Source organism: Ctenopharyngodon idella, chromosome 21 (genome assembly GCF_019924925.1).
Source record: "Ctenopharyngodon idella isolate HZGC_01 chromosome 21, HZGC01, whole genome shotgun sequence".
Classification (NCBI taxonomy): domain Eukaryota; kingdom Metazoa; phylum Chordata; class Actinopteri; order Cypriniformes; family Xenocyprididae; genus Ctenopharyngodon; species Ctenopharyngodon idella.
The window spans coordinates 24,388,341-24,676,698 of record NC_067240.1 but is presented as its reverse complement, the minus strand read 5'-3'; the positions used below and the strand labels follow the sequence as shown (position 1 = coordinate 24,676,698).

Here is a 288,358-nt window from a genome sequence, read left to right as displayed (position 1 = left end):
AGTTTGACTGATAAATAGACAAAGATACAATAAGCTTTACAGCACTGCTTTCAAAAACAACCTTTTTGCTGGTGTCTGAATATTTCTCCTTTCTCTTAAAGGTACAGTTCAAGCAAACAATTTTCTCATCACCTTCATGAGATGTATGTCTTTTTCTTCGGCGGAACACAAAACAAGATATTGTGAAGAACTGATTTAGTCCTTACAATCAAAGTCAAATGGGTCCAAAACAACACCTTACAGTACTCTATGACACTAAGCTGGAAACAAAACACTAAGACATTTTTCAAAATATCTTCTTTTGTGTTTCACAGAAGAAAGAAAGTCATACAGGTTGGAACAGCATGAGGGTGAGTAAATGATGACAGCATTTTCATTTTTGGGTGAACTACTATAGAGGGAGGCTCCTTTTTTATTAAGTGTGGCAGCATTTACCAGGATACAAAGGGTTTTATTTCAGGCACAACCAACAAGAGGGAATGCATTCCAGAGCTGCTACCAAAATAAACTGGCTAGTAATGCAAAAATGAGCACTTTTTAAGTCACATTGCTAATCTGGGGTTTACTGGGACCTGTGCCCATGGGATAAGAAAACTCTTTTGAATTTACAGACTTGGATTGCTCCTTTTATCAAGCTTTTAAGGAGGTGTAAACTTTGTTTGTTCATGGAGGTTTGTGAATAGAGTGGAATCTTATAAGAGAACAGAACACATCTTTTGGGTTAGCTTGTTAGCTCATTTTTTTTTACACCTTACTTCAATTTATTGTTTAGCAAAACTGCTCAAATATCGGGATCTTTGTTGTCATTTCTCTAGATGTATCTATTATGTTTTGCTCAGGGAACGGCAGAAAAATCTTTCAAATATTCCCCCCCCCCCAGTGCACCATATTGGACTGGTCTTTTCTGTTCTTTTTTGGCCTCTTTGTCTAAAGAAGACACAAACTGGTGCTTAAAAGCACCAGTTGTTTAAAGGCCAGACTGAATTAATTGAATTAATTTAGATACATCTATGGTCATTAAGAGGTATAAGTTAATTAAACATTGTAATGATGAAGTTTAGTACATTTAAAATATATTAAAGTGTTAGTTCACCCAAAAATGAAAATTGTCATTAATTACTCACCCTCATGTCATTCCAAACCCGTAAGACCTTCGTTCATCTTGAACATTTGAACTTTTAAAAGTGCTAGAGGACTTAAAAGACTGACTCCAAAATTGGCACAAGAAATATTGTGACCTTCTCCAATCAGACTGCCAATTTCATAATTTGTTTTAGTTCTATGAGGTGCCATAGACTCCCACTGTGCAAGTAAAAAATTAAAGGGGACTTATAATGCCTCTTTTGCAAGATGTAATAATGTAAGTCTGTGAAATTTCAGCTCAAAATACCCCACAGATCATTTATTATAGCTTGTCAAATTTGCCCCTATTTGGGTGTGAGCAAAACAAAACACAGTTTTTGTGTGTGTGCCTTTAAATGCAAATGAGCTGCTGCTCCCGGCCCGCTTTCCAAAAGAGGGCTGAGCTTTAACATCTTGTGCTTCGGTTGCTTGACAACAACAAAGCTGGAGAATCTCACGCAGCCAAAATGAGGATTGTCAGTAACGGTGTTCAGCCTTACATTGTTCAATCCGGAGTTGGACACTAATAGAGAGACTCAGGAAGAAGTTACAAATTTTAGAATGAATCTGGACGTTTCTGAATGGTTAGTGGATAAATTTATGTAGTTGCTGTGGAGTTGATTCAACTCATCGACTAGCATGTGCCGTCATGTTAATATTTTGTGCAAATCCAGCATTGAAATGACCCTCATTTGTGAAGTAGTCTGGCGTAAAATGACGGCATGGTAACAACACTCTACTACAACAACTCTTCCTTGTCTCTAAAGCAGCCCAACATGGCCTTTGCCCATTTGTTACGTGTTCTCGGGGGCAGGGGTTTATGTACATTTTAGGGTTTGTGATGTCACTAATCTGGGAAGAAGCTAGTCCCTACCAGCCATTTGTTGTAGTCTTTAAAAGAGAATTCTTTAAAAGAAATTGAACTTTGCATTGAACTTTGAACGTCATAACTTTGCAGATGTTTATGCTCAAACAGCAACATTACACACTAACTAAAGTTAAAAAAGTGAAATCATAATCAACCACCCCTTTAAGAAAACCTACATACAATGCCTGCCCACCTTCAGTGCTTGGTTTATAGGATGTTGCTCATATTTTGCCTGCTATGCTGTTTGACTTCAAAGGTCAAACTGTCAAAATAATGATATCATCGCTAATACTTTTGACAGTTTACACCTGGTCTAAGAGTGGCCTGTATTCTGAATTTCATCATGCAAAACTTTCATCAGAGGTGCCAACATAAGCTCTTCAGACAGTGGACCTTAAAAAACCCAATCCCTATCCGATCTAGTTGTAAAACGGTTCATTTGCTGCATAAATATTGACAGTTGGACATTTGTTTCACACAGGCTAATTCAAAGGCACTGACGGGAAACATTAAACTTGCAAAACTTGTGAGGGTGAGGTCATTACAAAAGTATTCCTCAATGTCATAAATATATCACCCGCTAGTCAGTTTGAAAAGTCTGCCATTTTTTTTTTCTTACTCTACTAGATTAACATCAAAACATAGGGAGTGTAGGCAACACTGGACTAAAACTCTTATCCAAACTGGGGAGTTGGAGAGTTTAAGTTCTTAAACCAACACCAGGCTGTCAAAGCTGTTCTCTCACTGTTCTTAAAGAGTGCTGAAATCTCTGTTTTAAAACAGTAAACTCTTAGTGTGCTGACGTGACCCGTAGGCATAAACAAATATTATGCCTTCACCAGCCGGAGGTATAGAGTCAGCTGCGTCTGAGAAAAGGTGTTAATTGTTTTCAGGCCGTCATCTTTAAGAGCTGTTGAGATCAATTAAAGTCATCACAGAGCGGCGAGCATGTGCTCGGTGAAACAGCTTGAGTATGCTGTGTGTCTGGAATGTGAGCAGCAGATATAGATTAACCGTGTGAAAATCAGCAGTGAGAGAACCCTTCAGGAGGAATGTAACCCAATTCGTTTCTCAGCTTGAGTGAGAGTCAATAAAAAAGTTTATTGAAATATGTCATGCAAAGCATGAAAGACTAATAATTGAACTTAAATTCACCCAAAAAGAAACTTCTCTCATCATTTACTCACTCTTGTGTTGTTACAGACCCATATGAATTTCTTTCTTCTGCGGAACACAAAAGAAGAGATGTTAAGCAGATTGTCCAGCGGATCTTTTCCATACAAGGTATATAGTGATTGGGAGCTGTCAAGTTTCAAAAAAGCCAAGAATTGGCACATAGTCCACATATTTAAACTTGAGTGAGTTGCAAGTGATAAGACTGACTAAGGGTGTGTTCACACTTGTAGTTCGGTTCTCTTGGTTCTTTAGGTCCGCACGAAAAAAAAAAAAGAAAAAAAAGAAGAAGAAAAAAAAAAAAAAACATTTAGTCCTGGTTCGCTTAGTGTTCATAATTGGAATGCACCAATAGGATTTTTTTGGGCCAATACAGATTTTAACAAACAATTATTGGCCGATACCGATACTGATATTTGTCACTTGCTCTCTTATTTGAAGATTTGTCATTAAAATAGATATTGTTTGATCATGTTTTAAATTAGCAAAGCTAGTTTATTGCTGAATCATCAAATAATTTCTAATGAACATGGATTGGATCCATTTAACATTCAGCAGGACTACATACAGTATCTCACAGAAGTGAGTACACCCCTCACATTTTTGTAAATATTTTATTATATCTTTTTATGTGATAGCACTGAAGAAATGACACTTTGCAACAATGTAAAGTAGTGAGTGTACAGCTTGTATAACAGTGTAAATTTGCCATCCCCTCAAAATAACTCAACACACAGCCATTAATGTCTAAACTGCTGGCCACAAAAGTGAGTACACCCCTAAGTAAAAATGTCCAAATTGGGCCCAATTAGCCATTTTCTCTCCCCGGTGTCATGTGACTCGTTAGTGTTACAAGGTCTCAGGTGTGAATGGGGAGCAGGTGTGTTAAATTTGGTGTTATCGCTCTCACTCTCTCATACTGGTCACTGGAAGTTCAACATGGCACCTCATGGCAAAGAACTCTCTGAGGATCTGAAAAAAAGAATTGTTGCTCTACATAAAGATGGCGTAGGCTATATGAAGATTGCCAAGACCCTAAAACTGAGCTCTGCAGCACAGTGGCCAAGACCATACAGCGGTTTAACAGGACAGGTTCCACTCAGAACAGGCCTCGCCAGGGTCGACCAAAGAAGTTGAGTGCACGTGCTCAGCGTCATATCCAGAGGTTGTGTTTGGGAAATAGACGTATGAGTGCTGCCAGCATTGCTGCAGAGGTTGAAGTGGTGGGGGGTCAGCCTGTCAGTGCTCAAACCATACGCCGCACACTGCATCAAATTGGTCTGCATGGCTGTCGTCCCAGAAGGAAGCCTCTTCTAAAGATGATGCACAAGAAAGCCTGCAAACAGTTTGCTGAAGACAAGCAGACTAAGGACATGGATTACTGGAACCATGTCCTGTGGTCTGATGAGACCAAGACAAACTTATTTGGTTCAGATGGTGTCAAGCGTGTGTGGCGGCAACCAGGTGAGGAGTAAAAAGACAAGTCTTGCCTACAGTCAAGCATGGTGGTGGGAGTGTCATGGTGTGGGGCTGCATGAGTGCTGCCGGCACTGGGGAGCTACATTTCATTGAGGGAACCATGAATGCCAACATGTACTGTGACATACTGAAGCAGAGCATGATCCCCTCCCTTCGGAGACTGGGCCGCAGGGCAGTATTCCAACATGATGACCCCAAACACACCTCCAAGATGACCACTGCCTTGCTAAAGAAGCTGAGGGTACCTAAACCCTATTGAGCATCTGTGGGGCATCCTGAAATGGAAGGTGGAGGAGCACAAGGTCTCTAACATCCACCAGCTCCGTGATGTCGTCATGGAGGAGTGGAAGAGGACTCCAGTGGTAACCTGTGAAGCTCTGGTGAACTCCATGCCAAAGAGGGTTAAGGCAGTGCTGGAAAATAATGGTGGCTACACAAAATATTGACACTTTGGGCCCAATTTGGACATTTTCACTTAGGGGTGTACTCACTTTTGTGGCCTGCGGTTTAGACATTAATGGCTGTGTGTTGAGTTATTTTGAGGGGACAGCAAATTTACACTGTTATACAAGCTGTACACTCACTACTTTTTTTTCACTACATTTTTGCAAAGTGTCATTTCTTCAGTGTTGTCACATGAAAAGATATAATAAAATATTTACAAAAATGTGAGGGGTGTACTCACTTCTGTGAGATACTGTAAATACATTAATACAACAGAACAAAGATACTAATGAAATTAAAGCTGCAAGCAACGATGAAAGGGCCCTCTCACTCGGGCTCACCACCACCCGTAGGCCTTAGGAAAACAGTGAACAGTGGGTGACATGCATGTAAGCGAGTAAATACAGGAGAATTATGTCAAAGTCATTTCAGAGTGCCACAACTTCCTGATTCATGACAAAACATTGAATTTTGTCAGGCCGCCACGGACACGCCCTTCAGTGAAAACTCAAGATCTTCACAAAGGCCTTTAGATTAGACTGACCAAATATGACGTTGATCTGACTAAAGATCTAGGTGGAGTTTGTTAAAGTACAATGTCTGGAAATGGTAAAAGCTGCAAAAATTTTGCAGAGAAAATTCAAAATATCTCACATCCTGTTGGGTTTTCAGATTTTGCACCCAGGGACTTTTTTGTAGGTACTGGGCTGTTACATGTGTGTACTGAATTTCATACCTGTACGTGAAACATAGCGCGAAGGGCGCTTAATTGAAATTTTGTAGGTGGCGCTATCGAGCCATTTTGCCACACCCAATTCTGAAACCTTTATCAGATGTCAATTTTCACCACTTCTGATGCATGTGCAAAGTTTCATGAGTTTTTAAGCATGTTTAGGCATTCAAAAATGCGACTCATTTCGGAGAAGAAGAAGAATTGACCGAGCAATTACAATAGGGTCCTCACGCCATCGGTGCTCAGGCCCTAATAAACAATGCTTTTTAGGTTGGTTTAACAGTAGTTTTCAGGTACAGAAATAAAATAAACAAATGTAAAATAACACTGCATATTCTTCACTGTATAAATTAAATACATATTAATCTTTATTAAAGTTACAAAAGTTATTTTGTCAAGAGTAGAGAACGATTTTTGTTTTTTTTTGTTTGATTAACATTAAAATGCAGACAGCAGGAATATTGGACTGCTGTCACTTTAAGAGCTGCACGGATCCAATTTACTGTTACACAAGTGTTTTATTTCTCAGCTGTTTAAGTTCATTTAAGACATAACCGACTATATTTACAAGGATACTCACCAAGACAGCCATTTTGATATAATTTTCTGTGAATTAGAAGAAGAACTCCTTTCAGTATTCACACGTTGTCTGAGATTGCTTTAGCTTGTATATACATGTCATATCAGTGGTTCTGAACTGCCTCAGCAAACTTTTTGTCACAGTCAAGTTCTGTTTTGGTTTCGTTTTCATTGTTCCCTGTCACTGTTTTCCTGAGTTCTTGTAGTTTGTTTACATGGTTTCTGATAGAGTTACCCACCTGTTTGTTGTTCCGTTGATTATCCCTGTGTGTATTTAAACCCTCAGTTCTTTCTGTTCGTAGTCTGGTGTTGTCTTTTGTAAATGTGTGGAAAGCTTTGATATTTCTCCTGTAGTTTGTATTTGTTTAGTTTAACAAAGGCTTTTTCTTTGTATCTCCTGCGTTGTGCGTGTTGGAAAGCCACACCAGTTCATGACACTTTTAAGGTGGCCAGTCGAAATAATAAATATATTTAAAAATAAGCTAACACATTAAATGCTAAAAATTAAGATGTGTAAACAGTTTATATATATATATAGTTTTTATCAAAGAGCATACAGTTACTGAAACTGTATACAAATTAATCACAGTTCTACTATATTTTATACTATATGGAAGTCAATGGGGTCCATTCACGGTTTGGTGATGACAGAATGATATATTTTTCATTTTTGGGTGTGCTATCCCTTTAAGGGTACACTATTGCAATTAACAACCAAACTGGGCAAGGCACATTTTAGTTCATTAAACTTCTTGATGGAGAAAATCCCTAAAAGCCAACATATTAAATCATAAATCACTACTAACTAAAAGAATGAAACACTAGAAACCCAGGAGAGAGGGTAATTGCTGGCAGAGTCTGAAATCCCCTTCATGCACACCCTTTTTTTCTGCAGACCCCCCAACTTTAGCTCTCCACACCAAACTCAATGTTACTGATCCTGACTGTTGTAGAGCTGGGAAATGTGGTAAAGGGATTGACGAAGGCAATAAGAAACTGTGAGACGTTGGATAAATGCCCCAAGGCCTACCTTTTCGGCTCGTCCACCTGTCGGTCTGAATAAATGCTGGGATACTGTGTCCACAGGGTGGTGAAAAGGACATATCGTGGAGCTTTTGGATTGATATATAGTTACAGTATGTGACTAGATTGGCTAGGTGTGTGTGTGTTTTGTGATGTGCAGTTTAACTGTGTAACATAATATGAAGTAGTTTGTTGACTTTCAATCTCTTTTAAAGTCTACGTCCCTCACATGCACTTGAATCGAAATGACTGATGGACTCAAAGGGTTGCAATTATAGTCTTTGTGACAACATCCTTTATTTAAACCATTCACATATACTTAGGGAAAATGAAATGACTGCATGGTCACTTCACTCCTTCCCCAACTTTTCGTTACCTGTTAATTGTGGGAACCTGAAACTTCAATCTGTCTCATGCCTAAACCCCTTAATTAAGAGCCAGAAGCCACATCTGCCTATGTTTTCTTGTTCCTTTTACACAGCAAATTAACTTAATTACTGAACAATATCCTGTCAGTAATTGCACATTTATAGCAGAAATCTTTCTCTGAAATTTGCATTATACATTTGGGTTTTATAAGCTTGTTTCCTCCCGCTTATAGGCCAAAGATATAATGTTCAGAGAGCTTGAAACACATTAACAAAATTTATTTTTCACTGTACAACAAGGGATATTTACACCATTTCTACTGTGTTAGGTTTGGGTAAACCTAACCCTCATTTGGAGCCGGTACAAGTTTCAACAGCCTAAACTAAAGAGCATGCATTTTTCATGTCATATTTGCATGTGCTGTCCTGACCAATCAGACTCCTCCTTCATTATGTCTCAGCGTGGCTTTCTCACAGGAGGTGGAACCGCGTCCCGCCCCATCAACATTAATTGTCAGTAATCAGCTGAGAGAAAAATATTATTACTAATGCTCAGAGAAACCTGAGAAATCTGCGCAGATGGGTGTTTGCGCTCTCTCCACCTATCTGATGAATCCTGAGAGACTTTTCTACAGTATATTAATGCTGTCAGTCATCAAACCAAGGAAGTCCCTCCCCTTAAGTATATAGAAAGACTTAAGGCTTTGCAGTGGAGTTATATATCACATCTGCCAGAATGATTCTGGTTCTAATATGCTATATGCTATTTAAATACACAATAATGTACTGTGGCCCTGAAAAGTATTTGGACATGTAAGTCACTTTAAAAATGTTTGAATTTCTAATAAGCATCTTCATCTGCAATCAAATGACACTAGAGCTCTTCTCAGAACTAACTTCACTTTTCTGAGCCACTTGTTAAATCATTTATAATTAGCTGGTATGGAGGTCATTTACATCCATGGTCATTTTCCATGGATGTATCAGGTCATGTACACATGTCCACACATTTTTTGACAACCAAAATATGCCCAAGACTCATGTAAAACAATATATATATATATTTCATATTTTCATAACAATTTTCATTTTGTGAAACTTTTTTATTTCTTTTTTTATTTCTTTAAAATAATGCCACTGGTTTTGATAGACATTTATTTGCATTGGATACAAAATGGGTTTTTAATTGTTATTTAAAGGGATAGTTCACCCAAAAACATCTGCCAGAAGCTAGTTATTTTAATTGATAAAGTTTTAAATATGGATATTTTTCTTACAAAAACCCATTGCTTTGCTTCAGAAGGCCTTTGGATTATTTTTATGATGGATGGATGCATTTTTTTGGGCTTCAAAATCGCGCCCCCCATTTACTACCATTACAAAGCTTGGAAGAGCCAGGATATTTTTAAATATATCTCCGATTGTTATCATCTGAAAGAAGATAGTCATATACACCTAGGATGGCTTGAGGGAGAGTAAATCAGGGGACAATTTTCATTTTTGGGTGAACTATACCTTTAAATGTCGAAATATTTTTTGGGGTAAATTTGCCACCGAGTGTTGAAATTTAGCTGATGTTGCACAACACAAAACATCTATCTACTGACACCCCAACACACTAATGATTCATCATAGCTTATAGATATTCATTTGACAAATTCTAAATGTAGATATTTTACCTAGATCACCTTGACTTTAATGATTGAAAAACAGCATATAGCATTAAATTGTGAATAATAAAATTAACTTTGTCCTCTAAATTATTAATACAGATTACTTCTGTAACTAAAAATTAAAAATTGACTCTGCATCAGCAATTTTGCAATTATAAACTATTAATCTGAATATTAAGGTGATGTGTCTCCCCATGGTGGTGCCCTAAAATCTTTGGTGGTTATGACCCTGATAATTTGGGCCTGAGGTCCTAGTGTTCCTGTACATAGGTCAAAAAAATGTCATCATGGTCATGCATTCGATTCCCATGGAATGCATGAACTGGTCAAATCTAATACCTTGAATACAAATTAGGGTAAATAAAAGTGCTTGCAAAAGAGAAAATATGGTTTCTTGAAATATCTTGAAATTATAAAAAATACAAATGGAACTGCTCCCTTAAAACGACCCTAGCCTATGAGAATCTTCAGAAGAACCAAAATTTGTCACGCTTGTTGGTGTATCAACACTAGTTTAAAAGACTTTAATAAATTAACCAACGTAGGGAATCACAGGAGAATACGCAGGAGCATTTAGGGCCATTTACGACACCATTTTCAACTAAAAACTGAAAACTTTTATGCGTTTTGTCCGTTCATTTACACAACAATGGCGTTTTGGGGCCCTGAAAATGCAAGCTTTTGAAAACGGGTTTCAAAGTGCAAGTCTTTGAAAATGATACCTTTATCGAAAAACACGAATTCGTGAAATGGTGACGTCATGCACATGTGTAGTATGTGTTCAGTCTATAGGCTTCATAGGGTTTTTTTCTTTTTACGAAGTGACATCGCCAACTACTGGCCTGATAGCAGAATACAACGTTTTTAGTAGTTTTCGTGGGTCAGTGTGAACAGGTACGTGAAAAACGCGAAGGAAAAACTTTTCCATTTTTAGTACTTATTTAGTACCCTAAATAAGCATTGACACACTCAAGATAAAGACGATAATTGACAGGGAACAACTGAAACATGCGGATATACATACAGTGGGTACGGAAAGTATTCAGACCCCTTTAATTTTTCACTCATGTTAAATTGCAGCCATTTGCTAAAATCATTTAAGTTCATTTTTTTTCCTCATTAATGTACACACAGCACCCCATATTGACAGAAAAACACAGAATTGTTGACATTTTTGCAGATTTATTAAAAAAGAAAAACTGAAATATCACATGGTCCAAAGTATTCAGACCCTTTGCTCAGTATTTAGTAGAAAATTTTGATCTAATACAGCCATGAGTCTTTTTGGGAAAGATGCAACAAGTTTTTCACACCTGGATTTGGGGATCCTCTGCATTCCTCCTTGCAGATCCTCTCCAGTTCTGTCAGGTTGGATGGTAAACGTTGGTGGACAGCCATTTTTATGTCTCTCCAGAGATGCTCAATTGGGTTTAAGTCAGGGCTCTGGCTGGGCCATTCAAGAACAGTCACGGAGTTGTTGTGAAGCCACTCCTTCGTTATTTTAGCTGTGTGCTTAGGGTCATTGTCTTGTTGGAAGGTAAACCTTCGGTCCTGAGCACTCTGGAGAAGGTTTTCATCCAGGATATTCCTGTACTTGGCCGCATTCATCTTTCCCTCGATTGCAACCAGCATGATGCTGCCACCACCATGCTTCACTGTTGGGACTGTATTGGACAGGTGATGAGCAGTGCCTGGTTTTCTCCACACATACCGCTTAGAATTAAGGCCAAAAAGTTCTATCTTGGTCTCATCAGACCAGAGAATCTTATTTCTCACCATCTTGGAGTCCTCCATGTGGGCTTTCATGTGTCTTGCACTGAGGAGAGGCTTCCGTCGGGCCACTCTGCCATAAAGCCCCGACTGGTGGAGGGCTGCAGTGATGGTTGACTTTCTACAACTTTCTCCCATCTCCCGACTGCATCTCTGGAGCTCAGCCACAGTGATGTTTGGGTTCTTCTTTTCCTCTCTCACCAAGGCTCTTCTCCCCCGATAGCTCAGTTTGGCCGGACGGCCAGCTCTAGGAAGGGTTCTGGTCGTCCCAAACGTCTTCCATTTAAGGATTATGGAGGCCACTGTGCTCTTAGTAACCTTAAGTGCAGCAGAAATTTTTTTGTAACCTTGGCCAGATCTGTGCCTTGCCACAATTCTGTCTCTGAGCTCTTCAGGCAGTTCCTTTGACCTCATGATTCTCATTTGCTCTGACATGCACTGTGAGCTGTAAGGTCTTATATAGACAGGTGTGTGGCTTTCCTAATCAAGTCCAATCAGTATAATCAAACACAGCTGGACTCAAATCTCAAGGATGATCAGAAGAAATGGACAGCACCTGAGTTAAATATATGAGTGTCACAGCAAAGGGTCTGAATACTTTGGACCATGTGATATTTCAGTTTTTCTTTTTTAATAAATCTGCAAAAATGTCAACAATTCTGTGTTTTTCTGTCAATATGGGGTGCCGTGTGTACATTAATGAGGAAAAAAAATGAACTTAAATGATTTTAGCAAATGGCTGCAATATAACAAAGAGTGAAAAATTTAAGGGGGTCTGAATACTTTCTGTACCCACTGTATATACTGGTGACATAGGCAACTAAACTAGACAGGTGAAACTAATTTGTAACTAGGGCAACTAACAAGGGGAAATCAAGAACTAAACTGAAAGGAAACACAATACACAGGAACGAAAAGACAACTGAGGGGCTGTTACGACACCGTTTTCAACTAAAAACGGAAAACTTTTAATGCGAAAAACGAGTTTCAAAGTGGAAGTTTTTGAAAACGATACCGTTGTCATCTCCTTTTAAACTGCAAAAACGCTAAACTGTGAAAACGGTGACGGCATCATGCGTATTACGTGTTTAGTCTATCCACCTTATTTTTCAACTCAGAAATAAGTGTTTTTCTGTGAATGTGCGAGACTTCTGATCTATTAGCCACTATAGGGAAATAATGAGAATAATATCAAAGTGCAGTAAACTATAGGATAGGCACGCACATTTGGTGCGAGTGCTCTGTATAAAAATGCGTATGTGCGCAGGCATGTAGTCTTTCTTTACAAAGTGACATCGACAACCACTCGTCTGGCATGCGTGATACATTGTTTTTAGTTGTTTGCACTGATCCTTGTGAATGGGGATAGTTTTGATAATCTGTACAAAGAAAAAACTTTTCCGTTTTTAGTTCATCGTTGTCCCCTCAACAACTAAACAACCCTGACGAATTTAAATTCTTACTAAAGTTTTGGAGTCAGTTTCTGGAAGACTTTTAAATAAAAAGGAACAGTTAGTGATATATTGTGTTAAATATCCCATCTGCTAAATATCTATAATTTTTTTTGATTTTTGATTTCTTTCTTTTTGTTAAACAAATGGCATAATCTGTGTAGTCTTTTATCTGATGGTTGACTGTCAAAATTTAGAAGTTTATGATTTATGGCCTGATATATAGAACCATAAAACTGAACAAGGGTCTGTTTTCTTTTTCAACTGACGGTGTATATTTGTTTGCCTGCACTCAAAAGTCTGGCCCCGTGAGAACCCTGTCAGCTCGTGTATGTAGCGGAGACATGAATTGAGGCGGCACTCTTTCTATAGACTCTCTCTCCCTTTCTCTCTGTCTCACCCCAGGGGAAAGAGCAGCTGTCAGCCCTCAGCACAAGAGGGACCCTCCGGGGCACCTGGGGACCACCGCCAAGGCCATCAGGGCCTGCTGGATCCGGTCTGTCAGTGAGTAGCCACCCTCAGGGAGCCCTGAAACAGCGGTTCCCTCCTCCCACTTTCCATGCCTTTTTTCCTGAGTCTCTTTCTTCCCTCTGTGACAGATGAGTCAGGACAGTGTGAAGATGTGCACCTGTCTATACAGCGAATGTGCATTACTGTAAGAGCTGTCTGTCACATGCGGGGTCTGATCTTCTGTCAGCCCAAAGAGCCAGTTCACGTTTACTGACACAGGACATATGTCTGGATGAATATGGGAGTGTGCTTGCATGTTTGCGACTATAATGGTACAAGCAATTCAGAATGTGTCCCTTTTCATTTCATGAGTTGGAATTTGAATTGGCCGAGCTCCACAGGTACATGCAGTTCACAATTTGTCTTCGTTCTTCTGAACACAAAAGCGGATATTTTAAAGAATGCACTATGGAATAACAATGAATTGGGACAGAATAACAATTTCCATGGAATAACAATGAATTGGGACAGAAACTTTAAAGGTTTAAAAAGGACACAGTCATCATGGAAGTATCATAAATGTAGTCCATTGGACTCATACTCTATATGTTGCTATATTCCGAGTCTTCTAAAACCATATATTAATAGCTTTCAGTGGAAAAACATATCAAAATGTAAATAATTTTTGGCAACTTAATGTTTTATGGATCTATTTTGAAGACGTTTGGGTAAATCAAAAAATAATTTCTGTTCATTAAAAAAATTCCTGTAAAAAAAAAAAAAAAAAAAAAGTGTATCATGGCTTCCACAACAATGTAAAGCAGTTTTGAACACTGATAATAATAAGAAATGTTTCTTGAGCAGCTGTTAGGTCATTAGCATATAAGAATGTTTTGGTCATATTTTATGATTTACTCTATAAATCACAGCGCAGCACTTCCAGTGACCACAACCGGGCTGAGAGAACATTGATCAGACCCACAAATCTCTACATATCCACACCAACATTTAGCATAACACATCCTGTCCCTATGTTCTCTCAAGGGAGCACAGAGAAAAAGATCTTCACTTCCTGTTCCAGCACCATGACCTCATAATGCCATTACGCCAACTCTTACAGGCTGGAAAACATGAACGCTGCCTGTGGGAATACTAGCACTCTTTAGTAGGTGTGGTTGGAGAGAACTGTGTGTGTGTAAGAGTTCCCTAAAATTTTGGCAGGTGAAAACATAATGTTTTTAGGATATGGTACCAATTTGTTCTCACATCATACTATATCCTATTTAAAGTGCCTTTAAATCTGATATCATTCAATATTACTCTGCAAATCATGTGTTGAAGTATTGTTTATCAAAATAAAGTGGAAAAAATCATCATCACATCAATTTTTATCAGCAGATTTACTTCTGCCAAATAAATACAATTGCAGAATTAAACAGATGTGGGAATAATTTATATACACTATATTGCCGAAAGTTTTGGGACGCCTGCCTTTACGTGCACATGAACTTTAATGACATCCCATTCTTAATCTGTAGGGTTTAATATGGAGTTGGCCCACCCTTTGCAGCTATAACAGCCTCAACTCTTCTGGGAAGGCTTTCCACAAGATTTAGGAGTGTAAACTTTTTAACCATTCTTCTAGAAGCGCATTTGTGAGGTCAGGCAGTGATGTTGGCGAGAAGGCCTGGCTCGCAGTCTCTAATTCATCCCAAAGGTGTTCTATCGGGTTGAGGTCAGGACTCTGTGCAGGCCAGTCAAGTTCCTCCCCACCAAACTTGCTCATCCATGTCTTTATGGACTTTGCTTTGTGCACTGGTGCGCAGTCATGTTGGAACAGGAAAGGGCCATCCCCAAACTGTTCCCACAAAGTTGGGAGCATGAAATTGTCCAAAATGTCTTGGTACGCTGAAGCATTTAGAGTTCCTTTCACTGGAACTAAGGGGCCAAGCCCAACCCCTGAAAAACAACCCCACACCATAATCCCCCCTCCACCAAACTTTACACTTGGCACAATGCAGTCAGGCAAGTACCGTTCTCCTGGCAACCGCCAAACCCAGACTCGTCCATCGGATTGCCAGACAGAGAAGCGTGATTCGTCACTCCAGAGAACACGTCTCCACTGCTCTAGAGTCCAGTGGCGGCGTGCTTTACACCACTGCATCCGACGCTTTGCATTGCACTTGGTGACGTAAGGCTTGGATGCAGCTGCTCGGCCATAGAAACCCATTCCATGAAGCTCTCTACGCACTGTTCTTGAGCTAATCTGAAGGCCACACGAAGTTTGGAGGTCTGTAGCTATTGACTCTGCAGAAAGTTGACTTCTGCGCACTGACCCCACTCTGTGATTTTTACGCGGCCTAACACTTCATGGCTGAGTTGCTGTTGTTCCCAATTGCTTCCACTTTGTTATGATACCACTAACAGTTGACCGTGGAATATTTAGTATTGAGGAAATTTCACGAATTGACTTATTGCACATGTGGCAACCTATCACGGTACCACGCTTGAATTCACTGAGCTCCTGAGAGCGAACCATTCTTTCACAAATGTTTGTAGAAGCAGTCTGCATGCCTAGGTGCTTAATTTTATACACCTGTGGCCATGGAAGTGATTGGAACACCTGAATTCAATGCTTTGGAGGGGTGTCCCAATACTTTTGGCAATATAGTGTATATATTGTGGGTGTTGTGAATAAGTGAATAAGAGCTTTATAACTATGAAGACTTCATGATTTGCCATTTAAAATTATTTTAAAATTTAAAAACTATTAATATTTAAAGATTTAAAAACTATTTCTTGCAGGCTTTGATGAAGGAACTGTTCGTCCCAATACATTTCTAAATAGTGCACTGTAAAAAATAATTTGTAAGTTGTAAATAAAATGTATGTTTTACCAGGAAAATACCATTTTACTCTTTCTACTTCAACTTTTCACATTTAATTTACTGTTACTTGCCATTTATTTGTAATTATTTGTGAAATGTACTAGCAATTTCTGAGTAAAATCACAGCAGAATAAACTTTCAATTTTTTTATGAATTAGTGCTGTCAATCGATTAAAATAATTAACTAATTAATTGTACATTTTTCCAGTAAATAATCGCGATTAAAACATTGGCATTTTTAATATTTTATATTGTAATAATTTTAGTTACTCTCCAAATTAATGTAGAAATAACTTAAAAACAGCATATTTTAAATAGTGCTTTAATGGCATCTTTTTTTTATTTAATTTTTTCTTTTTTTTAATCAATGTAGCCAGTATCACTGACACTAATACTGGTACTGAACTTTTATTTAAGTGAACTTAAAACAATCTACACATAAACCCATAATAACAGACGTAATATTTACCTGTGGCCTTCCTATCTGTCTAACATATAGGAAATATATGGAAATTGAATAAAGTTATCAAACACTTTACAGTCTTCACTGCATAAATGATTAATTAAATATAGATTAATCCTTATTGAAGCTACAATTTTCTTTGTTACCACTGTTCTGTGATTTACATTAATGACAGACATCACAGCAACTGGTTTATTAGGCTACTGTCACTTTAAGAGCTGCCGCTGCCGAGCATGACGCGGATCTGACGCGCATTTCATTTTCTCACAACTCTTTAAGACTCTATTAAGACTCTCTTAAGACTGCTGTTATGAGGATACTCGACAAAACTGGCATTTTGGCATAATTTTGTGTGTTACTGTTTGTTTAAACGTGAAAGAGAAGTCGATACTGGCGCGTGTCTTTCTGTGCAAACGAGTCGTGTGTGTCTGGTTGGTGTGTCACACAGACACAACAGTCACAGACAGAGCGTTCTCGTTTGTCTCGTGGCGCTTGAATGGCTTAAAAGCATTTGCATGAATAAAGTCCTGGGTATACTTCCTTTTTTTTTTTTTTTTTTTACGTGTACGCGCACAGTCAAACCGAAAGCACAGCCTTGGAAAGTATACTTCATTTGACTCATACACGTGTACACAGGCGTTCGATGCATGCGCAGTTTTGAGCAATCTCTCGCCACGAGTTACAGCCCATGTAAACATCTTTGTATTCTTTCATGCTGGAGTTGTATAAAGGAGGGTACTTTCTAACCTCTTCGCACAATCTCCCGTCTAATGTTAGCCTCCATTGTTGTTTTAGCTTGCATGAGCTCCGGTCTGTTCTGTTTATGCAGTTTTTCTTTGACTACATTGTGAATCGACGGAAAATGGTTGCCACCTTGCGGATAAACTAATTACTGCACCAAAAAAAAAAAAAAAAAAAAAATCAAATGTGCGACCTGCATGTATGCAAAAATCCAGCGGTGCGCGTACAGTATATGCGCGTACTCATCTGATGACGAAATTTGTGTCACGCACACTATACACTGACCCTCGCGCACACGTTAAAAGTGAACTATACTTTGGGCTTTACAGCCCATGTAAACATTTTTGTATTCTTTCATGCTAGAGTTGTACAAATGAGGGTACTTTCTAACCTTTTCGCACTTTGTGCCGAATTTCGACTCCCTGCCTAATTATTACCCCCCTTGTTGAAGTTGCTATCTGATTGCCTAATCCTAACCCCTACCCCACACCTAATCCTAAACCTACCAATACTAGGGCGGTAATAGGCAGGGGTAGGAATTCAGCACAACACCGGTCTGTTCTGTTTATGCAGTTTTTCTTTGACTACCTTGTGAATCGACGCCCTCACAGCACGGTTGCCACCTTGTGGCTAAACTAATTACTACAAAAATCTGGCGGTGCGCTTACTCTTCTAATGACGAAATTCGTGTCACGCGTACGCTGACCCTCGCGTATGCATAAATGAACTATCCACCTTATTCCTGACTAGCCTACTGCTTTTCGAATTATGGGTTGCACTTCCGGTTTGGGGAACTTCCATTTAAAAAGACTGAAACGAATCGTTTCAAATCATAAGTTTGCCCTACAAATAAAGCTTATCCGTCAGTTTGACTGAATGAGCTTTCAATTTTTCTTTCATGTTTTATTTTCAGACATCATGAGAATAACGTAACGCTTGGTATTTTAACGTAACATGTTATAACAATAATTTTTCACCTCAAAGCCTCGCGTCTCTTTCCAGGTTTGTTTATCTGTAAAAATGATGAAAATCACTTTGAAATAGTATAACGCAATGCTGAAGTTCATGAACATTTTTTTTATTAAGGCAACGTGTATTACATAATCCAAATATCAAGTATAGTTATATTTAACCCGTCCGTTATTGCTGTGGAAAGAATCGCGCTTTTTCATGGTCTGTTGAAAGAACCTTGTTGATACTTTTACACTTTTAAATGTCCTTTTAATTTTCGTTGGTTGAAGGGTGAGTAGAATAATGTCATCTCATTGTACCCAGTTTTTTTTTATTTAAAAACGTATTATTGTGTTCAGAGCGAGCCTTTTACTGACTGTTTACAGCTTAACGGAAGTTATACCCATAATTCGCGCAGAGCGTCATTGGGCGTAGGAATAAGGTGGATACTAAGGTAGATCATATGTAACGCTAGCAAATATATGATTGAAAAAATGGATGCTGCGTTAATTGTGTTAAATTATTTTAACGCGTAAACTGAAAAAATGAATGGCATGCATTAACGCGCTAATTTTGACAGCACTATTATGAATGCTAAATCCTACAAGCATGTTTTATTGTTAACTCCCAAAGCCATAGTGTGTATCTTGGACTTGTTGTATGAGTCTCTTTGGCTGTCAGTAATTTTGCTTCACTTTTATGTGTGTGCATGTGCATATGTTTCTCTGTGAGTGCCAGTCTCAAGGTCAGGCAGGAAATGCCTGTGCAGGTGTTGCCTTCATGTAGATGGTTATGAGAGTATCCCAGCACAGACAGGAAATGGGTGTGCTTTGTAGCTTATTGCAGTGTTGAGTTCTCTTTGCACTCGTATGAAATTAAACACTGAAAGAATCGAGTTGACAACAGACAAATTGTGTTGCATGATCTACTATGATGGTGAAATAACTGCTGGTAAAAAAGCCATTTTAATTTATTATAAATATCATATATATTTCTGATTGTAATGGGTATATACTTTAAGGTGATGTATATCTGATGATTTTGACTTTCCACAATATTTTACAATGTCAACCACTGGACTTAATCAAAACAAAAGCTAACGGAATTTATAAAGATTTACATTTTATGATTTTATATCACCTTTGCCAGTTACATTAACATAGTTTAGCTTTTTTGGTTATGCCAATTGATTTTTTCTCATGTGATATCTCATGTTTCATAATATAGATATCCGTAATTTCAGATTTTGCTTCTTAAATGATATTGCTGGTAATTGTCAGTAATTTTTTTTTTTTTTTAAATAATTTGATTTAAAGTATTAGTTCACTTTCAAATGAAAATTACCCCAAGCTTTACTCACCCTCAAGCCATCCTAGGTGTATATGACTTTCTTCTTTCTGAAGAACACAATCAGAGAAATATCCTGATGCATCCATGCTTTATAATGGCAGTAAGCGTTACCAAATGAGTATGAGCTGTAGAAAGTGTCTCCATCCATCATAGACGTACTTCACACGGCTCCGGAGGGTTAATAAAGGCCTTCTGAAGCGAAGTGATACATTTGATATCCATATTTAACAAGTTTTGAAGTAAAATATCTAGCTTCCGCCAGACCACCTTCCATTTTCAAATTATTATTTTATGAACATTTTATTATGGCAACATTTCATTTTGATTAAAGAAAAAGGCCTTTTCGAATTAATAGATATGACTGTTATCTCTAAGTGCTATTTCACTCATAATTTTTTTTTTTAGTTTGAGTGCTTTTTGACTGCTCATTAATATGACTCATATTAATAAAAATACTGACTAGATGGCGCTCTTCAACCAAAAAAATCATTTGGGAGTAAGGTTACTTACATGACCTCTTGTACCCCTGTCTCTCTCTCTCTCTCTCTCTCTCTCTCTCACACACACACACACACTGTATGGGACTGTCCTCAGGGAGTAGTATGTTTTTTTCTTCCATTTCGAGGCTCGGAGCTTCTTTTTGTGGACGTGTGATCGGTGCACATTTGGGAGTTCGAGAAAATCCCTGGCATCTTGCCACGCTTTCCATTCATTTAAACATGAACCTCAGCATATGTCAATGTACTTTCATATTTTGGTGTGAACAATCATAGGATTGCTCCATTATTGAAAACAAATCTGTGCTATAAGCCACAAAAAAATTAAAGTGAAAAACAATCAGCGTGAGTCAATATAGTCAAGTTACTCATGAAGTATATTGGCATGTCTTTTGAAAACCTCATTTAGATATAACTAGATTTCATTAAATGTATCTACATATTAGTCAGAAATAAAAGCAGCAGCAGAATCTAAATCATTATATTAAACTGAGTGTGTTTTATTATTTGTGTGGAACACAGATGTTAAACAATGTCTATGCTGATATTTTCCTTAAAATCAAAGAGAAGGATATGGAGCTCCAAAAATGACAAAAAAAAAAAAAAAAGGGAAAAAAGAGGTCAAAAACTAACTTGAGAAGCAAAATGAATTAAGATGTTAAGTTTTGTTTTCTGAAAAATGTATCAAAATTGAGTTTATGCTTAAAATATGAAAAATATCTGCCAATGGAGTACAATTTTTACTTATTTTACTTGTTTTAAAGTCGGCATGAAATCAAAATTGACCCTATTTACTTTGTTAGTGCATATTACTAGTCTTGTGGTGAACAATTAATCCGTGCAAGTTAATACACAGAAAAAAATTGTTTGTCGTGGTAATCTTCAATCAAAATCTGAAAAGTTACTTCCGGTCTGGAATGGCGTTCCTTCTCTGATGACGGGTTGAAAACGCCTAAACCACTCCCCTCCAACCGTTAGTCTGCTATGAGCAAGAGATGGAGAGGAGGAGCGCTAAAGTAAAACCCTGCCCTCTATTCAACATTCCGTTTCACTTGGAAATACGTCACAACACTGGAGAAAAGTCATTTGCAACTTCCGGTTCACGGGGACTTCAAGCAAAAACTTAATTTTGATAAATCTTTCAGAAAACAAGACATAATATCTTCTGTAATTTTACTTCTCAAGTAAATGCATCTTGATTTAAGAATGTTTAGATATTTGTACTAGAAAACAAGACAAAAATATTGACTAATTAAATCGTATTTTGCAGTATAAATAATGGAAGGCAGTTTTTTGCTGTTTTTTGGAGCACTATCCACTTTATTTGTAAGGAATAGAACAGCTTTAACATTCTTCAGAACATCTGCTTTTGTGTTCCACAGAATGAATGAATGAAAAAAACAAACAAATAAATAAATAAGACTAATTTGTGGTGAAGATGAACTATTCCTTTGAAGAGGCTGAAAAAATTCAAGGAACATTATTTTGGTTATATATTACTTCAAAGTATTTGTCTAGTTAAGAACGAAGGTAATGGTATACCAGAGAAAATCCTTCTAAAGATGCAGTAATGACATTTCCAAATTCATTTCCTGTAGCAAACATAAACATTTAGATGATGAAACATATGTTTATAATGTAAAATTATATTCACTACAACATCCTCAAATTTCTATCCATCAGTAGGAATAGTAAAAAAATATACCTTTTTTTTTTTTTTTTTTTTTCCAGAGGTAAGAATGAAGCCTGGAGATGCAAATTCAAGAGCATCAAAGACATCATTTCTAAGAGAATATGGTTATCAAACCCAACATGAAAAAGCCCTGGCAGTGCTACTGAATTCAGGTGTGTGTGTGTGTGTGTGTGTGTGTGTGTGTGTGTGTGTGTGTGTGTGTGTGTGTGTGTGGAGAATGGCATAAAGAGACTGGCTTGAAACTAAATTGTGAACGTGTTTCTGTCTTTGTGTTTCTGGAAGTTTGCATATTTTCTCATGAAGTGTGTATGTGGCAGTGATGTATGTCTTCTGTGTATGTGTGAAAGATTGTGGCTTCGTCAAAAGCCAGAAGACAAAGCAGGCCGATCTCCCCTGTGGAAAGTTCTACAGATGACTAATTCATGAGTCGTGAACTCAGAGACCACCTAGAGAGAGACAAAGAGTGAGACTGACCACCTTATGTCCCTCCAGCCAGAAAATAGAGCTAATTAAACTTTCATAAGACAAAAAAAACTGTTTTGTCATTAACAATTTGTAATTATTTTATGTTGGTGGCAAATTGGTGACAAATTCGTATAAATTTGTATGATCTCTTTCTTACGTTTTCATATGATCTGCTCATGCCCCATTGAGGGTTATGATTAGAGGTGGGGTCAGAGTGAAGCTTCGTTCTTACTGTTTTATTACAAATCATATGTTGCCTTACGAATCACATTGTATGGATTTGTATGGAATTGCAAAATCTGGATTAACTGAATCATTGACAAAAATACATTGACTCAAAATACTCAATAGAAACAATTTGTTCACAATTGATAAATGATGACTTAAAATACCGTCTTTTTCTCACACAATGCTAGATTGTATGACTTCAGATGAGTTACTGTTATTTTCAGTCTTACGTTACTCCTATATCGTTTCATCGCATCAGAAGTTACTCTTTTGGCGCAAGTCGATTTGTGTAGGCCGTCTGCTAGCTAATTATTTTAGTTTATAGTTTTGAACATGGATATTTTTCTTACAAAAACCCATCGTTTTGCTTTAGAAGGCCTTTATCAACCCCATGGAGCTGTGTGGATTACTCTTATGATGGATGGATGCATTTTTTTGGACTTCAAAATTAGGAGCACCATTCACTACCATTATAAAGCTTAGAAGAGCCAAGATATTTTATAGTATAACTCCGATTGTGTTTGAGAAGATATTATGAAGATATTATGTTATTTTCACAATCTCTATTAAAAAACCTTCAAAATGATATACGATGACTGGTCACCGTGATTTTGCCAAGTAAGACATGTTCCTGGATCAACATATTTTGTTGATCCTGGAACAACATTCCTATTTGAAAATTTAGTCATAACCTTTTTCCAACCCCTAAACCTAACCCTACCCATAATTTATCCCTAAAATCAGAGGGAAATGATAGTTGAATAACACTGTTGTGGAAGCACCTAACCCTGGTTGTAAGCCTAAACTTGACATAAATGGTAAACTTGTCCCTCAAATCTGATTGGTTGATTGGAATGTTGTTCCAGGATCAACAAAAATGTTGATCCAGGAACATGTTGTACTTGGTGAAATCACATTCACCTATGAGGACCGGTGACCAAGCTATGACCGAGCTACACCTGTTTGAAGCTGACAGAGTCAGCAAAGTCAATTTTGAGAAAAATCAAGTTAAAGTTTTCTGAATGTTCTCAAAACAAAATCACCTAGCAACCATACCTTAAAATCCCTGTTAATAACACCTAATTTGGCACACACCTCGTCAAAACGAAATATCTATAGGAAAATATATATATTCAATATTTTACTTCAATATTTTGAATTTCTGTAATTCTATTTATGTGTATATCGAGGTCACATGCGCTGTCTGAGGCATATTTGCGCGCTTCGGATGTGTCAGTCAGCGCGAGTAAGATCGATTTGTTTGCATCAGCATGAGTTTGAAAATCACATTTCATTGGTTCAGACTTATGCCTCAAAAATTCGCTATTGCTGAATGCTGCACTTTAAACCTCAAATTCGACCAAAATCAACATTTTTGACCTGTTTTGCCTAGCTCGTAATTAGCCTGTGCACATTCCGTCTAATTTTGCCAGCATGGGTCACATATAGTGCACATCTCATGGACTACATACACCAATCAGGCATAGCAAGCGTAAGGATTTGAGTGAGTTTGACAAGGGCCAGATTGTAATGCCTAGACGACTGGGTCAGAGCATCTCCAAAACTGCAGCTCTTGTGGGGTGTTCCCGGTCTGCAGTGGTCAGTATCTATCAAAAGTGGTCCAAGGAAGGAACAGTGGTGAACCAGCGACAGGGTCATGGGCGGCCAAGACACACTGATGCACGTGGGAAGCGAAGGCTAGCCCGTGTGGTCTGATCCAACAGAGAAGCTACTGTAGCTCAAATTGCTCAAGAAGTTAATGTTGGTTACCTGGGGAACACATGGCACCAGGATGCACTATGGGAAGAAGGCAAGCCGGCGGAGGCAGTGTGATGCTTTGGGCAATGTTCTGCTGGGAAACCTTGGGTCCTGCCATCCATGTGGATGTTACTTTGACACGTACCATCTACCAAACATTGTTGCAGACCATGTACACCCTTTCATGGAAACGGTATTCCCTGGTGGCTGTGGCCTCTTTCAGCAGGATAATGCGCCCTGCCACAAAGCAGAAATGGTTCAAAATGAGGAGCACAACAATGAGTTTGAGGTGTTGACTTGGCCTCTAAATTTCTCAAATCTCAATCCAATCGAGCATCTGTGGGATGTGCTGAACAAACAAGTCCGATCCATGGAGGCCCCACCTCGCAACTTACAGGACTTAAAGGATCTGCTGCTAACATCCTGGTGCCAGATACCACAGCACACCTTCAGGGGTCTAGTGGAGTCCATGCCTCGACGGGCCAGGGCTGTTTTGGCAGCAAAAGGGGGACCAACACAATATTAGGAAGGTGGTCATAATGTTATGCCTGATCGGTGTATATGATGCTTTTATAGTGAGTAAAATGATGATAGATTTTTCATTTTTGAGTGGACTATCTCTATAATCCTACATGTGGCCCAAATGTCATCATAATTATTTCTTGTTCTTGTCCCCTTCAGCCTCTAGACTTGATATGGTTCTTATATGTTCTTGAAATGTTTCAGTACTTGGCAATCTTAGACAGTTCTAGAAGGACTATTTAATGGCAATGAGAGAGCAGAAGAAGCTTTTTCTTGTGCTTCACCTTTGAGAAGTGAAGATTTGAAGTGTCAAGCAAAAGAACAGCTCTAGAAACTCATACTGGCATATGTAAACACTATTAATAGTGCTATTGATCTCACATTCAGTTTAACATATCAATATTATCAAATTTAGGTGTACAGACACAAAAAAAAAAAAAAGAATAAAGAAAGGCACAGATAGTTTTATGATTAACAACAGCATGTGGTCCAACTTCACAGCCAGTGAAACAAAACCAGTGAAGAAAACACAAGCACGTCGTCCAGAAGCTATAAGCTCTGTCTGCTTTTTTTGATTGACAAGTATAGACAGACAGGTAAACTAAAGGGTATCGTTTTGATAACGCCGACTTCATTCCTATTCAGTGTTTCGGTGTGTGTCTTTGCTGCAAGTTGCATTCTTACTGTCGCATGCTCTTCCTCTTCTGGACCTCATATGCATTTGCAGGCCACGTGGGACGCCATTTGCATTAGAAAGCGAAATACAATCACTTTAATTTTTAACAAGACATTTGGAATGTGCCACAAAGGCAGATTCTCGGCAACTGACAGAGCCCACGAAAGGAAAGAAAAAAAGAATTATTATGCGGGGAATTAAAGGAAAGCTGGAGTTGATGCGGCACAGACATCAATCAAGTGTTGCGAGTGTCGGAGAGAGGGGGAAAATGCACTGCATCCATGTTTCCAATAAAAATAACATTAAAGTAAATCTGCCATTAATCTTGCATATTGATCAAGGTCGGTGTTAAGGAATTAATCATGAGTAGCACGCTATACATCAAACAGTCATAAATAAATAAGCAGCTCAAACAATGTAGTGTGTCTGGGCCGAGGTCAATACCTCATTAGCAGGGGGTGTCTGCGCATACCACGCTTATTTTGAACAATGAAACTGGCTGTGGACTAAAGGTTATTACTATTAGGGTTATGTTCGATTGTCACAGGTTGTGGTGAAATATCTTCTCACTTTATGGGAAGTGAAAGGAGGGGAGTTTCTTGTAAAAGCACTGGAGCTTCATCAGTCCAAACTCTACTTGATGAACTGTGACCTGAAAATACCTAGTGCTGAGTGACAGATGTAAGAGCTTTTCAAACAAAAAGACAGAGAAAAACAATATCTCTAAATTCAATCTTAAGAAGACTATATACACTGCAAAAAAAAGGGCCTATTAAAGGACATTTAAATGAACCCGTTTGGACTTGTTTTCCAGTAAAAATATCTAAAAGTCCTTAAAACAACCTAAATCTATCTACAAAGCAAGATTGCATAAAATATTAATACTTGTTTTCAGTGAATAGAGTCTATCTTGAATATAAATGTATTTTGTCTTACTGCCTTAAAGGGATAGTTCACCCAAAAATTAAAATTATCCCATGATTTACTCACCCTCAAGCCATCCTAGGTGTATATGACTATCTTCTTTCAGACAAATACATATTATATTATAAAATATCCTGGCTCTTCCAAGCTTTATAATGGGAGTGAACGGCGCTCCTGATTTTGAAGTCCCAAAAATGTGCATCCATCCATCATGAAAGTAATCCATACGGCTCCAGGTGGTTAATAAAAGCCTTCTGAAATGAAGCGATGGGTTTTTTGCTAGAAAAATATCCATATTTAAATTACAAACTAAAATAACTAGCTTCCAGCAGACAGCCTATGCAAATCGACTTACGCCATAAGAGTAACCTCTGACGCGACGCATGATGCAATGACAACGCGGAAGCTCAGAGAATAGAGCAAAACAAAACACCGGTCACAATTTAGAAGTCTAAAATGATTTTTTAAGATAAATATCAGAGGATTTTGTTGGATAGAAGAGGAAGATAGAAGTTGCCCAGCCCTATTTGTTTGAACCGCAAGAGGCGTCAGCTTACGATTCTCCAACATCCCACTTCATATATTGCGTCAGAGTTTACTCTTTTGGTGCAAGTCGATTTGTGTAGACATCTGCTAGCTAGTTATTTTAGTTTATAAAGTTTTAATTTATTACAAAACCCATCGCTTCACTTCAGAAGGCCTTTATTAACCCCCTGGAGCTGTATGGATTACTTTTATGATGGATGGATGTGCTTTTTTGGACTTCAAAATCTTGAGCCCCACTTACTACCATTAAAAAGCTTGGAAGAGCCAGGATATTTTTTAATATAACTCTGATTGTGTTAGTCTGAAAGATGATAGTCATATACACCCTGTTTGAGCATGAGTAAATCATGGGATAATTTTCTTTTTTTGGGTGAACTATCCCTTTAATGTCTATACTTAAACCAAATGAAAAACATCTGCCAAAATACACTTTTATTCAAGATACTTAATATCTTATGCAGTGGTCCCAAGTAAATTGATTTTTGAGTATTTTAAAATATTTTAACTGAAAGACAAAAACATTTGGTAATATTGCAGTGTAAACTAGATTTTATAAAGAAAAATGAGGGTTGGGTGTTGTGGATGGTTGCTATGTCATTTCTAGGTTGCTTGATAGGAAGTTCTGGATAGTTGGGGGTTGGTTTCTGGCTCATGTCAAAAAAGCCCACCCCCTCTTTTTGATATTCAACTCCCTAGATATGCTATGGGACGCTCTATGGGTTTGGGCACCGATTTATCATGAAAAATCATACATTCTAACAAGAGATTCTCAAAAGCAGAATGCCCAAGTTAAAATGTTTTTATCCACTGTATATGTGCTAGACGTCATCATACAAATCTAGCGGCCTACAGTAATTACATTTTGATAAGTGCTTGCATTTCACACACTTGGAGCATGGGTAATACAAGAGGACAGCCCCGTGGCAGGTCTCTGTGGGAAACTCTCAATTTTCGCTCTTAACATGGTGATCTAGAAACTTAATTGGTTCCATTTCCCTCCCTCTCCATCTTTTTCCTTTGCTGAGGGCACTCACTTTCTAACCTGCCACTTTAGTGCCACTCGTGACTGGCATAGCTGATGCCCACTGGGCTTTAGAAGGGGGTTCTCTGAACAGGAAGTACCTTGGGATCTGTCATATATATGTTTATCATGTTTTGCACATTTATCAGTGGCTCAAAAGTGGCACACTTTCTATTGAATGTATGTGGACCTGAACCTCCGTTAACGCCCGGGCCTCCGGGTTAAGAGTTTAGTAGGGAAATTAATCAGGGCTAATTCTCCAGTGGTGAAATTAATCCAGAGCTGAGGTAAATACTTTGTCATTGTTCGATCAAAGCACTTTATTAGTCTGCGGAACAAGGTTTCATTAGGCAATAGGGAAAAGAGGAAAGCTGCCTGTAATGTGGTGCCGCATTACCATTGACATCTGCCGCAGTCTTTGGAGATTATCTTTCTATGGTGATAATTTGTGAGCCAGGTGTCACCAACAATTACACCCACCTCATCCTGTCTCAACAGGCCTGTGTATCGAGCAATAGCTCCACCCTTCCCCTCATTCCCCCTCTTTTCATCCCCCATCCGGCTTTTGTCATCTCACCTTCTGAAACTCAATCAAGTTGCCCCTCTTTAGGGAGTTTATTAACACTTAGCATGTGAAAAACAGGTGATTGGCATCTCTGCATGACTAACCACTAAAATGAAGCTTTAATGATGAGAATCTTCTGAATCTCTTCTTGTTAATTACTTTTGGGATCAATGGAAGACTTGGAGTGTTTCACTTATTGGTTTAAGGAGCATGGGATGTCATACAGCAATGTAACCATGGGCAGAAATCATCTATAGGTTTTTTTTTTCTTCAAAATTTAAATAATAATAATAATAATAATAATAATAATAATAATTCTATTCATCTACTCACTCTAATGTCATTCCAAATCAGTTTTCCTCGTGCTACACAGAAGGTGGATTTTTTTTTTTCAATAAAAAAAGTAAATGATGTTATCATAGTATCATTGATATACTATTATATTTTTTTGTTAATATTTTGAATTAGATTTTATTTTTGTATTTTCTATTTTCACTTTAGTTTTAAAATTTTATTAATTTTGTTGTTTTTGTCATTTTTATTAGTTCTATTTTTCATTTTAAAAAATATGTCATGGGATAATTTTCATAGTCATGTACAGCTAGGATGGTTTGAGGATGAATAAATCATGGGATAATTTTCATTTTTGGGTGAACTATCCCTTTAAGACATCAGAATTTTCCCATATACTCCCATGTAAAATATAGTACAAATCAAGGTTTCGTTTGTTTCAATGATTTTGGATTGTGGTTTGTAAAGTGGTTTACTATTTAGCAACGACATTTCGAACATTTTCTTAAAACCAGGCAGATGGAAACCACATAAGCTGTGACCATTTTGGACTAACGGAAATGGCATGGGTATTAAGCAACTTTCTTTGCTAAAACAATGTATGTCCTCAAAACCTCAGATGGCTATTAAAGGATGATGTTGGCACAAAATGAGGTTATAAGCAGTATAAGAAAGTGAGGTGGGGCACAGTTATACCCTTTTACTGTTTCTTACCTCTTTCACTTCCTCTATTCCATCTAGCCACACTTCCTTCATATGGCTTTTAAGTCATAGTAATATAAGAAGTAGATTTTCACACTTTTTTTAAAGGCACAGTATGTAAGTTTTGCCGCTAGAGGTCGCTTATTAAAAACAATAACAAAGGCGTAGCTTGAGGACACAGTGAATGAGCGTGGAATCATGGGAGTTGTCGTCTTCACCTCCACAGCTGATGGAAAGCAATCCAACAGAACTTAGGCAGAAATCATGTTCGTGGATGAGCTCAAGTCCCACAGAGGAGCTCTGGAGCTCTGCTGCTGCTCCTTTCGTTTTGTTGTTTGTTTATTTTATGATTAAAGTTACGGTTAACATTTGCCGTTTCAGTTCTTCTTCCCTGAACTTGAACTTTGTTACAGTTACGTTTGATCACTTTCACATTATTTTATTTTATTTATTATTCGAATGAAATAGCCGCAAATGTTGAATTACTACTCATAGGTCACTTTATTTGACTAATTAAAATTGTTCACATGAAGCAACAATCAGGCTAAAAATACATTTGAGTGTGTTGAAAGATGTTATAATGTGAGCGTACATTCGCTCGGCGGCTGCTACATCGATATTAGAATATCATATTAATTATTAAAGTTGGATGGCTTGTGTTGTTAAATGGCATGCAATTAATTTGAAAACAGATTGTATGGCAGAGAAAATGCTGTATTGATACAATAAATAAAGTCAAGTCAAGTCACCTTTATTTATATAGCGCTTTTTACAATGCAGATTGTGTCAAAGCAGCTTTACAGTGATAACTGGTATATAATTTTGGCTGCACAGCAGCTCTTAAAGAAAATTGTGTCAATGCAAATGTCAAATGTCAAGTGTCCCCAACTAAGCAAGCCAAAGGCGACAGCGGCAAGGAACCCAAACTCCAACAGGTGACATCAGGTGGCAAATAGGTGTTAAAATGGAGAAAAAAACCTTGGGAGAAACCAGGCTTAGTCGGGGCCTGGTAAAGCTCTTTCTTATTTTGCTATGTTAGCCACTTGACAAAATAGCATTGTCTCCGAGGCATGGTAAAAACATGGTACTTGCGGTAAATCAAGAAAACAAAGAGATTCAAAAAATAAGACTTACTGTGTTGAGCTATATAATAATGATGAGTTTTCTGTCGATAAAGGTGTCTAATAAAACACATTATATATTAAACCATCTTGGGTGTTGCCATGGTTTCCATGGAAGTAGAACCGGAAATCAAGGGTAGTGTGGATATGTCACTGATAGGTGACGACACTGGTTAAAATTGCTGATTTCTCTGGATTTAAACATTGTTGGAAAGATCTGGGATAATGTAAGTACACAAGTCAACAACATATATAACACTGTTTTAGTGGTTTTTGGGTATTTTAATCCAAGAATCTTACATATTGTGCCTTTAATGAACATTTGAGTGGTACTAAAACTTGTTGCCCTGATTCTAGGGGTGGTCACTAGAAAATTGCTAGGTGCTTGCTAAATTGTTGCTTACTGGTTCGTTTAATAATACGATAATTTACTGGATAAATTAAACATCTTATTTAGTTTAACCCCCTAACCATACCATTTTCTAAAACAAAAAAAAGTGTCCTTGTCTCATGTTGGAAAGGTCACATGTGACGTAGGCGAACGTACCGATCCAGTGTCTACAAAGCGAATGTGCAAAGACTAAGTCAAACGGCCTTTACAAAAGAAGGCAAAACAACGATGTCAGACCATTTTGAAGTTGGAGGAGAAAATGAGATGGAGATTTTCACCCTACATCACTTAAGACCTTTCCCACGTGATTACGTAATGCGTGGCGCATCACAGAGCAGTGCAAGATGAGCATTTGTGGTCAAAAAGTATATACATTTTTATTTTTTTTTTTAAGAAAATTACTGATTTTTTCACTAGATAAACCCTTATTCCTTGTCTGGCATCATGTAGAGTCCTTTGAAGGTGCATTAAAATTGCAATTTGGACCTTCAACCCGTTGGTCCCTGTTGAAGTCCACTATATGGAGAAAAATCCTGGAATGTTTTCCTCAAAAACCTTAATTTCTTTTCAACTGAAGAAAGAAAGACATGAACATCTTGGATGACATGGGGGTGAGTAAATTATCAGGAATTCTGAAGTGAACTAATCCTTTAACTAATGAAACCTTATTGTAAAGTTTTACCAATAAAACATTTATAAATTCATTAAATGTTATTTTCAGCATGTCTAAAGTGGACTATTAAAATAAAGTGTTACAAAAAGGTTTAACCATCATTTTTATTAGCTTATTGTTTTAATCAATAAACAATAATACAAGATACTACTTTCTGTATTTTATTGAAACTGAACCTCCAGAAAATGACTCCACCTTGACTTTTTTTTTTTTAAGAACCCAAAAAATTTCAAAATGACTTTTTTGCAGTAATTGCATTTTAATTTATGTTTTCATAATAGGCATGCTTCACATGAAGCGACACTCTTTTTGTGCTCCATGGCATGTAAATGAAACAATTTTGTGGAGCATTTAAAATTCAGTTGGTATCTATAGGCAGCAGCTAATACCCCTTTTGTTTTCTTTCATCACTAGACACTTGGGTTTCGCTAAACGCTATCACTAACAAACAACAGAGCAGGATTAGCAAGCATCCACTCTAGGTGACTAGCACACTCCTGGTGGCATCAGAAAGACCCATAATGCCTAGCAGCTGTTAGGGACATCTGGACACAGGTGAGGACGATGCTCGCCCCAGACCGCAGGGCTGACGGCTTCCAGTATCACTGCATTATGGAGGTTAAAGATCATCTCCACTAGCAACAAAGGATTGAGGATTAGTTTTGTAACATAGGAGGCCCATTTCGTCTGTGGTGAATGCAAATGATGCAAACAAAAGCGATTGGGAGGTGATGGTCTGTCAGATTAGGGTGTCTGGACGCACACTTTGGATGCTGCCAATGAATCGCTCCACTCTTCTGTAGGGCAGATGGTATTGTGACGTTTCACAATTACTATTAAACTACATAATAGGTTCTTTTAGGCACTTTTAAGCTGCACCCCCTATTTTTTGGAATAGCTTGGAGTAGCTCAGAATACCTTGTTTTCTTTCAAAGTGACTTTTGACCCAAAGGTATGATCCTTTAGGACCAAAAGAGGGCAGCATAGCTCTGTTTGATACAAACAGAACTATGCTGATTGAAGATTTAAGATTGGTCACACATATTTAAAAGAATGAGCCAAAACCATTTGCCAATCTTTGAAAATTTTGAAGCAAACACAATTTTGAGATTTAATATAATAATAATAATAATAATAATATAATAAAATCAAGATTTTTAATTTCATTATAAATAAGAATGAGATTTCTAACACAAAAAATATTCACAATAGTCATGGAAACATTTACTTTTCATACACACCTTTATGGATGACAGATCTCCCAACTGTCTTTTATCCTATTTATTTTTATGTCTGTTGTGTTGTTTTACCCCTTGGGAGGTAGATTGATGCTAATGTTATTACAAAAGAATATATATTTGTTTTGTTTTTTTATAGTTGCAGTCATGTTTAATAAGCATTTATGTGAATATTCCTGAGCTGACTGTAAATATGATGAAAGAAAATAGTCACAATGGCTTTTAATTCATTGAAAATGTGCTGTGTGTTTTTCAACTGTGAAATTGCAGATTAGACATCCATTTTTACTTGTTAGATGGCTAAAATATATTGTGCTTTGTAATGAAAATATATAGGTGAAATGCATTTGATTAACCAATAGGTAGTCAAAAATCACTACTATTTATATTCTGTTTTGTTATTGGTCTTTTATGTATTTTCAAACATAATGTTTCATGATCCATGTATGTTGCATCAGAATTAAAACTGTGGCTCTGCTGAACTGAGTACTGTAATTTATTAGTCTGATAATTAAAAACCTAATAGCCTATATACTAAGGGTCTATTCATATCCTGCAATTACTCATGCAATACATTATGTTGTTACTTAAAAGTTATTGATACAGCACAATAACTTTGAGCAGAGTACACTGTAAAAATTATTTTCATGATTTTTTCTTTTGTCAAATCAACTTAGACAATTAATATGGTTCAGATAACATAATATTTTGAGTTTCTGTTGATTAAATCAATCGCCTTCATTGTATTAACTCAAATTTTTAATTTCAGTGAACTCAAAATTTTAAGGCAACCAGGTAACTTACTTTTTTAAGTTAAACCAACAATTATTTTTTTATAGTGTAGATGTCATATTCCAGCACAGCCCGTTCAAAATTCAACAAATGAGATCTCTTTGAAATCTCAATTGTTTCTCCTAGACAGCAATGAGTTTAAATGCTTCTCAGACTTTTCTCTACTGAAAAAAAGAGATCCTAATCAACAGTGTCTTAAACTGTCTCTCATTTGTGTCTATTTTTAGTATTATTATTAGCATTATTTCTTCTTTTTAGGAATTTTAATGTGTACCTGGATGTCGAGGAGTTAATGGATTTCGCATTAAATATGCAACAAAGGCTCATTGGACAACACATTTTGGATATAACATAACATTATGGTCTATGATAATGGTCTATGATAGGGGTAATAATGGAACAAGTTTTAAAAAGTGTTTTTTCACTATTATTTACAAATGGAAATGCATTCTCATGGGTTTAAATAAAAGATTTGTATAAGAGACAATAAAAAACAGCTTTGTGCATCAAAACCACTCCTTTCCTGGTAAAAAATGAACTTGATTTTCAAGTCAACGAAATTGCAACAGCTGAATTTTTGACGAGCCAAACATGTCAGTCTCTGAGTAACATGAGAGAATATTTAAGCCATGAAATTAACTTCATTCCATGAAATAAGTATAATGAACCACGCAAAAAAAACAACAAAAAAAAAACATTTAGAATGTTTTTTAATTACCCAAAAATCAAACGTAGTTCACACCTTATGCACGTCAAAAACTTAGGCTGGCTGTCGGTTGAAATATTAGAACTAGAAACATCAACATAACACACTCATGGGCATCAAATAAGCTAAGAAATAAACGATTAATACCTTACGATCCATCTGTTTTCAAATCCACATCATTTGAATATCACAACATTGATGTCTGTCAAAAATAACGTGCACAATACACGGTAGAATTTACGAGAAGCAGAGAGGTCCAGCAAGTTCTCGAATTTCACAGAAAACCCAAACTACCGGATGTTTTGACTATGTCATCGCTTTCCGAGAAGAGGAGAAAATGGCGGCCTGAGCGGCTTCAACATGCTTTCTGTCAGAGACAATAACATACGTAATACATAACGCACGCGAGTATAAATTCGCTGAAATTGAATTGGAATGATCAGGAAACTGAGTGAAATACTTTACACACAGTCTTTTACAGATTTCCACTGGACAAAACACTTCATATATAACGGGCTGCTAAAAGTTAACATGACCTAATGATCTACATGACAGCAGGGCTACGACACATTGAAAAGGCTTTTTCATTTTGCGTCAAAATAATATGGAGATCTTAATATGAACTCAAACATTTCTCAATGAATTCAGCCAAAAACAAATTACCAGAGCTATTTAATCACCTTAATGATAGCCCTGTGTACCTGGATGTCGAAAAATCAGTTGCGAAAAGTAAACATGACCTTATCTACGCTACAGCAGTCCTACAACAAATTGAACGCTCACTCGCAGGCCCATTTTGCAATATGGAGTCAACTTTGACTGAAGCGAATAGCTATTAGCTAGACGTCTGACCAGTGTGCTGTTGTTTTCCATGTTCTCACACTTAACTCAGGCATGCCTCCATGTTGCCAGCGGGACAGCGCACTGATTCGGCACGCGGCAGATGTGGCACAGTGGCGTCTGCCGCTTCTGACTGCAGCTCCCTGTGTGATGTGACTGAAGAGATGAAAGGCGAGGTTGTTGCTGTGGCGGTAATTACCGCGGATACAAACGGGAACAAAAAGCTGCTTTGTTTGCCATTCTGTCACCCAATCAGTGGGGTGCGCAAATCTTTCTGATATGTCTGTCAGATTCATGTGAAACTTTTCTTTTCCCCTCTGTCTTAATAAACAAATGGTAAATAATAAGTGTGATGTTACATAGAAGTTCAATTGGCATTCGGTGACTAATATTCAACTTCATGAGCGTGAAATGAGATCTGGGGGTGAATGTTTTTTTCTGCTAACTCCTACTTGAGTTCTTTGTTGTTGTTTAATGAAAGTAAGCTATTAAACGGTGAGAGCAACGGCAGTCAACAAACACCTTATTAGTTAGTTGGGACCAACCTCGTCTAGTTAAGTATATGCTCAATGAATAAATAAAACCCCCTCATTTTTTCCTGTTCTTATTTGCTTTCCTCTGAAGTCTGGAAGGAATTGGCCTACTACACCCGACATAATGAGTGAGAGGTGTCATGTACCATTGAATGATTGATTGACAGTGTGGCAGGATGAACTCATGAGCTTCTGTCTTTTAAATAGCTGCCTTATTTAGGATGATCATTAGCCGGTGTCAGTTTTGAGATGTTCAGAACCTGATGCAATCAGGAGCAACTACTAATTGCAAGCTGTCGTAAGTGGAAGCTTGCTAAAACGTCTGTTCAAGTAGTTTGGAAGTCAGTGTAATGAACTGGAATTTTTTTTATTAGGCTTCTCTTTTACTCTATAATGACTAATTCGGAAGTGGGTTGTATGACCAAAATCTTTTTGGTAACACTTTACAATTAGTTTCAATTTGTTACTTTTACAGCATTTGTCAATCTACATTAATATTAAAGGATTAGTTCACTTTAAAATTACCCCAAGCTTTACTCACCCTCAAGCCATCCTAGGTGTATATGACTTTCTTCTTTCTGATGAACACAATCGGAGTTATATTAATAAATATCCTGACGCATCCAAGCTTTTTTAATGGCAGTGAACGGGGCCAACGAGTATGAAGCTCAAGAAAGTGCATCCATCCATTATCCGGGGGATTAATAAAGGCCTTCTGAAGCAAAGTGATGCGTTTGTGTAAGAAAAATATCCATATTTAACAAGTTATAAATATCTAGCTTTCACCAGACCGCCTTCCATATTCAACTGACGAAAACAGCGTAACTGACATCGCGTCAGTTAAGCTTTTTTCGTAAGTTGAATAGGACGTAGCGTAAGTGTTTTGAACTGTGAGAGTTTTACACTTTCTACGTAAGTTGAATACAGAAGGCTGTCTGGCGGAAGCTAGATATTTTACTTTATAACTTGTTAAATATGGATATTTTTCTTACACAAACGCATCGCTTCGCTTCAGAAGGCCTTTATTAACCCCCCTGGAGCTGTGTGGAGTACATTTATAACGGACAGATGCACTTTCTTGAGCTTCATACTCGTTGGTCCCATTCACTGCCATTATTAAGCTTGGATGTGTCAGGATATTTATTAATATAACTCCGACTGTGTTCATCAGAAAGAAGAAAGTCATATACACCTAGGGTGCTTGAGGGTGAGTAAAGCTTGAGGTAATTTTCATTTTAAAGTTAACTAATCCTTTAATTTCTACATATAGGCCTAGTATAGTTAATGTATACCCATATAGTTATAGTTACGACTCGAAACGATGTAGTATACATGCCAGACCAGTATGTGGCGCAGTAATTCTGCCACAGAGATACACTTAAAACAGCGAATAAGACTTGGAGCATGCACATAAACCTTGCGCTCTGTATACAAACTATAGTAAAGCTTAGAAATAACGCTTTATTTTGGCTCAGTAGCTTCTGCAGCACGAACACAAGCATCTAGAGTCTGCTCTTGTTGTTGTTGTTGCTGTTTTGTGCTGTTAGCGGCGTCTGACTAGGGTCGACACGTGGGGTGATGACATCATCGTTTCCCAAAATATACGGATAGGCTGTCCACACGAAAACGCAAAGACGACATTTTCAGATTTATCCACTCTGGGACCCGGTTTCAAAAAATCCGGTTTCGAAAACTCCGGATCCGTGTGGACGAAACCCCTGTCCGATACAAAATTTGTGCGTATTCACAAAAACGCGTCTCCGTGTGGACGGGGCCTGAATTAACAGTAGTTTGTGTATAATGAACATGAATTCACAAAGACCTATAGTAGTATATTAATTAATCAACATTAACCAAGATTAATAAACACATTTGTTGTTTATTGTTAGTTACAAATGTTAATGAACTGCACCTTATTGTAAAGTGTTATCAGTTATTTTATATCATGGAAATGCATTATAAGAGATATAGCAAATTCGTTACTGGTTTAGATTTCTACCACTGTGATACATGCATAGGTCATGTCCCCCATTGGTAACACTTTACAATAAGGTTCGTTAGTTAACATTAGTTAACTACATTAGTTGACATGAACTAATGATGAACTGCACTTATACAGCATTTACTAATCTTTGTTAATGTTAATTTCAACATTTACTAATGCATTATAAAAATCTTGTTAACATTAGTTAATGCACTGTGAACTAACATGAACAAACAATGAACAATTGTATTTTCATTAACTAACGTTAACTAAGATTAGTAAATATAGTAACAAATGTGTTGCTCATGGTTAGTTCATGTTAGTTAATACATTAACTAATGTTTAATTAATGAACATTATTGTAAAGTGTTACCTCCCCATTTAAATATGTGTAAAACAATGACCTTGCTGTATTAGCAAATATGTACATTTTGATGAAAAAAAAAAAAAAACTAGCATAGTTTTTACATTTTAGTTGACAATGCATTATTAGATTGATATCATGCATCAACCCTGTTACCATCATATTTTTTTGCTATTAATTAGTACAAAAACACTTTTCATAGTGGCATTATCATACTTTAAAAATTCAACTCTTCATGGACAAGATAAAGTCTCTTTCAACTCTGTTACCATGATTTTGTTCAGTAAATAACAACAAATATTTGAAAACTGCAGTAGAAAAAACATCCACATTGAATTTTCTTTCAAAGAAGCATATTATAGAATTTGTGACTTTGCTTGTATTGACAAACTAAACTGTAAAACAGTCAACCCTGTTACCCTAATAGATTAATTTATTGACTGAGATTGCACAATCTAACAAACACATTACAGACCTGACAGAAAGTTATAGCACAAGAATGTACCTCATGTCCACACTGAATTCTCTTTCTAAGAAGCATTTAATAGATTCATGACTTTGAGCACAAGCCAAATTTAACTGTAAACTGTCAACTCTGTTACTGTACCGGTGAGCTGTGTAGTTGTAACAAGGTTAGTTGATAAGGGAAGAAGGAGGCATGAACCTGCGAACGTTAAACATGACTTTAATAATAATATAAACATAAAGAACAAAACGTCCCCTCACGGACAATAGTTCACCCTCAAGCCGTCCTAGGTGTATATGACTATCTTCATTCAGACAAACACAATAGGAGTAATATTATAAAATATCCTGGTAGTGAATGGTGCTCCTGATTTTGAAGTCTGAAAAAGCGCATCCATCCATCATAAAAGATATTCACATGGCTCCAGGGGGTTAATAAAGGCCTTCTGAAGCAAAGCAATGTTTTTTTTTAAAGAAAAATATCCATATTTAAATCTTTATAAACTAAAATAAGTAGCTTCCGGCAGACGGCCTACGTAAATCGACTTACGGCAAAAGAGTAATCTTTGACCTGATGCATGCGGAAACGCAGAAGATGCAATACAAGACACCAGTCATGAATTAGAAGTCTAAAACTAGAATTTTTAAAGAGAAATATGGGAGGATTTCGATATAAAAGAAGAGGAGCTTGAGTTTGTTGCACAGACATATTTGTTTGAACCGCGAGAGGCATCTAAGCTTACGCTACTCCTACATCCTGCGTCATACATCGCGTCAGAAGTTACTCATTTGGTGCAAGTCGACTTGCGTAGGTTGTCTGCCAAAAGCTAGTTATTTTAGTTTATAACGTTTTAAATATGGATATTTTTCTTACAAAAACCTATTGCTTCACTTCAGAAGGCCTTTATTAATCCCCTGGAACCATATGGATTATTGTCATGATGGATGGATGCACTTTTTTGAAGCTTCAAAATTAGGAGCACAATTCACTACTATTATAAAGCTTGAAAGAGCCAGGATATTTTTTAATATAACTCTGATTATGTTCATCTGAAAGAAGAAAGTCATATTCACCTGATGGCTTGAGGGTGAGTAAATCATGGGATAATTTTCATTTTTTAGTGACAATGAAAAGTATGAACAGAACGGTTAAAAAAACAAGTGAAGTTCATTAACGGAACAGGGAACAGGTGAGAACTAATTAAAAACCATGACAACTAATGAATGAACGAGAACACAGGCAAAACAGGTGCTAATGAAAACTATGTAAACAAAACAGAACAGAACGAGTCATAAACGTGACAGTTACCTTAATGGATTAATTCAGCCTGATTTTGCACAATTTTACTCATTACAGACCTGACATAATGTTTAAAAGATGTCTATAAGCATCTTATAGAAATGATGACTTTGAGAACAAGGCTTGTAGTGCCAAACTAAACTGTAAAAGTCAACCCTGTTAACCTAATAGATTAGTTTATTGACTGATGTTGCACAAACACATTACAGACCTGACAGAATGTTTACAATTACACAAGAATGTACCTCATGTCAACACTGAATTCTCTGTCTAAGAAGCATTTTGTAGTTTATAAGACTTTTATAAGACTTTTTATAAGACTTTTATAAGGCAAATTTAACTGAAAAACGGGCAACCCTGTTTCCTTACACTCTTAAAAATAAAGGTTCAAAAAGGGGGTTTCGCAGTGATGCCATAGAAGAGCCGTTTTTTGTTCCCAAAAGGACACTTCAGTGAACAGTTCTTAAAAGAACCCTTTTTTCTTAGTGTGAAGAACATTTTAATAACCTAAAGCACTTTTTCATGATAAAAAACCTTTTGCACAACGGAAAGGATCAGTGGATGTTAAAGGTTCTACATGGGAAACATAGATGCCAATAAAGAACCTTTATTTTTAAGAGTTTAATTTACCCTGAAATCAATTTAACAATGAACCACATTATAGACCTGACAGATTGTTTGAAAAATTACATAAAAGCATACTTTAATATCAAACAGAAAAAGGCACCCGCTTCATAGAATGACCCAACTGAATGGTGTTATTCACAGTTTCATGACAGTTCCTGCCAGAAACAAAGATGTCCGCTTTTCAAAAATAGCCTCCTGTGCAGCTGCCGCCCATTCTCTCTCAGTAACCCTTCAATCAAGAGTCCAGTCCTGGGTGGGCTGCCCTACTTCCAGCCCCCAGGAATCAGCACTGGAGGCAAGCCAGCTCTTCCCCCTCAACACGACCAGGCGTCCCGAAGGTTAATGCAGGCCCTGTCTCCCCTCGATCAGCTCTCATTACTAATGTTCAGAGGTATGGGTTACCAAATTGCTCCCAATTGGGCTCACGGAGCGAGACTTTGTGCCCAAAGCAAGACGTTCAGTGGAAATAATTATCAGCGGTTGGCCGACAGGTCACTACCACATGTTCGCACATACTGAAGGACATGCAGGAACAAGGTCACGGCTATGGGTCCAAGACAGATGATAATGCTTTAAGTACCGGTAGGCTCTTTTTTTATTGTTGCTCCAGACATTGTCAAAGCATGCCTTGTGCTTGTTAAATGCTGTGTGACAGCGATATTAGATATTTAGATTGGGATTGTTTAATGGTTCGCCAAGATAAGCTGACTACACATGCTGTTGAGCAGGGTGGGTTGGGTGATGAAAACAGGTTATGATTCAACAAAGTCTGCCTCGAAGCAACAAGTAAACACACACAAAGGCACAATCACCAACATAGTACACACTACACCCTACAGCATGTTCCAATTGGGTAATTTGGGTTGTTTAGAAGGGGGGTGAAAATGGACTTATTGAAATGGGCTCTCATTACAAGCCTAATTATAATAGCAATAAAGTGACCTTAAGATAAGAAGTAAAAGTCTGAGGACTTGACATGGAAACCCAGATAAAGATCACACCTATTAGGAGCGTTCCCACTGATTGGAGCCAAAATACTTGTCATTAAACAACTACAGTATACTTTAAATTGCAGACCATTTGGGATTTTCTACACACGGGGGGTCATGACAACACTCTCTTTTTGTTTCTGTCCAAAATGTGTATAATTGTGTACACTACCAGTCATACAACACTTTTTAATATTTTTCAAAGAAGGTCTAAAGAATTACATTTTTTTATTTTAGTATATTAAATAATGTAATTTTTATTTTTGTATATTTAATAATGTAATTCATTTATTGCGTCACACAATCCTTCAGAAATTCTTCTAATATGTTGATTTAGAATAAACATTTTTATTATTATCAATATTTTTGCATGATACTCTACCATTCATGTGACACTGAAGACTGGAGTAATGGCTGCTGTTTTGCCATCACAGGAATAAATTACATTTTAAAATATATTCAAATATAAAACAGATAATATAAATTGTAATAACATTTTACAATATGACTGTTTTACTCTATTTTAAACAAATAAATGCAACCTTGGTGGGGATAAGAGACTTCCTTTCATAAACATTAAAAAATCCTATTTATTCCAAATAATAATTTTGTTCAGTAGTGTAAATAGAACACATGTACGGCTTTTTGAATGAGATTCAGCATTATTATCAGCCTTCCGCCCTGTAGCACACCTACCTAAAACTTTTTATATTAAATAAGACGTTGACACACATGCATTCCAACCCAAGGAGTGAAAAAAAAGGTGAAAATACACATCACATCCTTAACAAACCATCCTCACCTTGGAACGACAAAGCACTTCTGTAAAGCTGTTAAAAACACATTTCATTTCCAGGTGAAATTGCATAAATTGGGCCCATGGGTTTCGCAGCACTACAGTGCTGTGCATACGTTTTTTTTTTTTTTTTAATCTACAAAATTATTGTATTTTATGCGTGTTTTATGTAAAGCCGTATCTGGAAGGCAATACTGAATATTAATATTTAGTAGGTATTCTTTTTCCCTATGTGGAAATGCTAATCTGTTTTTTTTAAACATATTTTAAGACAAATCAGCAAACTGTCCACTTTTCAATCCTTTTAGAAGTGTTTATAATACTAGGGGTTGGTTGTAGCAAAAAAAAAAAAAGTGTAGTATGGCCAAAATCACACATCATGAGAAATTAGAAATTTTATATCATGTTAAAAGTACTATTATTTTTTCCCAGAAATTCAATGACAGTTTGTTAATAATAATAATAATAATAATAATAATAATAATAATAATGTTCTAGTGACTATTCTTTTCACTTTTTTTGTAAATATTTACTAATCTAATTTGATATTAGAATTGAATATTCATAACTAGGGGGGTGACGAGACACGAGATTGGGTGCACAGTATTAAGAAATCCTCAGTGACAAAATTCATGACTGGAAAAATAGTCTGCAGGTGCATTTTGAAATGTTTTAACTAATCATCTTGTAATGAATGTCATTTCAGTTCTACTTTCTGAGTATGAATTATCATATGCATTGAAAGACAACAATATACAAGCACTGTAAAAGGTTTTGCCATAAACTCAACTGACTGGCTTCCCTCCTGTACTTCACATGAGTCTCTTCAGATCTTACTGTACATGAATTATGAGCTTCCAGAACTTCTGATTGAGGCTGTGTGTGACCTCCTAATTTAATTCCTTTCCACAAATTGAACATAGAAATAAAAACAGCATAATAACAAAAATAAATAACACAGTTTTTTCTTATTAAGTGCAAACAATAAGTGCAACCATAAGTGCAACCACCAGAGACCAGAGCTAAGCGGTGGTAACAGCACAGCCCAGCCTACGATAGGTTTGATATTGGGAGACAAGCTATTGTATGTAGCCTAATTTGGCGCATCAGGGAGTTTGCGTTTTACTTTCGCTTTCGAATTTGCAATCGCACATACTCTGTGTATATGGAGCGGCGGTGCTGAGCGCGCATTCTACAAGATAAGACATTTATCAGACGCTAAGGCTCTGATGCGCAACGAATCCTCCGCCATGGTCTTATCAGTCATCTCACTTTACTCATCAGTGAACTGTGATTCCTGCTGCACTACTTACGACTCTGCAGCTCGTGCTGGATGAGCAGAGCAGACGTTTACAATAGTTTACAATTGAAAACTGAATTATCCAACTAAATTGAATTGAATTATCCAACTAAATTAAATGTTTTTTATTTCTATTAAAAAAAAAACAAAAAAAAAACGGTGCCACCGTAATGTAATGTAAACAAAGTGGTGGCATTTTAACCCTCACGCTTCATCATGGCGATATTGCGAGATTGCTTTTCACTTGACGAGAAATCTTGTCACATTTTAATATCCCAAGATCTAAGAGCCCGAGATCTTGTGCCACAAGATTTCTCGTCACACCCCTATTCATAACAATTTGCATTTAGTGCAAAAACAGCTTCACATTATGTAACACTTTAGTTAAATATATATATATATATATATATATATATATATATAGTTCTAAATTCTGAGTGAATATTGTAAAGATCATTTACCCAAGATCTCACTGCAGTCATATCATACAGTTATACTAGCAACAATGATAAAGACCCAAAAACTGCAGTATATACTTGGCTTCACGCCACAATTCTTCAGTCCGTCCCCCAATTAGCCTTCCACTCGGCTGCAGTTTAATCTTAGCTAGTTACGAATAACTCTATCTGGATAATTGAAACTTCATACTGTCCTCCCAGTTGCTGGAGCAGATGCCATGCTTTACTACATTTCTCGGCATCGTTGCATTGTGCTCACCTGTCAGTCTCGTATTTAACAGTGTCCACCCGTTGTTAGCACCTGTCACATTCCCCACCCTGGTCCAGCTCAAGCCAAGAGAGATCCCAGTAAAACAGACTGATACAGGGGAGGATCTGTGCCACATGTGTCCTGGTGCTACTGACAAGACTCAAGCAAGTGTTGACAGACACCCACCGCCACTGACAAGCCTATTAAGCCGTCTGGATTGTCCATAGAGCTGACTGTAAAGGCCAACACACACATGTACTTCCTTTAGCTAATGCACAGGATTTAGTTTTACATGATGGAAGTTTGCTCTGTTGGATACTTCATGATAGCTTGTAGAATATAAAAAACAAGCACTATAAAAAATAAATAAATAAATAAATAAAAAAAAAAATCAACATTGCAGAATATATAGAATGCCCCACAAAAAAAGTTACTTAAAAATAATTAGCTCAAAACAATTGTCATTTATTTAAAGGTACACTATGTAACTTTTTTGTTTAAAATGAACAATTAAAATAATCAATACACCATCAATCCTTCTTCCAAAATGTGTTTTTTGTCTAAAGCACAAAGTATACTTCGTTTTTTATGCGTACACTAGCGTACACGTACAGTTGAACGCACAGCCTTGCAAAGTATACTTCAATTGACACACGCACAGTTCTGAGCAATCTCTCGCCATGAGTTACAACCCATGTAAACATCTTTGTATTCTTTCATGCTAGAGTTGTACAAATGAGAGTACTTTCTAACTTCTTCGCACAATTTCTCGTCTGTGTAGGCCTCCATTGTCGCTGTAGCTTGCATGCGTTCCGGTCTGTTCTAAATATGCAGGTTTTCTTTGACTACCTTGTGAATCGACGCCCCCAGTGCATGGTTGCCACCTTGTGGATAAACAAATTACTGCAAAAAAAAATTAAATGTGCATATGTGTACATGTACGCGCAGTTACAAAAATCCGGCAATGTGCGTATGGTATGCGCATATTCTTCTGATGATGAAATTCGCGTCACACGCACTGTACGCTGACCCTCACGTATGCGTAAAAAGTGAAGTATACTTTAGGCTTTACACTGATTCACTAAGGTATGCCTGTTCTAAGTGTTTATATTTTAGACCGAGCGGGATGCTTTTAGTTGTAAATTGCGTACATATATAAAAAAAAAAAAAAAGAGGAAAGTCTGCTGGCAAAAAGATGCAACAGAGCTCGTAATAAAACCAGAATCAACATTAGCTTGGCTTTTCAGAGATTGCGAGAACTGCGATGTGGAGATGGCATTTTTATTACTTAAAAATATTGAATATTGTAGCATTCAACAACCTCATAAACAAATATGTGTATGTAAAAAAGGATTTTTGCTGATCTAAAAAGTTATTTCCGTTCTCTCTCATGGAGAAGAAGTAACTTCAGCCAAACATTTTATATATAGGAAGACGGTGCACTCCTATTACTTATGAATGGGAGAAAGTGCAACACCCAATATGGCGAATAAGCCCCGACTTCTAAGCGAAAGAGCCAATCATTGATTAGTAAAGTCATCGCATCACTGCAGCTGCCGTTAGAAGCTCCAGTTGCTTTAGAAACAGGCAGAGTTCTCAGATTTGCGCATGCGCATTGGCTGGTCTAGCATGAAAAACGTCTCGGTTACAAAGGTAACCCTCGTTCCCTGAAGGAGGGAACGGAGACGTACGTCGGACAGACCGACGAATAGGAATCTCGCTAGAGAGGCCAATCTACTTCGAGTGTAACTACAACGAGCCAATGCACATTGGCATGCAATCATATGCATCAGCTGCTCGCCTCGCAGCGCGGGTATATAACGAGCAGCAGGTGCGTTGCATCTTCAGGTTTTCGCTGAGGAGCCGAACCGGATAGGCGGCAGCATCAGCGGGGTACAGCGACTGTGGCGACGGGACGTACGTCTCCGTTCCCTCCTTCAGGGAACGAGGGTTACCTTTGTAACCGAGACGTTCCCATTCAGTCGGTCACGTTCGACGTACGTCGGACAGACCGACGAATAGGAATCCCTACCAAAGCGCCACAGGGGCTGCCCTCTTCCAGCGCTCTGTTGTAAGCCACCTGAACCCCCTTGCCTACGGACGGTGGGACAGGGCTAACACAGAGAGTGTCAATCACTGCTGTTCCCCAAAACCCATTCAGTGAGACTATTGGATAACGCTGGGAAAGCGTACCCTTCCGCTGGGAAAGGAACGCTGCGGAAGCCACATCCTTCCCGAAGGAGTTAAGTGGAGAAGTACATATGGACTAACCCGTAGGCTGTACTACATATGGAAGAACTGGGGTGACTCCAACTCGATGAGAGGTGGGTTCTCCCAGAGGGAAAGACACGGGCTTCGTTTAGGAGCAACCGTGGAACTAGACATATGGGATCCCAGTAGGGTCACACATATGGTACCCAGCCTAAACCCGGTTCTCAAGGATACAACGGAGTATAGGCCTAGCGCCAGACGTTCCACCACGTCGGCTGCCGAAGGGAGATCGGAGGACTCAACAGGGTCTGCCTTGTAGGGACTCTCTGGAGAAAAAAGCGCATGTAAGCGCAGCAAGCCGACACTAAGCCGGGGCCTCTCCGTGCCTCTGACCTGAGGTGAGAACACGGGAGGAGACCGGCTCGACACGAAGGCTATAGAATCTAGCGAACGTGTTAGGTGTCGCCCAGCCCGCAGCTCTACAGATGTCTGTAGCGAGGCGCCACGAGCCAGCGCCCAGGAAGATGCGACGCCTCTCGTGGAGTGCGCATGCAACCTGAGCGGGCAGGGCACGCCCTGAGCTTGGTAAGCCAGGGCGATGGCATCCACTATCCAGTGGGCCATCCTCTGCTTGGAGACAGCCTTTCCCTTCTGCTGGCCTCCGTAACAGACAAGAGCTGGTCTGAGGTCCTGAAGCTTTGAGTTCTGTCTATGTACAGTCGCAAAGCGCGAACTGGACAGAGCAAAGCCAGGGCTGGGTCTGCCTCCTCCGAGGGCAGCGCTTGCAGGCTCACTACCTGGTCCCTGAAGGGAGTGGTAGGAACCTTGGGCACAAGCCAGGCCGGGGTCTCAGTACCACATGGCCGTCACCCGGCCCGAACTCCAGGCACGATTCGTCGACCGAAAAAGACTGCAGGTCCCCTACCCTCTTGATGGAGGCCAATGCAACCAGCAGCAAAGTCTTCATAGACAGAATCTTTAAGTCTGCTGATTGCAAGGGCTCAAAGGGAGCAATCTGAAGTGCTCTCAGCACCAGAGCAAGGTCCCAAGAGGGTATGGAGGGAGGACGAGGAGGATTTAACCGCCTCGCCCCCCTAAGGAACCTGACGACCAGGTCGTGCTGACCAACAGATTTGCCATCTATGTGGTCATGATATGCGGAGATAGCAGCAGTATGGACTTTGAGGGTGGAGGGGGACAGCCTACGCTCCAACCCCTGCTGCAAGAAGGAAAGCACGACACCGATCGAGCATCTTCGGGGGTCCTCTCGACGAGAAGAACACCACTCGACGAACAGGTTCCACTTCAAGGCGTAAGCCCGTCTCGTAGACGGAGCACGTGCCGAAGCGATGGTGTTAAGTACCTCGGGGGGTAAGTCACCTAGAACCTCCGCGTCCCGTCCAGGGACCAGACATGGAGTTTCCAGAGGTCTGGACGCGGGTGCCAGAGAGTGCCCCGTCTCTGAGAAAGAAGGTCCTTCCTCAGAGGAATGGGCCAGGGAGGGGCTGTCGCGAGGAGTGAGAGTTCTGGGAACCAGGTCCGGTTGGGCCAATAGGGCGCAACTAGCAGAACCTGCTCCTCGTCCTCCCTGACTTTGCACAGGGTCTGTGCAAGTAGGCTCACTGGGGGAAACGCATATTTGCGAAGGCCCCGGGGCCAGCTGAGCGCCAGTGCGTCTGTTCCGAGTGTTCCCCGGACAGGGAGTAAAACAACCGGCAATGGGAGGTTTCTGGTGAGGCAAACAGGTCTACCTGAGCCTCTCCGAACTCTCCCAAATCAGCTGGACCACCTGGGGGTGGAGTCGCCACTCTCCTGGCCGCGCAGCTCGTGATAGCTCGTGGGCCACACGGTTGAGCACACCGGGAATATGAATGGCACGAAGCGACCTCAGATGCTTCTGACTCCAGAGGAGGAGATGGCGGGCGAGTTGCGACATGCGACGGGAGCGTAGACCACCTTGGCGGTTGATGTACGCAACGGTCGCAGTGTTGTCCGTCCGGACCAGTACATGCTTGCCCCGTAGCGGCCCTTTGAGGCGGCTCAGGGCAAGGCGTACCGCTAGCAACTCGAGGCAGTTGATGTGCCAATGCAGATGGGGGCCCGTCCAACCCCTGACACTGCATGCCCGTTGTCCGTGGCACCCCAGCCTGTGGCAGAGGCATCCGTGAACACCACAGCATGCCGGGACACCTGCTCTAGGGGTACTCCAGCCCGAAGAAACAAGGGGTCCGACCACGGGCTGAAGGTTTGGCGGCACTCCTGAGTGATTGCCACCCGGAACGTGCCGCGTTGCCACGCCCATCTCGGGATCCGGCCGTGGAGCCAGTGTTGAAGCGGTCTCATATGAAGCAGACCGAGCGGGGTTACTGCCGCTGCGGCTGCCATATGCCCCAGGAGCCTCTGAAAAAATTTCAGTGGAACCGCTGTCCTGCCGTTGAACGTATTCAGGCAGTTCAACACCGACTGAGCACGTTCCTCCGTGAGGCGTGCTATCTGTTCGACCGAATCCAACTCCATACCGAGAAAAGAGATCCTCTGCACCGGGGCGAGTTTGCTCTTTTCCCAGTTGACCTGAAGACCCAACTGGCTGAGGTGTCTGAGCACCAAATCCCTGTGTTCGCACCACTGATCCCGGGACTGTGCCAGAATGAGCCAGTCGTCGAGATAGTTAAGGATGCGAACACCCTGTTCTCTCATGGGAACAAGGGCTCCCTCCACGACCTTCATGAAGACGCGGGGAGACAGGGCCAGCCCGAAGGGTAAGACTCTGTACTGATATGCTTGACCTTCGAACGCAAAAACGCAGGAATGGCCTGTGTCGCGGAAGAATCGAACATGAAAGTACACGTCCTTCAGGTCGATCGCTGCAAACCAATCCTGGGGACAGATGCACTCGAAAATGCATTTCTGCGTGAGCATTTTGAACGGTAGCTTGTGAAGGCTCCGATTCAAAACTCGCAGATCCAGGATCGGTCGTAACCCACTGCTTTTCTTGGGTACAATGAAGTAGGGACTGTAGAACCCTGACCTCATATCGGCTGGAGGGACCGGCTCTATCGCGTCCTTCGCCAGTAGGACCGCGATCTCCGCACGCAAGACACGGGCATCGACAGCCTTCACTGCAGTGAGGTGGACACCCCTGACCTTGGGGGGACGCCGGGCGAACTGAATCGCATAGCCGAGCCCGATGGTCCGAATGAGCCAGCGAGACGGACTGGGGAGCGCTAACCAGGCTCACAGAGACCGTACAGGCGGGATCAAAGGGACCGCAGGCGTACCCGCAGTGAGGCAGCGAGGTGGAACACAGGGACGCAGCTCGGGAGGCTCTCTCTGCGAGGCGGCCCGAAGCGGGGTCAGAGTGTGCTGTGCAACACCTACCTGGTTCCACGGTTGGGCAGGGGGCGCAGGAGAGGCTTTGCTGCCTTCTCGACTGCACGCTGCTGCCCTCTGGCGAAGGAAGAGGGGGATGAGAGTGGTGAGGCTTTTCTCCTCCCACTGCTCTCCGAGCCCTCTTCAGACCCAGAGATGGAGGAACTGCTCTCTTTTTGAAAATTTGGGTACCGCTGGCTGTTGGACCAGCGGGAGAACAGAAACAAACCCAACCAACAGGATTTACCACCCGGCCCTCCTCCGGGGGGGGGAGAACATCCCCACCCGTCTCTGGGTCACCCGTTTCAGGGGTGATTTTTCACTAACCACTTAAACAGTAGCAGAGACGGGAGGTGTCATCTTCCTGCAGCGGACACAGTAGAGCAGACTGGGCCGGAGTTTTTTTTTTTTTTTTTATTCTGCAGGGGACGACACCCTTGGCGACGAGCAGACTGAGGGCCCACGAGGAACTCAATGGTTTGTCGGGGGAGGCTCCCCGGTCTGCCACTAACTGAGGAGAACTGCTGGGCTCAGTCCCCGACAGTGTCACCGAAAAGGCCACCTTGTGAGATGGGAGTGTCGAGAAAGCGTTTAGCTTGACGACCTCTTGCACCTCAGCAAGGTAAGCCAGGGGGGCGCTTCTGGACCACTGAGGTGGACATCGTCTGGCCGAAGGCCTGCGCCGTGACTTTGATCAGGGTTAGTCAACAAGCGCAGCTCAACCCCGGCTCAGAACTACCCTCATGCATAAAGAGTGCCTTGGCCTCACATGCAGGGTGGGTGTGGTCTGTGAACAGCCACCCCACCCATAAGGGTAGTGAGAGAGTAAAAACTTATGCAGATTTTGGCACTTTTGGCATTCCATATTTATGGCACCAATATAGCTCCATACTGCCAAGTTTTTCATGCACATCCGGAACACCCGGGAAAGCATGGCTGTAAACTCTGAATCTGAGTCAGCATAAGCACACACCATTACAGTGGGCAGCGTCACCCTCATTTCCAGAGCATAACAGCCCTCTCTCCGATGCTGCAATCGACATCTGACCCTCAGCTGGAGCCCTAAATGGAATGCTAGGTTCCCCTATGAAGAGGACCAGCAATCCAATCCAGAAGCTGCACAGCATGTAATGCGCTAGAGGGAGGGGCCCTAGGGGGTTGGTTCCCCGAAGGAACCCCTCAACCTCAAGACACCCAAGCCATTTCACCAAAGTAGACCTCTTCTGGTGCACCAGAGAGGGCGCTACAATGGAGATTAGGCAAGGAGACCGCGCATCTAGAGCGCCGAGCGAGCGCTGGGTTGCCGTGACAACCCGCGCTGCAGCCCGACAGCTCGACGGCACACGACACGCAGAGGAGCGAGAGGTTTGCTCTCGCTGATCTCCGCGGTCTCCCAGAGTGTCGGGCAGACCCGCGGCTGTGCTTTTACACACAAGCGGCAGCTGGCCAACAACAGAGGGGACTCAAGCTTCCCGGAGAAAGAAGAGTCACGACCGGCGTGTCGACGTGATCATGTTCTCATACGAAAGCATGAACCACCCACGAACATCGTTTCAGCACGCGCCCAGACATGTGAAACAGTGATCGTGGCCGTCAGTGAGGACAGGAAACGACCGCATCCAGAAACACACAAATAGAATGTCATCTTTAAAAAGACGCAAGCTCTATTTGTGTAAGCTCTTTTAGGGACTTTACTCTTTTAGAGTGCTGAAGCACGCAGGGGAACGGCCGCCGCAACACAGACAGGGATTGTGTGCAGCCTGTCGTGTGCTCTTTCTCTCTTTGAAGGCGCTCACTCTTACCAGCCGTAAAAACGGCTTTCAGCGCTCGAAGCGCACCGTACCGGCCGTGAGAACAGCCTTCTGACGCTGTCAAAACAGCTATTTGCTCTATAACGGCAAACGAAACAAAAAACAGAAAATAAAGAGAGGACTTCGACCCCGCTGCTGTGCTGTTCGCCCGCACTCGAAAAAAAAGAGAAGTTCAACCAAAAAGCTTGACTCGTCTTCTAGCAGACACTTGCTTGCAGAGAACAGGAACAACACCGTTCGGCTCCGAAGCGAAAAGCTGAAGATGCAACGCACCTGCTGCTCGTTATATACCCGCGCTGCGAGGCGAGCAGCTGATGCATATGATTGCATGCCAATGTGCATTGGCTCGTTGTAGTTACACTCGAAGTAGATTGGCCTCTCTAGCGAGATTCCTATTCGTCGGTCTGTCCGACGTACGTCGAACGTGACCGACTGAATGGGAACAAGCTTTTTTTTGTTTTAAACACTATTAGAACATAAGAAACAAGCTTTATGAGACTGTTGTTGTCAGATTTCATTGGTGTTTTCAAATATGAAATTTAATCGTAAGCTTAGTGAACAGTTTTGGAGAATTTGATGCTTCCCCATTCAAAAAGATGGGAGCTGCACTTGGATGCCCGAGAGGGCCACCGAGTGAAATGACTTGTCTTAAAGGCACAATATGTAAATTTCACCTCTAGAGGTCGCTTATTCAAAACAAAGGCATAGGCAGACGAGCGCTTTCGCTTCTTCCGGTTATGCGTATGTGGGGTAACGCAGCACTGTTTTATTATATTAGATGCATTTGTGTGTTGCAAGTTGTTATAGTGCTACTTTGTGCATTCGCTCGGCAGCTACTATGAGACACTGCAGTAAGCTAGATCAATATTAGGCATGGTAAAACATGGTACTCGCGGTAAATCAAGAAAACGAGATTTAAACAATAAGACTTAGTGTGTTGAGCTAAATAACGATGATTAGTTTTCTGTCAATGAATGTATCCAAACAGTTGCTCGCCTGTGTAATTAAAACACATAATATATTAAAGCGTCTTTGGTGTTTCCATGGTTTCTAAAAAAAAAAAAAAAAAAAAAAAAACGGAAATCGAGGGTAACGTGGGTATGATGTCATTGATAGGCGACGCATGGACATGGTCCATGTCCTGGTTAAAATTACTTATTTCTCTGGATTTATACATTCTTGAAAACATTTGGGATAATGTACTGTGAGTACACAAGTCAACAAAATATATAACATTGTTCTAGTGGTTTTTGGATATTTCAATCCAAAAATCTTACATATTGTGCCTTTAAAGGGACTTTGCTTCAGCTGAATTGAGTGTCTCTGGATGAAGAATTGCTTCAGTAACTGCTATCTTTTGTCAGAGGACTGCTCCGACTCAGTGTGCTGACAGACTGAAAGAGTGTGTCGTATAGCATCCCTAAACGCTTCCTGTGAAAAAAACAAATTTGCAAGCGTTTGCTTTATGAACCCAATTAGGTCTTGTGCATCAATGACTTCTTTTTATTTTAGGTGTGCTTGGTGAATTGACGTTTAAACTGAGTGTGATGATCATGTATGTGTGCTATGTGCTTCCATTACACTTACAGAGGACCATTGCTTCAGTGTCACTAATGGCTACACCTCTGCGTAGATTAAAATCAAATGTGACTTTGCATTAACTGAAAAGCAAAAGTGTAAAAGAAAATGCCAATTCCTCTAAATATCTAGGGCTGTCAAAGTTAAAGTGTTAACATATACAGTTAATTAAATACATTCAAGGCTGCTAATGTTTATAAATGTTTAACTCATTTATCAACAACATTTTATTCTGTTCTGTGCGATTTCTATAAATTGACTTTTTCATTGGTTATTCGTAAGTTTGAATTTTGTCCTTGTTTGTATTTAAATTAGCCTTTGTACACCTGCAATCTTTTAGCCCTGATGAAGGCTTGTGAGGCGAAGCGCAATGGCAAAATAAAGAGTAACATCTTTTCCGACTAATTTGATCTCTCCATTTCGCAAATGTTGCTGGTATTGTCCCAAAATTCTATAAACTGATCTGAACATTTGCAGCTGATTGGAAATACAAGTGCCTTGCGTGTGCGTGTGCACACACACACGCACGCACACAAATATAGAAAGACCCTGGCCCCAGATGGGACATTTAACCAAAGTAAAATAATTTGCAATCTTCGTATGGTGAAATTTAATCATCATCAAAATATCACCCATGAGCCAAACACTGCTATTTATAGAAGTGCAAACACCAGCAGAGGACCGCACTCACCACAGGCATCTTGTATGCACATGTAATATTATGTCCATAAAGTGTGGAGAAAGTTATATTATTTATTTATTGCAGATTTGCATCGAGTATCGCATTTGCATTATAAACAGAAGTTTTTGCAATGCAGATCTGTTAAAAACCTGTAGGATTTGCCATGTGTTCCTGCCTTCCAGTTCTTCTCGCTCTCAGATGTTCAGCTCCATGTGGAATGTTCCAGAGCTCCATAATTTCCATTTTGAATTCTGATCATTGCTCAAACGTCCCAGAGCCAAGCTCATCAGTGCTTAGAGATTTGTTGACAGGTGTCCAGTCTGTCTTTGTGCATCTAAATGGTGCCGTTCCACTGGGAATGCCAAGTTTCCATAGCTGGAGAGTTTCAAAAGGTTGCCAGTTTAACATTAAGTCAAGTACTGATCACCGTCAATGTAATTTGGAAGTAATGCAAATGTCAAGTGTGTCTAATTATGCTGCACTTAAGGCTAATTAGAGTTAAGCAATTGGCTTTCATGGCTGAGCGGACTGCGGTGCCACGACCCCTTGTTGATTTGACCTGAACTTGACCATGGCCTTGTTGGTGCCAGCTCACAGTTCCTGATAGCTGGAGGGTTACCAGTGCTTTGAATGACAACGTTATTTTCTGCCTTACATTTCTGCCATTTTCAAAGTAACTTTTGGAAGTAGAGCATATTTGTATTTATCTTTGGCTGAACTTGATTCAAACATAGACAGTGGTTTCACATGATGGAAACATGTTATCGCTACTCTTCTTGTAGCATGAAGTTGATTGAATCAAGTTATTCAGACAAATCTATGTTCAGTTTAGTTAACACTACATTTTTTTGTTAACACTTTACAATAAGGTTCATTAGTTAAACATTAGTTAATGTATTAACTAACATGAACTAACCATGAGCAATACATGTGTTACTGTATTTACTAATCTTCGTTAACGTTAGTTAATGAAAATACAGTTGTTCATTGTTTGTTCATGTTAGTTCACAGTGCATTAACTAATGTTAACAAGATTTTAATAATGTATTAGTAAATGTTGAAATTAATGCTGTATAAGTGCAGTTCATTATTAGTTCATGTTAACTAATGTAGTTAACTAATGTTAACTAATGAACCTTATTGTAAAGTGTTACCATTTTTTTCTATCAAGTGCAACCACTGTCCATGACTGAATCATGTTCAGCCAAATAGTTAAACATAGCTTTTCTTTACACATATTCCCCGGTTTCACAGACAAGGCTTAAGCTAGTCCTAGACTAAAATGCATGTTTGAGCTGTTTTAACTGAAAGTAACTTGCACTGACATATCTTAAAATATGTCAGTGCCATTGTTTGGCTCAAGATGCACACCAGTATTGTTTTTTTTTTTCTAGTGAACATTTTTAAAAGCTACTTAAATGGATAGTTCACCCAAATATGAAAATTCTGTCATCATTTACTCCCCCTCAAGTTGTTCCAAACCTATATAAATTTCTTTGTTCTGTTGAACACAAATGAAGATATTTTGAAGAAAGTTTGTAACTAGGCTGCTTTGGGGCACCATTGACTTCCATAGTAGAAAAAAAAAAAAAAATACTATGGAAGTCAATGGTGCCCCAAAACTGTTCAGTTTCCCACATTCTTCAAAATATCTTCCTTTGTGTTCAGCAGAAGAAAGAAATTTATACAGGTTTGGAACAACTTGAGGGTGAGTAAATGATGACAGAATTTTCATTTTTGGGTGAACTATCCCTTTAAATGCCCTAATTGAACTAAGGCTTAATCCTGGCTTAGGCTAAGCCCTGTCTGTGAAACCAGGCCATTATGTTTTGGTAACCAGAAGATGGTGCTGGTTACATCCATGGCATTCCCATAACAGTTGCTTTTTATTAAAGCAACTTCAATTCTTGTTAGCAGGTCCTCAATCCAAGCACACACTCTATACTTCACCTCAATGGTACCCGAAAAACGTATCAAGCACTATGTTCTCTCACCACTCCTGATTTCTAACACACACTCAGTGTTTGGTGTGATCTTGCAGCTGTCAGAGCAGAAACGAAAGCTCTATCATCTCCTTTCGTGTAAATTGCGCAAGGTTATTTCATCCATTAGATTGAAAGATCTGAAAAAGCCCATGCATTTACCCACTCATAGACCCTCCCCTCGAAGAAATCAGGACAGAAGTGGTTGAAAGTGGACAAAAGAGTTGGATTAAAATACCAGGTGTAAATGGGTATGTGTCTCCCTCGTCTACTTGTGATCCGATCGACCAAAACGTATCTTAATTCCAGGTGTAAACAGAGCGGTTCTGTCAACATGAAAACATCGAGTTAAGCCAAAGAGTTACCATTTTGTGGTATCTGTCAGGAGTTATTAAAGGGTTAGTTCACCCAAAAATGAAAATGCTGTCATTAATTACTCACCCTCATGTCGTTCAAAACCCATAAGACTTTCGTTCATTTTCGGAAAACACAAAAGGAAATGATGAAAATTTGATTAAATCTGAGCTTTCTGTCACTCCATTGACAGCTACGCAATTACCACTTTGACGCTTCAAAAAGTTCATAAAGAGATCGTAAAACTATTCCATATGAATTGAACGGTTTAGTCCAAATTTTCTGAAGAGAAATGATCGCTTTATATGAGGAACAGATTGAATTTAGGCTTTTATTCACATATAAACATTCATCAAAGCACATATCAGTTGTGGTAAACGGAAGCTCAAGCATGTTTGTTTGACGCGTGCAAGAACCAGTAAGGTTCATTCTCATATATTATGCAGCACGTTTGAGCTTCTGTAAGAGGATTGTTCTCGCGCGTCAAGCATGTATATGTTCGCTAATCAATGTTTATATGTTAATAAAAGTGCTAAATTCAATCTGTTCATCATATTGAGCGATCGTGTTCGCTTCAGAAAATTCAGACTAAACCGGTCAATTCATATGGATTAGTTTTACGATCTCTTTATGAACTTTTTGAAGCGTCAAAGTGGTAGTCATGTAGCTGTCTATGGAAGGACAGAAATCTCTCAGATTTCATTAAAATATCTTCATTTGCGTTCCGAAGATGACCGAAAGTCTTGCAGGTGTGGAACGACATGAGGGTGAGTAATTAATGACAGAATTTTCATTTTTGGGTGAAGTAACCCCTTTAAGCAGAGAAACAAACAAGACAGGAGTAGCGAACTTTATCCATCTTATTTTCCCTTCACTTCCATTTTCACACACATTATGTCATTACACATCAACAATGTACAATTCTTCTAATGAACACGACACCTTTCAAGTCAGTTTAAAATGATGCAATCATGTTTAAACGAGAAACATGATACAATGGTGTTAAATTAAAATTATTTAAATAAAGTGAACAGTATCAATGAATCATTTTTTAGTGTATTTAGGATAAAGAAAAAACACTGATGCACTGTAAAACTCAACAAGTTCAGAATACTCAAAACATCTGAGGAAACTTATTACCTCAAAACATTTAAGTAAACTAATTAATTTCTTTTAAGTTAGTAGAACTTAACATTTTTGTGACAAGTGGGGCGGGGCCGAGAGCTGTGGAAGCGGAGCAAGGCCAGTGTGGTGCACAGGTGTCTCTCATTAACAATCACGTCACCGGCATCCCTTCGCTCCCACAGTTCTCAGCCTCACCCCACTCATCATAACGTTAATTACATACAGTTCATTTACATAAACATCACATTCAGATCTTGGTTAAATATTAGATAGCAAATAACACATGCTATTGTTACTATCAATGAGACTGTTATTATATACTTGCATGTATATAATCAAACAACATACAGTATATGTGGTCTCGTTTTGCAGCCCATCCTCAACCTAACCACAGGCTCTACTCTTCACCACAATGGTAACCCTACAAAACTAACATAACAGAACCACTGTAAATCCCAACATAACACAACATTAAACACTAACTTATGTCTCCCTATGTTAATCTTGTGCAAAAACAAAATAACACTTAATTTCAACATTTATTTATACAGTCTGATGCAAAGCATGCTGAAAATTTGAAATCTGCTGTAAATCATCTCAATCATATTAAGTTAACCTTACTACAATGAAATTTTGAGTTCATGCAACTTTTTTCTATTAAGTACAATGAACGTTCATTATTATTTGAGTGAAACAAACTCATTTCATTTAATTCATTTTACTGTTCGATTTTACAGTGTGTGATAAAAACTGGAAAGCAAACTTTTTTCAAAGAGAAAAAATGGTTTGAAGCTGTGGTGCAGTGGTTAACGCATGTGCTCATGAGTGGTGCTCATATGGATGATGCAGTTTGATGCAAATAGTTTAAAACAACACAAAAATCTCTCTGGCTAGTCGGCACCAAACATTTGGCTTGTCTTAGTGCCAAACATGTAATAAGAGCCATCTACATAAGTGAATCTGACTTTGCACTGTGCACATGGAGTTCTCACACAGGCCTCTGGGGAAGCATATGAGTCAACTCTACACAATACAATAAAGAACAAAACAAATCCACCACACCTGTGGGATTTCTTATTTCCATCTCCAACTGGTGACAAATAAAGAGAGAACAGATTATATTTTAGTTATATTTAAACAGTCAACTAGTGTATTTATAAAATATGGGTGAATATTACCCAAAAATCAAAAGAAAAATCAAGATTTTATGTTTTGTGACTTTATTTTAATAACATTAAACATTAATTTTAAACCCAAATTCCTCCTAATATATAATAATAATAATAATAATAATAATAATAAATATAGCTGCAAGCAGTGATATGGGGCCAAGCTTCAAAGAATGCAGAGCCAGAAGAACAAAAAAAGCAGAAATAGAAGAACAAGATAAACCCAAGATGAACAGAAAATCAGATGAGAACAAACACAGAATGAACAAAAACACACTTATTTCTAATCCAAGAGGAAGAAAGACTAGTACAATAATTATCAGGATAATAAAGGAATCTAAATGATACTTAAACTTTATAAAGTCTTTTCCACATGGGACTCAAACCCACTATCTCTGGGTCAGGTAGCTGTCACTCACCTTGATGCGCCACTGGGAAGATGTATTTTCACCCAGATGCCGAAGTTCAGTAGTTAAAGTAAGATGTCTGAACAGAAGCAACTTTTACAAATAACCAATTAGCATGCTAAGCTAACCTAGCACAAGACAACAAATACAGGCAAGGTCAACTTCGGATACGGATTTCTCAGGAATGGTAGTGAATATCAAAAATCCGTTCATAAGAATTGGACAAATTTTGAAGGAGGAGTAGCGAAAAAATGGAATACTGTACTTTTCAAAATGACTACTAATGTAATGGGCAGAGTCCTAATGTAATGTTTAATGTGATCAGCATGAAGACAGGAATCATGTGTACCAAATTAAATTTTTCTAGAACAATGTGTTAAAAACTTATAACCTTTAAAAAAGTGAATTTTTTAACAGGTGATGGCGCTATAGAGTTGGTCCTATAGACTCCAAATTTGGTCCAATCACTGTTTATTAGCATCTCTACAATTGTGCCAAATTCATCATTTTCCCATGTTCCGATGATAGGGCTGCCATAGACTCCCATTGAGGAAGAATAATAATAATATTTAAACAATAATAATAATATTGAAAATTTTGTATCATGTCTGGATACAATTATTATTTTTTTATTTTTTTAATTATTAAAATTAGTTGTGTATGTATACTTTACAAATGTATACTTTTATTTATTTAATCACATTACAGTAATGAGATTTTTTTGCAGTGAAATTAAAAAAAAAAAAAAAAATACTATTGCCTTCACAAATTGTTAGTGGTCCTACTTTTTTTTTCTTTCTTTTTTAAAGCAAAATATAATTTCTTATTCTTTTTGTCCTTTTGAGTTTGGGGTGAAATATGACCCAGGCATTTCTTTTCGTGAGATTTTCTAAACGTAGGCTATATATACGAAGTGCTGTTTGAAGCACAATTCTGTTCTCATTGCATTTTTGCCATTTTCTTTCTCATTGCATCTCTTTAAGTGTGTTTTTGTAGGGTGTGCGTGAACCCTTTTGCCTGAGGTATCATAAAGTAATCCACTAAAAAACAAGCACAAAAAACAGCACTGTATACATCAGAAGAACAGGCAGGGAAATCCAGGACCATTGTGAGGAACCACTAGATGAACACAACCAGTTTCATTGTTTCATCTTCACACCGAACAAACACAGTGCCCCACAATGATTGGCACCCCGAATCCATTGCCCTGGTTCTCCGGGGCTTGTTACCTCTGACAACTCAGTTTCAGGTGTGTTGTTTGGGGGGGGGGGGGCACTGTACCAAGAGCATGTTCCATTTGCAAGTGGGGGCCAGTAAGGCAAACACTACACTGTTTGTTAATAATGATGTGCCTTGCCATCGCAGCTAACTACATCCGCCTTTGTAACGCTAGACTCCGTGACAGCTTTTTGCACGGCAAACTAAAAGGCCATTTTACAGCTGTCAGGAGCTGACAGCCATTACCCCTGCTTACACACCACTCTCAGTATGCACTGTCAGGCACACGGGAGACGCCGCTACTCCCTACCTGTGTCAGTCGCACCAGCTATCATTTCGACTCTAATTAGCTACACTGCTCTCCGTCGCGCAAAACAAAGAGACTTTCTATTTTTGTCCTGATATATATTCTGATGTCTTTGTGTCTCCTCCGCATGTTTCTCCCTTTCTTCCTCCCCTTCTTTCGCTTTCATCCCTTTCTTCTCTCCCCCTTTCTCCTTGTTTGTTTGTCGGCAGAGCGGCGTATTTCATCACCTACTTCCTCGGCGGAACGTGTGATTCCGACAGTCGTTAAACGAGACTTAAATTAATACAGACAATGGGGAAACTTTTTTCCTGCCGCACGGGTTCTTTTTTTGTGGCGATTGTTATGCAGAGCTACACGAGGGTGAATGTTTCCTCTGTCAATGAAGGCCTTCTTCATTAAGCATAATGGCAAATAATAATGATTCGAGCCAACCTGGTTTGCAATCTTGTTGGGTTAAAATCAAGTCCTCCTCTGCCTCCAAACCCTCCTAATTAGCATTTAAACCTGTGATTTTAACTGCAGCATGTTGCATCAATGTAGCATCAACAATGCAATAACCTGTCACGGCTGCTTAGCATTAAATATCACCTGATGGAATGTAATGAAGGCAATATTCATCCGTTCATTGCTGCAATAACTTGTAATGATCATAGCATCATTATACTCTAACTACGTTTTGAAATTTCCACATTTGTCCCCATTATTTTTCAAAGCTCCAAATCTTGGTATGTAATTTTTGTTTCTTCAGCCTACCCCACATTCTGAAATTTTAAAAAATAATGATTTATGTTATAAAAAAGTTATATTTATTTTATTTCATTTATCATAATTTTTGGCTTATAAAATTGCATATTTGGGCTTGTTAATCTAAAAAATACAGCATTTTACGTGTACGCAAAATAGCCACACGTATGCATTGTCTGCGCATGGGCCTGGAACTGACTGCACTATCTGGTGGATCCACTAGGTGGCAACACTCACTGTTGATCCATCACTTCCAAGTCAAAGAAGAAGATAGAAAACGGCAATAAAAACAACAGAAAATGAAGATGGAAACAAAGCAACTTGAAGGCAAGCTTGCAACCTTAGCCGAAAAAAGCATGTGGTACGCAGGGAAGGAGGCTTTTTTTTAATGGATGTCAATGGAGGAGAGGCTTCACTACGCTAAATAAACCATTTTTGTGAGTAAACAGCTTATAATTTAATGATTTAATGAATAATCAAGGCACACGTGATCCAAGTTAGTCGTTAGGCTTTCTCTAATGGTAGAGCCACAGACTCTCATATCTCCCAATAATAAGACCATCTCTGGTGGAAACAACAAAAATGGATATGCAAAGGTCAGAAGGAACCTAAATTTGTACGACTCAAGTTTAAAGACTATAAAGATTACGTACTGGAGGAAAACGAAGCATTTAGTTGAACCAGGCATTAGTGCTTGAATATTTAGTTTGATAATGTGTTTCTGTCATGACCTCTGGCAAGTGCTGTTCTATCTCTTTTAATGAGTGCTGTGAGTGAATGAAAGTGTCCTCTCTTTGCCTTTCAGCATTTCTGCTTGTGTTCAGATGAGAAGGAGAAATAGTTCATATCACACATAACAATTAACACAGTCCCTCGCCAAGTAAGCACAAAAACCGTAGGGAGCCAATTTTGGACTTGATTTCTCAAATTGCTTATTTTTTGAAAGAGATCTGGCAACATGAAGTTTAACCAAATAGGTCATCATTTGCTTAATCTCATGTTGTTCTAAACCTTATGAAAAGGTGTGTAGTAACAAAAAGTACAAAAGGAAATAATGAGAAATAATCAGTTTGTGGTTCTTTAACCATGGTGCACTGATAACATCAAAAACTCAGCATGAACATGGATTTGAGAGCTATGATGAAAGGGAAGAGTTTCAGTGACCGCTTCTCACGACTGGTCAGGGCATTCTGTTAAACTTCCTCCATTGTGTTCCACAGAATAAAGTAAGATGTGGGTTGACGATTAAAAAAAAAAAAGAAAAAAAAAGAAAAAAAAATGCAACACATAAGTGACTTGAATACACCTCTTTTAAAGGTAGGGTAGATAATTTTCGGAAAGGCTAGCAATAGCGTGCTAGCTTTGAAAGTATAAGATCCCACCCTCCCTTCAGAGCATCTCCAAAGCCACGCCTCCTTCAAAACACATGAACGCATACAACAGGGAGCAAACAAAAGCATCAAGAGATGACGTTAAACTCATGTCTCAAAACACATAACATTACAATAATAATGAACGTAAACAACTTAAAGAGCACTGACCTGTACCACCTGACTGCTGCAGATTCATTTCGGCGTTGATAGTGTTGACGTTGAAAAGCATAAATTTGAGTCACAAACCGCTCCAATTATAACGTCATGGGTTCTCATCTCTTCCAAATTACGGTAATTGACCGTCAACAAAGACCCGCCCCCTTTACTTACTGTTGCTATGTTATGCTATCATGTTCTCACATCGTGGAGCAAAGAGGACACTGACACCACGGCGACAGAGCAGGTTACTTGAAACAAAGTCTCAAATTTAAAATTCTGCAATTTTTAAAGAAATTTAAACAATAAATACCATTTTGTGGCTCTTTAATGTGTCGTGACAGATCACTGTAGTGCCTCAGTTACAGCGGCTCGTGAACCGATCATCTCTTCCTACTAGTTAATTTATAGCATCAAATAAACATGAATGAACATCAGAAGGAATGTTGTTTCAACCACGGAAAGATGTAAGTACACACCAATTTTCAAGTTCAAGTCCACCGACGTTAATCTACCTGACTACTTTGTCGGACAAAATGGCAGATTTGGCATTATGATTGGTTAGATTGCCTGCCAATTAAACTCCTGGCGAAGGGTCAACTATAGTGTGAACGTAGCATAAGCTCGTTGTTTTGGTTCAGGACATGGTTGCCAGGTTTTCACAACAAAACCTGCCCAATTGCTACTCAGAACTACCCCAAAACTAGGTGGGGTCCCCCGATAAAAATCGCGTTCCGCAGGGTTCCCCTGGTAAAATTTGTATTCCAGGGGCTAAATATCATGTTATTTGGGGTCGTTTCAATCAGCGGACATAAAAAAAAAAAAAACCCGCGGCAACAGTGTTAAAGTAGAACAATTCTGCTGGAAAACTGCGGACTTGGCAACATGGTTCATGAGAAACTGTAAAACGTGGCTGTTTTGTTTGCAGTGCTTGTGACTGGTGCCTGTCTTAACTCTGCATTGCATGGAACACACTGACGACGTGTGATGTCTGCGCAAACAGGGTGTGCGAGGGTATGTAAAAACATACGTTAACAGGCAGGTAGGACCATCCTATCATATCCCACTGATCGAGGGATATGATTGGACGAACATTTTATGGTCCTTCACCTTCCATAGACGATATACAGTAAATACATATAAATACATTTAGACCTCTTAACTTAGTGATTGCTGTCGGGATGTGAAGAGACTTTCAACCAGCATAACAAAAAAAGTTTTTGAAGCAAATCACCTACCCTGTCTTTAAGATGAGAGGGTTTCTAAATTTTTTTTATGTGAAAAAAATAAAATAAATTAAAAAAAAAAAAAATTGATAATTTGACCTTTTTATAATAAAGCAAGGTTTAGGTTGTAAAATGTCAAGTGATGCGACCTCCGAAAAGCTTGATATTAAACTATAAGTTCATGATGATTGTAAAAACATATAATAAAATAAAAAGATTTTTACCTTGAAAAACTTCAAACTTTTTGACAATAATGTTTCAGATGTGTACAATAACATGCATTCAAGGTGTAAGGAAAATATGCTATTATGTTACAATGGCTGATCAGCAATTACATCTTGTTAGTTGAATAAAACACAATGCAACATTCTGTCAACATTGTGTGTTTGCAATTGCCAGCAAGTCTCTATGGGAGAAAGAGCGGCATGTCTGCTCTGACGGAGGGGGGGAATATAAACACATAAAAGTGGTGTTGCAACTTTTGCCTTTACAATCACCGGCTTCCTTTGATCCAGCCAACAAAACTTTTTCTCTGTCTCTCCCTCTTGTTTCGATGAGATAACAAGATTACAGTTCTCCCTAAATTCCTCCATTGCATAAACACTCTCGCGCAGGGAGGGAAAATAACACGCAGGCAACAAACCGCGGGCACTTGAACCAGACTGCTGTGAAAATAAACTGTGCTCCCCTGTTTGCTCTGCTCCGTGTGCCAGCTTCTAACGCAGTCAGACGGCAGGGTTGCACTGTCATGGCAAGCTTGAGAAAGAAATAAACAAGACCGAGAAAGGCGATGAGTGTTTGTGGGTTGGCTGGACAGAAGTACAGAGGTTTTTATTATTATTATTATTCTGGGCCAGTACATGAGTGTTGATGCCAAGTGGTGTGAAGCAGCTATGATGTAACTGATATGCTGCTAGCATGATATCATGAGCTAAACCTGTACAGATCACCAAAGCTATGATGAAAAGAAAATAAACTTCAAACTGGTTGAACAGCATCTATTCATGATGTTAGGACAATGGTGCTATCGAGCTTAACACGCCACAAGAAAACTGCTTTAAAAAATATAATCTCTTAGTCAGCAGGATGCAGATGCTTTGTCACATCTCACCTTGATTACTGTAACTCACTTCTTCATGGCCTTTCAGCTAAAACCATCAAACGATTATAATATGTTCAGAACTCTGCAGCCCATTTGATCACTCTCACAAGAAAGAATGAGCACATTACTCCAATACTTCATCACCATCACTGGCTTCTGGTTTACTTAAGCATAGATTTCAAAGTACTAAACCTCCCTTACAAAGCTCTTCATCACCTTGTCCTTCATATATAAATATATATATATATATGATTGACTCCAACCTTATGCCCATTCATTCCTTAAAATCTTCAAATGTGGGATTGTTAATGACTCCTAAATTTAGTTTGGTCGCTATGGGTGCCAGCAAGGTCTTTTAATGTTGTGGTTCTGTCTCTTTCTCTCTTTCTATCGGTCTGTATGTGTATCAATCAATCAATCAATCAATCAAACTATCTATCTATCTATCTATCTATCTATCTATCTATCTATCTATCTATCTATCGATATCAATCAATCAATCAATCAATCAATCGTTTTCTGTTTATCTATCAATATGTCCTATCTATCTGTCCGTCCCTCCATATCTGTAAATCGCTGTCCTATCGATATTTATCTATCAATCAATCAATCAATCAATCAATCATTTGTGTTTATCAATGTCCTATCTATCTATCTATCTATCTATCTATCTATCTGTCTATCTGTCTGTCTGTCTATCGTTTGTCGGCTTATCCATCCATCCATCCATCCAATATATCTTTCAATCCATATATATCTGTCAATCTATCATTTGTCTGTTTATCCATCCATCCATCCATCGTTTGTCTGTTTATCTATCTATATGTCCTATTTATCCGTCCTTCTGTCTGTCCATCCACACTGCTCCAACATCTTACCACCATCCATCTACCTGTTTACTCATCCATCCTCCACCCTGTAATTTCTCTCTCTGGTCGTCTCTGCGCTGGTGGGGCCCCTGAGGTCTGTGCGGAGCAGCTGTTTCACTCTAACAGTATTATTCTGCCTGGGGCTCCTCGGGGACCCCGGCAGTCTCGTTAATCAAAGCCTCTGTGAGCTTTAGCCAGCGCTGGTGCATCTTCCCCTGCCCCATCCATCATAAACCCCAGCACTGCTACGCGTGTGCGCACTCTTCCTGTTTTGAGAAATAAATTGAGACACTACAAGAAGAAAGCAATTAAGGGAGGTCTTTGGTCTATCATTCACGGGCTAATGGACCACCTATTCCTCTTATTTATTTATCTGTAGCTATAGTGGAAATGGCAATACTTGTGAGTATTGTGAAGTCTGATGTTCCTCATCTTTTATGGGGTCTCTCAAAAGAAATAAATGAGGGTTCAAACTGGACACAAGGCCAGAGGGAATTCATCACACCCAATGTGTGGAATTATAAGCAGAAGCGGATGGACAGTCAGTGTGAAGGTGAGAGAGCCTGAACTGGGCTCTGTTTGAGGTGTTGTGTTTGCATTGTGCTCATGATAATGCCAGAAGCAGTCGTGGTCACTCATGACTTTACTGTGTGACTCACAGACACTCTTCCTTCACTCAACACACATTACTACTAGATTTTAAAACAAACCTTGTTCCAAACCCTTTCCCATTGAACACAAAGCAGGAATCTTTTTTAGAGTCTTTATGTAGAACAGAACAAAATTCATGTTGTAGTCACTAAAATCAGATCTGCAGATCTAAGCAGAACAAAGTTGTTGATCCAGGAACACGTTGTACTTGGTGAAATTACATTCACCCTTACACAGTATAGAGTACATTTTTTTTTAAATAAATAAGGTCACACCTTAAATTAGGGCCTAATTCTCACTATTAACTATGATTTTTGCCTCAATAAACTCCTAATTACTGCTTATTAATAATTAGTAAGGTAGTTGTTAAGTTTAGGTATTGGGTAGGATTATGGGATGTAGAATAAGGTCATGCAGAATAAGGCATTAATATGTGCTTTATAAGTACGAATAAACAACCAATATCCTAGTATATGCATGCTAATAACTAGTTAATGAGAATTGGACCCTAAAGTGTTTGAATGCACTCTAAAAGATGCTTTCATCCATTAACTACTAATTTTCCTCTTCAAATTGGTCAGAAAAATGCAATGTATATATATCTGCAATTTGTTATTTTGGTACCACTGTTTACTTTAAACATTAAGGTAGCAATTAAACTAAATTATTGTATTTTTCTACAGAATGCAATGAAACTGGAATATTTCAAAAGCACACATTTAACTTTCTGAACCACTTCCAGGTCCATTCGCTTTGTTAATGTGGATCTGGCTGTTAACTATGATATTTATGTATGATGATAGATTATTTATTAAACCATAATTTTTGTGTTTTATTCATTAAAAACTTGCCTGAAAATTGCAAAGATTCCTTTCACCAGTAAAGCACTATAATTCAGGGCCTGAAATTCTAAACCTGAGAGAGATAAATTTCTCTTTAATAACCTGTACTACCAGGGACAGTAATGTTATTTTGACTGCAGCTCCAGTAATGTATTCTGACTTCACATTGCACGGTTGAGGGGAGAGAGGAGAAAGAAATGGCTGCCATTGTAATGGAAACCCCATTATAGCCCAGTTTAAGGGTAGGAGTAAGTGGGTGGTATGGTATAATTACCTGTCTCCATTAAATCCCAGGTCAAAGGGTTATACTGCAATTGCATCAAATTGACCGCATTTGGGGGTACTTGGGCAATTGCAATGCAGATAGCTCTTCCTGGCAATCTGAAGTCCTGGATTTCTATTTGAATAATAGAGGTAAGACAGAGACTGCTTTGGTTGGCAGTGGAAAGTCATGAATTATGAGTTTCTTTTCAATATTTGCATTAATCACAATGCACTAATTGTGTCCATCTCTCTGAACGTGGAGGCAGGTGTTTCCTTTACACTGAATTTATACTACAACAATCTCACCAGACTGCAAAAAAAATATTTTTTGAAGTTGTAAATAAAACAAAGATCATTGAAGTACATTTGACAAGAAAATGCTTTTTTAGTTTTTTTAGTTCACCCAAAAATGAAAATTATGTCATTAGTTACTCACCCTCATGCCGTTCCAAACCTGTAAGACATTCGTTTATCTTCGGAACAAGAATAAAGATTGTTTTTAATGAAATCTGAGAGCTTTCTGTCCCTCCATTGAAAGCCTACGCAACTGGTACTTTCAAGCCCAAGAAAGGTAGTAAAGACATCATTAAAGTAATCCATGTGACTCCAGTGGTTTAACCTCAAATTTATGAAGCAACGCAAGTGCTTTGTTTGCGCAAAAAATATTTTTTTTGCCACTTTATTTACAAAATATTAATCTCCAACGTCTTCTCTCGCATCAACACAACACACATGCTTCGTGGTGCTCTTGTGAATGCGTGTTGGAGGTTAATATTTTGTAAACAAAGTGGTAGTTGCATAGGCTGTCAATGGAGGGACAGAAAGCTCTTAGATTTCATCAAAAAGATCTTCATTTGTGTTCCGAAGATGAACGAAAGTCTTACGGGTTTGGAACGATGTCAGGGTGAGTAATTAAAGGATTAGTTCACTTTCAAATGAAAGTAAAATATCTAGCTTCCGCCAGACAGCTTTCCATAATCTACGTATGAAGAAAATGTAAAACTCTTGAAGTTCAAAAAGCGAAGCCAGTTTACACTTTCTTCGTAACTTTAATACGAAAGGCGGTCTGGCGGAAGCTAGATATTTTACTTTATAACTTGTTAAATATGGATTTTTTTTTTATTTACACAAACGTATCGCTTCGCTTCAGAAGGCCTTTATTAACCCCCTGGAGCCGTGTGGAGTATGTTTATGATGGATGGATGTGGATGGAGATACTTTCTTCAGCTCATACTCGTTTGGTAACGCCCTTATACTGCCCTTATAAAGCTTGAATGCGTCAGGATATTTATTAATATTTCTACGATTGTGTTCATCAGAAAGAAGAAAGCCATATAATCCTAGGATGGCTTGAGGGTGAGTAAAGCTTGGGGTAATTTTCATTTGAAAGTGAACTAATCCTTTAATGACACAATTTTCATTTTTGGGTCAACTAAGTCTTTAACTCAATGTGTTACTTTCTGTTTGTGAAATTTTCTTGTGAAATTTTCTAGCAATTTCTGAGTTAACATTTTTTTCAGTGCAGTTAATATGAAGCTGTCCCTCACTCCATCCCCCCACACAAACTGATGATCTGCATGCAAGTAATATTTCTTGCCTATCCCAGCCAAAAGAACTACGTATCTATGTTGCATATTCCAAGCTGTGGTCTAACTCGAAGTGACGTGAAATGTTTTGGTGGGTTCAGAGAAAGTGCATCCACTGCATTTGCATGAAAGCGCATTGCATGTTCATTAAAACAGGAAATCTCCATCACACTATTTTGACAAACTTTTAATGGTCTTCCCATTGCATCAATTTGCATCACTTTGCTTCGAAACAGGCCCCTGTGCGCCATGGTAACGGCACCGGTCAAGACAGCGGAGCAAATGGAAAGCAGGACTCTCTGGTAATACGGATACAATTACTGGAGATTACTGGGTAATGGTTACCACATGGACACAATGAGAACCTAATAATTCCCCCACCCTCCTTCACCTCCTCATGTACATCTAGGTGCTTTCCTCTCGCTTGCCACTGAGAAAGAGAGACAGTCAAAGAGTAAGAAACAGTGTGTGACACTGAGAATGTGAAACAGCCCAGAAAGAAAATGAAGGCTGATGGATATTTGTATCCTTTCCCAGGTTTTCATTCTTTCTAATTTCCTGTTCAGCTTTTACATGGTGTCAGAGCAGGGGGAGGCTGTCAAGCTTGGCTCCTTCACACGGTTGAGTCTCATTCGGCACTTGACTTTATCTGATAGGAATGGAGACAAGAATCCTACTGCCTGGAAGGTGACATTGCTTGGGGTCTGGATCAACTCCCTGGAAGCAAATCAATCTGCGGGGTGCTCCGTAAACACGGAGGTTGTTACAAGGCTTTGTCAGGTCTCTGTAGAAAGGTTAGCAATGCAAATCACTGACTTTAGCAATTAGATTACAGGTTTCTGAGAATAATCAGTGTATTAGGGTTGAATCTGCCCCCCAAAAGGCCAATCTGCTCACATTAAGGAATTAATACAAATCTTAGGCCTCATTTATAAAACATGCATATGCACAGATTTGATCTTAGAGTGTGTGTATGCTAAAATCCATGCCGTTCATTTTTATAAAAAACAGTCTTTGACGTCGAAAAGGTAGTTTGCCGTGGAAGCAGACATACACACTTTTCCAGTCAAGAGTAGTTCAAGTATTTGGAAATCTAAGCAATTCTTGCCGCTCTGCATTCTCATGTAATGGATTTAGACATTGACTGCTGCTCTTTTATGTTATTGATGTTAATTAGGCGCCGTTTACAAGCCGGAGATCTGAAACCATTCAGCTGCGCAGAATTTTAAGATAAATTTGCGATTTATAAATCTAGAAGAGAGGCGTACACACGTTTTTGTACGTATGTTTATTCACAGGTACACACATTCGAGAAATTATCATAAGATCAAATGTAGGACAGTTTCTATGTAACATTTTATAAATGAGGCCCCAGATGCAAAGGCGAAGTGCGCTTTTTTAGCAGCAGAAGCGCTAGCGAAAAACAAAATAACTAAATTTTTCATTTTCTCAAGAAGTTTTGATTGGTTTTTGTAAGTGAAAATAAAAAACAGATATTAAAGGGATAGTTCACCCAAAAATGAAAATTATCCCATGATTTTCTCACCTTCAAGCCATCCTAGATGTATATGACTATCTTCTTTCAGGTGAATACAATTGGAGTTATATTATAAAATATCTTGGCTCTTCCAAGCTTTATAATGGTAGTGAATGGGGCTCCTGATTTTGAAGCCCAAAAAAAGTGCATCCATCCATCATAAAAATAATCCACATGGCTCCAGGGGGTTAATAAAGGCCTTCTGAAGCTTAGCGATGGGTTTTTGTAAAAAAAAAAACATAGCTTTCAGCAGACTGCCATACGCATACGGATGCGTCGGGTCAGGGGTTATTCTTCCACCGTTACTCGATTTGCGTAGGCCGTCTGCCGGAAGCTAGTTATTATAGTTTATGAAGTTTTAAATATGGATATTTTTCGAACAAAAACCCATTGCTTCGTGTCATAAGGCCTTTATTAACCCCCTGGAGCCGTGTTGATTACTTTTATAATGGATGGATGCACTTTTTTGGGCTTCAAAATCTCACACCCCCTTCACTATCATTATAAAGCTTGGAAGAGCCAGGATATTTTGTAATAGAACTTTTGAACGATTGTGTTCGTCTGAAAGAAGATAGTCATATACACCTAGAATAGCTTGAGGGTGAGTAAATCATGGGATAATTTTAATTTTTGGGTGAACTATCCCTTTAAGGCCCCAATATACTCACTGTGAAGTTCTTTGCTCAGGGGTAAAAATAATTTCAAAATATCGGCGCAATGGTATACTGTTTGTGAACATTCCCACGCCACCCATGCTGCTGGTAGCTACACAATATCCTTTCAATAACAAAATAATCACACAACAAAAATGACAGCAGTGATAAAAGAGCAGTTAAGTCAAGACACTACAGGCAAAAGCATTGTTTTTTTTTCTTTCATGCACTGGTCAATTTCGAGATGTTCCACTATAGTGGAAAGAAAACATCCAAAATACACAAGCGTTTATTTTATTACACCTTATCTATTTCCATCTGTTCAATTACAATTCATGTATTTAAAGGCTGTTTTCACAAAATGAGTTCTCACATACTGAGCCTGATATCTCCACTCCAGCACATACATACACCAAACTATTCAGTTTTATTATTATCTATGTTCTGAAGGTTTCTACTGAGGGATTTGTTTGTATATCATTCACCAGATTTACATAACATTTTATTGTTGACATATATTTATTGTTATATGTTGACAGTTTTTTTCTGATTTGATAAAAAGTGATAAACTGGACAGAGGTGGGAAATCATCTCTATAAAAACCTTTAACTGTAATACAGTTAAAGAGTCAACAAAATGAAACAAACATTGGCAGCCTTGTTGCTAGTATTCAAATTTTTTAAACAAGTAATGACACAACAACAGGTTTGAACAACAATTAATGTAACTTGTATACTTGTAATACTATATTTATAAGTATACAAAATATATAAAATATAAAGATTCAGAAAGAGAGATTTGAGGCTTTTCAAAAATTCACACTCTTTTTATCTTTGTTTTTGTCAGTGTACTAAAACAATGCAGCCACATCCAGATGTCCTGTATTACTGTAGCTCAAACAGTCGAGCAGAGGTCAAGGTCAAAGGATCAGTTCCAGGGGTCCTTTGTGACCATAAGTGGTCTTTAACTTTAATAAGCAAAATCAAGACTTTAAGTGCTGTAGATTGTTTAAATTCAAAATAATGTAACATTCATTGACAAAAACCCAAATGTATCTACTGAGAAAGAGACCCAGAAGAGCATGAAATGGCGTACTGTGTTGTGTTGTCTCTCTCGAAAAAAGCTGTAGGGTAAGAGAGGGTCAGCAGCAGGCATCAGCTGAGCGTTAAGGTACATATGGTCCTGCCCGATCTGCTCGCTGATTGATTAGCTCAAACACTAAAGGAAGGAACTGAGCCACGGGCTCTCAACACATCCATCCATCTCACGGTCACCAGCTCGCTGGGGTGTAGACAGATGAGCTGTCGAACCTTCAGAAAGTGAGAGGGTCCGCTGAACCCCTTGGTACATCCAGGGATGGAATTTCAAGATCAGTAGTTGGATGTATCGCGGTGGTATTTTGAGCTGATAAACATGTCAACGGTTGCAGATGTTTTGAAGAACCGATTATAGAATCAGAATGTCACTTTTTTGCAAATGCTGAAAAAAAAATTGTATACGGGAATAACATTTATCTCAAAGACATCAGAACCTCTGTGAGAAACTTTTCAGCAGGGATCTTTTCTCAAATCATTCTGACCAGTAATGTTCTGCGGGTCTTTCCCTCCAGGAAACAATTCCAACATGAAATTTCTCCAACATGTTCTCAAGGCAAAAAAGGCCTTTCCAATGTTTTCAATGTACTAAAATATCACAGCAAACCAAAACAAATGCTGTGGTGGCAACCACAAGCAAAAGAAGGTTTAGGGTTATATTCTTTGTGGCATAATTCACCTCCATTTCCTTCATTTTTTTTACAGATACACAATGGCAAATGTTATGATTTGCTTGTCAACAACCCAGTGGTGGCCAGACGAGAACTTCACTGCGAGAGGAATGTGAACCATCTTTTGCAGGCCTCAGCATCAGCTGGTTCTATTTATGGATGAAGAGCAAGCTAAAAAGACCATTATGGAGGGTTTTACACAGTTTTGAGTTATGGTGAGGGAGCTGTTTATATGTATTGCGGCAGTTCGAAAAGGAAATGTCCGATGAGTGGCGCTAAAAGGTTAATGCTCTATTATGTTCGAAAACCATAACCTAACCAATAGTGTTAAAGAATTAGTTCACTTTCAGATGAAAATTAGCCCAAGCCTTACTCACCCTCAAGCCATCCTAGGTGTATATGACTTTCTTCTTTCTGATGAACACAATCGGAGATATTTTAATAAATATCCTGACACATCCAAGCTTTATAATGGCAGTGAACAGGGGTCACGAGTATGAGCTGAAGAAAGTGCTTCCATCCACATCCATCCATCATAAACGTGTACTCCACGCGGCTCTGGGAGGTTAATAAAGGCCTTCTGAAGTGAAGCGATGCATTTGTGTAAAAAAAATATCCATATTTAACAAGTTATGAAGTAAAATATCTAACTTCCGCCAGGCCTTTTATTAAAGTGAACTAATCCTTTAATAAAAACAACTGTGAGATAAAAAACACATTTGCTGAAGAAACCATGCCATTTTTTGTATGTCTTTACAAGTCTTTAAGTGTTGTGACTTCCTGTTTCACAGGACTCATACCCAGTGTTGCCAAGTCCGCGGTTTTCAATTGGACTACTTTTGAACTTTTGCTGTGGGTTGTTTTTCATGTCCGTGGGTTGAAGCGACTCCAAATAACATGATATTTAGCCCCTGGAATACGATTTTTTACCGGGGACCCGCCCTGAAATGCAATTGGGCTGGTTTTGGGCTAGTTTTGAGTAGCCTAGCAATTGGGTGGGTTTTGTTGCAAAAACCTGGCAACCTTGCTCTGCATCGCACTCTACCAGGTGAGCTATACCGAGCAAGTTTACTATGACAGAAGCTGCATTTCCATTACCCTTCAAAATGAAATTGAAAATTGAAAATACGCCCAATTGAAACACTGATTTCACAAAAACTCCCATATATCGCAAAAAAGTTTTTACGCTTGCATGAGGTGGTTTTTCAGGCAATTCGAAAAAGGAATATTTCCAGGTCCATATTTCCAGGTCACCTGGCGTACGTAAAAGTTGATCATTCTTTAAAGATGACGCGGTATGTTTGGACAGAAGACGAGACAGTTCTTTATTATACTCATAAAAGACAAAAGAATAATGGGATACTGGATTCTAAACAACAAAGAAATGCCACAATTTATCAAGACCTCAAAGCAGAGGAGCGAGAAACACCCAAAAAACACCTCATACATGGTCGCTCGCAAGTACAGAATAAGGAGCTTTCCTTGCCATTAATGCTTGGATAACACGCCTATGTCTCCTTCGATTAAAAATAATGGCTAGTGCAGTGGCTCTGTTATGCTTAAACCTACTAATATCCATGATTTTTGGAATGACTTATCACGCGAGGAAAAAATTACGTTTTTGTTGCATAACATCGGTTAATGGAAATGCCGTCATTTCGCAATAGTTTTTTTTATCGACATTTAGAAAATATCGCAAAAGTTTTGCGCAAATCTGTAATGGAAACCAGGCTAGAAAAGCTATGCATAATATGGAGGTACAATGTTTAAACATGAAAATTTTGTATTAGTTTACAAATCATGCAGTATGGTGTTTTGAGGTCAAGGTGTGCAAGTAACATCTCGAGGTATGTATAGGTATGTTTTGCCATTTTGAAAAAAGTAGGTAAAGGCATGTTTTTTTACAATGAGCTTATTGACATTTTTTCTAATTGACTAGTCTACTATTGATCTACTATTAAACCAGATGTGTCCCTCTCGCTTATAGTTACTGACAAATGCTGAATGACATTTTACAAACCAGATTCCAAAAAAAGTTGGGACACTGTACAAATTGTGAATAAAAAAGGAATGCAATGATGTGGAAGTTTCAAATTTCAATATTTTATTCAGAATACAACATAGATGACATATCAAATGTTTAAACTGAGAAAATGTGTAATTTTAAGGGAAAAATAAGTTGATTTTAAATTTCATGGCATCAACATATCTCAAAAAAGTTGGGACAAGTCCATGTTTACCACTGTGTGGCATTCCCTCTTCTTTTTATAACAGTCTGCAAACGTCTGGGGACTGAGGAGGCAAGTTGCTCAAGTTTAGGAATAGGAATGTTGTCCCATTCTTGTCTAATACAGGCTTCTAGTTGCTCAACTGTCTTAGGACTTCTTTGTCGCATCTTCCTCTTTATGATGCGCCAAATGTTTTCTATGGGTGAAAGATCTGGACTGCAGGCTGGCCATTTCAGTACCCGGATCCTTCTTCTACGCAGCCATGATGTTGTAATTGATGCAGTATGTGGTCTGGCATTGTCATGTTGGAAAATGCAAGGTCTTCCCTGAAAGAGACGACGTCTGGATGGGAGCATATGTTGTTCTAGAACTTGGATATACCTTTCAGCATTGATGGTGCCTTTCCAGATGCGTAAGCTGCCCATGCCACACGCACTCATGCAACCCCATACCATCAGAGATGCAGGCTTCTGAACTGAGCGCTGATAACAACTTGGGTTGTCCTTGTCCTCTTTAGTCCGGATGACATGGCGTCCCAGTTTTCCAAAAAGAACTTCAAATTTTGATTCGTCTGACCACAGAACAGTTTTCCACTTTGCCACAGTCCATTTTAAATGAGCCTTGGCCCAGAGAAAACGCCTACGCTTCTGGATCATGTTTAGATATGGCTTCTTTTTTGACCTAAAGAGTTTTAGCCGGCAACGGCGAATGGCACGGTGGATTGTGTTCACCGACAATGTTTTCTGGAAGTATTCCTGAGCCCATGTTGTGATTTCCATTACAGTAGCATTCCTGTATGTGATGCAGTTCCGTCTAAGGGCCCGAAGATCATGGGCATCCAGTATGGTTTTCCGGCCTTGACCCTTATGCACAGAGATTGTTCCAGATTCTCTGAATCTTTGGATGATATTATGCACTGTAGATGATAATAACTTCAAACTTTTTGCAATTTTCCTCTGAGAAACTCCTTTCTGATATTGCTCCACTATTTTTCGCCGCAGCATTGGGGGAATTGGTGATCCTCTGCCCATCTTGACTTCTGAGAGACACTGCCACTCTGAGAGGCTCTTTTTATACCCAATCATGTTGCCAATTGACCTAATAAGTTGCAAATTGGTCCTCCAGCTGTTCCTTATATGTACATTTAACTTTTCCGGCCTCTTATTGCTACCTGTGCCAACTTTTTTGGAATGTGTAGCTCTCATGAAATCCAAAATGTCAATTTCAAAATGTTTCACTTTCAACATTTGATATGTTATCTATATTCTATTGTGAATAAAATATAAGTTTATGAGATTTGTAAATTATTGCATTCCTTTTTTATTCACAATTTGTACAGCGTCCCAACTTTTTTGGAATCGGGTTTGTATTTCAGTTTCAAGCGATTCGCAAAAAAAAGAAAAGAAAAAAGAATTTTTGTATGTGAACACTTCAAATGTTTCATTGTATTTCCACATTCTCATAATTCCAAATATATGTGGCTGTCAGATTGAATGAATCTGGAGAGATTTGCATTTGTTTAAAATTATAGTTTTTTATAATAAACAGAAGCAACCAAAGATAAAATAAGACATTGCATATTAAATTGTCTAAAACAATTAACAAATTAAATTAAGAAATACATTTCAAAATGTTTATAATCCCTAGTTAGTGCTGGTTTGATGTTGGTCTAACTGATAAATGATGTTGATGATTTGCTGCACCAGCAAATCTTAGCTGGTGAAGCTGATTGAACATGGTCTTAGTGGTTAGTCTGGCAGTTTACACCAGCATCCAAAACATATGCCACATTTTTAACATATGCCAATGTCTTTTAAACAGGGTTATGAATAAACCCGATGCAATAACATTGAATCAAATGGTTATTTTTCTGTAAATCAATGCAAAAATTGCGCCCTACTTTTTCCCCCCACAAATAACCAACATTTAGAAGCTTTATAATTTAAACATTTCCATTATTTTTTAAGAAAATATGCCACCGATAAGATAGCATTCTCTGTCGTTTTATGCCATGCCATTCTGAAAGCTTTGAGGCCAGCTATCAAACTCTGGCCTGAAAACAAGATAAACCCACCCTTCAGCCATAATAAACAGAACATACACAGCACACTCAAGAACACAGTTTAGTTTCAGTGCAAAAAGATGTATGTAGAGGAGAATCGAGTAAGCTGTGTCAGTGGGTGAACAATGTCACCTTTAATCTAGCAAACAATTATAAAAGACTGATCATATACAGTTGCATATGAGGGATGAGGGAAAATTAAGTGTGTTTTGTATTGGGGCATTTTTTTTTTTTTTTTTTTTGCATGTTCATTTTATGTCAAAACAAGTTTGTCTAAACCTACAAATACACCGATCAGGCATAACATTATGCCCACCTTCCTAATATTGTGTTGGTCCCCCTTTTGCTGCCAAAACAGCCCTGACCCATCGAGGCATGGACCCCACTAGAACCCTGAAGGTGTGCTGTGGTATCTGGCACCAAGATGTTAGCAGCATATCCTTTAATGCTTCAGCATACCAAGACATTTTGGACAATTTCATGCTCCCAACTTTGTGGGAACAGTTTGGGGATGGCCCCTTCCTGTTCCAACATGACTGCGCACCAGTGCACAAAGCAAGGTCCATAAAGACATGGATGCGCGAGTTTGGTGTGGAGGAACTTGACTGGCCTGCACTACCTCAACCCGATAGAACACCTTTGGGATGAATTAGAGAGGAGACTGCGAGCCAGGCCTTCTCGTCCAACATCAGTGCCTGACCTCACAAATGTGCTTCTAGAAGAATGGACAAAAATTCCCATAAACACACTCCTAAACCTTGTGGAAAGCCTTCCCAGAAGAGTTGAGGCTGTTATAGCTGCAAAGGGTGGGCCAACTCCATATTAAACCCTGCGGATTAAGAATGGGATGTCATTAAAGTTCAAGGCAGGCGTCCCAAAACTTTTGGCAATATAATGTATATCACTATATATGTTGGTAAATTGCCAGTGTAATTGCCCTGTAAATTATTTGGCAAAAGACTATCCATGAGTTATTACATTTAAAACCTGAGTGTTACAGTATTTTTCAGCACTGGTTAATCTTGTTTGATGTTTATTTCTACATATACTAACATTTTTTAACATTTCATTTTGACACAAGTTGTATAAAATAAGAGAATGTTATTGGCACTTTCCCCCCCAATATTAGTTGATACCAGACATCCTGAAATATGATTATATTAGTTTTACCTCTAATTTCTATGTGCCTAAAGGAATACATAAGTCAAAAAGTGGCACAAATGACTCCACTCTCCCCCTTTGCTGTAATGTGAGGTAAAATATTTCTTAGTTTGTTTAGTGAGAATCATGCATCAACAGAAAGACCCCCTTTCCCCCCACCCGTCCAATCCTGGATGATTATTTTATTACAGCATTCTGGGTGTGATCAGTTGACGCCCCAGTGAAGCAGAAGACGCCGCACCCTTCTCTTCAATGTCCAATCACTCTCTGCTCTCTGTCTTGCATAACTAGTTGGCCGTGCAGATTTTACTTTTTCTTGCCAGTCCACTCTGATGTCATATCTTGTTGTGACATTATGAAATGAGGTTAAATTTTAAATATTACTCAGTCAAAAACTATTAGTTCTGTTCTATTACCCCGGTTTTCAGAATGATCACACGGAAAATCTGAAATGATGGAAAACTAAAGCTATTTACATAATGATTAATGTGCTTACAACACAGTTAATGCTTTTTATATTTACATATGCTCATTTAGCTAAGACTTTTGCACCTTTGAGGTTGGAATTGCTGGAACATATTGAAATAGACTATTGTGATGAAACGGAAATAGCAACAGATCTTCTTCCATATTGCGATGTCCATCAAAGTGAAACATTATGGAAAAAGAAAAAAATATATAGGGTGGGACTTGGTTCTTTCCATTGGTTGTTGATTGGGTGGATGCAGATATGAATGTGAGCTTGCAGTCGATTGCAAGAAAGTGTGTTTACGTAGATTAAACCATTGGAGAAGTCTGTTGTTTTACCGGAAGTGTTATGACATTTTGAATAAAAAATGTACATAAAATAAGTACATAAATATATATTTAAATGTAAAATGTGTATATGAGAAGAACTGGAAGGATGAATTTAAAGCAAACAGAAAGCTCTGATAGCGCTGTAGAGTACAGTATTATTCAACTGGTGTATGAAAAATTGTAGCAACAAAAAAGTATGCATTTTAGATTTGACAAACCTCAACAGTGCACCAAAGAACACATTTACAGTATAACTGTAAAACAAATACACAACTGACTCTGTCCAGGCCAGCTTGCAGTCCCATCAATTCAGATGTCAACCCAATGACCATGTCTTAAAGTGACTGTACCCAGAACAGAAAAACACACTAACGTTTAGATGGTCATCTCTGATAATCACATTCCAGGATGGAGAAATCCTTGGCCGCTCTGCCATGACCAGTGCCAGTTTCCAGCAGTGAGTCTAGGCCAGAAAGGCTAGTTGGTTATTAAAGCCAATGATGGACCTTAGACTTGGTGCACAATGCCCTCATGACTGGCCATAACTGAAATCTGGTTACCAAAAGGCATTAACGAATCATATCTTGTGCGAGGAAGTTCCACATGAGTGGTGAAGTAACCCCAGTGACAGTGAATAGATTATCATTCCAATAGCAATTATACTGGTTTAATTACCAAGCTGTATTAACTTCAATGATTTACAAGTACTAAACCCCAAAGTATGCTTCACTTTTTACGTGTAAGCGAGGGTCAGCGTACAGTGCACGTGACGTGCAGGTCGCACACGCGCATTTAATTTTTTTGCAATAAATAGTTTACAGTGCCCTGGGGGCTTCAATTCACAAGGTAGTCAAAGAAAAACTACATAAACAGAACTGACCAGAACACATGCAAGCTACAGAGACAATGGAGGCCTACATAGATGAGAGATTGTGCGAAGAGGTACCCTCATTTGTACAACCCTAGCATGAATAAAAATACAAATATATTTACATGGGTTGTAACTTGTGGCGAGAGATTGCTCAAAACTACATATGCATCAAATGCCTGTGTACACATACGAGTCAAATGAAGTATACTTTGCGAAGCTGTGCGTTCAACTGTGCGAAGTATACCTTGGGCTTAAGATGTTCCCATATATATCTAATCAGCCAACCACATGGCAGCAATCTGCTGAAGTTCAAACTGAGCATCAGAATGGAGAAGAAAGATGATGTAAGTAACATATATACATATATAAAATCTTCTAACCAGTATCAGCTTGCTGCATTGTAAAATTAAAAGACTGCCCAACACAGAGCCCTGTGGTACTCCAGGCATTAGTTTGCTGGATGTTTCAATTGATTTGTACTTGGAAACCTGATTCTTCTACTAATCTTAATGATAACTAATTTCACAAACCAAGACAGCACGAACAAAAATGGAGAGGTAAACAATGAGTCACCGTGTCAAGCACCAAGGACAAACCCCAAAGGATAAGACCATAAGAGAGGAAGAAAGCTAGTTCAGTTTTGAGGGCTCCCATCAAAGCCAGAAGTGCTTCCTTATGCTTAGTAGAATTAGCGGCTTTGAAACCAGAGCAATCCATACTTGGGTTCTAAAGCAGTAGAGCAGTGAGCCATCTTGAAATCAGACAGAATGAAATGACCCTCTTGTGAGCTAAACTCAAGGTCAAGTGCATTACATCTCTCTCCTTCATTAGTTTTTCATGTCTGTTTTGGGTTCATGACTTTGACATTTCACAGAATGTCAGTTTTACACTTTTCACTTGTTGAAGTACTGTAACTGTGGTTGCAGTTACATATTTCTAGCGGTTTGGATGATGGTCAAATATGCAATATAGAAGCAATTCAAGTTTATATCTTATGTTACATAAAACTTTCAGTGCATTTATTTATTTTCAGACCTATGTCTGTGTATTTTGGACTTAAATACTAATTAAATGAAAGCTAAGGTGAACCACCAGTATTTACTCTTGTCTTTCATGTTTAACTTCATGGGAAAATGCAGAAAAAAGTTTTCCTCTTTAAATTCATGTGAAAATGATGACATTCTGCATGGTTGACTAGACCACAAAAATGTGTGACAAGATCCATCCAGCTCATAGTTCAAAGGATCATGTAAAAGCCATCAAAAAAAAAAAACAATAATGTTTTTTTTCAAATTGCTGCGTTAATTTTAAATATCACGTTAATTATCAAGATGTTGTTGGAAGGTTTTTCTGTTCCCCCACCCCCAGAATTAACTGCCATACTCTCATTGCTTTGACTTGTGTAATTTTCGATGCAGCAGAAAGCAACAAATCACTCCAGTGCAGTGTTTTGAATCTGTGAAATTATGTGGAGAAAAAAAAATGGAGTGGAGGCCAAGAAAAACACACCATACTTTTGGCCCTAAGGCGCTTTGAGATTTCCTTTCACATCCTGAGCTCAAATATGATCTCTGTGCCTCCTGTGAAGGGAGAGATTGGCAAAGGCACTATAGGCAACTATATGCAGTCTCAGAAAAATAGATTATAGTTTAAGCACAATAGTCATTTTTATTAATAATTTTTTTTATTATTTTTATTTCTTCCAAACTAGTGTTATCAGTCATGGATATATGAGAGTACTGTATTTGCTTTTGGGAAGATGACATCCTGTGCTGTAACCATCTAAAACTAAACTATTAGCATTTTTCTAGATTATTTATAATTACTATGAATGCAGCTTTTATCACCTTATACTATCTAAGAGACGACATACAATATCTATATGCGTGTGAAATTAATTTCTCACACTGCAGGGCCATCTACAATAAACTAGTGAAGGCAAAACATTTTGAAAATGGTGAAAACACTTTAACATTCATACTGTAATGACGGGTCGACAGAATGAGTGAGGATCCATTTGCAGCTTTATTACGATAAACACCAAAGCAGACAGGGGCAAAGGCAGAGACACAAACAGGGACAGGCAATGGTCGAGGCAGGCGGCAGACAAGCAGAGTAAAGTCACAGGCAATGGTCAGGGCAGGCGGCAAACAAACACAGTCCAAATAACAGGCAAGGATCAGGGCAGGCGGCAAACAAACACAGTCCAATAAACAGTCCAATGGCAACAGAAATACAATCCACAAGAAAACGCTCAGAAGTGATCACCGGGGCAAATCAAGACTTCGCGGTGAGGTGGTGTGTGTGTAAGTCCTTTATAGTCCAGGTAATGATTTGCAGGTGTGTGTGGCACTTGGTGATTGGTGTGGAGTGTGCATGTGATTGGAAGGGAGGATTATGGGAAATGGAGTCCAGGAACAGACAGTGATCGTGACACATACACATTTTTACCTCAAATTTTGCGGGTGCAGCCATTCAGATATAGCTGGGGTTAGCGTAGCGATACCAGTTAGAAGACTCTGCTTGTGTAGATTTGGAGTAGCGTTGGACAATCAGACATAGGGCAGCACCTGGATATTTTATACTCACTCCTGGAGTGATGCTAGATACAGGTGTAAACAGGTTCTAAAACGTTTTGAGCTTGTCCACTTTTGACCACTTCTAGAGGTAGTCAAATGCTTTCGACTAGATTGCTTTTGTAGTGTAGACACTCATGTGTTCGAACAGCTACAAAAGACTGCCTTCTCTCCGCCTACTGACTTAATGCGTAAACATGGGAAGTGCGCTAGCCAGACGGGATTTAAACTTTGTTGGCTGAAGACCCAAGTTTGGTTGGAAGATGGAAAACGTACCAAGCACAATTTTCTCTCACCATTCCTGATTTCTAACACACACTCACAGCGTTTGGTTGGGTCTTGCAGCTGTCAGAGCAGAAATGAAAGCTGATGCTCTCCGTGTGTTTTTCTGTCATCTTCGGTGTGTTCATATGTAAATTGCCTGAGCATATTTTGTCAATTAGATCAAAAGATCTGAAAAAAAAAAAAAAAAAAACATACATTTACCCACCCATACACCCATTTACCCTCCCCTCGAAGAAATCAGGAGTGATTGAAAGTAGACAAAAAAGATGGATTAAAATACCAGATGTAAATGGGTGTCTCCCTGGTCTACTTGTGATCTGATGCACTAAAACAGATCTTAAAGGTAGGGTTCGCATCCTCTGACTCGGCTTTATGCTTTCCTATGTCAACACTATCAATGCCAACATTAATCTGCAGCAGTCAGGTGGTACAAGTAAGAGCTCTGTAAGCTGTTTACGTTCATTATTATTGTAATGAGGTAATTTAACGCCGTCTCTCGCTTCTTGTGTTCTGAAGGAGGCGTGGCTTTGGTGAGCGCTCTGAAGGGAGGGTGGGATCTCATGCTTTCAATGCTAACTTGCTATCGCTAGCCTCTCCGCAATACCTTTAAGACCAGGTGTAAACAGGGCCATAAATTGAGTAAAGAAAAAACACATTAAACACGAAATAATAAAAAAAACAGAAAACATACCTGATACAACACACAAACAAGCAGCCTCTTTGAGTGAACTGTCCTTATTGTTCTCTATAAAATAAAAATGATGTAACATTGATCACCATGTGTTCTCCTTTCAACATTCAGACAAAAATATAACTTAAAAATAATCACACAGGTAAGTAAAATGACTTAGATGATTTAGATGAAAATATCAATACCTCACAGAAGTGAGTACACCCCTCACATTTTTGTAAATATTTTATTATATTTTTTCATGTGACAACACTGAAGAAATGACACTTTGCTACAATGTAAAGTAGTGAGTGTACAGCTTGTATAACAGTGTAAATTTGCTGTCCCCTCAAAATAACTCAACACACAGCCATTAATGTCTAAACCGCTGACCACAAAAGTGAGTACATCCCTAAGTGAAAATGTCCAAATTGGACCCTATTAGCCATTTTCTCTCTCCGGTGTCATGTGACTCGTTAGTGTTACAAGGTCTCAGGTTTGAACGGGGAGCAGGTGTGTTAAATTTGGTGTTATCGCTCTTAATCTCTCATACTGGTCACTAGAAGTTCAACATGGCACCTCATGGCAAAGAACTCCCTGAGGATCTGAAAAAAATAATTGTTGCTCTACATAAAGATGGCATAGGCTATAAGAAGATTGCCAAGACCCTGAAACTGAGCTGCAGCACGGTGGCCAAGACCATACAGCGGTTCAACAGGACAGGTTCCACTCAGAACAGGCCTCACCATGGTCAACCAAAGAAGTTGAGTGCACGTGCTCAGTGTCATATCCAGAGGTTGTGTTTGGGAAATAGACGTATGAGTGCTGCCAGCATTGCTGCAGAGGTTGAAGTAGTGGGGGGTCAGCCTGTCAGTGCTCAGACTATACACCACACACTGCAACAAATTGGTCTGCATGGCTGTCGTCCCAGAAGGAAAGATGTGCATCTTCTAAAGATGATGCACAAGAAAGCCCGCAAACAGTTTGCTGAAGACAAGCAGACTAAGGACATGGATTACTGGAACCATGTCCTGTGGTCTGATAAATTTATTTGGTAAAGACCAAGATAAATTTATTTGGTTCAGATGGTGTCAAGCGTGTGTGGCGGCAACCAGGTGAGGAGTAAAAAGACAAGTGTGTCTTGCCTACAGTCAATCATGGTGGTGGGAGTGTCATGGTCTGGGGCTGCATGAGTGCTGCCGGCACTGGGGAGCTACAGTTCATTGAGGGAACCATAAATGCCAACATGTACTGTGACATACTGAAGCAGAGCATGATCCCCTCCCTTCGGACTGGGCCACAGGGCAGTATTCCAACATGATAACGACCCCAAACACACCTCCAAGATGACCACTGCCTTGCTAAAGAAGCTGAGGGTACCTAATCCCTATTGAGCATCTGTGGGGCATCCTCAAACGGAAGGTGGAGGAGCGTAAGGTCTCTAACATCCACCAGCTCTGTGATGTCGTCATGGAGGAGTGGAAGAGGACTCCAGTGGTAACCTGTGAAGCTCTGGTGAACTCCATGCCCAAGAGGGTTAAGGCAGTGCTGGAAAATAATGGTGGCCACATAAAATATTGACACTTTGGGCCCAATTTGGACATTTTCACTTAGGGGTGTACTCACTTTTGTGGCCAGCGGTTTAGACATTAATGGCTGTGTGTTGAGTTATTTTGAGGGGACAGCAAATTTACACTGTTATAGAAGCTGTACACTCACTACTTTACATTGTAGTAAAGTGTCATTTCTTCAGTGTTGTCACATGAAAAGATATAATAAAATATTTACAAAAATGTGAGGGGTGTACACATTTCTGTGAGATACTGTAATGTGATAATTACAATAAAAATTAAATAAGATTATCAGAATGTCAAAAGAAACCTACCTCTCCCATGTGGTTACAAGGCAAATGGGAAGAGGAGAAGACAAAACAGGAAGTTATGTTGACCCATGACATCACAACAATTAAAGGGGAAAGCACTCACATTTCAATTAGGCAGCTACATCAGGTATATGAATTAACAATTTTGTGTTAATTCTACTTAGCAATACATATATTTAACAGTATAAATTTTAGTCTCTGTGTAGGATGTATAGTAAAGTTTAGTATTTCCATAATGTTTTTATTTACAGTAACATCTTTCTGTAATGATAGTCCACAAATAAGGGTGTGAGACATGGCAAAAGATCCCGATTTTGAGCCCAGTTTTGTGATTATATGTTGACATCTTTCACAGTAATTTTACAATCGGTTTACCATAGCTTGCTCAGTTTATTAGAGTGTTTTATTAGAGGTGAAGAGACAGTCTTTCAAATGAATGTGAGAGGATCACCAGATGTTTATAAACCATAATTTTGAAAAACAGCAATAACACTTGCAGGATGTCACGTTTTACGCACACACACCCAGAAGAAAAGTAACTCTAATAACAACCAGATGAAAATTTCTCATGGTATTTTTTTTTTTTCTTTAATTTTCACTTAGACTAATCATTTTGGAATGTGAGGACTTTCCAAGTTTCATCTTAAAACATGCTGTGATTTCTTAGGTGTTCCTTCTCTTTAGATTTTCATGCTTTCTGCAAAATGAAGTAAATGACAATAACAAACAAATCTAGGTAAAACCAATAGATATCACCTGAGACATAAAATTCATACATAAAACTAATAAATATAGAGAACTTTCAATGGAATATTACAGCTTGCATGCTCTATACATTTTATGATGTTTTGAATCACAGATTTCAGACAAATTTGGGAATAATAGGGCTTTATTGGATTACACTTTCCTGGACTGAAGTTTCTTTCAAAAATGTATTTTCTATAATGTGAAAATCATCTCACAAGGCTGAAATGTCACAGAAATATGTGAAGGAACTTGCATAATACTTCAGAAACAATGGAATGACAGGCAGTAAATGTGTAAGCAAAAGAGGACAACAGGGAAAAAAAGAAAGTAGACCTTGAAATTAGGAAGCACTGAAGTGGAAATTCACATTTTTGAGGTGTTGACACTCTTGGGGAGTCGTTGGGTAGGAATGAGAGTTTTTGGCTGGGGGGTGGAGGAGGTAATTCCATAATTCCCGGAGCTTGAGTTGATCCTGGAACATGTTACTCCCAATCTCCTGGTTTTGGCTACATCAAGACCAGCTGTACAAGGGCGGAGGGGAGGGGAATAAGTTAAATATCTTCAGATGTTAAAGATCCCCCCAAGTATCATGTCATATTTCAGTTCTTTTCAGTTGCCATTCTTAAGGCCACGCATTTAACTGAGCAAAACAAAGGTACCCAATCTCTATAACTTTTGCATAGTTCATACTGTATATCTAAAATCATCATTAATCATGGCCTTAAATGATTGAATATGGTTGGTTATGGCTTGTAGTCAGTAGTAAGGACCACAACTTCCTCTTTACTTCTATTGATTGGAATGACGTCATTCTCAAAGCATTTTACTTCCTTATTGTGACATTGTGACAGTCATATGAAATGAACTATGGTTTTTGAGTTTATCCATCAGAATTGATTGGATTGTGAAAAGCATCCATACAAGAATGGTAGAAATATGCAAAAAAAAAAAATATATATATATATATATTGTAATTTTGAATGGCTGTCAATGGAGAAAGATGCTTTTTGGATCCAAATTGTGAAATTAACAGCAAGGGCTAATAGGTTTGTGCTAACTATGTAGCTAAACCTTGACCCTTTATGCCAGGTATGATGATGTCAGCTGAAAAGGACAGTCATTTCAGAGGTTATTCAATTTGTTTTCTAGTAATAATATGCACTAACAAATAATTCATAATAAAACCAAGAACTTGTAGGAAAGTAAGGTCAGTTTTGATTTTATATTGACTTAAAATCATATTTATAATTTTGTCTCATACTGTAGCATATGGAGAGAGAGTTCATATAAATGCACACAAACTCACACACCATCTTGACGCATGAATAACTCGATCCTTCAGAATGAGAACTCTGGTTCCAAACCAGACATGCTGCTGAAACTGTCTCCACTTGAGCTCAATCAATCTTGTTTATTATCTGATATGTGGATCCTGGGTGGTAAACATGTCAAATTAGTGCTAATGAATGGTTTGGTCTGCAATGGTGAGAGCCAAAAGCTTAAGAAGAATTATTTCTCTTCTCCAGCTTGCATAGATACTTTGTACCCTCAGCATCTGCTCTGAGGTCAGTTTTAAGAGCGCTGGTTTAGGTGGAGATCAGATGGCTTGATTCACCATGGCAAAAAGGCATCAGATGATTTCTTCGCTCTGAAGGGTCTAAGTGGGATTTGTTGTAGCAAACCTAATTAATATGTTGAATGATCTAGAACAAATTCAAGAAAGCTTTGAAGATAACTAAGCAAATTTAGTAGCAATGTTTATTTCTCAGAAGAAATTTAGTAACAATTTGAACAAAATAATAAAAATGACATTTATGCAATGCGTAATATAATAACCCAGGCTTATTGGAGAAATTTTCTAATTCCAACATATTGCATTGCTTCTTCCACGTCTCACAGCACTTTCAGAGTAAAAAGTGAGTGCCGCTAAAAGCGATAAGTGTAACGTTGCATGTAGGCCTTTCTTGACAGTTTGGAATTAAATGTTCACTAAAAGGTTGATGTTCAATTCCGTTGGAAAATAATGTCCCACCTATACTAAACTCCACCCTACACCTAACCAATAGTGTTAACAAACAGACAAAAACACATTTGCTGTGACTCATGTTTCACAGAACTCCTACCAGAGCGTTCTGCATTGCAACAACAACGCTGTAGCAGGTGAGCAACCCAACAAGTGTAAAAAAAAAAAAAAAAGAGAGCCACACAGTATGGAGCTGGTTATGTGATGCAAACAATGAAAGAGTATTCGTTTACAAATCATGCAGGGGTGCGTTTCCCAAAAGCCTTGTTAACCAACTATGGTTGCAAGTTTTGTCAAGTGTGGGTATCTGCAGGTTGGAGTAATGAGTGTGATGAAAGGTCTTTACAATTGGTTGTGAAAGTTGCCTGTTAGGGTGTGAGGTAGGGCTGGGGTTAGTTTCTATTGTAGCAGTTGACCATTCGCAAAGACCCGCCCCCTTTAGTTACTGCTGCTACGTCCAACAAGCCATGCCGCTCTCACGCCACACATCATGTTCCCACGCAGTGAAAAATACATTGCGGAACAAAGAGGACACTGACAACGCGTCGACAGACAAGACAGAGCAGGTTACTTTTGATATGAAACAGTCTCAGATTTCAAATTTTGTAATTTTTAAAGAAATTTAAACAATAAATACCGTTTTGTGGCTCTTTAATGTGTCGTGACAGATCACTGTAGCGCCTCAGTTAAAGCGGCTCATGAACTGATCATCTCTTCCTACTAGTTCATTTATAGCATCAAATAAACATGAATCAGAAGGAATGTTGTTTCAACTGCGGAAAGATGGCAGTACACAACATTTTTCAAGTTTAAGTCTACCGACGTTAATCTACCAACTCCCCTGAGTGCTTTGTCGGACATAACGGCAGATTCGGCGTTATGATTGGTTAGATCACCTGTCAATCAAACTCCCGGAGAAGGATCAGTTCACCTTTTTGCACGCCCCTGCCTTTCGGAACGCCCATTACTCCGACCTGCAGCTACTACTGTTTTAGTTTAGTTGATACCAACATAGTTGAACGATTCAGCATTTCCCGAAACCATAGTTCCACCATATGTTTGTAAACAGCGTAGCAAAAAAACATTGTTGGAACTACTGCTCTTTATGGCCCTGTTTCCACCTGGTTTTGTTTAATCAGATCACAAGTAGACGAGGGAGACACATTCCCGTTTACACCTGGTGTTTTAATCTGTCTCTTTTGTCCACTTTCAACCACTTCTGTCCTGAGTTCTTCAAGGGGAGGGTAAATGGGTCTATGGGTGAGTAAATGTATGGGTTTTTTCAGATCTTTCAATCTAATGGACAAAATAAACTCACGCAATTTACATATGAACGCGCCCGGAGACGACGGAAAAACATATGGATAACATCAGCTTTCATTTCTCCTCTGACAGCCGCAAGATGTGTGTTAGAAATCAGGAATGGTGAGAGAACATTGTGCTTGGTACGTTTTTCATCTTTAAACCAAACTTGGGTCTTCAGCTGACAAAGTTTAAATCCCGTCTGGCTAGCATGCTTCCCATAATGTTTACGCATTAAGTCAGTAGGTGCAGAGGTGGTCTTTTGTGGCTGTTCGAACACATTTGACCACATGAGCGTTTACACTATGAAAGCAATCCGGTTAAATGCGTTTTTGACTTCCTCTAGAAAGTGCTCGAAAGTGGACAAGCTCAAAACGTTTTAGACCCCATTTTCACCTGTATTTAGAGTTGTCCACTTGTGATCCAATCGACCAAAACGCATCTTAATACCAGGTGGAAACAGGGCCTAGCTGTGGTTTGCAGGGGTGCGTAAAGCTTCTAAGGGCCCTGGTAAGACACGGGGCCTGTCCGGCGCTATAGGGGGACCGCTAGGTCATAATATTGTGCAAAGAACTGTGTGAAAACAAATCATTATTAATTGATAATCTGCCCCTGTAATCATAATTTGTGTGAAAAGGAAAATAAATGTTAGTGTTTTACTCCCTCTAGTGTTAATTTCAGCTGGAAACTTCAGTAAATGATATGTATATGTATAGGATATGTATAGGCCCATTTTGCCATATGTGCCACATTTTGCTTAGAATACATAATACTTGCTAGGCTAGGCCTTAATCACCAAAATCAAGCTCCTAATAACTTCAGATGCAAAGTTCTCAAATGAAATTCAGTTGCTAAGCTAATAGTGGGGATGCTACTGCACACATAGCTGTGGGTCTGAGTTCAAATAGAGGATAACACTTTGTCACAGTCACAGTATCTTATAACCTACAAAATCATAAATCATATTCACTTGGTCTACATTTCTGTACCCCTGTGCACATGCTGAACAAACAAACATGTTTTCAACAAGCTATTCAAAGCATCTAATGACAAAAACATACTTTACACAAATATGTGACCAAAAACATCTGGTACATTTCTAACCTCAGATGACCAATACAGGTTTGTAACAGTGAAACCAAGACAAATTTTCCAAAGCAAATTTGAGGTCGAGCCTGTTTATGATTTTTGGTCAGATAGACAGACCTGATTAAAGATAAAGCAATTGCATCCAGGACTCCAGCCAGCAACCATTTACAGTCACTTCTAATCATTCAGAGGAGATGTTGTACTTTGTAACTATTTTTGGAAATTTGCTGAAAACTCTGCACTTTTCAGGCATTTTCAGTAGAGATTATGCCTTTTATGTCCCAGGGGTTGATTTTTTATTAATAAACGTGTTGTTTTTGTTATATAAATTTTAAAATAAAACTGCATTGGGAAATGTGTATGCCTTTATCATTTATTTTTGTCTGATTTTCAAATGGCTTTAGATTGCCATTAGATTTTATTGTTTTTATTGTTCAATCTTAAAATATTATATATTTAATATTATATTATATTATATTATATTATATTATATTATATTATATTATATTATATTATATTATTTCTATAATGAACATATTAATTATTAGGCATATACTTGTGAAAATACAATATATTGTATATTTATTGTATGAAAAATTTTTTTTGGCTACACTTGATTTTCAGGTGTCCTTGTTACAGTGTAATTTTACATTTAAACACTGAGTAATATTAATTATTACTCAATTTTTTACAGTACACTGTAAAAAATATTTTCATGATTTGTTATCACAACATTTTTTCTTTTGTCAAATCAACTTAATTAATTTGGTTCAGATAACATAATATTTAGAGTTTCTGTTGATTAAACCAATCACCTTCATTGTATTAACTCAAATTTTTAATTTCGATGAACTCAAAATTTTAAGGCAACCAGGTAACTTACTTTTTTAAGTTAAACCAACAATTGTTGTTTTTTACAGTGTATTTACTATAGGGTTATGGTCAGGATTAGGTATGCTGTAGGGTTAGTTTCATGTAATTATGCATAATTGATAGTTATTACTATAGTAACTACATGTAACATGTGTAACAAGGACACTTAAATTAAGTGTTACCAAATTTTAAACAAATTACAACTGTTCTATACAAGACAAGGTAAATATCATGAACAAAATATTTATTACTGTGTGTCGTAGTCATTTCCAATCAAAAGCAACTACACCCCAAAAATAGTAAGATGATTACACCCCAAAAAATGTCTTGTCATGCATGTATATCCAAAATAAACTAGCAAGAGTGTAAAAAGAAACTAATTAAAATGGTCCACAGTGCCATAGTTGAAGAAACAGTCTTATATTGGCTCTATATCAGAATCTGACATGGACTGGGTGAAGACGGGTCTCAGCCTCACTGTTAGCTCTGTGCACCCCTCATTGAGCCAGATGTTACTGGGCTGGAGCTGGGGGGCTGCCAAAAGAATGTTGAATGATTATGGGAGAGGGCCTCGCATGTGTTTTAAGCGTTTTCATTATGATGAATGGCTCATGAAATCTCTATGCTGATCCCAGACCCCTCTCAGAGAGAGAGAGAGAAAGAGAGAGAGAGAGTGACACATGATGGATCGCAAGAATCACCTTGCTTTTTTAACCATGGCATCTCACAACATTAAGGAGGTCATAATGATGTAACCAAGTTTACCAAGTTGGAATATGCGCATACGTAAATGAAATTTCAGAGCTTTGGGAACAATTTAAATCATGTCGTTCCAGTCTCATATGCTGTTATTTTTCTGAATTTTGCAAGGATTCTTCAATATACTTTGTTTTTCACAAAAAAAGGGTTTGGAATGGCATATAGGACGAATGAATAAAGACATTATGTCGACAATTTTCACTTTTGGGTAAACAATTTTTTTTTTGTACAAATCTTTCATATGACTTTTGAAAACTCCGCTACATTTATGGCAATAAAACGGCAGCTGTGGCTGCCAGAAATTTACCGTAAAAAATATGGTAGCAACTTTTTAGGTTTGACAGATTTAACTTAAATTTACAGTAAAATACAGTATGTCTTAGAAAACTAAGATGAAACAGTTATTTCAATGAAAATACATCAAATATGAAGTGTCACGCAGGGAATGCTCGGAATGTCCATTTACGTTTGTTTTTTGTTTGTTTTTTTTACTGTAAATTATACAATGACTTGTTCTTTTTCACTTCCAAAAACTGTACATTATGCAGTTATATCTATTACAGTTATTCATTGTATATAAGAAAACTTATACGGAAACTTTCTGTTAACCAATTAACAGTTTTTCACCGTACCATTTTTAACAGTCTTTTATTGTTAAAATCACAATCATTTTTTACGATAGGGTGCTTTTTGTCCTTTTTGGAGCTTGACAGCCACTCCACGGTATGGAAAAGAGCAGCTTTGACATTCTGCTAAATGTCTCCCGGGTGCGAAGAAAGAAAATTAAATGAATTTGGAACAACATAAGTGTGAATTGATTTAAGTATTCTTTTGAAAACAGAGCAGTTATATTACCCCGTTGTTTGTCCTCTTTATATATCAGAATTGCATTAGTTAAAGAGTTGTGTCTGTATATAATTAATCTTGCAAATATAGTTGTAAGTTCACTGATTTGGAAAACGCTATTTAAGAAATTCAATAAACACAACACCACTCAACACTTGGTTAATGCCAGAACCTCATATTGAAGACATTATGACTTTGACCTCAGACATTTTTGAAACAGACTCAAATGTATTACTAATATTATCGCAGGAGCTCCTGGACCGTAAACCTCTGCAGAACTATCAAGGTTTAAATGTCACAATCCTCAGTGAATTGCATGCATTGTCTGTACGAGGAAATGAATGTTAGAAAGCGAGGAGTGGAGTGAAAGGCCTTTATGCTTTCAGAATCATGCTCTGAATCAGCATTATATCTTGCACAACTGTCAGCTTACTCAACTTACCAACATTTACAGGCCAAAACCCCAGCTCATGTTACTGTTGGCTTGTGCTCACTGAAAGTTTCCAAATATTGAGAAAGTGTGGTATTTTGCCTCTAGGAGAGGTATGTTGGCATTCTTTATACTGGCGGATGGTCAGTGTTGGGCAACTATAGTCTTTGACCCACTGGAGAGAAAGGACACAAAACAGATTTATAGATGAGAGGTGAGGACTGGGAAAATCATGGAATCGTTGAAACACAAAACAGAACAGAGCTGAAATTCCCTAAAGAATTCAACAGTAAGATCACAGGGGAAATATTGGGGTTTTCTAAACCACAATTTATCACAGATCACATTAAGAGGAGCCTTACTGTAGAAATACAGTAGTTTAGTCAGTAACAATTTAGTATTGGGAACACATATAAACTATTAACTACGACTTTTCCTTCAAAAAACTCCTATTTACTGCTTATTAATAGTCAGTAAGGTAGTTGTTAAGTTTAGGTATTGGGTAGGATTAAGAATGTAGAATAAGGTCATGCTGAATAAGTCATTAACATGTGCTTAATAAGTACTAGTTAAAAGACCCTAAAATAAAGCGTTAACGTTTAGTCCTTCCACAGTGTCAATGCCTCAATACAATGACTCTGACAGTTACAACAGAATCTTAGAAAGTCAAAAATTCAACACTTTCTACAATCAGAATACAGAATAAGGCCTAAAACTACTTAAAAGTGAAGTCTTATGTTACCAAATATGCCTAAATAATGTTTTCTCAGTTTTTTTAGGTATTTTTATAGAATTAAATAAACATCCAAACTAAGTGAATAAAAGTTCAAATTTATGTTTTTTTTTTTTTTTTTTTTTTTTAATGGTATTTATTACAATAGGTAATACTCTACATCTCCTCCATAAGGCCGAGGTCGGTAAGCCTTGTGGTACCTTCATGTTCCAGAACATTTTCGTTCGCTGTTCCTTGCTGGTGGAATGATCTTCTGGACAGCCAAATCCCTGACAATATTATTTGGGACTTTAAGCAACAGCTGCTGATGGAACAGCAATGTCGACCGGAAGTAAATTGTTAACAGTTAGCAAAAGAACGCAAAAAATCTCTAAGCAACAATAAAGAGCATGGCTTTCGGCATTAAATGATATAAAGATACAATTAAAATGCCACAAAACCATGAAACATAACATTTACTTTTCTAATCTGTCACGTATTAACAACTACGGCAAATCAGCTGTTCTCCCGTAGTAGACGGTTACAGTAGAACAAGTCACAAAGTAGCAGTTAAAGGGTTAGTTCACCCAAAAATGAAAATTCTGTCATTAATTACTCACCCTCATGTTGTTCCACACCCGTAAGTCCTTGAAAGCTGAGAGCTGTATGTCTCTCCATTGACAGCTACATACACAACTGAAACTATGATGCTTCAAAAAGTTCATAAAGAGATCGTAAAAATTATCCATATGAATTGAGGAGTTAAGTCCAAATTTTCTGAAGAGATTTGATCACTTTATATGATGAACAGATTGAATTTATGATTTTATTCACATATAAACATTCATCAACACACACATCAGTTGTGGTAAACGGAAGCGCATGCGGGAACCAATGAGGTTCATTCTCGTGTGTTACGCAGCACGTTTGAGCTTCCGGAAGAGGTTTATTCTCACGAGTCAAGCATGTTTATGTTTGCTTATCAATGTTTATATGTGAATAAAAGCCTAAATTAAATTTGTTCATCAAAGCGATCGAGTCTCTTCAGAAAATTTGGACTAAACCTCTTAATTCATATGGGCTAGTTTTACAATCTCTTTATGAACTTTTTGAAGCTTCAAAGTTTCAGTTGCGTAGCTGTCTATAGAGAGACATACAGCTCTTAGATTTCATCCTGCATCCTGCTGACTTCTTTTACGCTTTCACTATTTCTTATATCTCTCCCTGTTCCAGCTTGTACTATTTTAGACAATGATTGAAACTTTGTATTGCTAACACTTCTCCTTTAGATGAATCGCTTGTTGTATTCTTCATTTGTAAGTTGCTTTGGATAATAGCATCTACTAAATGTAGCAAGACACCTTATTTGTGGAAAGTGCCTTATATTTTGTACCTTCACTACAAGAGGACAAAAGAAGGTGGAAAGACAATAGATTTATTATTCTGTACTATGGGGGTCCCCAGGCTCTTATCGCAGGTTTTATAACGGCTCTAAAGTCTCTGGCAGGCCCGTGTGACCCATAGGATGTGCTTTGTCAAATATTTAAGGGACTTAAGGTGACATCATGGATTGTAATTATCTCAATTATTTAGTGTGCAGGGGCCACCGGCTCCCATGACATCATCAAGGCCCATCTCTGTCGTTATGCTGTTCATTTGGAAAATGATAACTGATAACTGGGCTATAGACGAGCATTGTCTTACAGTTAGTATAAACATTAGGTGTGCATTCAACAGTAGCCAACAGTGATAAAATATTAACAATGAATTAAAGCTCACTCACTCTGAACTGACATCAAGGTAAAGTTGTAACAAGAAAAAGGCATAACATTGTTAAGAACAGAAATAGAATAGAAAAATGGAAAAATGATAAAGTGACATCAAATATTATATTAAATAGAAAATATGTTGAAAAGTATAAGTCAAGCTAAAACAAACAAAAAATGTTAATATTTCTCTTACTGTGGTGATCTAGATGATTTCTATGGCATTGTTAGGGTTTGGGGTGGTTGCTTTGCAAGGGAGACAGTTGCTTAGGCATTCTGGCTGATTGCTAGGAATATTATATATATTATCTAATTGTCAGGATATGTCTGCAAAAAGGGCAAAAATCCTTGGTGAAACTTGATTTATACCTTTGCCCTTTCCTCCTCTATGACTAAACATTTGATGTGCAAGCTCAGAGCTCTAGCAAAGTGTGTGTCCAGCAGAAATATGACTTTTATAAATGCCCATTTCACTACAGAGTCAGTCAATTCACCGCGATTCAAAGATAGAAGGCACACTTCCATTTGGGACATTCTTTTAACAGAAGGTACTTATGGGTATGTTCACACTGCCAGCCCAAATCCGATTATTTGTGTATCCGATTGGAATCTGATCTAAAATTAATGACTGCCCACATTGTGTTTTGTAACTGTTCAGATCCGATCTGCGTGTCCATGCCACTTTTTTGATTTCCGGAATATCTGCATTGGTTTCTATGGCAATGGCGCTGTGTTGGTGGGGACACGCCAAAAACAACAACCGCAACATGGAGGCGTTTTCAGTACAGATGTTGTCTTATTTTGGCTACTACATGACAATGTGTAGCCGCTGCGCTGGACTACTGCGTCTTCTGAAGCAGCGTCAGAAACTGGTATGAGCGGCTTTATTCTGCGCGTCATCTACTCTGGTCTCAGAACGTCTCAGGTTACGACTGTTTTCCTAAGGCCACCGGGTGGTGGTGGCCCCAGGTGAAAGGGCCTTTTCATCACTGCTTGCAGCTTTAATCTGGACTTATTATGCTTAAATGATCTGATTTTAGACAAACCCAAGATAAAACACTGAAACACAAGACTTGATGAGAGTAAAGTGATTGATTGGGATGTGCACAGTGGTGAGCCATGTTTTCCCGCCAACACTGAGATGATGTCATGCACCTGTTGGTCAGTGTGTGTGTGTGTGAGCACGTATATATCTTTATTGAACGGAATTGAGCTGAATAACCCTATTGTCTTCTGTAGCTGAATTGATCTCATTTCATAATGAACTTAACACAGTTATTGAACTGAACTGAATTAACTCTAAACTGACTTCAGCTGAATAATGACACTATTGTCTCCTGTAGACCTGCTTTACAGCAGAATTTGAATTCGTCTCATATTTGATGAAGTTTGCATCACTGATTGCTATTTTCCTGTTTATTGCTGTGAAGCTGCTTTGAAACAATCAGTATTGTATAAAGCTTTACATAAATAGAGGTGACTTGACTTTTTAGTGAGTGGGTGTTTGTGTATAGGTATGTATGCTGACAATTAGGGGCATCATGCTTCTATTTTTATGTACTTATGTATACTGTATGTATATGTATATGTATGTGTATATGTATGGATTAAGGGCTTCAATCAAAAGAGATTTAACAAATGTATTTATGCTGATTAAATAATTAAAATAGTTAATTATGATGCTCTAGTTTAAGTTCAAAATAAATTACAATTTGTGTCCAAATTGTACATTATTTAAATGGAAAAATTACGATTGATCCATATCAATCTAAAGATTTAATCGTGGAGTGATTGTTGCACTCTATATTCCCGCATCCCATATTAACCTTAGTCCCTACATACAGAGTAAAACTGACCCAGAATCAGCCATCCCCTCCCACTCATTAACTCTACGAACATCCCAAACCTTGGCGGGTCTGCGATGATTTTAACAACCCTGCTGTCAGTCAGGATAAATAGCTCTCCATCCCTGATTGTTAAATTATGCCCTCTATTATTCATCAATCTGTTCAGTGGCTGCATTAGAGGAGTGGGTAGGTATGACAGACAGACAGAGGGAGAGACGGGGGCAGCTCACAGGGGTTAAATGCAGGAGGGAAGTGGCAAGACACACTCACACTGATCCATTAGCTAATGGAAGCCTAAAGCACTGTCACTTAACCCCCTGTGTTCCCATCATTGTCACACACCTCCAGGCTGTGTGTGTGTGTGTGTGTGTGTGTTTGTGTATGTGAACATGTGTGTACGCAGCACACTTAAAGGTAATAAAAAGAAGACCAAGACTAGTATTGATGTTTAAATGCTTAAAAGAACTTTTGAATATGATTGTGTCTATCTATAAAAACATTCAACTAGTACTAATATGGAGCAAGGAATACCTAACAAAACAAGTGTTTTTATGAATGAGTCATTTTATAATTCACTCAACTGATTAATTCAAAAACACAGATGCATTCAGCAATGAAACATGTAACTGCAGAAAGAGCAGGGCTGGATTGGTAATTTCGCAACCTGGGCTGACGCACTTTGGGGCTGATACAAGTGTTTTTTGTTTTGTTTTTTTGCCAAGGACTGGCCTATCATGCAAGGACAGCAGCCCATTTGTTTGGTAATATATAAAATAAATGTGCGTGTTAGTGTTGTCAAAAATATAGATATTTCGATATGTATCGATACTGAAATATCTGAAATGATTCCAGTACTAATTTTCCACAGTACTGATACACCGATACTAGCTGCGTGATCTTACTCTCTCTTCTCTTCGACAGCGAATTGATAGTTTTACACACACCCGCCTCCTCTCACTCACTTGTCTCATTTGCGCCGGCTGAATAGTGTTGTTACAAGGCACAAATTTCGGTATTGCGCATAATTTTACTCATTCCTACAGGTTTGCACTTACACCAAAAACACGCACACCACTGATCTACTGTATATAAGTGGCACGCACACAGAACCGCCTCTCAAACAGCTCTTGAGTACCAAATTTAGTTCTTTTCCATGGCTTATTGCACTTAAATGGTCAAATACACACAAAATTATGTTAAAATCCCCATCTTGGTGACTATTCAGGTAAACTAATCAGTTTTGGAATGTAAAGAGTTGAGAAAGAAATCACATGTTGTGTAACAGTATATTGGATCTTTGCATAAGCTGTAAAAGTGACAGCAGCCTAATATTCCTGCTGCTCTCTGTCATGTTAATCAAAGAACAAAAGACATAGAGGAAATCACTCGCTGCTCTTGACTAAAAAACTTTTGTAACTTTACTTGTAAGCATTAATCTATATTAAATTTATACAGAACACAATGAAGTCTATCCAGTAAAACGATAAACGATGGTAAAACGAACTTGGCTTGCTGTCCTCGAAGGAGGCTCGAACCCGAGGCTCGGCTTGAGCTCCGAGTTAAACCCCCCTATTACAGTACTGCATAGAGGGAGAATAAGAGAAATAGAGTAGGAGATGGGGAGGAGGAGGGATGCTGGAAGAATTGTCGCTGGGATGATGCAGTGACTGCTGCTTATATACGCTCGTAATGATGATTGACAGGACTGAATGTTTAGCCTCGTTTGGAACTACATTTAATGTCTGTAGTATTTCTTACCCAAATACTACTGTTAGACCCACCTTAAAAACTTACAGCCATGTTTATGTAATTTGTCTCTTTATTCTATGTTTGTGTGTGTGTTTTGAATGACGGTGTATATATATGGGTGGTGTCTGACTGGACCGATTCTAGATCGTAGTGGTGGGTCGCCTGGACCAAAAATGCAAGGGCTGATTTTTTGTCCCAGTCCAGCCCTGAGAAAGAGTAATTGAATCATTCACTCAGACGATTCTTCAAAAATATTGATTCATGCATAAACTTATACGCTCTGTGTTGCTTTGCAAAATTCTTTAATTTTGACATGCCATCTTAAAACACTGTTTACTATAGGCACCGATTTATGTTTCTGCCAGTAGGTGCCCACTCCATACCCCCTTCACCCCCACAAACATCTTAAAATTTACTTAAAACATCTTAAATTGAAATTTTGCAGAAAGCACAAGCTTTTGAGTCAGGTTGTTACGCCAGAACCTGATGTGAAATCCATCAATCAGACAGGTTCCCGGATCTCAATTGATTTTTTGATGACGGTCCACCCCTAAACCCACCCATACTCGGAATTTGTGGTTTGCACTTCACCAAGACTCGAACCCACCACCTTTGGGTGGCCTTCGGGTGACTCTCTAACCATTAGGCCACAACTGCAAGTGTGACAGGATCGTAAGCGTAATTCGTCAAAATGCCAAATATTTTTGAATTGCCACGAGAATAGACTCTTATGGTTCATTTCCACCGAGCGGTACAGTATAGTACAATACGATTCAGGACAGTAAACCCTGATCCGGTTTGCGTTTCCACCTGCCAACAGTACCCATACTTGATAGGCGTGGTGTATGCCAGAAAGTAGCGATCGACTTCATTCTCGCGCAAAGGAGAAAGTGACAAAGTAAACAACAGTGGAGGACATACAGCAGATCTTGTTCTTGCTTCTTGGCATGTGGCTGTTTGTGTTGCAAAGGTTGTGTTTCAACTGTATATTTAAATAATGGCGCCTCTTGTGTTGTCATTCCCCTTGTAGCACGCACGTGACGATTCTCTGTCAACCAATCAACGTTCTGCAGTGAGTCTAGCTCCACCCTTTAGGTATCGGAATACTGTGCTAGGTACCCCAACGGAAGTGTCTCAAAAAAGTGGTATGGTACTGTTCGGTATTTTGGTACCGTTCACAACTTCTGACAATTGAAACAGAAATAATTGCGTACTGCACTGTACTGTACCGTTTCTAATGGTGGAACGAGCCATTAGAAAAAAAAAAGTTAAATGGGGTTCTAAATAGAACCCTAGGGTTCGTGACTCAATTTTAAAGAACCATTCATTACAAAATGGTTCTAAATAAGGATAAATGTCTAAAATGATTGTATAATACTTTCATGTTTAACTTGCAATTTTTGAAATGGGTATATAGTGATCAAAAATTAATTAAAACAAACAAACAAACAAAAAATTAATTAATTAACTAAAACTAAATCCATACAAGAATCCCATAATGGGAACCCCTAAATGGTATGAAGCACCTGAAAGAACTCTTTTAGGTTCTATATAGAACCTTTAATTCTAAGCGTATGTTGTCCTATTATAAATAATGATGGTATCTAGACTGGATGTGCCCCGCCACATCTCAGCAACAGAAGAAGGATGCATTGTTCTACTTCCAACGTACTGCACGTTTGCGTTTCTTACGAACGCTCACAGTCTACAATATACATAAGGTTGGTGTGATTCATCGGCCGCATGTTTATACAGACAACAATTAAAACATAGCTTTTTAAAAACTCCTAGGTACTTTATTTTTTCTACTTCTGTCTCAAATCGAGTGATTTGTTTTGGAAAGATGTGCTTTCACTTTACAAGGTGATCCGATTGATAAATAGAGTAAAAATATTCCATCTAGTGAAATTAATCTAAAATACAGAACACTCCGAAACTCACAACAACACCCTGGCATCATGGCATTGAGCACCACTCACATTTTCTTGAGAGAATGTCATAAAACTCCAGTTATATAATTTTCTCTTACAAGACAACTCTTGGACATCAAAGATTCCAGAGAATTTCAACATACAAATTAAAATGCACCAGACAATCAGCTCAAGTGAAAGGAAAGGACTATGGAAGATAATTGGGGGAAAATGTAAAACCACTGAATTTCCACAGAACTCAAACTCCTGTGAGGTCAGTGGACAGGCATTTCTCAAGCCAGTCATTTCAGTAGTTTATATATGAGAGTATATCTGCTGATGACTGTAAATGTAAATGATGAATCAATTAAGTGCCAAATGCATTTTAATTTAAAAAAGGACCAGAGCCATTATTAATATGTTAAAGCGACAGTGGGCATATTTTTTATGCCAGAAGGATGTAATATATTAATGAACTAGAGTCATTAAAATGGTCCATATTACTAATAAGGGGCACTTAATTTCTGATGTGAATATAAATTGACTTCTACTCGTATAGCAGATGACAGGCTTGTGTGTGATCATGTGAAATGCAGTAGTCTGAAGCCCTGCACTATAACAATTTCTTTATTCCTATGTAATAACTGCTTTATTACAATGTCATAAATACATTACCCACAACTAATTTTTAAACAGCAGCATCTAAACGCTTAGTTTTATCTAGGTTTGAAAATGTATTTAAAATAAAAAAATATAGTAGTTGTGTTTGTTATTTAAGATTTGATTTTTTAAATTAAAAAAAAAAAAAAAAAACACAACAAAGAACGAAGATTCACAGACAAGAGAAACTTTAATTAAATATTGTGAAAGTCAAAAAGTTATTTTACAGCTCAAAGGTAATTAAAAAATGATCATCTTTACAGTAGTTTCTTTTTATATTTTTCACCAGTAATAACTGCCCACTGAAAGTCCAGTCTACAACAAGTATGCAATCAACAGGAAAAATAGTAGCAGACTTCTTTTGGATGTGTGGCATAATAATTAATAACTCAAGTGATAACTTTGTAATTGATGCCCACTTAAATAATGGGGAAAGCCACATAAACTGACGTAGTTGTTTAAAAAACATACGCAGGAAAGTTTTGTGATGTGATGCACTGAAACAAGAATGGGATGAAACTCATTAAGACGTGACAGTGGAGAGGAGCGTCATGGAATGACATGTACGAGCGAATAACTGTATAGACTCTTGTGCTGTTACTCCATAGTTGACTTGTTAATTTATTTTTTCTACCCAAACAATCTAAATACATTTTTTAAAAATAAATAAATAATGTAAAAAAGAGAAATCTGCATTAAGACATTTGATTGTTGGTACACTTCCATGAGAAAACAAAGATTGTAGAATTTTTGACAAGGGAGCTACAGGAACAGATTTGTGTCTTATTTTCCCTTTAAAAAGGGGGGAAAATATACAAAAAGAGGGAGATATTTCTGTATATTTGCTGAGCATTAAAATAATAACTATCCTTTTCTCTCTAAGTTCCAGAGAGGCAAAATTAAAAGATTATTATATCGTTTACCTGGTGAATATATTCTCAAACTTCATTGCATTAAAAGTACATATTATTTAACAAATCTTGCCATCTGAAACAAAATGGTATAACAACACATTTTCATAAAGAAAAAAACCCAATCGCTCTGTGCGAATGGACAAAAAACAAACAAAAAACAAAAACAAAAAAAAAACGCGGTCGCTCTTTGACATACAAAATTACTATTCACATAAAATTCCAAAATCACATTTATGGACACAAATTGGCAGATGACAAAATAGAAACAAGATCATCGCCAAACGATGAGCGAAAACACACAAACATGAAGACAGTTTGAAGCATGTACAATTTCAAGCAATACATACAATATTCTTATGGATATCCTACATATATCCCTTCGTGATCATTGAAACCTCAGAGCTAAAGCCAATGAGATCTGCTAAGTATGTCGTAAACATTATATCAGTGACACTAGGTTGTATAAAGCTGCCTTATGACTCCATTCTGATGTATAAATATATTTAAAACAATGACTTTGGCAAAATCAAAGAGAATTACAAAATCAAACATATGTATCAGTCTGTACAAACTAAGCATACAAGTTAAAACCCAAAGTAATGTCTTCATCTAGATCTTTGATCATTCATGAGAGGGGTGCAGAGCTTTCACAGTGCCGACTGTGCCGTGACATCCAAACCCCTCATGTCCGGACCATACAATCAGACTGATCTACATCCGTAGTGGCCCACAAATGGGGCGACAGGTCTGATCTGATGGGGGGGCAGGGGTCACGGACAGCAGGGGGGGGAAATGTTAAATGAAAAGAATAAAATGCTATTAATCATTTAATGTGCATAGTTATAATTTAATGGTCATTTTAATCGATTTCAGTGTTGGTTTTGAGGACTTTCAGAGCTGTGTTGTGAAACCGCTTGAATCCAATGAAAACTAGATCTACAAGAAAAGCAAAACGGCTCCAACAAGCATTAAATACTTAATCGCCTTGATCCTTCAGTCTGAACAATATATGCCTACTGGAGGAAGTCCATCGCAAACTAAACAATAAAAGTTATCGGTTTTTCTACAACACAAACAAATTAAAAGGAAAAAGGTCTTTAAAATGGCATAAAACTCACTGATAATTTGCGTTTTTGTTGTCCACACTCCACAAAAACAAGTCCTCCATAGAGAGTAGATATAAAAAGGAGGCAGCAATCGCTTTAGAAAGTTTGGGCTTTGACCGCCTTGTCTCTGTATATACTGTAATGTGTACTTGTCTTTGACTATTTTATCTTATGGGTACGTGTTTGGTCTATACATTTTGATGTTACACAATGAGAAAACTGGGTAAAGATGAGAATGAAATGCCAAATGTTGCCTTCAAGTCATGTCGGAATGATCATACTTGAGTGAGAAACTTTAGATTCTTTTCTTTAAGCCCTGATGTCTTTCCGAGATAGGGTCGTGTCCATTAAAAATCACTGTGGAAGCAAATTGGTATTGATCTTAATAACTGTGAAAACTGACTGTGAATATTTCGAATGCATTTTGTGTGCTAGTGATCAAGAATGGCAATAAAACTAAACCTAAAACACTACTTTTGTGCGACAAAACAATATAAAAAAAACATAAAGCATCAGGTACACGGCTTACAAGCACCTTTTGCTTTTAATGTTGTTGAATTGGTACAAAAAAGTGTATGGAAGCTTGTTTCCACCAGGGAATAAAAAATAAAAAAGGTAACTGTGACTTCAATTCAGACTTTATATCTCATAATTCTGAGAAGAAAAAAAAGAGTCAGAATTGCGAGTTATAAACTCACAATTCTGACTTTTTTCCTCGCAATTGCGAGTTTATATTTTGCAATTCCTATATTATATTTTGCAATTCTCAATTTGTGATATAAACTCATAATTGTAAGTTGTAAAGTCAGAATTGTGAGATATAAACACAATTGCGAGTTATAAAGTCAGATTTGTGAGATATAAACATAATTGTGAGATAAAATCAGCTGACAATTCTGACTTTTCTAACTTGCAAATGTGAGTTTATATCACAATTCTGAGAAAAAAGTAGGAATTGCGAAATATAAATTCACAATTGCGAGAAAAAAAGTCAGAATTGTGAGATATAAACAATTTGCGAGAGAAGAATAAGCAGACAATTCTGACTCTGTAACTTGCAATTCTGACTTTTTTCTCATAACGGCAAGATATAAACTCTCAATTGCAAGTTGTAAAGTCAGAATTGCGAGATATAAAGAATTGCGAGTTATAAAGTCAGAAATGCAAGAAAAACTCACAATTGTGAGTTACAAAGTCAGAATTGCGAGATATAAACACAATTGCAAGTTATAAAGTCAGAATTGTGAGATATAAACAATTGCGAGTTATAAAGTCAGAAATGTGAGATAAACTCACAATTGTGAGTTACAAAGTCAGAATTGTGAGATATAAACACAACTGCGAGTTATAAAGTCAGAATTGTGAGATACAAAGTCAGAATTGCGAGATATAAACTCAATTGCAAGTTATAAAGTCAGAATTGCGAGATATAAACACAATTGCAAGTTATACATTTAGAATTGCGAGATATAAACTCACAATTGCGAGTTATAAAGTCAAAATTGCGAGATATAAACTTACATTTGCAAGTTAGAAAAGTCAGAATTGTCAGCTGAGAATTGTCAGCTGATTTTTCTCACAATTGTTTATATCACAATTCTGAGAAAAAGTAGGAACTGCGAAAGATAAACTTGCAATTGTGAGAAAACAAGTCAGAATTGTGAGATATAAACAATTGCGAGAGAAAAATCAGCAGACAATTCTGACTCTGTAACTCACAATTCTGACTTTTCTCATAATGGCAAGATATAAACTCGCAATTGCAGGAAAAAAAAAGAATTCGCAATTACCTTTTTTTATTATTTTTTTTGTGTTCCGTGGTGGAAACAAGCTTTCATACTTCACAATAAGTAAAAAGAAAAGAGAGAGAAATATGTTTTTTTATGTCAAAATATGACAAAAATATTTTTTCGAAGACCTGAAGGCAGCATAATCTCAGCAAATGGAATATGAGTGTGAAAATCAGGACATGACAGTAACAATGCAAAGGAACCGAATTTCTCCCTTTGGCATTTACAAATTGGTTTTTAACCATGGTAAAAAAAGGCATAAATAATATCTTCGCTGCCACAGTTTAAATATAAATTCACATTGCTGGCACATTTTGTAGACTTGATTGACCAAATTTCTTCAAAATTCAAAAGCAATTTAGCAAATTCAGTGGGACATTACTGCGCAAAAATCACCTGCAATCCTTCATTAGCATCTAAAATCATAAATAGAAACCACTGCAATATCGTGTCAGGTATCATTTCATAAAAGGGTGGTACACACAGAAACACACAAATATGATGGCAAATCAATAACTACGTTTTTAAAATAAATAGACCTCTCATGTTATAGTGTAGATGGCGCGGGTGAGCGTCGTCTGTGCTGTCGCTCCTTATCTTAAAAAGTGTCTAGAAGGTGAGTACAAATTTCAACATCAAAACAGGGAGGTACAACAGTTCAGTTCAATATTTTTACTCGTATCATTCTTCCTCTATATCTTTTTGTTTCAAAGCAGATTGTGTTAAAAAGGGCCTGAGTTTGTAGTTTTTCATCCTTCAGAACAGGACCGCGAGGTCAGTCCAGCGCCGGAGTTTTCTGCACACGTTCAGTGAGACCAGTGGCATGAAAGAGCATGTTTCATCTTTCTGTCTGCACACAAACACACACGCGCACACACACTCACACACACACGCACACACACACGCACCTACATGGGAGGAACGATCATTCCAGGGATAACTGTGAAGAGACAGAGAGAGACAGGAATAAATTATATTTTAAAATATGTTAAAATAAGAAAGCTTTTTTAATTGTGATGATATTTCATAATATTACTGTATTTTTTTTTTTTTTTTATCAAATAAATATACAGTCTTGGTGAGCATAAGAGAAAAAAGCATTAAAGTGTATGTAAGAGTGTGAGTTGTACAGCAAAGCCAGCATCGCTATATGAGACTGGACATTGTTTCATATTTTCTGCAGTTATTAATAGTTCTTTAAACCGAGCAATTTGTTTCCACATCTGCGTAACAAACCGTGGCCCTTTCAGATGAGGGATAAATCCTAAACTCTTTCAGTGTCAATGCAAAATTGGCACAAACCAGACACTTAAATCGGTTGATTAAACGTCTCAACTGACTCCTAATTGTTTGCAAGCAGTTAGCTTCATTGTTCAGGGCCTGTAAGGCCATGTTTGCCCTGGTGTGCACCACTAAAAATTAGAGACAGTCTAATATCATGTCAACTGAAATTCATTCCAGAAACATCACTCTCTTTAATATGAGTTAGGCCAACATGGACTCTTTTTTAATATGAGGAAAATGCTTAGCACTGCAGATCTGACTCAACATGAGTTTAGCAACTGCTGACAAACTAGAAAAAAAAGAGAGAGGTGAACTATTCTGGAGGGGTTGTGTTCTCTAGGAAACTGCTGGAGGTGAAACACAACCCCGAATATATGCGCACACATAAAATTGACACACAGTAACATCATTTTGGATGTAACATGCTCTGCAGGTTTATGATAAAACAGAAAACTGGAGTGTGATAAATGGGAAACATGGGATATTTAAAGGTGAAGTGTGTAATTTCTGCACCATTAGCATCAACAAACAGAATTGCAAAAATAATAACTGTTTTCAAACAGGTTTCTCAAACATTCGTTATGTCTGTCATTGGTTGGACAAACAGAAAGTTCCAACTCCAACTCACACCAAACTGAATTTCTTATAGCTGACACTGGAATTGGAGAAAGTATTTAAATGTCAAAAATTACACACTTTACCTTATATATACATATAAAAAAAAAAAAATCTGTTATTTGTTGGAATGGATGGATGGATGATCAGATACAGAAACATGTGAGGAGTGGGATGAGCATGGGAGGAGTAATGGATGAGTAACATACTTCAGGAGAAGGCCAGGCCCTGGAGTGCGCTGGCTGTGGAGTACTTGTTAGAGTCGACAAAAGACTGATCTGAGGGCAGTGGAGAGAAGAAGAGGGGAAAGGGAAAGAAGAGAGAGAGAGAGAGGTTAATATCAGACCGAATGATGGGTGAGTATATGGTCAAAAGGAAGATTAGACATTCATGCTTCAGATCCTTACTGTGCTTTAGTGATGTTACACTACCATTCAAAAGTTTGGGGGCATTAAGACTTTTTATATTGACGCATTAAATTAAAGCATTAGTAAAGACTTTCAAGTTGTTGAAAAAAAAAAAAAAGCTTTTCTTTTGACATTTCTTGAAAAAATGTATAATTGTTTCGCCAAATATATTAAGCAGCACAACTGTTGAAAACACTGGTTATAATAAGAAATGTTTCTTGAGAACCAAATCAGCATATAAGAGATTTCTGAAGGATCATGTGACCCTGAAGAAAGGAATAAATTACATTTTAAAATATATTAGAAAACAGTTATTTTGAATTGTAACAATATTTCACAATATTACTGTTTTTATTGTATTTTTGATTGAATAAATGCAGCCTTGGTGAGCAGAAGAGTCTTAAAAAATCTTACTGACCCCAAAATTTTCTCCAATCATAAAGAGTCTCTTTCTTGCAGTATGGCTTTATTTGAGTAATGCATACAGGAGAATGCAAATTATTTCAATAGCTCATTCAGACATGGTTTCCATAATCGCAGTTTTATGTAACCACTTGTTGGATTAGTGAGTTTCTAACTAAGGACTTTCTATTACAATCAGTATGGTACTTCAGTATCACCAAAACATCATTATTGTTGAATTTATGACTTCATTACTAATTTACATTTAAAAAAGCTTGGTTAAACAGTAAGTTCACCCAAAAATTAAAAAAAATCATCATCAATTAATCACCCTCACAACGTTCCAAACCCGTAAGACTTTCGTTCATCTTTGGAACACAAATGAAGGTATTTTAAGTCTGAAAAATTTCTGTCTTTCCATTGACAGTCTACACAACTACAACTTTGTCACTTCAAAAAGTTCATAAAAAGGTCGTAAAACTAACATATGAATCAAGTGGTTTTGTCCAAATTTTCAGAGACACGATCAATTTATATGATGAACAGATTTAATTTAGGCTTTTATTCACATATAAACATTGATCAGTGAACATAAGCAGAAGCTCAACCGAACCTGCTTGATGCGCGAGAACAAACCTTTTGCGGAAGCACAAACGTGCTGCGTAACACGAGAATGAACCTCATTGGTTCTTGAGGAAGCTCAGACGTGCTGCATAACGCACGAGAATGAACCTCATTGGTTCTTCCAGAAGCTCAAATGTGCTGCGTTACAGGATAATGAACCTCATTGGTTCTTGCAGAAGCTCAGATGTTGCGTAACACACGAGAATGAACCTCATTGGTTCTTGCGGAAGATCAAACGTGCTGCGTAACATGAGAATGAACCTCATTGGTTTTTGCAGAAGCTCAGATGTTGCGTAACACACGAGAATGAACCTCATTGGTTTTTTTAGAAGCTCAAATGTGCTGCGTAACAGGAGAATGAACCTCATTGGTTCTTGCAGAAGATCAAACGTGCTGTGTAACACGGAAATGAACCTCATTGGTTCTTGCGGAAGATCAACATGCTGCGTAATATGAAAATGAACCTCACTGGTTCTTGCGGAAGATCAAACGTGCTGCGTAACACACAAGAACGATCCTCATTGGTTCGTGCGGAAGATCAAACGTGCTGCGTAACACACAAGAACGATCCTCATTGGTTCGTGCGGAAGATCAAACGTGCTGCGTAACACACAAGAACGATCCTCATTGGTTCTTGTGGAAGCTCAACATGCTGCGTAATACGAAAATGAACCTCATTGGTTCTTGCGGAAGCTCAAACGTGCTGCGTAACATGAGAACGAACCTCATTGGTTCTTGAGGAAGCTCAAATGTGCTGCGTAACACACAAGAACGATCCTCATTGGTTCTTGCACGTCAAGTGAACGTGCTTGAGCTTCCGTTTACCACAACTGATGTGTGCGTTGATCAATGTTTATATGTGAATAAAAGCCTAAACTCAATCTGTTCATCATATAAAGCGATCGTGTCTGCCTGTAAGTAATTTGCACACTTGTGTTTTTGTTGTATTTTCATTTTTCAAAGTTTTATGATGTCATTACTGTCAATTTGAGTGTGAAGGACTTGTGCGTTACCTTGGAGACCGTTCCCATTGGTGCTGGTGCATGTCGGTGGAGGTGAGGACTGGGGTCGAACGACTGGAGCGAATGCGCTCTTCTGTTTCACAGCTGAAACCATGTTTGCCGGCGAGAAGGAGAAGATTCCAGACGAGCTGCTGCAGTTTGAGGGCAGGCTGGTGGAGGAGGCCATAGTGGGGCTGGAGGGGACGACTGCAGGAATGCAGGAAGTGAGGTTGAGAAATACATTTTGGATAAAGCAGAAAGACAAGGAAGGAAGAGATAAATTAGGGAAGAAAATTCTTGTGGGAAAGAGTTTAGTGTGGAAATGATTAGTTGCAATTAAACTAAATCACTTCAGAAGAAGCCATTTTAACAACTGTTTTTTATTTCTTTAATGTAAATTTTGATGTTAAAACATGCTCCTTTCCCAGTTAAAATAGTTTTGCATTTAACATTTAATTTTGCTATTTGGGATGGCTTTAATTTTTATATTCATCATTTAAAAATCCAAGTTGCCACATTAAATTAGTTCAGGCGAAACCTTGTAACAAAGGCATGATCCATTAATCAAGTTCAATCAATTGATGAAAACTGGAAGCTTAACAGGGGTCTCTGGGACTGATTGGAAGGGATTTGATGGAGTCAGTGAGCCTTTTATAATACTTGTTAACTTTGCAGGATGTTAGCAGTGCATTTTAAGTGTTAGCCCATCAATTACATTATTGATTTAATTAACGGTCTTAATTCACAGGCCAAAATGGAATTTAAATTTGACAGGAGGCAGTAAAACCCTGTTTTTTTGTAAAAAAAAAAAAAAAAAAAGGGATTGCATTGCCAGGGTTTTGTGTGGGATGTTTGTCTCAAAGTTATGTGCACCACTGATCTCTTTAAATAACTAAATCTTCTTCTTTATGAAGATTTAGGGGCCATTTACACGACACCGTTTTTAACTAAAAACAGAAAAGTTTTTATTCATTTTGTTTTTTATTCATTCATTTTGGGCGTTCATTTACACGAAAATGATGTTTTGAGGGCCTGAAAACAATAAACTTCTGAAAAACAGGTTTCAAAGTGCAAGTTTTTCGAATATGATATCGTTATGGTCTCTGTGTAAACTACAAAAACGTGAATTTGGCGCGTAGTGTTTCTTTACAAAGTGACATCGCCAACTACTGGCCTGGCAGCAGAATACAGCGTTTTTAATCGTTCTCACGGATCTGTGTGAACAGGGATTGTTTTGACAACGTTGTCGCCTATACGTGAAAAACGCAAAGAAAAAACTTTTCCATGTTTAGTACATTGCTGTCATGTAAACATACCAGTAGTGTCAGACTGCCCCCTCCTCACTGATCAAGTCATAATTAAGTCAAACAAACACATCACAATTCTTTTGTCTCTGGCTCACTTTCTCGTCTCTGGTTAATTGGAAAGAGCGAGCAATTAAGAATTAGCACAATAAATAACAGCTGGAGTGAGGTGGTACTGTCAGGCGAGCAGAAGAGAGAAGCACATCGACAGTTGAGGAGGAGAGAACTTTTAAAGAGCTGTTGAATACAGACTGCAGAGCAGGAGGATTGTGGGAATTCTCAGTTGGGAATTATATCAGACCTAAAGGCCCATACTGTCAGACTTCCTATAATGATTGTGCATCAATGACAGAAGTTTGTTTGGAAACAAGGCCTTGTTGGAGTGTGAATTAAGCACTTCAACTGTCGAATTTCACCCCAGAAATCAGAAGTTCCAAAAGATTGTACTTTAAATGCCTTTTAAATGTATTTTAAAAGATCTCAAATCTCATTTGCGTTTTCATGTATTTAAACAGCACATGAAAGCATGTCACAGTAGGTCTGACTTTACAGTAATGACATCACATTTTGTCACATGTCTTAAGGTGCGGTCACATTCACTTGTGTTTCATGGACAAAATATATAGAAAATCACATCGTGAAAACTCACTTGCGTAGGGCGAGTTGGCGGCAGAGCCGTTCAGGAAGCTCGGGGAGCCAGTCAGGTTGGTCATGCCGCCGTTGCCGTAGCCATTCATGCTGGTGGATACCGTACTGTAACTGCTTTGCTGAGGGGTGGAGCTGGGCACATAGCCATGCGGTGATACGCTACTCGTGTTACGACTGAAACCTGCAACCAGACACACGCAAAACTCAGTCAACTTACCCTTACATCAAAGTAGTGTGGCACCACACAGCTTTGATGAACTTTATCCTAAACATCACTAGAGCACACTTGTGCACGTTATGAGGAGGGAAAAAGAGAGAGAAACAATTTCTCACCCTGGTTTCCACCCTGAGACGACTCCGAGACGTTCACGGCGAGCTGTCCAGTGAAGGAGTTCACTCCCATCATGCTTGCATGGACGGAGCTGTTGGTGAGGCCGGTCAGCTGGTTGTGGTTTCGTGGCACATTGTACAGGGCCTCAGCAATGTCTGCTGCTCGCTTTAGAATTATTTCCTAAGGAAAAATGATTCATCATCTCTCACAATTTAACACTTTCTTTGGAAATATGGGTGTATTTTCAACTTTTGGTTTTAAGTTTCCTTATATGAAGGTCACATTACACTTTTTATCATTATCATTTTTTTTCTACTTTACAAATGCTTAATTATATGTAAATAGTATTATTTTACCCTTTACTGTGTCAGACCCAGACTTTCAATATATATATATATATATATATATATATATATATATATATATAACCTAGTGCTGTCAAACGATTAATCGCATCCAAAATATAAGTTTGTGTTTACATAATATACAGTATGTGTGTACAATGTATATTTATTATGTATATATAAATACACACACATACATGTATATATTTAAGAAATATTTACATGTACACATGTGTTGTATATATTATATATATAAATTATATTATATATAAATATAAATATATATGTTTTTGTTAAATATATACATGCATATGTGTGTATTTAAATATACAAAACAAATTACATCCCTCAGTTGTGGCATCATTTCCTCTATGACAATTTTGTCACTAATATTTTTTTTCTTTAAAAGTTAGCGTACTTGTTTATCAAGAAGACAACAGTAGCAGTGAAAAGTGTGCTTTCATTACATTGTGAGTAAAATAATTTCATTTTTTTCCAATCATGTTGTAATTTTTGAATTATTTTACCAATTATTTTAAGTTTGAAAATGTTATTTAATTTTGTGTGTATTTAAGATACAGAAAAATGCTAGCTATATGAAAGTTGCCTTAGCAAAAGTAAAAAGAAATTTGATTTAAAAACGTTTGAGATACCATTTCCACCAGTGTCTTTTCCATTACAGAATGCTGTTAAACCCAATACATCATTTGACATGTAGTGAAAATGTTCATGACCGGGTAGGAAAAATTACAAAAATAACATAATTCTTTTGTGATGTACAGTATGTACACTGCTGGAAGTTTTCAATTTTGTTTTATTTTTCTAAAAGTTTGCTTTTGCAGGGCCAAAAAGAGTGACAGAACACCCATATAGTGTATTTTCAAAATGTGTTAAAGGGATAGTTCATCCAAAAATAAAAATTCTGTCATCATTTACTCACCCTCAAGTTGTCCCAAACCTGTATAAATTTCTTTCTTCTGCTGAACACAAAGGAATATATTTTGAAGAAAGTTTTATAACCAGGTCGCTTTGGGGCACCATTGACTTCAATAGTAGTTTTTTTTTTTTTTTTGTACTATGGAAGTCAATGGTGCCCCTGAACTGTTCAGTTTCCCACATTCTTTAAAATATCTTCCTTTGTGTTCAACAGAACAAAGAAATTTATACAGGTTAATGTAAATGATGTAAATTATGTAAATGATGACAGCATTTTCATTTTTGGCCGAACTATCCCTTTAAGAGCAAACTGACGGTGAAGAGAATTTAGCAAGTGTTATGTATCAATGATAATGTTCCTCACCTGGTTGTTATGGGGCATTCCATAAAGTGCTTCCACCAGATCTGCTGCTCTCTTCAAAATCACTTCCTGTATGCAAAATAACACACAAACAAAGAAAAGATTTAGGACCCCTTTCATCCTCAGTTCATTGTTTATAAATGTACAATCCATAATACTTGTCACTTGTAACTATACAATGTGATGTTGTTCTCTTTCACAGATGAAAAAAGGGTTGAATTTCCGTTTAATAACATCAGTGATCACAGCCAAGTGGAACACATGGAGCTGATGTTTGCTCAATTGTTCTGTGTCTGTCAGGATGAAAAAGTGCAGTATTTCAGCAAACATCTGCTTTGCATTGAGGAAGGACAATGCAATCTATGTTTGCAGTGAAGGTCACTCGGTTTCACAGTACTGGGCAATAACTCAGCAGAGAGCCAGCTCTCGTAAGAGCTCTTGCGATGACGGTACATCAGAGATGGAATCGATGCGCTCCTGCTAATGAGAAGTAATTACTTTAACATACGCTTTTCTGCGCAGTCACATGACGGGGAAGAAGGACAACGGGTGTCATGATTGTTTAAGAGCAATGGCTGGAAAGCATTAGTGACTTTTGTGTTGTTTTAACAATGTGATTATGTGGCTTGTGCAATATCTGCACATTATCAAACTAGCATGGGATGTGCAAGCAGGGGAGAATTGCAACAAATGGCACAATAAAAGTAAAAGTTCATAAACTAAATCCTGTGTTTTGAACAAATTTTCAAAAACAATGTATTAATGATGAAACATGGATCATATCACGCAGGTTTGTCATAAAAGTCAAAATACCCTTAGGGAAAAATCACATGAATGTCACATATTTCACAAAATTGCAATGTTTATGCGATTTTGAAACATATTACCAAGGTTTCACATGTGGACATTTTGAATCTCAAATGCTATTTTAATAAGTTACTAAGTTATTAATAAGTGATTAACCCTCTGGTGCTCTTCGAGTGGCGGTCAAAAATGACCGAATTATTATTATTTTTTTATTTCAATGAAATGAATGTACTATATTTTAGTTTGATAATGTTTTTTTTTATTTAATATTTTGTCTTTTTATTGGATTTTATGGTACTAAATTATATTTATGCAGTAGTTATAATCCATTTATTCAGTTTTTGAGCATTGACCAGAAAATAAAATTTCTAACTTAAACTGTCATAAATATTGAATGCTTTGGAGCACAGACTTAAGTTTGGTCTCTTGTTAAAGATGACACTTGGCAGAAAAAGTCTAAAAAAAAAAAAAAAGTAAACGTAAAAAAGTTTTTGCGTATATTGTTATGAAAAATACACAAAATACTATTTTCAATTTTAAATAAAATATATATTTTCCAAAAAAAAAAAAAAACAGTGTTTTACTCTAAAACTGTGAGAAAATCAAAGCCATAAATATAAACAAGTTGTGTTCCAAATTTGAGGTTGATATCTCAAAAAATGAGCTTTCAGTAAAGCCCAGAACACACCAAGCCGACGCCGACGAACTAGTGGTGACGAAAGCAGACTGCGGGGTTGGCTGGTCCAAAGTTGCCCTGACACACCAAACTGACACTCGACACCCGACGGCCAAGTAGCACATCCGTTCTGCGCCTGCAGGTGACAGGAGCTGAACTGCCAATCAGAATGAACAGATGGCCCGACTGACCGATGTGCTCCGACGGCGATTCAACATGTCAAAACGACTGAAAAAAAGCAGACGAGGACTAACTTCAGCCGACAGTGCAGAACACACTGAGAAAACTTGGCTTGGTGTGTTCCGGGCTTAAGATTTTGTTTGGGTGCAGTACCAAAAGTTGAAGAAATTCATTTCCCATTCATTTCCAATGCAGTCATTTTGGACCGTGAGGAGTACAAGTGTGACAATTTTTTCAGGACCATTTAACTGTTTCGAATCATGTCCATGATTTTTTTTTTTTTTTTTGGTGATCACATAGCAAGTGCCAAAACCTTTACCAAGTTTCGTACCATTCCGATAAAGTAAACAATAAATAAAGAAAGAAAGAAAGAAAGAAAGAAAGAAAGTAAAATTTTCCGATCAAAAATGACCGAATAGCACCAGAGGGTTAAATAAACACAATGGGCATCATTCATGAAACAGAAGCAGAACAAAAACTCTAATAGTACATTTTTTGTATAACCATTCTTGTAAAAACATTGTTATAAATGTAAATCCATCATAAACTCTTTCTTAAATGGTCATAATGATAAAAATCTAAATTGTACGTAAAATCATTCTTACGTTAATTGTTGAATTGATATAAATGCAAATTGTTTGCAAAACCTATGTATACATGTAAATAAAATGTATATAAATGTAAATTGTTGCATGAATGAATGGTTTTATGAACAGTTTACAAAGATTATGTTGACAAAATTAGTAGATTTACATATAATGATCATTGTTATCTGTAAAATTCATGTATTTTTTTCCCATAAATGTACTGCTGTTAGATGTTTAAGTTGCAGTACTGTTCACACTGTGCTCAAACACAGCGTTTTCCTTATATTTCTCAGTCCTGTATGTTCGTGTGTGGGAGAAGTTAATGCAGAAGGGCGCTGCTCCAGCTAACCGAGTGACAAGCAGAAAATTGCTCCCCCCCATCTGAATGCAACCTTCACCAGGATCTTACCCCTTACAATGTGTGCGAGTGCTGTGTTGGAACATATTGCCTTCCAATCAGGCCTGGGGTGTGTCGCACCACACACACACAGACACACACAAACGCACAAACAAAACTTGACGGGGGGTCAGGCAAGCAATGAGGAGTTTTAGTGCGCTGTCCAAGGTGCTAAATTCACTCAATTATGGCCGTGCTGGCACTGTGTTAACCTCTCATTATCGTCACGGGGAGCTGTTAGAGCGATAGATCCCGCGGAGAGAGCGAGGAGGCGGAGGAGAGTCCCTCTGCGGCCCAGTGTGGGGGAGCGTGAAAGGGATACTGGCGAGCGAAAGGCCCCGAATGAACGTGGGGCGGCCCGGAGGCAGTGAATTCCCAATACGTGTGAGTTTAGCCAAAACATCAATCAGATGCAGCAGAAAAGATGAGGAGCAGAGGTCGATGATGAATACTGTATAGCAGAAACACTGAGCTCTATACATCACAAGTGTAATAAGAAACACTAGAAGTTTTTCTATGCCTTTGGACTACACTGTAAAAAAATGATTTTTCGAAGTTGTAAATAAAAGATTATTGGTGTACAGTATGTTTTGAAAAGAAAAAACTGTTTCAGTTTTTCTACTTCAAAAAAATAATGTTTAATTCAATGTGTTACTAGCAATTTCTGAGTGAAAATCGTTTCTACACTCTAAAAAATAATGTGTTGGCTCAACAAAGAAAAATTAACGCAACAGTTTACATCAGTTTTTTTGAGTTAAGACAACATTTATGTTCAACCAACAAGCTACATTGAGTTAGAGGAACTTAATAATTTGTAGCATAAACTCAAATTTTTAAGTTGATTACTCAAAAAAATTGAGTCCCTCCAACTACCAAAGTTGTAGCCCTGGAACCAATTAGGCCGTGTGTCCACCAAAGCGTTTTTTTCCAACGGATAGCGTATATTTCCAATTGTTTTCAATGGGAGCGCCGCGTTTTTAAAAGCCAGGAGTGTAACGAGCCGTTGAGCGTCTTTTTCACGCTCAATGCTGAGGCTTGCCACTTTTTACCGGTCGCCTCAAGTTGAAGAACTTTCAACTTTGAGTAAAACGCTGCGCTCATCAATGTCACTTTTTAGCCAGCCGTCCAATCAAAGTGGAGGAAGGGCGGGACAAATACAACACCGACCAACTGTCACAACATTCTTGCTGTACAATGATATCAACAAGCAGTGAACAGAACAAAATGGATGAGAAATTAATATTGCTGGTCTCCGAACATACATAGCAGGCACTCTTCATTGTGTCAACATTTTTAGTCTGAAACAATTTATCTGCAAAATCAGCTACAAATAACAGTGCTGCCGATTTCATAGCAACAAAGCATCCCTACAGGAAAAAAAAAAAAAAAAAAACGCTAAAAACGCTTTGGTGGACACATGGCCACCAATTAGGGTCAATTCAGGGTAATTAGGACATTTTTTGCTTTTGAGATGACTTGGAAAAAGTGTCTCAATAAACCTGACTTCCTCCTAATCTTAGCTATTTCAGTTCAAATCTACAGCTACTATTATAGCACATACTAACATAACTTATTTAACATGTATATTTAATGAACAAGTAAGATATTACTTGTCACCGGCATTAGCGCAGTCATTGCTTATAGAGTCAATGCAGTGTTTACCTTCATGTATCTACTGCATCAGCACAATGGTAACCACAAAAACTCTTTTAAATGTCAAACATAACAGCATTAAACACTAACAGGTCTTTCCCTTCACTAAAACCACAAATTAACACTTAATTTAAACATTTACTCTCCTTATCCAGTCCTAAAACACCTAGAAATCCACTGCCATTCATTAAGTTACTACAACCTAATTTTAAAAAAAAAAAGCCAATTAAAGCAAAATTTTGAGTTTAAATTACAGATGATATTAAGTTGATGTAATGATCAACATTATTATGTCAACAGAACTCTACTAAATAATGTTTGCAAAGGTTTTATTAAAACAATAAATTAGAATTTTAACTTGCAATCATACATTTATTTAAGTTGAGGTCCCCTGAATTACTTTTTAGAGTGTACGCCAATTTTGTTTTTCATCAGTTCGGTTGGGAAATTCTAATATTTTTCACTTTATTTTAGAGTGCAGGCACGTAAAACTGATGATCAAACAACTACAACAATTTTTACTCAGAAATTGCAAACAATTACAAAGAAACAAGTAACACTGAAGAAAAAACGAAATAGTATTTTCTTGTAAAATGTACTCAAATAGTCTTTATGTACAACTTTGAAAAATCATATTTTAGAGTGTATAAGGTTAAAGACGATCCATAATTGTCCCAAATGGCACTGCTTCAGCAATAGCTCATCATACAACTTCAAATATTCATGATTTCCCCAACATTACGTGACTATACCAAACTTTACAGGAAGTAGCAGCACATCATGTTTGGATCATCATTTTGATAGCCGATAAAAGCCCTTCACAATGTTGATTAGATCACATCCGATGCAGCGTGACATCATCACATACTCTGATAATATGGTGACAACATAAACCGGTGACAACAACTTCAAATGCAATGATATCAGCAAATCTGGCTTCCCAGGAAAGCTTTTCAGTCAATAATTCCTAAAACATGTTATAAATTATTAATATGGCCAATACACAATCTGCCTTCTGTTGTCTGATTGATACTTTATTTTTTATTAAAAAGGCCTTTAATTCTAAAAAAAAATGTCTACCTTCAGGTCTGTACATGTCTTTTTGCAGTGAAATCTTTAATGACGTAAGAATAATCGTTATATTGCTAGTAATATTATTTATAAATAAACACTTACTGGACTGAAGCAGCGTAGGTTTACTTGATTATCCATATATCATTGTTTAGAAAAAATGTGAGTGTCATCTCTCAATTATTATTGTATTAAATTGCATTATGTTTTGCCCCCACAATAAAAACTACATAGCTTTGATCATAAAATTAAGCATTTAAATATGATCTTAGAAAGACATTATTGGGAGATATAGAGTAACTGATATATACAGTATGTGCATTTTATGTAAGCAGTCTGCAATACTGCTATCATTTAGAATTGATTTACATTACAAATCATCAGAATTTCATCTTTTTGGCCATATAAAGAGCAACTGCACAAAATTGCACATTTTTGGTCAGTTTAGGCAGCTGAATATTTTTTTTATTTTTTTTTTATTTTTTTTTATCATACTATATACTATATGTATCAAATATTATACTAAACAAACAACAACAAAAAATTCTTCTTTATGCAAACTTTTTTTTTTTTAGATTTTTGTCAAAAGGTTCAATAAATGGGTCATTATTTGTAATATAGAGTGAACTTTTGGTCTTTTCCTAACACAAAGCTACCGTAAGGCTGCAGAACACTTTGAATAAAAGTCACATGGACTAATTTTTATCATGCTCTTTTTTTGAAGCTTCAAAATGCAAATTGAATGGTTTGAACATCTTATTTGTGTTCACAGAATCAATAAAGTCATGGAGAACTGGAGCAACATGAGGGTGAATCATGAATGAATTACTATTCCTTTAAGAACATAAATACTAAAAACTGATCAATAAAAGGACCAAAATGGGCAGGTTGTGTTGGTCCATGTCAGACCTCATTGTCAATGTAAATGTCCAGTAGAGCATTCACACTTCTGTTGTCCTCTCTAATCCTTTCATACGGGCTACTACACCGTCTGTCCTTCTGTGGCTCTCATGTCTGTCTGTGTCTGAGTTTGATCTGGGAACAGCACACACTCTATATAAAACTAAACTGAGAGGTTTAGATGTGAGAAACATTGGAAACCCAACTGAAAAAAGCCACTTTTGTTCTATAACTGTTTCTCTAATGACTGGTAAAAGTGTGAAAAACAAAGAAATAAATATATTGAGAATAATTCTGCTTCAGATAAATAATTATTCTGTTAAAATACAGTAAAAATGTAAACATGATTTGTTCCTTTTTTACTTTCAAAAGGGTACATTTAACAGTATTTTACAGTAAAGTTACATGAAATGTAAAGTTCTCATATGTCGTTATGCTTAATTTCCTATAAGTTTCTTTGTTTTGTGTGTGTTTACTTAGCTATACGTTGAGGAGAAAACTATTCCCGCAAACTAGAAAAAATAAAAATAAATGAATAAACATATGAATCAGTCAGTAAATATATTTGGGGGCATTCAGGTACGTCCATAAGTAAATATATTTTTTTTCCAAAAAAAAAAAAAAAAAAAAGAAAGAAAGAAAGAAAGAAAAAAAAGTTGGGTTTGGTTTACCATTTGTCTGTAATTATATAGTCTATAATTAGCTTCATATAAAAACAATAGAAGTCTATGGTATGCCCTCATTTAGATGGCTAGGTAAACATATGTGTGTGTGCCAGTCTCTCTCTCTCTCTCTCTTTGGCGTCCCTGTGTTTGGCTGGTATGATTGAGGTGAGCAGTTGAAAAGAGAGCCCCGTCAACAAACTGTTATTACCTCAATAAGGACGAGAAAATCGATGGGGCGGAGAGGAACAGACCATGTGTGTGTGTGTGGCGCCACCACTGCCAATGGGACAGCGGCCAAGACAAGAGAGATGGAGAGAGAGCGAGAGATTATGTATGATTCTCTGTTCCTCCATATGTCCGACCTCTTCATTGAGCTCAACACTGTTCTGAATGTCAGAGGTGCCAGTGTGCTGGAATAATTTCTCTTCCTCCTCTCAAGCACACACACACACACACACACACACACACACACAAACACGCATACAAACAAACACACACACACACACACACACACACACACACACCCTCTGCTGTGACTCAATTACTGGTGGTGGAGCAATAATAAAGTCCGGCTAGCGGAGACTTCGATCGCTGACCTGCCGGGAGGCACCGCTGGACAGCTGACTTCACCATGATGGATCACCTCTGGGTGCCCGCGCTCTTAAACTCACTCACACACACACATACTCAACACCACTCTTAAAAATACACTCACATGTACATAGTTCATCATCAAACATACACTCTTGTTAAACGAACAGAATAATCCAAACAAGAAAGCGCACTCAATACTCCTAAATAGGAGGTTAATGTTGAATGGGAACTTTTGAAGTTTCAGTATTTTTACCAACTTTTTGAATCAACATTATTGTTGGTTCTGGAACAATATCCCTATCAACCAATCAGATTTCAGGGCTAGAGAAAGGTGGTTGTATAGAGTAAGACTGTGATAGGTTGATTCTCAGCAACGTATCATTTTTACCTCTGAGATTTACTCATAAAAATAATACAATATTAATGTAAAAGCTCAGAAACAATCTCATCTAAATATAATATAATATATAATAATATAATATAATATAATATAATATAATATAATATAATATAATATAATATAATATAATATAATATAATATGTCTTGTAGTTATATCCATCCATTAACTGTTGCTATTAATTTTATTAATTAATTACAAAATGCATAATTTGATGAATATATTATATTATATTATATTATATTATATTATATTATACTGTTTACACCAAGAACGATTACTATAAAGATAACTATAACTGATTGGCTCTTAATGTTCAATTGTTCATCAGCTGGAAAAAAAAAAAAAAATCATTTTTAAAGTGTGATGATGCCATTATCATTATAGTTCTTTTAAATTTAGAACGATTTCTAAAACTATATGTGACCCGGAACCACAAAACCAGTCATAAGGGTCAATTTTTTGAAATTGAGATTTATTCATCAGCTGAAAGCTGAATAAATAAACTTTCCATTGATGTACGGTTTGTTATGATAGGGCAATATTTGGCCAAGATACAACTATTTGAAAATCTGAGGGTCCAAAAAAAAAAAAAAAAAATCGCCTTTAAAGTTGTCCAAATGAAGTCCTTAGCAATGCATATCCACTCACAAAAATACATTTTTGATATATTTATGGTAGGAAATTTACAAAATATCTTCATGGAACATGATCTTTACTTAATATCCTAATGATTTTTGGCAAAAAAGAAAAATCGATAATTTTGACCCATATTGTTGGCTATTGCTACAAATATACCAGTGTGACTTAAGACTGTTTTTGTGGTCCAGGGTCACATATCTTTATTGTTATCATTATAGTTATTGTCCTTGTTGTGAACGGGCCTGAAGAATGTTGCTTTAGTCCCAAACCTCAGGCCTAAACTGAGGTCTAAATCCTAACACCCCCACCCCCTCAAAAATGGATTTGTCGATAGGAATGTTGTTCCAGGACCAACAAGAAAGTTGATCCAGGAACACGTTGTACTTGCCGAAATGTAAGCTAATGTTTCCTGACACCTGACCTACTCCTGGTATAACTGAGATTTGAACTTTGAATCACAGTGATTGAACAAAGCCTGTTTTATGCCATATTTCTAGATCTCCAGCACAACACATGCAAACCAAATAACTCCATTCTGTGACTCTAGCTTATTTGGATTATTTACACAACTAAACAACATGGTTTCATTAAGACCAAATAGCCCAACCTGAAAAACAGTTAAAGCACTATATAGAGTACCTGTTACAATCAGAGGATAACATTACAACAAACACAACACATGCAAAACATGACTCAATATACATGTAGAAGCAGAACAACAGCAACAGACAGAAAGTTTTTTTTTTTTTTTTTCATGATGCAACTCTTTCTGTCCTTTTGCAACAGACTCTAATGTTCATCCAAGCACAATTATTACCATATGAGTTTCATCACCAAGACAATGATGACATAACCATGCAGCCCGCCATTTCAGTCCTTCATAAGTGAGAATCCCTACTTTGATATTATAGCTAATGCTGTAGCACTCTTTCTGAATCAAGGAAAGAGGATCTGGAAGCACTTAATAGAGATAGAGGAATGTCATACAGGAATGTTATACAGATGAAATGCATACAGCTGTATAATTGATTCAGCCCACCCAACATGGATTCTTGATAAACCTGTTAGTTCAATGAAGTCATGTGATTAAGGCTTTAAATATGAATCAGCTATCATTCAGTTGGCCATATATATACATAAGCAATATCACACAAGTGCCGTAGGTAATCACAGAGTGCTGATATACAGCCATATAGCATGGCCACTCATGTGATATTGCGTTTATACAACAGTTCGACGGCACAAGTGAGTAAATAAATAAGAAACAACAACGGAGTGTCTTTAAAAATCCTCTTTAGTGCCGAACTACTTCCTTCTGCCATGGATTCAAATCTCAATTTGACAGTTTAACAGTTGTTCCTGGAGCTCACATCTCCAAAAGAGTCTAAGCAAACTGTAAAATAGGCGCTATGTTTATATATGAGTCACATATTTGAGGTCTAAATAACTACATTCTCACCTAAAAAACTCCTAAAACGACATTTTGTGACACAACAACAGTAGTATTTGTATAAAATATGGTGGATTTGCTCGACCGCCATGACGGTTGCCACAAGTGCAGTGATACAAACGGTGAATCAGTTCCAGTGCTGATATCGCATGGCTGGAAAAGGCTCTCAGCCAATCAGATTTGAGAACCAAAATGAACTATTGTATATACTGTATATATATTCACTAAAATCAGGACAATTACTTCATTTAGCATCTGTTGCTCAACAAACACCTCATTTCAACAGCACATTTCTGTGGATGTGTATTTAACAGTAGTGGAAATAGTGGAAACGCTATTCGTACCTTTGGCAAGCGTTCAGGATCTCCTGGATGTCGAGGTATCACCTTCTGTAACCGCTGAAAACCGTAGTCTATGGTGGGCTCGTTCAGGGCTACAAACAAAAGCAGAGACAAATCCATTCATTTTATGTAATTTTAGAAAAGATTTGTTTTTGTTTTTTCCTATTGATATTTTACATTTAACACTAGTACATGGCTGACCATTGAAAGGCTGCAAAGAATAAAAGGCTTTCCATATTTATGGAACAAAACTTAACATGGACATTTAGTTGTTGTAAATTAACATTTTTTTTCTAAATATACAGCTACAACCCAGAGTAATAACTCTGTAGAAAATGCAATATTAATATATACAACGGTTCTAATGGAAGTCATTTTAAATTGTTGGGAATTCTTACGCCCATGTTAAGTGCAGGAAGCGAATATAGCATGTAATCGTAGGACGTTTATGTTTTTACGTTTAGCGCAGCAATTACTTTGCATAAAGTCTTTATGCTGTCAAAAACGCGAAAGCCTGTCACTCAGTCTGAGCGAGGGATGAGATGGAGGACAGGAGAGATATTAACAAGCTATCTGACACCATTTGCTCCAGTAATGGACAGAAAATGGAAGTAGAAGAAGATCTGTTTATGATGGCATATGATTGTTTGTAAAGTGCCACAGTTTTAAGAGCCTACTTAAAAGTAGGGGACCAAACAAAAACTCCTGACTGCAGTAGCATTTAAAGTCCCCCTGTAGTCAATCATTTTATCCCTTAAAACTCATCTTTGATCACCAAAATGACATATTTAAATGTTTTTTCCTTTGAAAATCCTTGCTTCATTTAGTATACGCGGATCTATGAATATGCAAATTAGTCTCCGCCTCCACTCAATCACACAAGCTCAGAATACCTGATCCACTCGGTCAACTGTGGTACCCTCGCTACCCGCTACCCGCTACCCGATGGCAAGTGGTTTAATTCAGCCATATATGTTTGAACCACAAACTGTTTCAGAAGAAGAGGAAGAGTGAATTATACAGATTTGTCTACAAGTCGATGTATCAGAATGGTAATGCATTTTATGTATCGCTCTGTACAACATCGTTCTGACGTCATGACCAGCGTTCTGCTAATCTGCGGGGTTGCTGATGATTTAAAAGGCTGTGGCAGCGTTACACCTGCAGTGAGCGTTTGGGCTTCGGACCTCACTCATCTTTGTAATGCTAGAAGCCAGCCAGCGTGTCTTTGAACTGTTCGTTTAGTCTGTGGTTTATTGAGATGGCATTCCTGTGAGTTTGTTAGATGCACTCGTGTATTAGTTAACCTGATGGAGAAAGAGCGTGCTTCAATTTTCACATGTTCATTGTATGTGCGCATTCGTATGCTGGTGTGAACTTCTTTATTATTGCCCATCTCGCAGAACGCTGTTAACCACTTGATTCGGTCTTGATTGACAAATAATGATCCCTTTGTTATGTACAACTCTACCCAGTGTTAGTTTCAATTTCATCGACAATTGTTAATTCCGATGTACATGACGTTGACTCGAAACCGGCAGCTAGTACGTTATATTAGTTAGTGTGTGGGTGTTCGCCTCTATTGTATTTTTGTTTATTTATGTAGCATAGTTTAGTTAAGGCGTCTCACACGCCGAAGCTTTCGGTATTATTTCTACATTTTATTTTTGGTGGTCAGTTTAGGGGCTTGGGCGTTAGTTAATGGGTTTTGTTTTGATTATTTCTTTTGTTTGGCGACACCCTTGTTTTTTCTTACTTTATTGAGTTTCACGTTTCTCTTGTATTGTCTTCTTTCTCCCCGTGTCAATAAACATCAGGTTTTTGCTGCAACCTTTGTTGTCTGATCTGTTCTCCCTCACACTGCAGCAGCTGCATCTCACTTAAATGTTGCGTTCATTCCATTTAATATCAGACACTGGAATGAACAATTCCCTCTGCCATCTCTGATATAATCAGCATGGACTTTTAAGATCATCTAACTGTGTGACATAAATTAAGTTATGACGCAATTTCACATGCTTCCATAAGTTTTTTTTGCGTTAAATGCGCTAAATTATTTTAACGCATTAAGGATTTTGAATTAATCGAAATTAAACGTTGACAGCCCTAATATATATATATATATATATATAATTATATATAATTACTGTAATATAGGTAAAGTAAGGGATTACTCTAAATTTTTTGTAATTTAATTACAGTTACTTCTGATGTAATTGCATGTAGACTATAGAACAATTCTATATAAAACACAAGTGGATTTAACATAAAAATTTAAAGTCTAATGTTAAAATGTTTGTTTTTAATGAAACATTATCCCTTTAAATACTTTGGTCAGTTCAAGAATAATATATGCAATTTTATATTATTTATTTGAAAGAATCAAAAGAGCAGTTTCATGTCTGTCCTTGTTCTACTGGTCAAGGTTGATATGGGATTTAGAAAATAATTAGTAATAAGCAATGCAATACAGTTTAGAGAGAGTAATTAGTAGCTAGTAATTAATTACTTTTTAGAGTAACATTATTTAACCCATTTTGTAATAAATTAAATAAACAATAGCAACAATGACATGTCAATCATGACATTTAATAAAAGATTTATATTATATTATATTATATTATTAAATACTTTAATAAATCTAAACCGGACAACATTAGATATAACCTAAAGACAAAACACAATTTACAAATAAATTAATAGCAAAAAAAAGTCTTTTTACTGTGCAGAGCATTTACTCTGGATCATGTTATAACAATGTTGAAACATTTAATGAAACCATTTACAGTAGCCTTAATTTCTGTATTTATATTATATATTCATAACAGCCTGTGTTTTACAGGTGTCAAGTTGTGTGCTGTCCTGTGTGTTTTTTGGTTAGCATGTGGTTCAAAACATAATGGGATCTAAAAATAGCATCCGATTAGGCCCGAGAACATGTATTGCAAAATGTTCATAAATAACATGTCAAATGAGTGTCTGGTCCCAAGGCTGTTGAAGGATGGACGTGTGAGGAGAAAGAGAGAAAAGAGGAAGAGAGAAAGAGAGAGTGGTTTGGACAGTTTGAGTGTGAGGGAGTGTTAGGGGCTGCTGGGGCATGAAACGAAGGTACTTTCCTGTCGGTTGGAGCAGATGGTTAAGACACTGTAAATTCTGTTTTAGTTATACTGAAGTTAGTATGTGGCAATTAAGAACATATAGGTTAATGACTGTGTAAGTGCTGCTGTTCACAGTTATTATCGTAATAAAGGACCTTCAATTACACTTTTACTTGGAAATGTTGGTTGATAATATCTAATTAATCTGAAACACCTGTCTGGATGAAGGAGAAAGAAATGCGGTCAGGAACCGGTGTGTGCGTGTATTCCTGTGTGCGGGGCATCTGTTAATAAATTGATATGGAGATGGATGAGTCAGTGCGCTAGGAAACACATTCACATGCTTGTATGTGTCAGGAGTACTTCACTCCTCTCTTATTGCCATTGATTTCTACATTGTATCCAATCCTCTCACTCAGCCTGGGGAAAACATTCACTTACCAAGAGACCCAGAGGTCGACAGAGAGAGAGAGAGAAGTGAGGTGGAGAGAGAGTGGGGACAAAGGGCTTCCCAAGGCATGTGGGGAAAGATAAAACACTAGGATTTGTTTTTCACAAGGAATTGTCTTAAAGAATTACTTTAATTATTATTTAACCATAATTTACCTTGGTTCAATGACATAAGCTTTAAAACATGTACCTTAACTACCATTACCTACCATCTACATTAATAATATAACATAACATAACATAATATAACATGACATGACATAACATGATTGATATGATATGATATAATATAATATAACATAATATAATATATGATATAATATAATAATATAATACAATAATATATGATATATGATACGATAATATATAATATAATATGCTTTCATTAGTTGTCACTGTTACAATATTAGTTTTTATTTATTACAACATATATTATATTATATTATATTATAAACACAACATTTTCACTTGTGTTTCAAAATAAATTTGCAGGCCACTGTGTGCCCAGTGCCCACTTTGAAAAAAAAAGTTCACTGGCAATCATGCCTTTTTAAACCACAGTATTTTTGGACTCACGTTCCAAACCCCTTTAGAAAAATAACCCAACGAGAACTGTGTTTTTGAAGAAGCTGTTTCTTATGAAAGAACCTTTCCTCCACTTTCAACACAGGCTGATACTGTGGGTCAGTGTGTCCCTCAAGAGAATATGAGTTTCCAATTTGATATACTTTTTGATTTGGTCACCACTCACCACATCCTTTAACCCTCACTTTAAAGAACTCAGAGATATCAAGGGCATTGAGACATATAAAGTCAATTTCTATAGAGGAAATAATCCCTTAAGTTACTTCAGGGGTCTAACAAGGGACAAACTCAAGAAAATGAAGTTCTCAGAAGGAGAATGAAGCCCTTTAACTATTTAAATATCTCTACTGTACAAAAAGTTCTCTTCCCAAAATGGGGAAGTGGGATTGTTGTTGGCCTAACTTTTCACTGTAGCCAAGTGCAGTATTCACTACATGCGAAACAAGCGCTAACCACACGGTAAGTATTTATAGCTTGGCCCAACTCCACTTCTTCAAACTGTTTTATTGTTTTCCTCATATTAATACCACATGGCATCAATTTGCACAGGGATGTTGGTTTATAGTTCTCCCTTGGTAGCTCTAGCGGTTAAATAGCCAAAAATAGCCTAAGTGAGAGAAGTATCTAACTGTGCTACTAGCTAATTTAGCAGCTCAAAATGTTTCAGAAGGGAGTTGTTAAAAGAACGCCGGTTTGAACAATTAAATTATACACTAGCATGTCAACGGAGAGCAATCCAATGCAGCTACAGAAGTTCTGCTTATAGAGTTGATATCATATATTGACATGATCCTAGCTTTGGGATACTTTCAAGGACTTGGGAATCTGACGGCTGTATGTGATACGGCTGGTCTAAATGATCTGAACTTAATGGATTTGTAAGAAATTTGGGAATTGTTTCAGTGACATAGATTTAGATAAGTAAACATGAGCCAAAGCAAATACTGTCTACTAGTGTCTACAAAGACAGCGTGAGATCAATTAATCGTCTGTAAGCTGTCAGCACAAAACGATTGGCTGATACTTCTATACTGATATGAATAGAACATCACTGGCAATAAATTAACGAGCAAATATGCCCCCTCCCTCTGCGTTCGTTTCACTTATTTCTATCCCTCGCTTTCTGAGAAGAATCTCTTGCAATCACAGAGATCAATGCTTATTGAAATTTCATGAGGGCAGATCCAGGCCTCATCATATTTCACTATAATGACCTAGAGGAGAGAATGTTGTGAGTAGAGGGATAGTGAGGAAAGAGGAGACGGGGAAGCATGAGGTAAGTCCTCATTTAATTTGAGCTAGTAAAGTGGTATGATGGGTAGTAGTTGGGTACATAATTGCCTATTGTACATACACTCGCTCTACAATGGAGCCCAACCCACACAAAATCCAATAGATTCATTAGATTAATAGATCCAATAGACCTTAATGCTTTTTATTAGGGCTGTCGATTTAACGCGTTAATTTAATTAATTAGTCATGGAAAAATAATGTGAATAAAATGATTTAACGTACGAGTGCAAATGTGATACTGATTTTATACAACAGTTCATAAATAATAAGTTAATATTGTTTTACATTTTAGACACAATATTGTCTGTTTTTGCTCTCAATTTTGCCAACAAAAATATTACCTGTAAAGCCAGAGCACAACTGTTGTGCATCTTCAAGCAACACACAGCAGTTTCATTACGGAAAGAATACGCGTTTTGAGTGAATCAATCAGGTGAACCAATGATTCAGTAGCCCATTCATAAAAAGAGCCATTTACTTCATTCCTGAATGAATCAGTTATTTGAACGAATCGAATGAATGAATGATGTAATGACTTACTCATTAGACATTTACCGCCACCTACTGGAAGTCTTAGTTTCTAATTTAGAGTATTACTTTATTAAAAAAATAATTTCATATTTTGGGTATCGTTTGTCCAATGAAATTTCTGTTTATTTACATTTACTCACCCTCATGTCATTTCAAACCTGTATGAGTTTCTTTTTTTTTGTGCGGAACATAAAAGATATTTTGGTAACCAAACTTTTCAACCAAACCAATTCAGAAGCAGCTTCTGAAAACAAATCATGGCCGTTGTAGCCTAAGAGTTTGTGTCATAAATTCTATGTTGAATCAAATAAAAAATATTTCTTTATAAAGCTACTTTTTGTAATGTCTATTTGATGTTTTTCTCGTTTAACACAATAATGACTTTAAATTATCTTTTGGGAGTAATTTCTCAAAGTTGATATGTGGTTAATTTGCGATAAATATTAGATTAATTAATCGCCACATCATGTAATTTTAATCACTTGACAGCCCTACTTTTTATTAAATGTGATTTGTGAACAAATCTAATGTGAAAATTGTTGTTTTTCCATTGATTCATGCCTTTTTATACCGTTCAAACAAAACTGAGCATTTAAACCAAATGATGAATCTAATTGAGCACATCAAACACAGCACAGCAAACTCAAACACAGCAAATCTAATAAAATGAATCTAACCTAGTTCTATTCTAGAACCAGTGTTTGAATCAAATCAAAAGAAATAAAATCTAATTCAAGGTTACTGAGTCAAAGAGAATTAATCTACTGTATAATAAAATTGATTCTATTCTAAACCAGGTTTTGAATCAAACCAAACAAATTGAATTCAGCTAAATAAAATCAAATTAAAAGCTATCAAATCAAAGCAAAGTAATAAAATCTACAATAGAATCAATTCTATTCAAGAACCACAAGACCAGGGGCTCTGGCAGCACTAGCACTGTATATTGTAGATCGTCTTTCACATTCTTTTAAAGTGTCTAAATCAAATCAAACAAACTGATTTAAACTGAATCAAATCAAGTGAATCAAACCTATAAAAGAAATTATTCTATTCTACAACAAGCAGGTCCAGTGGCCTGACAGCACTATCACAGTATGGATCATCTTTCACTGAAAAAAACTATTTTAGAACAAGCTAAATTGATCTGAATGAATCAAAGTCAATGATTAAATCAAACAGATCTGTCTGTATGGATGTCTGTATGGATAAAACCCAAAAGTACTGAATGGGACTAAACAAAATCTACAACAGAATCTACAACCAGCAGGTCCGGTGATCTAGCAACACTATGACGCATGAGTCTTTCGCTATAAAAATGCTTTCCAAGAATGTTTGAATCAAATCTACTAACTCATATGAATTGAATCAAATTGAAAGTTATCAAATCAAATCAATAGCAATACTGATTCTATTCTTGGAACAAGCAAGTCTGTGGCTCTGACAGCACTATGACTATATGGATCGTCTTTAACTAAAACTCCTATCCTTTTCCTGCTATAGTACTGCAGTAATGAGCAAGGGAATGTCACCACTTCCCTCCCTCTCTTCACCTCCTTCCCTCCTTCTTCCCAGAGGGCGCATGTATTTCCCCCCCCTTCAGGTACGAGCTCAAGGCAAGAGCTCTGGGGGATCAATACCCACGGCAGTGGAGCGTTCAATACCTCTGAATTATTGCTTCATTCTTCCTCCCCTATTATAGATGAGTTATTTTTTCCAAGCCACACCACTTTAAGATCAATAGAGAACAATCTTATTCTTGTCTTTCCCCCTGCTCTTTTTCTACCACACTATTTTCTTTCTAAAGTTGCATCTTTATAATACAAAACAACAGGCAGTAAAAGAGATGTAGGAGGCAGATGTAGAGGAGGAGTTGCTGAATTTAGTTTGAAGTACGCTTTCTTTACATGAAGGAAATTTTTTTTTTTACATGACGGAACTATACACAAATACATATAAACATGCAATGTGTAGTATTTTAGACTAGAGACTTTTTTCTGCTTGGTGTGCTGACTAATAACGTATTTCCATTGTGCTCTTGTTTTCAGTGGGGCTGTGTTATATAATAAAGCCTCAAAACTCGTCCTTTGGGGTCTTGTTAGCAGTGTGTGTGTTGGTGTGTGTGATTCATCTACCATCTACAGCGCTACTAGACTCAATTCTAGCCGCTGCCGAGATATCTGGCTGCAGTCCGATCTTGCAGTGACCTGGAATTGTCTGTAATCTAATTGGAGGTGCTCGTCCCTTCCGACAATAAAGCATTTAGTTGGCAGCAGTAGATCCCACTGAATTTTTAACGTCACCAATTACTGCCTGTCTAGCCAGCAGAAATGTTAGCAGAAAATGCTTTGCTATTAAGATGCAATACTTGGTTAAATGAGTATGTATGGAGTCACAAGTTTCTCCACTTCTGAAACGACATTTTGTTTCAGTGACATCACCAATCCCTCGTTTTTCAAATCCTTCCTCCAACCACCTACTTTTCACTATCTAATCAATTCCTGTTTTGATTGAAATTCTGTTTCACTCTGAAATATATTTTATCATGGAAGAAAACTAGGTTGCAAATGCTGTTTTATGACAGCTTTGAAAGAAAGTATTGATAGGAAGTAGTAAAGTAGTGATCTGGCATCACTGTTGGGAAATATCAATCTCAAAATTATGAAACTGAAGAAAGTGTGCGAAATGGTGAACTGAACGAAAATAATGTGGCCTTTCTTTCTCAGATCTGGTTCCCTATGATTCCTGTGAATGTTGTGGCAGTTCCATAGGCAGGATTTGTCTCTGTTGCTCCAATGGTTTATCGATTGGCACTTTGCACTTCCTCCTAACAAACACACGCCGCTGACATTCGGTTTTAGAAGTGACACAGAACCTACACTGTCAATTATATGAGATGTATTAGTTTGTCCCAAGGGATCTGTATATGGTGTCCAGTACAACTGAAACACCAGGATGAGAGAGAGAGACGGACCGAGAAACCCTGCTGAAAAAAAAAAAAAAAAAAAAAGCTTAAACCAGACTCAAGTGGTTTGCAGGTCTTAGCTGATCACCAAGTTGTTTCCACTGTTCAGGTCGGTCAGGGATGCAGGAACAGTACAATTCTGGCCGATACTGATAAACCAATAATATTTTTCATGTTATGGCTGATATATATATATCTATATATATCCTCACTCCCATCCGGGTCACGGCACCAATTTAACCCCTCCAGTTCTACTCGCACCGCTCCAAGCGGGATTTAAACCAGTGTTTCTGGCATGGGAGGTGGGGGCACTAACAAGGATGCTAAAGACCGCAGCTTCTAGTGTCAGTGGCTAGTGCGCCTCTTGAGGCCAGGGGAGTGAGATTTTCTCCGTTACATACAAATATATATAATCAAATTTACTGAAATGCTACTGAAGCAAAGCGATGGGTTTTTGTAAGAAAAATATCCATATTTAAAACTTTATTAACTATAATAACTAGCTTCCTATATCCTACGTCATACATCGTGTGAGGGGTTACTCATTTGGTGCAAGTCGACTTGTGCAGTATGCGTATGATCATCCGTCCGAAGCTAGTTATTTGCATTTATAAAGTTTTAAATATGGATATTTTTCTTACAAAAACACATCGTTTCACTTCAAAAGGCCTTTTTTAACCTTCTGGAGCCATATGGATTATTTTTTATAATGGATGGATGAATCTTTTTGGGCTTCAAAATCTGGCCCCCTTTTAACTACTATTATGAAGCTTGGAAGAGGAAGGATATTTTTAAAATATATCTCCGATTGTGTTCAGTCACACACACCTAGGATGGCTTGAGGGTGAGTAAATCATGGGATAATTTTCATTTTTGGGTGAACTATCACTTTAAGTATGCGTTAAATGACGACAAAGGTAATCTAAATGTAAAAAACATGGCAAATGAGCTCAACACAATTAAATATCCAGTACAAAAATCTCTAAAACTGACTGATAACCAATACTGTAGTTATATATTGCACATCCTTCATCTGGTGTGATAGTTTTAGAGGGGTTTTGGACAGCTGGTCAGGCTAGGAGTCCGGCAGACTAGCTAAACCAGCAGAACACCAGCGTGGGAGATCAGATAGACCAGTTTAAATCATACATGAACCACATTAAGTGGTTTAAGCAGTTTTTTGCAGCAGGGAAAACTCATGAAGGCGCATATAAAGAAGTATATCTCAAGTGTATTGTGTTTACGTTGTATGGGAACAATGTGCCTATACGTGCCTTCTTTTTAATTCCTTTGTGTTCCATCTAGCTGTTTAACAAAAGAATGTTTTCTTTTTTGTAACTTAATTGTGTTACAAAAAATCTAAAAAGGTATTTTTGTATAAAACAGGTCAAAAAGCACAGACTTTCTTGTGTCATTGTCTGCAAGACCTTACGTTCAACTGACGTTCTTGTTGTGGTTGACTGATTCAGCCATTTATGGATTCCGACTGCAGTTGTAGTTTCCAGGTAGCCATTGATTAATGCCCAGCCAGAGCCTGGCGGGAGGCGTCCGTGGCTTTGCCTGTATTGATTCAATTAGTTCTGAGGGTTTGCTAGTGTTCTATGCAAATAGCCTTTGCTAGCGGCCTCCGCTAACAGAGGCTGATTAGCATCGCCAGCTGTCTGCTGGGTACTTCTAATACCCATGCCAGCTGCCATCTTTGTGTGCCAGTTGCCTAACACTGGTAAGGTACATTAACAGTTACCATAAGTTTGAAAAAGCTGAATGTTACCCGTTTGAAGTTTGAAGATTTACGCATTAAATTGCATTACATTTGCTTTTATTTCCCAAGCATTTCTGACTAGCATCTGAGAGAAATTACTGATATACTCATAGCAGTGGGCGAAATGAATAAAATAATAAATGTGCCATCTGTGTCTCCCTTTGAATGTCACTGGTTGCCACCTACAACTCTTGATACCATGTCTATCATGGCACTTAACTTCTGTGGACGCACATACTGTTTCCTTCTCTCTTTCTCACTGGAACGAGTCCGTCGCCCTCTCAAAAGATCCATCTGTGCACCAGATCAGCTATTTTTCTCTTTTAATTCGCCTTTGATTTAGAATCACTTTCAAGTGTGTTCTCTTGTTTGTGTGGGCGTGCGTGATGATTTAACACCAGCAAGGAAGTACAAACAAAAAGCAACAGAAAAAATAAATAACCATGAAATTAACCAGCGAGCTGACCTTTGACCTCATGGTAGGCATTGAAGAAGTAGGCATTGATCGGGTTGGGACACTGGAGTAATTGGCAACAAGTAGTGTTCATTTCATTAACAAAATTATAACGAAAAATGTTCATTGACGACTTTTTTCCATGACTAAGACAAAACGATGACGAGACAACACCAAGGTCATTAAACAATAACTGTGACTATATTAACATGCAATATTGTTGATGAAAAAAGACAAGAATAAAATGTTTAAAAAATAAAAACTTTACCAAAAACTAAAAAAAAAAAAAAAATTACAGACTGTTGTACAAGCCTCTACTACAAGCTTTCATGCTTGCGGTTGCCAGATGTCACAAGCTTAAATCCCCCAATCCGAGCTTTCCTCTTAAATGGATACATTTTCTGCCCAGTGTTTTACTTAATCTTTGCAATCTGGCAACCATGCGCACACACTCTCTCTACACTACAGAAGAAGCGCCAATGATCTGAAAACACAGACAAACAAGTCAGCTGGAGTTTAGCAATTACCATTTGAGATATTCTACTTAAATGCTGAATTGCTGAATAAATGCACTTACGCAACCTCTTAATGACAATGCAAAGTTTTTTATGCTGTTGTTTTAAAAGAGAAACATTAACATAACATTTTGGCCCTGTGGACTTTGTAAAATACACTTAAAATATTGAATTTAGCTAACAGTTATATACACTGCATAAATATACAGTGTCCATACATTATATGAGAAATCAGTCATTTGTCATGTCGATCTACTATGCCAAACTTAACTGAGGCAGTTTTGTGTTTGTTTGTGTATTTACGCATTAACGGTTTCATGTAAGCTTCACGGTTACTCAGTTTGTTTCACTGTTTAAATGGCTTCAATATGGAGGCCTATAAAGTGCAGCTTGTTTACTTCCTTGATTGTAACAGGTTTTATGAGCATTAGCTGTTATATTTTTTCCATCAACAGTAATTAAGCTAACAAAGCTTTACTTTGCTTATGTAAGTGTGTGTGCGTTAGTGAAAAAAAATCAACAATAATCCTTCATATAGCAAATAATCCTGTACATATATCATCAAACATAAAAAAAAAACATAATCCTAAACACATATGCTCAAATTTTAAATAATAATAATAAATAAATCATATGTGTATATAGTGTATATAAATGAAAAAAGTAATAAATAATTCTATACATATATATACATATATCATCACTCTTTAAAAAATTTAAATATATTTTAACATATACTAACTATATAGAATTGCTAAATTGTAACATTTTCTGAAGAAAATGCAAATGGTGTTAGGTTATTGTGGGTCATTTTAAGGGCATTGCTATGCAGTTTTTAGGTTGATCTGAGTGTATGATATAGTATATATGATATTTATTTCCCTATATATAATCCAGGTCCTTCCTCCAATAAAAGAGAATTGAGTTTTTTGGGCCTGTATTATTATTTTAAAACAATAATAAAGTAAAATCACACCTCTCCTGTGACAAATCTGTTTTTATATAAGGGTAGTGTTGAAACAAGTTTCATCTTTCTTGTTTTGAGGTGAAAAGGCTTACCTGTATAGATGAATCTTCCTGGTGTGCCTTTGCAAAACTGTTTGGACTTATAGGAGAGCGTGACCTCTACCACCCCAGGGATGTGACGAGGAGGGGTCTGAACTCTGATGGCATGAGGTGTGATGAGCTGTGAGGAGAAAATCAGAGAGAGGATGTTAGAACTAAGGTGGTCTATAATACCATAAACATTCCCGTTCCCCTCAATGGCAGTTGCTCGGCTGGCACAGGAAGTATGAGCATTGAAATCGGCCATCTTTGCTCATGGGCGCTCAGTTATGCAGCCAGGTTGTTTTGAGCCAATCATCAGAGATGTAGATGTCATGTGACTAACTAATGGCTCTGGAGCTGCAGGAAAATGGTGGTGTGCCAACAAACACAGTCCCAAACCCTTCATTAGTGACTGTCCTGACCTGTTACTTGAAAAGCAACAGGCATTTGAGAGGAACTGACTGAAAGAACACTAGCTGACAAAGAAAAAAAGTAAAGCTAGCTAGTAAAGCTCATTTGTTTGCAGATGCTAGTTGTGTTTTGTGTGTTCATTTGCCCTGGCTGATTATGTTCTTTGATCCAGTTCTGATCAGTAAACAATCTGACTGTGTGTGCGCCATGTGTGTGTTTGTACGTGTCGTGTGTGTATGAATCTAGTCTAATCAGTATCAGGCTGTTTATGGTGGGTGGTAAAGGGATGGCGTAGATGAAGGCTGGAAGAGGACAGGTGGAGCTCCTCAGAGACGTAATTAACAGCACACTGTCTTTCAGCATCTCACAGTCTTTATGCATGTGGCTCATATGAGCTGTTGTCTAAAACATCTTCCTCTTTGAAAGTCTGTCTCTCACAGTCAAACCAGTAAACAAGTGAACTTCCTAGCCTGAATTTATGGCACTCCGGATGCGAAGGCCTTCCATAACGTAGCCAGCAAATTTATGCTAACTTCTAAAGCCCAAAGTATACTTCACTTTTTACGCGTTCGCGAGGGTCAGTGTACAGTGTGCGTGACACGAATTTTGTCATCAAAAGAGTACGTGCGTACTGAAGGAGCACCACTGGATTTTTGTAACCACGCGTACTTTGAATGCGCAGGTCACACATGTGCATTTAATTGTTTTTGCAGTAATTCGTTTATCCATAAGGTGGCAAACGTGCAATGTCGATTCACAAGGTAGTCGAAGAAAAACTGCATAAACAAAACAGACCGGAACGCATGCAAGCTACAGCAACAACGGAGGCCTACATAGATGACAGACTGCGTAAAGAGGTTAGAAAGTACCCTCATTTGTACTCTAGCATGAAAGAATACAAAGATGTTTACCTAGGTTGTAACTCCTAGGTTGAGATTGCTCAAAACTGCGCATGCGTCAAACACCTGTGTATGCGTACGAGTCGAATGAAGTATGCTTTGCAAGGCTGTGCATTTGACTGTGCGTGTACACTAGCGTACGTGTAAAAAAAAGCGAAGTATACCCTAACAAAGGATACCTAATTTCTCCCAAATTCTAGCCAAGGCAATCCCACAATGCACTATGGGAAAAAATTGGCAAAAGGAGTCAAGAGAAATGTTGACCGATACTTGTATGCTATTACGAATTCTATGTAAGGTATACGGCAGAAATAGTAAGAGTAGCATGCTGATGTGCTGTTCTGAAATCAACAACTGACTACAAATGTAATCCAAAGTCCTTTTCAAGGAAAGTCGGTTCACTCGGCGGCCATATTTGCAACACCTCCGGGCAGCTATTTCGGGCATCCAAGACCAAGTCCTATCTGTTTTAATGGGGCAATCCTGAAATCTCAAAAACTGCTTGCGAAACTCATAATTAAATAACATATTTCAAATCAGCAACAAAATCTGACATGAACCCATAAATGTTGTTTCTTATGCTGAAATAGGGTTTAAAAAGCTTATTTTTCAGGCTAGACCAGCCAATGAGCATGTGCAGTCCTAAGCGCGAGTCTTAGAAGGCGGGACGTATTCCGCCATATTGCATGTCAGTTTCTCCCAATCATAAATAATAGGAGTGAACCGTCTTTCTATATCTATAGTCTTTGATGTAATCCATTTATTACTGATTATCATTAAAAGTATCACTAAAATTAGATCAATCTAACTAAAAATATACTAGTTTACCCAGTATTTATGTTTTTATCCTTATTAGAGTATCATGTTGTTAGCTTAGCAACATGCTAATGTCAAACTGTTCTGCAATCAACTGTTAGTGAATTATGTGTTAGCGCTATTTAGGTGGTGCCTCTGAGTTGGTGCCTATGTAGAGTTGAGAAAAAGAATGAAAGAAAAAGGTCTTCCTTGGACCCTCCCCTGCTCTTATTCTCTTTCTCCCTCGTTAGATGCTATCTGTGGTAATCAGATCCCCGCTGGCACTGCAGCTGAAGGGAACTACGTGGCTCTTGATGGGCCCCCCGTGTATGGGGGTCATGGGGTCAGAAGGTAAAGGTCACAAGGTTACGAGGTCCACAGGAACCGCTATAGGGAGATTTCAGCACAGTGTATTTAATCGGTACCAGATGTAGTTCATCATAACCACACACACACATACTCATTAGCTCGTTTCTCTGGTAGCTAATAGCACTTAACATCAACAGATCAAAGAGGTTAGTTGAGTACGCAGTGGGAAAATTGTATCAGGGTTGGTGCTCTCATGAAGAGTGGCTGTCTGAAGAGAGAAGTACTCTAAAACACTCCAGATCAATGTGTTTGCCTATGTGATTCACCACCACTGATTTGAGCATCTTTAAACCCGTTGTTATTGAGCAGTTAGCCAGTGTTACACAAGCCGCTCAATTTCTTGAACAAAGACATGTCAAAACAATTGAGCAGCTATTAAAAGTATCACATTTCTTAATCACTTAAGCACAGTAACTTAATCGCCTGCATAATGTCAGCCTAACGTAACGCTAATGTATTGTGATAGGAGAATGGGTGTCTTTGACAGCCTTTTAAAGTGTACGTTGTAGCAACAATCGGTGAGAAAAACCGATGGACAAAAAGAAAAAAGTTCTGCTGGACAGATGTATGACTTGTAAACTCACCTCACTCCAGACCAGCATGGTGCCGAAGATGACCTGCAGTCCGTCAAAGAAGTTGTCTCCAATGATGATGACAGTAGCACCTCCTGTTGTCCAGCCTTCACTGGGACTAATGGCTTTAATACAAGGTGCAGCTGCTTCCAAAAACGCCACAGGACCAATTTTTTAAAGAAGGAGAAAAAAAAAAAAAAAGAGAGAGAACTTTAATCATTTGTGCTTAGTGTACTGTAGCGATCCAACACTTGCATTACTTGACCATGATAAGAAGTTTTGTTGAGAACTTCCTATCATTCAGGATCAACATTAGTGTGGGGGTTGCAGATTTCAGGGTTAAAGGTGTCATTCGAATGTAGTTTATTTCCTGGGCTCTGAGGGAAGTCTTGACACCTCACAGTCTCTTATTTCAAGGCCAGTGCAGGAAACCAAAAACACACAAATGTCACCAAGAAAACTCACACAGCTGGATCCAACTAAGAGTCCCATACCACACGCTCTGAAAAAGTGTCGGTGGTTTTCACAGCTCTCATAGCACACATTAGGCATAAAAACAAAGGATCACTTACACTGAATTCTCATCCAACACTACGGCTGAGCTCCATATCCATACTTTAAGGGCATAGCAAGGAAATGCTTCAGTTGTAGCAGAAAAGTGAGACAATGCCTCAAATTATGGGCCAGACTGCCAAAAGATTTACTCATTTAGCTAGAAGGATGCAGTGTCCAATACATACTACAATTCATTTGTTACTAGGCCATATTTCATGGTCGACGATAAAGTATATGTGAAATGTTTATGCAGTGATTTAGGACAGTTTTCTGAGGGTGGTTTTTGGGTTTCTTGTCCCAGAACTCTTGTCCCAGACTTTCAATCTTTAAGTATGAAAATCAGTCAAAAACATGTGAATTATTATGTTTATATATAATGATATTCTAAACAAAGAGTTAAAGGGATAGTTCACCCAAAAATGAAAATGATCCCATGATTTACTCACCCTCAATCCATCCTAGGTGTAGATTACTACTTTCAGATGAACACAGTTGGAGTTATATTAAATAATATTCTCGCTCTTCCCAGCTTTATAATGGTAGTGAATGGGGCGTGAGATTTTGAAGCCCAAAAAAGTGCATCCATCAATCATAAAAGTAATCCATACGGCTCCAGGGGGTTAATAAAGGCCTTCTGAAGTGAAGCGATTGGTTTTTGTATGAAAAATATCCATATTTAAAACTTTATAAACTATAATATCTAGCTTTGGCAGACAGCCGTACGCATCAATTTATGGCGGAAAAGTAACCCCTGACCCGAAGCATGACGTATTGACGAAAGCGCAGAGGACAGAGCAAAACAAAACACCGGTCACAAATTAGAAGTCTAAAACGAGATTTTTTAAGGAGAAATGCCAGAGGATTTTGATATAAGAGAAGAGGAGCTTGAGTTTGTTGCCCAGCCCTATTTGTTTGAACCGAGAGAGGCGTCTAAGCTTACGATACTCCTACATACTACGTCATGCAACTTCAGAAGTTACTCTTTTGGCACAAGTCGATTTGCGTAGGCCGTCTGCCGGAAGCTAGTTATTATAGTTTATAAAGTTTTAATATGGATATTTTTCTTACAAAAACCCATCGCTTTGCTTAAGAAGGCCTTTATTAACCCACTGGAGCCGTATGGATTACTTTTATGATGGATCGATGCACTTTTTTGGGCTTCAAAATCTCACACCCCTGCACTACCATTATAAAGCTTGAAAGAGCCAGGATATTTTTTAAATATAACTCTGATTGTGTTCATCTGACAGAAGAAACTCATATACACCTAAGATGGCTTGAGGGTGAGTAAATCATGGGATAATTTTCATTTTTGGGTGAACTATCCCTTACTGTGCGTCATTTCCAATCATGCTTTAAATGTGTGTATTTAGGACACATAAAAGGCCTGCAAGACAAAAGAGTTTTTTTTTTTTTTAAGTGTGTAAAATGACAATGTGGTAGAAATGATAATGACATTTCACACACAAAAAAAGACAAAAATAACAATTCTCCAAGCTGTGTTGCATTGTTAGAGGATAAATGAAATAAAGTAGTAAGAGTGTGAAAAATGTGTTTTAAGAAACATTATTTTTCAAGTCCACATGGCCACAAGTTCCCACAGTAACTAATTTCTGTAAAATACAACTAAACAAATAAACAAAATGAGAAACTAAATTCAGTACCAAATAATCAATTCTTCAAGTGTCCTAAGAGTAGAACTTAACATTAATGTGTGTTTGTACGTTCGTCGTGTCAATAAGGTGACCTTAGGCCTCCTGCAGTAGGAGACACGTGTTTTTGTCACCGGGCGTCGAGGTACAGCAGCTCGTTTAGCGTGTTCTGTTTGTTGCTCTCCGCGGCGGCCGTGGATCAGTGGCTGAGTGAGAAAGGGACCACCACAGAGAAAGGTCAGTTTGCTTATTAGAGCTGTCTGCTCCCCTCCGAGACGCAGAGTCTCGTGCTAGCAGGGGGCAAAGAAAGCAATTTAGCCAGCCGGCGTTTACCTGCATTTAGCTCCCAAATGCCAAAGCGTCACTCACAGTAATGAGATATAAAGAGAGGAAGGGTTGTGATGGGCCAGCATGACTGTTAGATCCACACGCTGTGAGATGCAAGTTGGGTAAGATATATTGTAACCTTGCTAGGCTAAGTTCAGCTGTCTCTCTCTCTCTCTCTCTCTCTCTCAGGGATGCTGAAGATGGGAAAAGTGGTGGAATCATTAAAAGACTGAAGTTACAGTGCATAGAAACAACATGTCAACATGTTGCCCAATGATAGTACTCATGAGGTCCAACAAATGCTCCCCCAAAAGACATTCTAACTGTAAGTAACTTACATGTCAACTTATTCTACTAACCCAATCCCTAACCTAACAGTCGACTAACAGTCTATACTAATACTCTGGTAGTTGACATGTAGTTGCAAAGTAACTTGTAGTTAGTGGAATGTCTGAAGTGGACCATGGAAATAAAATGTATAATAAATCAGTTATTAATAAATCAGTCTGACTTTTTTCTGCACTGATTTTACAGACAAATCTGTAGAATTTCTGTAATTATTACTCGGGTTGCAGAATTCCGGGAATTTTCAAGGCTGGAAACTTTCCTTGGGAATTAACGGGAATACATGGGAATTAACGGTAATATATGAGAATTAATGGGAATAAACAGGGAATTTGCAAAATCGCAGGTTAGCCTATAACAGGGGACTTAAATGTAGTTGAAAAAAAGTGCTGCTTAAAGGGTTAGTTCACCCAAAAATGAAAATTCTGTCATTTATTACTCTCCCTCATGCCGTTCCACACCCGTAAGACCTTCATTCATCTTCGGAACACAAATTAAGACATTTTTTTTTAAATCCGATGGCTCAGTGAGGCCTACATAGCCAGCAATGACATTTCCTCTCTCAAGTACCACTGAGTACAGTGGTTCAATATTAATATTATAAAGCAACGAGAATATTTTTGGTGTGGCAAAAAAAATAAAAAATAACGACTTATATAGTGATGGCCGATTTCAAAACACTGCTTCAGGAAGCTTCGGAGCGTTATGAATCAGTGTGTTGGATCAGCGGTTCGGAGCGCCAAAGTCATGTGATTTCAGCAGTTTGGCGGTTTGACATGCGATCCGAATCATGATTCGACACAAAAGATTCATAATGTTCCGAAGCTTTGAAGCGTTTTGAAATCAGCCATCACTATATAAGTCGTTACTTTGGGTTTTTTTTTGGCACACCAAAAATATTCTCGTCGCTTTATAATATTAATATTGAACCACTGTACTCACATGAACTGATTTAAATATGTTTTTAGTACATTAATGGATCTTGAGAGAGGAAATGTCATTGCTGGCTATGCAGGCCTCACTGAGCCATCGGATTTCAACAAAAATATCTTAATTTGTGTTCCGAAGATTAACGAAGGTTTTACGGGTGTGGAACGGCATGAGGGTGAGTAATTAATGACATTATTTTCATTTTTGGGTGAACTAACCCTTTAATATTTTTTATAACCTGTGATACTTTTTTCAGGATTTTTTGATGAATAAAAAGTTAAAAAAAGAACTGCATTTATTTAAAATAGTGAAAAAAAAAAAAGTGATATTAAAAGACTTGTACTGTTAGAAAAGATTTCAATTTTGAATAAATGCTGCTCTTTTTAACTTTTTATTCATCAATGAATCCTAAAAAAAATAATACAGGTTCCTATGTGTATATATATATATATATATATATATATATATATATATATATATATATATATATATATATTTATATTAAGCATCACAACGTTATTATTAGAATTATTAGCATACTAGAATGATTTCTGATGGATCATGTGACACTGAAATAACACACACCTAACAATTGCTGCAATAAAAATATATATTTATTTTACATATTTTCTAAATTAGAATTAATTGGATGCAAAAAAGAAATAACTATGATATTTCATGTTATTATGACCAAACAAAATATTTATATATGTTTGTGTATGATACATTTTATATAATTTTTTATAAAATGTATATAAATCTCCCAAAATTTCCAATTAATTCCCATACATTCTCATATATTTCTGTAAATTCCTGTTAAGTTTCCAAATTGGAATATTTCCAAAATTCCACAGGTTAAGTTCCCGTGGAAAGTTTACGCCCCTTTGCAACCCTAATTTTTACTCAGATTAGCCTAAATTTTATTTATTATTAAATGAACATGGCCAGGTATGTATGGAACTTATTTATGGAATTTAAAGGTGTTCAAATTTTTGGAAATATTTCCATAAATTTTCATTTATTTTGCAGTTTCCACAATAATTCATGGATATGATAATAATATCATTAATATAATTATTTATAATAATATCAATAGTGTTTTTAAAAGTAGCTATTATTATTATGTGTGATTACACAGTGTTTTTTATAACCAACATCAACTAATATTTGTTAAGCACCATGTAAATATATCTGTTAAAGTAATAAATGTCAGTTATTTGAAAAAAATTGAAAATAATTATTGAGTAAAGTTTTTAAATCTTTAAAAAAAAAAAAAAAACACATCTAGACTTTCATATGCAAAGGACTGCTGACACATTTTTGAAATATCAATCATTTTGTTATTAAATTCCAAAAAGCTATCATATTTAAAAGCTCAAAGGCCAAAAGCTTAATCTGTGTCCAATATTTATATTTCTTCCCCTTTTGTAATTTGAAAAACATCCCTAAATCCTAATCACAAGCAGCTTTAGATTACTGAAAAGAACAACTTCTCGTGTTCTGTAAACACATGTTAATCTTCTCTTTTTACATGTCACGCTTAAGTCAGATGCTGGAAAGGGGAAAAAATCCAGACCTGGAGGGTGAAATGAGACACATGCGCACACACTTTGGCGTTTGGTGGGGTGGTAAAGTAGGGAAGATGAGGTGCAATCTGTGGCGGTAATCTTGGCGTGAGTGGAGGTTTTTGGCGGCGGCTGAAATGGTAGCTGGATTAAGCAGATGGAGACGCATGAATCCATCTGATAGGATTAAACTTTCTGTGGCTTTCTCTAAGCCATCTGCTCACCATGCTGCTCCGACACATACACACACACACACACACACGTTTAATTTGCAATGTAAAAAGTCTCGCACACAAAACACAAAAGCAAAAGACAGAGGTACGAACACAGGGCAGCACACATTTGATTAATTACACTTTGATACACACAATACAGCACAAAAACAGTTACAATTAAGCAGATAAATATTAGGTAATTTCTGTTATGCAGTAAATGTCCCTTCATGTCATAATATATTGGATGAAATACTAAACTCACAATTTTATTTTGTAAAATTACAATAAAACATTTAAGAGAATATGGGGTGAATTTCAAAATCATTTCACTACTTTCTAAAGTGTTTCAAACTAAATGTTTTATTTGAAATATTGTCAAATTGGTAATCAGTTGGTAATCTGTTAACAATTTCACTTTCCACTCTGTTAGCCTTAATTAAACAAAATCCCTTTAATTAACAAAAGTTGTTCCAAAAAAGTATTGTCCGGACCTCTGCTGGGAAGGAAATATAGAGACCGGACCTCTCTTTAATTGAATAAAACATCCCAAGTTGTTTGATAAAACTACAAAAATCAGTACTAGATTATTTATAAAAAAATTCCAAAAATGGTAAAAGTTGCTTCAAGTTGGCACCGTAATGTAATAAATCACTCAAACAAGATTAATTTTACAAGCACTGCATAACAGGAATTACCCTATTACCAATCTGAATGATTAATATTAATAATATTCATTACAGCAATAATTATAAACAATGGTTCCTGTAGCTCAACTGATGGAGCTTGGCTACAGAAATGTTGTGTGTTTGATTTGTCCGTCAAGTCAATACAGTAAAAGAAATCAAAATAAATCCAATTTGATTAATAACACGCTAAAAGCAGAAACTAAAATCTTTATGGACAAACACAGAAACAAAACATTGAATATAAAATCACTGCCCACATAAGGTATTTAGCACACACATACACATTAGTGCACACCATGGACAGATTGCATCCCCTTTCCGTGTCCCTAGGGTTTGTGCTTGGTGCTCTGGGACAGAGAGACTGTCTTCCGCTGGGATGCATTCAGCTGAGCCATTTTTCCTGCTTTCCCTTTCTTATAAACTCATTTAATGCTGCAGGCTGGAGTATTTGGGGTCACACACCAACCTACAGCTCCAGGAGATAAATACATCCAGCCAGTTGTTGTCGAAGTTGCCCCCATTGAGTTCATTCTCACTGCATTTCAGGGCCCATTAGAATCTCAACTATGATAACCATAATTAATATCATCCCTTCTCTCATCATAATTAAATCTGCACCACCTTTATAAACCATATACCACTAAATAACAGGAGCTAAATGCAGTAGATAAAAAAAAATGCAGACACAATGGGCTGTGGGATTCTTCTCAGCCATTTTATAACCCGCCAAACAAGCAAACAAAAACCTTAACAAGCACCACTATTTAAAGTTTGAACTGATGTTCTGAGAATATCCATCTGAAATGCAATAAACTGAAACGCTAACCAAAATAATAATAAAAAAACAGAGGCTTACTGTCAGTACAAACTGTAAATCTGTACTTTCTGTCTTTCATCCAAATGCAAACAGACCTCCTGATAGCGACTGATGCCGCCAACACGCGGCCACAGACCCCAAGAGACCATCACAGCTTATCACACCATATTCATCCACGACCATAAATCACCACATCATATGTTCTGTTCTTCCATCCAGATCCAACAAATTTCCCTGGACATCTAAATCCTTGACAGGCTAAATGGGACACTGATTGGATTGGTCGGACGTCTAGATAAATACTTCAAGCATCTTTGTAAAGCATGTCAACGTGGGCTTGGTCTTGCACAGATGGGCTCCGGGAGTGCTAACGCTAATGCTAAACTCCACCAATCCAAGACAATAATCCAATACAAACACCCTTTTGAGGGAAAGACTGCTTCCTGCTTTTTAAGAGCCATTAGAAATGGCTTTTTACTTTTAAGAGAATGAGTTAGAAATGACATTTCTTAGACAATTTGTGTCAAACATTATTTAAGCAAACTGTCAGTCATCAGTAATCCATTGTGATGGATATGGTGTCAAAAGCAGGATTTTCTGCTGCATTATGTCAGCAGGATATCAAGAAGAATGTACACTCACACTCAGTATGCAGTGTGCCTTAAAAACATACATTTTTCAGTAACAACAATATGCTTTTGCCACATCTGTCAACAGGAAGTAGCCAAGGACAAAATAAACATTTGAGCGATGGACCAAACACAGAGGAGACCAATGATCATCAGTTTGTATTTTGCAGCCACTTGTACTGTCCACAGTGGACAATTTCGAGGGCACTTATTCTGTTCCCATAATGCAATAATGAGTGCACAGCCAATGTACACTCAACAGCAATATCCAAATTCTCTCACCCGTCTTCATTTACTCATTCAGTGGACTATATGAGTGGAGTAATGTAAAGAATAGTGAAAGAGAGAGGGCGATTTCAGATGCAAACAATGTTGTCAGATGTTCACTGACAAGGATGGAAATGAACCATGTGTGCTAAAGCTAAACTTCTTAGCTTAAAGCAGTTTGCAAAGATTCATCAAAGATGGCAAAAAGATGAAGACATACTGATTATAAATGAATAAATACTGCAAGGTGATGAAATTGTTCAAGATCCGGTATTTATCCAGTATTCATGTGTTGTGTATTTCTATACTATAGGAGAATTATGCTGTTAGCTTAGCAACATGTTAACAAACTATATTGGAGTCAATTCTACACATAAGAAATGGTTAATGTTTGTTCAGTGATAATGTATGCAGTCTTAGAAGCATGCAGTCTTTATCTGGTAACACTTTATTTTACAGTATCATTATTACATATGTTACATGCAGTTACTGTAGTAATAACTATAAAATATGCATAATTACATGGAACTAACCCTAAACCAAACCAAACACTAATACTAACCCTATGGTAACTATAGTAGTTACTTAATATTACTCAGTGCTTAAATGTATAATTATAGTGTAACAAATACACCTTAGAATTAAGTGTAACCCTTTATTTTACAGTATGTGTACTTATGAATACTTAAGTAATATACTTACCTAAGAATGTACTGGGTAATATAAGGTAACTACATGGGTTAATTTTAGGTTTAGGGGTAGGTTCAAGGTAAGTACCTAGTTATTACCCACTTATTGTAATTACTATAATAAGAACATATTTACAGTACATGGGGAACAGGACTGTAAAATAAAGTGCTACCGAATATGCTAATCATTTAGTACTATGGTATTACCATGGTTCTGCCTTATACTTAAAAATCTTTGCATTTGGATTTAATTTATCGGATGACATCTCTGATGTGTGTGTCGAGTTTCATGCAATTTGAAGCATGTCAAGAGTCTCAAAACCTCCCAAAAAGATTATTAAAGTTTGACATGTTGCCATGGAAACAGTATTTAAGATATCAAGAATCCTTTCACAGGTCTACATCAAAGACTATAGAATAACACAAGACGTGTCACTCCTATTGTTTTGAATGGGAGAAAGTGCAATGCGCAATATGGCGGAATAAGTCCCGCCTTCTAAATAAGAGCCAATAACCGATTGGTAAAGTCATTGCGTCACTGCAGCGGCCGTTAGAAGCTCCGGTTTCTATAGAAACAGTCAGACGCGCACCTCTGAAATAAGACACAAGAGACGCGCATTTAGGACAGCGCATGCGCATTAGCTTGATCCAGCCTGAAAAATACAGTTTTTTTTGTCATGATTCAAGCATTTATAAACAAAATTTATGAGACAGTTGTTGTCAGATTTCATTGGTGATTTCAAATATGAAATTTAATCGAAAGCTTGGCAAACAGCTTTGGAGAATTTGATGTTTTCCCATTCAAAGAGATAGGAGCTGCACTTGGATGCCCGAGAGGCGTTTCAAAGATGGCCGCCGAGTGAAATGACTTGTCTTAAAGGGACTTTGTCTACATCTACCATGTTTTGACATTATACTGATGAATTTTGAAGCAAATCGGGTATAAAAATAAATAAGAGGGTGATTTCAAAGCATTTTTGAAAGTGACACACTTCCTGCTGCCAGTTGGTGGCACTATGAGTTTGAATCACAATAATCACATCCATGTGATCGGCCTCCTACAACAAACATGCAGCTGAAGTTTCATCCAAATCAGTTAATGTATGCAGAAGTTATAACACACTGCCTGTTTCCCTTTTCTCGCCATAACATTATGCAAAATTCTTATCCTCTGTATTCAATTAAACACCGCCATAGTCATTTCTGCAGACAGGTTAAAGGAATGAGGGAGGGCACAGGTTAGTGCTTTAATTAATCTCTGCTTCATCTTTTACTCTCTCCGCACCACTGGAGAAGTGACTTAAAGGGCCAAAGCTCATGGACGACTCAGACAGCTAAACGTTAGCTCTCTCACCAACTCATTCACACATACTGCATGGAGTTTAAGATTTTGTATCAACACACTATTAATAAAATGTAGTCTTGTGTGTGGCTATTGTCAGAGGCTTGCAGAGACTTACTGCATATTTCAACACAGTGTGAATGTACATGATCTGTCAGGGTCCCTTGTACATACACAAACCAACCTCATCTCACTCTGTCTGATGCTGTTTCTTATTTTTTTTTTTTTTCCTGTTGCAAACCAATTGGGATGAAGAGGCAAAAAAAAAAAAAAAATGAAAAAAATGAACTTTCCGAATGAACTGATTCATTTAAACACTTTAGAATATACAATCACAATTATCTGCTAAACTGCCTGTGTTAAATCCGCAGTAACTCACCGTGCTCTAGATATGACGGCGTCCCCTCTGATGGGTCCAGTCGCCGAGCTCTTCTGCCATGTTTGGAGTTGTTGTGCACAAACATGTTGTCTGAAACAGCCAGAACGTGTCCTTCTACACTCACTGTTGTCGACACAACCACCTGTAAAAGAAGGGCAGAGGGCTTAAAGGGTTAGTTCACCCAAAAAATGAAAATAATGTCATTTATTACTCACCGTCATGTCGTTCTATACCCGTAAGACCTTTGTTCATCTTAGGAACACAAATTAAGATATTTTTGATGAAATCCGATGGCTCAGTGAGGCCTCTATTCCCAGCAAGTTAATTTACACTTTCAGTGCCCAGAAAGGAACTAAAAACATATTTAAAACAGTTCACGTGACTACAGTGGATCTAACTTAATATTATAAAAAGACGAGAATACTTTTTGTGCACCAAAAAAACAAAATAACGACTTTTCAACAATATCTAGTGATGGGCGATTTCAAAACACTGCTTCGAATCTTTTGTTTTGAATCAGTGATTTGGATCTTTCAAACTGCTGAAATCATGTGACTTTGGCGCTCCGAGCCGCTGATTCTTGTATTCCCGTATTCTCGTCGCTTTATAATATTAAGTTAGAACAACTGTACTCATATGAACTGTTTTAAGTATGTTTTTAATACCTTTCTTGGCACTGAAAGTGTAAATTAACTTGCTGGGAATAGACGTCTCACTGAGCCATTGGATTTCATCAAAAATATCTTAATTTGTGTTCCGAAGATGAACAAAGGTCTTACGGGTGTGGAATGACATGAGGGTGAGTAATTAATGACATAATTTTCACTTTTGGGTGAACTAACCCTTTAAATGGTTTCAAAGTAAATCCTATTCACCATTTTTTTGTGACAAAAAAGTGTGTAATTTCTGCGGCACTAGCGGCATCAACCGGAACTGAAGCACATCACCAGCGGCACCTTGATTAAAGCACTCGTAGTCTTTAATAATTTCCATGCTGTACACTAATTAACACCGCACACAAACACACCTCTCTGCCTATCCCACAATGCCCTGCTCTCTCCGATTGATTGCTGATAGAGGTTGGCTCAGATTAATTCAATTAAAAAGCGGGCAGCTCTCGAGCGCTCTGAGACAATGGCAAGAAGGTAATAAGTGTTTGAGGTTGCTGTGATGAGTGGCACAAACGGGCCCTCTTAAGCCACAGAGGACCCCTAGTACCCCACGTAGAGCCTCTTATTTCAATTGCTGTTGAGCTTTGAGTGGAAATTCTGCCTCTTCAAAAAAGAAAGGACTTGGTGAGGAAGTCTCTGAGGGATGTGGCTAATCATACACACTCTTGTTTTATTCTCTTTCTCTCTCCATGTCTTTATCGCTCACTATCTCTCTATTTTAATGCTCACAGAGCTTGATGTTTATATGGGTTTGATTCCCTTTAATATCACAATATTACTGACATGACTAACATTTTCAAATGGTGATTTCTTGCTTAATTCTCCTGATTCTCAGATTTTTCTTCTGAGAAAAGCACTGCAAACCCTAACGCTCAAAATACTTAATTGGTTTGAGTAGGACAACCTTAAATTAAACAAATTAGTTCAGTTAAATTAACTGTTATTAGAACTTTCTTTTTCTTTTGAGTTCACAAAACTGACATATTTCAAGTAAACTGAACTCTTTCATTGTTTTGAGTTGTATGAACTCATTTCTTTTAATTTAGACTAACTTCAGTTTAACTGAAACTGGGCTGGGATTTTTTATTTCCCAGCATACTTTGCCCACGGCACACGAAAGGGAGAGTAAATGCTAAAATTAAGTGTTATATAATGTTTTTTTTTTTTTGTGCAAGATTAATGTTAAGTGGGAGATTTAGTAGTGATTAATGTTTTGTTATGCTAATTTCGAAGTGTTTCTGTTAATGTGGGTTTTTAGAGAGTTACCATCATGGTGACAAGTGGTGCATGCTGCTTGGTTTGAAACCATGTAAGTTACATGTTTTAAGTTACTGTACTCATTCAGTAAGTGCTATATCATGCTATTGTTAACATGCTACCAAATTAACAAGTTAGCATTTTCTGAATTAGTTTGTAATAGCTAGCAAAATATTTACGTTTAGATAACCTGATCATGTTAAGTAAAATGTATAAATTATTGTACTTAAATATTTCAAGTTAAGAACAATTAACATGAATGAGTACAAAATAAAAATCTTACTTAAACTTTGAGTTTCTTAACTTAAAAAAATATCATTCATATTTGGAGATCTGATAACTTATTAGGTTTTACAGTGAAGTAAACAACTTTGATACTTTGTTATTTACTTCACCGTTATTTACAGTTAAATAAATGACAGTGAAGTAAATAGTTTGATTTGCAAGAACTCAAAATAAAAAAAGTTAATTAATCTTTTGTTAATTGCTATCAAAACGTATGAGTTAGCTAACTCGGTACTTCCAGTTAAGAGCAATTAACATGCATGAGTACTACAAACTCAGAACTTGATAGTTATGCTTACTTAAAATTGGGAACATCAGTGTAACTGATTACCTAAATTTTTTTGTGTTAGCCCAACTTATTCAGGATTACAGTGTTGTAATCACAAGTTCCTCCTCTAAAATTTCAATATGAGCTCATATATTTACCACTTCCAATACTACATCTGACCAGTCCATTTGAGCTACACAAAACACATTAAATTTACATCTCTGTTCCCTTACTGTATGTCAATATGTCTCTCATTTGTTTCTATTTGGGAGCTTTAAAAGAAACAGCACAGCACTACAACATCACATTGTGTGTGTGATGGAAAGTCTCTCTCGTGCATTCTTGCGTGCTTGCTGTGAAAAAAAAAAAAATGACTGCGTTCTGCTGCTAATTACACAGTCACTCTGAGTTTCGCTCATAGAGTGCTGATGATTCGTTTATTGACAGAACTATACAGACAGCTGCTGAGATAATATCTTACATCAACACAATACTGATCCAAAACAGGCCAATATTTTGAAAGCAGAATTTTTAAGCCAGCTCAATAAATTACTCCTTAAATAATGATGACAATTACTTTGGTATGATTTACCATTTCACTTACATTTAAATTCTGTCATACTTAACTTCCACTCAAATTACTATAAGATAAATATAGAAAAAATTTCAAATCAATGAAGCTCAAGAAGTCAGTCCTTCCATTTTGTAGAATACTGATATTAGAATATATTGCACAAATATAGAGTTTACATAACATTATTTTTTTTACATTCTCATAACACAGTATATAAAAAGTAAATGAATGAGGCAACAATGAGCATTTACATATGCTGAAAAACTTAAAAGTAAGTTAAAAAACAAAAACAAAAAAACACCAACACTGCAATTCCAAAATGTGACATTTTCAGGAGAAACAGACTATTCAATGTGAAATAATGTAGGGTGGGGCTTTATTTCATCCAATAGGCTTTGATTAGGTTGTCTTTGATATTATTGGTCAACATATGTTTTCCCCGCCCACATGGCCTTGGTTACACCATCAGGAAAAGAAAATTCATTTCAGCCGCATTTCAATTAATTTCATTCCATTTTTTTGTGTAGAGATGAGCTGTGCACAATAAGCTCAGAGATTCTGATTCTGATTAATAAGAAAATTAAGGTCATTTTTACAGATCCAGTTGTCTGATGGGTGTAGGAACAGTGTGAAGACCTAATTAACAGGCAGTAGCAGGAGACAGTGAAAGTGTGTGTGTGCGTGTGTGTGAGAGTGCTTGTGAAAGCAGCAAGGGTCACATACCAATGAATGACTGGAGCTCAAGGTCTTGTGTTTCTTGCAAAGCAGTGATAGGTTATTTACTCAATGTCTCACACTCAAACACACGCGCACTGCGTGAGTGACACTGTTGTGCAATTATGCAGAGTGTGTTTACAGGCTCGGAGCCAGATTTTTAACACCTTCAAATGCTGAAGAGTTTAAAACTACATGCAGAGAAAGGAATACAAAGTATACTCAAACATAAAAAACTAAATAAAATGTGGGTGCAATTATTCTAAATAATTCACACTGATCTAAACACTATAAAACAGGACCAGACCAGATCGGCAAAAACAGGCATTGAGGTTTGGAAATAGTGAGTTGGAAGGATGGGTGGTTGGAAAGTGCGCATTATTAACAGACTAATGAATGAAAAGGTTAAAAGATAAACGGTTTACCTGAAAGCGTCGCATGTCCCGGGGATTTCCTGCATTCTTCAGGCAGTTCTGATTGCATTTCAGGAAAAACTTGAGAAAAAACCTGCAAAAGAGCAGAAATGGTTGGTTAGCGGTGGACTGAAGGAATCCATTAATTGTTCTGAAACACTAATACAGAATAAAAAAACATTTAAACACCATAAATGGGCCAGTTGACCAGGTCTCCAGTTTACCAAACCTCTGACAGTGAAATTAGACAGATCCAATCCAATCTCCTGATGCCACAGGAGAACCTTTGTAAGCTCCACAAAGATCCTTTGATTCTAGTTTTTAAGAAAACATCTATGTACTGGTGCTTTAAAGATCCTGTCAAATAGTTTGATGAGTGCAATTTTCTTATATGTTGATGTATTTCTTGTTGAAACAGGAAGCCCTCCCTACACCTACCCCTAACCCTACCCGATGAATACTTTATTATTAAACACTTGTTAGGCACTTTATTTCCACTTTTCAAATATTTTCTTCATTTTTATTGAAAATAAATGTCTTTTCAATCTGAATCGTGATGGGAAAAGGGAAAAGAGCGAGTTCGGCATAAGGCGGATATGAACCCGGGTCGATCGCATTAAAAGCTACTTCCATGCACCCTACTCCCTATGGCCTACACCACTGCAGACGTTGAGTGGCGTGCATCTTTTTTAATCTTGTGTGGCACAACCAGACATTGGTGAGCAGAGTTAGTGTAAATAGCCTTTGCCAACAAGACAGGCTATGTACACTTAGTGTATATAAAACGTCATGTGGTGCAACTAATGTGACACCGAAAAACATATCTAAGTGAGGATCCCTGAAGACCCTTGAAAAGACCCTTGAAACTTGAAAAATATATTTAAAGGGGACCTATAATGCCCCTTCACAAGATGTAATATAAGACTCTGGTGTCCCCAGAATGTGCCTGAAATTTCAGCTCAAAATACCCCATAGATCATTTATTGTAGCTTTTCAAATTTACCCCTATTTGGGTGAGAGCAAAATCATTCCGTTTTTGTGTGTCCCTTTAAAAGAAAATGAGCTGCTGCTCCCGGCACCCTTTCCAAAAGAAGGCGGAGCTTCAACAGTTTGTGCTTTAGTTGCTCAACAACAACAAAGCTGGAGAATCTCACGCAGCCAAAATGAGGATTGTCAGTAACGGTGTTCAGCCTTACATTGTTCAAACCGGAGTCAAACACTGATGGAGAGACTCAGGAAGAAGTTACAACTTTTAGAATGAAACTGGACGTTTCTGAATGGTTAGTGGATAAATGTATGTAGTTGCTGTGGAGTTGATTCAACTCATCGACTAGCATGTGCCGTCATGCTGATCTTTTGTGCAAATCCAGTGATGAATTGACCCTCGTTTGTGAAGCAGTCCGGCGTAAAATGACAGTATGGTAACAACACTCTACTACAACAACTCTTCCTCTTCTCTAAAGCAGCCCAACATGGCCTCACCCCCTTTGTTGCATGTTCTAAAGGGCAGGGTTTATGTATATTTTAGGGTTAGTGATGTCACTAACCCAGGAAGAAGCTTGTTGTAGTTCCTACCAGCCATTTGTTGTAGTCCTTAAACAGAGAATTCTTTAAAAGAAAATATCTCCCTTTGAATTGAACTTTGAGTGTCGTAACTTTGCGGATGTTGTTTATGCTCAAACAGCAACATTACACACTAACTAAAGTTAAAAAAGTGAAATCATAATCAACCGCCCCTTTAAAAACATTATTGAATATTCAAGCTGTAAGGGAATACTTCTTAATTCATGGTTACACCACATGACATCAAACATCAAGAACTTTTCAATGTCTAAATAACCTTATACTACAAAAAAAGGTTCTTCATAAAAAAAAAGTTTTTGAACTTAACCATCAGAGAACATTTTTTTGTGTATGAGTTTTTACACATCCTAAAAGTTCAGTAGCACAAACGCATGCACAGACAAACACACACAGCAACAGGCAGTGTGCTGAAATGTGGAGCGTCCATCTGTCGCGCAGGGAAACGCTGCTAAGACAGATCGCCGATTCAAAGACACACACGCAGACTCCCATCCAAACAGAAAAATATGTCTATCTCTCTCATAATCATGGTAAGCAGAAAGCGGGCACATTCATGGGCACTATCACAAACCCTTCACTCACAGACTGGCATTAGAGCTATAACAGCACAATACCAGCTGCTCTGACTGGCACAGAAACAGTGTGTGTGTCTAACTGGATAATGCCATGGCACATACCCGTCTGTCAGGACCTTTTTTTCTCATGTATTTCTCTCTCTTGCCTCTTTGTTTGCAATTCTGTCTGTCTCCTTTGTCAATATGACACTGAATGTTATATAATGAATCAGCTATTCTTTCTATAACTTGTTCAAACACACCCACGATTGCTCTGTTCCAAAAGCATCATCGCAACACAAAGGCTGTTCCAAAAGGTTCGTAACTTAATTATGCTGCCTCCTAAGATTCAACATTTTAGCCAAATTTGAAGGCAGAATCACATTTATCCTTCACAGGGAAGGCAATCCCAGAAGGCACTGTGAAAAATATACTCGTATTTCATTCAATACTGAAAAGTATCACTTAAAATAGTTTAGTTTATTAAGGCAAGACACTACAGGCAAAAACATTGTTGAAATTTGAGATGTTGGGCTGTTTGGCTTTTCATAACGTGTTGTTTGGAAAGAAAATATCCAAAATATACTTTTAATTTTTAATTTATTGCACTTAATCTAGTTGCACCGGTAGATTTAAAGTAACAATACATACTTAAAGTTTTTTTGTCATGAGTCTGAAATCTTCACTTCATATACACCACACTTTTCTGTTTTATTCCAATATATTGATGGTTTTTATAGAGGGGTATCAGTTTTCTGATTTTGTACAACATTTTGTTCCTAAAATTTTTTTTTTTTTTTTCAGCTGTTGGCAGTATTTTCTGATATATGGAGTGATAAAAAGTGATATCCAAAATCCCTCAGTAAAAACCTTTAATAAGTCAACAAAATGAAAGAATTTTAAACTTGGCTTCATCCAAAGTTCAGATTTCTGTTCTGAAAATGTATACTAATTGTTGTGCATATTTAATTAGACAATACCTCATTTGCAAATTTAAACAAAGCATTTCAGAAAACTTTGAAATTCTTGTAATCAATCAACTGGTGAAACTATGATGATATCAATTAGTTAATTTTTTACCCTATTCATCTGAGGTGTCAAGCCTTTAAATAATTTAATAACAATTGTGTGTGCTGTGATTTTCTATTCTTATTAAAGTTGTTGAAGTTGCACAGTTAGCATAGCAACATTCTAATATCATATGACTGAAATCAACTTAAGTTGTCAAGGAGAATGCATAATTTGTGCATAAATAATTAAAAGGTAAGATAGTTCTCAGAAAATCTCTAGTAGCATTTGTTGGCATTCTTTCATTAAGTGTTACTGTAGATGTTCGTTTGTGTGTATATCCATTTTGATATGTGCCAGGTTAATATCAGGAGTCTGCTTAATACTTTTGACCTAATGTGGCCCGACAGGCCCAGATATAAAGCGAAGAGCACTGAGGTGTGTGTGGATCATCTCATGAACACACACTCACTCACAGTCACCCTACAGTTCTATAATTGAAAGGACCTTGCTGTCGTCTTCAGTTAAGGGCACTCCAATGAAGGCCAATTACTACAGGGGTTGAGTCTGGAGCCATACTTACTTACACAAGCTAACAGTGAGACACCTGTGACCTCTCTGTAACACTGCAGATCACAATACATCACTGCTGATGAATTCATGAGAAAAACAAGATGATACACCAAATAAAACAAATGTCCTTAATGGAGTGGGAAAAAAAGAGTGAATGAGAATGAAGCAGTTCCTCAATTTTTATTCAGGGTCTTTATTGTATATTAGTGGGCCCACAAACTTCTGCACATTTTGTTGCCTAGATCTATTAATTTGTTTAGAAATACATTAATGCAATTAATTTATACAACAACAGATTAGTATGTTTATTTGTTTATTTATTTATTTAAAAAAAAAAAAAATATATATATATATATATATATATTTTTTTTTTTTTGGTCCCACTTATGTGGCATTAACTACTATGTACTTACATCAGAAAATAAGTACAATGCATTTATTGTGTTCATATAGTATTGCAAAACACTTTTGCTGCTATTGAGGTCGGACACAGGTAAGGTTAGGGACAGGTTTGGTGGTATGGGTAGGTTTAAGGGTGGGTTTAGGTTCTAATTATAAATGTTATTACAGAAAATAATTACAGATGTAATTACATGCAGGTTTTTTTTTTTTTTTTAATAAAAGTACAATGTAAAACATGTATGTACACAATAAGCGCATTGTATCAAATGATTAATTTAAATGTAAATGCATAGTAGTTAAGGCCACCTAATATTAAGTGGGACCCTTTTTTCTTTTAAAATATCAAATTGGTTATGACAAAAAGCAAACTACAAGCAATGAATTCCTTTAGTCAAAATCAATTTCTATCCCATGTATATTTTATTTGTCTTGTGTAGAAAATTATATTATATTATATTATATTTAGTGCTGTCAATCGATTAAAAAAAATTTACTAATTAATCACAATTTTTTTTCTGTAATTAATGGCGAGTTTTTAATATGTTTTTTAAATATTTTATATTGTAATAATTTCACAGTTACTCTCCAAATTAATTTAGAAACAACTTAAAGACAGTACATTTTAAATATTTGTTTAATGGCATCTTTTTATGAATGAAGGCCAGTATCACTGATGCTAATACTGGTACTGATGAAATAGATTTCTTTAAACATTAATTATAAACATTCAACATTACAGTATGACTGCAAGCTATGAATTTAAACATTTATTAGTCTTCAAAAAATAAAAACTTTAAATTTAAGTGAACTTAGAACAATCTTCACATAAACCCATTATAATAAATGTCATATTTACCTGTGGCCTTCCTACCTAGAACAATTTTTCACTGCATAAATTCTAAATGAAACATAGATTAATCCTTATTAAAGCTAATATTTTCTCTGTTACATTTGTTCTTTTATTAACATTAATGGTTAATTAGGCTGCTGTCACTTTAAGAGCTGCCACTGCCGAACATGACGCGGATCTGATGCGCATCTCATTTTCTCACAAGGTAAGTTAATTTAAGTCCTTATTTAACTCATTTAAAGTCCCCCTGTAGTCAATAATTTTATCCCTTAAAACTCATCTTTGATCACCAAAATTACATATTTAAACATTTTTTCCTGTGAAAAAAAAATTCTTAATGCCTTAAAATAGCTTGAATGTAACTCTACACCCTTGCCTCATTTAATATACACGGATCTATGAATATGATAAATTGGCCCCGCCTCCACTCACTCACACAAGCTCAAGAGATCCACTCGGTCAACTTACTGAGGTAAACGCTGCACAATGGTATCGCTTTTTACAACGTCGGACATGATTAGTGATTTGCTTGACTATGTTATCAAACAGCTAATAATGTATTGCTAATGTTACACAAACCATGTTCACCTTCACGAGTCAGACAGCTGCCTTTTAAAAATCAGTATCCTTAGAAACGCTTTGAACAACTCAGAACGTCAGTGGAAAAAGGCATGGAGACACCGTAATATGCATCACACATTACTATATTGCTAAATCAATGCTAATGCTGCGTTAATTATGGTAAATATTTTTAACGCGTTAAACTGAAAAAAAATTATTGCATGCATTAACGCACTAATTTTGACAGCACTAATTATATTATATTTATTATATTATATTATATTATATTATATTATATTATATTATATTATATTATATTATATTATTACACTCTGCAGCTGCCATGATCAATAAACCAATAAATGTAAACACGTTTTAAACTAAATTCAAACTTCACTTTTTAAACATAACAGAGCCAAGTGGTAGTATTGTGAATATTATGTCTATAATTAACAAAAAATCAGAGAGAGAGAGAGAGAATATGCTGAAAAGAATCACAATGGCATAATTTAAACACTCACAGCACAGCACTATATTTTAGCGCATTTAGCGCCTGCTTAAACTAGATTGCAAGTAGTTGGCGGTGAAGAAGCAGGTTTTTGCATTTCCTAAAATTCAGGAGGGCTGATATAATGATGAAAGAGGAGGAGTGAGAGGCTTTTTCATGAGGTAATCTAATTTGGTTACTAAATGCAAAGCAGCGGCCATAGTTGCCTGTGCCATATTTCTGTATGGTGCGAGCCACACCAAGAGTAAATGAGCCCATGTGAACAGCACAGCAGCATAAATTATTCACGGGCTGAGATGGCAATTATGGCTCTGAGCACAACCAACATTAATATTTTATGAGGGCTAACGCACACTTCCAAGTGAATCAGAAAGAGAGAGAGAGAGAGAGAGAGAGAGAGAGAGAGAGAGAGAGAGATTGGGAAAGGGGGGTCTTCCCTATCCACTTTCTTTGTATTTTTTGGGTCTCTCTCTCTCTCTCCTTGAACTCACTTGCTTGGTCTCTATCACTCTCAGCCTCTCGAACTATTCAGATCTGTATACTTTAAATTATAGCTTTTACTATTGCCCAAATCTCTATAAAGAGATTTTGAGTTGTGTTATTACACATTTATGACATAGTAATAAAGCAGTTATAACATGCATTAAGTGTAAATATAAGCATTTACACACATCATTTCATTTTACAGCAGTGGAATATGTACAAAAAGGACATGCTAATTGAAATCAAACATGAAAAATATACTTAAACATGATAGATCAATAATTTAGTTGAATACTGTAGAACTGGCTGCTGATGTAGTGGTGAGAGTTCAATGCTGACAGCAGCAGTCACATGATACCACTGTGGCAACAGTGTCAATACTGTCATGCCAAGAGAAATACTACACTGTAAAAAATAATTGCTGGTTAAACTTAAAAGTTAAAATTTTGGGTTTATTGAAATTAAAAAATTGAGATAATACAATGAAGGCGATTGGTTTAATCAACAGAAACTCAAAATATTGCGTTATCTGAACCACATTAATTATCTAAGTTGATTTGACAAAAGAAAAAATGTTGTTATAACAAATCATGAAAATCTCGTTCACATACAATATGGTTTATGAAGATGTGTTGCACCAAATCTGCGGTGTTTACATCAAATATCATTGGTTCTCATTTGTTTATGAACACAAACCTGGTGTAATACTAGCCATATTTTAATGTATGCAGACCATTTTGTACTTTTTAGGCACTTTTTTGGTGCTTTTATGGCAGCTATAGCCACTGTATGCTTTCAGTGGGAAAAAGCATCATAAACATTTCTAGTAATATCTCATCGTGTGTTTCAAAGAAGAAAGTCATATGGGTTTGGAATGACATGATGATGATTTCATTTTGGGATAAACTATTCCTTCAAATGCCAGTACTCTGACTCAAAAAGGGTGTGCCACAATTACCAGATGTGATGTCACTCAAACGATGATATCATGACATGATTAAATCACTGCAGTGGATTGACTCACTGCTAACACTTGCTATTATGTTTATAGATTAAATTTCTCTCTCTCAGTTTCAAATATGCATAAATACAACACAGAAGAAGAAAATCACGCGGGAGAATCATTTTACACAAGCAACTCTTAATATGCAGGACTGGTAATTGCTCACCCCAGTGTGGGAACAGAGAGCTGTCAATCAAACCGAGAGGTCCCAGGAGATATGGAAATCAAGTTGATGACTGGTTCACCTGGATCATATTCATGCTTATATTCTGTGTTGTAGACACAGTTATTCTATAACAAGGCGTCTTGTTGGACTGCTAAGTTCAACTATCTTTTCTTTGGAGCTAATATGACTGCTTGAACTAGAAACACAAGTAGATTATGAATTAATATGTTGACGGTTTGTAATTTGATGCAGTATTATTTTAATTATAATGTATTTTTTTAAATATATAAATAAAAATTATTTGTATTAAATCGATTCATTAGCCGCTATACACTCTAAAAAATGCTGGGTTAAAAACAACCCAAGTTGGGTTGAAAATGGACAAACCCAGCAATTGGGTTGTTTTTAACCCAGCATTTTTAGAGTAGGTAAATGACTTGAAGAATCACAAAGTGCACCATTGTGCAATATCAAACAGCATGTTTTGTACAGCTAAAAATAACTGAAGCTTACAAATTCCACTTACAAATGGCCGCACTCACTATAGAAACTGGTAGTGTTACTTAAAAGTACTGGTTTTGACATCCTTATTACAGGCAGCATCTTGCATTGACCGAAAAGGAAATTGACTCTTCAGTCAAAAGCACACACACACAGTCCATACTTTCACCTGGCAGGAAAGATGACCTGACCTATGGAAACCTCTTTGACAGAGTCCCCAACAAACCAACCCAATGATAGAAACAGAGAAAAGAGAGAGCAAAAAAAAAAAAAAAGTCTGAGAGAGAAAGGAAAAGAGTGAGACAGGTCTCCTTTAGTGTCTATTGTAAAAGGCTGAAGGCAAACAACTCAATAATTCATGAGAGCAAGATTGATTTTGGGGGCTTGCTCAGGGGGTCGTGGGGGGGCTGGTGTGGTGGTCTAGCTGGGAAATCATTAGCCCAGCTAACACACACGCACACACTCAGAGAGGCAGGGCTGATTAACGGTTAGCAGGGCTGGGAGGGTCCCGTACCTTGGGGGCTGGCAGATTTACTACTTTTGTTTTCTTGCACACAAACACTGGCTTTATACCTCCTCTTCTTTGTCTGTTTGTCTTCTCTGGGGAGGTGAATTGAGTAGTGGGTTAGACCAGGGCAGGAGACGAGGGAAAACAGAATGAAACGAACTGAGAGTGAGAGAGTTTGTTCGGCTAATGGTTGTGTTGATTTTTGTTCTGTCTTCATGTCTCATGTTCCAGTCTTTCATTTGGAATTTATTTAGTCTCTTATTTTGAAAGTCTCTTGTTTCCTTCCTTTGCTTTCCTTTTTTCTTGTGATTTCATTAGCATTTTTGTACATACAGCCCTCTTGTCTACTTAGCTGGCTTTAAGTCATGTTAAAATGATTGTATTTATGAGTTTTCTTTCTGGTGTTGATCCATTTCCTGTTGAAGCTCGAAGTTAGGCAGGAACATATTAAAAGGCAATTTAAAGCCAAAATGTAGCCAAAAGGCTTCAGTTTACATCACGGCCATGAGTTGTGGTATTAGTGGGAGTGGTATTCTCATTCAAGCAAGAATTTGACTGGACCAGAAAACTGGACACATCCACGAGTGCAACATGAGTCATCAATATAATTTTATTATAATATTTTTTCCCACAAAAGAGACACACTCTAAAAAATAATGTGTTGGCTCTACAAACAAACAAACAAACAAAATAACAAATAAAAACAAACAGTTTGCATCATTTTTTTTTTTTTTTTTTTTTGGAGTTATGACAACTTTGAGTGAATTTATGTACAACAAGCTAATTTGTAGCATTAACACAAATTTTTAAGTTGATTACTCAAAAAAATTAAGTTGCTCCAACTACCAGAGTTCTAGCCCTGGAATCAATTAATCTAATCTATTTCAGTTCAAATCAACAGCTATCATAGCACATGCTAACATAACTTATTTAACACGTATATCTAATGAACAAGTAAGATAGTACTTGTCACTGGCATTAGCGCAGTCATTGCTTATAGAGTCAATGTAGTGTTTGCCTTCATGTATCTCTTCAGCACAATAACCACAAAAAATGCAACATTACTGAAACTCTTTTAAATGTCAAACATAACAGCATTAAACACTAACAGGTCTTTCCCTTCACTGAAAACAAATAAATGAACACTTAATTTTAACATTTATTCTCCTTATCAAAGCATACTGGGAACTAGAAATCCACTGCCTAATTTCCGAAGTTATAAAGACAATTTAATTAAGTTACTGAATCTTTTTTTTTTTTTTTTTTTTTTTAAAAGGCCAATTAACGCACAAATTTGAGTTTAAATTACAGACGATATTAAGTTGATGTAATGATTAACATTATTATGTCAAAAGAACTCAACAAATTAATGTTTGCAACTTAAAAGGTTTCATTAAAACAATAAATTAGTATTATTAACTTGCAACCATGCATTTATTTAAGTTGTGGTAACTGGAATTACATTTTAGAGTGCAGACTATAAATTTTGTTTATTTTTTTCAATGTTTAGGAATGAAACTCAATTTTGATTTCATGGGATCTTTATGAAAAAAAGCAAATGTATGTTGATTAAGTTTGTAGGCATTTTGTTAACCGTGAAAGCTTCTCATATTCCCTTATAATAAGCCAATAGGCTTGTATGGCAAAACTGGATTTTATCATCATTTTCTGCAACAGCATGAGAAATGGTAACATACAAAGCATCAGTTAAATATCTAATGTGCATCAATTTCTCTTTGTTTAAAAAAAAAATATATATATATATATATATATATAAAGTCATGCATGTTTCCCAATTTGAATTTTGTTTTCATAATTTGAAAAATGTTTATTTTCATCAAACTGCACTTGGGGTTTTTGTGTGTCTCCACAGAGAGCGAGGAAATTTGTCTCAGATGGTACGTAAAATATTGTACCTTGTTATGGCACATCCAGCAATCATTACAGAATTGAAACAAGTTTGTGCAGTGTACACAGAGACCATCTCGCACAGTCTATAACACAAGACAGCTAACCAACTCTACGCTTCAGGCATGTGAACGATTTTCTGCGCGTGTCAGCAGACAGCTTACACACGCTGAGAGGCACTTTCCCATCTCAACCAGAAATGGGCTATCAAATGTCTCTCTCCACATATCAAAGGCATAGATGTGTGTAAGTGTGTGTACAGCTGTACAAATGCTTGCCGGATACACATAACACCCTGAATATGGATGTTTCCACGTCATTCTTCTCACAAAAATCAAAAGAGCTGGAGGTGGCGTCTGATGAGACGCATACTCTTTTGTCATCGCTGGCTCCACAAATAATTCATAGACAGCAGAGTGAAGTCAAGGCACTGAGAACTCATACTGACAGCCACTACGTCCACATTCTTCCACCTGTCTTATCCTGTCTTCAGCAGAGACAAATAAAAGGACAACAAGACGGTTTCCTGCTCTGCCTGGTCAACTGTCTCCAGATGATGACCTCATTCATGGTCCATCTGATCTGATTTGGCAGGGGTTTGATTTGCCAAAGAAGAGAAGAGACTAGTGATGTCATGTGTGAGGCTTCTATAAGAGTCTTTCAGCTGAGAAAAAAATGGTACGAAATTGCTAAGGTCTTAGGTCACTGTTTTATATAGCAAATCAAATCATCTTCCATGTTGATCTGAGTTTCAAAATCTGGGAAAACTGCATGGGACTGGGTATCAAAATTGTCCAGATTTCCCAATTCAATTCTGATTCATAACCATGATTAACATTTTAATTCTATTTGATTCCAATTAATATGTGCATATATATATATATATATATATACACACAGTGGGTACGGAAAGTATTCAGACCCCCTTAAATTTTTCACTCTTTGTTATATTGCAGCCATTTGCTAAAATCATTTAAGTTCATTTTTTTTCCTCATTAATGTACACACAGCACCCCATATTGACAGAAAAACACAGAATTGTTGACATTTTTGCAGATTTATTAAAAAAGAAAAACTGAAATATCACATGGTCCTAAGTATTCAGACCCTTTGCTGTGATACTCATATATTTAACTCAGGTGCTGTCCATTTCTTCTGATCATCCTTGAGATGGTTCTACATCTTCATTTGAGTCCAGCTGTGTTTGATTATACTGATTGGACTTGATTAGGAAAGCCACACACCTGTCTATATAAGACCTTACAGCTCACAGTGCATGTCAGAGCAAATGAGAATCATGAGGTCAAAGGAACTGCCTGAAGAGCTCAGAGACAGAATTGTGGCAAGGCACAGGTCTGGCCAAGGTTACAAAAAAATTTCTGCTGCACTTAAGGTTCCTAAGAGCACAGTGGCCTCCATAATCCTTAAATGGAAGACGTTTGGGACGACCAGAACCCTTCCTAGAGCTGGCCGTCCGGCCAAACTGAGCTATTGGGGGAGAAGAGCCTTGGTGAGAGAGGTAAAGAAGAACCCAAAGATCACTGTGGCTGAGCTCCAGAGATGCAGTCGGGAGATGGGAGAAAGTTGTAGAAAGTCAACCATCACTGCAGCCCTCCACCAGTCGGGGCTTTATGGCAGAGTGGCCCGACGGAAGTCTCTCCTCAGTGCAAGACACATGAAAGCCTGCATGGAGGACTCCAAGATGGTGAGAAATAAGATTCTCTGGTCTGATGAGACCAAGATAGAACATTTTGGCCTTAATTCTAAGCGGTATGTGTGGAGAAAACCAGGCACTGCTCATCACCTGTCCAATACAGTCCCAACAGTGAAGCATGGTGGTGGCAGCATCATGATGTGAGGGTGTTTTTCAGCTGCAGGGACAGGACGACTGGTTGCAATCGAGGGAAAGATGAATGCGGCAAAGTACAGGGATATCCTGGACGAAAACCTTCTCCAGAGTGCTCAGGACCTCAGACTGGGCCGAAGGTTTACCTTCCAACAAGACAATGACCCTAAGCACACAGCTAAAATAACGAAGGAGTGGCTTCACAACAACTCCGTGACTGTTTTTGAATGGCCCAGCCAGAGCCCTGACTTAAACCCAATTGAGTATCTCTGGAGAGACCCAAAAATGGCTGTCCATCAACGTTTACCATCCAACCTGACAGAACTGGAGAGGATCTGCAAGGAGGAATAGCAGAGGATCCCCAAATCCAGGTGTGAAAAACTTGTTGCATCTTTCCCAAAAAGACTCATGGCTGTATTAGATCAAAAGGGTGCTTCTACTAAATACTGAGCAAAGGGTCTGAATACTTAGGACCATGTGATATTTCAGTTTTCCTCTTTTAATAAATCTGCAAAAATGTCAACAATTCTGTGTTTTTCTGTCAATATGGGGTGCTGTGTGTACATTAATGAGGAAAAAAAATGAATTTAAATGATTTTAGCAAATGGCTGCAATATAACAAAGAGTGAAAAATTTAAGGGGGTCTGAATACTTTCCGTACCCACTGTATATATATATGTGTGTGTGTGTGTGTGTGTGTGTGTGTGTGTGTGTGCTGTCAAAATTAACATACTAACACACGTGATGATTTTTTCAGTTTAACATGTTAAAAATATTTAACGCAATTAACGCAGCATCTGTTTTTTCCATCATCCTTTAGCTACCGTTACATTTTATAATCAAGCTATCATTCATTCAAGTGCTATTAAACCATTTAAGCGCGAAAAGACGCAAAACTGGCGCACTGTCTGTAAATCTCTCGTCTGTGTGACAGATACACAAGACTCATGCGCACAGAAAGCCGTTTCAGACGCATTTAGTTCACTTTCTCACTTGAACGGACAAAATTATGCCAAAATGCCCATTTTTTCAAGTATCCTCATAAGCACAGTCTTAGATGAGTCAAATAAAGTCTTAAATGAAGGTAAAGAGTTGTGAGAAATAGGATGCAGATCCGCGTCATGTGCGTCAGATCTTAAAAGTGACAGCAGCCTAATAAACCTGCTACAGTCTGTCATTAATGTCAATCAGAACAAAAGAAAAAGTAACTAAACTTTTGTGGCTTTAATAAAAATTTATCTATATTTAATTTATAAATTATGTAGTGAAGACTGTGAAGTGTTTGATAACTTTATTCAATTTTTATGGATATTTAAAATATACTCAGACTCAGAGCTGTTATCTTTGTAGGAGCCAAAAAAAACAAAATAACGAATTATTTAGTGATGGCCGATTTCAAAACACTGCTTCAGGAAGCTTCGGAGCATAATGAATCAGCGTGTCGAATCCGCAGTTTGGAGCACCGAAGTCACGTGATTTCAGCAGTTTGGCAGTTTGACACGTGATCCGAATCATGATTCGACACGCTGATTCATCACGCTCCGAATCTTCCTGAAGCAGTGTTTTGAAATCGCCATCACTAAATAAGTCGTTATTTTGGGGTTTTTTTGGCGCATCAAAAATATTCTCGTCACTTTATAATATTAATATTGAACCACTGTACTCACATGAACTGATTTAAATATGTTTTTAGTACCTTTATGGATCTTGAGAGAGGAAATGTCATTGCTCCCTATGTAGGCCTCACGGAGCCATCGGATTTAAACAAAAATATCTTAATTTGTGTTCCAAAGATCAACGAAGGTCTTATGGGTGTAAAACGGCACGAGGGTTTGTAATTAATGACAGAATTTTCATTTTTGGGTGAACTAACCCTTTAAGGATGCAGATTTACTTTCACAGCCTTCTTTGGTCATATTTACCAAGGGTATGATTAATTGTGAGCACAACTATATTATATTATATTATATTATATTATATTATATTATATTATATTATTTTTTGTGTATTCCATCACTGAAAGTGATGTGACTTCATTCAGTGAGTCCAAATCCATCAGAATGATTCAAACGGAAACTCCAAACCAGAATGTTTTTGAATTATTCATTAAAAGCATTCATTAAGTTGAGTCATTTGTTTGTGAATCAGACTACACTGGTTGTGCCGTATGTTTCTGATTCACTAAAAAGCATCAGCTAGTTATTTGTATGCGTGCAGCCCTTAAGGACAACATAATAAAATATGTTTACTTAAAACTATCGGTGACGCACCACCACTGAAACGTACTGAAAGCTCTCACAAAGAGTAAAAGATCATTCTTCAAATGGAGGTTGTGATTACTTAAAAATTAATTCTGTTTTTCCCTAGCCCAAATGTCATGAGCTGGTATCTACGTTCGCAGTGAAATTCACATCAACCAATTCACATTCCGTTCACACTGGTTCAAAAACTGATTTCTCACAATTATGGTAATTCATATTTTAAATTGCAGTGCAAACATCAAATATGTTTATATTAGCTGTGATTTTGTTGCTTAATGTCATTCTACCTTCAGTGAGGACAGAAAACACTTCACACTTGCACCAAGCTAGTATACAGGTGTTAAACGAATCCAGGTGTATTTGAGCAGCACCCATGTAAGCTAAAGGGGAAAACGCACGTACGTTGTACTTTACAAGATTAACACATTTCTGAACACACTCTATAAATCCACACTGTGCATTTTGTATGTTCATTGCATATTATGTTTACTTTTGCCTTTGGATCAACTCACTAAGTCGAATTCCTAGTAAATCTTTGAAACGTACTCCTTTCTAATCATGTTAACAAAATCTCCTAACAAGTGCTTTGATTGGCATTAGCTGCTCACTACTTCCCCTCACAAAATCCCTCCTTTGGCTCCATCTCTTGTGTGTGGACTTTCAGGTTCACTCTCTCTCTGCTCTGAACATCTGCTCGCTGTTGAACTACGGTTGGATTTGCCCATCTAGCTCCAAGAGCGCTAGTTAATTAGTGGATGGAGATTAGGCAGGATAATAGACAGGGAAAATCTCCTGATTATCTCTCAGAATCCTGGGAAAGAGTTGCATTATAGCAGAGATGCCATCACCTTCTTATTTGTGTCTGGTTTAATTACTGAGGATGGGTCACATTGAGAAGTGGCTCTGATAGACGTGGGATATGATCAGTACAGCTGAGGATTATTTTCCGGTGGCTAAATAAAGAATATTTCATGAAGGAGGGTACCGGCAGAGAAAGTTTAAGTGAAAAAAAACAGGAAAGAGTTGCAATTTTTAAGGCTCGTTTTAAGTGCGATTGGATTACAAACAGCCAAAGTTAAAAATGGTTTGACTGTCCACGTTCCCAAAAATATAAAGGTCACTTTCCCACACTCAGATACAGCTATAGCCCCAGTCTTAAATATGGTCAATGAATAATCATTATTATGCAATAAAGCAGATCTGGAGTTGTGTGTTTTCAGGAAAGAGGCCCAAAAAAGGTTTGGACCAGACTCAAGGTTCTAATAGACCAAATTCAGCCAAAAAGCCATAAGGGGCAATTGCTATTATGGTTTTTACCTATGAAATTCCTTAATTTGTTGTTGAACCAAAAATTATTATGATGACAAGTAACTGCAATGACTGCAAAAATGGTACAAAAGCCTGGATAAATATAAAGGCTTATGCAAATCTCCATTCTTTGTGTTAATCTAATTTGTTAGCAGTGTTTCACTATGTAAGTCTGATGTTTTTATTCTCTTCTCTTTACCCCCTCATGCGCAGTTCATTATAAATGGCCGTGAGGGAAGCGTCTTTTATTATTTACAGTATTTACTTCAGGGGAAGTCATGGCTTTTGTCATATTTATCTTGCTGAAAAATGAGCTGAGGAATGCACTTCACCCCCTTTGAACACAAGGAAATGTAGTCGGCTACAGATACAGCTCATGATGGGTGTAATTCAGTGGGCGACGATACGATAAATCTGATTGCTTCCAGTAAATATTTGTAAACATTATTAAAACAGGATACATTTAGACACACTACCGTTCAAAAGTTTGGGGGGGTTAGTTCGATTTTATTTTTATTAAATTAATATTTTTATTCAGCAAGGATGCATCAAAAGTGACAGTAAAGATATTTATTGAAAGATTTATATAGATTTCTATTTCTATTTCCTTAGAACTTTCTATTCATCAAATAATTCTGAAGAAAAACTCTATCAGTTTCCACAAAAATATTAAGCAGCACAACTGTTATAAATATTGATAATAATAAGAAATGTTTCTTGAGCATCAAATCATCATATTAGAATGATTTCTGAAGGATCATGTGACACTGAAGACTGGAGTAATGGTGCTGAAAATTCTGCTTTACCATCACAGGAATAAATTAAATTTTAAAATCTATTAAAACAGAAAACAGTTATTTTAAATTATAACAATGTTTCACTATACTATGTTTTTTACTGTATTTTTGATCAAATAAATGCAGCCTTGGTGAGCAGAAGAGACTTTAAAAAACCGACCCCAAACTTTTGAATGGTGATGTATAAAACATAAATAAAATATACATTTACATAAAAATGTAACTATAAAATAATATATTAGATATAAGATACTTTGTCAAATAAAATGTTTAAGTTTATTCTTATGACCTCATTATCTATTTTTTCTTGTTTTAAGCAAAAACCTCATGATTTTAAAGACTTAAGGCCCGTTCACACCAAGAACAATAACTATAAAGTTAACTATAAAAATCACTGTATTAGAGTCCACACCAATGGACGTTGTTCTGTTTACCTTCAGGTGAATCAGGTGGATCATTCATCAGCTGGAAATAAACATTCTGAAAGTGATTCCATTGATATAATTTCCTCCCGTTATCATTATAGCTGTGGTGTGGACTATTCTTTTATATTTAGAACAATTTTTAGAACTATATCTTAATCGTTATAGTTATTGTCCTTGTCCTTGGTGTGAACAGGCCTTTATTCTAAAACAGAAGTAAAATTAAAAAAATTGGTAACACTTTAGTATGGGGAACACATATTCACTATTATCTACGACTTTTGCCTCAATAAACTCTTAATTTACTGCTTATTAATAGTTAGTAAGGTAGTTGTTAAAGGGGACCTGTTATACCCCTTTTCACAAGATGTAAAACAAGTCTCTGGTGTCTCTAGAATGTGTCTGTGAAGTTTCAGCTCAAAATACCCCATAGATCATTTATTATAGCTTGCCAAATTTGCCCCTATTTGGGTGTGAGCAAAAACACGCCGTTTTGTGTCCCTTTAAATGCAAACGAGCTGCTGCTTCCGGCCCCCTTTCCAAAAGGGGGCGGAGCTTTAACAGCTCACGCTTCAGTTGCTCAACAACAACAAAGCTGGAGAATCTCATGTAGTCGAAATGACAATTGTCAGCAAAGCTGTTCAGCCTTACATTATTCAAACCGGAGTCGGACACTGATAGAGAGACACGGGAAGAAGTTACAACTTTTAGAATGCAACTGGATGTTTCTGAATGGTTAGTGGATAAATTTATGTAGTTGCTGTGGAGTTGATTCAACTCCTCGACTAGCATGTTAATCTTTTGTGCGAAACCCATATGGACGGCCACTATACAGAAGCGTACCTGTTTGCCAAACAGAGCCATACACACCAGACTAACGTGTATGATTGCTATCAAATGCTGTGAATGGTCTAATATTTTTTTTCCAAAAAAAGAAACAGAAACACTCCTTTTTTACCAATCGAGCTTGCCAGGGTCAACTTGCAGGTTATCCAAGCTAACGAGACTCTAAATAGCGTTCTGTGCTCATCTGCAGCCAACGACAGAACAGTTAGAATGCTTTGCTCGAACTTCTGCCAGGGCGTTAAAACTGGTACACCGTTGTCGCTTGCGAAAACAAAATGGCGGCGCTGTGGGTGAAAACGTGCAGATTAAGGGGCGGTAATATTATAATAAGATCCCCTTCCTACGTCACTAGGGGAGCTTGTTTTTTCACATGCTTGCAGAGAAAGGCTTACCAAAACAAAGTTACTGTGTTGTGCTTTTTCACATTTTCTGGGTTGGTAGATGCACCGGGGACACGATTATAGCACTTAAACATGGAAAAAGTCAGATTTTCATGATACATCCCCTTTAAGTTTAGGTATTGGGTAGGATTATGGGATGTAGAATATGGTCATGCAGAATAATGCATTAATATGTGCTTTATAAGTATTAATAAACAGCCAATATCTTAGTAATATGCATGCTAATAAGCAACTAGATAAAAGTGAGAATTGGACCATAAAATAAAGAGTTACTCAAGATTTATATTATAAAATGTCTTAGATTTCAAAAATGTTATTTTGGTCACACTTTAGATTAGGGTCCAGTTCTCACTATTAACTAACTATTAACTATGACTTTTGCTTCAATAAACTCCTAATTACTGCTTATTAATAGTTAGTAAGGTAGTTGTTAAGTTTTGGTATTGGGTAGGATTATGGGATGTAGAATATGGTCATGCAGAATAAGGCATTAATATGTGCTAATAAACAACCAATATCCTAGTAATATGCATGCTAATAAGCAACTTGTTAATAGTAAGAAATGGATCCTAAACTAACGTATTATGGTTATTTTATATATTTTTTATTTATTTTATTATTTTTTATATTTCTAAAACAATCAATAGTTTCATTAAAATCAAATGCATCTATAAATATATCTTGCAGTTCATGTGCAAGAAAACAGTCACACACACACTAGTTCAGGAAGAGGGAGTTGTTCCATCTGGGATGGGGAGAATGACGGCGGGGGGAGCGTGGGATTTTACAAGAGCCAGTGATCCACATTATGACTGAGTGTGTGTGTCTGTGTGTGTGTGTAACCCAAGTCGGGCACCAGAGCAGGCAGGTCTAGCGTTACACAGCCTCCAGGCAGCTACATCTGCACCAGGTCTTGTCCGACAATACACAGAGACTCCAGCCAAACTCTCACACACACTGACATCATCCATCGGTGGGTTCTGCTGTATGTTATTCACACCCACCGAACACAAGTAGCTGATACTGGTGCCGCACAGTCATACCACAGGACAAAAAAGGAAGAATCTGGACCATTTTGATTGTGACTGTTCTGAACAACATAGAAAAATAAGACTTTTACTTCATATCTGTAGTATATACTGTTTAGTGTGCACAGTAAACAAGCCCACTGTGTGGAATAGTGTGTCCAATAATGCAATGCGCAACTTGACCTTCTATTTCCAGTGTGACAAGTGAACAAAGAAATTGCAGTGATTTTTTAATCTCTATTTTGCCTACGATTCGAGGAAGGAAACAGTGAAGAGTGAAGGGATCACGTGCTGTTATGTGCATTGCGAGAGGTCAGCTTTGACCTCGGATGTCAGGGGTCATGACCCCACAGAGAGCCTGGAATAATAATCAGCATGACGGCAAACAGATGTCATTCATTTGCGTACTGGTAAAATTTGTAAACTTGTGCTCCCTCTTTCTCTGAATAGCACTGATGCTATCATACATCAATGACAACTCAAACCGGACTAGGAAGGCTCGTTTTTGTTGAGAAACTCCCTTCTTTCCTTCTTTCTCGTCATGCCTGCAGGCACTTTAAGGTGATAGATGGCGCTCTGTGTCTCGTGCCAACAGCACAGCCATGGCAGACCTCTGGGGAGGCTGAACTGCCATCAATAATACAGAGACTAGTACAGACTCTCAGTCTAGACTAAGAGAGTTCGGTTTGGACACTGGTAAGGTGTAGTCTGATTATGGCATTATTATAAAGAACTGGCAAAATATACCAGATATGAATCTGGGTCAAATCTGTTGGGCTTTTCAAACTTACAAATGGCAAGGACTCTTTAAGGATGGTGATCCCCATGCAACGGATGTACAGGGTAGCTGTATATATTTGTGTATGAAGACACATTTATACTGGGTAGGAGGCATATTAATCATAATATTATTAAATCATACACTGCCATTCAGAAGTTTGGGGTTGGTAATGTTATGTTTTAATGTTTTATGCTCACCAAGGCGGCATTTATTTGATCAAATACACAGTAAAAACAGTAATATTGTGGAATATTATTACAATTCAAAATAAGTGGTTTCTATTTTAATATATTTCAAAAAATAATTTATTCCTGTGATGGTAAAGCTAAATTTTCAGCAGCCTTTACTAACCATAGCCATTCTAATATGCTGATCTGTTGCTCAAGAAACATTTCTTATTATTATCAGTGTTGAAAACAGTTGTGCTGCTTAATATTTTTGTGGAAACAGTGACATTATTTTCAGGATTTGAATAGAAATATCAAAAGAACAGCATTTATTTGAAATAGAATTTTTCACATTACAAATGTCTTTTATTTTTAATAAATTTAATGCAACCTTGCTGAGTAAGAGTATTAATTTCTTTCAAAACATAATCCTACTGACCCATATATTAGTTTTATTTCTTACTGTTAAAATAACCTTGATTTTAAATAATTATTGCAATAATTTCAAATACATTTATCAATTTTTCACAGATCCCCTAAAAACCCCTTGCGGATATGTTACTGTGGATATATTTGATATGTTTTGTTTTCATGTTTTTTACTTTAATTGACACAATAGAAATGACTAGGAAGAGATGGATGAAATGAACCGAACCGACCAAGTTTGTATCTGAGTCGGGTCACTCGGGTCATCATATATAAGCATATATTTGCCCAACTAAGGCCCTGTTTCCACCTGGTATTAAGATGCGTTTTGGTTGATTGAATGATAAGTGGACGACACTAAATACAGGTCTAAAATGTTTTGTCTACTTTTGACCACAGAGGTAGTTGAAAATGCATTCAATCGGTGTTGCATTCAACTGCTTTCGTAGTGTAGACGCTCATGTGATCAAATGCATTCGAACAGCCACAAAAGACCTACTCTCCATCTACTGAACTAACGCATAAACATTATAGGAAATGCGCTAGCCAGATGGGATTTAAACTTTGTCGGCTGAAGACCCAAATTTGGTTTGAAGATAAAAAACGTACCAAGAACAATGTTCTTCTCATTTCTAACACGCACTCACAGCGTTTGGCGTGATCTTGCGGCTGAAACGAAAGCTGCTACTCTCTGTATGTTTTTCTGTCATCTCCTTTCCCGTTCATATGTAAATTGTGTGAGCTTATTTCGTCCATTAGAACGTAAAGCCCATACATTTACCCGCCCATAGACCCTCCCCTCGAAGAAATCAGGACAGAATTGGCTGAAAGTGGACAAAAGAGACAGATCTTCAACCAAAACGCATCTTAATACCAGATGTAAACAGAGCCTAAGTCTCCAACTGATCAGTATAAGCTTCAGGGGTGTAATTTCTAGCAAGTTCATTTACAGAATTACTACTGTACCTTTAAGTTTTTATATGTAAATGACCTCTGCTAAACTTTGTATACCGATGCAATTCACACTGTTGTACATAAAATAAAGTACTGAACTTGGAAAGTAGTCTTTATATGACAGGTTATCATGACCACAAACCATTTTTGCAGCTTAGTTTTCACAATTGGGCTTGATTTACATTGAATGCTGTTTCTTTAAAACAGCAAGGAGCGAATATATGTGTCTATGTTCATGTACCAAAGTAGAAATTTAATGATGAGTGTATCACACAGTTAGTGATATGACAGCATCATCTCACAGTAGCGAGTGACAGAAAGAGTGGCCTCAGCACCTAGCCATTGGTTCATTTCTATTTCAGGTTCAATCTTTTATTTAGTCACAACATCCCAGTGTGATGAAATATTCATGGCAGCATGTTTCTCGTCTAATACCGCTCGTGTCCTGTAACGCCCTGCCATCTTTAAATATTTCTCAGAACAAATGCACTCTACCCTGTTCGCCTCGCTCCGCCTCTGCTGCTCACCTCCGCTGGACCTACACAGGAACGGTCAACCACTGCATTAATGGGGCCAACCAGGAAGTGGATGGGCCCTGACACTGCAGTAAGGATTTTATTAAAAATGTATCAAAATCAAGAAAAGAAAAAAAAAGATTATTCCAACACTGCTAATTTCTGTCTTTAACAGTGTTGGGGAAGCTCCTTAAAAACTACAAACTAGTCATAATTTAAGTACATCCAAGATAGTCTCTTGGTTGATAGTCTCTAACTGATACAGTATTAATTATATATTACGTTTATATCCAATCAATATATATATATTCTATTTATATTATATATTGTTTTTGAAAGTCTGTCTGCACACCAAGGCATTTATTTGATCAAAAATACAGTGTAATATTGTGTAATATTATTAAAATTTAAAAGAACTGTTTTCTATTTTACTGTTTTAAAATGTGATTTATAATGTGACATAAGAACAGCGATATATTTGCTGTTTCTGTAGTAAATTTACAGCTCAGAACAAGGTGAATCCCATGTAATCCATGTCCTAACAAACACACAAAACAATTAAATGCCATAACGATTCCAAAAATACTGCAAAGTGTTAAAAAAAAAAAAAAAAAAAAAAAAAAAGGCTGGATACGATATAGCAAAATAAGTTTTGAACATTGACTATGAATTCTGACAATATAGGCCAGTCTTACTGTGGTCTACACCTCATTAATTTCAGCAGGGGCCAATCTGACAGGCTTCAGGGCCCGCTTTGCCTTTGCTGGAGTTTCTACAGGAGTCACAAACCCAGCGGAGGGGCTCATTTTCAGCTGTACCACCCCCCACAGCCCTGCTACAGTCTCCACGGCTGACAGTGATAAATAGAGCTGTTAGGACTCAATGTGACAGACCGGACAGTTAAAGACTGTTACTGGATTTAAATGTAACCTTATATTCTGTTATTTTAGCCAAACCACCGAAGAATTAAGCATCATTAGAAAGTTCGCAAAATGATGTACAGTACACAGCTAAGCATGTGTACACTACAAGCAGATTTAATCTGGTTTTCCTTTTTGGTGATTACAGGAAATCAATGGTACATGGAACATGGTGTGGACTTCACACAAGAGCTTATTTAGTATGTAAATAGGGGGTCACAATAGACCGCCAGAAAATGTCATCATGTACTCTTGGCTCTTAATGTCATCACTCACATATAGTGACAAAGCAAGACTCTTGGACTTAAATTAAAGAAATTCATGGCTCCACTGTTTAATTGTGACATTAAAAATAAAATTGAACAGCAATAATGTGATACAGAATGGTGATTTATTTATGGCTTGTTGAATTATACTGAATATGATGATAATAACAACAATTATTATTATTATTATTATTATACTTAAAATAATTAATGATCACAGCTTATTTAAAGGGGACCTATAATGCCCCTTTCACAAGATAAGTAATACAAGATAGTAATATAAGTCTCTGGTGTCCCCAGAATGTGTCTGTGAAGTTTCCGCTCAAAATACCCAACAGATCATTTATTATAGCTTGTCAAATTTGCCCCTATTTGGGTGTGAGCAAAAACACAGTTTTTGTGTGTGTCCCTTTAAATGCAAATGAGCTGCTGCTCCTGGCCCGCTTTCCAAAAGAGGGCGGAGCTTTAACAGGCAGAGCTTTGGTTGCTCAACAACAACAAAGCTGGACAATCTCACTCAGCCAAAATGAGGATTGTCAGTAACGGTGTTCAGCCTTACATTGTTCAAACCGGAGTTGGACACTGATGGAGAGACTCAGGAAGAAGTTACAGCTTTTAGAATGCAACTGGACGTTTCTGAATGGTTAGTGGATAAATTTATGTAGTTGCTGTGGAGTTGTAATCTGGGGAGCGAAATCTGAGCAGGTTGTTTTTTTCACATGTTTGCAGAGAAAGGCTTACCAAAACAAAATTACTGGGTTGTACTTTTTCATGTTTTCTGGGTTGGTAGATGCACCGGGGACACGATTATAGCACTTAAACATGGAAAAAGTCAGATTTTCATGATATGTCCCCTTTAAGTAACTTATTTAATTTTCACAAATAGAAAAGAAAACACAAAACAACAATAATAATAAATATTTCAATTATTAGATTTTTAAATTGTTATTAGAATTATTATTATTATAGATTAAATGACTAAGTTGAGTATTACAGTTAAAATAGACCAGAAAACTCAATAACTCAACAAAATCTGTATCAAAACTGTGACAAAATGAATGGGGAGGCATTAGGAGTCTTTATTAGGAGCATTTATATGGTTTGAGGTATCATTTATGTCTGTTTCACTAACGATGCAGGATGAGCTGTTCAATATAGTACATGTGTGAAATAAGGACTAAATGTATTTCAGGTTTCCTGGCAAAAACTGATGAGATTGAATTTTGTTCTTTCAGGGAGTTTCCCCTTTCCGCTTTTTTGGTTCCCACACGCACTGAATGACCTTGAAAATCTGCAAGCTCGACAGGAGCTTTAAGGATTTTTAAAGGGCCAATTTCATCGCAGACGTGTCGACTAATGACAGGATCACAGCTTTTAGAAAAAGACAAGAGGCGTGGGGGTAGGGGGGAGCCATATCAAAAAACAAACCACTCAGACGCTCTCCTTTGAAACACGATACCGGTGTCCTTTACAAATTGTGGGTCAAACAACAAAAAAAAACGGAGAGATAAAAAGGGTTAAAATGATGTAATGGCAAAGCTGTTCATATGGTAGATCAATGTTCACACAAACTCTACATATCAGCACACACACATGCTGGCAGCCCCCTCCGCCGCGCCGGCGTCACCCACGCCGCTTTTCGCGCCAGCTGACGCAACGGGGGAGCCTTTCTCGCCGAGAAATGGGAAGGAGACAGGAGAGCGAAGGGACGGGTGGCAGAGGACGTGTTGCGGCCCCCGCCGTGTTTGTCAAACAAATTAAACGTGTTGGAGATTCCTCACCTGCCTTGCGCACCGCTGCCGCATATGGCCCACCCGTTCAAAATAAGGAAATATGCATATATTAGCATACCTAATAACCAACCCTCTCCATTTAATATGCAAATGCGCTGAAATATTACTGAACGCCGTCTGTTCTAAATGAATAAATTTGAATTGCAATTAGAATAATCCTTTATAATTAATGAAAACTGTCAATTTTGGTTCAGGAGTAATTTGATTAACAGGATGATGGGATGATGGTCGGGGCCAGTTTGGGGGGGGGGGGGGGGGGGGGGGGGGGGTTGCAGACAGGGGAAACGGCAGTACATTGGAACTGTGACTGTTCACGGGCGGCAGGGAGGACCCCTTCATTATTGATTACACTGTCTAATGAACCCTGGGAGAATGGCCTAGGCCACGAATACTGGCTGATTTGATAGGCCAGCCATTGAGGTGATGTTTTAGTTAATCAGGGCAAAGCCGAACCCTCCTCAGCCCCCCTCTTTCGCTCTGTCCTCTGCAGGAATTTGGAGGGAGTCATTAAAAAACCATAAAGAAAGCAGAAAAAGCAAACTGCCACCCTCATAGTAGGTGACCTCATTCTTGACTGCCAAAGAAGGTAAAGTGTGTGCTGACGTCATCATCGGTGGGTACATGGTACCATATATCATCATCATGTTTATAATGCATTTGATTATACATTCATTTTAATAATCTCTCTGCGACACAAGTTTTGATTAACGCAAATAGCACGATACCATCTAACAGTCAGTTCTGAGTGCTAGGCTGTGCTATTTCAGCACACTGGATTGCGGATGTTTAGTGAACAAAATGCAGGGTTTTTTCTCGCTGAAAAAGCTGCACGGAAAAGTGGTGCAACTGTCTAATGAATTTGCCCCCAAACATGTTCACAAACATGACGGCTGCATTATATGGCAGACGCCAAACCTTCAGTCATAAAGAACTTATATAATTAATGTGGTTCAGATAACATAATATTTTGAGTTTCTATGTATTAAACCTCTTTTAATCTCCTTCATTGCATTAACTCAAACTTTTAATTTCAATGAACTCAAAATTTGACGGCAACCAGGTAACTTACTTTTTTTATAGGTTAAACCAACAATAATGTTTTACAGTGTACAGGGACCAAATTCCCAAACCCAAAAATCCCAAAACACACAAATTTGAAGAAACAAATGTGCTCCTACCTGTTTGTGCAAATTGTGATGAAGACCCACGGGACATGAAAGAGAGGAAGAGAAACAAGGAAATGTTGATTAGTTAATTATACGCTTAATTTTAAGCCATGTGCTTTGGAAGCCAATATCTGAATAACATTTGTAAAGAACTCCAAAGGTGTAAAGTAACACAGATGGAGACGGCTTACAGTTACAACACATTAAATAGGCTGTCAAAACATGAAACACATTACGAAAGGAAAATTGGGGGGTTTTCTTTCTAAATAAATCTCACCAGCATTAAAAAAACAGGGGGGGGGGGGGGGGGGGGGGGTTATCTATTTGGAAAATTGAAGAGCACAATGTTCAAACTGCTACAACATAACTCTTTAAGCATAGCAATTAAATGAGAAACATTTTTATGAAAAACAGAGAGGAAATACAACATATGCAAAACCCAACTAGAGAAATATGTTTCCGAAATGAAAAAAAAAGAAAAGTTTTGCAGTTATTAGTCCATATACTGTATATGAACTTTGATGTCATCTATAATCACTTTTCATCTTAGAAAATGGGCCAGAGATATTGATGACATCATCTAGCTCACAGAGGCGTATACAAGTTGTTGTCCAATACAATTCTCTCTAAAAAGAGAATGTCCTCCCCAAATACCACCACCCTGGAACTGGATATTTTTCTTTTTAAGGGTGTGGTGTAAACTAAATTCTTTGGTTACACATAAAATGACCTTTGATATGTCATGTTCCACTTTTTTACTAGGAAGTATGTAAAAACAGGAAATCATACAGATCACTGCAGACCATTTCAGGTGGTCTTTAATATTGCATTGGCTACCGTGTTAAGACAAGCAGTAATGCATAAGATGTTTTATCATGTAAAGCTCGCAACGTCCACACCACAAGTAGTCAAATTAAAGACAAGAAATAGTGCAAAGTAAGGGCTAAATTTACAGACAGAAGAGTCAAAGCTGTGGACGTTGGAAATGGAATAAAGGTCTTCCTCTTTGCCAGATTGTTCTAGAAGCAATTAAGTGTTTTCTGGCAGGTCGCTAGTGCTGCTGGACCTCGTAATGGTGTCATTTACACTCCAGTCACAAGTAGCTGTCGCTCAGCCCTGCCAATAACCAGCCGGAGACGCCACACCAATGTAGCGACTAATTAGCAAATTACATTGAAAAAAGCAGAGCCCGTAATTAACAGTTATTATGGCATTTCAGGAGTTGTAGCTTTAATTAGTGCAGAATGGGTGCTTGCATTTCAATGCTGCCTCTCTCTCTTTCTCCATCCACACACACGAAAGCGTTCCAGTCGCTGCCTCGCTGAGTTAAGTCTTTTGCTCTTAAGAAAGCATCGCTCCAACAAAACCATGATCAAAAAAGCTTGGGTCGTGATTTGCCACTGCAAACGTAGACGCTGATTAATTTGGCTTATGCAAAGCTGCTGTGCATTTAATAACGTTTTATGCAAGTTGCAAGAAACAGGTATAATTTGGGTGCATTACTGTGTACCGCAATCTATCACCAGCAAAATTGCCTCTTCTTTTATTCCACTTCTCCTTGTTTCCTAACTTGCTGCATCTTTCCTTCCTTAAAAGTTGTTGCTTAATTTTTACGTAAATGCATGCTATGTGTCTGTGTGCACTCGACTTCCATAATGGGCACCTTTTTACCACGGCTCCCTCTTGCATCAAAGTCAAAAGCTGCCGTTTTAATTAAGTGACACTAATGAGCTTGTTGAAAGAAGGCTACTCTAGCGCTCTAGCGTGGCAGTTAATGTGTTTATACGGGGTGTCGTCCCTGATGGGTCTCCTCCTGTCCACTTCTCCTACAGCCTTAGGGATGAGGACACAAAATGAACTCAGGAATTAAGCTGCATTAAGTTTCTGAGAACATTTTATATTTATTCACCCACACTCATCACCAGTCTTGCTAGGTGCTATAGGTTTTAATGACGCTTAGCTGGATGCTAATGGAAAAGCATGTGGTACACATCTTTTTTCTTTTCTTTTTTTTTTATAGTTTAAAGAATCTGAAAAAAAAATTCGCCCTTGTGTTGTTTCAAACCCGTAAGACTCGCTCATCTTCGAAACAACAAATCCGAAAGATTTCTGTCCCTCCATTGACAGTTATGCAACTACCACTTTAATGCTTCAAAAAGTTCATAAAGAGATCGTAAAACTAATCCATATGAATTAAGCAGTTTAGTCCAAATTTTCTGAAGAGACGTTCAGCGCTTCCAGGCTCTACATCAGAACGCCGACTCAATATTGGCCGACGCTGTTCATGTGATGGCCGACGCATGCGTGTGATGCTGACGCAGGAGCCGGCCAATAATGAGCCGGAGTTCTGACGTAGAAGCTAGAAGTACGGTCGATTCACGGTCGCTAAGGGGCACCAAAACGTTCGAAACGGGCGGAGCTACTTTTACTAAAATGGCTATAACTCAAGAACGAAAGGAGATATTTGCACCAAACTTGGTACACATGTATGGGCTCAATCTTTGGTCACGATAAAAAAAAATTGCGTGGACTGGACACTAGGTGGCGCTATAACGCGAAAAAACCATGAAAACAGCTGTAACTATGCAACCGTTAGTCCGATCGACTTGAAATTTGGCATGCAGTGTCTTGGTCCAAGAGGGCATGATGGTCTATGAGGACATTGGTGTATCTCAAAAAACATGGCCGCCATTGGCCAATGAAGTTTGAGCACCTATTAGACAAGGTTAACGGAGGCCGATCGGAACAAAACTTGGTGGGCATGTTTGACTCATGGGCCTAGAGGTCTGTAAGAATTTTAAAAGAAATCGGCTACTAGTTGGCGCTAATGAGTTTTTACGCCTCAGTAATCACGTGGTGTTTAACACAATATGCATATCATTGGATAGATCTCCACATTCTGAACAACTTTGTTCAAGAACTAATACTGTCAATCAAATTGTTTATTAATTATTCGCGAATATGTGAAAAACCTACTTTTGCAAACTAGTCCTAGGTTTTTCACCCGACTGGAACGAAACCTGTGCAGGACAATTCTCTGGACTCTCTAGATCAATAATTATCAAAAAAAATAAAAAAAGTTGAACTTTACCCTTTGCATCGCTATAACAGGGTCATTTAGAAAGTGGGCGTGGCTAAATATACCCAAAACCCTAAAAGCCTAAACAAAAACTCAAAACTTCATGAAAATTATGCTCATTTTTTATGCTCTCATATATATATCTATAACTTCAAAACAAAATGAGATATTTTCACCAGAATTAACACACATTTGTATGGGCACACTCTGAGGACACCCAAAAAAAGTGGTGGAGATCGGACAATAGGTGGCGCTATAACTGTCAAGAAACCTTTAAAAACCATATTTTTCCTTACTAAATTGCCTCTATTGGCTGTAAACATTTTTTTCCATCTATGATCTAAGTGTTTACATGCTTGCTAAATAAAATATAATACCTTTTTATGTGTTTAAAGGCCTTAAATGCTTGAACCCCGGTAAATGCTGCTTGCAGCTTTAATTTTGTTTTGTTTTTGCGCATAAAAAGTATTCTCGTCGCTTCATAAAATTAAGGTTAAACCACTGCAGTCACATGGACTATTTAAACGATGTCTTTAGTACCTTTCTGGACCTTGAAAGTGGCGGTTAAATTGCTGTCTATGGGGGATAAAAAAAACCTCTCAGATTTCATCAAAAATATCTTAATTTATGTTCCGAAGATGAATGAAGGTCTTACGGGTGTGGAACGACATGAGGGTGAGTAATTAATGACAGAATTTTAATTTTTAGGTGAACTAACCCTTTAAATATACATATAAAATAATAATTTCTTGTATTAAATTACATATTAAGCACAGTTTTAGGTTACTTTTTTGGTAGAGAGTACAGAGATGACAGGAAATTTTGTGAAAAAAAAGGCGGGAACCAGTTTGAACATTTCTGTCATTCATATCTCTTTTTACATGAAAATATGTAAGATTATGTAAGTAAAATGGATTGCATACAGCATTTCACACTGACTTATAGTCTTACCAGAGTGGAATTTTTGTGGTGCATGGATAAATAATGCTACAGTGACTGAGCTATTTATTATTGTCAGATCAGGTTGCATACAGAAGGGTGGGTATGACTTCACAAACACTTGTGAGCATACATGTGCTACCAAAGTGTGCATGACAGGGCATGATTGACAGATGGCATTCTGAATGCTCTAGGATGGACGGACAGGTGATGCTTATCTATGCGGGGAAATGTCAAAGTCTACCAGACCCCATCAGTCACTTATACACCACCATTACCATCTGTAGACCACGCCTACTGCTAAATGCCAAATGCTACTCTGTATTCTCTATCAAGGGTATTACGAGAGATCCCCATTCGCTCTTTTACATGTAGATTCGACGCGAACGTCTGCCAAACCACCATTTGAGCTGCATTACACTTACAAAGCCGTGCTGGGTGTACTTCAACACTTTCTTATTCTTATTTTACCCCAGAGATTTCAGGTCACCTCCAACTCTGAAGTCACTTTGAATACAGCTCATATGACGACCGCTCATCTTTGAGTCCTCCCTCTATCTCTCTTCTCTCTCCTTTGCGATTGTTATGGAAATGCTGAGCGTCGTCTTGGAGATTACTTATCTTTCAAACGGCCTAATCCTGCCCAGGATGCTAAATTCCTCCCTCAAAACACATCTTTGTTTCTGTTCCATTCTCGGGCTTTTGTTCATTAACTTCTTGAATATTCATAACATTGATGCAGAGCTCGTTCACTTTCCCCTTTTGTTTTTGCATTTTGTTAAATATTCAGAAAGCGGATGCAATTAACATGTTGTTAATGAATAATTAATCAGAACTAAAGCAGCCCCCAAATTTATGCACTTTAATTATTGAAACCGTAAATATGAAAACACAGTCCTGGTGCCTCTTATAAACCCCTTATTTAGTGTGTGTTCTTACATTCAAATGAGTCCATATGTGTGTGTGAGATCATTATGATACGCAGTATGATTTTTTGTGTTCATGCATGTGCATGTTTCATTGCATTCTGCTTTGATCCATAAGCCTACACAAAATGACAACTCCATGTCCAAGATTGTCCATATAGAGGACTATACAATCAGCCCAATGTATCGAATATGTGCCAATTGGACCCAGGTCAAAATAGTTCAGATTCATATTTGAAACCCATAAAACTTTTTTCAACAACAGGCTACTAGCCGCTCTTTTCCATTTAAAGGGGACCTATAATGCCCCTTTTACAAGATGCAATATAAGTCTCTGGTGTCCCCAGAATGTGTCTGTGAAGTTTCAGCTCAAAATACCCCACAGCTCATTTATTAGGGTAAATGTACCTATTAAGCTCAAGTACCCATTAAGCACACTACCATCTATGAGCTCAGATTATAAAAAGAAAAAATAATGTATTATCCTACTTGATGTCTTAACCAATTGATGTGTTTGTTACTACATACCTCCTGTAATTTCAAGAAAATCAGACCATTGCACACTGAGATATGGGTATCCATGTGGTCACACTGTCTGGCGGCCATTTTGAAAGCTGTCTGAAAACTTTCACCAAAAGAGGAGCCCCTTAAAGGAACACTCCACTTTTTTTGAAAATAGGCTCATTTTCCAACTCCCCTAGAGTTAAACAGTTGAGTTTTACCGTTTTCGAATCCATTCAGCCGATCTCCGGGTCTGGCGGTACCACTTTTAGCATAGCTTAGCATTAGTTCATTGAATCTGATTAGACCGTTAGCATCTCACTCAAAAATGACCAAAGAGTTTCGATATTTTCCTATTTAAAACTTGACTAGTTACATCATGTACTAAGGCTGACGGAAAATGAAAAGTTGCGATTTTCTAGGCCGAAAACGGTAACAAAAACGGTAAAACTCGACTGTTTAATTCTAGGGGAGTTGGAAAATGAGCCTATTTTCAAAAAAAGTGGAGTGTTCCTTTAAATGTGCATTTTTAAGGTGGTTAAGGTGGATGCTCTTTTTCATAATATGAAAAAGAGCATCCAGGACATTCTTCAAAATATCTCCTTTTGCATTCCACGTACATGTAAAACATTTCCGCTAGGACATTAACTGTGAATTTTACGGACTTTCCTTTAACCCTAGAACACGACACAAGGCAATGCGCAATCATTTATTTTAAATATTTGGGTTTTTTTGGTGAACTATCCCTTTAAAAGTGCTCAGGCCAGATCCAAGAATACACGTTACACCCCCAGCCGCAGCACTGAATTACGGTCTTATTGCTTGCTCATTACGCCATGTGTGTGTGCTTCTGCGTGTGTGTTTGGCGGCTCATTAGGGCAGATCTAATTATTACTGTTGCATGCAAAAGCTTGGTGGTCATGTTGTTTGCAAAGAGGGAAATGTTGTCCTCGTTGCACCCTTCTCAAGTCTGAGCAAGAAAGAGAGAAAGGCCTATCCAACCCTGCTAATTGAGATTTGTTTCTGGGAAGGCACCGATGCTGAGCATAACAAGAGGAACTTGACCATACGCCACATAAAATTCTCAACTATGCACTCCAAAAATAGGCATCGGTGTGCAGTACAGCTGTACGTGCTTGCTCAGTACTTCAGGTAGCTCAGTGCACATTACAGAATCATATATTGAGAAATGCTGAGGCGCGCGGACAAAAATATTCTATACGTCCTAATACGCCGCATTGGCTTGTTATGAAACGCCAGCCATTTATCTTTAGCATCAGCAAGATTAAGCTGCACTCCATATAATGATGATACTGCTGACACTTTGCACCTTATATGTCTTTTGAGAGAGAGAGGAGAAAAAGGAGTGAAACTGCTCTCTCGTCCCGTTTTGCACTCTCTCTTTCCCTACCTACTTCCTCCTCTCCTCTTTGCTCAGGTTCCTGGTGAAGGATGATATGTGACAGCAAGCCAAAATTCCTGTTAATAAAAGGGCCTCCCCCTCTCTGCCAACAGTGTGTTTTAGAGCAGCGGGGAAAACGCTCCGTTTCAAGTCGTCGAGAAGCCCGGAGAGGGTTCTGACAGGTATCAGTGACTGCAGAAGTCGGAAGAGAAAGTGTGTGCGTGTTTATGTGTGTACACGTGTGTTGAAGACTGCATCTGTCATACAAACACACACACACACAAACATTACACTGGAGAAGGCTGACAGCTCCCTGACTGTGGCGCGGGCTCGCGCACACACACGGGAGCAGATGCCATGCTCCTACCATCAGACACAATCAAACGCTCCTGCTAGCTGCCTTGCCATCGCCTCGTTTTTGTTCCCACTCACAGGATCATAAATAAATGAACTGGTTTGAGAAAGATAAAGGCTTTGAGAAGGCAGACTTGTCAAGGAGTGCACATTCAGGTGTACCTGATTTGGCAACGTATTTGCTCTTAAAATCTTTTCTAACAGGACCACACTGCGTAGAGCACCAGATATGAAGTTGTCTTGTTGATAGACCGATAACAAGCAGTCAAACGACTTCATAAGAACTAAGAGAAAGCTTCTGAATTATTAGTGGTGCCTGCTAAGAAAAACATCACTGTTACTATTGCTCATACTTGGGTGAGGTTAAACCTCTAAGCCAGTGTAATTCATACTGTGCCATAGACATGAATGAGAACACAAATCAAGCAGCTTGTTGAAGAAAGCTGACGTACAACATACGATTTTCATCTGGTTGGTGATAAACATCCGATAGACTTACAATCTGATAGCACCCAAGCCATATCTAGCTATTTGAATATCAAAGAGGTGGTTCTTCTAAATTGGAACTGGAAGAAACCACCTAGCAATGCCCTAGCAACCTCCGAGAATTGTGGCAGCAAGTTTTGCTGAGTAGACTTTTTCTTACAAAAATGTAAGAAATCTAGTTGTCTTGAGATGCTTAAGATTTAAGCTTTAAATGCTTTTATGTGATGTTCAGCTTTAAATACTTTTAAGGTGTCTTTGTGATTGACACCTTAAAGTGTTTTGGCCTTCAGACACTCATTTCTCATAATCACAAAACCAATGCTAGTTGTAATACTGGTCCATAATTAATTTTAGATTCATTCATCAGCATTGGGTACTACCAATCATTGTTTAAAATAAAATTTTAAAAAATTGCAATCTGGTGCAAAACAATTGAGAAACTTATTAAGTTTTTTAAGGGAAATATACACGATCAACATGATCTCATTAGTATTCATATATACACATACATGAAATGTAGGACACACACATATTTTATATTGGATATACACTGATAAATTCAATATCTAAATATCAACAAGCTTTTAAAAAAATGCATATCCATATTCTGCCATGTTCTCTGACATAATTTCTCCATTTACTGATAAATATTGATTAATACTGGTTTCTAAGGTTTATAAAAATGCCATTGAATTAATGGAAGTCATTGATTAAATTAAATTAAATTTAAGAATTTAAAAAGTTTAACGTATATAAATATACATGTTAAATTAATATATAAAATGCATGTTAAATAATATATATATATACATAATTTCTCGATTTACTGATAAATACTAATATTGGTTTCTTGGTCCCACTTTATATTAAGTGGCCTTAACTACTATGTGCTTACATTTAAATTAATCTTTTGATACAATGCACTTATTGCGTTTTTACATTGTACTTATATTTTAAAAACACCTGCATGTAATTACATCTGTAATTAATTTCTGTAATTACATTTATAATTACACTGTTGACCCATCTCTTACACCTTACCCCTACCCTTAAACCTACCCATACCACCAAAGCTTTCCCTAACCTTACCCATATCCCACCTCAATAGCAGCAAAAGTGTTTTGCAATTCAATATGAACCCAATAAGTACATTGTACTTATTTTTTGATGTAAGTACATAGTAGTTAAGGCCACCTAATATAAAGTGGGACCGGTTTCTTTTCAAACGTAAAAAAAAAACTGTGTACACTGACCTATGTATATTAATAAGATCATATACAATGATGTTCCTTTGGTTGATATGAATTCACTACACACTGTAAAAACTATGGAGGTCAATTTTCAAGACATCCCACACTCTTAAAGTGTCATAAATGTCCATCAGATGCACATTTATGGGAAAATCTGTCTTTCCTTCAATGGTTCATGAACATCCTCAGAATTATTTATCTCTTGCCGCAACAAGAACTCTTTTGTTACTGACAAGCTGCTTTTCTTTCTGATAAAACTCTTCAAGGCTTGAATGAAAGAGAGAAGATGCTGTCAGGCCTCTGTCTTAAAACTGCTCTCTTCAAGACAGCATCATTCCTTTTAATTAGCATTCCAGCAGTGATCAAAGATGAGCCACCTCTGCTGCAGGAAATATCGATACGCAACAAGAAAACTCTGTCACGCAAACGTCAATCCCTGCCAGGTATAATGCTGGCACCGTTAAGATCCATGCCAAGTTGGCATGCTGGCGATCTGTCGTAGAAGCTCTTACAAGAATGAGGATGATACTGTGACAACTGTCACATATTCATGGAACGATGCCTGCTTAATTATCCAGTCAATATAAACACATATTCTAGAAAGAGGATGATGATTACAGAACAGATGTATTCGAAAAAATGAGTTGACAAACACCATGCGGCAGTTTGGGCTGTACGAAAACAGATCAAAAAGTGTGTCATGTTACTCATACTAATGATGCAAGATGTACAGAAAACTGAGAGATGGTGAGCTATCAAACATGTCTTTAACAGTTAGACATTTAAAATCATTCATAACTTTAGTTTGCAACTTTTGTTATTTACTTATTTAATCCTCATATACTCCTTGACTAGGCCTATTCTATTCTTGTTCTTGTCCATCATCATTATAATATATAGGCCTATATATATATATATATATATATAGCAATTAATTCAAACTTCTGCAAGATAAGCTCAGCTTTAAGTGTACTTTTAAAGTACTTTTGGAAAGTGAAAATCTCATTACATTTATATTGACACTTGTTAGAATGTTCGCCATTTAAAATGACCACTGATTACGTCATTGTAATATCTGCATAATGAATTGTGACACTACCGTTCGTCTGCAAGTTTCATGTTTTTGAAAGTCTCTTATGCTCACCAAAGCTTAATCAAAAATACAGTAAAACAGCAATTTTGTGAAATATTTTTACAATTTAAAATAAATTTTATTTTATTAATGTAATGTTTTAGTAATGATTTTTAAAAATAATTTATTCCTGTGATGGCAAAGCTGAATTTTCAGCATCATTACACCAGTCTTCAATGTCTCATGATCCTTCAGAAACCATTCTAATATGCTGATTTGAACATTTCTTATTATTATCAATGATGCAAACAGTTAAGCTTCTCTATATTTTTATTAATATACACTTTACTTAAAGCCTTTATGTATAATGCATTATAAAGGCATTCATAATGTATGTATTATGCATTATATGCATTATATCTTTTCATTAATTATTGTAACCAAAGTTAAAATGCATTATAATAATTGCAGATTCCTTATTACATCTGAATTTTTGTTTTGTTTTTGTTTGACATGTGTTTTAATGCATTATACTTTCTAAAGGCGTGACATAAGTATTATAATGTATTATAACATGGGTTACAATTATTCATGAGATCATAAAATGAATTATAAGGTGCATTATAAGGAATAATTAATGCATCAAAAATACTTTTATAATGCATTATATATAAAGGCTTTAAGTAAAGTGTTACCAAAATGTTTTGTAACACAATTTTGATCAATTTAATGCATCTTTGCTGAATAAAAATAATTTCTTAAAAAAAATAATAATAATAATAAATTATATATATATATATATATATATATATATATATATATATATATATTGGATATTAGTAGTTTAACAAAATAATGAATAAAATGCATTTTTTATGTATTAAGCTGATTATTAATCATGGTGCCCATTTACAGTATAGCGACTAAACATTATAGCTGCAACAATTGCTGTACATTTACTAAAACATAATAGTCCATAATAAGCATCTTGGCCCTCATGTGCGATATCAGTCATCTCAGAGAGCGAATGTGTGTGTGTCTCCACCTTGTTTTCCTCACTCGTGCTGTTTTTGAACAGTGATGTCTCTGAAGGGAATAGAGAGCTGCCTGATGTTTGTGCAAGCCTCACACAGCACAACAACGTCTCTTCACAACACTCGGCAAAGGTGATGTTTGCAGCACTCAATTGCATCTCAGAAACTTCACAAAGGCTGGCCGAGGGTCTCTATAAGATCCAAAATACCACCACACAACTGTCTTTACATTATAATGCATCAAACTGTACAAAATTAAGTTTTAGCATTATATAACTTTTTTGTGTTTTCTGAAGTCATATGTAAATGTAAAGAGAATGTTCTGATCTGAAATTTCTGTGATGTTTCTCTTAAAGTGATAATTTATCCAAAATTGAAAATTGTCATTATTTACTCACACTCATTGACTTTCTTTCTACTGAAACACAAAAGGAGATATTTTGAAAAATATTTAAACATATATTTTGTCCATACACTAAAACCCAAAGTATAGTTCACTTTTTACGCATACACGGGGGTCAGCGTACATTGCGCGTGACACAAATTTCGTCATCAGAAGAGTACATGCGTACTGTACGCGCACCGCCGTATTTTTGTAACCGCGCATACTTGTACACGCAGGTTGCACATGCACATTTAATTTTTTTGCAGTAATTAGTTTATCCACAAGGTGGCAACCATGCCCTGGGGGCATCAACTCACAAGGTAGTCAAAGAAAACCTGCATAAACAGAACGGACCGAAACGCATGCAAGCTACAGTGACAATGGAGGCTTACATAGACACAAGATTGAGCGAAAAGGTTAGAAAGTACCCTCATTTGTACAACTCTAGCATGAAATTATACAAAGATGTTTACATGAGCTGTAACTCGTGGCGAGAGATTGCTCAAAACTGCGCAAGCGTCGAACGCCTGTGTACGCGTACGAGTCAAGTGAAGTATACTTTCCAAGTCTGTGTGTTCGACTGTGTGCATACACTAGCGTACGCGTAAAAAAAACAAAGTATACCCAGGGCTTAAAAGTCAATGTGATCCAATGTTTGTTTGTTTGACATGAGGGGATGAGTAGATGATAATGGTGAAGTACTCTGTTAGTGTATCTTCCAGGGTAGTAAATATCACTTTATGCCCACACGTGGGGAAAAAGTCCTCATTCAGCACTCTTGTCTTCTCTGTATCTGTCGTCTTCATAGTTTCAAGCTCCAGCATGCTAACACATCGTTGCTAGTCTGTGCAGAGCCCCTGACTGCCACAAATCAGACTGAATAGGAATGAAGTGTATCATGGTGGAAATTAAACTACAATGCTGAAAAATCCAGCATTGCTGGTCATTATAATGAGGTATGTTTTGCATGCTGGGACCAGCATGGGATGCTGGTTGCTGGTTTGCTGGTCCCCAGAATGGGAAGCCGTACTGCCGGACCAGCTACATCAGCTCAGTTTTGCTTTCGAACAGCTAGTCCACCAGCTAGACCAGCACTATACCAACTTTAGTCTCAGCCTCAGACATCACACCACGCCCATGTACCGCTGGCTGAACATCTGATGCATATGGCACAATTAACTGGAAACACTTCAGGATTTTCGAAGTCGTCACCTGATTGGTTGAATTCTACAGGATGTCCGGGAGACGTGTGTCACATTCTTTAACAGTCCACCTGGGAAAAAAGATGCCGTGAAGCCAAACCCCCTAATGGAAGAAGCAAGCCATCATGTTTACAACTGTAACAATGAGCGCTTTTCAGGATCAACTAAACGCTGGATTTTCAAAAGTATGTGAAGTGTGTAAAATTTGAGGCATAGACTTATTAAAATACGACCGAGAGTTTTACATACCGCTCTGTTATTGTAGGGACATCAACGTTACATTTTCATGCCCCTAAACATGACGTGGAACCAAACAAACTGTGACTGGTTGCTTTACATGTCAGTCAGACGACCTCTGGGTAGTCCTTGACCGATTAAAGTTGCCATGTCAGTCTGAAGGTCTGGCTATGTGAGACTATACCAGCTCAAAACAGAATTAACCAGCCTGGACCAACATGGAATTAATGCTGGTTTATGCTGGATTTTTCAGCAGTGTAAACTGACCAGCTTTTGGAAATTAATTTGGTTCTAATTCAACAATCTAAGGCTGCTGTTTTGAATGAACAGGGACATTTCCAAAGATAGTTCCCATTTAGGAGAAAAAAGGACCGTGAATTAAACAAAGGAAATCAGGGAAAGACACTTCTGTCAGCCTGGAAGTTAGCATGCACAATGGAAGCTCTTTGCTTTAAACAAACACATTAAATAACCTTTAATCCATCTCATTGCCCACTCTCTTTCTTTCTCTTTCACCGATGACAGGAACACCTCTCCACTCAGGTTGTCCCCGTTTCCATAATCAGCCGAGTTCAATTATTCTACTTCCCAACGCCAAGCTTCGTTCACAAGGGACCCTGCATGCATATTAAAATCCTCCGCAACTTTCACCAGCAATAAAGTATCAGAGAATAATATTAGAAGCTTTTCCTTTTTTTTTTAATCTGGCACTTTTCCATCTTTAGTACGCACAAGCACTCACAAACACGCACGCATACGCTCGCGTGCTTTCCCCAAAACAGCATAACTGGTTTCTTGGGACCTAATTAACATCACCTGCGTTAATTACTGCCTCAAACCAATCAACAGCTTTCCCACTAATTGGGTTTTTTCTCTATCAAGGCCGGAAGTCGCCATGGAGACATGTCACCTGAGGCGTGATGTACACACACACACCGAATAAAAGGGGACAGCCTCCAATTTAGGCTTGTTTGCGTAGCCTCATCAACACACACCTTATGCTAGACTTGAGGGATCAACATTGAGCTGTTGTTTTTGAAGCGGGCGATATGAAACGTGCCCAGGTTCGAGCAGTCGCGGGGAGCAGCTGCGAGAAACTCTCTCCCCAGAGACGCGTGCCAGTCAAGATCCCATGTGTGCACGCGAATAAGAGAGAGCGAGTGCAAATGTGTGCTGTTTTTCTGTGTTTGCATGTGTTACCTTACACGTGATGCCGTGTTGTTGTGTAAAATCATGCAAATAGCACAAAGATGGAAGGACCGCTGAGGGCAAAAAAAGGTTTGTGATGATGTACGGGCAGAGACGGTCAAGATGTGATGGGATTGATTTCCTTTCCACAGATTCTGTCACATAGACACTTTTGGCAGGCGGCAGGGCCTCTTCTTGGCCCCATAAATGTGTTGTAAAGTTAGAGGGGCCATGGGGCTGGTCAGTCAAGCTCAGAGGGGCCTTCGAAAATCGATAAGGGCTTGTCAGAGGGAGACGCTGTCACTTTTAACACTGACTGCAACAGACACACAAATGAGTGGTGTGTGCTCGTGCAAAACTTGCTGTCATGACTGCTAGGGCATTGCTATACAGCTGGTAGAGGATTGTGGATGGTTTCTAGAGTGTTGCTAGGTGGTTGCTGTGCAGGGGTTTCCAATTCTACTTCTGGAGGGCCAAGTCCTGCAGAGTTTAGGTCTTGGTACACCTGTCTGGAAGTTTATTGATCCTCAAGACCTTGGCTGCATCTGAAAACATAGGCAGCTGACTTGTTGCCTTGCTGCCCTTTCAGGCAATGACTCTGCAGGCAGCGTTTGCACACAAAGGTACCTCACAAACCTGATTTCAGCAACCTGATCTCACGGAAAACGTACCTGTGGGAAAATTTTTGCAAAACGCAAAACACGTACACTGCCGTTTCCAACAGAAATGAACACTAGAGACAGTAAAACAGCAAGCACTTTTAATCGTTTTCATACACAATTATGATTACAGGGTCAGATTATGGATTAATAAAGACTTGTTTTCATATCTCCTTGCACAATATTATGTTATGATTTCAAAACATTTTTTCGAAAGTGCATGATTTGTAAACAAATACATTTTAGACTTGACATCACTTAACCAGCTCCATGTTTCACTTTTCTGACGTAACAAGCATTGCTCGTGAAACATGACTCACAATAAAAGAGCTCAAAGATGAGAGATCAAAAACAAACCAAAATGGCATGTATAATAGCGTTTTTATGTCACATTTGCTTTTGTTAACACTACCGGGTAAGTTTAGGTGTAGTGTTGGTGGTATGTTATTTTAAAACGTTAGCTTAGCGCCAATCACCAGATATTTCAAATCAGAACTGCGGTGATAGGTACAAAACCAACGTAATATAAAACGTACAATATTTACGCTTATTTGTTTCAGAAGAAAAACACGCTTTTAGTGCCACTCGTGGACATTTCACATTGAAACTGCCACGAAACGTACATGGCGCTACGTATATTCATTTTGCAAAAATGTTCCCATAGGTACGTTTTTCTAATGAGCCTGGGCTGGATTTCAGACAGACTTCTGAGGCAGCGTAACAGTTGATCTACAGCAAAATATAGTGAGCTTTGGTGAGAACTAAACAAATATTTATTTACTACAGTGGCAATTTCTCACTAGAAATGACATCAGTGGAAAACGTTGGTCAAAAATGTACATTTACACACAAACTGACCAGAAACCGCAACTTTCAGACGTCATCTTTATTTTTCTAGCTCAACTGTCACGAATGGAATGCATAGGACTGTGGGATATCAAAGGCAGGGAAGGATACATCTATGCTGCCTTCAAAAATCGATCAGATGAAGGCATCTCATGAGAAAGGAAGTGACTCTAACTTTGGATTTGGGCGTGCCTTGATGCCTTCCTAGCTCGGAATGCGTTCTCCGAAGACAGTATTTTTAAGTTTTCGGATGCAGCCCATGATTAGCTACATCAGCTGTGTTTGATTAGGGCTGGAGTAAAACTCTGCTGGAAGGTGGCCCTACAGAAGCAGGGTTAGACATCCCTGGTGTTGTGGGTGGTTTCTACAGTCTTGCTATGTGGATGCTAGAGTGAATTTCCTGACCCAAATCAAAAGAGTCCATCTCCAAGTCTCTATGATGTTCTGGTATCTAGAAACAAGCTGTCTGCTCTGCCAGGCACCTACAGTAAACTAGAGAGTTGAGGACTGGTTTCTCAAGGCATGGATACATATGCATACATCCAGTACACACATGCACATACTGTACAGCGTACTAAATAATTCAATCATACGTTTGGTGCAGGAGGCATAAAAAATACAAAAAGACAAGAAAAAGCAAATATGAGATGAGGCAAGAGGCCTTTTAGAGAGTCAACAGCAAGTGTGTGAGTGTGTGTAACCATCACTAAACTCACGTCTTTTAATAGCTTATGATGGCTTCCCTATTGCTATTGTGCAGACACCAGTACAGGAACAAGCTAATCTCGCTCCTCACAAGCATTAATATTCACGTAATGTTCACGTAATAAACACGTGAACCAGTACAGACCAACTGATCAAAAGCCTTTTTTGAGAGCTGGCCACTGAGGAACACCTTTTGACAGCTTTCGGCTATCAATCCAAAACCCAAACCCCCTCTACAACCACTACCCCTAGTGCCAAAACCCTATTTATTGTTAAGCAACAAGGATTATTTGGCTAAACAAATGAGTTTTTAGTAGATTTACTATAGACAACTAAAAACAGTAGTCAGGGGCATTAGTGGCCAACTTGTGCAGTATGTTTTGAGGGGCCCCGTCCCCTAGTGGTCAGCTTGTGTAACCATCACTAAACTCACATCTTTTAATAGCTTATGATGGCTTCCCTATTGTTATTGTGCAGACACCAGTACAGGAACAAGCTAATCTTGCTCCTCACAAGCATTAATATTCACGTAATGTTCTTGATGAACCAGTACAGACCAACTGATCAAAAGCCTTTTTTGAGAGCTGGCCACTGAGGAACACCTTTTGACAGCTTTCGGCTATCAATCCAAAACCTCTTCACACACTCACCTCCGACCCCCACGAGGAATTTCTGCCCAATACGACTCCCTTGACCACATACGTGTGCGCCTCTCATGCAATATTTAGTGCCCAGAATGGAGGCCATAAAAAAGTGGCCAGGCCTCTGCCATTGTAAATTATAAATCGCTATTGATTTTCTCCGCTTTTCTTTTGCGCTAGCAAAGCACCTCAGGCTCATTGTGAGACACTACTGGCAGAGAGCACTTTATTAGATTAGGAGAGAGCTCTCTCTCTCACACACACTCATACACACACACACACAGTTTTAACAGCACAGGGGATGTCATGGGATAGTCAATTCCCCAAATTCGACAATGATATCACTGCTATAAAAGAGAGGGCAGATTGAAACTGAGGCTGGATCATGGTCCCATGAGGGCCCTGGACACACGTCTTTGGAAGACCCCCAAACCCCCTCTACAACCACTACCCCTAGTGCCAAAACCCTATTTATTGTTAAGCAACAAGGATTATTTGGCTAAACAAATTAGGTTTTAGTAGATTTACTATAGACAACTAAAAACAGTAGTTAGGGGCATTAGTGGCCAACTTGTGCAGTATGTTTTGAGGGGCCCCGTCCCCTAGTGGTCAGCTTGTGTTGTATGTGGCAAGGGGGTTGGGGCCCTTAGTGGTCAGCTTGTGCTATATGTGCTGTGGGGGCCCAGGGGCCCTTGTGTTCAGCTTGTGCCATATGAGCTAAAGGGACCAGGGGACCCTAGTGGTCAGCTTGTACAGTATGTACTGAGGGGCCCAGGGGCCCCATGTCCTCAGCTTGTGCTGGGGGGCCCAAAGCGCTAGTGGTCAGCTTGTATTGTATGAACTGAGGGACCTGGGGACCCTAATGGTAAGATTTTGGTAAGGTGCCTAGGTGCCCTTGTGGTCAGCTTGTGCTTTACATGCTAAGAGGCCCAGGGCCCCTCACGGTCAGCTCCCAGTAAGTTTCCATGTTGGATGGAAGACTTTAAAGGATTAGTTCACTTCAGAATTAAAATTTCCTGATAATTTACTCACCCCCATGTCATCCAAGATGTCTTTCTTTCATTGTCTAAAAGGTTTATGAGGAAAACATTCCAGGATTTTTCTCCATATAGTGGACATCACCGGTGTAAATGACCAATCGTTTCACTAGATAAGACACTTATTCCTCGACTGGGATCGTGTAGAGCCCTTTGAAGCTGCATTGAAACTGCAATTTGGACCTTCAACCAGTTATACCCCGGTGAGGTCCACTATATGGAGAAAAATCCTGGAATGTTTCCCCTTTTCAAATGAAGAAAGACAAACATCTTGGATGACATGGGGGTAAGTAAACTGTCAGGAAATTTTAATTCTGAAGTGAACTAATCCTTTAAGTTTCCTTCTTATGGACCTTTCCACACTTTGATTTTTCCACAGCATCATGTTCCACCAGCACCAGCATTATACTCCAACTCTACCTGCCAGGAAATCCCATGCTGTCGAACCCCCCTTCATTCTCATCTCTTTCTTTCTCTATTTCTCGTTTTTAAGCCTTCTTAAAAGCATCTCACAGGCTTTAAGCAGAAAAGACCTTGGCTAAGAGCATCTTTCATGTTATCGCGCTGTCTCATTAAAGAATGCTTCGCAGCTTCCAGCCCTCCTAATTCAATTAATGTTTTCAAAGGGGGCTTAACTCTACCACCTAATTCATCTATTCTTTAGCTACTGTGTTAACAATTAAGCTCATACTGCCAGGGGTTAAGACACAGTTGGAACAACAAGGATGTTTCTCTACAAAGTACTCCCATAATATTTGGACGTAGTGTGTTTGTATTGCTCTCAGATGTCAAGGGTTTGGAATTTGACGGCATTGGTGTGTGTATCTGTGAGCGTGTGCCTGTATGTTTAATCTCCTCTCTTTCCCTCACTGTTTTCCCAGTCTAAGTGCGAGCAAGCTTGTTTGTGCCACACTTCTCGCAGCCTCTCGACTGCTATCGGCACTATTTGTGTAAACACTCAGGCACTTATCTAATAATTCACTTCAGTCTGCCACCTCAGAGAAACACTGGATTTAGAGGCTTCATCGACACGACCGCCACACAACTCTCTAAAGCATCCGCCCAGTGGGAATCTATGGCTCATGTAGGTTGTATTGTTTTCTCTGCTAAAGATTATGTTGTCGTTATAACAAATGAACTTTGTTTGATTCCATACCCTCAATGGAATCTGCACTCTGCACACAGGCATAGAACAATTCAAATTTTGACATGCTGAATTTTGTGAATAACAGGTGCACTTGTGGAAATCTACGTAGCTTTCAATTGAGTTCCTACATCTGCAGATTCTATGAAGATCTACTATAAAAATATCTTTGTCGCACAGATGTCTCATGATGATGTTCTCAGGTTTGTGAGGTCTTGTTGAGTGAGAGAAAAATATGGGGGAAAAAAAGGAAAAAGCTGGCTCTGGATTCCTGCAATTGTGTCAGCAGTGCTCTAGTTCCACCAGATCCCGCTTCTAGATTTCAGCTCGACGCTTTCTCCCCTAACCTCTCACTGTCTCCTCTCACAGGGCCCCTTCATTAGGATTTTGCAGCCATTCTAACACCCTTTCTTCTTTGACAAGGCAGGCATATCCTGTTACTGACGCCAAGAAAAAAATAGCTCTGGTAATGGCACGTCGGAGGGCAAGAGCGACCCATAGGACACAATTATTGCTTCCCGTATGTTAACATGTCGAAGAAAGTGTCAAGCAGTTTCAAATCAGTCTCTAACACTCTGCAAACGTATTTTACCAGCACTTTTCTTCTTCAACAAGATTCCTCCAACATCTTTTTGAGTGTGCAATTCTTTCATAACTGGGTTAAGTTATACAATGTTGTACAATAGAGGGCAGATGTTGAGAAATCAACAGCTTGCATTCAAATTCCTTTAAATGTGACCAAACGAATCAAAATTGAGAAATAAATGCTGAATAGACGAGTCCACTCCACTCCGCTCTGATCTGAGAGTGGTTAATACATCCTATAGAAATGCTAATAGGCCTCTTAAACGGAGTATAATTTCTCCATTGTTCAGTCCTGGTTGTCTTTTAATGTGGAGGTCTGGAGAACTGAAAGTGGTCTCCTCATTTGAACTCTCAATAAACAGAGGTGAAAAGTGCTGATGGTGCTACTTGAATGAGTAAGGTAAAGGAGAAATGAGTGAGAAAATTCTGACTAAACTTCTGAAAGGTCACAACTAGTTTTGGTTACCATTTTGGAGTTGAAAGCATGATCACTAAATTCAGCTAAAATCTATTTTTCACATATGTTTCATCCCAAGCTCTTAGCTGATACTGTTGTCTCCATGACAGTACACAATTTTTTTAAAGAGAAGAAACTTTATTGGGGAAAAATCAGCAAAAAGGAACTTCATTTCACACAACTGAATATTTTCAGCAATGAATATTGAACTACTTATTCAACCCGAACCTCCATCTAAAGGACGACTTGAGCAGGACGTTTCTCAGTAATACACTACTCAATTTGACGTTCATCATGAGATGTTGCAACTGTAATTCCTCACCATCAGCATTAACAAGTGTATGTCCATCAACAAACCGATGTGTATATTTCTAGTTTATTGCGGTGCACATGTTTGAACTGTATTATTAACAGTATCAATAACAGTGCTAATGTTAGCCGAGCACTAACGTGAATGACTGATGTAACATTAAAGTTTGTAAAACAATTCTTGCTCCATCCTTTGTCATTACACAAAGTAGTAAGAACAAAAGACAATCTGCATTAATGGACACAATTTTAGGTAATATTGGGTCATAGCTGATTAGCAGAAGTATTTTAGTAAGACAGTAATAACGTGAGTTAGCTGGTTAGCCGGAGACATTCACAATATATCTAAAACGCAAAACTATGTATTTTGAACACTCGGTATAAAATATATACATCAATAATTAATCACACTTACAGATTGTGATTCTGAGGAGCAAGTTGGTCCAAATAAAGTGGATACTGTCCCATCTTTAAACACTGATTCTTCACAGCCTCACCCGTTTGAGTGGGTTTAAGTTTTCGCGAGATGTCCACGCAGAACGTAGGCGGATATTATGAAAATGTATAACTTGTGAAGTGTGAACTTCGCAGAAATGGGATACAAACGACTTGTTTAAGCTGTTCAGAGTCGACTCTTTCTTTAAAGAGACAATAACTTTATTTATGTGGCACTTTCAGCTTTACAACTTTGCAGACTGTTTACATTCACATACAGCTACATTACACACTGCATGAAATGTAATTTTCAAAAATCCATAATGGGGCACTTTAAGAAGAATGAATTAGCATTGTGTGTGATCTGTATGATGGCTGAGTGATATTGGATATCAATGTTACAGTAACACAACCCATATTGTGCTTCAAACATGAGATGTGAGGAAGAGAGCCAGAGAACAAGGATAATTACAAGAGGAGTTGACACTCGGATTCCAACACAACACCATACGCTCATTAGCTCTCCCTCCCACAATCACTCCCTCCCTCTCTTTCTCCCTTGTCTATCTTTATTTTTCACTCTCTCCCGATCTCTCTGTCAGTCTTCATCGGTCGACTAGCATCTGATGCATTACACAAAAACACTAAAACACAAATTAAACACTTATAATTTGATCTGCCTCATAATGTGCATTAGCGCACCACACACACCATCATCCAATTTACCATAACTAATCATTTAAAAGGCCTCTAGTTTACAATTAACTCTGCTATTCCAGTCATTCATAAACTTCTATGAATCTCTCCAGGTCAATTACAAGTATCCACCATATAGAAAAGGAGAAATTTTAGAAATTTAGCTTCATTTTAAATTTAGGAAAACACATGCGCCAATTTCTTAGAAATGTATTCTTTTGGTATCATGTTAGTGACCTTTTGGCTAATTTAACGATGAGTGTAGTATTCTCAGCACTTGTTAAAATTCATTTGGCAGATTTAGTGTAGAAAATAGGTCTATATAGGTTTTTAGGTCTGTATGTATAGATTGCAAAATCAAACACAAACTAGAGTCTATATACAGTAAAACAAAAGCAAACAGGCAAACTCAAGCCTGTTAGACAGCGAGACGGGCTGCGCTAAACAAAAGCAAGAGGCCAAAACGAAGATCATACTTGGCGGAACTTTGACATGTTTGTCATCTGCAAACTATTTTTTTGCAGAGCCAAGAAAACAAACATTTCAGAACAGCCATTTAACTGTTTGCCATTAGTTAGAGCAGGCGGGGAAAAGTATGAGATGAAGAAAGAAAGAGCGGGAGAGAGAAAGATGAGAGGAAAACAGAGAAGCCAAGTGTTATTTAAACCAGTCTGCCACAAAACAGAACGATAAATAAATCCATTGTTGTTTTTGCTTTAACCCGAACAAAAGTGCACTGTAGAAACACCGCAAAAAAGGCTAAATGGTTTTTTTGAAGAATAGAGAGGAAAAAAAGAAACACCAAGACTATCATTCTTCAGTTTTTACACTGCTAAGATAAACTGTGTTGAAACATTTCTCTTCTTTCTCTTCATCTCACTGAAAGAACGAAACTGATATTAGAACTGTAGTTTTAATGTTTTGCAAAAAGCACAAGCAAATATCTTTAGCTTCCCGCAACTTCAATTTCTTGCAAAACATGTTGATATTGACTAAGTCCAACTTTGTACCCATGAAACCATTAGCCATAAAATTGAACAACACTTCGATTATATTTGAATATTCTAATGTTTTAGGCTACATTGACAGTGATTAGGTTGATGATGTTGTGGGCAGAATATACACTACAAATATATAACTATATCTCTTACTGCCCTTTTATTTGGTGTGATTTGATTGTGATATTTGTTTCTTACTTTGGAACTCCAGCAAGGTCTTGCTTATGAGAACCAAATGTTGGCACCACATAATTTGCAGCACTTTATCGGGGCCAAATCCCAGATATTCAATAGCAACGAGGGCAAAAACACGAGAGCACTGAAAGTTTTCATGAAGATTTGAAATCATCAAAGTTATTGGCTGCTCATTAACTGCATATAAAATATATTTGATAAATTTTTAACAGATTTTAGGACTATAATATTCTTTGAAGTACCTCAGAGTTACATATTACACCCCATACTTCTGAATTGTAGTGTAGTGTATATATATACACACACACATATACATATATATATATATATATATATATATATATATATATATATATACACACACACTACACTACAGTTCAGAAGTATGTATATATATAATTTTATTAACATTTTAATCATTATAATCATATATAATTATATATACTACTATAAAATATATTTTTATAACTAATAAATAATTTATAATTATAGAACTGTGGTTATTTTAGGCTATATGAATAATGTATGTTGAGAATATGAAATTAAACTATGTAACAATTGCACTGTAAGGACATTAGGCCATTTAGTCCCTAAAGTTATATTTGCAGAAAAAATCTTGAGAATTTTGCATGCATACAATTCCTCATGATACAGTATTTCAGGAGGTTTGCACTACTACTTGGTACCAGATTTGGCCCACATGGACATAATGAGGCAGGTAATTGGCCGAGCAGTATAGAGTAACAAAGAGGTGCATTTGGAGCCAGGAACACACGAGCCGTTTTGGTTCAGCAGTCTTTTAAAAAGCTGCAGCAGTGCTTGAATGTAATGCACTGCAGAGCAAACTTTAACATCTCTCCCTGGGCTAAACAGTTAAAGCAGCATGTGCTTTTAATTAAACGTATAATTCAACAAATATAAAACAGTTATAATCTATTAACCATACAGTCTATGCAGGGAGGAAGTGTGAACTCTGAGCGGGCGGAAAAGAATGAAAATGAGGTGACAAGAGTTCAAGAAAGTTCATGATGAAGGAATATTACAGGTTACATACAAAGAATCTATAAATAAAGTAAAGTGGATAATTTAATGCATTAACTAATATTACTAAATAAAACCTTGTTGTATAGTGTTACCTGTAAGTCTGTAAGAGCTGTTTGACATATGTCATGCTGCATTTTATTATTATTATTTTTTTTTTTAAGTTCGTATTTTGCCTTTGATTTATAAATAGATAATACAGAAATTATAGGGAGAAAAGGAGCTAATGGGATTGGTAAATGACACGAGCCAGATTTGAACCTGCGCTGCCCATGTGAGCACCATCTCAGCTACACCATGGCTCCAACATCTCCATTTCTGAATATCAGAAATGCAATTAAATAATCTGTGTATAATTGGAATGAATATTGACATTATAATTAAACAAATAATTTGCGTTTCACAGAACATTATAAATATCTTAACAACTATAAAGCAGCTCTGGGAATTCAGTAGGCTTGATGTTTTTTTGGTGACCCTGACATATTACGATGTGTAGCAGCATATTCATATGGCAGACTCATAAACTCAGCAGAAGTTCCCACACAAATCATTTCCCCCTAAATACTCCATTTATGTGTTTACCCACCACGTGCTCTGGTCATTCTGGTTAAATCAGGATTATTTTTGACATTCGCAATGTTTTCGCACACTTACGGACACCCGCACTTCAAGATACGAAGGACGCATAAAAGTTGAGATCACACAAAGTGATGAAAACTAGGAAAAACATGCATGCACTACAAAGAATGCAAAGTGAAGGTCAATGTGGTTGATTCGAGGGGGAAATGCTGTCCCTCCTGTCTTGCACACAGCACAGGTTTTCCTACTATTGTCATCAGCAAGATTGATAACAGCACTCATTACAGCCAAGCAATTGTCAGCTTTTCCGGGACAAATTATAAAAAGAAACAAAAGAAATCCACACGCCCTGTCATTGTAACTGAGCTCTGGAGGACCGTTCCCTCTCGTTTGTGTCTTTCACTCCAAAGCAAGGAATGTTGGCATGATGCGGAAAAACACATTGCCCAGAGAAAACATTAAAAACACTTTACATTCCACATGATATGAGAGCCTTACATCTCATATGAGATGTTTTATTCGGTGTCCTCTCCGTCATTTACACATATTACAAATGTATACATTTGGACATTTTGGGGCTAGTCCTTTACTTTTTGGTTAAAATTAAAAGCAAAAACATATTACAAATTATTACAAATGTGGACCATGTAAACAGTCTAAGTAACACTGTTTTATTTCTTTGATTCGGCCCCTACCATCACCCTTACCACATGCTCTCTGTCAAATAAGGCGTATGGCAGCGTGCCCAATAGGGCAGAGTCTGATCGAGTCCCGGTGTTGTACAATCGCATAAGGGCCTGGCATGATGGATTAAGCTGTGGGGAAACAGAGAGGTCTGCTGTATATCATCCACCTACAGCCAGAATGCAAAACCACAGGCCCCCTACTGACAGCTTCATTATTTACTGGTGCTGTTGGCCATGGGAATGCTACGAGCCATTCCTGCTTCTCACATGCTATTTGAAACAGTATTCCGATTTATTGCTTATGGTTTTCATGAATGGAGGGAATCCAGGTATGGGATTAATTATGTGCTTGACTTTATCAGTTTGTCTATCTTGATGAAAACTATGATCAAAATTCTTTCCACTGAGTAAGGCCAAAAGAGAAATCAATATTTTTAAATGTGTTTTTACAAAAATCATGCATGATTAATTAATAATTATGAATGTTTTTGTACCACCTCAAATTTTACAACTTAAACGAACCTTGCAATGTCATGAAAAGGCCAAATTATCAGTAAGAGACATTTTTATGATATATTTTCCTGTTTTATGTTTTTGCTTGTTTGTTGGTTTGTTGAATGATTTTTTTCATGACAACTTTTTTCAAATAATGTAAATTTTTACAAAAATACTTCACTTTTTTACCATAATAATAATAATAATAATAATAATAATAATGTCAAACTACTCAATAAGGGTATATTATATTATTTTTAGTGCTGTCAAACGATTAATCGCGATTAATTGCATCCTAAATAAAAGTTTGTGTTTACATAACATACATACATATATATATATTTATATATATATATATATATATATATATATACATATATATATATGTGTGTGTGTGTGTGTGTGTGTGTGTATGTGTGTGTGTATGTATATATAAATACACACACATACATGTATTTAAGAAATATTTACATGTATACATATACATTTATATAAAAATTTATATTATATATATAAATATTAATATTTTATATATAAATATTATATATTTTGTTAAATATATACATGCATGTGTGTGTATTTATATATACATATTAAATATACACTACACACATACATTATATTATATTATATATATATATATATATATATATGTAAACAAACTTTTATTTTGGATGCGATTAATCGTGATTAATCATTTGACATCACTAATTATATTATATTATATTATATTATATTATATTATATTATATTATTAATGAATATATCTACATCTCATTGACCAAAATAACAAGTTAAATTTAGGTTTGTTTGTCACACAAAGCTATCATATGGCTTCAGAAGACTGTAAATATACTGCAGAAGTTGTATGGACCACTTGAATGGTTTTCATATAATTTGACAGCCTATATTTTGACTGCTCACTTTATATTTTTATTACATATGGATAATAGTTGCATGAGAAAGTGTTCATTTGAAGAAAATAAATAAAATGTCCCAATAATATTGGTACAACTTAAAGATAAAAATGTCACACCATTCCTTTATAGACTTTATAAGAGAATACAAGGATTTGAGATTCATGCTCAATGTGGTATACGCAGATGTCCAGGTAACATCATTCCCACAGGGCCCTTTAACTGCACTCCGAAGTGCTGACTCCCTTCTGTTTATTTCTGTCTGTCTATTTCTGGCTGCTTATAACACAAACTACACTACAAAAACACAACCCTTACCCCCAAACGAAAAAAAACAGGGGAGGGTTCAGAACCCCGAACTCCCTCCGGGAATACATTCCTCTCCATTAGCTGATCCGAGCCCACTTCCTGTGGGAGTAGGGAGGCCGCCATCGCTCTCTGAGCCAGGGCCCTCCAGAACAGGAAGTAATCCAGCGAGTAGAGGAATTCATCATTCAGAGCCCCTCCACACATCTGACGACGACATGTCGACGACTTCCCCGCCTCCGTCAAACGCACACACACACAAAAACACTCCAGGCCTTATCTTAGCATGGGCCTGACCTTTGCACCTCTCTCTGTTGATAAGAGCTTACAGAAAGGATGTGCATGAGAGAAGGTAGAAACATAATTAGATTCTCTTTCTGCACTATAATCAGCACCTGTAAGAAAGCACATTTAATGCCGTTTGTCACAGGACAAGGAAAGGGAATCAACTTCCTGTTAGTGCCAGCTCTGGTGGGTGACCCAAGCCCTTTTTTTCCATTGTCACAAGTCAATGTACTTGACATATGGAACTACTTGCACAACCTAGAACAAAAATTACACTTTTTTTTTTTTGGCCACAACATTCAGAGCCGAGGTATTTTTGTGATAAGAACTTTTTTTTATTATTTAAACAATACCTCAAAACTATATTTTTACAATAACGGAAGACAATGTAAGTAGTGTTTACCTGCTCAAAACTCCTCTAAGCAAGGGGTATTCTGAGTAGTGTCAGGTGTTTCTATGGCGTTACTGGGGTGTCGCTAGGTGGTTACACTACTGAATTGAGTATTCATTGAAAATGGCACATAGGGATGCATAAATGCTAAAGATTACACTCAACATGTTATTAAATGTTATTAAATGATCAGTGTTTTTAAAGTTTAACTTTAAACAAGTGGAAATGAGGATGCAATATTAAATATCCAGTATTGATCAATAATAACGATAAATTAAAATAAATAAATATATATATATATATATGACAATAAAGTTCATTAAGTCATAAAATGCTACAGTATTTTACCTAAATACATAAAAAAATAAAAAATAAATAAACCATTTTAAATTTGTCATCACAAAATAAAATTCAAAGAAATTCATTTTAATATATGCTAAAGATTACTCTTAACTGTGTTAAATGTTCTTAAATTTAACTTTAAAAATGTGGAAATAAGGATGCAAAATATCCAGTATTGACCAATAATAAATAGTAAAATTTAAAAAAATAAATAAATAAAATAAATAAATAAAATGAAAATAAAATTTTAAATAAGATTTTATAGTTCATTAAGTCATAAAATGCTACAGTATTTTACCCAAATAAATTAAAAAATAAAACAAATAAATAAACCATTTTAAATTCGTCATCACAATATGAAATTCAAAGAAATTCATTATAATATATGCTAAAGATTACTCTTAACTGTTAAATGTTTTTAAAGTTTAACTTTAAAAAAGTGGAAATGAGGATGCAAAATTAAACATCCAATATCAACCAATAACTATAAAAGAAACAATCTCAAATATAATTAAAATTCAAATAAAAAAGATTCATTCATTCATTCATTCATTATTCATTCATTGTCATATCTAAAAGATAGGCTTTCTTTTCATCCATCCATTCATCCATTTATTATGACTGTGAATATAAATCTAATGTGAATAATTCATATAATTATTCACTGCAATTCAAGCCTCAGACTTGAGTTTCCATCTCCGGTGCTGGTACATTGAAAAACAGATACTAACTAATTTTTCCGACCACTATTCAGCATCCTCACAGAGTGTTTGTACAATTTGTCTGTGCCTTTAACCTTCCGGCGTTGACAACGCACCCATCCCTTTCTGTTCACAAGCCGGTTCCTAAGGCCTTGGGGGTCATTTTCTTTTGTGACATATGCGCAAACGGGTCGAAAAGCTTGGCGCCCTGTCCTCTGCCATACATTTCCAAGCTATTCTTGATCTATTATCACCTGAGACAAACCTTCACACTCTTTGTTTCAAGATCCTTGTTTGACGCACCAGGCTTATTCTACATGGAATAACCTCACAATGACTTTTATTAATAGGCTTGTTTATTATTGAACTCCACCAACAAAGACTCGCTGCACGCTACAAAACACCTCGCAGCCAGACTGGATGTGATTATATTTATATCCAAGTGCCAACACCGTGCGACACTTCCATCCCTACGATCTCTGCTGCTTTCCGCAGACTAAACCATCCGGCCGTTAAAGATGTTGTTAATCTTCCTTGACTTAGATTCTTAGACTGCTAAATTATAGGTCAGGCACTAAACAAGTGAGGATGCAAAAATGGCTGTTTATGCGGTGGCGCTGATTTGCCTACATAATATCCAGCCGTGCTCTGACATTAAGAGATGAGGCCCTCGCTGGGGAGACTGTCTAAACAAATCAGAGGACGCGTGAAAACAAACCAGCGTGTTGTGACTGGAGCTCGCGTGAAACGTCTCGGTTCCTCTGTCTGTTTAGAAAACAAACCTCCTTCAGCCAGAAACTGTAAAGATCTGAAATCCACGGGATCGTCTCTGCCTGCCTCGCGACGACAAATCCCTGTCATGCCACTAGCGTGTTCCTTCTGAAAGGTTGACGGGGGTAGGTGTAGGGGGCAGATGTAGAGAGCGTTTGCGTGTCAGGGGTGTGTGGTGAGTGAGGGTTCTTATGAGGAAGATTTTCCCTCAGCCGAACTGCGCCAGAACATGACCTGAATTTATGATCTAGCTCTTGTGGGTTGGAAGAACAGGACAGATCCTGAAGTCACGACATGAAGCTTTTTGTGTGCAGGGAGTAAAGCCGTGACTTAAATCATCAAATCAAAAGGCTGTCTTTGCAATGGCAAGCGAGTTTACATTATAGCTTTGTGCCTCTCAGTATTGGTAAAAAATTGGGAGGTGGTGCCATTTTAACCAACTTGCTGCAAAGTCATTTACCAATTAGCATCTCATCGTTGGGTGACCGAACAAGGTTAGAAAATAAGACTTTCAACTCGCCCATTTATAATTTTAAAGGACTAAATATTTAATTCCAATTGAAACAGATATAGCTAAGATATCTGTTAACCTGTCAAAAGATCTGGTGAAAGTTGCATAAAGTTAGCCATTATCTGAAGAACTAGTATGCCCAACTAGCAGTTAGTTATGGGTAATCTAATTTGATACTGAAAGTAAAGTCTTACTTTCGGTATCAAATTAGACCAATCTACATTTTTATGTAACTGACTTAAAAAAAGTTATGAACAGTCTTAAAAAAAAAAAAAAAAAAAGATGACTAACTGATGACTAACAGTTTATGCAACCGGCCCCAGTTCATGTTTAAAGTAAAAAAAAAATATATATATATATATATATATACAGTAATATGGAAGCTTGTTTCCATGGAATAAAAAAAAAAAAGAAATGATAATTGCGACATTTTATCTCACAATTGCAAGTTTATATCTCGCAATTCTGACTTTTTCTCTCAGAATTGCGTGATATAAAGTCGCAATTGCGAGAAATAAAGTCAGAATTGAGATATAAACTTGCAATTCTGACATTTTTTTTCGCAAATGTGAGTTTATATCATGCAATTCTGACTTTATAACTCGCAATTGCGACTTTATATCTCACAATTCTGACTTTCTCGCAATTGTGACTTTATATTACACAATTCTGACTTTATAACTCGCAATTGTGACTTTATATCTCACAATTCTGACTTTATAACTCGCAATTGTGACTTTATATCTCACAATTCTGACTTTATAACTCGCAATTGCGAGTTTATATCTCGCAATTCTGACCTCTTTTCTCAGAATTGTGAGATATAAACTCGCAATTGCGAGTTATAAAGTCAAATTACGAGTTTTAATCTTGCAATTTTGACTTATAACACGCAACTGCGACTTTATATCATGCAATTCTGACTGTATAACTCACAATTGCAAGTTTATTTCACGCAATTCTGAGAAAAAGTCAGAATTGCGAGATATAAATTCGCAATTGCGAAAAAATCAGAATTGCGATATAAAATATCATATTAAAATATAAAAATAAAATATATAATATAATATTAAATTTAGATTTCATCAGATAGTGTCAGTGCAGTTAAAGTCTGCGTGAACCGGAATTTGCGACCAACTTTAGTATTGTGAACTATTTTCAGAGTAAAATGGAATATTGAATGAGAAAAACATAGGGCGTGGCTTGTTTTTTCCCCACTGGGAATTGATTGGATCTAGAAAAGTAGGCGTTCCATTCAGCTCTTTTTCAAAGTTCACAGCAGACTTACAGTTGGAGGGGATGTTCTAGTCAAGCCGTCAAACTGACGTCAACAGAGACAGAAGGCCATTCAAAAAGGGAAGTACATTTTAAGATTTTAATTAAAGATTGCCAAGACACACACAAAAAAAAATGTTTGTGGATTAACTTTTACGGGTGAATCGTTTACCACAAGACTAGTAATGTGCACTAGCAAAGTAAACAATCTTGATTTTGATTTCATGCTGACCTTAATATTATTTGTCTGACCTCAATATTAATTGCCATTTTACTAAGAAATAATAAAATATTATGCCAAACCATTTAAGAAGTTTAACTTTTCTTTTTTATTATTATTATAATATCAGGAAATATCATCATTCATTTTAAATCAGAAATTTAATGCTCATAGAATAGGTGTCATTTTATGTGTGAACTATATTTTTAATCAATTTTACAATATATTAATAGATTCGGATAAAAAAAAAAAAGTAGAAAAAAAAATCATAACATTAATGCTAATGCTGTTGACAGAGCAGTGTTATTCTTTCAGAAAAGGACTATAAAGCCATCGGATGGTGGAGATGAACAAGCGGTGTGCTAAATGCTTGACGGATGGGCTCTGCCTTGTCTCCAATTGACCGTGTGACATCAGCGATGTGAGGCTCGTGTCAGTAACGTGGCGCTAATGGCAGCCTAAGCTACGGTTCCTGACTGAGCAATCTATTAGCGCCTAATCGCCACTGCCATATATCCTGAGCGATCCAGCTTTCCTATGCATCACAGTGTGTGTATGTGCGCGCAGGAACAAAATCAGCCATCCCTAAATGGCCATTTACAGGCATCTTTTTTTACACCCCACCCCAGCTCTGGAATAGATTTTAATGTGATTTAATTCCATCTAAATGTGCCAGAACTATTGATTTTGATTTTTTTTTAAATGAAAACACAGCTATTAAAGAGAACGGCAAGTCGTGGGATTTCTGTTGTAAAAATGGTTGACCAAGTTCTTATTCGTCAATTAAGAATAAAAATGTCTGGGGTATAACTCATTATATTACAGCCACTCTGAAATGAAATCATGTAAGAAAAGGAAGCTCCTCTGAACACCAGAACAGTTTTCCCATGTTTTAACCACTTAATGTACTTAAAACCTCAAAACTATCCCTTTAAACTTAACTTTTTACTTAAACCACTCATTTATTTGTACTAATTTGCAATATGGAGATGAAAACTCTAAAATCTTCTGATATAAACACAGCGTTCCTGACACAGGCCCTCAGGAAAGATGGATGACTCCACTTCCTCATATTATCTCATAGAGCTCTGACATTTGTCAACAGAGGAAATGTAGCCATTTCCTCCAACAGGCCGAGATACATGTGTGCCATCATGTGAGCCTTTGAACGTGTTTATTGTTTGGATGGGATTCTTATCCTCCACTCATAAGCAGTTCTTTTCGATTAGAGACGCCCAGTGAGACTAGAGCACCGGAAGCTAATGAGCTAGCCTAGTTAGCATACCAAGATGTTGAGTTATTGACCAATGTCTTTGCGATGCACAGGATCCGAATGCAATGAGTACGACTGGATGAGGGGCCAAAAGCTCCAGGCTTAACCTTCCAAAGGGTCAGTTCTGACTAAACAATTCCGCCCGTGTCCACTAATCAATACGGACCACAATGCACTTGCCAGTGCCTCCATGGCAGACAGAGCGAGTGGTTTGTTTTATTGCTATTTATTTTTCACTTTCATTGCGTTTCCCATCTCTCCTTCCCTTAAGGAGAAACAGGAGGAGGTGGCACACCCCAGGCGGTGAGCAATTATTAAAATGGGACCCAGGTGGCCTGCCATCGGTCTTGCCACTTGAGCAAGGCGGCAATGCCTTGACGGCTAATCGATTAGTGCTCTCATGAAAGCAGCGTTGTGACCCTTGACCCCCGGATAAGCTTCCTGCCTGACAGCTGACATGGGGAGTGCTTTACTTGACTGAATTAGAAATCTGCAGCGTTTCTCTTTTTTGATTTCTCTACGTTTCTTATTCCGCCTCAAGGAGGTAGAGGGGTAGACGTGTCTTTTTTTCTAGTATGAATGTGAAGCAAAAAGAGCGTGACTTTCTTTAGCACTTAATCTCAATCGATGATTTTTGATGAAGCTGTGCAAGGCGTTGCTGTTCCCTGAGCTAATATGCTGTTTTGATCTATAAACTCTTGTTTTTTTTTCTGAAGTCAACAAAGAAATAATACTATATTATGTACTAAAATACTATATAATTATTAAATAATGTCTGAATAATACACTAAAATACAAAATATTATATTTTTATATATAAAAATTATATATACTGTACATACAGTATATATTTACTAAAAATATATAGTGTTTAAATAAACTTTAAACAAACATATAAATATATAATCACAGCATCAATTAATATTAAATGATTAAATTTAACAGCTCAATTCGATTTGCTCAGGAACAAGTAATAGATTAATAAGACCAAAGATTAAAATTTATGTACCCAGAATGAATTATATCTCATGTTTAACCACTATAAGAGCCAGCGGCAAATACCCGAAGCACTGGCCGAGATGAAGCTGTTCTCGGCGGGTACATGAGGACTGAACGGCCGCTGACGGCCTTGAGCTTCCATCTCCGAAAATGTCTTATGTCTATGTGTAAATATGAATCACATATTTCAGGTCTAAATAACTACATTCTTTACAGTTCTTGGTACAACAAGTGTAGTATTTATAAAAAAAATATGGTGGATTTACAGTAGAAAGCTCAGCCATGACATGACAGATGCTTCAAGCGGAGTGATACAAACTGTGAAAATGTAGGAGTGCTGTTATCAGTAGAATATTGCACGGCTCTCAGCCAATCAGATTCGAGAACCAGAAAGAAGTTGTATAACGTGTTTAAATAAAATCTACCTATAACTCTAGATATATAATCAAGGTACCCAGGGAAGAATTAATATTTCATAATTGTCATATATATGCTACATACTGCGATTTTTATATTTAAAACATAATATATGAAAAATGGCACACTAAGACTTTCATCAACTATTCTGAGTGAATCAGAGATTTGAAAAAGAACATTAAAAAGAACAGTTTGAACTAATTCACAGGAATGAACTTAACACCATTGTTACTGAACTTTATGTTCAAATAGAGAGCACATTTAAATCAATGTAATATCCACAATATTCATTAACATTATATCACCAATCAAATGGCAAATATATTGTGAATATTTGATATACGGCCCAGCCCTGGTTACGTGCCCTCCGTCTTGTTGCCTCAAGTGCACTCATGATTTAAGCCCATCGTCTCAGAGTATGTTTGTTGTTGTACAGCCGTCTTGCGTGTTGTCGGGGACAACCAAGACGATGAATAAGGCCATCGATCAGGGCAGCTGGCGCAGAGGGAGCAGGGGCCAACAGTGGGGACAACAATGCTGTGCTCGGTGGGACACTGGTCTTCTCTTCCTGGAGCGCTTTGGAGGGGAAGTCGTCTGTCGAACACCCTCCAAGCCCGATCGCCGGACAGACCTGTCGAACAGGAAGAGCCCACTGATCCACACAAAGGGGCCGACGGCATGGCCAGACACATGACATCATCTCATATCAAGGACAGGCAATTCCCCCTGATTAAGACACTGAAATGAGAGACTAACAGCGTTCTCTCTTCATCGCCGTCTCAGATTTGTTTACAGACACTGACAGTCAGACGGTGTCGTCGAGAGGGGTGGGGTGGCGACAGTACGGGGTGAATGCATTAAAGTTGGCCTGAACAGCAGGAGTGGCAGCTGTGGCGGACTCCAGGCATTCTTCCTTTCATTGTGACTCAGTTGTAGGAGGGAAGCGCCCAAGGACATGAAGCTGTGGGGCTCGCATGGCACCAAAAGAGGAGGGCACCTTGTGTTTATACCCTGCCTATTCGAACTCCTGAAATATGTCTCAAATAGCACAGCTGAGGAGCTCGGAGGGGGGGCTTTTCGGTTTCGAGTGGTTGCGGCTAAAGCAGACCGGCATCCGAAAAACAATAGCACATAAAAACACAAAAAGAAAATGAAAGAGTGCTCCAACCCAGCATTGAAAGAGAGAGGTCAGCTTGACTTGCCACCAGTCTGCTCTTGTTTTAGGGCATTGCCACCACAGGGCCTGGCGTGTAATTGGTGAAAAGAGGTTTTATATATTCTCTTTATCACGTGGTGGTGGTCGATAAGCCAAGTTCTTCACAGAACTGCTGTAGAATGTGCATGCGTGGATGTGAGGTGACTGCTGGAAAAACCTTCCCAATGCCTTGAGAGAACAGACGTCTTCACCTTACACAGATGGAAAGGTCTTCCTCTTGACTTCAGTAATGTTTTGTATTTCCAAGAAAGATGATATTCAGTATTAAAGGCAGGGTAGGTGATTTGGTTCAAAAACTTGGTCTAAAAGTGGTCTAAATGTATTTATATGTATACATATTATTAATATGGTTACGTTCACACACAGTACGGTTATTTATGGGAGTGACAACCGCATTCTATAACCGAACTCACACCAGTAAATTTTCAGGACTCACAACCGCATTTTCAGAAATTCTGCGCTGTGTGAAAGGAACAGGACTGGACAACTAGTTGTCTGTCATATCATACAGTGCGAGAGAGCCGCTCTTCTAAGGTGTTTTGTGTGTGGTTTCGCTTTCGGTAACTTACAGCAACAGAGATATGAGTTGTGCGTCATCTTAAGGAATTAGATCCCGTCACTGTTCTTCACCGGAGCAGGCTCCTGTGAGTTTTGTGTTTCTTTTCAAAATTCAAATGCCGTGTCATGCGTGAGACGTCGCAAAGGACGTGATACGCGAGTGCAACGGTTAAAGACTCTGGCTAGCGCGTGTTTACATTGATGCTGCTGTTGGTTAATGAAGTTTGAATGGATAAACTCACTGTTCAATTGGTCTCTTGTCATGTCAAAAGTGATGAGACTTTTCAGTTTTACGGACGTCGCCATCTTTAATATTACGTTGGTCACTGTCGTTATGGTTACTATTAAGAGAATACGTGCTTGACTCTTGTTGCACGTTTATACAGGCAGTGTTCCAGATGCCACTGCAAGTTGCTGTGTGAACGAGACATTTCAAGACTCACACCTGTAAGTAAATGCGGTTGTCAATCCCAAAAACTGACAGTGTGAACGTGGCCATTGTCTGTGGAAGGCATAGGACCATAAAATGTTTATCCAATTCGATGTCCTACCTGCCTGTCAATGTATGTATTTCCATACCTCCGCACACCCTGCTTGCACAGATATCACACGTCATCAGCGCATTTGATGCTATGCACGTCAGTCACCAAGCACGCAACCGAATCAGCAGCCACCTTTTATAGGGCCCTATGATTTCCGCGATGCAGAAAACACGGACGGAATCACGGAATCGCTGAATCCAGTCATAAAAACGGAATTTACTACATAACGCGGAATGTCATGGAATTTGTCAAATTTTTAATGAATGACTAAAAAGCAGGTCAGTACATTTAAATTAAATCGTGATATAGACTAGTGTCTGTGAATATTAAACTGCAAAAAGACTATTTAAATATGAATCTTGCATGTCTGTGTGTCTTAATGAATTAATGGCGCAGAAGCACGGTTTAATTTACCTCACAAACACACACACACACACATACACACTGAAGCACGTGTGACGCTCGCAGTGTTTTCATCCTCTGTCGCCTCACTATATGAGGACATGAACGCACAAAATTCATCTCCAGAGCTGCTCTGAGTCACTTCATCAGCATTTTACCGCTTTGTTTAGGAAAATCTATCGTCATACCATAAACACACAGAAACTCAAAGCTCTTGGCAACCCGTCAAAATAAAAGTTCGATTTAACTTGACAGAACCATATTACTGTTGTACAGTAGAATTTAGATACGTTTCAATGTAATAATAATACTAACACTAATAGACTTAAAAATAATAATAATAAATTATTAAAACTATATTTTTAAGGAACAGTCTCAGTTTTTCTTCCATGTTTTAATTTTAATGGTAAAGCTCTATTGTGCAGCACTTTGTTTGATTAAAAAAAAAAAGTTTAATTTCTTGATTAAAAGATAAATTAAATTAATGTTATCCGTTCATTTGATTGACAGAAAATTAAAATATGCAACACAATTTCTGAAAAAATAAAACATTTCATAAAAATATTTTTTTTAATTAATTTGTTGTTTTTAAGAATTCAATTAATTAGACTTTTTTATTATTATTATTATTAAAATTTAATTTAACCATTAAAATCGAGTCCAAAAAAATTAAATGGAAAAAACGGAATCCAGAAAAATTAAAACGGTAACTGACGTTATGCTCGGAACGGTTTGTGACTAGAATATATGCAATGGCAAATGGTTTCAATGGCAACACTATGAATCTGCAGCAGTCAGGTGGTACAGGTCAGTGCTCTTTAAGTTGTTTGTCTGATAACATAATGTGCATCAATGAAACATAGACAAAAGAACATTTGGGAAACGACCCAAGCAGAACTTAAGAAGAACTCCCACCCTGTTCACCAAGCAGAACTCAAGCCACCACACAATTAGAAGACACTTCACTGCTTAGTCTGTGTCAGGTTGTCTGAGAGGCAGAGATCAACAAAGAGATGAGCAATCTTCCACAAAGATGGCTGTGGTGTCGGCCGCCTGTTAATTACCCAGCGGTAAAGCGGTCCAGACAGGCTGACACACAGAGTCCCCCACCCTGAACCAGTGGCTCATTTCAGAGCTCCAGGCTGGCTCTCTCCTGCCCACCCTTACACACTTTAAAGACCTTTCTAAACCCAGTGAGGCCATCAATAGGACCAAGAAATGTGTCATATTATAGGCTGTGGAGAGCTTGATAAAACAATTTTACGCCTGGGTTATGCTTTTTATGTAAGTTGTGTTATGACGTGGTTCTAGCTGTGAAGAATGAGTGGATGTGGGGGCTCAATTGAAACTTGCACAGTGAATGTGAAATTATTTGTGAGCCATTTACTTTTTACTTGGGCAAGAGATTGATTTTTATTAAAACCTATTTCAACTTTTTTTTTGCTTTCTTATATGAAGGTCATATTAAAACAAACTTTTTACTATTTATTTTTTTACTTTTCAAATGTCTGAATAGATTTTATTTTACTCCGGTAAAATTTGAATTATTACATGTTAAATTTACTATGATTATCTAAACAAAGACAAAAACCATCTAAATATTTATTGTCAGAAAAAAATTGCATTCATTTCAATAATAAGACTGTCCCAGTCAGTTGTGACATCATTTCCACAGCAAACTTGCCCTTAATAGGTAACAATGTTAGTGTACATATTTACCAAACTTACAACAGTGAAGAGTATGCTTGAAATGAAATATATGAGACGTGATTTGACATGTAAAAAAAAAAAAAAGGTAAATATCAATTGTAAACAGAATTTATTGTGCATCATTTCCAATCAATCAAAAAATGTAAAAATATTAGCTTATTTAATTGTGTGTATTTAGGATCCATAAAATTCTAGTTATTAACCCCTTAGCATTCCTGTCAAAGTTGCCTAAAAATACCCATACTTTACCCAAAGTAAATTGCATGCTGTTCTTGAAGCATTTGGAGTATATGCATGGTTTTGGTCTCTTTTGAAAGGTATGTGTACCGCGTGCTGTACAGTGAAATGCTAACAGGTTAAATTAGCCTTAGCAAGACAACAAAAGGTCAGCCATGTTATTCCAGAACCAGACAGCACTGTCATTTCCACCACAGAATGCTATTGAGCACAATACAGCATTTGAGATTTGGTGGAAATTACACTGTAGTGGAAATGTTCATGACTTTCAGAAGAAAAAAGCCACAAAGATTCTCCTGTGATGTATGTACATGCATTAACAAAGAGAATAAACTAGCAAAAAATGTGTTTCTAAAGTTTATTTTTTTAAAAGTCCAGGTCAAAAAGTTCCTATAGTTCAAGAAACAATATTTTTTTTATTATTATGCACTTTGTACTGTTTGGAAATTTGTCCTTGTCTCAATATAAATTGGATAGCATTGTGTTCTGCGAGGAAAAGAGGGCATGTTTTATCATGCAACATCCCTTTGACGGCGTGAGCTCTATTTCCTGGCAACACTAAGCACACGCTTCCTCCTGCAGGTAGTGCCGTAAAAACACACTGAGACACACACACGCACTCGTTTAGGGTTGGCGGCGCCCTGGTCTTCCAGCACCCCACCGCCTGTCTTTGATGGGCCTGCCGTGTGTACGCAGCCATCCGTTAAATCTGACAAGGTTTGCGTTTTTATTCAGACCCTGCTATTAATAATGGAGTGATGCATGACCGCCACGTCCAGAGCTTCCCCCGCTTTTAGATTCTCTCAATGCAGTGCTGACTCGCTACCCAAGTGACTTCACAACGCACGTCGCCAACATCTACACCTTGTTTACATTCTCAGTGCGACCCATTCGGTTGAACTCACCTGCAACTTGTATTAACGACTGGTATGGGTCTGAAGTTTCCCCACCAACTGAGATGTTCAACTCCGAAGGCTTGAAACTTTTCGGGGAGGAATTCACCAGGGGCTGGGGTCTAGTTCTGCAAGTGACGAAGAATTTGCAAACAGCCAAGCGTACGGCCTGTCAATCATCACTCCCCACCGTCCCCAGAGGGTTTTCCTCTGCAGCGACCCCCTCCTCCTTCAAAAAAGCTAAATCGAGGAAGAAGGCGAGTAAAAAGAATTTCAGGGCTATATTGGACCTGCTAGCTGGAGGCGCTGGCACTGAAGCTTCTTACATAAATACACATTCCCAGACACCTCCAGGGTGGAGAATAATAAGGCCACCTCCATGTCACCTTCCTCTTAACATAACCGCAAAAAAGCACAGGTATCTGGAAAAAGGACACCAACCGGTGGAGATGAATATGCAGGGGGCTTCCGTCTGCTCTTTCATGACTTTATCATTTATCTGCAGAAAAATGGCTTGGGTCTTTTTGTGTGCGCAAAGAAAACAGTCAAGACTGACAGCTACCATGGCATTCTCCATCATGCCCTGCCTGGATGGTGACAGTCCACCAATCCCCCAAGGTCCAGCTGTCCCCAGACCCCCGTTGTCACTGCAAGACCAGACCAGTACCAAAAGACCAGTCGTCCACCCCGAGACTACCAGAGCAAGCAAGTGGATCATACCCCTTTGGAGCCTTCTGTCAAAGCCGGCAAAGTTAAAATCTCAAGTGTCACCCTGCACGCTTCCTTCTAAAGTGATGGAGAAGCAGGCAGTATGGAAATTAATGCCACATTGATGGAGAGCCATCTTTATAGAGGCCTTTTGAAGTCCTGACGGCACAGATCGGCACGGAGAACTCTCTGAGCGGTGCTTCAAAAGCGGGATTTCAAAACAGCCCTCCTCGCGGCGGCAAAATACGCTAGCGATATGTACACCGAGTTCTGTTAAATTGCGTTAGAAAAAAAAACAGAGCGAGGAATGTTTACCACTTACCAGCCTAATGAAATTACATGTGCACAAGCTCACACACACTCAGCCTCACGATGGGAAATTATAAGCGGCCATTACGCCGGGAGGGGCGAGGGACGTGACTGAATCTGTCTATTGAGCAAAAGGGTGGTTGGGTTTCCTGGCCAACAGCGTCCATTTCATTTTAATGGCATTGCTAATGCAAACTCACCGGGTCGGGCGCTGGGTGGGTGCGTGGTGGTGATTTGGGAGCTGTGTGGGGGGGATGGGCACACAGCGGTCCATTCATAGATACGTGGACTCTCAGGTCAGGTAAAGGGAGGGGTGTTCTGGCAGTGATATTAATGACCATTAAATGAGAGTAGCTCTTTGCATTGGCACCCAAATCCAAACCACAGTTCCATCAGCCAGTAGATGCAATAGATGTCCTCTACTTGTGCTTACAAAAACGTACTGTGGCCATACAGTGGCGGTATCAAATGGTAATACCATGGTACTCTGAATGCATGATGGTATTTGGGACAATTACAAATAGGCTACTGTTCAAAAGACTGGGGTCGGTATGATTTTTAAATGTCAAAAGACTTTTATATGTCTGAAAAACAAGCCAAAAAATATATAAAATAAAATAAAATAAGTTTCGTGAGCAAAGACAAAGTTACACCTGACATTTCACACATACCGCCCATTCCACCCTGCCTGTTCTAGTGGGCTGATTGCCCGGTGCATAACGGGGGGCTGGTTACGCAGGGACATTGGGACACATCTGTGTGCAACATATCCCGAGGCAAGGCCATTTCTCCCTATCGCTACTTCAATTCCAGTCCTTATAGCTCCAAGAGGTTGGCTCTGGAGTAGTGTGTGTGCCTGCCGCCCCTTTAAACACCGCCTCAGGGCACTTGGTTAGGCCCACCGCAGAGCTACACTAGGTGCAAATGTGAAGCTAGCAGGTTCGTTTGTCTGTTTTTGTAGCAGCTTATTCACAAACAAGCCACTCAAAACTGCTTCACTTCTGGGACAGAACAGATCACAAGTTTGTCACATATTATGTTTTGGTTTTGAAAAAAGAGTGCAAAAAATTCTATTGTGTGAGAATTACACTCGCCTATCGCGAATTAGCATCAAATGTAAATGTTGAGCTTTCTAATGATGGAAGGTGCAAAAAGGGATTCAAAATAGGATAAATGAATAAAACATCTTCAGTTCTTCCCCTCTCTCTTTCTCAGTTTTTTTTTCTCTCTCTCTCTCTCTCTCTCTCTCTCTCTCTCTCTCTCTCTGACACAAAGTCAATGGCATGAATAATTCACTACTCTCTCTCTCTCTCTCCCTCTCTCAGAGCCACGGGTGACCTTTCCCCACAGGAAGTGGAATCGAAACACAACAATGGGCCCCGAGCACAGGGGGATCCCGGCTAAGGAGACACTCAAAACACAGCGGGGATACAGAGAGCTTGCGGATCACATACATTATACATTCATAAATTATTCAGTTACAGTCCCTAAAATTCACATTGAATAAATACAGCCACCCACATGCTGGAAGGGGAAGACCAGCAGAGAGGCTCCGGATCGGCCCCAACATCAAACTAAGCAGAAGTTTAAATTATTGCTCTGAATCATGGGGTAGTGTTTTTATCCTGTAGAGAATAATATAATAATAAGTAGACAGTTTACTTAGTATAGTTCTGCAATGCAAAACAAACAAGGATGAAGAGTTTGACTCAATAGAGGGAATTAAAATTAAATGTATGTGTCTGAATCAAATTCTGCAACTGCTTTCTATTATAATAAAATATATAATTTATCAAATTTAATATTTATTATTACTTAAATAACAGATCATTATATATTAATCAATATACATAAATGTTTAAATTATGTATATTGATTAATAATAGTAATAAGAATGATATATATATATATATATATATAATAATTTTCCCCCCTCCCTAATATATCTGCCAGGACTTGAGGTCATTAGGTCAGAGGTCATGTTCAGAATACTACTCATACTGTTCATACTCATTTCTGCTGTATATAGTATATATACCATGCACAGTGTGCATACTTCATGCATAGAATACCTAGATGACACGTTAGGTTTGGCAAAAACTGAAGTGCAGTATGAAAACACAGCATACTGTGAGGAATACTGCCTCCCACAATGCAATGCAAAAGACTTCCATTTGCCAGTGTTACAGATGAACTGAAAGTGATATTATTTAATTGGACTGCCAAATAGTCAAGAGATTATTATAGAAAATTAGATTAAAATGAAAAATAACTGTTTTAAATTGAATATGATAACGGTACACAACTTGTTGTATTAAGCAAAATTATAAGTCATGTGACAACAATGCCTGTTTGAAATATTGAATTGCATGCATAATGCATACTGTTTCACAAGCTTTTTTAAAAAAAAAAAATAATAATTAAAAAAAGACATATGTATGTATTGCATACACATGCATTATGCAGTACGATGGGCATTATGATTTTAGTAAGTAAAGAAAGTAAATAGAAATGGAGACATAAATAGAATCAATGTAAATGAATGTAACAAGAATAATTGCCACCTACAGAAAAAGAAATCTAATTACAATATGATTGTGTGAAAAACATGTTGACAACAAGTTGTTTCTCTCACACTTTTTTCTTTTGCACCTGCACAAGAGTAACAGAAAGAAGGAAGTGACATCAATGCCCTAGGAGTGGTCCATCCTGAGTTCAGGTCAAAATCTAAATTAGCAGGAAGCCCTGATCATCAGCTCTGATGTTCACACACACAAACACACACAGAACACCTTACCACGGTAAACAGTGATACCCAGATCAACTTGATCTGTCTCTCATGGGAAAGCTGGGATTTGCTGTTAGTCGCAGATTTCCCAATAACATGAACCCAGACATGTTCTTGTGTGGAAACACAGGTTCAAACTGAGCTTGCATCATTTCCTTATCCCATCCCTAGCGCTTTAAAAAAAGAAAGAAGTAATAAATCACAAAGCTGTACTCTAGAAGTACAGTATACTAAAATTTGGTTATAAGATACATGACAGATAAATGAACCATCTAAAATCTATGCTAATAGGAAAGCTAAAGAGACTGATTGATTGACAGTTGAATTCAGATGCCTTGATTGACAGGTCTCACACACACTCAATCCTCTTACTGATGTTCGAGGCAGTGAGGGAGCTCGCCTGCATTCTGATGGGACACACACGACAATTCTGCTACCTTTAGCTTTTTCGTTAAGGAAGGAAGTGATATCTTACCAGCAAAGCTTGAAGAACTCAAAGACTTGCTCAAAAGAATAAAATAGAAATAAAATAGAATTGAACAGAATAAGGAATTGAATTGAATTGTATAAAATAAAATTGAATAGCAATAAGCAAAAAAAACGATGGAAAGAACATGAGCTGATGTTTCAGTGAAAAGAAAGTTGAGAGAGAGACGGACACGCTCACACACAGACAAATGCGTACGCCGCTTTAGGGGTCAACCAGGCGCATGATAGGATTGTCGGCTGTGAACTAGAAGTCGTTAACCGTATATTAACTTGGAGAGGTAGAGGGCGACACTGTTATTATCGTCTTTCCTGGCTGGGATTAAGTGGGCCACACGCAGCCTGTCACAAAGAACTGGCACTGAGAAAGCACGAGGAACCTCATGGCGATACACTGACAACCGAACACATTCGAACAAGCCACGGATATTCGTCTCTTTCTCTCCTCTGCCTTTCACTCCTTTCTGATTTCTGTCACTCTTTCTCACACTAGCCACTAAAAGCAGTCTTCTTTCTTCAATAGGCCAATCTGGACAGGATTAACCTAACAATGGTCGCCTCAGTCTAATTTGAGACAATCGTGTGCTGGGCAATAGATACAGCTAATTAAACCATTAATGTCACAGTAGTATCCCGCTGGTGTGGTCTGCACTGAACTCTCAGACGGTTGCCCCAAAAAGTATTTGGACACTAAGGGCCAGATTTACTAAACAGGGTAATTTAGCGTGAGAGCAGCACAAATTAGCATCTGGTTTAAGACATGCTTTTTTGGGGGCAGTAAATAATGTCGCAAATACCAGTAAATTGACTAGCTTAAACCTTAGTAAATCACCTTGCATGACTCATTTAAATACTCTCCTCCCATAAATTTTGCGTCTGAAAGGGAAACTCCTACAAATGCATATGCAATCAGGGCAGCTGCAAAAATAACTGTGTCCACGCCTTTTCAGCACCAATTTTTCACTGTGTGTCTTTGGCAAATCTTGACAGTAGTTTTTTTTTAACACCAAAAGTGTTAAAAATTCAATGTATTGTCTTTATTGTGGCGCAAACTGCCCCATTCAGTTTCAGTCTTCCCTTCCCGGCCTGCTTATGGCTCTAATTATTCTTTTCTTTTGTCTTCATTATAATTACTGATGACTTTCTATTCACACTGTTTTAATCCCTAATTTCTTGATCAAACCTCTCACATCACCTTCTTTGAAACTGTATCAAATGCCCTTCTTGAAAAAAGAAACATTTCAGTAAGCTTTACTATTCAAAATTATTCATAAAAATAACATATTTGCTCAACTAGTTGACAGGTGCATCTTAGGGCTAGCTAGCATTTTAGCTTAGCACACCATCAATACATGACAATTTATGAGATTAAAAGCATGTTTTTGCTCCAAACTTACTTTTTAATGTAAGTCGAGTGTTTTAAATAATCTTCTGTGATTCGATGTAGCTTTGGATAAAAAAAAAAATCAGAAAACATTTTCTTTTACAATATTCTGCACATTGATAAAGGCTGTGTCGTATAGCATTGCATTATAAATATTCACTATTGTTATGAAAATACCCAACATATTCTCTCCAAAAAGTCTCTGTCTGCATGTTATAGCGATCTCCTGGAATGTTTCCTATATTTCCTGGAATGTCACATGATATGGCTGCATCACGAGTGCCATTTGTGGACTAAATGTGCATAGAGCGCCCCTAAGGCTGCCAGTATGAATTGAAAACACAGTACATCAGAGTATACAGCGCTCATAATGACTACATCAGTACATTTTGGGTAAAAACTGAATAAATATCATTCCTCTCTATATAAATCTGATGTAAACATGAGAATCTATCAATATTTCTCCAAATCTGCACAATTTTGAGCTAAAAGCCCTGAGGGATGTTATTTTGTCAAGCATTTTCATGATGACCATTCAGGAGTTTTTTCCTCAATGGATGCTGCTGACGCTCTTAATTCATAGTAAAGGTATTTACTCTTTTTTTTTTTTTTTTTTTTTCATTTTCATAACTCCTGACACAAATTAAGTCATAACTGTTACTATAAGCTCTCAGAATAAAATAGAGGTCAAATACCGAAGCTTGAGTCTTACAGCCTTTTAAATAATATATAGTTAGTCAAGGTAATAACATTAAATCTAAAAGTATCTTTGAACTAATTTAAACAATGAACAATTCAGTGCATCGGCATCATCATGAAGGTTAACAGGTTAATTAGAAGATTAGATGGGCATACTCCTCCTGAAATTACGTTTAATAACTTCACTTATTGCTTTACATTACTAGAGTAATTCTGCTTAGCATGGAAACCTGGCTCTGCCTCAGAGTAAAAATAAATAAAACAGATAATTGTGAAATTAAAATAACACATTATGTCACACTAAGAGATAAAACAAGACCTAAAGTAACACTATGAAAAAAATGTCACAGTGATAAGAAATAAAGTGACAAGAACAACCCATTCTCACAGGAAAACAAGGTGTAGATTTCGTATGAAATGCACGATTTAAAAAAAAAGTAACCATGAAGGTCCACCCTAAACATAACTGTCACTGGGGCACAAGCATACCATACGAAAACATAAAAATGAGATTGTACATATTCATACAAATTAGCCACCAATTCACCAAAATCTAAAATAATTACAAACTGCCATTAGATTGTGTTAGGCAAGAATGACAAAGTCGCAATCGTGAGATATAGGCAATTTCTCGAAAGAAAGTCAAAATTATGAGGATTAAAATCAAAGTAAGAATTGCAATTGTGACAGAGCCAAAATTGCAAGATGTAAAATCTGCATATAAAGTCACATTTACAAAAAAAAGTCATAATTATCTTTTGTATTTCTGTGAAAAAAAACAGGCTTCTGTTATATAGTGTAGGGATGCCAAAATTACACACTTCACCTTTAACAAACTTCTTCTGTGAAATGTTTGGCTTGAAAAGTGCTTGGGCCTTCTTTCTTTGTAAAAAATGTCACATGGTTTGATGACATTGAAAAACATTTCTAAATGTGTCCAAATTTGCAAAAACCAAACAAACACGTACCACGTCAGACAAAAGACCTAGATAATGTAAACATTGTACTTGGTCATATTTCTTACAAAATGAATCATGATCATGCACAGCAAGTTAATGTGACTTGAGATCTATTTTGCCTGCACGCCATGAACTTTTAGCTTAGAGCTGCACTTTTTCAGCAGGCCATTAAATGTAAAATTCAAGGGCATGGTGACCCATTTCCCTCCATCAGCTCTGTGAATGTTGTTTTGGTTAGAGAACAGAGATCCAGATGTTGAGCTCTGAGCGTTGAGAGTCAGGCCAGCCAAGAGGGGCTGAGAACCGAGTCTTGGGGGTACAGGAAGTCCCACGGTATCCACGGGAACTTTCGCATTCCATTCTTCGCCGGCCCTCTGACAGCTTTTGACATCCCCCAGCGTGGGCTCACCGCATCACCGCAACGATCCCAGAGTGGATAGAGCACTACTTCCTCCAAGAGAGCCGACGGCAGAGTGTTCAAGTAACGTCTTACAGAAAACACATCAGAGGGACAATCTCACACGTATAAACGTTCTTGTACCCCTCCTGCGCCAGAGGATCTAACATCACAGATATAATATGAGACTCGTAAGTGGAGATGTTTGAAACGGGCCGACAGGAAAAGAACTTGCAGCCAACTGACATGCCGCTATCCACTTTAAAACTGTGTGCTATCGCTTCCCGTAAAACAAACACACATCTCGCTTTGAATAAAATTAAAAACTCCTGAAGCTAACTTTAGGGACATGGCTACTTATCCAAGGTTTTTTTGGCACCCTAAACATAAACAGAAGTGAGAAGGGAGGGTCTGGAATAAAATGAGACGTGAACAATAGACGTCCAGGGCTGCAGGGGTTGGAGTGGAGGAAGGTGGGGGTGGAGGCCCTGAACTGAAAGTGATTAAACCGAGAGGAAGAAAGGAGAAAGTGAGGAGGCGTCTATTAGATGTCAGTGTGCTTTGTGTCCATGTCAATGAGACGGGATTAAAGTATTGGAAATAATCTTACAGAGCCGATGAAAGGTCAGTCCGGGAGAGGGAGAGGCCGAGAGGAACATATGGCCCAGCTGAGGAGTTGCTAATGTTATACAGTGGGTTAGAGGCACTAACACACACACATGAATGCAAGAGGGACCGGTTCAAATAAAACAAATAAAGAGATCCAGATAAATAAGTATAAAAAGAATCGTTTTACATGTGGCGTAAATCGAAGCACCCAGTGGAGTTCATTTCGAATTCTGTGAGCGGTTACGATCAGTGGTATTCCTCCTGTCTGTGTGAATAAATCAAAAGCACTAACAACAACCTGCAGTTGGACAATTTGGTCAAATATATTCGTCGATAAACGGCGAGGGTGGATATTGTTTGTTTACAGATGTTGTTTACAATCCAAATCTTAGTAAATATGAAATTAGTTGTTTTAACAGCATAATAAGGGTTCATTAGTGTTTTTAACACAGATTTGGATTAGCTGTGTTCTTTGTGTATCTAATTAGAGCATCACTCTCAATGCAAAACCAGCAGAATTAACCATAGCCAGACTAATTACTGGTGTGAAATCAAATCGGCTCGTTGAAAGAAGTGCGCGCTAATGAGCCCTTATTAACCAAGCTAAATAACTCAGAGGGAAAAGGCGGAACTAGGATTTATTTTTCTTTAGGTTACGTGTTTAGGAGAAATAATAAGTCATAATCGAGGCACTGTCATTGAGCTTGTGAGAAAATGTGTAGCTGCCAAGAATACATACCAAAATTAGGTTGTTTTCTTCTTTTTTTTCACCTTTTTATTTTTTTTGTTCTTTCCTGCATGACCCATTTCTCTGGGCTGCAGAATCATGCGACGAGAGATCAGGAGTGACACAATCAGATCAGATCACAACATCCAAACACTCTCACCTTTATGACAAAAAAACTTGCATATACAAAGACATAACGTGGGAGGATTATTAAGTAGAGCTGAGGGAAAAATTTCTGCACAAAATGCAATTCTGCATTCTTTTAAATACATTTTTAATAATTATAGTGAAGGGATAAATACGCAGGACAAACCATTAGAGATATAAATAAGTGCTACACTAAATTGAAAAACTTTGGCTACATGACTAAAGCCGTCATTACGCTGCAATGATAGCATGGAGGTTGCACATATATAGTGTCAAGGCACATTTACACACTTTTTAATGCAGAACAGAGGTGTTATAAATGCATTTAGATAGATTTATTGTGTAGAACAAAAAAATGATAATTAGAGATGCACCGATACTCGATACCGATAGCCGATTATTCAGAATGATATCAGCCGATGGCGATACCGATAGTTTGATTTTTCTTAAGGAAAAAAAAATCTCTCCCAAAATAATGCTGCAAACTATACAGGGAACCCTCTCATTTGGTACACTATAATATTAGAGGTTACAATTAACAACAGAGGTATTATATTCAGCTGCTGTTTATTTTCAGATATAATAAAAACTGAAACTGAACTTAGTATGACATAAGGTACTTTTCATAAGCACTTGACTTCATGGCAAATTTATTCAAATATATAATTAACAGTAAATAAGCTCCTCTCTAGTGTTTTTTTTATTATTATAGCTAACTAAGGTAAATGTGACATATTGTTCACAAGCTGCTTTATTGACGTCTTTCCGCGGTTGAAACACAAATAAAGTGATTACATGATACATTCCGGTAAGTTGTACTGTAATTTTCAACATACCTTTTGATGTTCATGCATGTTTTTCGAGATATAACTTGTATTAATGTGGAAGAAAAGAATCCGCTTAAACTGAGGCGCTACAGTGATCTGTCATGTCACATTTAAGAGCATCAAAATGGCAGTTATTGTTTGAATTTCATGATAAAATGGACAGAATTTGAAAACGGAAACTTTGTTTCTTATCAGAAGTAACAAAGCACAAAGCTCTTTGTGATTATTGGATGGGAGATGCTACAAATAATGTTTGATGTAAAAAAAACGCAGACCTGGCAACCCTGGCTTGAACTATGGGTGATTATTAGGGTCAAAAAGAGTCTGCTTTAACGTAGCAATTAACTGTTAATGCGTTATTCTCAGGTTAACTAAATTCAACATGAGTGATTTTCTTCACACACAGTATGAGTTGCAGTCTAAACACGTTTTTTCCGCACCCTTTGACAGGATATAATCGGCCCTGATCATCGGCTGTTTTTAAACAATTGTTCGCCGATACATCGGTGCATCTCTACTGATAATATATGTTGTTCAGAACATAAATTTAAACTGCTTTCATGCAGCATCCCAGAATCCCAGTATTTTCCGAAATAGTGACAGGCAGTTGTTTAAAAAAAATAAGATTGAGAATTATTTTGTGTAGCCATTGTGACTACCTGAAATGGAATCATGAGATGCTTGGATTCCCAACTAGTGGAAATGTAGTAAGTTTTTGATGGCCTTGAAGTTACCAAGACCTTCTAGTGGGCCTTTTCACTGCACATGGGACCAATGCACATGAGTTCCTCTAGCAGGTTCATCAGCCTGTGTCCATATCGAGCCTCTTTGCTCAGCGAGGTTTAAAGGCGTATGAGCATGTATAAGGGAGCCACAGCTGGCTCCCAAGAGTTCTGACCCGTTCTGGTCAAGTGAAGCATAAACTGTGTCGGCTGCCCACAAACACGTGAGTCAGGTATGAAGGGGGGCGGCAGATCTGTTGTGTCTGACCGCGGTCGGCTGAGCAGCTCCAGTCACACCTGAGTCCATTCTGCAGGAACGGGTCAGTGGCTGAGACCGAACAGCCACAGCCGTCCAACTCCTTACTGACTGCTGTCTAAACTTGAAGTAAACATGCGGAGCAGAACCGGGAGAGCCGATAGTGAGAAACCTTTTTTTTTTTTTTTTTTCTCAGTGGGGTTTAATTTTCGCAAATGAGCCTGAACAGTCTTTTGACAAACGTTACAAATCAACCTAGTCTGGTCATCTGCACACAATAACTCTTACGCACCATTCCATGTGGTGTAAATCAAGTCATTTTTCTCCTTCGGCAACAGATTCTCACTGAGATAAAACTTTGATTTGTGGCCTTTCCCAGTGTCACGGGCAGATTATGGAAAAAAAGGCATCTTGGGAAGTTGGGAAGCTGCAAATATTCCAGCAAAGGCCATTTCAGTGAGTCAAATGCGATTCAATGCTGATTTTCTTCAAATCGGTTAAGCAGCTCTTGATATGTTCACCTCATGTGCCTATATATATATATATATTGTCTCAAAGGGACAATTAGCAATTTTCATTGAGCGTAGCGGTTGCTAACCATTTTGCTGCAACAATGGGAAAAAGAATGTTTTGCTCAATTCCGAGAACCATGACCTGTCAAAGTAAATGCTCTTAGACGTCGACTAATAGCTTCCACATTACAAAACACATAACTCCACACAGCTAGCCTGAAGCTAACAACATTAACGACAATGAAAATACTACCTTAAGGACTGTGAAATCTTTGGTGTTGCTAAAAATCCTATTAGCAGTAATGCTAACATTATTACAACTACAATTACATCATTCAAAAAGGATGCAGGGGTTTAAATTTGGATTTAAAGAGATGAATGTTAGGCGGAAGAAAGCGATGCCCTAGGGGATCGAGAGAGATGGCAAGAACAGGGTAGAAAGGATGGGGGGGCCAGGGGTCTCTGGCGTCTATTGTTTCACAGCCCATTATACATGTGGGTTTCATTAAGACAAAATAAAGAAACCAAGAACACTGTCTTTTGTACTTCTGAAGGGGGAACCATAATCCAGAACCAGGCCAGATCTCAATTTAAAGTACATACCATGTAGATATTATCTAAATTGCTTACATGTTTACTGTCAAACATCTTTTCAAGAGAAATTACTCACTCAACACTTTTAGCACAAAGACTAGCCTTTGACTAAAGCCTTTAGGCCTGTAATTTACTCAGGCAAAGACAGCAATAAAAGGCACATTAATATTAAGTGTTCGGGCTCAGCCAATCCTGATCCCACAACAAAAAGAACATGGTGGAAAAAATAGCAGCAAAAGAAACAACATGATAGAGCATTTAACTAACAAGTGACTCAAACATACACACACAGCAGACCGTGATGGCGGTAAGACTCCAGCATGTCTTTAGAACTACTTCAAACGCGACATCAACCACAGCCTCAAAAAGCATGACGATAACAATAAAAGTATCAGATGTATTCAGGGACACAAACAGTGTTAGGAAGTGTTAATGAGGGAGAGATTTCCTACCTGTCGATGATGACGGGATCGGAGGGTGTCTCGTTTCGGTTCCCGCAACTCTTTTTGTCACAACAACGACTAAAGGGACAAAAGAAAATATCAGTTAAAAAAGGGCATCATGTATAACATCAAGACATTTATGGTGCTATGTCATGAGTACTATACAGACCATTTTTTCTGGACTTTTTTTGTCCAGAGGAAATGTTATATTTTGATTGTCTTTGTATTTGTGTTTTAACTATTAAAGTTTATGCAAATTGTATTGAATAACAATTTGCTAAAGAAACTCAACGCAAGAACATTAAAATAAATGCTTAAATATAGAAGCTAGGCTAGATTTTATCCAACAGGAATTTAACTGGATTGGGAAAAGTAGTTTCTATGGCTGCATCCGAAATCGCATACTTCCCTACTATATAGTAGGTGAAAAAAAGTATGTGACAAAAGTAGTATGTCCGAATTCACGTTACTCATAAAAGAGAAGGCAAAAAGTACTTAGATGACCTACTACTTCCGGCGAGATTCTGAAGCGTGCATACGATGGACACTTTACTATCCCATGAGGCCACGGGAGAGGATTTGTGAATGGCAGTGAAGCGACGCAACTGACGCTGGTAGGTCACATGATAATGACAGCATGGTGGATGTAGTACGTCCGGATTACATTCAAACTACACATATAGAACATACTTTCATACTTTTTTAGTGGTCATGAAGTATTCAAATAATTCAAAATAAGTACCTATTCAAAAGTATGCGATTTCGGACGCATCCGAATAGATGGTTAAATGGGAGTGGTTTAAAAGAAGGCTTGGTGACATCACCCAAAAAGGAAAGTCGTTTCAGAGGCGGATCAAGTTAATACAGACATTTTTTCCTTCTGAATAATTTAACCAATGAATTGCGCACAATAATAGCAAAAACATTTATCAAGAAAGTACATTTTTTGATGTCTTATTAACTTTATAATTTAAAAACTGTAAATCTATCACCCCTTTGAGTACTGAAGTGTGTTACTGCCACATTAACATAAGAACACGTGTTAAGCATGCACAACGGGACGGCTTGCTTGTAAGTTGGCCAAAAATTCGCATTTGCATAGGTGATGAAGGTCTAGCAGAATGACAAGGAGAATTTAAGGTGTGTGAGGGGCTTCAGCGGCGGTTTGGAGACCACCGGCATCACATTTCTACCGCACAGATGGCAGTAGGACACTGAATAAGGGCTGGGGACAAAACTGTCACATGACACCCCTGGCATTGTCCTTCCCCCTTCAGTTTTTCTTCCTCCCACAACTCTCTCTGCTTCCACCCTCTCGCCTTACGGTTTCTCTTGTTACCTCATTCCCAGCTCCCTATTTTCTCCAATGACACAGTTTTCTGATGTACCAATAGACTTTATCATTCATTCATGGACTACAAGTGTTCAGGAGATCGTATCTTAAGATGTACCATGCTTATTCATGAGGAACCGTGTGTGATTTATATAATACACCTCTTCAGGTATGCATGATGAATGTCTTTCTTTAGAAACTCATCATGAATAGAGGGCTAAAATCTCTCTCTCTCTCTCTATCTACATCTACATCTCTATCTCTCTCGCCCCTCCTTCTGCAAGGCTTCCTCAACTAGGTCAGTGTCCTCCCAAAGGACTGGAACAAGGGATTGCAGTGCCTCTGTGTGTGTGTGTTTGTGAATCTATGTGTGTGTGTGTATTTATACAGTGCAGGAAGAAGATTTGTAGGAGCCTAATGATCAAATCCGGCAGCGCCCATGGGAGACATGGTTTAGCTCCTGAAACACGGAACCTTGAGCATACAAATTCATAGATATACACTAAAAACAATTAAAGACAAATATATTAACTAGGTTTTCGCAACAAGCAAGGGTGTTGTAGGTGGTTGCCAGGGTGTTGCTATGCGGTTTTGGGTGGTCAATGGGTCAGTGACAAATAATTGTCCACAAAAAAGAAAAAGAAAAAGTTCTTCCCTTTGTAATTATGTTGGTCTAATATGGGTTTGAAAAACTTTTACACCATTTTTAACGAAATTTCAAATGTAATGACCCTAAAAATGTCATGTGGTGTAACCATCAAGTAAAAAGTAACATATTTTCCTAACCCATGAATGCATGCATATGTAAAAAAACAAAACAAAAAAAAATTCAACTTTTTAGCTTGAAAATTGTTTAAAATATAGAAATATCGTGAATTTATTAATTATATTATTATATTATTAATTCATTAATATCACTGTTTTGGGGAGTTACACTAAACAACAACTTATTTTAACACTGCCTTGTCATAAAAAGCTCAAATTATCTGATTTTTTTTTTTTTTTAATTATTTGCCTTGATATAGTCATAAGGGTCTTCAAGGGTCCTCTCTACATGTTTCTGCATATTGCTTGCACCACATGACTTTAATTTTGCCGACAAATGTTTTTTCAAATATTAATAAATAGTCTAGCAGTTCTGTCCTCAGTTAAAAAAAATGTATAAATAAATAATACATTAAAACATGCTCATCATAGAAGAGGTGCATTCAAGTCATTGCATATATGTTGCATTTTAATGTATTTTTGAATAAATTAACAGATCTGGACAAAAAAAAAGAAAAAAAAGTGTGTGACGTCATTAACCATAATGTCACATTGCTATGAGTTATTTGAGGTCAGTAGCACAAACAGTGTACTTACATATTTAAAGTTACATATCAGAACAAACCCTTAACCTTAAGTATGAAAAATAATAAACATTTGCTTTAGCAAACACAACTACAGTTATTATTTCACGCCTACATCAGCTTATTGGGGAGGTGGATAAGGTTATAATCTTTTTTCCTGATCTTCTTCAAGATCGTCCCGTAGGACACCCAAAGGAAATCACATCTTAGATCTTAACGCTTCCTTCCTGATGCGGCTTTTGAAGAAATGTCTAAATGGGCTCATGTAATTAGCAGGATGTAGTCGACTCTGTCGACGTTGGAACGCGTCTACTAAACATATGTTTCCTTTCCATGATTCCTTTGATTCATGACATTGGATTTGTGTTATGACAACTTTAGTCTTTAGAAGAACAATTTTGGCCAGTTTCGCGACAAACAACATCCTGAAACGCATTCCGTGTTTTTTTTTCTCCCCCTAGTTTGTTAAAATGATAGGAATAAGCACTTTTGTCCCACACTTGCAAGCTGGCATGGCACCATATGGCTAATGGTGGTGCGTGGCAATTAGTGGAGCTGATTAATGGTGAACAGCCTAATTTTCTGCTTATAATTGCGGCAGCGTTTGAAGGTACACATACAGTCTATCGCACGCACACATACACAATTGCATATCAATGCTGATTTGGCAGGTGGGGGGATGAGGACCACATCGGTTTGAATATACATTAGCTGCCAATTCTAAAAGTAAAAAGATAAATCGGGTGCTTTTTTAATTGCAAAAGTGCCTATATGACATCTTTAAGTAGCGTGATGCGTTGCTGGGAAAACTTGGTATATATTTCATGGACGCCATGTGAGCCAGGGCACATTTGTTAGCAGAGCAGACTGAAATTTCAGATTGAGTAATGAGTTTCTGCTTGTCCTAATTAACCAGGCATCAGGGTGATATTCATGAGGGGGGGTGGGGGGTTACAAGGGTGGGCGGCACTGTTAAAATACCACTAAAAATAGGCACGAGTCGATCATCACAACCTACTTTTAAGCAAATTCATCTTTGGATGTTAATTAAATACATAGCATTTGATAGAAAAAGTCATCTCCTACTTGTTTTTTTGGCTCTGTTCTTCACTAGGGGTTTGACCTGGATAGTATTAATATGAAACGAGCTTCTATTTATTAATATACTGTTTTGGTAACGTAAGACTAAATACCCATAGGAGCAAATAAAATTGAAATAGAATACAGCACTAAAGCGTACTGGTTAGTGTTCTAACCGGGTGACAGAATAAAGCAACAAGCCAAAGGACATTTTGACAGTCATTTGGTTTCTATTACGAGTAGCCCCGCCTACAGCGAAATCTCATTGGTTCAACATACATGAATATTAAAAACCCTGTGAATTCAAAATCTGCATTTGAATAAGAACTTACTTTGAGATCTTTAAAAAAGGATGTTTTATATTGTATGAATGAAATCCGGAAGTACTATCCGTCATTGTCATGTGACTTACTGTTGCGTCACTTCACTACCATTCACAAAGCCTCTCTCATGAATGGCATGGGATAGTAAAGTGACCTTTGTTCATCTTCGGAACACAAATTAAGATATTTTCGATGAAATCAAAACATTCACGTTGTAAACACAGTGCAGCACTTCCGGGTTTTACGTCAGAACTCCAGCTCATTATCGGCCAGCTCCTGCATCAGCATCACACGCATGCGTCATGCTGCACACGTGAACAGCTTCGGCCAATAAATGAGCCGCCGTTCTGACATAGAACCCGGAAGCGCTGCACTGTGTTTACAACGTGAACAGTAGGGCTGGGACAATAAATCGTTGAATCGCAAATCGAGAAATGATTCTGGATTCTGAGATTTTCCGAATCCATCGTGATTCTCTCTCAAATCGATTCTGAGATTAATTTTTAACAGCAGATGGCACTACGTGCTTTAGAAACATCCATACTCTGCTCTCTTCCAATTCCTTACACACACCACTTGAACTTTCTATAAAATAATCATTCATAAAGTTAGAAAAAGTTGAAGCGAATTACAAGGGTGTTTGCAGTGAGCTGTTTACATTAATCTCGCAGGTGCAAGTACATTCTCAGACTCAGCCGAACGCACAAGCGCTCTTCTTCATCACCATTTCAGCGTGCAGTTAAAAACTAGTCTAGAGCGCCATCTGCTGTTAAAAGCTAAGCTCAGAATTGATTTAAAAGAGAATCGCAATGCATTTGGAAAATCTCAGAATCGATCCACAAATCGAGATGAATCGATTTATTCTCCCAGCCCTAGTGAACAGTGTAGGAGACTGACAGGGAAGAGAAGAAATTTTTGAATGAAGTCGTTATTTTTGTTTTATTTTTGTGCACAAGAAGTATTCTCGTCACTTCATAACATTAAGGTTGAACCACTGTAGACACATGGACTATTTTAATGATATCTTTACTACCTTTCTGGGCCTTAAATGTGGTAATTATGTTGCTTTCTATAGTGAGGTCAGAAAGCTCTCGGATTTCATCAAAAATATCTTCATTTGTGTTCTGAAGAGGAATGAAGGTCTTACGAGTTTGGAACGACATGAGGGTGAGTAATTAACGACAGAAATTTTGTTTTTGGATGAACTAACCTTTTAAGGCCATCTACATGCTAGCGCACTCCGAAAAATATGAACAACTTAATATTAATGATTTAAATGATCTTGTTTGCTGAGTTATATTTAATTTGCATGCAATTAAATGCTCCCTAGAATGAGAATGTCAGTTTCCACTAATACCACCTGCCTCTGACTAGCGTTAGCAAGTAGCCAACCATGTGCTGAATTTGGAACTGCATACTAGCATACTACTCTTATTATTTCTGCCATGATAAAAGTAGTAAGAGTAGTACGCAAGTATGCGGTTCCGAATTTAGCAATGGTTTGCCTGTGTCACGAATAATTCAGGCTGAATCCCAAATGGCACACTTCTATGCACTTTCGGTCTTGTGGACTTAGAATGGCTGCCGCGTACTCGTGTCCGTTAAGTCCACGAGACCTTAGGGTGTCCCATTCATCAATTTAGGTTTCAGAGGGGTACTTGCGAGCGCCCCCTTTGCGGCCGCTATGCGCCCTCGATGCGCACTTCAGCTGAGCCCGCAAGTTTGCGAGCTACGCAGAGGACTTTGCAGACAAAGCGGCATTACGTCACTAAAGTGCAGACTCAGAGGAAGACCGTGAGGGTTTAGGGTGCCATTTGGGATTCAGCCTCAGTCTGCCCAATGAGTTGAGTCTTCCTAGGACCCCAGGGGGTAGTAGTTTGTAATGCCTGATCAAAAATAAATAAATAAAAAAAAGTGTTCATTTTGGAGTCGTAGATGGACTCAATTCAATGAACGGACTGAGTTGTTCATGACACCTACCATATCTTATATTTTCAAAAGGAAATGTCAGTACTAAAAAAAAAAGTTTGTCATCCAATTTGGTGGGGTTTTTAAATATCAGATATGTTCTGATTTACTGTGATTGCACTGTGACATGCAGCATTTTTAGCATGGACGGACAAATTATTTGGAAACTTGGCGCATCGCACCTGGTTAGGATGAAGTGTAATGTAAAAAGTCTCACCTGCACATGATTTCATGAGTCAGGAGAACGCGGCACATCTCCGGGTTCTTGTCTTGACCTTCATAGATGATGGGCTTTGAACAGAGAGAAGAAAAGAAGTCAGTTTGGACTCACACAGGCTTTATTTAACACTAGAATTAATCATTTAGGCATATGAAGCTGTTTCAAAACATATGTTACATGAAGTTGACACAGACCATCTTACATCCCAAAAAACATTTCCTCCACTCATCCACCCCTAAATTCCGCTATGGAGTCACAGAAGCCAATTTCACTTGAGAAACACACTGAGAGGAGGCGTAGTTCTGCCGTTAAAGCCTGTTGGCCTGGTCGTATTTAATAAATATCAGCATGTGTCGTGGGGAATCGTCTAAGCTGTTCCAATAGGCTATTTCTGGACAGGCTGTCCAGAGCTCTGGCTCCACACAGGACTTTGGCTCATTACGTAAAGGAAAACAGAAGGTGAGAAATGAAGGTGCTGCAATAAGGGCTCATTGTTTTACTTCTAGCTCAGGTAATTATTCTCCCTACAGGGCATGGGGCTGAGGTGGGGTAACATGTGGTAGAGGATGGGATGTACAATAGCACCAGCTCAGAGCGGTTTGAGGGATGGGTAACAAGCCGAAGAACACCTGTTGTAGGTGGAGGAGATGGTAAGGAACATAATTGATTGGCTGCTCAGATTCTAACAAGCGGGAGACCTCAAAACAATGACAGTGATTCCTAATGATGGCGGGGAAACATATTTATCAAAAATAATAAAAATCAACTGTACATGCTGTTTGCAACCCATTTTACTTCTGTGATACAGTGTATGTTAAACGTCATATTTAACAAGAACCTAATTCAGATGGCGAACATACACATTAAATTATGAAAATGTCATTTCTGAATGTTCTGTGAGGGAAACGTCCAGTTTTTTATGTTTTATCTTGGTTATGTGAACGTTAGAGAAAACAGTGATGGAATGTTCCATTTAAAGCTTTTTGAAAATGTTCCTTTTGAATGTTTTTTGAAAGTTCTGAAACAGGTTGTAGTAATGCTTAAAAAAGGTTAGAGGAATGTCCAACTAAAATGTTTCATAAAACATTCCATGAGTACAATGAGAACGTTATTAAAGAACATATAACTTTTAATGTTACTGGAAGAACGTTTGCTCATAACTTTGAGAGAACCTTACCAGAACGTTAGCCAAATAAGTTCTGAGCACGTTCCGAATACCACTTCTGAATCTCCCGCGCCATAGAAAAGAAAATCATATTTCACCTGAGTTGTGAACGTGAATTTATGGCCTGAATTGAATGTAAAGCAACAAAAACACTCGAGAATGCGTCTTTCCATTGAATTATCCTCGCGCACTGCATGCAAAAACAAACACGCAAACAACTTGACAGTCTTAGCAAATAACTCTCTTACGAGTTGTTTTTAGTAAGACAAAGCATGCGACGTGACTAGTGTTTCGATTCACGAGCAAATAAGTTTTATGAGCCGGTTATTATTGTATCAAAGCATACGGTTCGACAAGCGTAATTCGATTCATGACTCTTATGAGCCGATTCCTTTAAGTGATTCAAAAACATACAGCCCGATCCATGAGCAAACGACTCTTATGAGTTGGTTCCTATTAGTGAAATGCAAACATACCTCAATATTGGAGCAAACAGCTCAGGGCAGTTAATATAATGATTCGCTCAAATAAAATGAAGAAATAAACTCACTGAACCAGTCAAAGCGGACAGTGAATTAAGATCTGACTCATTTAGGCCTACTGAACTGCAAGTTATTTTCAGTGATGTATGTCTCCAAATGAAGCATGTTTTGTGTACTTCAGGTTAGTGAAACTTACTGTAAATAAGCATAATCTCCAAACATAGTAGTTTTGTTAAATTTGGTTTGTTCTTCTTTTTTCTTTTTTCTTAAATATTTGTTTAAAAATGCTTAAATATTTGCTTTAAAAATTGCTTAAATATTTGTGACTTGACATCCACAGTTGTGTAGATCAACTAACAGCATTCATATCTCTTCAATTCACTCACTCATGATTTTCTTTCATTTTTGAATCTTTCACTCATGGGTAAAAATGTGAAGTGCCTATGCGCTCACTGGCAAGCTACCTACGCTAGCATATGATGTGCCAAACCATCAGTGGCGTGTGGCACAGGGGCGGTAGGGGGAGGCAGGAGGCTGGAGGAGGTGGGTGCGAGAGAGCAGTTGGGATGCCAGACTGGAGCACGGTGCACCATCTGGTACGGCCCCCCAATTTTCTCCCAAATTTTCTCGGCTTTGCTCTCACCCCTCCTTAACACAAAACACAGCACTGCCAGGCTGGCAAAGCCTTGTGTGTCCCCCCTCCTCCCCGAGTTGAATGTTGGACATGGTATGCCATTCCGAACAGTGCCGCGTTTGACTACGCCAAGCGTGTCACCTTGCTAAGATTCTGGGATCTCGTTCGAAGGCATACCGACTGGCAGCAAATCTGTCCCGTTACGCACAGTCATTACTCTCTGCCATGTAACGGAGGTGTAATTCAGCAAGCCTGTCCAGCATCAAAAAAGTTTGTCACATTGACCTTAACTGGAAAAAAACACTGAAGCAAAGTTATATCTACCAAGAAAAGGGTAATCCGACAGAAGAAATATCCAGAGACAGACGATACATTGGCTCATTGTTTGATGTCTTTCAGATGTACTTTACATTATACAAAGGCACTGAGAGCGATATTGTTACAGCCAGTGCAGGATTTGGCAAGCTCGGAGCATTTGTTCAGATGGTTTTCTTTCACTTTGAGGGAATGGGGGCCAAGGTCTTCTAGAAGTACACAGCATGCATCACTGTCTGCCAGTCCAAAGACCTGCTTCATATTTCTATCTATAAACACCAAATCTATCTTAGCCCGTTCCGGCCGAGGTGTGCTCAGGAACAGCGGTATTCTTCCACTTGCCTTAAAGGATTAGTTCACTTTAAAATGAAAATTACCCCAAGCTTTACTTATCTTCAAGCCATCCTAGGTGTATATGACTTTCTTCTTTCTGATGAACACAATCGGAGTTATATTAATTAATATCCTGACGCATCTAAGCTTATAATGGCAGTTTCTTGAGTATGAAGCTCAAGAAAGTGCATCCATCCATCATAAATGTACTCCACACGGCTACGGGGGGTTAATAAAGGCCTTCTGAAGCGAAGCGATGCATTTGTGTAAGAAAAATATCCATATTTATTTAGTTATAAAGTAAAATATCTAGCTTCCACCAGACCGCCTTCCGGATTCAACTTACGTCGTGTCAGTTAAGCTTTTTCCTAAGCTGAATACGGAAGGCGTAGGACGTAGCGTAAGCTTTTTGAACTGCTAGAGGCATTATACTTTCTTCGTAAGTTGAATATGGAAGGCGGTCTGGCGGACGCTTGTTAAATATGGATATTTTTCTTACACAAACGCATTGCTTTGCTTTATTAAGCCCCTGGAGCCGTGTGGAGTATGTTTTGCTTTGGATGGAAATCACCAAAAAGAAAATGTTTTATAAATATGGGGGATGATGAACAAACCCTTCTGTAAAAAACCTTCAGAATATAGACAGGAATAAAACTGGAAGAGCTACTGAAGTGGAGATTTCAGACTTAGCGCAGGAGAAAAAACTAATTTTGGGGAAACACCCTTCAAAAATATGTAGTGTACCTCAAATCCATAGATGCAAATAGATAGTGTAATAAAACAAACACTTAAATGTGTATTTTTCTTTACATTAGTCTTAAAGAAGACATGTTATGAAAGCAAAATCTCAAAACTGCATGCATGAAAAAACAATGGCTTTGCCTTAAGTGTCAGATTCCTCTAGTCATAAAAATGGAAATGACTCATATAAAGATTAATTAGCCTTTGTATATTTTGTTTGTATCAAGAGTTCTTAAAAAGGAAATTTTTAGGTTAAAGTGTGCCATCTTGATAACTTTAAAACGCCTTGGCTGCTTTTATTAAGATCAAAGAACAGGAAGTGCTGTGATAAACGCAGGAAATAGTTTCTTTTTGATTTACAAGGAACACTGAATGTGCAAAGGTGCTGTGTTAAAAATTACCCTATGTTAATATTACAAGCGTGATATTTAGGGCATTTTTAACTGCTTGCCAAAGTGTGAGAAGGGCACATTAATAAGCATACAACGTTCATATGCCTTGTAATACATATTTCATCTCGCCAAGCACATTTCATCCAGCGTTTTCCTCAACGGCTTTGATGTGACGCCTGAAATCGAAGGCAAGTAAACAAGATGCTATAAATACATGGAAACCTACTTCCTACACAGTTGGCATCATCTGTTAGCATGCCATTAAGAACACGGCTGCCTTTTTTTCCCAGGCCACTGCGTTACCTTTAAAGAGGTGCTGTCTTGGCAGTGATTTCACTCTTTGTTCTCCCACACACACAGAAGCATTCACATTCACGAATAAGTATCCCACCCCACCCCTGATCAGCTGTTCAGACATAAAGCCTGAGAAACAAGAGAAGAGGAAGATAGAGCAAGTGTTGGGCAGGCAGACAGACAGGATAATAGTCTAAGGGTTTCTAGAGACAGCTAACAGACATCTGAGAGACTTGTAGACAGTGCAAGAGTTTGAGCGGGAGACGAGTAGACGGGTTAAAACAGTTATAAAAACAGAGTAAGGATTGAACAAGCAAAAGCTACACTCTTAAAAATAAAGGTTCGTCATTGGCTTTAATGGTATATGGTTACATTCAAGATGTAATACAAGTCTCTGGTGTCCCCAGAATGTGTCTGTGAAGTTTCAGCTCAAAATACCCACAGATCATTTATTATAGCTTGTCAAATTTGCCCCTGTTTGGGTGTGAGCAAAAACACGCCGTTTTTGTATGTGTCCCTTTAAATGCAAATGAGCTGCTGCTCCCGGCCCCCTTTCCAGAAGAGGGCGGAGCTTTAACAGCTCGCGCTTCGGCTGCTCAACAACAACGAAGCTGGTGAATCTCACGCAGCCAAAATGACGATTGTCAGTAACGGTGTTCAGTCTTTATTATTCAAACCAGAGTTGGACACTGATTCAATGCAACTGGACATTTCTGAATGGTTAGTGGATAAATTTATGTAGTTGCTGTGGAGTTGATTCAACTCATCAACTAGCATGTTAATCTTTTGTGCAAATCCAGCATTGAATTGAGCCTCGTTTATGAAGCAGTCCAGCGTAAAATGACGGCATGACAACAACACTCTACTACAACAACTCTTCCTCTTCTCTAAAGCAGCCCAACATGGACTCACCCCCTTTGTTGCGTGTTCTCGGGGGTGGGGTTTATGTAAATTTTAGGGTTAGTGATGTCACTAACCCGGTAAGAAGCTCATTGTAGTCCCTACCAGCTAATTGTTGTAGTCCTTAAACAGCGAATTCTTTAAAAGAAAATATCTCCCTTTGCATTGAACTTTGAGGATTGTAACTTTGCAGATGTTGTTTATGCTCAAACAGCAACATTACACACTAACTAAAGTTAAAAAAGTGAAATCATAATCAACCAGCGCTTTAAGATCTGTTCACTAAAAGGTTCTTTGGGGAACCCAAATAATTCTTCTATAGCATCACTACAAAAAAAAATCCTTTTGGAACAATAAAAGAAATCATAAGTTCACATGCCTTTGGAGGGCGGGGTTTTGGAAAGAGGACATGGTCTAATTCAGCGACTAAGTTTAGCTCAAGCTCAAGTTAGCTCAAGCAAAACAGCTAATATCTCTTACGGCATCTTAAAAACATAAACAATCCAGGAGGTAATGAGAGAGGAAAAGGAAACGTAGGATAGATGAGGGAGGAACGTGGGAGGTCTGCTGATGTTGTCTCAGCGCGACATGTTGGTGCTGAAGCTGCTGATCACAGATTTAACTGTCAAACTCACACCTAAGAGCCCCACACGTCACTGATTCTCACTTTTGCATCCCATTATGAGTTAAAAATCCAGTATAATGGTGTGATTCTTTTCCTAAACCAGTTGCAAAGTGCAAACCTAAAACCCTACAGCTGAAACTAAAAGATTTAATTGGTCACATCAGAGCTGACTGCCTACACAACACTGAAACAAATTCTAACCCCTAACCTCTACCTACACCCTAAAATTAACCTCGGTGTAGTGTTGGTAGCACATCCTGATAGAAAGCATTACTGTTTGTCATGATCTGAACCATCTGCGGCTTAAAAAAAAACAAAAACAAAACCTGACTACAGAAATGCTCAACATGTGAGATTCAGAGCACGTATGCTAACCGCTAGGCTACTGTTACAACAACAGATGCAGTAAATTAGCACTAGTTTGAAATGTATAACACTGAGATGTTTACCATATCTGCTGTATCTAATAATTTGACTGTGACAGTAACTACCGAAATAACAAGCGTCTTCATGCGACTGTTGAGCAGTTGCAACAGTAAATCAGTCTCGCCGCCACAGAATAATAAGCTCTGTAACCGCTCTGAGAGCACTAACAGCAAATCTGGACACTAATTACAGTCCATGCTAAAGCTGTTTTAGCTGTTTTTGCCACCGTAACATAAACAGAGTGGTCGCCTGTAAGTGTTTTAGCGTTGCACAACACTTTAGCAGCCTCTGTGATTAGCATTTGTTCCCACAGTCACTTAGAAAGTAATAGTCTTGCTAACAAATTTGAATCAAGCTGCAATCACATTTTCGCAGGCAGCAATTACCCCAAGCAGATTTCGCAACATGCGGATTCACCGTGTTGACCTGACTTCTGTGTGAGGTATTGACATTAGACAATGGGCATTTTTTGCCTGCAAAACTCACCACACAACCTAATAACTCACATCTCATGGTCGCTGCTGAGTGTTTACAGACGGCTGATGGGGATATATAGAACATCATAAAAAATGACTCTGTCTGTAACCCATCTGCACTCCCTTCTCAAGAGTGGATACTCTTCAAACTGAAAGCTTGTTTTTTAGCCCGAGTCACAACATGGGCCGAGACACCTGTAGCTGTCCTGTGGTCAGCCAGTATCCAGGTCTCATTTCACTGTCTCAACAGGTCTGACTGCCCCTGAGCGAAACCACATCTGATCCCAAGCTTTCCCTTGCTCTCATTCACCTGAGGAAATCAAAGACACAAGCCGACCTAGCTGTGAATGCGGTAAATATATCACTCACAACGGTGCTTTTTAAGCTGTTATAAGCTAACTAGCTGTTTCATTGTTGCGCGTTTGCAGCAGAGAATGAGATTTGATATCCTCCGACTGCCGTTACACATGTTCCACAATCTTTAAGTGTAGTTCTAAGCGGATCCCTTTAGTGAGTGATTTAACCATAGGTTGTCTTCACATCTGAAAGTTTCTAGCACACAATAGAGCAGCAAAGGGGATCGCAATCTCATTTCTTGTGACTTCTATTACACGTGTTGTAATACCTGCACAAAAATAATGAATACAAGTGCTAAATATATTCCGAGAAGACTGACATGAAAACTGCCGGCAAACAACTACAAAAGATTTGTGAGGGGGAAGCTGAGGCGTCTGGGTGATTATTTTTTAACTTGACACTGATAAACAGAGCTCTAGCGACACTTCGTTCAAAAGTGCCATGTCCTCCCACGAAGTGCAGCAAAGCAGATAGTTAGGAAACAACAGCTCTTCTACCTACTGCCAGACTAGCGCTGTCAAAGTAGCAGCTACTGGGGTTTAATGCGCTTTGATGTTCCCCACAACGCAACTTAGGCGGGAGGGAGAGGGAGCTGCCGCCCGCAGGTAAGTTAGCGGCCGTTAGCGAAGTGTAAAGAGCCTAGCGTGGAGCCTTTCTCAGCTTGCAGCAGGCGGCTAATAAACAGGGATATGTTTAATAGAAGCTCTTTGACAAAAGCTAATCGCTAATTCCCATGACACACTAATTTACGGCTGATCCAGGGTCAGCATTTTGGTTCTCTTGTTTATAAAGCATCCAGACACTAGCTCAGGGCCACACATGTCTTTGGTGGCAGATAAAATCAAACAGGAAACAGGAAACAGGCAACACTAATAATGTAGATCTGCCATATTGCGCATACTAGAAATGAAACAACCCGGAGTTCAGAAGGAGGCAGCCGAGCATGACATCTGAAACACACCAACGGGCAACACAAACATGTAAACGAAGAGGCTATGAGAAATGGATATGTACTCAGATAACAGGGAACGTTCTCAGAAATTTGGCTAATGTTATGACAAGGTTCTCTCAAAGATGTGAAATGTTAACAAAACGTTTGTTCATAGTTATCTGGTTTTCTCAAAACGTTAGCACAAAAAAATTTATTTTTAAGTGACATAGTTACATTGTACCAACTCAAATAAGTACTGACTAATACTGATTAATTACATGTAGGCTACTTACTATAATATTACGGTTAGGGTTTGATTTAGGGTTAGTTACTTGTAATTGTGCATAATTTGCTGTTATTACTTTAGTAAAATGGAGTAAAAGGTAACCTTAAAATAAAGTGTTACCAAACATTTATAAATCTTTCATGGGATGTTTTTTGGTAACACTTTATTTTACAGTCTCCGTTACACGTTACATGTAGTTACTGTAGTAATAACTATAAATTATGCATGATTACAGGCAACTAACCCTAAGCCAACCCCTATTCCTAACCCTAACCTTATAGTAAGTACATGTAGTTAATTATTATTACTCGGTACTTAAATGTATATTTACACTGTAACACAGACACCTTAAAATAAAGTGTAACACTTTATTTTAAGTTGTCTTTGTTACACTGTAATTATACATTTAAGTAATGAGTAATATTACATGCACTTACTATAGGGTTAGTATTAGGGTTTTATTTGTTTTAGGGTTAGTTGCATGTAACTATGCATAATTTGCAGTTTTTACTATAGTAACTACATGTAACATATGTAACAATGGCACTAAAATAAAGTGTTACCTGTTTTTTTTTTTTTTCTGAAACATTTTAGTTGGATGTTCGTCTGACGTTTTTAAAATGTTATGACTTGTTTCAGAATGTTTAGAGAACATTCAAAAGTAACGTTCCCATAATGTTCGCAAAATAATAAAAAAAAAAATTGAGTGTTCATTTAATGTTCGTATAACCAAGAAAAAAAGGTTTTAAACCATTTTAAAAAAGAATATTCAGAAATAACGGTAACACATTATTTTACAGTGTCATTGTTATATATGTTACATTATGATAGTAATAACTACAAATTATGCATAATTACATGCCTAAAACAAACCCTAATCCTAAACCTAACCCTATAGTAAGTACATGTAGTTACTTAATATTACTCAGTACTTAAATGTATAGTTACAGTGTAACAAAGACACCTTAAAATAAAGTGTAACCGAAATAACCTTTTCATAACTCTAGAAAACGGGTTACACTTTATTTTAAGGTATCTGTATTACAATGTAATTATACATTTAAGTACTGAGTAATAATGATTAAATACATGTACTTACTTAAGGGTTAGGACTAGGGTTTGGTTTGGGGTTAGTCACATGTAATTATGCATAATTTATAGTTATTACTACAGTAACTACATGTAACATGTGTAACAAGGACACTGGAAAATAAAGCATTACTGGAAAACGTTTTTAGAACATATGTTTGTTAGCTGGGTAAGTGTACTTTTTTTCTTTTTTTTTGCATGGGGTGTTGAAAATGGAAAACAAGGGGGCTGCAAACTGACAAGAAAAATCCGAAAAGAAAATAAGACTCCCCTAAAAATACACACTAAGCCTCACAGTTAAACACCAAATAAACTTCCAACCGAAAAACAAGTCCAAAAGAGGCCACATGAAGCTGTTCTCACTTGGCATGTAAAAATGTGACACTGCCCCTGGGAGATGCACATGCACGTACACTACGCTGTGAGATTCATCTGTGCGGGGCACAAACAGTTCGACCTTTAGCATGTCCTGACGCCCCAACATGTATGAATTAGCCTTTGGTGACATGCGCAGATGGTGGTGTACGGGACGAGATGAACCCTTACCTGTTTAGTCATGGAGTCAATTAGTCTTACATAAAAATCCTGCTCCGTTCTGATGCCTGGAACACACAGAAACTTGACATCAGCATGTGCTTGTCGTTACGTTTTCCAAAAACACATTCACAGTCATTATCTAAATCAATGCACTGTAACTGCACCACACTGTAAAAAAATTATTTTCATGATTTGTTAATAGAACATTTTTTCTTTTGTCAAATCAACTTAGATAATTAATGTGGTTCAGATAACATAATATTTTGAGTTTCTGTTGATTAATTCAGTTATTCTGTTGAATAATTTCAATGAACTTAAAATTTTAAGCAGGTAACTTACTTTTTTAAGTTAAACCAACAATTCTTTTTTATAGTGCACATATAATGCTCTTGAAACAACACAAGCATATTTTGGTAGCTTCTAATATTACCATAAATTAGAAACACATAAAACCAATGTCCTTTTAGTGCCATGTTTTGAAAACAAAGTATGTGATATGTAAATGATATGTTAATGAACTAAGCAGAATGTTTTTTTTGTTGTTGTTGTTGTTGTTTTTTTTAAAAGTACAGAGGACATTTTGTGATGGACGAATTATAGCCTTATTATAACTTTAACACTGAACACACCTGCCCATGCCATACATGTTAATTAATAGTTTATTTATTTATTTAAAAGTATTTTACATTATATGGCAATTTATACTAACTTAAATTATTATTTAAAATGCATGATTCAATTTAAAAAATGAATACACTGTAATTAAATTAAACTCTAAATTGTGCCAAAGTCACAGCTTGCCATGAGTTCATTGCTTTTCAACCGCTTTGAATTGAATTACTGATTAATAAAATCCAAACTCTAAAATGACTGTGATGAAGCAAAGATGATATAAACATTTTTAAGTGGCAGAACTAACAGCTGGTTTATTTAGAAACTGACCAGATGACAAATGATAGACAGGCTGTCAGATTACACACTAATGAACATGATCATTTGAAGAAAAACACATTAACAATTAATATCGCGTGGTTGGAAATAGGCTTCTAATTGATTTAAACCTTGAATGAATTATTAATGCTTTAAAATAAACCTGATTCATTGTGAAGAGTCGTGCTTTGCTTTGAAGAAAGTAAATGAGAATTAGTTCGTGTTGAGGAGTCAATCACTGATTGCGTTTAATTGTTCAGACAGAAACAGTCTTGATCGGGTGAATCATTGATTTAAATCACTGCCAATCTTCGTCAGATCGAGATCGCTAATGACAGCACCTGTACTCTTGCTATTTTAGTGCAAATCGCGATCAATGAAAGTGCGCAAACTCAAGCCTCGTGCGCGAATATGAGCATGTCTTACCGTTGCTGTAGAGAAGTTGCAGTCTGTAATGTATGCCATTGTTTGTCTTTTCTCCTGTAGTCTCCTGGGCATGAAAATAATATTACAACAGGTCTCAAAATAATACACTACATAGTATAATGCGAGGAATGTCACTGCGCTTACCAAATTCAATTGTTTGGGCTCAACAAAATCTATTTTAAAGTAGCGTATAAACTGAATTGTCCAATATAATACATTTTATTTAATGTATTAGGGTCAAATTAATTTATTCTTAGCTGAAGTCTTTTTATGTTATATTATTAAGTAGGCTACTAAGTTATAGGCCATTACTGATATTACATTATACAATATTTTTATTATGCACGTGCATATGCATAAAATACATTTTTATAAATACGTAAATTTAGTTCTGCTAAAAGGATTTTGCTGTAAAAAAAAATAATAATACAGGTTATTGAATAGTTTTTGATTGCATTCAAAATTTAGACAAGAATTTTACTAAGAAATGCATATTAAACATTAATCTCTTTTTTTAGCATTGATCATATTAAGCAACTATCCAATTTAAATAACTATCCAATTTAGCTGCTAAAATGGTTTTAATCCTGTTAATATTGCAATATTTTTTCACAAATATAGCCTACTTATAATATTTAATCACATAATTCGATATTTATAATAATTAATCACAATTATTCCAATATTTTTCAGATGTGCATGACTTTGCTGTTTACTTTCCTACAATATATCTCAAAATAAAACATATAAAGGCTCGTGTTTAGCGCTCCGCTGACATCGTGGTGCTGAAAATCACTTTTTCAAGCTCGTTCAGGAAACTCACCTTCTCTTTTTCCACAAATCCGACAAAAGAGGTTCTCTCAATTTCCACCGGCTGTCCTTGTCGGTCATAAAGCGCTAAAACGAAGTGGAAGAAGTTGGATTTGCGAAGGTTGGAGGGCGGCTGTTTCTCGAAGTGCGCCCGGGCCAGACCCACTCCACTGCGGGGAAGACACGCAGAAAGGCCCGTGTTAAACATCCATCAGATATTAGACGTGGATGTGTCATTGAAATAAAATAGGTGTGTAATTGTTAGTCCACTGATTGAGTTTTGAAGAGTTAAAAACACTTATACAATTATAGCTACACGTGAAAGCTAAATCTTATTATTATTATTAATTATTACGCTATTATTATTATTATTATTCTTTTCTCCATCACGTTCAATCCAGCGGTCTTAAGACCTCCAGATGTGACAGCATGCAAAAGGAGATGAGCTTTGGCAAAGTACCCAAACTTTGCATCCAAAGGAACTCATCAAAGCTCACTAAACGACAAAGCAAAGCGAATGAAAGGCTTAATCCTCCACAATCCGGATAGAGTTTCCCCAAACAAACGCCAGCAGCAAGATCGGTCCACGCTCCGTGGGAGGTGAAGACGCAGCCCCGGGGGTCTCTTACCTCTGCGCGGCCGTGTTCGCATCCAGCACCCCGGCGCCTTGCATCCATGTTCGGACTGCGTTCATGCCGGCTCCGATGGGCTCCTCTTTCAAAATACTCCCACTCCTTTGGATGCTCTCCTGAATCCCAAACATGAAACCGGGATCTCTCGCACTCTCTTCCCGTTGGTAGTGTTCTCAGGTGCCCACCTCTCGTGCGTAAGAGAGAGAGAGAGAGAGAGAGAGAGAGAGCGAGCGAGAGAGAGAAAGAGAGAGAGAGAGAGGCAGCTCAGATGGGAAGGAGTTTGAAAACCAGGACAGATCCCGGTGTCACCAAGACGCAAAGTTGTGTGATGATATTGTTTCCTGCGAGCAGCTGGTGCGATCAAGCAGATCTCATATCAAATGTCATCATGACCTAACAACTTTTCTCCTCTTGTCTTCTTTTTTTCGGATTTTTCTTTGTCAGGAAACAACAACAAAAAGTGGGTAAATCAAGAGTAGGCTGTATCCTTAGCCCTCTTGATCAAATAGAAGTGATTTGTGTCTCTTCCCAAAGGAATCAATCCTTCCTTTGACTCTGAGAGGGAACTAAACACGAGCGCAGCCCCAGAGGCTTGAAGGAGGGACCGGGAGAGGCGGTCCAAAGGCAAACCAGTGTCAGATCCGCCCAACCAGAGCTGCCATCATCATCATCATCATCTCTCTCTCTCTCTCTCTCTCCTCCACCCACTCCATCAGTTTGTCAGATGGCATTACTAAAGCATTCAAAAGAAGCTGATTGGAGTTAGACGCTACAAACCTCGCGCAAAATGGCTCTGTATTGATCCATCTAGTTATGCTGTAATTGTCGGCTTGACAATAAAACACGTAAAGGATTAAATCGTACCTGCTTGAGAGGACAGAGTTGAATAAGTGCACGCGAGGTGCGATAGTTACATTCACAGTGATGATCTACTAAAGGAGTAAATGTGAAAATACTTCAGAAACCTTTAGGCATCATTTCTAAGCGGACACTGAAACCCATAAGATCCTGCACCGGTTTTGAAACCATTAGAGAACATTAACGACAGTTTATGGTTAATAAAGTGTCTAAAATATGTTCCCAAAACGTTAGAGGAACGTTTTGAGTTTTTGCGGGTAAGAAATGTACAGTGAAGTTCAGTTACAGTAGATCTGAGGTTCTCCAGATGTGTGTCTCAAGTGTATTTTACGCTGTAAAGTATTAAAAAAACTTTCATTATACGAAGCTATGTTTGCAATTTGACGGACGATTTTACAAATAAATAGACTATTTAATAAAATTCAGTTCCTAAAATTTACAAAGTCTCCTTATCTCATTCAGTATTAAAATAATAAAGGGACAAGGATTTTGCTTACTTATGACTTTTTTTTTTTTTTTTTTTTTCACTTAAATTTGACGTCTAGATTGTCCAAAAATGAGATGAGAGAAAACAGACGGTGCACTCATTAAGAAATGATATGACAGAAAAAATATTCTGAGCACAGAAATAAAAGATGCTTTTTATGTAGTTGATACACGCGCGCGCGCGCATGAAGACGAAGCTGATTCATAGAAAATGATTGATAACACAATATAGCCTAATTAAACAATACTAAATAGATAGCAATTGTACAAATATTATCTAATATTTTATATATTTCGAAAAACATGTAAAAACCTATTCGATTTCTACATGTTGGACTGTTTAGCAATGAAACAGGTGCACGGATATGTTTTGGTCAAATAATAATTCAGAATGTGAAAAAACGAAATTCCAAAAATTGTATTTGATGCAAAGTATAAATGTTACAGATGGTGAATAAACATTTAATTGCAGGGGAAATATATGCGGACACACACACACACACACACACATACACACACAAGGCGCAAAGCATCACTCACTGTAACCATTTTATTTTTCCAAGCAGTGTAGCTGTGACTGACAGATCTGCAGCCGTGTGCTCTGGCCCCTGGGGCCACTATATTTTTAGTTTGTCCCTCATTCTCCCACGCTGCACACACTCATGCAACCTCCATAGGTTGTTTTTAAAAATCACTTCTGGAAAAGAGATTTAGCTACTTAATCATGATATCAGTTTATACAGACATAATAATTATAAATATAAACAATAACATTATTATTATTATTATCATCTAATACATTGTTAATTCAACAGGTAACCCTAATGCTATACTCTTCTCGCGGATATTAACTCTTAATAAAACCAATAAGAATAAAATAAAATAAAATTATTAGGTGGAGTGTATATTTTTAATAATCCTGATTCCTAACAGTGTATGAAATGTATGAAATTAAATAAAGAACTAATGGTACTGTACTGTATAAAACAAGAATAACGTGCTGTTTATGCTCATCATTTAATGTTTTTAAATATATTAATTCATCAAAGCATAAACATTTCATGCCCATGATTTTTCTGTGTTGTTTTTAAATATGCCTATTTATATTCCTTTTGCCCAAAGCATATAAAATTTGTTTATTAATACTCTTTATCGAATTTATTGCCCAAATAATTTTAGTATAGCTTTATTGAATTGTTTTCCTTATTCGTTAAAGAACATATTAGGCTAAATTTGAAGCTCTCAGTTTGAAACGCGCCATCGAAGCGCCATGTAAATCTATGAACATGATGCAGCAGCGCCATCGTGCGACCAAATTTAAGATCACACTAACAGAACAGTTAAAAGGGATAGTTCACCCAAAAATGAAAATTCTGTCATTTACTCACCCTCAAGTTGTTCCAAACCTGTATACATTTTTTTTATTCTTCTGCTGAACACAAAAGAAGACATTTTAACCAAACAGTTGATGAACCCCATTTACTTTCATAGTATTTTTTTCCCAATAGAAGTCAATGGGGTCCATCAATTGCTTGGTTACCTTAATTTTTCAAAATATCTTCTTTTGTGTTCAGCAGAGGAAAGAAATTCATACAGGTTTGGAACAATTTGAGGGTGAGTAAATGATGACAGAATTTCATTTTTGGGTGAACTGTCCCTTTAAATAGCTGAAAATCACTGAATAAATGGCAAACAACAAGGTCCTTTATGCATTTACTAACAATAAGCAATACATTTGTTTTAGTATTTATTACTCTTTGTTAAAGTTATGTAATTGTCAGTTCATGTTAGCACAGGTCTATTAAATAATATAACAGATAGCCTACAACTTTTGATTTTAATAATGTAAGCAAATGTTCAATTTAATATTAACAAATATTGATACATGCCTTAAAATAATTTTTTAATTTTAGCTCACGTTAATGAATGTATTACATTCAATGACATTCAATCACATTTTAATTATGATACTAAAAAAGTAGCTATTCATTAATATTCTTTGGTGGACCATAAACAAACAACGAACCGTAATGTACATGTATAACAACTGCTTATAATTTTAGTCCAAATAAATTAAGAATAAATATAAAAAATATTATAAAATAAGAATGAGAAAATAAATTAACTATATATTAACCATATCATGTATCAATATAAGGGTTCAACAGTGTACATTTCTATATTAAAGGGTTAGTCCACCCAAAAATGAAAATAATGTCATTTATTACTCACCCTCATGTCGTTCCACACCCGTAAGACCTTCGTTAATCTTCGGAACGCAAATTAAGATATTTTTGTTGAAATCCGATGGCTCAGTGAGGCCTGCATAGCTAGCAAAGACATTTCCTCTCTCAAGATCCATTAATGTACTAAAAACATATTTAAAATTAGTTCATGTGAGTACAGTGGTTCAATATTAATATTATAAAGCGACGAGAATATTTTTGGTGCGCCAAAAAAACAAAATAACGACTTATATAGTGATGGCCGATTTCAAAACACTGCTTTCTGAAGCTTCGGAGCATTATGATTATGAACAAAGTCCCTTTAAGACAAGTCATTTCATTCGGCGGCCATCTTTGAAACGCCTCTCGGGCATTCAAGTGCAGCTCCTATTTTTTTGAATGGGGAAACATCAAATTCTCCAAAGCTGTTTGCCAGCTTTGGATTAAATTTCATATTTGTAATCACCAATGAATTCTGACAACAACTGTCTCATAATTTGTTTTCTAAACGCTCGAATCATGACAAAAAACGCTAAATGCGCGTCTCTTACGCCTAATTTCGGAGGCGCGAGTCTCACTGTTTCTATAGAAACCGGAGCTTCTAACGGCCGCTGCAGTGACGCGATGACTTTACCAGTCTGCGATTTGATTTTATTTAGAAGGCGGGACTTATTCCGCCATATTGCGCGTTGCACTTTCTTCCATTCAAAACAATACGAGTGTTATGAATCAGCGGTTCGGAGCGCCAAAGTCACGTGATTTCAGCAGTTTGGCGGTTTGACACGCGATCCGAATCATGATTCGACACAAAAGATTCATAACGCTCCAAAGCTTAATGTACTGAAGCAGTGTTTTGAAATCGGCCATCACTATATAAGTTATTTTGTTTTTTGGCGCACCAAAAATATTCTAGTCGCTTTATAATATTAATATTGAACCACTGTACTCACATGAACTGATTTAAATATGTTTTTAGTACATTAATGGATCTTGAGAGAGGAAATGTCATTGCTGGCTATGCAGGCCTCACTGAGCCATCAGATTTCAACAAAAATATCTTAATTTGTGTTCCGAAGATTAACGAAGGTCTTACGGGTGTGGAACGGCATGAGGGAGAGTAATAAATGACATTATTTTCATTTTTGGGTGGACTAACCCTTTAATAATCTGCTTTCTAGTATCAGTCATATTATTTGTTGTATATAAGTAATAACATGGTTTGAAGGCAACTACAATTTGTTGATTCACACCAGATTATAAAGTCATAAATTGTATTTTCTCTAACTGTAATTTCTAATAAACAACAACCAAAAAACACCATTCAACTTCATTCTTTCTTCATTTCCATTTTATTTTCAAGAAAACTGTGCAAAAACTAGTTGATTTTTCTTGTCGAATGTCATTTGTGTTAGCTCATACATCAGAGGTATTCATGCACACAAATCTGCCATTCTGAAACGCATCTCTTAAAGAACAGCAAGAAAACAATCTGTGTCCTCCGCATCAATCCCACTTTTGAGTGTTCACACGGTCCTCAGACACTTCATAATGTTCACTGCTGCTTTAACACTGTGCGGCATATCAAAAACATGATAAAAGAATATACAAGGGAATATATCTGCCCATATATGTACACATTTATATTGAGCTATACTTCATCTGCTCCGAGAGCATTTGTTGCCCAACAAGACAAAATATTGATTATTCACTTTAAATGACATTAGTGCAAACATATAATATGGCATGACATCTCTGGCAAACAAAATTAAGAAAATGGCAAAGTAAGTCTGAAGTGCTGCTGGTGTTACAAACACTTTAGTAAGTCAACAGCCAATATTAAGGTGAATCTCAAACATTTCAAGAATGTCTGTCACAAAACATGCAAGAAAAAAGAAAAAAACTAAAATTACTGACATATAATGATAGTACTGTATTATAAATGGAATTATAAAGGGGGGGGGACCTTATTCAAAATATAGTTATCTTTATTTTCGGGGACGTGAAACATGACCTGACCCTGTTTTGTGAGATTCACCCATTAACATCATGGGTAAACGGGATGTCCTTAATGAGGAAAAAAAGAAAAGAAGAAGAAGAAAAAAAAAAGTTTCATTTAATTGATTGTCTACTCACTAAATGTTCATTAAAACCAGAAAACAGGTTTAGTCTATACAGCCTGCAATATGCTTTCCAAATTGCTTGCTTCCAAGAATCAAGCCAACTGCCAAACTGACAACGTTATCTGCACTGATGGTTTAACATTATTTGTGACACATGGTAAAGATAGACAAAAATATGTATGAAAAAGCCACCCGGCTTCGTACATCCCTTTAAAACTGGGGTAAATAACGATAGGCTCGCTGTGATAAATCACAAGATGATGTGGCTCAATGGCACTTTAAATAACATTCCTCAGTTTGACTTCGCAGGGGTCTGGATTCAACAGTGGCTCATTTGGGGTGCGCTTCCAACACACATTTATATACGCTCCCATTTCTAATAATCTAAACAGACAAAATAGCATGGCGTAAAATCACGAATCATCCGTTACCTCCATGGAGATGACATTCCTATTCCAAATGGTCGCATACGGAAATCTACTCTACCCATGAAAGACAAAACACTGTAGTAACTCAATTTTATCGACAAAATGTGTAGTTACTATGTTTTGCCTCTGTAGGGCAGCATTCTGAAATGTCTTTTGACCAGCAATAATGTGAATAGATCATAAAAAAGTAAGTAAATTCATCTGTGAGATGAGTGACATGTGACCAGCCTAAAGCAACAGTTTAATTCCTAAAATGAAAAGTCTTGTCATCGTTTACTCACATATTTCAAATTCGTAAAACTTTCTTTTGTGGCACAAAAAGGCAGAAGTTTAGATTTTCAGATTTTTCATGCGTGTGTGTGTGTATGTATGTATGTGTATATTATATGTGTATATTATATATATATATATATATATATATATATATATATATATATATATATATATATATATATATATATATATATATATATATATATATATATATATATATACACACACACATATATATATATATATATATATATATATATATATATACACACACACATACATACACACACACATATATATATATACACAAATATTATAAATTATAAAATTTATAAATTACATAACATTTTTCTATTTTCAGTAACAACTTAATATTGGTCTGTTCCCTACACAAAGTAATCATATTGCTTAAGGAGACTACTTGTATGGAGATTGTTCCCTGTTCTTTATATGGAAAAGAGCAGCTAGAACAAACTTCTAAATATCTCCTTTTGTGTTCCACTAAAAAAGGGTTTGGAACGTCATGAGTGTGAGTAAATGATGACAGAACTTTTATTTCGGGGTGAATTATCCCTTTAACCATCTACTAATGGAGTCCTCAACATTGGCAATATGCGTTGTCTGTGGCGACACCTAATAGGCTGATAAGATTTGAGCACTGTCATTTGCTTATAAAGATTAATGGACATCTGATTTGCTGCATGAACCACCACTATCATCATCATCATTTTCATCATCTATATCACCAGCAGGGCCTGTGCTGCCCTCTGCCACGACGTCACATTCTTTGGGCTGGGCTTTCGAGCTCCCCGATGGCGAGTCCATTTCAAGCTCTGGCTCGGCTGAGATTTTCGTGGGGGGAGTGTTTTCTGCTTGAGTGCCTTCCTCAGTGTCCAACTCAACCTGTGGTTCACTCTTCTCCTGCTCCACCTCTGCTGGGTCCTGATTGGCTGGTGGAGCGGCTTGGGTGACAGCAGCTGGAGAGCTAGTTGGCTGTAATTGGCTTTTGAGTTGCCCGTGGCACAGAGGACATGTTTCTTGAACGTACAGCCACTTCTTTAAGCAGGTAGCATGGAAAAAGTGGCTGCAAGGCGTGATGACAGCAGACTTCATATCCTAGAATTGAAGGATGGAAGTGAGAAACGATGTTTAAAACTAGCCAACCAACATAAGAAGAGAAATTATGAACAAGCTGACAAATGAGGAAATGATTCAATGGATTCAGGTTTAAATGGTGGCCATGATTGTTCAAGAATCAATTCCGAACTACTAGGGCTCAATATCACAATATCACTGAATCACAATCTCACAATTGATTCAATTCTGATTCCGATTCATCTGGGTATATTTTAGTATATATTTTAGTTATTAGTTAGTATTAGTATTTAGTTTAGTTAGTATTTATTTTAGTTTAGTTATATTTTCTTTTTTTTTTTAATGTGGTTTAATTACATACGAAAGAAAACCTCTCTCAGCTAATGCTGTAAATCACACAGAGAACCCTCTAAATTGCTACAGAACAAAATATTTTAACAACAAATGAAAAATGTATTATAAAAATGTATTAAATTATAAACTGATGAACGCTTCAGTTATGGACTCCTGTGAAAGAATATAGAAAGTCTGGGAGTCTTTTTGAATGATTCACTAAAAAGAACCAGTGTAAAGAGTCATTTGTTCGGGAATCAGACTACATTGGCCTAAAACTCTCTAGTTTATGTCATCCTTGGTGAGAAAAACAAAAAACAAAACAATTCAAACACTTTTACCTGAAAGCAAATAGAACAGATGTCATTATGTTGCTGGAGTTGTAATGTGGAAGCAGTGGGCATGCTTTGGATCTTGTGAACTGCATCTCTGCGCAACAGGAAGCTCTGCCAGCCCAGCTGTGCCCTTAGCCACACGTTATAGTAGGAGTGAACCAGGATGATGGTGGAGCCCATTACAGTCCATTCTCCAAACAGAGTTTCTGAAACACCGTAGGCCACCACGCACACGGCCACCAGGAACTCCAGGAGTCGGTAGGTTCCATTGACACAGTAGATGACTTCATCCATGTTCTCAACCGGAGCCTTACGAAACTCCTCCACCATGAAGAGGACATAGATCAGAAGAGTGCCAAGAACCTGCAAGGAATGTAATCTTACTGTATTACACATTATTTAATATTTATTTTTTAATATTTTTATTTTTTATATTAGGGCTGTAAAAAATTTGTTCAATATGTTCTTTTTAAAAGGGGTCATGAATTGAGAAAACTTTTCCTTGAGCTTTTGGTAAATCATATTGACCAAAACTCCTGTTTTATTCTGCGAATCTCTTAGTTACATCACGTTTGCACTATTATGATGAAAGAAACTGAGTGTCAATGACGAGATCGCTGCTTTCATGCGTTCAACAACCGTCTGTGATCGGCTACAATGTTCATCACTGCAGCCTTTCATGCCACCATCTAAATATAACGCCATAGATCTAAATGTAATGCTATAATCAACACTTTTCACGATTAGTTAACCTTGAGAGCTGTAATAGTAAAAATGTGCTAAAAGTTTGAGAGAGTAATACTTCTGAGATATTTCATAGGCAAAGATGTTAGCCAATCACAGCAGTGGGCATTTACACTGAAGTCTCACAGCAGACACGCCCCTTAAAACAGAGCGTTCAAATAAGAGGGCTAAAATCAGGGTAGGAAAAATGCCCTTTATTTCTAAATTATGACCATTTTTGATATAAAAAGTATACTAACATTATAAGTGCACCCCAGGAAACATAAAAAAATGAAAACGCAGTTCATGACCCCTTTAACATGTTAAAACACAAAAAGCATCTGTTATTCCCCTTCTTGGCATCCTTTGACTAGCGTTACAGTATATCAGGAGTCGGCAACCTTTTTGTCATGAAGTGCCATTTTTAAGTTTCTGAGTTAATCAGTGTAACACGCTCTCGCATGTTTATTTTTTTACCATTTTGGGAGGAGTACAATTTACAAATGTAGCTTCAACAACCAGATGCATTTTGTCCAATTTCATCTGGAATGCGAAAAAATGCTCTCTTTCAGAGAGGCATTTACCCCTGGTCTTTTCACGACTGGATATATCCGATCAGAGAAAACACATGAAGTGACCAGGTAAGGGTTGTGCTAATAGACGATAGTATTAAGTATTGACAACAGTCAGGCGATATCCTATGAAAGGGTTAGTTCACCCAAAAATGAAATTTCTGTCATGAATTACCCTCATGTCGTTCCACACCCGTAAGACCTTCGTTCATCTTTGGAACACAAATTAACATACACTATATTGCCAAAAGCATTGGGACACTCCTCCAAATCATTGAATTCAGGTGTTTCAATCACTTCCATGGCCACAGGTGTATAAAATCAAGCACCTAGGCATGCAGACTGCTTCTACAATCATTTTTGAAAGAATGGGTTGCTCTCAGGAGCTCAGTGAATTCAAGCATGGTACCGTGATAGGTTGCCACCTGTGCAATAAGTCAATTCGGGAAATTTCCTCACTACTAAATATTCCATGGTCAACTGTTAGTGGTATCATAACAAAGTGGAAGCAATTGGGAACAACAGCAACTCAGCCACGAAGTGGTAGGCCACGTAAAAATCACAGAGCGGGGTCAGTGCGCAGAAGTCGCCAACTTTCTGCAGAGTCAATGGCTACAGACCTCCAAACTTCGTGTGGTCTTCAGATTAGCTCAAGAACAGTGCACAGAGAGCTTAATGGAATGGGTTTCCATGGCCGAGCAGCTGCATCCAAGCCTTACATCACCAAGTGCACCAAAGCGTCGGATGCAGTGGTGTAAAGCACGCCGCCACTGGACTCTAGAGCAGTGGAGACGTGTTCTCTGGAGTGACGAATCACGCTTCTCTGTCTGGCAATCCAATGGACGAGTCTGGGTTTGGCGGCTGCCAGGAGAACGGTACTTGCCTGACTGCATTGTGCCAAGTGTAAAGTTTGGTGGAGAGGGGATTATGGTGTGGGGTTGTTTTTCTGGGGTCGCGCAAAAAGTATCACTTTAATTCTCATCGCTCATAACATTAAGGTTGAACCACTGCAGTCATGTTGACTATTTTAACAATGTTTTTTCTACTTTTCTGAACCTTGAATGTGGTAATTTTGTTGCTTTCAATGGAGGATAAAAAAAAACCTTATGGGATTTTAATCAAAAATATCTTTTTGTGTTCCAAAGATGAACAAAGATTTTATGGGTGTGAAACGACATGAGGGTGAGTAATTAATGATAGAAATTTCATTTTTGGGTGAACTAACCCTTTAAATGTATCAAATTATTATCAGGCTAGTGTTATTATCAAATTAATATTAAAAACTACTATTCATTTGCCTTCTCTAATTTCATAACGGCATCACCATAAAACCACACGCGGCACCGATATGTGCTTATGATGACTGCTCATTGAAAATGTTTTTAAAACAGACTACAAAACAAAAACTGCAAAATTCTAATACAGTTGTTGTTAAAGCCAAGGCGAAAACGGCATTGTTGTTCGTCAGTATTTTGTTTCCATAGCACATAAACAAAACATTTTAATGACACTAATAACAATTACAAATTATTTTTTAATAATAATAATATTACTAAAATTATATAGGCCTAATAACAGTCTTTATGTCCGAACACAGCACAATAATCAGTCATCAATGAAAATCAAAAGCAGCTTCAAACACCAACTTTTTGTTTTTGCAAGCGACAACGGAGTACCAGTTCTAATGCCATGGCAAAAGTTCGAGCAAAGCATGCTAACTGTTCTGTAGTTGGCTACACAGACGAGCTCAGAACACTATTTAGAGTCCTAGCCTCAGAGGTGACAAGAGAGCAGTGGATTTATTTTATTTTCAATGGAAATCTCCCAGAAACAGTAAGCAAAAATCTGCTTGTGAGCACTAATCACTTCAAGCCGGAGTGCTTTTTCAACCTTGGACAGTACAAAGCAGGATTTGCTTCAAAGTTGTTCCTGAACGAAGAAGCGATACCAACTGAAGGAGGCAAAGCTGCAGATGAAGAAAACGTAAGTATTTTTAAGTAATGCAATGTGTTTCTTCAGTTCAGGCAGCTCCACTTTCCGTGAGCTTTCTCTTGGCCTCCATATGCTCTATTACTTTACGCTAGCACAAACAAAAGTTGTGTTTGACAGAAATGTCATTTCACGCCAGACTGCTTCACAAACGAGAGTCAATTCAATGCTGGATTTGCACAAAAGATTAACATGACGGCACATGCTAGTCGATGAGTTGAATCAACTCCACAGCAACTACATAAATTTATCCACTAACCATTCAGAAACGCCCAGTTGCATTCTAAAAGTTGTAACTTCTTCCGAAGTCTCTCCACCACTGTTACTAACAATCGTCATTTCGACTATGTGAGATTCTCCAGCTTTGTTGTTGTTGAGCAGCCGAAGCGCAAACTGTTAAAGCTCTGCCCTCTTCTGGAAAGGGGGCCGGGAGCAGCAGCTCATTTGCATTTAAAGGGACAAAAAAAAAAAACCCGCTGTGTTTTTGATCACACCCAAATATGGGCAAATTTGACAAGCTATAATAAATTAACTGTGGGGTATTTTGAGCTGAAACTTCAGACATATTCTGGGGACACCAGAGACTTAATTTACATCTTGTGTAAAGGGGCATAATAGGTCCCCTTTAATAAAATAAGCTGTGTTACTATGAGGAATAATTACCTCAAAATGTATCTTAATATATCCAGAATCTGAATGCAAGTGCGAGGTACTTCATCTGAATGAAATACATACACCTCTCTCATTTTTGCTCACGATCCAGCATTTTCCCCCATCTGCATGACAGTGTTGCCGACCCCTGCAGTATATGGTCACGCTATCTGGGTTCCACTCACCAGCCCTGGTGAAGTGCGAAAGAGCGGCCGACTGAAGATGGTCTGCATGTATGCCTATTCTATGATCAGCCAATCAATCATTCATTCAAGTACTATTAAAAACCATTCAAGGGCGATAAGACACAAAAGAAAACTCAATTCTGTACTGGTACTGCATCGACATTTGTATTTTCGTTCTATTGTATTTATATTTGCTCTCGCTTGTAATTTGCTTATTTGTTCTCAAAAAAAAAAAAAAAAAAAAAATCTAAATTAATCGCGATTACTGAAAAATGTGTGATTAATTAGCTATTTGTTTAAATGTTTGACAGCAATTTATATACATTTGTAACTTTATACAAATGTACACCATTATTTATACACTTACTATATCATATCATATATATATATATATATATATATATATATATATATATATATATATATATATATATATATATACACATATATATATATATATATATATACATATATATATATATATATATATATATATATATACACACACATACACATATATACATATATATATAAAAAAATTCATTCTTAAATCACTTCATTCATAGTGCTAAAAAAAAAAAAAAATTAAAATGTAATATTCTCTGCCTCTGTAGTATTTACCTACAAAAAAAAAAAAAAAAAAAAAAAAAAAAAAAAAAAATCAACATACTACTAACAGCACTTCATCTACTAACAAAACTTGACACTACAGTAATGTCTATGCGCTGTGATAAAGTGTGTATTTGTATCTGTGCTGTGTGTGAGGGGTGTGTACCTGCAGTGACGTGAGGATGCTGGAGGAGATGATTATGAGCAGCCAGAAGTCCATGCGGAAGAACTGGCAGATCATGTAAGCCATGTAAGCAGGGAAGACCAGCAGGAAAAGACACAGACTCACTGCTCGGAAGTGTTTCCACAGACTCCTGCAAGAACGGAAGACACAAGAAAGGCTCAAGATACAGGTCCTCAGACAGAACAACACACATATCCCACAGCAAGTACTCAAGAAGATTTTATTTTCTGATTAAAAGCCTAAATCAATACAAGTAACGTTTTAGAATGAAAAACATGCACACTACAATTTAAAAAAGTAAAAGGGTCACAAATAATGCATTTAAGAACTACACTGAGCATCTCTTAACATTTCCTCTGTTTTTTCATACTGTCACAAGACATTTCTTGAAAGATAGAAAACAATTATGTAATTGTTAACCTGCCCTTTTGTTTAAAAACTTTCTACTTGTTAATGTGCTCTTATGCTTTTTCAGTTTATAATAAAATTGCATAATGCTCCTCCTCTATGGTCTTCATTGGCTGCCCATGAAATGTTTGATTCATGTTGTTGAAATGTCGAGAAGACACTGTTTTCTGCACTGCAAAAGCAGATCCACTTCGCATGCACTTCCAAAGGATGAGGAATCAGGCTCGAATTGATACAGTAAAACTGACACCAATGTTACTGTCCATATCACTGTGTATAGGAGTGCTGAGTTCCGACACGCACTGTAAGTAGAAGACTAATCACAACAGGCTGGGCCATCTGATCAACCAGAGCAGAGCAGGCTCTCGGAAAGGAGGGGTTTAGAGACCGAATCCTTTATCGAACTGCTTCAGACACTGTGAGAAGAGTTGATGCTGCAATGTATATTATGAGAAAATTAAAGTTTCTTATGACGTTGGATGCACGCAAACCTATTGTAGGAGACCTCTTCTTTTTTTTATGTCTCAACCCTAGCCAGGGATGCAAACTCATCAGGGGTGAAAAAGGTGACAAAGATGCGAGATATTCCATTCTCTATAGGGGCTCTAGAGAGGCATACCTAAAGTGGTTTGCAAAACGCCACGTCTTTAAAATAAGAAAGCATTTCAGAATCCTGGATTATATTGCATTATGCTTGTCCCAAAGCCTTGTTAATGTGCATAAAGTCTTCATCCTAGTCTTTAAGATTGTTCATTTTAATATTAGAAACAGTGCTAATAGTGTAAATTAGATTCAAAATATATTATATATTCTTTTAAGCTTAATTATGATTCTGGATAATCTGAATTTATTTTTAAAATACAGATTACAGTTATCTCATGATTCTAAAAACAAAACATTAGACCAGTGGTTCCCAATCCTGGTCCTGGAGGCACCCCAACACTTGCACATTTTGCATGTCTCCTTTCTCTGACACACCCTTTTCAGGTCTTGGAGTCTCGACTAATGAGCTGATGACCTGGATCAGGTGTGTTTGATTAAGGAGACATGCAAAATGTGCAGTGTTGGGGTGCCTCCAGGACCAGGATTGGGAACCATTGCATTAGACAACTAAACAAAAAGTAATTTACTTCAGGTTCTGACAAAATGTTCTATTTAATGTTATAAATGGGTCTATTTATAAATGTCTATAATGTTATAAGTGAGTCTATTAAAAATATTTATTATTTTTTAAATGAATGCATTTAAATGAATTCATTATGTATCAAGATTTTTTGAACAAATCTCTACCAAATACATTTTAACAGTCACTAGTCGCCATCTACTGGCATAACAATGTAACAGATACAATCTTTATTTGAAGTGTAACAGTTTCATAGGTCATTTACTCATTTTGATTGCTGCCGCAACATCAGTGTTTATATCTGGCCAGGGTCTGCTAAAATTTGTCGGATGTGTTTCCTGGGTCTTCTCTATTCCCCTCGAAGCAAACAGACCAGCGCGCCTTTATTTGTTGCTTAGGGACAGTTGTGTTGAAGTAAGCCAGAAATGTGCAGGTGCTGGTCAATTTGGTTGTATTTAATAGTCATAGTGAGTTGAGTATGTGCGCCAAATCTGTGCACAATGTGAACATAATTTGTGAAACATAACCCGACAAATTGCCTAGTGATTTGACATCGTTACCCTCCACGGTTGATTTTTACCCACATTTGGCGGGTATTCATTTCAAACCCTGTCATTATGAAATTGCACAGAACATCTTGTGTGTGTAAAAGCAAACTGTTTAATTACATTGTGGTTATGACAGTATAATATAGTAGAGCTCAACTAAAGTTGTATTCGTTGGCAAAATGGTAATATTAGTAGCATTACACAAGTTGTATTTGGAATAAAAAGTATGTTCGATTCGGTGGAAATAACGCTAACACCATTAAATCAAAACATGTCAGGCTAATTAACAGTCCCAAGCTTTATATCGATACTTATGTCAATTAAATTAAAGTTATCATAACGCTATATGAGATTCTTGCATTAAGGCATGTGGGCAGACCTGGCAGAGATGGCTCTTTTCAGTCGTGCATTCACTTTTCCCAGGAGAGTTCCCTGTGTGAAGCCAGGAGAAGGTTTTTTTTTTTTTTTTTTTTTTTTTTTGGACAACTGAGATGGTGTGATTCTCATGATTTCATTCACCGTGACCCTATCCAAAGACTGTCCTCAGACGCCTTTCTCATCAGAACTGTTTTTAATTGTTTTGAATTGTTTTAATGAAAGGTCAGGAGTTTGCATCTACGTAATATTTAATTTGTGAATAATTTACATATGGGCGGTTTCGCATAACAAGGCTTGTCTGAAATTTGCTAGAGGGATGTATTCTGATCCGGCATGAAGTATGCAAGAGGTGTTGGGGCTCTTACTTGTCTCTGGAGGCCCCTAGTGCTAAAACTATGGGGTCAGCAATCTCCAGCATGGACTGCAGGATGGAGGCCACCACAATGAAGAGGATGATGCTGAGGAGGAAAGCTCTGTGAATGACCTGCAGCTCAATGAGACCAGTCTGAACAGCCAAGATCAGCAGAGTGATACCCTCTGTCATGCCTCTGAAAACCAGAAGAGAAAGAAATTACTGGATATACAGTAATCTATATACAAATCCCTGCGAAAAATGTCATCTTTTGAATGGAGTATTGTAAGAATATTTGGTTGGATGTTTCTCACCGGTGCATTGCGTTGTCGTTCATGAAAGCTCTGTAGCCCTGCAGGTAGAACTTGCAGAGGGTAAGGACGCCCAGCGCCACAAAAGACACAGTGAAGACCAGCCCCAGCAGTGAATAAGGAGTACTACAGCACTCAGCGATACTGCAGAGAACAGAGACCACAGTTGTGGCCTAATGGTTAGAGAGTTGGACTTGTAACAGAGTATGGGTACGAATTCCGAGTATGGGACACACTTGGCCACACGTCACATCACAACCACCAACAAAACATTTACATATGCTGGATATTGTTAAGTGGTGTTTTAATATTTTACTGTGCTAGTATCCAGTTTAGCTTATGATAATGGTGCTGTTCCAAATCCTTGTTGCAATGCATTCAGGGTTATGTGTAGACGGTACCGGTACCGTTTGTGCTGATTAAATACAGAGTGTTCCATACAGTGTGACTTCATATGAAGCTAAAGTCAGTTAATTCACAACTAAAAATGAAAATTAATTGCATGATTAATCCTAGGTGTATATGATTATCTTCTTTCAGACAAACACAGATATTTTTAAAAATATCCTGGCTCTTCCAAGACAAAATGTGACAAAAACACACGCAAGCCGACTCATTGTGTTCACATGGCTACAATGATCAACTTATGTTTTGAAAGAGGGAGTGTTTGAAAGCACATGAGCGCGTGAACAATGGCCAATCAGAGGCGTTTACGATTCCGCTCAACAGTGCACAAAGAGTCACAATTTTAAAATTTCAGTACCGACTTGGTACCGAAGTCGGTACTTTTGACAACACTAATTGTTACCATCTATTTGCATTAGTTTATATTCAGCTGGTCGCTTTTATGCATTTGTTATCCAGCGAAGTTGCATAATTAAAGCTAGTGACATGAGTAAGCAAATTGATATGTTCATGTAGCTGACAGAAACATTAACAAATAAGAAATGCATCCCATTTCAGTTATTTTTTTTATTGTCATTGTAACACATATTTTGATTTTATAATCAAGTTTTCTAAAATAGAAGCTAAAAAAAAAGTGGGAAAGTATACATACGTGTCTAATTTCAATGATATGGCCTTTATATAGATGTTTAAAGATGGCCATCTTTAAGCATGACTGTTTGGATTTATATGAAATTGTAACACTTTACAATAAGAGTCCATTTGTAATGTTAACTAAGGTTCATAAAAGTATTGTTCATTTGTTAATTTCAACATTTACTAATGCATTTTTACATTTTAAAGTTGTATATCTTAACATTAGTTAATGCACTATGAACTAGCATGAATGATCAAGGTATAATATATTAATATTTACATTTAAAAAGTACAGTATTAAAGTATTTTGTATTAAAGTTCAGCACTTTTTTTATGTGTTATGTTTATTTTCATTCAGTATCCATTTTAAAAACTTGATCAATCGGTTATCGGTCAACGTGGTCCAACCTAGTTAGCGTTATTGGTAAAATCCACTATCGGTCAACCTCTAGTTTTGAGAGTGAGTCATATTCCTTTCACACAGAACGATAATTTGAAATGCGGTTGTTACTCCTGAAACTTTACAGTGTGTACGTGGCCTCAGTAGGTGGACTATATGGTGCAGCAGTCAAACCTGGTGAGGAACAGGAAAAGTAGCCTCTCTCGGGAGGGCGGCTGGTCCCGTGTGCTGAAGTAGGTGTATATTTGCAGTGCGAACAGCACGAGCCAGAAGCACATGAAGAGAACAGGCAGAACCAGCTGATTCCACAGAGACATGCCCAGAGCCAGCAAACCATACACCTCCACCACCTACAGAACAACACAGGAAACCAAGGGTTCAATAATTGGCTGGCAGGGTAATTAAATGTGTAACCATTTACATTGCAAATAAAAATGAATATAATTGAGAAAACCCATTTACTAATGCATAATTCCATTGCAACTTCTTATTTTGACATTTATGTTTATTATTTTGAACTTTCTATTCAAAGAATCCTGTAAAAAAAAAAAAAAAAAAAAATCACAGTTTCCGCAAAAATATTAAGCAGCACAGCTACTGCATTGATTTATTATCAACATTGATAAATGTTTCTCGAGTTGATTTCTGAAGGATCATGTGACACTGATGACTGGAGTAATAATGCTGAAAATTCAACTTTGCCATCACAAGAAATAAATCACATTTTAAAATATATTCAAATAGAGAACGGTTATTTGAAATTGTAATATTTTACAATATTACTGGGGGGTTTTTTCTGCATTTGTGATCAAATAAATGAGGCTTTGGTAAGCATAAGACTTTTTCAAAAAATGTTTTTGCATACGTTTTAATATATTTTTATACAAACTTGTTTTGACAAAATGATTTCCACCTGCTGTGTACAAAATTAGCACAATTACTTTCAAAGTTTTTAACACGAGTCACAGGCAGTTTCTAAGTACATGATCACATGAGAAAAATCCTGCAGTCGTACCTGTACCAGCTCTCTGTAGGCAGTTTTGGCCAGATTGTACGGCACCAGCAGGTTGGAGGCGATGAAGTAGAGCACCTCCAGACCGGTGAAGATCATAGCAAAGCGGTTGATGAAGACAATGGTCTCCAGGGGCACAAGGCACAGCCTTGCCACTAGGGGGAGCAGGTGTGCAGAAAACAGCCAGATCTGTTTGGTCTGCATGACGCAGGAACACAGCGTACACACCACAACCTGACCTGAGGGAGAGGATAGTCTTACTGAACAAACACAAACCTATAGACACACTGAACAAAAAGAAAATCACACTAACACACCTCAATGCTTCCTTTAAAATGCTGCATTCAATGTCCCCCCAATGTGATTGACTTTGCTGTGTTGACATGGCAAATAAAAAGACTCAATCTGACTTGCTGAAACTTAATTGAATCTTTTTGTGCTACTGTAACTCGGTCTGTTCCCACAATACTGAAAGACTTGATTTACAAATGACGTTACACAAAATTTCTCTTGCCAAATGGGCGTAATACATGTGCTCTGTGGACAGTGGTGCCACTGACATGACATGTCACTTGAAATGATTAATCAAAAGGCCAATAGTTGTTTTATCTCAGATCTTCATTTGGCTGGGCCAGCAAAGATTACAGATTTTGTCTATGAAGATTTTTTTATTCAAATAGGGTTCAACTCAGGTGAAATGTGGAAACTACCCTGCAGTGCAGCTGTTTGTGAACTGTGCTAAATGCATTAAAACTCTTCTAAATATGACTTTTTTTTTTCTTTTTTTTTTACAGGATTAAATATTTGGATATGAGTAAACGACTTCCACATCTTTTGAACAAATGAATTTCCAAGACTTTTCCCAGGGATTTTTGTAAAAAAATATTTTTATGGAGACTGAACTTGCAATCCTTTCATACCTGTTGAAATATTTTACAGCTTAAAAACTACTTTAGAATATTTCAGAAGCATTTTAGAAGAAAAATCTATTATAGAAATTTCTGTGACTTTCCATTATGTTTTTTATGACTATTTCTATTCCTTACCCAAACATTTTTTTTTTAATTATTATTCACAACAACTAATTTCTGCCCAGTAAAATACTTTGGAGTAGGGCTGTCACTAATGACTATTTTTGTAATTGAGTAACCGATCGATTATTTTGACGATTAATAGTATTTAAAATGATATAAAATACATATATAATAACAATTTGGTTCAAATAAAGTATCAAAAGCAAGTAGTCATATGGTTTTATAGAACAACACTGTTAAAACACATAATTTGTAATAGGTTTATAAATGATTTACCTTACAAATCTGGTGAAATGGCACACACTGCGTTCCCAGATTAAAGTTATAAGCACCACAAACTCACGGCATATGCAGAGATGGAGTTTGAGACGCCCCACGCATGTAAATAACAGTTCATGTGGAGCAGCATTTACTGCGAACAGAGCCGCTAAGACGCACGTAACCTACTGGCGTGTAAATAATTAAAGCGCATATATATTAAACCAGCAGGGCATATATGTATTTAATTGAATATCAGCCTTTGTGAATTCACAATAGCACCATGCTACAGTATGGTTTTTAAATGGTTTTAATACATTGTGCAGCCTTAGAAAATGGTCTGATAATGTGGTTCATGGATTCTCGTCCGTGGAATGCTCCACTTCCGGTATTTTGCCGGTTACTCAATATGGCAGTGCTTCCCACACATAGACTTTACTTGGGCGGGCCGCCCAGGTATATTAACGGCTGCCCAAGTATATTTGAAGACATCTTTGCTTTTATTATTTTTATCCTCTTATACATTTTATCCGCCCGAGATAACAAAACCATCCGCAATCGAATAACTAGTGGAAAATCTCCCCTTGCCCTGCTCCTTCTGTGTGCGCGAGAACCGTTTACTCCCGCTGACATTCCCACGTGCAATATGCGCTGCAGAGACGTGGTGGATATGTCACAAAAGCGTGCTGTTGCACGTTCTACAGGCTCGTGCAACAGCGCTTTAGACTGCTTTAAAATTATTCCCAATCAATGAATAGCGCACATTTATGCCAAGTGATTGCTAATGAACTCGAGTCGACAAATTATGACAATGTCTACTTTATGGCCTTTATATAATATGTTTTAGAGACGGTTGTAAGAATGCATATTTTATCTCTCTCATCAGCCTGCAATAATATAAACATTTCAAAATAAGAGTCCTGGTGTATTTTGGGCTTGTTTATAATTAAAAGTCACACGCTAAGTTTTTTTTTTCTTTCCCTTCTGGGCATTATTGGTATTTTGGTTACACAAATTGTATTTAATTTGATTTCCATTTAATTCATAGTAAACTATTGTAGTCTCCGGCTGGGATGCTCCCCCACAGGAAGAAAAGCCTAAGATCATTTGACACATTATTCAATATATAAATTTTACTAGTATCAGTAATATCTGTGTCCCATTCACTGAGAGAGACACTATATGACATAGAAAGGAGAACTCTACCATTTAAATGCTGTAATTTTGCATAATTTACAATGCATAATAATGCATAATGTTAGTATGTAATTAAATGTAATAGTAGCCTCACACATTATTTGTTGTTTGTCACATGTAGTAGACAATTTTTGTGCCGTGGGTAATAGGAAGATTTTCCACCCGGCTACCACTGCAAGTATATTTCAACCTGTGGGAAGCACTGCACGGGTATACTGCAATCGAGAATTTTTTTAAAATCGAGTACTCAAATTTAATCAAGGAATCATGGCATCCCTACTTCAGAGCTTGGCATAACTACAAAACCTTACAGAATATAAGGTAATAATATTAATAATATGTTCAATAATTACAGAATATGTATATATATATATATATATATATATATATATATATATATTTTTTTTTTTTTTTTTTTTTTTTTTTTTTTTTTTTTAAGAAAAAAATTCTATTATATAAATTCCAATTTTTCCAAGCCTGTAAAATCAGACTTGGGAAAATTTGAATTTCTTACCCAGGAAATGTCAGGGAATTTCAAATTGTTATTTCCAAGAACCCTGTAGAACTGTTTGTTTTGTTCACTCAAACCAGCTGCATACATCAAAGCTCCTGCAGTAATACAGAAGTACTGTTTTTGTGACGTCCATTACTTCCTATAATTCTGAAAAACATTCCCAGATGCAGAACTGAGCAGAAACACAACTGACTATTTCTGCTCTACCCGAGTGCTGCTCCCATTTTAGCTTACTTCTCTTTTATCCAACTCATGGATAACCTGTCAAACTAATATTCTGCCTCATCTGTATGTGTCACCTCTAGAGCCTATGTTGATAAAAGACGATTAGGTGACAGTGTATGAAGTTTCACTTCTTTTAAAGCAGTTAAATCACCTAGAAGCATATTGAAGGAAAAGGTTGGTTGCATGCCATTCCATTCCTAAATTCCTCATTAGTAAAACTGGAAGCATTTCACAGGGCCTCTATTCATTAGCAAATTGAGCACATTGAGATCCGGTTTCTTCTCTTTTAGACTCTGTGTTATAGTTCAGCAGTCAGGTCTCTTTTAGAGCAGGGGTGGGAACCGAAGTTCAGTAATACCACACCAGTTGCGATTAACTCATCCCTAATAATGCTTCAGGAACAAACACAGCAGTGAGAAAGAGAACAAAACCGAGTTGTGTCAGAGTTGATGACGCAGGATGTACCGATGAGTGCTGTGGTAAAGCGGTTCATAGACAGGGGCTCCAAGTAGAGGGGACCCTCGTAACCCGAGTCCAGCTCTCCTCGTACGTAATCCCTGCAGGAACACCAGTCATTGAGCACGGGTTGTTTGACAATCATGATAAGTACTAAACAGTTGCATTAATGTCAAAATCTGTTTTACTAGTTCTAAAAGACATTGCAACTAGATTTAATGTGAGTGTGTGTACTTGAACTGTCAACAATGGGCGCATTTCAAAACCAATATGTCATCTCCTTTCCACATCTTGTGTTAGTATACAGTCATGCATAAGGCTGCTGTGAGCACAGACCTGGAAAGCTGGTGTCCAGCGAAGAGCAGAAGAGCTGTGAGCACGTAGAGGTAGAGCTGCACCAGGTGCTGCCGGGGTAAAGTCAACAACACCAGACTAAGGATGTAACCTGAAGAAAAGGGAGTCTCAGTTACTGACATGAATTATGATACACACTGGATTAAATAAAATAACAAAGCAAGTGCTTATGCCACCTTTCTTTAAAATAAAACAAAAACACAAAAATGAAGTAGTTTGGTTTAAATTATCCATGAGTCAATGACAAATAAGAATCCACAATAAAGGATTTGTTTAAAAAAAAACAAAGAAAAAAAAGGTAAATATCATTTGACAAGTTAGAAACACACTATGTACTCATGTTGGTTTCATATGGTTTTGCAAAACATAAAATTTTCAAAAAAAGGGTTAATTTAATGACTCTAAAATGTCATGTGGTGTAACCATCACGTAAAAAGTAATAACATTTTCCTTACACCTTAAATACATGTGAGAGTACACATCTTACTCATTCACAAGTTAAATACTTTTTTTTTTTTTTTTGTTATACCTTAAAGGGGATGTCTAATGCCATTTCATGCATTCTGACTTAATTACACTGTTAAAAGAGTTGGAATCTCATGCTAAACATGGCCAAAGTTTCAAAAAATGAGTTGGACATATGAAGTATTTTTGTGCCAAATACACTCCTTCAGGGTATGTCTAAGTTTCTGAATTTTTTTTCGAGCATGGCCGTGTATGACGTCATCAAGGGCAGAATTCCTTGTATGGGCACTTCTCCCGGAAGAGTGCGCGCTCACAAACCAAAACGAGAGCAAGAGCCGCCCATCAACATGCTTTATTCGGGTTACGGAAGTCGTCGGCAGCGCTGTACAAGGCCCAGCTCGACGCTGGATTTTGCAGATCGTTTGAAACCGAAAGATGGAACGGTCCCAGCGATCAAAGATCCCGGTCATAAGCTGGAACCGCAGGCGGTAAGTAAAACTGCATCAAATGTCTGTGTTTTGTTGACAATTGGCACGCAAGTGCATACAATGTAAACAACATGAACGTATAAAAGTTATCCAGGGATAATGTGATGATGTATTGTGTGTGTTTAAATACATTTTTTTTTAGCTGACCACCATATGTGTCCATTTGTTTATTATGCACGCTACTCTTTAGCTCCGCCCACAGCATGCCTCCAGGAGCTCGACTGTTTTCGGAATGATGCAGTACAGCTGTATCTGTCTTTTATAAATCTAATAAAACTAAAGAATCCGAGATGACCGATGCAATTCTTCCTGTGTTGTTTTCCCCCTACATGTTGGTTGCACCATATGACTTTGATTTGGCGGATGAACTTAATATTTATAAAACCAAGTAGTAACAATACTAAAGGATTATGCCAAACTACTTAATCTTTTTGTTTCCATTCTTTTAAATTTTTTTGTTTTCTTCATTATATTACGGCAGTCCCCTTACATTTTGTAAATGTATTATTCAATGTAAGAATTTCCTATATTACAGTACACGACTACCTCTGTTATGAGATATTAACTTGCTAACTCTGGAGATTATGAAACAGAATATCTGAAACAGTGGGATGCAGCTCTAGTTTTTACTGACAATGCTTGCTGAAAATGCTGAAGGATACCGTTACAGCAAAGGAAAAGTTATTGATTTCATTAAATCCCATAGGATTAAACAGCATTGTGTTCAATTCACACAAAAAAAAAAAAGAAAAAGGAAGACTATAGCTATAGACCAGGAATAACTTTAGGGCCAAGTAATGGGTCATTGATACTGGTGGTGTGATCTTTATTGCAGTAGCAAGGCATCTTCAACCCTTCATGTTTAACTGTTCGCAGTATCTGTAAGCCACATTAACGCCCGTTTCACACTGCAAGCTTAAGCGGCGCGTGAGCGTAACTACATCGTCACTGCAGCTGCAGAGACGCGCGAGTATTCACACTGGAAGCGTTTGTACAGTGTCACAGCAGCAGCTACATGTAAAGTGAGCATTTCTTTACAAAGACAGCTATAAATTTGTTTTTATAAGTTGGTCATTTATAAACTTGATAGTCTTGAAAGTTTGTTAACATGGGGAGGTGTACAACACTCGCATATAAACGTAAATAAATAAAAATAAATAAATAAAAGCCTTGTGTCATCCATTGCTGCACATGAATGAGGTAAGCTTTGTGTTTTAAATCATCTGCCGCGTGCACGTTTACAAGACATTTACTTTCACTTTAATTGAGCGTCAGCAGTGCAGAAAAAAATAGACTCGGCGCCGAAACCCCCACTTCACTGCTGCTCACGCGACGCTCCTGCTTGACGCTTACGCGCTGCTCCTGCTGCCGGTGTGAATGCATCCACTGGTTAACGTGCACGCCGAAAAACATACGCGCTGTTTACGCTTGCAGTGTGAAACTGGCGTAAACCTAAAAGACTGTTCAGGCCAACAGGAAGTTATGCCAAACACCATGACAATTCATCTCCTGAGCTGGTCAGCACATTCCACTGGAACAGCTCTCTTCGGCAAATATCTTTAGCTGAATGAGCAGGTCTGGGAAAGATTCTATCATAAAGTAAAACCTAATTTGTATCTGCCTTGCAAACAGTTGTCCTTCTTGTGGTTGTTTATGGCCACTGCACCAAACATGCAGAGAGAATGCAGCATATTCAAATAAGATGAAATCTAATATACTGCATTGGACAGCTGGGTGAGCATCTAGCTTGCAAGGGACCATCTATGAAGCATTTGCTAATGCCTAAATCATTCCGGAAAGTGCAGTGTGAGAATGCTAGACTAGCTCTGCGACATTAGTGTGTGTGTGTGTGTGTGTGTGTGTCACAGTGCAGCTGTTCTCTCTATATTGACTTCACCTACCAAAGAATGATTATGCTTATGTAATTATTTACTTGGGTATGAATTAGCAATTGAAAAAGAATATAGCAATTCCCCATTTGGGTAGCTAATTATAAATTAGACTACCCAAAACTCATAACTATAATGAAATTGTTCATATTAAAATATTATATGAATAAAAACAATTAACATTATTTGCATGAAATAATTATTTTTACTTATAGAAAGACATACTCTACACATTGAATACTTCACAATAGGCTTAAAGACAAAACATGCCAATATTTGCCAAAGGATGAATGCATGCCTCTGATCTGAAGTGCATTTAATGGGTTAGTTTCTCTAGGTATTTTGTGTGTTACGTCTTGCGTGTTGAGTCTATGACAAAAAAAAATTGAAACCTGCTAGGCTGGATCAAGTGTCCAACACAGGTCACGCAAAGAGACAGTGAGGAGAGAAAGGTGTGGTAGAGATGTGTTTAAGTCACTATTTAAGTCTGTATCATAGTGACAGTGTTTAGCTGGAGGTCACTGAGACACAGAATTCTGTATCAAACTGTATCAAGTGATGGAAGTGGCATCATGTCGCTGGTCAGCAACTCATGTTAAAATGCATGATGCATGGTCAGAATAGGGTTCTATGTCAGAACGCCGGCTCAGTATTGGCCGACGCTGTTCACGTGAACAGCACGACACATGCGTGTGATGCTGACGCAGGAGCCGGCCAATAATGAGTCAGCGTTCTGACGCAGAACACAGAAGCTCTGCAGTGTTTACAACGTCAACAGCGTAGGAGACTGATAGGGAAGAGAAGAAATTGTTGAATAAAGTCATTATTTTTGTTTTTTGTTTTTTTTGCGCACAAAAAGTATTCTTGGCGCTTCATAACATTAAGGATGAACCACTGCAGTCACGTGGAATATTTTAATGATGTCTTTACTACCTTTCTGGGCCTTGAAAGTGGTATTAACGTTGCAGTCTATCGGAGGTCAAAAAGCTCTCGGATTTCATCAAAAATATCTTAATTTGTGTTCCGAAGATGAAAGAAGGTCTTATGGGTTTGGACTCTGGAGCGACATGAGGGTGAGTAATTAATGACAGAATTTTCATTTTTGGGTGAACTAACCCTTTAAGGTTTCCACTTAACTAACAATAATGAAGAATAATAAACTAACACAAAGCAGGCCTTTGACATTAGCTCATTGAATTCATTGCATGCCTCTTTCAGGCAGCTAAGAAAATAAGTGTTTAGGTGACTGACATTTATTTTTAATTAGAGGATTCCTTCTTAAAGGAATTCACATCCTTGTCACTGGATTTTTAGCAGGTTTTTTTTTTTTTTTTCCCAAGGTTGTACACACAGAGATAGAGTGCTGGGTAAATGGAGTAATCGAAACTGTATTTGCAATGCAAAGTTAACTGGCAACTGGATAAAATCAGACACCAGAATGTACTATTAAACATTTGCCAATCCATTCATTTCATATAGATGGAACCGCTGTTGGACATGACGGCAACTACAACACATACTTGTGAACACATGATCGAGTGCACAATATGTTTCTGCTCATTTAACATTTAACATGTTAATAAATGTTGATATCCCAACGCATGCTATATTAGATTAATCAGATGTAGCTATTACAACTTCATCTGCAAAAAGTTCGCGAATGCAAACATGAGCTTGACCGAAAGTGTCACTATTGTAATTTTTTTTATTCTAATATTTCAGCAGTATTTTGGATTCAATTTGCATTTTCTGATCAATTAAAATGTTATTTTACAGTATGAAAATCACTGATGATTATTGCTAAATTAATTATGAATAGAATTTAAAGGATATTTTCAGCACAAGATAAAAGCTTGGCGCTGAACAGCTTGCATGGAACTGTATTTTCATCTATCTTGTCAAAGTGAAGCCAGACATTAGGGCTGTGACAGTGTGACCTTATATATTATATATATATATATATATATATATATATATATATATATATATATTATATATATATATGTGTATGTAAGGTTGAGTTAGACTTTCACCGTCATTTTGAAGGAGAGGATCGTAAAAATACCGTCATGATCAATTATTACCCGCAACAACATTACAAGCAACATCAGCCTCAGTAATCTGTCAAAATGACGGACGGGCTGCAAATTTTTTCCCCGTCACTGCTAAAAAAAAAAAATTCCGTCAATGACTGAAAATTTTCGGTTAACGCGACCTTTGAGATTTTATTTTATATATAATACACACACACACACACACACACACGTCACACTACCGCCGGTGACACGGTCGTGATTATGTCAAAATCCATAATCATATGTCATCAACTAGGGTTCTTAACATCGGCGCACCACAAGGGTGTGTCCTGTCCCCTCTTTTATATTCTCTTTATACCAACAACTGTATGTCTCTTGCAACATCCGTTAAACTGTTAAAATTTGCAGATGATACCACTGTAGTAGGTCTTATCTCTGATAGGGATGAATCTATTTACCGGGATGGGGCGAAGTGGAACAGCTGGTCAGGTGGTGCGAGGACAATAACCTAATCCTCAATACACCTAAGACCAAAGAGATGATAGTGGACTTTAGAAAGAAGACAGTCCAGCACCTTCCCCTCTCCATCAATGGTCAGGTTGTTGAGAGGGTCTCCTCCTTCTGCTTCTTGGGCACTACCATACACCAGTCCCTTTCATGGGACCTGAACATTAGTTTCATTGTAGGCAAAGCTCATCAGAGATTCTTTTTCCTCCGTCAGTTGAGGAAATTTGGGGTTAGCCAGGAAGGCATGACTCATTTCTATCGAGCCGTCATAGAAAGCGTGCTGACCTTCTCTATCCTGTCCTGGTACGGGAACGCGACCAGCCAGGATAAGCACCAGCTAGAGAAAGTAGTGCGCAGAGCCTCCAAGATCATTGGCTGCAGTCTGCCTACCATAGCCTCACATTACGTCACCAGAATTATTAGGAAGGCGAGAAACATCACCAACGACCCCTACCACCCAGCACATCACGTGTTCACTCTTCTTCCATCAGGGAAGAGGTATAGAAGCATCACCAGCAGAACATCACGCTTCAGAGATAGCACTTACCTCCAAGCTATACGATATTTAAACATGGTTTGATGCTTGAATGTTTGATAAGGGGACTTGTGGACTGATTTCTGGCTGTGTTGCTTGCACTAAGCACTTTATGGTCTGGTCTATAACCAGTTGACTCACCTAATGTATAATATGTGTTGTTCATGTCTGTGTATATGTGTGTGCTGTGTCAGTGCATTGCTGTGAACTATGCGAGCATACCAAGACAAATTCCTATCAACTGTATTGTTGAAATGGCTAAATAAACTTGAACCTTGTCATGCCGACCATCACAGCCCTACCAGACATCACTACTCCGTGACGTCGAGGCCGTGCTCTCTCTTCTCATGTCTTTTGACGCATGCTGTGGCAAGCTAAACAATCAGAGCACCGCCCAAAGTGCTGCTATAACCAATCAGGAGAAAAAAAAAAGAAAAGAAGAAAAAAAACATTTAGATCTTCGTTTACATGATCGATCGTCGCTGTCACGGTCAAGTACTCGATCGCTTTTGCACATCCCTAGTATTAACGGAGAATTTTCTCTCAGATGATGAGAGATGAATTTCAGCATAATATGCTGATAACGGTAGGCTATCCTACCATTATTTCTCTTGTGTCCCGTAAATATAGTGAAATAAATGAGAAGAATAGTATTTTGTGTTAAACAGGTTTTTTTTTTTTTTTTTTTTTTTAAGTAGGTGCTTGAAGTAAAGCTGCTCTTAATTTTCATTGATGACTACAGTGTTAGGAAATATTATACACTGTTAATAACTTTAATTATAGGCCTTTAATTCATTGTATAATAGACCTAAAAAAAATGTTTAAAATATTTTCTAAGCCTAATCTTTTATTATCCTCACAGCACATCAGTTATGCGGTGATGCGCTATGAAATTATTGCGGGGCAAATTTATTATAATATTAAGTGGTTAACCGCCAAACCGCGTGATTTGTTGCTTCTTCACCGCGGTAAGAAAAAAATCCCATACTGTCACAGCCCTACTTAGCACACCGTTATCTTTGTGTCCCTGTAACATCTGTTTTCTCTGCAGCTGGCCTTACTGTTATCAGACTGAGGAGCCAACTTTCACCCAAGCACGTGAATATTCTTGTTTTTCCAACATGAGCATGTGAAACAATATAAACACAATAACCCTATGCCGAGTGTATATCGTTCTGTACGTTAATTGGTGCAGCCTGCTGAACTAGTGGTTTGTTTTGTTCACTCTGTCTGAGCTTAAATGCTTTTGTTGTATATTTTTTGTTTACACACATTGTTTAATGTTCTCACCTAAAAGAAAACCTCATGATATGTTTATTATATTTATATATTATATTTATATAATCTGCCTTATGTATACTGCCTAATCATAAGCTTGATCAGAAATGGTGACAAAAACTTTACTATAAAAAAAAAACATCTTTCTTATTAAACTTTATTTAAATTATCGAATATTAATCCAAATATTCCAATTCAATATTTTTTTTTAAAAAATGCCCATCCCTAATAGTTACACATTACACAGTTACAGATGATTACAGCATTACACTAGATTTGTAATGAACAGCATTTGTAAACTCGTTGGCACAGAAACTTCTCTCTGCTGTTTCCCGTCAACACAAAAGCTCAAAGGTTTAACTCTTGAGAGTGAAGAAATTAAAACAATCATTGCAATTTTAGTACTGTAGCGTAAATTATTTGATGTACTTCTAAAATTATATATTTTTTTTATTTTACAGTGCAGGTGCATTACAATTGCAATATATAATTGTCTTAGAAATATTATATTCATATCATACCCCCTTCAGAGCTATCAGGCCTGAAAAAAACGTTTAAATCTTATGCCTTAAATGCTGCGCCAATTTTTCTGAAAACGGTATGAATAATAGAAAATGATATGAAATATCAAAATACTTCAAGGTATTGTGGCGAATTACAGCATTTTGAAAACATTACTGCATAGCTAGACTCTTTATTCCACATATAAAGAGTAAGAAAAATCAAACTCTCTCTATATCATTCATGTATCCTCCTCAGTTTTTCCTCTTTCCTCATTTTCTTTGACACAAACAAAGCAGGCGTCATGACCCAGAACGGACCTTAATTTCAGCTTGCAGTTCTATAGTTTAATTACTGCTTAAATTACTAACAAACTAGACTGTTCCCATCATAAAAAAATCTTGCCAACTTCTGACTCTGCGTTTCCACTGGCCCATTACAAGAGGACCCCAGCCAGAGTACAAACACTGCACTGGCACTGTGCTTTTCTTCAGCAGAGAGCACAGACAGCCAAGAAAACGAGCGTGCGCGCACACACAAAAGACATTAATGAGTGTGGAACATCAGCATTACTAGCACAAACCATAAAGCTACACTTTAAAATTGCATTTTTACATTTTATGAAGAAAATACACACGTGACTCGCCCACACAAAACTGGCCAGGGTGTTGCTGCATTGGTATTATGGGTGGCCCACCCACCAAGTCTAGATGTGACTCAGATCCATCTTTGACTGTGTTGCCCATTTTATCATATACCAGGTATAATTCATAAGTCTGATCAGTTATAAAAGTAATAACTGCACCATTTGAGCCATCATTCATCCTTTTCCCCATAATTAAAGGGATAGTTCACCCAAAAATGAAAATTATCCCATGATTTACTCACCCTCAAGCCATCCTAGGTGTTTATGACTATCTTCTTTCAGACAAACACAATCAGAGATATATTTAAAAATATCCTGGCTCTTCCAAGCTTTATAATGCTAGTGAACACATTTTGAAGCCCCCAAAAAATGCATCCATCCATCATAAATATAATCCATACGGCTCCAGGGGTTTACTGAAGGCCTTTTGAAGTGAAGCAATGAGTTAACTATAATAACTAGCTTCCTGCAGATGCCCATAGGCATTGACTTGCGGCGGAAGAGCAACCCCTGACCCGACGCATGACATACTGATGAACGCGAAAGCTCAGAGGATAGAGCAAAATAAAACACTGGTCACAAATTAGAAGTCTAAAACTATTATTTTTAAAGTGAAATGTTGGAGGATTTCGATATAAGAGAAGAGGAGCTCGAGTTTGTTGCCCAGCCCTATTTGTTTGAACCACGAGAGACATCCTACATTGCGTCAGGGGGTTACTTTTGTGGCACAAGTCGACTTGCGCAGTATGCATATGGTCGTCTGCGGGAAGCTAGTTATTTTAGATTATAAAGTTTTAAATATGGATATTTTTTCTTACAAAAACCCATCGCTGCGCTTCAGAAGGCCTTTATTAACCCCCTGGAGCTGTATGGATTATATTTATAATGGATGGATGCATTTTTGGGGGACTTCAAAATGTGGCCCCCCCCGTTCACTACCATTATAAAGTTTGCAAGAGCCAGGATATTTTTAAATATATCTCTGATTTTCTTCTTTCAGACGAACACAGTCATATACACCTAAGACGGCTTGAGGGTGAGTAAATCATGGGATAATTTTTGGGTGAACTATCCCTTTAAGGCCCAAAGTTAAGAAAACTAATGCCACGTTCACACAACAACAGAATACGGTTGTCAGTCCTGCATTTTAGTCCTTAATACAGTTATGTTCACACACAGTTCAGTTATTTACGGGAGTGAAGATTGCATTCTATAACCAAACTCACACCCGTACATTTTTTAGGACTCACAACTGCATTCTCGGAAAACCTGGACTGTACAACTACTTGTCTGTCACGTCATACAGTGCGAGAGAGCTGCTTTGTGCTGCACAAGCATGTCTTCCATGTGTTGCAGGTTTTCATGTTTGGTTTCAGTATTTGTTCTCCATTGAAGCTGTTCCCGTCAGTTTTGTGTTTTATGCAAGACTCAGTTGCACTGCTCTCCAACCAGATATAAAAGCTGTTGTCAGCTAATGAAGATTTGATGGACGAACTCGATTGGATTGTCAGGTGATAAGACTTTTCAGTTTTATGGACGTCGCCATCTTTGATGTTACTTTGGTCACTGTCGCTAATGTTACTGATAAGAGAAAACTGGTTTGACCCCTGTTGCACATTCATACAGACAGTTTTTGAGACACTACTGCAAGTTGCTGTGTGAAAGAGACATTTCGAGACTCACACCTGTAAGTAAATGTGGTTGTCAATCCCAAAAACTGACAGTGTGAACGTAGCCTATAAGTTCTTGCGAACAACATTTCCAGGTCAATGTCATTCAGTGCTTGTTGTATAGACAGGGAGTGGTTGCTTGTTGTGTTTGGACCTACCGACATAATGCAGGTACAGGGCTATATATTTGTACTGGAAGAGGGGGTTATTGTTGAGACTGCTCCTCTGGATCTTCTGGAAGAAGGAGCTGACGTCCCATCGGTACAGCACCTCCAGCAGCATGATGCTGGGGATCCGCAGACCCACGTTCAGAACCGCTTCCACACGGGTCTTCATTGCCATGACCAGCAGGGCACCAAACAGGCCTGAACTTCAACTAAGAGAGAAACATAGCTTTGAAGATATAAATCATGATTTATGACAAGAACATAAACGTATGAACACTTAGCTGTAAAAAAACTCACCATCATAAAAAAATACTCACCAAGGCTGTATTAATTTGATCAAAAAAATACAGTCAACAACTTGTGAAACTGTATTACCATTTAAAAAAAAAAAAAAAAAAAAAATTTCTATTTGAATATATTTTAAAATGTAAATCATTCCTGTGATGGTAAAGCTGAATCATCACATGATCCTTTAGAAATTAATCTTATATGTTGATTTGCTGCTCAAGAAACATTTCTTATTATTATCATTGCTGAAATCAGTTGTGCTGCTTAGCTAATATTTCTGCGGAAAACATGATAGACAATTTAAAAGTGTGTTAAAAGAGATAGAGAAATTAACACTTATTTAACAAGGATGTTTTAAATGCATCAAAAAAACACAGTAAAGACATTTATAATTTTTACAAAAGATTTCTACTTCAAATGAATGGTGTTCATTGAACTTTCTATTCGTCAAAGAATACTGAAAAAATGTATCAATTTTTTATATATATATATATATATATATATATATATATATATAAAAAAAAATCAACAAAAACTGTTTTCAACATTGATAATACCACGGTTTCATATCTTTACGAAACCATGGTAATACAAGGTACTTTCAGTAAGTAGGAGAACGACACACCTACTTCTCTTATTACCACATGATAGAAAACCACTACACTTACATAACATACTGCTTTAGCCAACAATAAAATACAAATAGTAAAATAATTGTGCTGTAACGAGCAAATAGTGTTGAATTTCGCATCTTTAAACTCAAGTGGATTAGTTATTTTTATGCCTGTCGTGTTAAACGTGCTTGAACTCTAGTAACCCCGACACATCAACAGTCACACCGTTTAAAAAAGAGGACGCTGATGAAATATTGAATAGATAAACCTTATATAAACTTGAAAATTATACAGATAAAACGAAAGAGTACAGGTTTAAACGTAAACCTGAACAATAACGACTGACTTTCGTTTGCTGTAACGAGTTTGTGCTGACTAAAGGATATAATCTTAATGCTAATGATTCGTTAAACTTTATATATAACCGCTTCAGTGGTCTTAAAACATTAGCGAATAACGTTTTGAGGTAAATGTTTTAAGTATGTAGCGTTAACTAATTATTATCTGCACAGCTAACAGCGTTACAGAACTGTGTCCGTTATTCCCTTACAAACGCCTCGATAGTTGTAATATAAAGAGACTTACGTGTTGTTTAATCACTTCACGCTGTTAGATTTCGTATTGGGCTGCTCCTCTGGGTGAATATAAACCATTTTAGCTCAGACGTCTCGACGTTATCCGTGTGTTACGGTCAAATTACAAGCAGAAGAGACGAAGCATCTAAATTCACTTACACCATCGGGCAGCCATTACACACCGTTTGATTTTTCCACTGCGCATGCGCGATTTTGATCTAAGCTGAGCCACTAGAGGGCGCTTATCTCACACCAATTCTACTATGGCGAAGGCTTGACTATAAAAAATATTTTTATTGACAAATACAGTAGAGATGAGACAAGAAATTGCTAAGAAGAGAAGGGAGGAATGGGATCGAGGACCGAAATCGAATCTGAGTCTTCCGCGAGAGCTTCCAGGTGAATACAAGGTATCCAGTCCTATCTCTACGGATCTGTTATGAATATTAATTAATCATTGACGTTCTACGTAATCTCCCTGAAGCGTCGTAACGTAATTTATATTCATAAGCAAAAGATTAGTAATTTGCATTCTCAATATTTGCATTCTCAACATCAGCAGACGGTAATATAATACTCGCTAATGTGTTTTGGACTCTACTTTTAGATTTTTCATACTTAAAGGGATAGTTCACCCAAAAATGAAATTCTGTCATCACTCACCCTCAAATTGTTTCAAACCTGTGAATTTCTTTCTTCTCCTGAACACAAAAGAAGATATTTTGAAGAATATTGAAGAAATAGTTGATGGGGGGAAAAAATACTATGGAAGTCAATGGGATCCATCAACTGTTTGATTCCGACATTCTTCAAAATATCTTCTTTTTTGTTCAGCAAAAGAAAGAAATTCATACAGGTTTGGAACAACTTGAGGGTGAGTAGCTAAATGATGACAGAATTTTCATTTTGGGGTGAACTATCCCTTTAATTCTGGATCTTTATCAGACATAATACATAGTTTAGGCAAGACACCGCAGGTGAATAGGGTAAAACAAACAAACAAACAAACAAAAAACTAATAGTTATCACCATACTTCCCCAGTGGATTGATTACAACAAGAATCGCAAACAATTTTTGTATGACTAGTTTTGTAAAATGTATTTTTAAATATGCAAATGAGGCATTATTTACTTAAAAAT

At 37.6% G+C, this 288,358-nt stretch overlaps 2 protein-coding genes and 1 long non-coding RNA gene across 5 annotated transcripts; 1 reads left to right on the top strand and 2 right to left on the bottom strand.

The window, feature by feature from the left end:
* The first annotated feature begins 19,024 nt into the window (after positions 1–19,024).
* Positions 19,025–33,319, top strand: LOC127504349 (uncharacterized). The gene is made up of 4 exons (XR_007927348.1): positions 19,025–19,127; positions 21,755–21,868; positions 31,377–31,537; positions 32,014–33,319. It is a non-coding gene; the product is annotated as an uncharacterized LOC127504349 (long non-coding RNA).
* Positions 33,320–102,639: 69,320 nt separating this feature from the next.
* On the bottom strand, positions 102,640–253,480 carry ebf1b (EBF transcription factor 1b). 3 transcript variants are annotated; one of them, XM_051877918.1, is made up of 17 exons: positions 252,880–253,480; positions 252,264–252,420; positions 251,441–251,504; positions 250,094–250,149; positions 240,099–240,172; positions 233,838–233,906; positions 155,236–155,317; positions 151,042–151,183; positions 140,656–140,786; positions 137,610–137,736; positions 124,901–124,989; positions 114,539–114,604; positions 112,897–113,059; positions 112,565–112,744; positions 110,624–110,818; positions 108,387–108,455; positions 102,640–107,218 (listed from the first exon to the last, which is right to left on the bottom strand). In XM_051877918.1, the coding sequence occupies exons 1-16, from the start codon at positions 253,011–253,013 to the stop codon at positions 108,388–108,390; spliced, it is 1,797 nt and encodes a 598-aa protein (XP_051733878.1). In that variant the 5' UTR covers positions 253,014–253,480; the 3' UTR covers positions 102,640–107,218; position 108,387. The 3 variants fall into 3 exon arrangements, with proteins under 3 accessions (XP_051733878.1, XP_051733876.1, XP_051733879.1); XM_051877916.1 differs by having other exon boundaries at positions 112,897–113,074; positions 252,880–253,479; XM_051877919.1 differs by lacking the exon at positions 108,387–108,455 and having other exon boundaries at positions 112,897–113,074.
* Positions 253,481–259,531: 6,051 nt separating this feature from the next.
* On the bottom strand, positions 259,532–287,425 carry rnf145b (ring finger protein 145b). The gene is made up of 11 exons (XM_051876909.1): positions 287,229–287,425; positions 285,733–285,950; positions 275,542–275,650; positions 275,215–275,306; positions 271,525–271,760; positions 270,684–270,859; positions 269,072–269,212; positions 268,771–268,953; positions 265,931–266,078; positions 261,042–261,398; positions 259,532–260,388 (listed from the first exon to the last, which is right to left on the bottom strand). Exons 2-11 carry the CDS (start codon positions 285,914–285,916, stop codon positions 259,951–259,953), a joined length of 2,064 nt encoding a protein of 687 aa, XP_051732869.1. The 5' UTR covers positions 285,917–285,950; positions 287,229–287,425; the 3' UTR covers positions 259,532–259,950.
* Between the last annotated feature and the right edge of the window lie 933 nt (positions 287,426–288,358).

Excerpts from the sequence above, each read along its gene's own strand:
- ebf1b (XM_051877916.1), bottom strand. The coding sequence starts at position 253,013 with ATGTTTGGGATTCAGGAGAGCATCCAAAGGAGTGGGAGTATTTTGAAA. Across the intron at positions 140,787-151,041 it reads GCCGTCATATCTAGAGCACG|CTGCACCTTGTATTAAAGCC; the intron begins GTGAGTTACTGC and ends TTTTGGAAGCAG. Across the intron at positions 110,819-112,564 it reads CGCCAACTCGCCCTACGCAA|TCGTCCCCTCCAGCCCCACT; the intron begins GTGAGTTTTCAC and ends GCATTCCTGCAG.
- rnf145b (XM_051876909.1), bottom strand. The coding sequence starts at position 285,916 with ATGGCAATGAAGACCCGTGTGGAAGCGGTTCTGAACGTGGGTCTGCGG. Across the intron at positions 271,761-275,214 it reads CTTTACCACAGCACTCATCG|GTCAGGTTGTGGTGTGTACG; the intron begins GTACATCCTGCG and ends CCTCTCCCTCAG. Across the intron at positions 268,954-269,071 it reads AACGACAACGCAATGCACCG|AGGCATGACAGAGGGTATCA; the intron begins GTGAGAAACATC and ends TCTGGTTTTCAG.